A 232,037-nucleotide genomic window follows, 5' to 3' on the forward strand; every position below is an offset into this window, starting at 1 on the left:
AGAGGGCCAGCCCCTCCAGGGAGATCATATAAACTGCGTGTGGGGCTGTGGCTAGGAGCGCAGGAAGCTCTAAATTCCTTCTTATTTGCATGGCTGCTATAAGTGCCTTCTTTACCTCAATCACACAGCCCTTTCCCTTGGCTCCCCTGGTAGAGGCACCGCAGGGGCCCGACCTGGACCCCAGCTTTGTTAGTGTAAAACCCACATTTTATCCATCCAGTTAAGTGTGACCAGGGCCAGGAAACTGAGTCATTTTAGCCAAACTTTCAAGAAATTAACTCATAAACAAGCAGGCTGATGCATTAAGTTTCTTGGGAAATGTAATGGACAAAGAGACTGTGACTGGCTGTGAGGCATTTCTTTATAAAAAATGAATTTGTGGTTAAAAAAACAAAACAAAAACCAACAACAGCAACTTTTGGAACATGCTGCATACTGTATCTTCTCTTAGAAGTTTCCAGTGTAGATTAACATACTAAAGTTCTGAGAAGTCAATTAATAAAGAATGTATTTCAACATTATTTAACCCAGCATTTGCAGAAATTATCTGGCATGGAACTCTTACTTTCTAGTAGGTTTCTATTTACAATTCGCTTTGAGAAATGTTGCCCTAGTCTAATGCTTCCCACTCACCCATGGTCACTTACATGTGCTATTTCCTCAGAAGTCAGTTAATGTCATTCTTTTCATTTCCATGGTTTTTGTTTTTCAGGGTTACATTTCTTGGCTGTCTTCCCAGATTCTCAAACTTCTTGTCTTTTACTCACACGCTATGGAAAAATAAAAGTCTCCCAGTAAAGCAAGGCAAAAGGAAAAAATGAAAACCACTTGAGTTAGTATCAGTACCTTGTCATATCAGATATAAAAGTTTCAGTGGGGACCTGGAGAAGACAAGAATACAAGAGAACACAAGAAGCTCCTACTTGATGAGATGTACTCTTTAGAAGGTCGTCTTTTTTGAGGCTGTCTAAGGACCTCTAATTGCAGCTGATATTTTTAAGAGCCAGAGAAATAAGATAAGTAGCTGGAAGCTATCTGTTACATGTGTGATGGCTGAAGGGGTCTTTCTGAAAATTAAAATTTATCCTATCTAGAGCCACCTTCCATTTGACTCTTATCTTGATTATAAAAGAAAAGTTAACTCACTGAATTAAAAGCCATAGTTATTTATAATTGATTTTCATCTTGCTTCTTGGCCAACTGACCAATAGGACAATTATTCCTTTTTAGTCTGTTCTTCACCTTCATCTTATGAAGGCCCTGATTGTCATGTCAGATTCTGCACCTTGGGAGAGAGCAGCTTCTCAAAAAAAACAGATGATCAGCTTGAGAGCAAATGTAAAAATTCCTTTTCTAAAATGAGCGAGCAAGGATATAACTTACAAACCTGTTAAATTGGAATTGCAAATAAGATTACAGAAGCTGCCCAGAATTTTAGAGTTGAAAGAGAAAATGATGACTAACCCATATAACATTCACCCCCTCCCATTTTTTGTATTAATAGAAGAAGAGACTTGGGACCAGACTAGAAGGGAGGCTGTGTGGTACCCAGCCAGAGCAGGCACAGCCATGGAGAGCTGGCTTCCAACTCGGGCTAGGCAACTTACCAGCTGGGTGACCCTTGGCATTCGGTCAATCCCTCTACAGCCCTGTTTCTCCCCCGTAAAATGCAATCACTGCTGCTGTGCCCTCCTTGTGGTTTCAAGGAGTTAAGTAAAATCAGGTGAATTTGTAAGTGGGTGACATCTACATGGGAGCTTGCAAATTGGTGGCCTGTCATTTTCTGATGTGTATTTCTAAAACTTATTTTAGCTTTGATTTTTACCTTGGATTTTACTTAAAAATTTGATTTTCCATCCAATTTTTAGAGACTTTGTATAAATAAATTTATCTGTAGACATATAAACAAGCAAATAGTCAGAATCCCTTGTTGAAATGAAGAAAACAAGGCGCTTCAACGTCTGGCCCACACAAGGCAATTCTATAAACCAAGACTTACCATCTCTCCGTTCTACCTCACCCCTCCCACCTCCTGAAACATCTTCAGTTTCCTTATTAGGCTGTGTCCTGCATGCCACCTCCGTTATCTAATGAAAACTCAGACCTGATCACTGCACTGACCTATTCAAAAGACCACCAAGTTTCTCCACTGCCTGTGGGGTCAAGGCCAAAATCCTTAGCATGGTACAGAAGGATTACAAAATTACAAATTTAAATTGGAATTGCAAATAAGATTACAGAAGCTGCCCAGATCCCAACTTGATCCCATCCTGTTTTTCACGCAGCTTCCCCCGCCAGCCCTCAAGCTTCAACCTGCCGCACCCCTGCCCCACCCAGCAACCCATGGAAGCATCTGTCCTTAGAGCAAGAAGCCCGGAGGCCTGGTCCCTGCGCCCATCCTGGAACTCTGGCAGGGGCGGCCAGCCTCCCGGAGCCCTGTTTACATAGGGACCCGATGGACCTGAAAGAAACAAGGAAAAAAAGAATGCTGGAGCTAATGTAATTCCAGGAACTTTGGCCTTAAGGCTCCCCCAGTGGGAACGGTGCCCAGGACTTGCCGGGCTATCAAGGGAAAGAGGTGCTGTGGGGGTTGCGGAGAAAGAATATGTTTCAGTGGACAACTAGGCATTGTCCTGAGGCCAGCCCTCAAGTCATCTAAGCCTAACCTTTCACTGCCTTTGAGCTGTTTTACAATCTTTTCCGTCGTAAGTTATTGATAGTGATGCAAAATGTCCTCATGGACACGCAAATTTTGTCCAGTCTGATAGAGATCCAATTGATTTCCCTAGTCCCTGTGGAAAAACCAGTTTGCTTCTATTTACATATTCATTTCAACATTTCTGGTCTATAAATATGTCTTTATAGAAGAACTTGGGATACCAGGTTTTGGAGGAAAGCAAATATTTTATAAAAAAGGCCTTCTTGAGCCGCCCATTTAAATCATTCCTCACTCAAACATCCCTCCCCAGGTGGACTAGTCTCCATATCAACTATCAGTCAGACATGTGGTTGGTCTCTCGTCTGCTGTCAAAAACTGTAAACGTATTTGCCATTTTCAGGTGACATCCATGACTATGAAGGCTACAGTGAAATCAATTATAAAATAAAATTGCAAGTCTCCTGAAAGATGTAGGTTTGTGAAGCAATGAGTCTGACATGGGAGAACTGTTGAATTATGCACAAATTCACGGCAGGCAGGAAAAAACAGTTAACAGAGAGAGAGAACTGAGCAGATTTGGCAGACACTGGAGGTGACTCATTCAGCATCTCCCAATCCCTTCTTTTCTTACCTGTCTCTCCTTCAGAGGCTGGAAAAGCTGAAATAACCTCTCTCCTTATCTCCCCTGTAGCCAGCAAGAACCAGTCTGCCCAAGTTGAAATCCAGCTTTGTCTCTTCCTAGCTATGTGAGCCTGAGCGAGTCGTTTAATTATCTTTCCCTCAGTTTGCTCATCTGTAAAATGTACCTGCCCCAGGGAGTTGTTATGAGGATTAAGTGAGTTAATACATGTGAAGCCCTAAGATAGTTCCTGGCAAATAGCAAGTGTTCAGTAAGTGACGAGAAGTCTAGTTGATCTAGAAGTAGAATCACACGCACACCCACCGCTAGGGGTGCAGGTAAAAAGACATGAGTAACAGTCCCACAGACTGTATATTTTGGAGGAGGGATGTTTCACTGGAGGACATTCTAGATGCTGGGCTGGCCAAACACTAGAGGCCTACTAGCTCTGCTAAGTCACCAGGGGCAGCCCACGGCGACCATCAGAGTCATCCACTCACCAGTGGTACAAGGAAAAGGCATAAACTCCTGGACTATTGAATTCCAGACTCATCCCCACTGCAGCCTTAGGAGGTTTGGAAAGTTCTTTTCTTCCTTCCCTGATATTCCTCTTACATTTTCTTATGCTTCATTTTCTCAGCCCTGTAACTACTCACACAAAAGGATAAATACTCCTTTTCCCCCTGTAATGTTAATCTGTAACTATTTAGGATGCGTAATCTTGCCAACACTTGCTTGGCTATACATCATCATTAGCAGAACAATTTCACCTCACTTCAGCCACATTTGTCAGCTTCCTGCTATTTGCATAGCTCATACTTTTCTCCTTAATAATTCTTCTTGGTAAGCCCCTTAATGTCTTCTATCTTGCTGGTTATGTTTTTCTAATAGCCCCTCAATGTTCCTGCCATCTACCCTGGACTCTTCAGGGATGTGGCCTGGCTTTTGTTTACTGCTGGGCAGCCTGGCTGAAGGTGGGTGTCCCATTTCTTGGCTACCTTTGATCCCTTGGAAGCTTACTTTTCTTTAGAGCATAGTGGTGAATAATTGCACCCAAGCTTCTAGCAAAAGCAGTGCCAGGAACTAACAGGAGGCCTCCTGAGCATAAAATTACAATTTCAAACTGAGGACATGTTTCTCTTATCATTTCCTGCCTTTCTCAATTCCTTCCATCTGGATCATCTATAACCATCTTCCCTAAAGATAAAAAAATAAAATAAAATCTGGTCATGGCATCTCATAACTTTAAGCATATTCATTGAAATACAGGTTGTAAAGCTTCCATTTTGTGCAAATTTTCAATTTGAAGAGAATATGTATGCAACTCACCTGTGAAATTAGAATATTATTTTATTAAAAGGCAAGCCAATTCATTGTAGACATATAGAAAGGACCATTAGGAGTGATCAGTGAAATATATGGAACTTGAAATGGTGAAGCGGTGTTAGCAACACTGTAAAGTTGAGTTTCTAAAAGCAGCACAAACAGGAAAGTCACATTGGTGATTTGGAGGAGAGATTTCTCAGTTGTTGTTTTGTGTGGTCATTGCTATTTGGACAGTACTGTTCAAAGCATAATTTTTAATTTAAAATATTGTGGGAAAGCAAACACTTCACAAAAGAAGATATACCAAAGACCAAACAGCACAGGGAAAAAATGTTCAACATCATTAGTCATCAGGACATGCAAATAGCAACTGTAATGAGATACAACTGTACACTTACTAGAATGGCTAAAATTAAAAAGACTGACAATTCCAAAATTGTCAAAAATGTAGAGCAACTAGAACTCTACTACATTGCCAGTAGAGATGAAAAATGCTACAGTTATTTTGGAAAACAGTTTGGTAATTTCTTAAGAAACATACTCTTGCCATATGGCCCAGTCATTCAACTCCTAGGTATTTATCAAGAAAAATTAAAACAAAAGTCCACACAAAGACTTACACAGGTGTTCTTAGCAGCTTTATTCATAATAGTCACAAAATATATCCCACCCAACTGTCCATCAGCAGGTGAATGGACAAACAAAATATGGTATACCCATTCAAGGGGTCAGCAAAAAAGGGGTGAGCTACTGATATATGTAAGAAAGATGAATCTCACAATCACTGTGCCAAATGAAAAGAAGCCAGCCACAAAAGAGTATATGGTGTATAATTACATTTATATAAAATTCTAAGCAACGCAAACTAATCTATAGTGACAGGAAAGCAGTGGTTGCTAGACACAGGGATGGAGAGAGGATAGACTGCTAAGGGCACAAGAAGGCTTTTGGAGGTGAGGAAATATTCTTTTATCTTGATTGTGATGGTAGTTCTGAAGGTGTGTGATTCGTCAAGACTCACTGAATTTTAAACAGATATACTTTATTATATGTAAATTATACTTTGATAAAATTGATTTTAAAATACTATGGGCCAATTTTAAGAATAGCAATTACTATTGCAAAAAGCAAAAATCTTTTTCTTCTTAGAAGATGTCTCCTGAGCAAATCCTAAATGATGTGGGCTTTTGTTACTATTAATGAGAACAAATGAAGTGTGTCCAAACCGGGTTGGTTTCCCTCCTGGAAGCCACCTGGAATTAGCCACTCTCGGACCTCCTTTCATTCACAGGCAAGTAGGTGATCCCTTCCAGATTAAAATGGTTCTTCTATCCCAGTACACTTTACCTTGAAAGGGATTTGAGCAGGGAGCTCAACTGTTTTCAATATCCTCAACCATGGACAGGTCCTTCTCTTTGGGAAACGAGCTTCGAGACTCACGAGTCATGTCCATGAAGCTGAGAAAGAGCAGAGATGCCCACTCCCCACACCCTTAACCCTGTTCCCCTCTCTGCTGCCCCTCTTCCCCCGACAGACAAATAAACCCATATCTGTAACTGCAGTTGGGTACATACTATGGCTTAGCACTTCACATGCATGATCTCATTTAATTCACTACCACAGCCGCATAAGGGAGATAGTGTTGAGATGCCTATTATACAGATGAGACAACTGAGGCTCAGAATTTGTGGAATGAACCTGAGAGACGTTGCTGGTAAGTGGCAGTCACTACTAGACTGTAAACCAGACATTTTAACTCCAGAGCTGACAGTCTTACTTGCCCCACTCCCTAACATGGAAATCCATGGAGTTGACAATTGTTCAGTTAAAACAGCCTTTACTTTTGCCTACCATAACGTAGGCATCTCTTTGGGTTCAGCAACCCCCTGTAACCCAGACATGGTGCATGAAGCCTGGAGCACTGGCACTTTGGCCCCTCAGAGGGAGGGGCACTGGTGAAAGGAGGAGAGACACATGCTTCCACAGGGGCTTTCCTGGATGCCTGAGTCTCCTCACAGGGACAGCCCACACCTCCCTGGATAAAGCCAGATCCAAGAGGGGACTGATGATCGCAGCGACGTCCAGGAAAAAAGCATTTCAGGTTTAAAATCTCATTCCTCAGGAGTGTGTGTGTCTCTCTCTGCAGAAGCCAAGCCTTTTGCCATGAACATCTACTTAAGAGACATTGTCGTGGCACTCTTGTGGATTCTAGCTCCAGGCCATGTCCTGTGTGTGATTTTTCAGGCCCAGTCATAGGCCGTTCTAAAGACTCCACCTGCCAGGCCTCCTGGGGACAGCTGCCCTCCCTGGCCAGCCATGCTCGTATGCATATCTGCATTCCTGGTCCAGGCGCCTGCGTTTACAGGTCTCATTATCAGAGAAGCTTGAAGACTATTTTCTCTACTCTGACTCAGTAGTTTTCCACTCCTGGCTCTTCCCCACCTGTACTCCCTGCCTCCAGCTTCATAAAACTGCCTCAGCCTTTTGTTTGGGGGCACCCTGGCGATGAGATGACCCCTCTAACCCTCCACATCTGCACTGATCCACCTTACCTTGGACTGACGGTCACTGGGTTCCATGGGGCTCCAGTGCTCTGTGGGCAGGGGACGGAACCCTGGGGACTCAGTACTTTCTCTGGTTTATACCATTGCTTATACCATTGCAGTAGCTAAAGGCTTCATTGAATCGGTTACTCTGAGACCTGGCCGCTCGGCTCTCTCCAGCTCAGCTCGTCTGTGAAGATGATGGCTCCTCATACCTTTCCTTTGGTCAGTCTTCTTACCCACACCTAGTTCTTCTTTCCTTTCCTCTTCATTACATAATAAGGCTCTGCATTAGCCTTTTTCTTATTCATTCCTACCTCCCTCTGGGTAGTAAGTGTGGCCCTCTCAATGTCCAGATACTGTCTAGGCCAAGATAAAATGCAAAACTCTAACTGCGACTCTAAGTTGAACTGTTCAGGTTGAGTTTGTGGCTGCCCAGGGCCAGCTGCAGACAGGAAGCTTCAGTGTGAGGAAAGACTGTGCTTTATCTTCTCTCTTGTTCCTGTCTTGCTGATTTCTGCCTCCTCTGTTTTGCCTGTTGTGGTTTCTGATCTCTCCAGGGTCCGAAGATCACAGGAAAGTTCTGGATTAATTGGTTCTGACATCTGCTGGTTCCAGGCTTTCTGTGTCTGGCAGGTGCTTGAAGTCATTGCTTTCTCTCGTGAGTATTTTGGAGAGCTCTGCCCAAAAAACATAGATTATCCAACTGCAACTATCTTGCCATGTGTGTGAATTCAACTTAGTTCCTCTGGTACCTGACCTAGGATACCAGCCCCTAGAAACCTAGTCAGCTCTGTTTTCCCCTTGGTGGATCTCTGGGGTAGAACTAAAGATGACCCCATGCTGTGACCTACATTTGCTATACAGGAAACATCTGTTCTTAGCCTGACAAAGTCTGCGAGTGATATCTGGTCCCAACATAAGCCCTCTCCCTCACTCACCACCAAAGCTGTTTGTTGGCCAGCCCAGCCCTCAATGTTGAGGTTCACTTGTCAGGCCAGAGTTGACCCCAGACCATTGTGACCTAACCGTGAGACTCCACCTACCTCTCCTGAGGCCCCTTGCGTTGGGTTTGTGGTGGGAAACATCCTTACCCCTTGGCCGGGATCAGACTCTCAGTGAACCACCAATACTTTTCCAAAAACCCACTTCCCCACCTCCCTCTGGTCTCTATTCCCTTCCATCCTTCATATGCCCTTGATGTGGGTGAAGAGTTCAGGAGTCTGCAGGCACTCTTCCAATAAATCCTTTGGAAACTTGCGAGTTGAAATGTGGTATCTATTCTATCTCTGGTGCCTCAGCAGTTACACATACATCTGAAGGAACTGAAGCAGAAACGCCATCAAGCTTACCGTAAGACTCATTTGCCTGCTCAGCGAGGTGAAAACTGGCTGAGGAGCGTCATGACTGGGTGCCCCCAGATGACTTGCTGGTGGGCCCTGGCAGTTTCAGGGCTGCAGAAGGGACCCCACAAACACAAGGTCAAGTGTTTTGTAGATGGAAGATCGGAAGGGTTTCCTCCTAGGGGAGTCTGTGGCCACGTCTCAGTGAGAACAGCTGGAGTGGAGTGATGGGCCCCACCCTACAGCCTTCCATGACCTTGTCCACAGACAACTTGGGGTCTGCTGCTAGAGTGTTTCTCAACAGCCCCTGCGAGAAAGAAAGTGAATACTCATATTGAACGGAAGTGAAAAGCCCAAAATAACCCCCCTCGGGGGGTTGGGGATTGAGCGAGCTTGTGGATAGCTGGGGCTGGCTTCAGGAACATCGCACTAGAGGGCAGCTTTCCCTCTGCATCTGGCTAATGAGACCAAACTGCTTCTAATGGAGCTCTGGCCTCACTGTCTGGGTGGCATGCCAGGATAAATGACTAACAGACTTGGGTGACATTTGTAGGCAAGGCACAGGCATTTGAATGCTGACGGTGGTCTAGGACACTGAAGGGTAGTGAATGCCTGACAGAACTTCATTTGGAGGATCACTCCATCGACAGTCAGGAAAAGCCAAGGGATTTAAGGAAAGAATTGATAATTCTACAGACCATCAGGCCGTGCAAGTCATTACTGCTGACTCAGAACACACTACCCCTTGGCATATTGAATATTTAAAACTGAAGGAGTTTGAGAAAATGGTGGAAGCAAGAAGGATGATCACTCTGACATCCCCCAAACAGCACCCCCACCCCCTCACCCCTTTCCCCTAAAATAGGCCATAAAACCCTCGCATGAGAGGCACCCTTCCTATACCAGAGTAAAGGAGCATCCTAACCTCCAAAGACAAAGGGACACAGAGAAGAATCCTAACAAGCCGATCTTGATAATTTCCCCAGTTTATTACACTTCCCTCATACTCCTTGACTATCGTATTTCCCCATGACTGTGCACTCTTCAAACCTAGCTGAGGACACTCAGGTCTGTTTCATTGGGTCTTCATTTCCTTCTGAAGCACCTTTGCCCCATAAAACTTACATTAAATAAATGTGTATGCTTTCCTCCTGTTAATTTGTCTTTGTTGGTTTAATTTTCAGACCCAGACAGCGACCCCAAGAGGGTCAAGAAAAACTCTTCCACCCCTTCACTGCTTAGGATTTCTCTCTCTCTTAGCACTGCATGTAATGGCTCAGGATCCTGAAAGATCCAACCCAGGGCCAGGCTGTTCCTAAGATCCTTGTCCCTCAGACATCTTTGTGGCATATTTTTAAGGAAAATACATACATTTAACTTTCATGGGAGAATGGAGGAACCATATCTACTTTTTCTTTTGCTGTAACATAAATCTTATATAAAAATAAAAGATTAAATTAAATAACATAAGGTGGCAAGGGATAGTATAATCCAAAAAGGTTTGATATCAGATTAAAATTCAAATTTACCAATGTTTATACTAGGATTTTTACCTGTTCAAATTTACTCCCAATGAAAACCCTAACTTCTCAGCTTTTATGTTACAATGTTTTTTAGTTTCCTCCTTTTTTGCCAAAAAATCTGCAGATGTTTGCAATTTAATAATCATTGCTTAGAATGCTTATTTCCTTAGCACATCTTAAGCCACTTACTAGGAGAGAAAAGGGAAACTGAAATTAGACTTTCCTCTTTGGAGGGTTTGTAATTCACAATAAGATAATTGCAAGGGCCTAACAACTAATTTATTTCATAATGTAAACATTTTAAAATTTAACTCATTGTTAAATGAGTTCACACACACACACATCTGTCATGAGATTTGACATCCCTAGGTTTTCCATTGCAAATTTTGAGCACATTGAGTGGTGTGTTCGGAATTCTCAGCAGGCCAGTTCTGGTAGGAAACTGAGCTCCTTTCATTCAAATGAAAAATGAATCCAGTGCTCTTTAATGGGGTTTATATTCAATTAGTCAACAAATGGAAGGAAGAGTCTACCAGTGAACACCATCTAGATAATAGGATTAAGCTAATTTATCTCAACCGGATGCTATTTTATTCCTCCTAGAACGCAGTATATAGTATAAAAATTCTAACGTTTCCTTTAATCTTCACTGTTTTTTCCAATTTTGCCTGTGCCTAAAAACACAGATAACCCTGTGTTACCAAATGTGATTCTTCTTTCTTAAATTAGAAGAGACCCTAACATAAGGAACTTGTCATTTATCATTAGCCCCTGGCCACAAGAGTGTACCTCTTGCATCTGCACAGAGCTCTGTCATTAAAAGGCCAATTTCTTGCTCAAGGTGACCTATGGCAGAATCCATGGGCTAAAATAGGTATTCCTTCTTCCAATAAATGAGGTTTCACGGTTTAAATGAACTTTTATAAAACATACAAAGTCAGACTCTTCCAGGCATCAGACCTCCAGCCTTTTCCTCTGTAACCACAGGAGCTCACAGCCCTAGACTCCTGGAACCCCTCTGCGAGCCCCGATCAGTGAGATGCGGGGCTGAGGAGGGGGGCCACAGGCAGTGAAACTGGCTCTGCCTCCCCAGATGCGAAGGGAAGCTGGGGGCAAACAGGTAAACACATGGAGACCTTTCTCTTGGAGCTAAGGCTCACCTTTGGTTGAAAACTACAGTCATGCTTGATCACTTCCAGCCATCAGCCTGGGACCCCCTCTCACGCTATGATTTTCTCTTCCAGGGCCTCTAAACAGATTTTCTTATCTGAATTGTGTGCTTTGTAGTTTGTGGTTTCCTGAGTTTATAAGTAGCACATTCCAAGAAAATGAGAAGGAAAGGAAAGCAAAGTAAAAAGTATAAGGAAGAAAGATGCCTGCTGTTTTCTCATTCTGGAAGTCTCTGTTTCCTATGTTTAAATAACTGGATTTGTGCACCATGGCTTCTGTCTTCTCTGTGTCATTTTTGTCTCATTTGTCTTCTTGCTCTAATTTAGTATCAGCCTTGTCCACCAGCCTTCACGGCATTTCCAGTGTGGCGGTTGTCTTATCTGTAAGCCACCCTCCTGCCCCCTGCGTGCCCGTTCCTGTGCCTGTCCTGTGTGTTGGGGGCGATGTGCCTTTGAGGATACAAATTAGAGAGGGGTTAAGGCCTCCTTATAGGCTTGAGGTAATACTTCTGAGGGGAACATTTTTGCTCTGATTTCTTAGGTTAGGTCCTTCTTTTGTCTTTAAAAAAAATCTTTTAATATGTCCAGTGGGTTTTGCATATAGAGGGGCTGTCCCTATGTGTCCAGTATCGGGAGGTGAGATAGATTCTTGCAGCAACCATGTGGATCCCTGGTCAAATCCCACAGGCCAAGTAAGGAAAGCAATTGTAGGTTTGCTGTAGTTCTGCTTTTCCAAGTCTGGTTTCACATGGGATGTAGGTGGGGCCTGACGGCCGGAGGTAGATTTTTGGCAGTACTGCCCCATGCAGAAGTTCCTTTTCTGAGTTTGTCTTGCAGCCCAAGATTCAAGGGGGCATCTTCTTACTCGGCCAGGAAGCTGCTTCATATTTGGAGATGCCATCTGCTCCTGCTGGGGGCTGGGAGTGAGTGCCACAGATGGGCTCTGGCATGGCGGGATTGAGATTTCACACCTTTCCTCAGGTCCCCCCTCACCCCTTCCAAGTTCCAGCTTCTCTTCCTCTACAATAAAGAATTTTAGAGGGGACCTGCCTGAGCTTCCTTCCACTCACTCCCTGTGGCAGACACAGCATTTTTTATCTGCCCAGTGTCTGTGCTCCATTTCCTTGCCTGCAAAACCCTGATTTTGTTCCCCAGGACATTATGTGCAACCCAAGGTGGACCATAATTCACCTAAGCTACTGGTTCTCCAGAAAGGTTGTTAACCGCACCAGAGGGTGCTTTGGAAACTTGTGGGGGAGGGGATGGGGGGTAAATGTCACAGTGATTGAGGGGACGGGTGCTGGACGCCCTGAGATGTAAGGGAGACTTCTGTGGCACAAAGACCAGCCCTGCATAGCCTTCGTACGCCCACTGGAAATTCGTGTCGGTGAAAAAATGGTTTGTATCATCTGTGCCTAAACCATCTGACTCCATTTTACATGTAAACACAAAGGATTTGTTTCATGGCCTTAACAAGCACTGAAATTTCCTGGAAGTGCAGCTGCTGCATAAATTTAGGCAAGATCGTGTGGCGTTCTGTTATGATTGCGCTGTTTCGAAACTTACCAAGAGCCGTTTGCTATTACAGAAAGTTACATCACTCCTGGGCGCCACTCTTGTTTCAGTTGACAGTGCCACACCCCAGCGCTGTAGCTGTCACGTCATTATGTGACTGAGGGGATTTGAGTCTCTGTTAACAGACTTAGAATCAGATATTATTTAAAAAGGGAAGATGCATGAAACACAGAAATGAGTGAAATTCATTATTAAAGGTTGTTTTCAAAATAATTTTATGTTTGTCATCCCAGGTTTTTTAAAAAAAAATTTGTTTATCATAATGATAAGAAATCTATGTTGTAAGGATAATGACATGTATTTATTTGGGGGGGCTTATTGCTTTGCAACCTTATTTTTATTCTCTTGCTAGAATTGTACCAGACACCTTCTCTACAGACTCTTTCAGTATGATTTTTTTCCCCTAGAACATCTATCCCATTGTTAATTGAAGCACAAGGCCTCCAAAGGGTTTTTGTGGGGGGGATTTTTTTTTGTAAGCCTTTAAGGCTAAGCATCTATCTTGTCATGTGCTCTCTTCAAGATAGAAGATGGGTTTTTTGTGGTACTTCCCCAGTTCTCTGTCATAACAGAAAGAATTTTATTTTATTTTATTTTATTTATTTTATTTTATTTTATTTTACCTTATTTTATTTTTGTTAATCTTCATCTGAGGACATTTTTTCCATTGCTTTTCAGAGACAGTGGAAGGGAGGGAAGGGAGAGAGAGAGGGGAAGAGAGAGAGATGTCACCAGAGTTCTGCTCTTAGCCAACACCCAAAGCACAAATGAAGTAAAAATAAATCTGTTAACTCTGCTACTTGTAACCACTCCAAGCTAATTATTTAAGTAAAGTGGGTTTGCCTTAATTATGGAACATTAGCCAATTAAATTACTTTGGACTACCCATAATTTTTGTTCAAGGAGCACTTCATATTGCAGACACCTCTAATCAGAGCACAAAGCACTTAAACAAATACTTAATCGGGTTAAATGGAAGTGAAAACCATAATGCATAACATTCTTCCTGCTAAGGGAAATCTTCAGCCATTATGTCTGTGCAAGACCAGGCTTTAGAAGTAATGAGCAACTACTAGCATTCACTTAGAATATTTTGTGAGTATGGGGAAAGCACCTGAACTATATTTATTCTCCAAAATCCAAAAAACTTCTTGAAATCATCTTGCCAAAACATAAAATGACAAATTATATTACAATTGATTTATTCCCTAATCAACCAGAAGAAAATACAATTGGGACTTTAAGAGACAATAATGTGGAAGCTATTTTGTCCAGAAAATAGGTCACTTGCCATAATTTTATGGAAAAGATTTAGCTGGCGCTCAGTAACTGCTCATTCATTCAGTGCCATGTGCTGGGCATTGGCCAACAGCAATAGCAGGAGAGACACTGTCCTAGCTGCCCTTAAATCGGCAGGCCAGGGCTGGGGCAGGTGATCTAAAAGGAAGGTGCAAAGGTTGGCACCGGCCAGGTCAAGATAAGCCTTGGGGACAGACACAACAGGGGTTTGGACTTTGTACCAAGGGCATAGAAAAATCATTGAAAGTTTGGCCCAGCAGTCTCTCTGCCTCTTTTGCATTGTAAAGCCACCTCCTGGCTGCAGAGTGGAGACAGAATGGAGACCAAAAAAGGGCCGGGTATAGAGCAGTGAGGAGGAGACAATGAGAGGGCTTGGAGAGGTATTTCGGAAGCAGGCTTGAAAGGACCTGGTGAATTCCTGGTACTCTGGATTGGGATGATTGCAGTTCAGTGGGTCTGAGTTGGTGCCCAGAAGCTTGATGTCGCTGAGAAACACGAGGCAGCCCGGAGCTGGAAGAACATGGCATTTCCCCTGTCTTCACTGCACAGTTGAGAAACTGGAGACCAAAGCTGGTGAAAGATGCTCCCTAGGTCACTTGGCCTGCAAATGTGGCTTCTCTCTTGGTTAGCTGGCACTTGGTACTTATTTCTGTTTGCCTGTTCTGCCTTTCTTTCCCCTCCAGCAGACCCTGGGCAGAGCAGAGCTGGCAGAGCTGTCATACAGGGCACTGGGTTGAGCAGCCTTTGAAGGAAACTTCCCACGCCTCTGTGCCAGTCGAAGAAGAGCTTAACAATATTTGTGGAGGGTCTGCCCTCACGTCAGAGTCTGGCTAGATGCCCTATTTTATCTCATTGAATACAGTATTATCACCCCCATTCTGATGAGGTAAGCTGAGATTCAGAGAGGTTAATGGATCTGTCTAAAGTCACATAGTTTGGAGTTTATGGATCTACCTGGTTCCAAAGGACATCAACAGCCTTATGCCTTTTGCCTGGTGCCTCCACTGAGCAGCAGCCACAGTGGGATGTAAATAACAGGGTTACTTCCTTTTACCATCATAAAACTACAAAATGCTGTGTGGCTGAGCCCAGTTCAACCAAAGTCCCATCTTAAACCTACAACTTGTGATTACTCCCTGTTGATGGGATTAATACATCTGCTGAAATGTAATACTTTAGTCAGTCCTTGGCTAGCATGGTAGATCTGACCCTCCACCCACTTTGGGAAAGTGTGGAAGCCCTTTCCACTCTCAGATACAAATGAGATCCAGCTGCCTCTGACTTCAGGCCCAGGCCAGATGTTTTAAATGTTAAGTTTCCTGCCCAGTGTATCTTTTCATTAACCATTTTTTTAACTGCAGGCTGCAACCCCTTAGTGGTCCTGAAATCATTTTAGTGGATCCCAAAAGTGTTTTAAAATAATGGAGTAAAATAGTTTAGAACAGAACAGAAAATATTAGTAAAGGGTATTAGTTTGTGAAACTTACATGTCAGTTGTGTTTGTATGTGGTGATAAAAAGTATATTTTACTCTGTTTGTGGTTAAAAAAAAAAAAAAGGAAAACCACTGCTTTGGAGGGCCCTGACATCCTTCCTTTATGGTTCTTGAGAGAGCAGCTCTCTGCCCATGGGAGAAAATTAACTTGCAAACAAACAGAAGGGAAAGGAGAAGTGAAGGCAGAGTCTTCAAGCAGGCAGGAAAACAACAGCTCACGACAAAGAGAGATGCTCTTGTCAACAAGTCATCCAAGGCCAGTGTCCTCAGAGAGACTACCGCGTACCGTAAACTATTGTGTTTTATCAACTTTCCTGTTTTCCCATGTCTCAAGATTGCTCTGGGAAACTGCTTTGCTAGTACTCAACAGTTTGGCTTTTCTGGATGCTGTAACATGAAACAAAGAAGTGTGTGTACTTCTTTTTAACTTCTTATTACAGAAAAAATATAAACATAAATAAAAGTTGTCAGAGAGTTTCATGAAACTCGTGTACTATCACCCAGATTCAGCGATAATCAGGTTGCAGCCAATCTGGTTTCATCAATACTTTACCCACTTCCCAGATAGTCTATCATTCCATCCATAAGTAATTTCAGTGTGTATTCAAAGAGGTGATTTTTGAACATTTATTAAGAGAACTATGTTCCCTGAGAAACAAGGCTGTGGCCAAAACACAGAAACAGGCAGCCTGGCCCCAGAAAAAGTAGGTCAGAAGGCTTATGTTCCCTCCTAACCAAAGACCCCAAAAAGGAAACCTGATCACACATCCCAAGACATCCTACAAGAAAAAATAAAGGGAGCAGAGTGGCTTTACAAAAAGTAGGACAGGGAAGACATAGCTTAAGAGCTCATGGTCACCATGGCTGACTACCAGAGACTGCCTGGTCCAACACTGTTATTTTGCAGGTAAATAACACATAAGACCAGAGAGATGAAGTGACATGGGATGAAGGGCCAGAGAACAGCTGTCCACAGGATCTAAACAGTGCATGAATGCATTTCTCACTCAAAGTCAGGAGACGGAAAGTTACTGAAGGGATGGCCTGCTAGTCAGGAAGCAGGACTGACCGCAAGCACAGGAGGTCCTCTGAATCGACATTCTAGATCTCCATCGTCCCTGAAACAAATCACTGTGCCTTTAACTGCCTGCAGATCAATTCCTTTTTGAAAGAAAACTCAACCTGTCCAGAACCTTCCTCAAACAATTGACTCCTTCCTTATCATTTCCATGTCTCTGCCCTGCCTCAGTGTCAAGGCTGGACTCCTCAGCCAGGCCTCCCGTGGCCTCCACCCTACTCATCTCCACACAGCCTGCATTTCGCCAGAGTGGCTTCTCTCCATCCCCTGAATGCCCCAGGCTGGTTTCCCCTCCAGGCCCTGCAAGGATCTGTCCCTGGGGTAGGCACCTCCTTTCCTCCTATAGCCCTACACCTTGTCTATTTTCCTTGGTCTCCCTCCACTCTCGAAGCTTTGGGAAGCCTTGTGCTCTCAGCAGCTCTGCCTCAGTGTCTCCTCTTATCTGGGTGCCTGCAGTATTTTAAATCTCTTGCATTAAAAGCACACTGGTCCTTTGAAAAGTTATATTTTTTAACTCTCTTACCTTGTTTCACCCAGTGATCTCATCTGGCCACTACTCTCCTTGAGATTAATAACCAAGGAATGTTCTGTGGAGTGTCTCACAGTGAATTAAGTAGGGGCAACTTGTCATTCAAGGCTTAGGACACTTTGCATGAGCTTTGAAACCAGAGTTCCCTGGGTGAGAATCGCAGCTCCACTGCTCAGTGACCATGAGGCAAATTCACTGACCTTCTTGAGTCTTCTCCTCTTGTAACATGGAGGGGGCGGGATATCTACCTAGCAGGGTAAATACAAAAATGTCTACTTACCCAGATGGTATTTAGAGTCTGTGGGTTATGTGTTAGGAAGCTACTGAGTACTTTTGTGCCACATCACTGAAGGGACAGAAGCATAGATTTAATTATCATCATTACTTTCTCCAAAGCAACTCCAGGATGAAATTAAAATTGTGCCACAGCGAAGCCCATATAAGTTTGAGTCAAACGCTGTTCCTATTGAAAGGGTGTGGCAGATATTATTATGAGCAGCAATTATTACAGAGGGCATGAGGGAGACCTTGTAACTACGAACTTGGAAAACGTGACGCTAAGACCACGGCAGCAGACAAGTGACCAGAAATAGTCACTCTTCTGCTGCGAACTGCGTGGGAGGCTGGCAAACGGGGAGTACATGCCCATTTGGGTTCAACTGGCTGCCACCTCCCCAGGCACAGCGCTGCAGGCAGTGAGGTCAGCTCCCAATTTTCCTTTGACTGTGGCAATACTGTTTGTATCAGCCTTCACCTGAAATGAAAATTCAGATTGTGCTTCTGGGCTGGTGAAATCCAATGCTAGAGAACCCAGCCTGCTGCCAGCCCAATGGCCAGGCTTCCTCAAGATGGGGGGTCACTCAGAGGGAGTGAGAAGGGTGGTGGCCCTATGGAGAGCAGCAAACTGTCCAAGGACTAAGGCTCCCTCTGCTTGTTCCCTCAGTTTTTGTAAATGTCCTCAGAGCTGTCTGTTTGCCCAGCCCTCCCCTGCCCTCACCCCCTGTCCCCTTCTCCCTTGTTTCTGTTTGTATGGACTTTGGACCTAACCACCTGTTAGAGCCAAAACAGTGGAGGGAGGAGAGGCTGGCTGGCTCTGCCAGGGACTTTCTGGACCCCGAGCCCATAGCTCCCTGCACGAGACCTACACTTCTCCGGTGGTGATCAGTTTACTTCTGTGCACCGAGGAGGTGCTCATCCATACTTATGGGTTGAGCACTAGGTACTCCTGTGGTGGGATTAGAAGAACGTGCACAGAGCTAGCCACACCTTGATTCAAATGTGGGCTCTGCCTGTTTCCTGGTTCTCAACCTATACTTAATATCCCTGAGTGCCAGTTCATGGTGCCCGTTCATTGTCTACAACACCTGCTGCTAAAAGCTTTTACATTAGCATCGCCCCTAGCTGTCAAAGATGAAATAACGCAACATGCACAAGGTACTTAGCACATAGTAAGTCCTCTAAAACCGGTAGTGAGTGTGATTAGTTTCCCAAGGGCGAGATTCATCTTATATTCCTAGTATTACCCCACACATATTAGGGACTTCATAGACCTTAACTGGTTGAATTCATTCTCCTAACATTTATTTATTGGGTGCCTCCTCTGTGCCAGGGGAGCTGGGGATGCAAAGTGAGAGGCAGAGTCCCTGCCTAATGGAGTTACTATCTAATGGGGAGAGAATGACAGTAAATAAATGACCCAATAAAATGACATGTAGTGGTAAGTGTGCTGAGGGAAAATGCAGTGAATCAGAGCCAGAGAGAAGGGGGAGCACTATTAGACGGTGTGATTCTGGAAGGCCTCACTGAGGAGGTGACAGAGCAGATTAAGAGGACAGAGCAGCCATCAATACACTGTGTCACTGACAAAACTGCTACAGTCATGTCATTGCTTGAGATCAACACTGTAGTAGGTTTTGATGTTTTAATCAGAATGACACTAATATTTTTAGATTTTAAGCAGTCCCTTAATTTAAAGGGCACCTCTCCCTGTTTTTTTCACTTTTCCCCTCTTAGCTCTAACTACTGAACAAAGCTGTCTCCCTTCTCCAGATTCTTTTTTCCAGGCACCTCATTCAAATTTTATAGTCCCTCCTCTCTTCTGTTCCAAAACCACTTTGATCTTTCTGTCTTTTTCCTCTCTAAGTGTTCTGTGGCCCTTTTCTGCAGAACATGCACATTTTCAGCAAAGCTCTCATCTTCATGCCCTTGGAGACTATCACAGAACAGCTAAAAGTGCTGAGCGCATTAGGGAGGCAAGAGCTGCAGACGGGCGGAAGGTCAGGGAGCGCTGAGCCAACAGAAGCGCCGGGCAGGAGGCCCAAGGCAGGTGCAGGGGCCCCGGGCTCAGGAAGCAAGAGGCCAGCCCTGAGCCCCGAGCGCCGTGTTAGAGTGTACCCATGAAGTGCCATCCTCTCCGGCCATCCGGGCTTGCCCCGTGGTGGGCACGGGCCCAGAGGTGGCAGAGTAAGAGTACCCACTCAGTGGGTTTATTGGCTTTTCCGGACTGTGACAGCCCAAAATCGGGCCCATAGACAAAGCCTGGGGGACATTCAATGAAATGGTATTTGCACCAGCTGTTTGCATGCTTTCATCGTAATCTTTGCCACATCTTACACCACTTGTACAAAGTCAAGGTTCACAATAGGAAACTAGTAAAGGGCAGGCAAAAACAAACAATGAAAACGGAACAATGATATCCTGCAACGTTAAGCTCCGTATTGTGGCCTGTCAAATACTCCAAACCTAAGACTGTGTTTCATTAAACTCTCTCTGCTTAAAAAAAGAAGAAAGGTGGGTGGGTATATTAATAAGTATTAGGTGTTAAAACTGTAGTAGCACCATGCTTCAATTTTATCAGGACTAAAAGAGGACTGAAAAGGGGGAAATGTTCTCAGTGTGAATTTGGTGTTATGAAATACTGTGCTCACACGACAAGCCAACATGTGAGGAACACTGACAGTAACCTTGGGCGCCTCTCCTGCTCCGCCACCACCTGCGCTGTGGTTTCACCTGGGCTCTGGCAGTGACAGGGCATTGGCCCCACCAAGTGGGCTTCCCAGCCCAGGCGGCCCGCTGTGAGCCCCCACTGGAAGGGCCTGGACACAATACTTACAATTTATTCAGCTCTTATTGTGTGCCAAGGACTTAGCATAGTGTCTGATTTTATGTCTCACATTACCCTCCGAGGCATGTATTTTAGAAAGGAAGAAGCTGAGAATGACAGTCGTGTTGTGATTCATCTCCAGGACTGTCCTACTCTGAAGTCCCTGTCCTGTCCACTGTACCCCACTGCCTCCTTAGTTGTCAGTACAAGTTCTCTGAGTTCTGTGTAAAACTATTGCTTTTGCTCAGAGGAGTGGTTTTCAATGCCTTGTTTAAACATTTGCTTCAGGTTTCTATTGCTGTGCAACGAACTGCTAGAAAATGTAGTGAAATAAAACATTTTATTTTGGACAGAACTCTGGGGTCCACGACAAGGCAAGCAGAATGGACTTGTCTCAGCTCCAGGTGATGTCTGCTGGGGACAGAATGTCCAAGACGGTGTTTTCATGTCCACGAGGATAGCTCTGAGGGCTGGCAGCTGGCCCGTTGGTGCCTCGGGGACACCTGTTGGTGCCTTGGGTCTCCTTGTTGGCTGGTTCCTTGGTTCTCTGCTACATGGTCCCTTCAGCAGAGCAGGAGGACTTCTTAGATGGCAGCTGAGACTCCACAGGCCCTACTGTCAAGAGGGAAGTGGAAGCTGCCAGTCCACTTAAAGGCTGGTATAGCTTTGCTTCTGCCAACTCTTTGGTTAAAGCAGCCACAGGACTAGCCCGGATTCAAGAGCAGGGTAAATAAAGTCCACCTCTTGATGGGGCGGTGAAAAAATTTCTGGCCATCTTTCATCTATCACAAGTTTGAAACCTCTGGGAGGCTAAATGTTACACAGAATTTGAATGTGCAAAACTGATAAAGAGAGGGAGGTATATTGGTTTGAAGGGGGGATGTGGTATGAGGGCAGAGCCTTGCCCATCTGCTGCTCTCTTGGACTTTGCACGAAACCAAGGCCTCTAGGGAAGACAATTTTTAAAGTCTGGCCTGATGACATAGAAAAATAAAACCCAAACTCCTTGTATGGCCTGCAAGGCCCTCCACGATCTGGCCTCTGCCTGCCTCTCTCATCTTGCCTAGAATCATGGTCCCAGACCAGGCCACATCTGCTCTCTGAGCTCTGCCCTACAGGTCTTCTCTCTGTTCTTCAAACACAATTCTACCGCAGGGGCTTTGCATCAGATGGCCCTGTGCCTGGAACTCTCTTCCCTCAGGTCTTCACATGACAGACTCCATCCTGCCATTTGGATCAGGGAGACCTTCCCTAGCTAAGGCAGCCCTTCCCAAACCCCTAACCTATCTCATTTCCCTTATAACTTAACTCTTAGAATGTACCTTGTTAAAAGGTTCCCCAAGGACAGGGACTCCCTCTGTCTTATTCACTGCTGTCATTCCTGGCACCCAGCACAGTGCCCACCACTTACTAGGCATTTGGTAAATATTCATTGAACAATGGCATGACTCATTGAATGCAGGAATGAATGAGGCCCGGTGAAAAGCATTTTGCCCTGTCTTCTCTTCTTGATGTGTTCCCAGGGCACCCCAGAAGAGGGTGGATCCTTTGGGATTGTGTAACTAAAGGTTCCTACCCAGGAAGCAGTAATACTAATATGACTAATAAAGACAGCCTTGGCAGGGCTCAGTCCCCACCCCTCCCTCCAGCTCAGCTCTCTCAGGCCTCTTCAAGTGCTTTTCCAAATCAAGCAGTCCCAACTTGAGCCCATGTCTATAGACAGAGCTGACTGGTAGAATTCACACAGGTCCTAAGTAAAACATTTCCATGCATGTGGCACTGCGAGAACCCCCACCGACAAATGCTTCAGGACAAGGCCTTTGTGTAGCACTATGCCCCTGGGTCTACAGTGCTCAGTGATGGACAAGAACAGGACTTCTCTGTCCTGCTCCGCCATGGCATGCCCAGTGTCCCTTCTGTGCCCTGGTTATTTCAAGTTCACTGTGCCCAGTGGTGTGATATGTATGTTCAACTGTCCTTGTGGTCACTCTTTTAGAGAACCCAGCTGGGTGAAGCCAAGCTTTCAAGGGACTCTGTCAATTTGAAGCTCAAAATTGTGAAATGAGACCTTTGTCCCAGGGATCTTATTGAGAAAAAAGAATCTTCATTCCTAGACAGTACCATCTCTGTGGACAGAGCTACCCTGAGAAAGGGCATCTTCGGCTGCTGACCAGAAGAATGCAGGAGTTACCAAAGACTACACTCAGTCCCGTGGCTCTGAAGTTGCCTCTGTGTAGAATGTGACTCTCATGACAAACAGCTTTTGTGCTGGCGCGGAGAGCACTTAGCCACTTCATTCTTCAAGGGTTCTGCAGAATTCTCTTGGGACTGCCACGTTAACATAAAGATTTCCCTGTTCCCACCCCAGGGAAGAGTTTTTTCTTACAGATTTCAAAAGATGCGATCAGTATTAAGGAATTCCCAAACAGAAGAAATGGCTCTTGCTTTCACACACTCGTGCCTGTAGCCTGTTTCCCTGGGCTACGCCAGCTGCGGAGGAAAACCACAGACCGGGTTCTAATCACACAGAGATTGGTCTCCAGTCCCTACCCCATGTGACTGGAGCTCTAACTCTCCCTGCTCCCGTAACTGTCCCCCAAGGGCTGCCGCCAGCCCCTGCCGCCTCACCGTGGTTCCAGGTGACACATGCCATCCTCAGCAGCTGCCAGCTGCACCCCCACACAGGAGAAAGCCCCAGGAATGAAGCTGGTCACCTGGTGCGACACGTCTCAGCAGGCTTTTGGTCTCGTTTATTCTCCTTTGTAACTGCCCGGTTTTGGGGGGCAGGCAGGTGTTCAGTTGGGAGACCCCTTCCACATCGCTGAAACTAAGTCTCGAAACAGGGCCATATCTTTGATTGTCTCTTGTTTCCACAGAGTGCTCCACTTCCCTCAGCCTAATGACCCCAGGGTCCGAGGCAACCATTATTTCTGTTTCTTCATCTCAATCCCGACTGTAAATCCCAAAGCCCATACGCCTGTTTGTCCCAAGAAGTGCTCATGCAGGTAAGAGTCCTGGTGGCCTGCTCTGCAGTCCCCTAACAGCACACCGATTTGTACTGCCTGGGCCTCTCTAACCACAGAACAAATCATCTAAATCTGGTCACACTGAAAACTCATTATTGCTCATGTGGCAAAGGAAAGATTTTCTTTTCTCAGGCACACTATCTATGGATTGGAAAACTTTTTCTAAGTAATAAATGCTCTATATCTCATGGACTAGTGGAACCTAAGAGGCACTCTGTAGAGGATCCGCAGTCAGCACTTCTAAATTCCATTCAACCTCCAACCCCTCCCCCAAAATCAGTAACGCAGAATGCTTCAGAAAAGATGTCCAAGGTCATCAATGTCATGGCCTAGCTCAGGATGAGTTAGAAAGTGTTTTCCCCCAAAGACAATAGGTCTTGGTATATTATATGCTACCTTAATCTTAGCCTAAGCAGCTGTCCTTTAAGACAGTGACTCTAAAAATGTGAGCCAAGGACCTTTCGGCTTGGAGCATTAATCTCCACAGTATGTACTTTAGGGGCATGAATTAATAATTAAGTTGTGATCAATTTACTTGTGATAGCCCTTCTTGGTGTCTCATCAGGAACACCACCACCCATCAAGAGATACTATTTGCATCCAGAAATAGGAGATTTGGGTGCGGAGAGAGAAAGGGAAAAGAGCAGTCTATAGACTGGAACTGTTTTGAGAGAGCTGTGACCCAGAGTACTACATTAAATGTTCAGGCCTCATGTAGACAATGTATTAGTCATTTCTGGGTTCGGGCCCTAGTCGATTCACCATGGGCAAACCATTTCCCCGGCCGCATTTAAACCCTTGGAAATAGAGAGCCCACCTTTTGGAAAATACCATAATCAAGGGATACTAAAATCAGTGGACAGAAGTATAATAAGAACCAATATATTTACATATTTCTACAAAGTACTTATTAATTACAAAGGAAAAACAATAACCTTAGAGTGGAGAACCTGCCAGAACTACCTTAGCCACATGACCAGCGCTGACATCATCAGTAGTGAATGTCGCATGTAGTCACCATGTACACTCTTACTCACTGAGAAGGATATTCTTGGCAAAAATGGAAAACCTGGACATAAGCATGAGGAAATGTTACACAAGTCGAATTTGGAGAATATTCTACAAAATAACTGGCTTATGCCCTTCAAAAATGTCAAGATCGTGAAAAAAAAAAAAAAAAAGATTGAGAAACTGTCCCAGAGTAAAGGTTACTAAGGAGATGGCAACCTAATATCATGTGTGATCCTGGATTTGAGTCCTGGTTGAGAAAAGGAACATTAATGGGACAATTGACAAAATCTGAATAAGGCCTATAGATTAATTATATCAATGTTCATTTCCTGGTTCTGATCATTGTACTGTGGTTATGTACGGTGTTAACATTTGGGGAATCTGAAGAGGGTATAGGAATTTTTTATACTATTTTTACAATTTTTTTGAAAGTCTGAAAGTACTTCCAAATGAAGAGCTAAAAGAAAATTTCTTTAGACACAGATGAAATCAGGGAAAAGTAAACATCAGAGCAAATTTGATCAACAAATGAAGATTTGAAATAACAGAAATATTCATTCATTCAACAGAGTGCCCACTATATGCCAGGGGCTGTGCTTGGCGCTGGGATACAGTGAGAGCAGTCCCTGCTATCTATGACGCTCAGTCTGCACTGGAAGCATCCAGACACATAAATAGTAAGATGTGATGACGGCTTTACTAGAAGCATAAATGAAGTGTTACGGGACGATGGAAGGAAAAGAAGAAATAAAAAATTAAGGTGTGTCATAAGTGGGGAAAAACAGCCTGAAGACATTATAAAAGCCTGGGAAAGAGAGGCCCTGTGGGGGGGGGGAGAGTGAGCACAGAGGGCTGAGTGAGGAGGAGGTCCCAAGCTGGGAGGCAGTGGGGAGGGGGGGACTGGGAGAAGGAGGGGGAGGAGGGGAAGAGGGCTTGTGGGGAGCACGAGGACCCTGGTTACAGGTGGGGAGTGGAAGTGAAGCAGGGCCTACCCCTTGGAATGAGGGCCTGAGAGGGCTCCTCAGGAAGGAGTCCCTTGGGGCAGGCGCACAGCAAGGCCACAGCGAACGTGGGGGAGGGAGATGGCATTTTCTTGGAACACAGAGGCTAGGCCCTCGCAGCCGACTCAGAATTGGTCCGCTGTTGACCTGGTAACAACAAGGTTGAACTGATTATTTAGAAGCGCCCAAGGGAGGACCTCTGGTCTTTCTCAGCGTCTGCTGCTGGTCCTGCTCTTTGTTCCTCCTTCCATTGTCACTGCACTAACCCAATCCCCCCCGCAACCCATAGCATGGGCGCCCCCCAAAGAGCGTGGTTGGATGGCTGCTTTCCCGGACCCCAGAGAAAGCTCTGATGAAATGCACCAATCTCACAAGGTTCAGGACCCAATTTGGCCTTGGTGATTCAGTCTTAGTTTCATGCAGAAGTTAACTAGAGCTCTCCCCGACACTCACTTAGCAGCTGTTCTTACATCTTCGGTCAATCAAAAAACAGCATGGCCCTTAAGAGGTATTTTCTTTCCTATTTAGCACAGATGGTAGTTAGGAATACAATGTGTGTTAGTCACATACCATGCCCACTGGCAGCGTGGGGGAGTTCAGTGAGTTGTAAAAAGAAAAAAAGGTAAAACACTAGGTGCAGTCCCCTTCTTGGGACAAAGATGAAGGATTTGGAAGGCCAAGTCTATGAAACAACCAAACCTGCAAGAAGGGAAACATGTCTAGCCTTCATCGAAGACAAATCTAAATTCCAAACTGAAAGGAAATGTTTCCTAAACAAGTATGTGAACAATTAGCCAGCGCCAAATGTCAAGGTGCCAGTTTGCTTGAGAGTGTGTGAGTGTGTAAGAGAAAAGTGGGGTGTTCCCTGCTGGGAAGATTGCTATAAATCACAGGAGCTACAACATGAACCATTTCCTCAACAACTATATTTGGACAGCCTTTTATTTTTAATTCTTGAGTGTGGCCAGCAGATGGGGATAGTTCTTTATTGGTAGATAATAACAGCTCTCACAAATCACCTATTTTGTAACTTTCTAGAATGATCCAAAGAAAGAAATTAGTAGAGTATCATTAGGCCTATATATTCCTTAGCTAACATCAAAAGGATACACGATAAATATTATCACTCCCCTACTGAAGTCATAACCAGAGTTATCATTCTCCAAGATTCACTGGGTGCTGTGTGTAAAGCACTTTAATCCTCAGGACAGCCCTCTGAGTAGGTAATACACAAGGTTAGTAGTTCAAGGTCACAGAGCTGATGGTGGTGGAGCTGGGCTCTCATCCCAGCCTGTGTGGCTCCAGTCTGTACTCTCCCCCAGCCTATTAAGTCCCGCTTTAGTGTGACTTGGGATTTGATGTCAGACAAATAGACATGACTTGAGCCTGGAGGTTGGAGGAAGAGATATAATAACAAAATACACATTAAGGGTTCAGAGCAGAAGAATCACTCAGAAAGCAACAACAGAAATGTCAGACAAATACTCCCCCATGCTCTCAAATAAATTCGAGAAGATATAGACTCTGGGAAATGTAAAACTGGAAGAAGAAATTGAAGAGATCAAGTAAGATCTGATAAGACAACTGACCTCACCGGAAAGCGATGATAGAGCTCAGGACAGTAAATGAAAAATAAAGATATAAACCTAATAAAAATGAAAAACATAGTAAAGGAACACGAAATAGAATAAACACTGCTGAAAACAGTCAGGAAAAAATATTTAAAGAGAACATAAAAATTTGAAGTAAGGTAGAGATATAACCAAGGAATTATCTGAATTAAAGAAAAACAATAATTCTACAGCTATCTAGGCAGAGAAACCACCCAAAAAGAGGGTCATCCAAGCTGGCCTCAGACTTCTCCACACTGCCCTGAAACAAGCACTCTCAGGAGACAATGGAAGGATGTTTACAGAACTGTGAGTGAAAATGGGATCTAAGAATTTTAAACAGAAAGCATATGTCGTTCATACAGAAGAGGCAAAAAACAGACATTCTCAAATGTGCGAAAACCCAAGAGAGGTACAGCCATGAGATCAATAGATGCTGATTTAAGGTAAGTACTCAGAAACGAAGAAGCCAAGCTACAGAGCGTCTGGTTGTACGGAGAGCATGTGAACACGTTATAATGCGAAGTTACCTTTTTTACCACCCCAGGAACAGACAGAACAAAGCACATAAAAAAGATCTGAAAGATGTAGGAAATTAATAAATGATACAGTTAGCATTGCAAAACCAGTGAGGAAAGATGAATGATCTAAATCACACGGCTGCAGTTAGTTACATAGTTGGAAAACAAGCTGATTCACCTCCGAAATCCTTACACTAAGATAAATCATAAATAGGTCAAATAGTTGAGTATTAAAACATGCAAAAGTACCTATAAAAATACTAGTATCTGTATGTTTATTTGATAGAGAAGAAATTTCTAAGCATGAGCCCAAAATCCCAAAGCCACGAAAGAGAGGTAAATTTGACTGCACGGAAGATTTAAACTTCCTCATGGGCAAAAGAATAATAATAATGATAATGATAATAATAATAATCAAAGAAAATAATCGGGATAAAAATAATAGTGAAGACAGAAGTAATATGCCTAACATAGCAAGAGCTCTTACAAATCAAAAGAAAATAGGGTGAAACAATGGAAAAATGTCCAAAGGACATGAACAGACAGTTCATTTTAAAAAGGAATACAGCTTGGCCAGCATGGCTCAGCGGTTGAGTGTTGACCTATGAATCAGGAGGTCAGGTTCGATTCCCAGTCAGGGCACATGCCCGGGTTGTGGGCTCGATCCCCAGTAGGGGGCGTGCAGGAGGCAGCTGATCAATGACTCTCTCATCATTGATGTTTCTATTTCTCTCTCTCCCTCTCCCTCCCTTGCTCTGAAATCAATAAAAACAAATTTTTAAATAATAATAATAAATAAAAAGTAATATAACTATAAATAAATAAGATGTTCCACCATATTCTAATCCAAAAAATGCAAAATTAAAGCAAAGTGAGGGCTTCCGCTTCCAGTATGACCAAGGAGGCATGGAAGCTTTTTCTGGACAACTATAACCTTGGGAGAAAATAACACAACACACACACACACACAAACGGATCCAAAGGCAGTGGACAGTGAACAAAAGCTGACACATTCTGAAGGAAAGTTAAAACTTGGAAGAAGGAAATAACAAAAGTCTGTTTTTATGGCTTTTAGCCTGAGGTCAGGCTGAAGTCAGTGACTCACAGGGTGACTAAAACTCCTGATAGAATAAAAACACAGTCTTTGTGAGTTGATAAATCAAAGGACAGAGTGTAGAGCAACTACAGACACTGGGAAATGAGTGAGGAATCTAGAAAAGAAAGAATCTTAGTGCGGGATGCCCCAAATTCTGAATATAAATTATACCCAATTCTCTGTACGCATGGGACAGATTCAAACAGCCTATATAAACCAGAATATTGAACTTAGACTTCAGCTTCCAACCAAAAGACAGAGTTTGCAGCTTGAGTCCAATCAAGTTAATTACCTCCAAAAATAAAAACATCAAAACTCTTGGAAGGATATAACAAAATTGAGAATCTATACAACAAATCACAATGCACAAGACAGAATCCAAGGTTACTTGACATTTGAAGAGTGAGAAAAATGTGACTGGTACCAAGAGAAAAGACAATCAGTGGGGACTAACCCAATGCTACCCACAGGCTGAATAGCAGACAAGAATTTTAAAGCAGTTATGTTCATTATGCTCCACAAAATAAAGGAATTCATGTTCCCAATAAAGGGAAAAATAAGAAGTCTCAACAGAGCAATAGAAACTTAAAAAAGAACCAGGGAGAATTCTACAACCCCAAACAACAATATCTGATATTAAAAATTGATTTGCAGAAATAAAATTCTTAATTAAAATTAAAAATGCATAGCAAAATGATGATGACAATGAAAAGTGAAAAACTTGAATATAAATAAATAGAAATTATCCAAAGCAAAGAACAGAAAAAAATTGCAAAAAATTAACAGAACCTTAAGATATGTGGGGCAATATTAAAAAGTCAAACAAACATACCTTGGGAATCCAAGAAAAAAAGGAAAGAATGGGGCAGGAAAAAATATTTGAAAATATAATGGATAAAATTTTTTCAGCCCTAGGCAGTTTGCTCAGTGGTTAGAGCATTGGCCTGCAGACTGAAGGGTCCCAGGTTCAATTCGACTAAGGGCATATACCTCGGTTACAGGCTCAATCCCCGGCCTTGTCAGGGTGAGTGCGGGAGGCAACCAATCAATGAGTCTCTCTTCCATCGATGTTCCTCTCCCTCTCTCTCTCTCTCTCTGTCTCTCCCCTATCTGCTTCCACTTTCCCTGGAAAGCAATGGAAAAAAATATCCTCTGGTGAAAATTAAAGAAAAAAAATAAAAACAAAATTTTTTCAAATTCGGTTGAAAACATAAATTAACAGATTAAATAATTTCAGTGGACCTCACACAAGATAAATATAAAGAAACTCCACCTAGGCACATTATAGTGATACTGCTGGAAACCAAAGATAAAATCAGCAAAAGAAAAGTAGCTTATTACAGGAGAACATCATTCTAGTTTCCAAAGATTTGAATTATACATTATGAGGGCTAGAAGGCGGTGGAACATGAGAGTGCTGAAAGCAAACAACACAAAACCTAGAATTCTATATCGGAAAAACAGTCTTCAAGAATGAAGGCAAACTATAGCTTTGGGTATAAAACAAAACCAAAGAAAGGTAATTTGTCACCAGTGACACCACTCCAAGAAACGCTAAAGGAATTTCTTTGGACTAAAGGAAAACGGTACCAGATGACAACTAGGGTTTGGGGGGGGCATTGGAAATAGTAAATATGTGGGTAAATATAAAAATTGTTTTCTCTGAGCTCCTTAGTTCCTTTAAAATACACAATAATACTTAAAGCAAAAATTACAAGGTTTATTACAATAAAGGTTTATAAGTACAGATATAATACATATATCATTAAGAACAAAAGCATGGAGGGGAGTAAACAGACCTCTATGATCGCAAAATTTTTCCACTACACAAAGTGGTACATATGAACTCGAAAGTGAGTGAAGTTAAGGCTCTAGAGCAATCACTAAAAAAAGAATGCAAAGAGCTACAGATAACCCGACAAAGGTTTTTCAAAGACTTTGGCAAATTAATCCTACATCCTGTTGGAAGAGCAAATAGCTAAAAAGAGCAGGACAGTTTTGAAGAGCAGGTTATTGGTAAAGAAGGAAACCCAGCCTGGCCGGGCGTGGCTCAGCGGTTGAGCATCGGCCTAGGATCCAGGAGATCGGGGTTCGCTTCCCAGTCAGGGCACATACCCGGGTTGCGGGCTCGATCCCCCATGACTCTCTCATCATTGACGTTTCTGTCTGTCTCTCTCTCTCCTTTCCTCTCTCTGAAATCAATAAAGATATATTTAAAAAAAAAAAAAAAAAGAAGGAAACCCAAAAAGCCAAGAAACATCTGAAGTTTTAAAACACAGGAAAATTAAAATAAAGCAACGCAATACTATTTCCTAACCAACAGACAGGAAAAACAAAAGTCTGACAATACCATGTGTTGTCAAAGATGGGAGTAGGCAATGGGAATGTTTATAATTGCAGGTGGGAGTAAAAATTAGTACAACTGCTTTGGAGGGCAAGGTGATAGTTCCTAGTAAAGCTCAAGATTTAAAGCAATTATGATAAAATATTAACATGTGTTTAATCCCAGTAGTGTGCACATAGTTAAATATTATATCTGTTCTGTACTTTCTTCTTTTTTAAAAATATGTCTTTATTGATTTCAGAGAGAGGGAAAGAGAGGGAGAGAGAGAGACAGAAACATCAATTATGAGCGAGTCATTGATCCACTGCCTCTTGCATGCCCCTCACTGGGGATCGAGCACAAAACCTGGTCATGTGCCCTGACTGGGAATCGAACTGGGTTCTCCTGGATCATAGGTCGATGTTCAACCACTGAGCCATGCTGGCTGGGCAATCTGTTCTGTACTTTCAAATAAAACCAGAGATAAAACAATTGATGCTGAAGGATGTTCGTGGAAGCACTGTTTATAGGCAGAAAAACCTGGACATCTCCTAGGTGCCTAACAATAGGAACTAGTTGAGTAGACTGTGTACAATAAAATAATATGCAGCAGAATGGGGTAATTTATGTATATATGCGAGAGAGTATATCAAGTATATTGCTAAGGGATAAAACCAAGCTGTAATGCTCCCATCAATTTTTTAAAAACTATATACCATATATGCTTGTGCATGAATTAAAAATAGCTGAAAGAATGCCCAAGAAACTGTTAATAACAGTTACCACAGGGAATAGGGCTAGGAGGGAGAGGTGGAGTCTTATTTTTTAATTTATGCTCTTCTAAATTATTTAAATTTTTTTTTTTTTTTTTTTTTTTTTTTTTTTACCATGAGCATGTATTATTTTGGAAAAAAACCCAAAACCCACACTTTTATATTTTGGGAAAAAAAAAAACCCCACACAAGTTTTGAAAAGTTATACTTGTTTATAATAGCAGGCTGCTAGTTGATTTGCTGAATCATTCCAGCTGCAGCATTTAAAAAAATATTTTCTTCAAGTTTCAACTAGTGGAATTTAGGTTTTACCACCATTGCTCATGTTATTATGCCTTTTATCCCTGTCTATGTCACACACACACACACACACACACACACACACACCCACACCCACACACACACACACCCCAAGAACCTGGACTCCAGGTCGCCTCCCTTTCCTGCACTCTAAATCTCACACAGCTGCGTGACCCTGACCCAGTATTCCAACTCCTGAAACTTTCTCCTGGGCCCTTGGGAAACACAGTCATCAGCAAAAACTCCCTCTGTCCCTAGCCTCTTCTCTAGAAGGACACTGAGGGCACTGGTCCCTGAGCCCTCTCTAGTGGCAGCCACTCCCCTCCTCTCAGCCTCATGACACTGGGCCTGGGGAGGAGGTTCCTCTAGCCTCCGTCCTTCCTCACTATCTGCATCCTCCAGCCTCCTCAGGTGGGACCGCCTGTACTTCTCGCTGCAATCATCTACCAACTCCAGGGCACTGAAGATCACAGCTCCTGCTCACTGTCGCTCTCCAATCCTTCTCCCGCCTTAATTAGCAGGATGATCCCGCAGATGATCGGCCCAAAGCCCTGGCCTCTCAGTTCCTTTCATTTGATCCAATGATCCTGCCCTCCACCCTGCCTCGGCTGCTCACATCCAGAGTCTTATTCCAGTCATGTCATCACCAACAATCACAAACCCTCCTTTACCTATCCTCTGCGCACCCCCCCCCCCAACCACCATTTTGCCGTCTCTCTTTTGCTGGACCCTCAACTGAGCTGATAGTCCATCTCTCCCACTGCATTTTAATTGCCCCTCAGCCCCCTCTTCCCCTCGCTTCTCTCTTTACCCAGTTTAAACACCCTGGTCAATCTCAACTCAACTTTGCCTGCTCTGCCTGGGCCACACGGCGAATGAGTCTGGAGAAAACGCCCGAGGCTTCAAGGAGTTCGGTGGGTGAGTCATGTGATATCTGGAGGAAGAAGATCCCAGAACCTAGGAACAGCGTACGCAAAGGCCCCAAGGCATGAGAGGGCACAGAGACATTAAAGCATCACAGAGGGCCAGGCAGCGAGCAGAATGAGCGGAGGGAATACAATCAAAGTGAGCCCATGGGAGTGAGAAGCTAACTAGGTCACTTAGGGTTTTCTAGGCCACAGTAACGACAGCCTTTCCTGAGTGAGATGGGAGCCACTGGAAGGTTGTGGGGAAGGAGTGACATCAAATGACCTATGTCTGCAGAGGTTACTCTGGCTGTGGTGTTGAGAATACACTACAGGGAGCAAGGACGGGAGATAGGAGGCCATCTAGGAGGCTACTGTAACCATCCAGGCAAGAGGCGGTGGTGGTGTGGGTCAGTCTAGCAGCTGTGCAGCTACTGAAGGGCGGTCTGATTCTGGATATATTTCAGAGGTAAACAGGATATGGATGTGGGGTGTGAGGGAATGAGTGAGATTATTTCATGTTGTTGTTCCTTTTTGTTTGGTTGGGGTTTTTTGGCCCATACAACCGAAAGGATGGAGATACCACCACCTGAGATAGGGCAGAGTGTGGGTGGGTGAAGCAGGGTTGTTTTGGGAGAAAATCTCAGCTAAATCTTAAATCCCAGTGAGGCCATTCTTAACCACCCTACTGTAAATCGTACTCCAACCCAGCGCTCTCCACCCCTTTTCCTGCTGTGTTTTTTACAGCATGGATGAAGGAGAGCCTGCCTGACTCACTGCCACCTACCCCCACCTTTGCCTGGGGAGAACAGGGCACCTCATTTCGAGCTGTCTCTCTGGGGAGGCATTCAGTGGAGGATGAGTGTCCCAGGAGGAAATGAAGGTGATGCTACCAGAAGAGGGAATGGGAGCTGAGCAGGAAAACAGAAACAGATGTGCCTTACACAACCTAGAAACAGAAAAATCATTCTCTTTCCATTTATTTCTTTTTAAAGTCAGTTACAGCTGCAGGAACAATAAACAGTTTTCCTTTCCTACCAGCGATTTAAACCTGAACCTCCTAAGATGAGGTTCTCGTCCGCCACAGCCACATCCTTTCCCCGCTCTCTACCGAAACGGGTGACCTTAGCTAATTGGCATCTTCCGGAACAGCAGGATCCCTGCCTGAGGTGTGATTTGGCAGGAGGCCAATCAATGTGGTCTGGCCATAATTTCATTTTGACTTTAAGAATTCCATTGGATCAAATGAATACCTTGCTCCATTAAGAACAATCTCAGGCAATGTATCTGTTCATTCTTTTAGACATTTATCTCTCCAGAGACTTCAGAGAATGCTTTTTTACAATTAATATCCATATAAGTACCTGCCTTTTGCAAACTGACGCAATAAGTCATTCAGTCCTCATGAGGCTGAACCACAGCTCACCCTTTGGACTGTGTGTGCATACCCTTCAACACACCTACAGCCGAAGGGGAAAGAACCCAAAAGGTGAATAATATTTTAGGAACTTAGGCCAATATATTCCCATTCTTGGTCATCTTGCATAGCACAACTGGTTGACTCAGAGCACAGAGATTTTCCATTATCCCTTGCAGAAGCTGGGTTTTGGACAAAAGCTACAATGTTTGGGGACTTCACAACCAGAGGTAAATGACTGAGCCAGAGGCCTCAAGCATGTGCCATCATGATGCCCCAGAAGGCCCAGTGAGGTCAGCTGCTCCTCTGCATGCACCATCTTAGGGCCTGTCCATAAATCTGCTTAGGGGCTTGTCCAGGGCAGTCAATAAGCAACAGACATGACCCCATTAGTCTTTGAGCATTTTCTTACTTTCCAACAAAACAGAAATTTCCAGGCTTACCTTGTATTTTCTCTGCTCCTGACATGGAGTCAGCCATTTTTCCAAGGAATGGTATTCAGAAACCAAGATCTTGGCTCTAGGTGTGCTGATTTCTACACACATGTATTCTATACCTCCAGTTCAAACCCAACAGTACAGGGTTCTCCCCAGCCTTCCCAGTTCCATGTTTGCATCTCTCTCTTTATCCATATGGAAAACTCTGGCTCACAAAAACAGTGTGTTCATTATTTTGATCTATCCCATAATACACACAAAATTGTTTCAGAATTACATTATCAATACCACTACTAACCACAAACTACTCCAAAATTTCTTTGCCCCTCTTTTTGTTCTTAGAATATACCCCACTGAGAATATGTAGTCATAGTGCTGGACTCAAAAGTTACTTGAATTTGTCTTTTTTTTCCCAAGGTATCAATTTGATATCGAGTTAGATTCATTTGTTTCTGCTTTTATTTAATCTTAGGGTTTGTTTATTACACCCTTATTTTTGAATATGTAAAACATTTAGGAAGTTCAAAAATTAGAACTATAGAAAGAGGTATACTCAAACAAAAAATTTTTTTAAATATATCTTTATTGATTTCAGAGAGAGGAAGGGAGAGAGAAAGAGAGAAACATCAATGATGAGAGAGTCATTGATCGGCTGCCTCCTGCACGCCCCCGACTGGGGATCGAGTCTGCAACCCAGGCATGTGCCCTGACGGGGAATCGAACCACAATCTCCTGGATCCTAGGTCGATGCTCAACCGCTGAGCCACAGCAGCCGAGCTGCTCAGACAAATCTCATTTCCATGCCTTTCCCCCCAACTCCATTTGCTCCGACACCCTAGATGGAACAATTTTTTTCAGCAACTGGCTAATCCATCTGTGTTTCTTAAAAAAAGACCTGCATATATTTTTAATATATATATAAATTTATAAGACCTGCCTCATACTAGACTTTGTGCTCCAGGACCAAAGACAATATAAATGGCAGGGCAAGGAATTGTGATGAAAAGATTTGGCATGTATCACTTTCATGAAAATGAGAACTTTCTGTAAGAAAAGAGATGGGCTTGAAAACAGGAGGGATAAGGGGTCCGCTGTGCCCAGTGCGGCTGAGGGGCCCAGGGCGATGAGGGGAAGCCCTGGCCAAGGTGGAGCCGTTGGTGGTCCTGGCCAGAGTGGTCTCAGAGGGGATGACCTGCGATTCAGTGGATCAGGGCGGAGGAAAGAGGGAGCAGGGGTCCAGGAAGGGCCACATCAGTACCCTCTGGAGACGGAGCAGAGCAGAGAGAGGGAGCTACTGCCAGATGCAAACTTGACGCAAAGGCACCTTTGCAGCAGGAGAGACACACCGCAGGCTTCACCGAGGGCGCACCGCAGGGAGCGGAGCGAGGGCAGGGGCAGGGGGCCAGGGCAGGCCACCTGTGACCTCAGCTCCACTTCTCCCACTACCCTGGAGTCCCCGCAGCCGGCCAGCGAGGGTAGGACTTATGCTCCCCCAGCCACGGGGCCAGCGAGAGGGGAGAGCCATGGCCCGCTCCTTTTATTGACAGGCTTTCGTTAGATCGCATTGCCTTCACTCACCAGTTGTTGCTCTAATAATAAAACGCAACGTACTTTGTCTTATTTTGCAGTTTAAAATTTACCATTACTCAAGGGTAGGCAGTAATGTCTAGAAACTTACCCAACCAAAGCATTTGCCTAGGCCCTGCAAAAAAATATATGAACAAAAATACTTGTGCAGTACTTTCTATCATATTGAAATACTAGAAACCACCCAAATATCCTTAATAGGAGCCTAATTAAAGTTTAGTACATCCATTCAACACTGTGCCATTTTTTAACAAGAATGAGATAGGTTTAGAGATAAAAACTCTCATATGTCATTTAAGTGACAAAGCAAATGCAGAACTATGTGCCAAGTTTGATTCTACCTTTTAAACTAATGCAAATGTTAGTGTACGCATAGAAAAAAAAATCTAGAGAAATAATCAATAGACCTATAACAGGAGTTCTGAGGAAGGAATAAAACAACAGATGACTTTTGACTTCCTAAATTATACATTTCTAGATTGTTTGAATTATTTACAGGCGCCCACTCACTTCAACACCAGGTGCAAACAATGTATTGTTTGAGTAGACAGAAGGGACAGAGCTGTCAGAAGCGGAGCAGGGAAGGACAGCCCGATGCGGGCCTCCAACCCCCCAGTCTGCTAACTGCTGCCTCATTTCCTGGCAGCCGAGTTTTATGACTGGCTGGCTCTCAACCCATCCTCCTGCCAACAGGACATTGGCAAGCAGGGACGTTAGAAATCTTCCTTGAGAGAACTCTAACAAAAGCGTAAAAGGCATTACAACTTGGAAATATGGCCAAAGGGGAAAATCCATAAAAAACATCCATCCCCTGAGTCTCTATCTGTGGAAGGAAATTTGGCCATTAAGCCAACGAAAGGAATTGGGATCATTATGAAATCACACTGGGTTGGCAGCAGAAAAAAGGGGAGATGTTAAGTGCAATTCATATTTAGAGAACCCCATTCCTTTCCGTCAGGCCTCAGAACCTAGAGAGCCATAAAAGCAATATGGATAAGATAATCAGTAGAATAGCTGACATTTTTAGAGTGACCCACAAATTTCAGAGTCTTTCACATATTGCATGACTGCCCCTTCCAAAAACTCTGGGAAGCAGATTTTGGAGTAAAGGAGGTTATTACTGATATAGCAGGACTAGAACCTAGGATGTCTCATGCCCAGGGGCATCCTGGACTTAACCAGAACAATTATGAATACCATTCATTTTTAGGCAAATATATCTCTTCCTGAAATGCTAGCTAGACAACGTATCCATCACAGAAAAAAGACTGATAGCAGGTGGACACTGCAGAAAATGCAAGGGAAACTGAGGCCACAAGTGAAGCTCTAGATGAGGGGGGACGTTGGCCGGCCTGCTTCCCCTGAATCTGAGAGTACAGTTCCGAGTGAATTTGAGTATGGTGACAATGTTCTGGAGGATCTCAGTCCTATGGGCACATGGTATGGTCCCCTCTCCATTCTGTCTCCATGTCACCACCAAAGGGGACCCGATGTGCAGTGAAGAGACTGGGGACAACGGGAAGCAGCCCCTACCCCACCAGTCTCGTTAGGGGGGCTGCAACCTCCTTCCCTGGAAGCCAGGAAGCCACCACCAAGCCCTCCGGCATGGTTCATGTTGACTTCCTAAACTATGCATTTCTGGATTGCTTGAATTATTCACGGGCATCTGCTCACCTTTGTCACAAAGACAAAAATTAAGATGCAAAATCCTTATGTAAATGACTCAAGCTGATTGAAAACAACAACAACAATAAAATCCACTCTTTCTCAACACCGGCTTCAGTGCCAGACCTCAAAATAGTGATGAATAAAGGTTTGAGACCAGCCCACACCTCATTTTCATTCTCATTTTCCATATAAGCCCTAACGTTACTGCCGTTCTTTCCTAGCCGACCACCCTTCTGCCCTTTTGCTCTCACACTGAGCCACGTTCATTACTCTATTAAGCCAAAGAAGAGAGAGGGAATAAACTAACTGATGAAGTAAGGCAGAGAAAAATATGATTTAAATCATTTCTAAAAAATATCATCTAAATCGTATCATATTTTAAGACAACATTGTTCCAATAATTTTGATGCCTTATTATAGATACAAAACTTTAGTTTTCAAAAAGTAGAAAAATATTTTTTCTTCTCAGTCCTTCGTGGGCCCTTTACAGAGGAAGGCCTCTCCCTTGCCAACATCCCCACTTAAGGCTTCAGTGAGTAGAGAAGGAGTTTGAAAACAAGAATGAAAAGTATCTTGTATCTACTTCTCTAAAGTTCTTTGTCTCCACCAGCAAATGGGGTAGCCTGCAAACAGATGCTGAGATGTGCTGTCTTTATGAATGAGGACCACATCCCTCCATGGGCAAAATCTATTATTATTCCCTTAATAGTGCAAGAACCATGGATCAGCAAATTGTGTATGTACATTTATTCAAGGGAATACTATTTAGCAGTAAAAAGTGCTAACAGTAAATAAAAGAAACCTCTTTTAAAATGGAGTCAGGCCCGGCTAGCATTGACCTAGGACCCAGGCGATCGGGGTTCGATTCCCGGTCAGGGCACATGCCAGGGTTGCAGCTCAATCCCCAGTCGGGGGCGTGCAGGAGGCAGCCGATCAATGACCCTCTCATCATTGATGTTTCTCTCTCTCTCCCTCTCCCTTCCTCTCTCTGAAATCAATAAAGATATATTTAAAAAATAATAATAAAATCACACTCTCTTTAAAAACATAAATAAATAAAAATAAAATGGAGTCAGGAAGCCCTGCCACCCAGACCCCCAAACAGGGAGGCTTACCACAAGCAGGAGGAAGGAAGAGTCTCCCCTTGCCCAGCAAAACCCCTCACCTGAACCTGAACCTCTTCAGCTGGCTGCCTTCAGGTTTGGGCACCTGGTTACAGCCCAGCCAAGGAGAAACCGCCACACGCAGCCAATGAGCAGCCATCGCCTCTTTGAAAAGCCCTCCCAACTGTCTCAACTCGAGCCCCTCTGTTCTTCGGATCTACCTGTGATTTGCCATAGTTTGCTTTTCCTGAATTACAATTTGCCTGTGGGTCCCGAATAAACCCATTTTGCTGGTAAAATAACTAGCTCTTGTTTTTTTTAAGATCAATAAAAGGAATAGAAATACTGATACTGCTACAACATGAATGAACTTCAAAAATATTAAGTGAAAGAAGCTAGTCACAAAAGACCACACCACATATGATTCCATTTATATTAAATGTCTAGAATAGATAACTCTCTGGAGACAGGAGGCAGATTAATAGCTGCCTGGGGCTGGGGCTGAGGCTGGGGCTGGGGTAGGATGGGAATGAACTCTAAGCAGGCACAGGAGACCTCACTGGGGTGATCAAAATGGTCTAAAACTGGATTGTGGTGATGGTCACACAACTCACTGAATTTACTTACAGTCATTAAAATGTATACTTAAAATAGGTGAATTTTAAAGTATGTAAATTATGTTTCAATAAAGTTGCTTAAAAAATGCAAGATGTAACTTCACATTTCTTCCCCTGCAAGTCTCAGGTTGCCAGATGTAACTTCACATTTCTAATAATGTTGGAGCCACTTCAGAGAAAACTACATGCATGATATCACTTGGATAAAATTATCCCATGTCCTGAGACTAGCCACATAAGATCCCCCAAAGCAAGTCCACGTAGCAAAATCCCCAATTTTTTTTTCGGTTAGCGAAGCTGACTATCATCTTCTTACATACTCCCCCTCTGCTTGCCAAAGGTGACTTTGGTTTGTTTTCTTTCTATGGGAAGTTTGCTTTGTCTACACATGGAATTTCACTTGCAGTTGGCTGCGGAATAATTTACTTTTGGTTGTCAGATGTCATAGTCAAATGTTAATCAGCATAAAGTCAAATTTACTTAAACTATGACACTCAATCCTGTTTTTCTCATTTAGCCAAAGGCAACTCAGGTGTTGTTGTTTTTTCCAGTCTCGAAAATTTATGGATAATCCTCTTTTTTTCTATTTTACTTATAATGTTTGTATTTCATGAAATCTGAGAGTATCAATTCATTCTTTCCTTTTAAAATATTATTCAGATGATGTACATAACAAGGATTTCAACCTTGTTGGTAGCAGCAAAATACTGTCCATAAATAGGAACTGGTTAAATAAATTATTATACATCCAAGCATGGAATAAATTACTATGCATCTATTATAAACATGGAACAAAATTTATAGAAATTGATATGGAACTACCTCCAAGATACATTGTTAAGTAAAAAAACATGTGGAACAGCGTGCTTGTTATGCTTCCTTTGTATTTTGTTTTTAAAAGAATATATACATAAATGCTGTATATGCTTAAGTATCTAAGCATAGATCTACCAGGTTGGTAAGAGTATGTGCTTAGAGGAAAGGGAATTATCGGGTATTTTCAGTATATATCCTTTGAAATTGTTAGAATGTTTACCATGTATGTTATCATCCCCTGAAAACATTTTTCATAAATTTACCCTTTTACCCCTACCTTTGGTAAACCATTCCTCAGTTAATAAGTTTTAAAAAATGCAATCCCAATACTCTAACAGGTTTTATCCAAATATAGTACTAATGATATGTAAAAAGAACTCTGACCAAATTTTAATACATAGTTTAATAAGAAAGTTATCTAAAGACTTCCATTCCTCCACCTCTGCAACAGAGATACTCCTATGAGGACGTGAAGGAATAACATGTGTAAGATGCTCTAAGATGGGGAGTCGTGGAGACGGGGTTTTTCAGGGGCAGCCCACCCTTAGATACGAGGAAACTGGGTTCCGCTGCGAAAGCAATAGATCGTCTGTACCGCGCCTTTTTTACTTACTCGTCACTGGGTCATTCAGGTTGGACTGGACTTGACTTACGGTGATCAATTATGTCTTTTTGTGCGGCAGGACCAAATTCAGCATCAGACCCTTGGGGACTACGTCAGCATTAAATATGTTTGTAGCAGCAGACGAACGCATAATCTGCCTGTCAGCTCCTTCCACCGCCCAGTCAATCTTCTGTCTATACAATTAATTTAGTTAAAGAAACACTAATAAACATATTTTAAAATTATGATGGCACATTATAGCTCGCAAAACGCTTCTATATATTTTATCGCGTTCAACCCCCTTGACAGCCCTGTGAGGGAGGCCAGGCGGACGTGACGCCCGTTCCGCAGATGGGCAGAGTTAAAGCACCTCGTGAGGGAGCAGGGAGCTGGGGCTAGGAGCTGGGTTCTCACTATGAGTTCTACATATTTTACAGCAGGTATGGGAGCGCTCAGAAAAGGGTGTGTTTGTATATAAAATCTGTTTTGTTATATTAGAACATAAAGACAATGTTTCAACGTCATAATTTATGTTTTTTCCTGAATGGAATTCATAAAGACATTGTTTCATTTGCAGCTGGAATTTATCTGGACAATTATAATATCTAAATCCACCTGGGTAGCCAAAGAGTGTTCTTGCGCGATGGGGGCCATTCATTTTCATAGTTTCATTTATGACTCATGGGTCTGTGTGGGTGTTGAAGACAAAACTCCAAAGAAAGAGGAATGGGAAAAGATTCCTTTCTATAGTTAAATATAAATAATAGAAAGAGGCTGAGCTAAGCTACAAATAACCGTGAAGTGAAATGTTCCATGGAAAATTCATGGCAATAGCATTAAGCTGGCTGAGAAATGTGACTGCTTAGAACTCTGGTTTGGAAAACCTGTTCATTGCAAAATAAGTGCTTTGTTATTGTTATTATTACATCAGGTCATTATCTTGAATTTTTCCAGGCTTACAAATGTAATAATTGATTTTATACATTTCAGTGATTCAAGGTGTATGCTTTGTAATGTGTACCATGTGTTATGAAGAGCAACTCAGGCTATCATTTGATGTGTTGCTCCTGATTGAGGTGAATTTTCATGATTTTTTGCAGCAAGATGCAAAGACCTGTTTATTATTTTAAATACGAAACAGTTATTGTATGACAAAAATATTATTAGGTTCAAATTATCATCATCATTATTATTACACACACACACACACACACACACACACATTAATAAAGACATTAAATAGTATATTCAAGACCAGAGTATGGAAACTCTGACAGTATCCATGGCGTTATGTGATTTCTGTTGCAGTATTTTTCAAGATTTAATAAAGTTAAGTAATTGAGTTTGCTTCTGGACATTATCTAACGTGTTAGCAGAAGAAAGCACCTACTGTGGGCAGGGAAAGCATCATGACTGTGTTAAGTGCTGAAACTGCCTTTCTTCATAATTTAAAAGGAAATACTTGCTCACAGAGGAATGTTTCACATCCTTCTTATTTGGTTCCAACTTGCAGAGTCATCCTGCTTCTAAAATGATTTCAGAGCCAGAGATGGGAGGTTTCCAAGCCAGGAAGAAACTCCCCTTGTCTTTGAATATGTACCTGTTTAGAATTGAACCTCAAGGACCAGCTGAGTGACTGTATTCTAAAATTTTTTAGGTTTCCACTGGGTTTAGCATGACTTAGCATCCATTTGAGGACCCCACGGGAGTTATTCTAATGATCATGCACAGTGTTAACAAGCAACTTCTGCCTCTCCCCTACAGATATTCTGAGACTGCTGCGGAAGCGGGGAAAAGGCCAGCTGAGGTGGATCTATTCAAGTGTGGGCTGACTTCTGGTTTTGTTTTCTATTAAAGACTGATTTAGCTAATTAATCTAACACAAAGGCAAGCTAATTACCTTGTGTTTGAGTTACTGGGAGAGTTTCCATTGTATTCTGCAATGCTCACCAACCTCTGAGATGAGCAGTTACTAGCCTGTTATCGAATATATACATATATGTATATATGTTTATAATTATATATAATTGTATATGGCTTTTATCCTGGGTAATGGGCTATAGTGAGCAGGGCTCCTTCAGGGAAATGTTAGTACTGAAAAAAATAGGCAATAGTATGAAAATAGAAATTAGCAGAGCCATACCATGCAAGAAAACAGAGGTCAGGGTACACAGGCATAAAAGAGCTTGCTGTTATTAAGGGCCAGGTAACACAGGAGATCAGAAATCCAGGTAGTTCAGCTACTGTTTAAAGGGAAGTCAGGCACTGAAGGTCTCAAAGCCAAGGAAGGTAAGTATACGAGCCAAGGCCCACGGGACTAGGTCAGGGGCTACAAATCCAGGTCTGAGGCAAGGTCTCCTCCACACTTCCCAGAGAGACGGGAAACCTCTCGCTCAGAGCCCGTGACCTTTTGACTGCCATCCAGGATTATGATCACCTAAATGAATTTTGTTAACAGGACAAACTGTTATGCATTGTGGCTGTTCTATGATTTCCTACACTCAGTTCTCTTCTTGGTTAGCAGCCAAGGGGCAGATTGAAACACGGGGACAGCTGATAGGTGTTTAAAAGTCAGGAGATAAGCAGTCTCCCACACACCTCAGACGTGGAACCCAGGTGCCTGAGAGCCTGACTCTCATGAGCCTGAGGAGGTTACTGTAGAAATGTTATCATATTGCTGGAATCATTTATGTGTCTAATGGAACTTGAATTTCAAGGTCCCCAGGAAGCACGATTGGAAAGGACTTTCTTTGGCTGCTGCATGTTTACAAGGCACCTGCTTAATAGATCAGGTTGATGTGGCTAGCCACCTCTGAGAGCCTGGGTGGGGAAGAAAGGGCATCACTAGCACCCTGGTACTTGCTTGTGAACAAGGATGGGACTAGCGCTCCTAACACTGAAAATCAAGGGAAGCTGTGGGGGCACTTGCAGACACTCATCTCAGCCTCCATATATGGGCAATAACTGTACCATTGTTTCTAACTGTCCCTCGGGCCTGCCCTTAGAGCAGGGCCACCCTGCAGACTTCAGGTTGAGAAACGCTGAGCATTAAGGAAAGGGGGGGAGTTATCAGAGATGGGGGAAAATGGAGAGGAGTTGGGGAAGGGGAGTAGAACAAATCTAGCATGCAGAAATCCAAAACCCAGGAGGGTCCCAAATCCAGGCTGTAGGATAGCTTAAATGTCAAGTGTCAGGCAGGCCCTCATCAAGAACCACCAGATGCATCTTTTTTGCCTCAAGCCACCTTTTCCCCTTCCCTGAGTCCCCTTAGCCCCTGAGTTAGTGTTGCCACCCAAGGACTGTCCATGTCCCTTAGGGACCCTCCAAAAGGGGTGTCTCCAGACCCCCTTTCAGGCCACTGACTCTTTTAAGCAGTGTTAATCTGGAAGAGCTGGGTCTAACTCAGCGGCAAGGTGCCCGGCCAACAGACAAGGTATAATTCATCGACAGTAAAGTGGACAGATATTAAGTGTACACTTTAATGAATTTTTACATGTGTGTACACACATGTAACCACTACCTAGGTCAAGATTTTTTTTTAAATATATTTTTATTGGTTTCAGAGAGAGAAGGGAGTGGGAGAGAGAGATAGAAACATCAATGATGAGAGTCATTGATGGGATGCCTCCTGCACACCCCCTGCTGGGGATCAAACTGGCAACTCAGGCATGTGCCCTGACCCGGAATCAAACCGCAGTCTCCTGGATCATAAGTTGATGCTCAACCACTGAGCCACACCAGCCAGGTTAGGTCAAGATTTTTAAAAGCTCCTGCCCAGTCAGTAGCCTTTTCCCTCAGAGGTAATCAGCCTTCTGACTTTGAGCACCACAGATTTGTTTCACCTATTTCTGCGTATAGTTTATACATGGACTCTGGCTGCAGGTAGTCTTCAGTGTCTGACTGACTTTGCTCGGCACACTGTCTCTGAGCTCCAGCGAGTTGTTGCCTTACGGGGCAGTTTCTTCCTCTTACTCCCTGAGTGGTGGCCCAGGGTGTGACTGCGCTACAATGTGGGCGTCCGTTCACCTTCATGGCCATTTGAGTTTGCTTCCATTTTTCCCAATTTTGAATAAAGCGGCTATACACATTCACATAATATGCTTTTGTAAACATATAAGTTCAACTCTCTTGAGTAAATCCCCGGGAGTGACAATGATGGGTCATGGGCTAGGTGTATGCTTAGGGTTAGTAGGTGTAGTGGGCATTTAATGAAGGCTATTTGTTAGAATAAATGAATAAATGAATGAATGACACTTTAGCTTTCAGACACTACCATAGGGATGTATACATTGGGATTAGAAAGGGTTTATTGCACATAAAGTCCTTTAGACAGGTCTGGCAATGGTTTTAAGAAAGAGCATGAGGCTTTGAGGGGCAGGAAGGGAGAAAAACTTCAATGAGAGGCCCACAGGGAGAGGCAGGTCAGGGCTGGAGTGAGATGCGGGCTGGGAGGAGGTTCACGCCAGTGCTGAGAGCTGGGGCCAAGGACAGACATGTGACTCACACACAGCTGTGCCCAAAAGGAGAGCAATAAAGTATGCTTCCCCGGGATTTTCTGTCGTGGTTCCTAATTGGTTGCCTTCACCTTGGGAGTCTTTAGTCATAGAACACTTAGCTGCCAAAACATTATCAATTTGGTCATATGGATAATGTATCAGCAGTGTAATTCACAATTAGTGTGGCTGTCAGTCCAGGGCCACTGGGGGAATACAGTAGGGCCAGAGTCCTACCCCCTCCCTTGCTGTTCCAGCTCCCCCTTCAGGCTACATTCAGATGCCCAGTGCCTTCCGCTTCTCCAAGCACCTCGGGTTCTGTGCTCACATCCCCAGTCAGAGCTACAGCCACCTCATACTGGGAGCCTCCCCCACTCCCAGAAGTACTGGAGTATTTTCTGCGTATCAACAGGGAATTGTGAGAGGGGTAAAGCGATTGAGATTAATAGTGCCAGTTCATAAATACGAGAAAGACAAATACCATATGATTTCACTCCTATGCGGAATCTAAAGAACAAAATAAACGAACAAACAAAATAGAAACAGACTTGCAGATACAGGGAACAGACTGATGGTTGCCAGAGAGGGGAGGGGGGCTGAGTGAAAAAGGTGAAGAGATTGAAAAGTACAGATTGGCAGTTACAAAACAGTCACGGGGATGTAAGTACCGCATAGGGAATGCAGCCAATAGCATTGTGATAACTATGTACCCAGGTGGGTACTGGAAATACTGGGGGACCACTTTGTAAATTATATAATTGTCTAACCACTATGCTGTACACCTGAAACTAATACAAAATAATATTGAATGTGAACTGTAATTGAAAAATGAAGTTTAAATTTCAAAATGGTGGAATTTCAGACACTGCGGGGGGGTGTTGAGGAAAGAGCAGTGGAGACTCCCCAGTCTCCTCACCCGGCTCTTCCTGCTGATGAGACATCTCTGCACGCTGGCTTCGCCTTGCTCGGCTTAAATTAATAACCCTTAGCCTGCCCTACATGGCCCTTCCTTACCTCCAGGCCTTTGCCCCCTGCTCCCTTCATCCTGCCCCCACCTCAGCCTTTTCTCTGCCCTCCGTACCCCAAGTTCTCCCTCCACACCCCAAGTTCTCATCTCAGAGGTCCGTAAACAGGGCCCAGCGTGCTTGAACCCTCCCCTAACCTCCCCCCTCTTGCTAATTCCCTTTATACCTTCGTCTCTCCCACTCTCTCCCAGGGCACATAGGACACAGGGCATGAGATGGACTTCAAAACCCATCTGGGAGTGGAAGCAGGGGGCGGCCTTGAGTCTGCCTGGAAAACAATCCCCCTTTGAAGCTGGAACAGACACTTCCTGTGGCTCTGAAACATTTCCCAGCAGCCTCTCCCTGGACACGCTGTCCATCACTGCTTAGTGACTTCGCGCCCAATATCTGGAGCAGCAGCCTCCCATCTGGTCCTGCAGTGCTCTGAGGGAGACAGGAGAGTTAGGAAGCATCTTGAGCTCACAGGTGACTCCATGGTGGCCAGGGGATGTGCTTGCTCAGGGACAGCCAATTGGTAAGCAGAGAGCCTGAGCCTCAAGCCATTTTTCCAAGTCTCAGGCTGTTTCTCTTTCTGCATGGCCTGGCCCCTGCTGACCTCGACAAACACAGCTCGCTTCCTGCTGCTGCCATCCCTGGCCACCTTCCTGTTGCTCAGACAAACCAGCCCTTTCCTGCCACTGGGCCTTTGCACTCTCTCTTTTCCCTGGGCTTGGAAAGCGCTACTGTATCTTTGGATTTCAGTAAATGTCACTGCCTCCAAGAGGCCTTTCCTAGTTACTCTACAGAAGCATTCACGAGTCACTCTGTATCTCATCACCTGGCTCAAGGCCTTCACATCCCTTACCCCAGTCATCTTTATTTTTTATCTTTATTTCCCTTGGTAAGGCAAGGGCCTCAGGAATCATGTTCACTGCTGTCTCCCTGCACTGGGCACACAACAGCATCCTCAGCCCTGGGCATCTAAGGCCCTCGCACTAGGCACTGCACTAACGCCTAGGGGACCTGCATTGGGCTCTGTAGCTGAGCTCTCTCCATGGGGTGAGGAGTCCACAGGGCCAAGGGGATATGCCCACCCAGAGCCCACAGCCTCTCTAGACAACACTGTGGGTACTCAGGAGCTGGGAATTCCCTGGCCACTCGGCCCTAAACCCACTTCCTAGGCCTGCATGGGCTTCATCTTCCTGAGGGCAGATCACACCACTGCTGTGAGACCCTGAGGCCTCAGGAGTGGCCAGGGGCAGAATATGCATCTGAGGCTCCTCAGAACCTTGGCAGGTGGTGGGAAAAATAGGTGGTGGTGGTGGTGGTGGGGTACCAGCTGAGGGCTTGAGATCTGGGGATGGGTGGGAGCTCTCCATGTCACCAAGTTTTAATGCAGAACTCCAAGGAACTCTAGAACTGAACATTTGAACCTGGTCTTCCAGGTCGTTATGAAGGTATATTATTGAACAATTTGTTAATTTGATTTACATTTTAAAATTTAGATCTATGGTATGTGGGCCTCCAGCTACTCCCTAACCCAGAGCCTGACAAATGTTACGGACAGCATATGGTGGACAACCACTAAACACTGGCTAAATAAACGTGTAAATGAATGAACAAATGAATGAATAAAGTCTAGGCTGTGGCCCAGAGCATCTCCAGTGGCAGATGGGGGAAGTTCCCACAAAGAATAAAGCCGACCCTCTTGGTCAGTCTGGATATACACAGCCCAAGTGAGGAGCCTGTGCTGTGGTGGGTAGAATCAGCCTCACTACTGAGATCAAATCAGAACTGTAGCCGAAATAACCAGCTATTTTCTAAGGTGGCCCAGAGGGGGCTTTGAGCTTTCCCATGGATTTAATTTCTCCTGTTCGCTATGCCTTCAACCATTGCCTACATGTGTGTTTAAAGTAAGGCATTAAGAAAAATTATAGCCTATAGCCATCTTCATGCTATTTTTGTAGAAACTATAAAGCTTGTGGCTAAGCCCCAATAAGATAATATATTAACAAAAGAAGAAAAAAGAGTTAATTCTATAAAATGCAGTTACTGCTAAGTCAACTCCTTTTAAGACATTTTAGAGATTTTAAGGTCAAGAATTAATGGTCCTCTTACTTCAAAGGAATCAATTTATTTCTTTAGCGTACATTCTCAGAATCAATCATTTTGCGTCACCTAGAGAACTTAAGAAATTGAACTTGAGAGCACATTACCGTAAAACCCTTGTCAGTCTCTGTATGACTTCTAGCTACTACACGTCTTTTCACATAAATCCCCTAAATAGTTGATTTCTTGTTGCTTTGCTCTAAATGTATTAGCTAGTAATAATGTGGTGCTGCAGAGGTGTCCTAAATAATGGGTAGCAAAGTGGAGGGTTTGCAGGGATCAATCCAGATCAACAGACATCTAGAGTGAACGTACACAGGCCAGGCCTTCGCTAGGCCTTCCAATACCACTGAGCAGCACGAGCGGCCAGTTCAGGAAATGCATGTGGAAATATGCTTTTGCTTTTCCCTCCACCAGCTGAGCTATTCCTGCAAGATGGGTTTGTTTTAGGTCCTGAATTATTTAAAGATTTGTGCTGAGTAGTTGGAAGGTAATAATTAGGCAGCAGTGTATCTTTGGTCACATTTGTTATGTTTCTGCTATTATAACAACAGCCAATCAATGTAACCTCAAGACTGATGCTAATGTCCCACTGCTACAACTAATAGATTGGGAAACTTTGGGCAAGTCACTCCAGCTTGGATGGATGCTCTGTAAGGCTGTCTCCAGTGCTAAAGTCTGGAAAACCCCATCTTAATCAACACCACCAAGGGTTCAGACAGACCAGCTCTTAGGCTTCAGAAATCAGAACCTCCAGACGAATGAGGAGGGCCATTTGCCGTTGGGCTGTTTGGCGGCTGCGTACCCAGTGAAGAGTGCTGGGAGCAGATTAGTAAGGGAAACTTGGAGAGAGAGAACCTTAGTAATTCAAGCCCCCAGCATCCTCTCAACTGAGAAGTGGCTCTGGATTAAAGAAACATTGAAATTACACACTCATCCCAAATTGGTTTTCAGGCTGAGCATCATTACTGGAGTAGAGGAGAGACAGCTGCAGCCCAAGGTTATCTGCTCTCCTCAACCTTCAGTACTAATTGGATCAAGGTTAAATTCCCCCAAAGACACATAGTTCACACTGCATTGGACTGGATGTACTAATGGGAAACTTGACTGGGGGCTACTTCTAGTTGCAGGGGTGGGGGATGGGGGAATCTGGCGATCCCCCCCCCTCCCCAAACTCTTCACTGACTACATATTTGACCTTGATTGCTAAGGTCCTGCCCACCTCTAACATTTGACAACCTACTATTTCTTTGTTAAATGAATAAACACTCATCTTCACCCTACTCACACGTATCTACACTATTCCCCTTCGTGTACAGTGAGAAATCTAATCTTTTAGCTACTAAATTATGGTCTCTTCTCTTACTACCTTCTGCAGGTCACCCTACTGCCATTTCTGCCCTTGATGCTGGTATTAAGAAAGAGAAATGGAAAGTAGCAGGAAAGACTTATAGGCTGAGGGAGGTGACATATGTTTTTAAGGACATGTCTGTCTGCTGATGGCAGTAATCTAGTAAAGAGGGAGAGGTTGAAGATTTAAGAGAGAGAGAGATGAGAAACAAAGGGCTAATGTCCTTGAGAAGGTGAGAGGGGATCTCAGTCAGGGCGTAAGTGGAGGGTTGACCTTTGAGAAGAGAAGGGGCCCTTCCCCACTGAAACAGGAGAGAAGACAAGCCTATGTCAGTAGACTTATAAGTTTGGCTTCTATTTTTATAATAAAGGTGAAAGTCAGATCCTCAGCTGAGAATAACAGTAGAGGTAAGGGTAGAGAAAGGTGAGAAAGAGGAGCAGTTATGAACCCACCATGAGTCTCTTTCTTTCTCTCTTTTTTGGTTTTGTTTTCTTTCTTGTTATATAATCACCTACATTTTTTTTTTTTAATATATCTTTATTGATTTCAGAGAGAGGAAGGGAGAGGGAGAGAGAGAGAGAGAGAGAGAGAGAGAAACATCAATGATGAGAGAGTCATTGATCGGCTGCAGCCCGCAACCCGGGCATGTGCCCTGACCAGGAATCGAACCCCGATCTCCTGGATCCTAGGTTGATGCCCAACCACTGAGCCACGCCCGGCAGGGCTGTTTTGTGTGTTTTTTTCCCATGGACCAGCCTTGTCCATGGCCTGCTGGCAGGCTTTTGATGACTGGCATAATGATTGGCCTTGGGCTCCTTCACCTAGGTTATGAGATACAATCAATCCATCAAACTGTCTTAATTGCTAATACCAGCTCACACAGAGAATGGGCATGGAGTAATTTTCTCATACCAGATCAAAGTAAGTTCCTGCAATTTTCACCCTGTACCTCAGCATCACCCATTCCTACCCTTTTGCTGGTGATGGCAGGACAGAAGAACCAGAAAGTTTAATTTGGGCTATCGCAGGTGAAATTTGGGAAATTCAGTGAAGTCAAAATGAGGCCATCCAGATCCTGAAATATGGTGACTGAGAGAAGCAAAGATTTAGTAAACAGTTCTGAGGTCTCTGGACATTCTTTGGCAAAGCTTCCAGGGCTTCTCTAAGACTTTAGTAGGGATAATAATCTTAATATACCAAAATTATTATAGTTTTATCTTAGTCAACCTCAGTCCGTTCAACACAATAACATTAAGAAAACGTCCTAAAATATGGAGGTAAGAGTGTAGGAGGTTGAGAAGAAAGTATAGAGCAATGGGGCATGAATCTTTTCCCTTGTTTAGATCCCATAAAATTCTCTAGGAATACCTCGTGGCACACTACCCGGAATCTCACACCAGACAGGGAAGCAGAGCCATCTCCAAAGAGGGGGTAAATAGGAATTGTGCACCATCTTCTTGGAACCAAGAGTGGGGAGGGCCCTGGGGAACCCTGATTCTTGGCTTCACTTGTAACCTAGGGAGAAGACAAGACAACTTGTGCAGAACTGAGGAAAAATACTGACCAATATTGTTCAAGGGAGCCCAAGCCTATCCCATGCTAATTCAGTGTCCACCATAATTTTCATCAGCTTTTCACCTTCGTTTATGCTCCTCACAGTCAGAGCTTCTACATCTTACTCTTTTTCTTCAAAATGATCGCAGGAGAAAAATCTAGACAACTCCTAATTCTCAATGCAAGTTTCAAATATTTCACCCTGCCTCCTCTATGGAAGTGACCAGCGCTCATAGCACTGGGAATCTGGAGCTTCCCAGAAGTAGAGCCTTGAGGAGAATGCCTCTGCAAAGCACTGATTTTAACATTATGGAATTTTACCCACATGAGAAGGCTGCTATTTACTGAAAACTTAAGATTAATGAGTTTTCATGTTTTTATGATGGGAAAGGGAATAGATAATTTTGCAATCCATATTTAGCCTTCTTCTATTAAAATATAAAATCACATGTCAGAGCATCTGGATGGTCTCAAAGCAGTGGTTGGCCAGAGTATGAGTCTCAGTGGCTTTTTCAAAGTACACATTTATTTTTAAAGAAAAAGAAAAATGTGATGTTGAGAAATTTTGCCTCGAGTGGCCTGACACGACGGAAAATACGCAAGCTCCTTTGGTAGAGGAATTCCAGGCCTTTTGCCCAGGGTGGTGGGAGAGAATTCTAAGGAATTTAAACGTATAAAAAGACAAAGAAAGTAAGAGAAGGCAAAAGTAGAAAGAGAACAATAAAGGATGTTGAAACCTCAAACGTATATGCCCTTTAGTCACAATGTTCTCTACCACTGGGCATCTAACCAACCCTCCCTCGGATACATCCCTCTTCTTTCACTCTTCTCATGATTTGCAACAGGTGGTGGTTAGAATCCTACCCGACCTTGTCCAATGGTCTTCAGTCAGGATCACGGCGAGAGATATGCCTGTGTGTTCAGTGCCTCCACAGTAGCCCAACTTGCCATTAATGCCACAGACTTTAGACTTCTGGATGGTGAAATGCAAGAAGAAAAAAAAAGTGATTCTGCTATCAAGCATCCTAAACAGCTCCTGTTATCATCACCAAGATCTGAAATGACGTGCTGTCCCATTTGTGCGCTCATTAATCTCTGTTTTCCAGTGGGAGCTGTACAATTACAAAAACTACTCAGCAGAGGTCTCTAATAGCTGCCCAGATGCAGCATCACCAGCCCCCAGGCACACCTGCCCCCGGCGGAGTGGGAACACACATTAGGGGCAGGGAGGGCAGGCGACAGGGGGGTTGAGCTCATCAAAGCACCAGGCTTGTTTAGGATTTATTGATGTGTTGTTAAATGTGTTGCAGTTTTTCCTAGTATGAAGGCTGTTTATTTATTGATTTTTTAAGAAAGCTTTCAATATTGCGGTTTGTTTATCATGGAGGTTTGAGCTGTTGAAAGTTCACCTCAAAATAGATGTAATTAACTGCTTTTAGTTTTCTCTGTGTAATTGGTATTGAATTGCAGACAAAAAGGTACGTTTTGGGGGTAGGATTTCCTAGTTAGTTGGATGTTGGTTTTGGTGTTTAGAGCCTTCCGGTTACTAAATAATAACTTTCCAAATGTTAGCTCTGCTCTGATTATTAACTTTATGATGATTACTTTATGCTTAATCAACAGCTGTATGGAAACTCATTTTAATCACATTTTTCCTGCTTAGAAATTAGCAGATGAAGGATAATTGCTACCAAATAGCTCCGGAGTTCTGATTGGCTGCTTCCTGTTCTAACATTGTCAAAATTACAAAATGAAAACGTAAAGAAAATGTAAAACTTTTCTTTTTCTTCATAAAGTATGAACTCTCAGCCTTTTTTCCAATCTACAGGCTAGGAATGAGCTGCTCATTTCTCCACCTTGAGACCAAACCAGGGTTATTTAATTGGCTGGATTAATTACATTACATTAAAGGTGCTCTTTACAGCATGCAACTTAAGCAGCCACAGAGTTGTGAAAGATGGCAAACTTCTTAATTCCCTCTCCAGAATTGAAGCACTGAACTTTCCTTGCCACAGATTTCATAGACACACCAGGGCTGGAGTGACTGGGAGAGACCATCTATCCCACGGCTCGCCTGTGGACCTGGGGGTGGCTTGTGTGCATGTGCATCTTTCTGGGGAGAGGAGGCCTAGCATCCAGGGATCCCCAAAGGGATCATGGCTCCAAAGAAATGAAGAACCACACAGCAAACCCAGCTCTCTCATGTCACAGAAATGGAAACCAAGAGGGCCTCAGAGTCAATGGTGTCAGAGGTGGGATTGAGAAGCAGGTTCTCAGAGTTCCCAGTACCTCATATCCTCTCAGAAAAGCTGTCATTTCTCCTACCTCGGCATCACTGTTAGCACCCCTTCTGAAGGCTCAGGACTCCCGAGTGGCACTGCCAAGGACATGAGTCACCCCTTTGTCGAGCGTGTCCAAGCCGTTAGCCACTCAGTGGCCACCTCAGTTATCACATCGACTGCTGCAGCATCGCAGCGCTGTGTTCAGGTGACACTTGTTTTAATTAATAATGACCCCAAAGTGCAAGAGTAGTGATGCTGGCAGGTCTGATGTGTCAAAGAGAAGCCATAAAGTGCTTCTTTTAAGTGAAAAGGTGAAAGTTCTGGACTTAATGAGGAAAGGAAAAAAATTGTACATGGAGGTTGCTAAGATCACATCTTCTAGTCATGGAATTATGAAGGAAAAAGAAATCTATGCTAGTTTGCTGAGAGAGAGATCACATCATATAACTTCTATTACAGCATATTGTTATAATTGTTCTATTTTTATCATGTTATTAATCTCTTATTGTACTTAATTTACAAATTAAACTTTATCAGAGGTATGGACATACAGGTAAAATCATAACATATAGAGAGCTCAGTACTATCTGTGGTTTCAGGCAGCCACAGGGGGGTCTTGGAACGTATCCCCCACAGATAAGGGGGGACTACTGCATTCCATTCTCTGATGTTCTTTTGAGCATCTAATATTCAAGTGTAAACTCCAAATAATATCTAAAATTATATATTGACTTACTGTAACTACAAACCCAAGATGCAGTAAACATGCTCAAAGAGCTTGCCAAAATGTTACTTCTGAGAGCCTATTAAGGAGCTTTAATATTTTATTTTGGATTATGCAGATAAAGTTTATAAACAAGGTTGTTAAAAAATAATGGGATGAGAAAGGCTTTCTATCTCTCTCTTTATATCTGGGTAGAGAAAATAAAATACAATGAGTCTAAGTCTCCATCCCATTGGGTGAGAACTGGGGCCATTCTAAACCCTGTTCTGTCCAGACTGATGCGGAGGCCCTCTGATCCCACGTGGCTTCTCAACAATGCCCAGCATCTACTGAGAGTTTCACATGTGGGCCACTTTACATGCAGTGCCTCACTGTTCTCACAATGATTCTGAAGAGAGAAATTTTTACTCCACTTCTACAGAGCTAATAAGTGGCAACACTTGGATTTGAACTCATATCTGCCTAATTATAAAACTCACGTACTTTTCACCACCCCACACACCCTCTCTACTGATGCTATGGTAGGTCACGTGTGGGAGCCTTGTTCAGCTGGGTCATCAGGGCACTGCCAGGCAGGCAGTGACCCCCCAACACAGGGCTCTTACGGTTTCCCTCCTGGAAAGAAAAGATCGAAGTCCTGTGACTTCCTAAATAAACTTTGCTTGTAAAAAAAACACACAAAAAACCTCAAAGCTCAAATGCTAGCCTTAACTTTTTCTGCAACCTTGAACAAGCCACTCTTGAGTCTCATTTTCTTCTACAGTTTCTAAAATAATGTAATCATTAGGTATTTACTATGCATCAAGCACTTTGGATTATTTTATTTAATGCTCACATAACCTTATAAATTATATTCTATTATTATTCCCATTTTATAGAGGAGGAAACAGGCCTGGAGCCCTTGGGCGACCTGCTCAAGGTTACAGAACCAGTGGTAGAGCCAGATTTAAACCCCAGTCTATCTGACTCCATGGCTTGAATTCCTTAGCACCCAGCACAACTGTCCTTTCTAATACTTTCCTGGTCCATCTTGTTGTTATAACAAACAAGATAATATATGTGAGAGCATTTTGAAAATGTTAAGCATAAAACAAATGCCAGCTGTTATGATTCTGGTTGTTACAGGAAAACAGTGCTAGAAGAAGATGTCAACTCTCTGGGCATAAATGTCCCCATGAACAGTGACATCTAGAATCCTGTGGCCGGCATACTGTGCTCTCTGGAACCAAACAAAATCAGGCAGCCAGGATGTTGTATTATTAGATGGTTCCACTTAGCAGTATCCATTTTGTTCAGCTTTAAGAAAAAGTAAATCACTGTTAAATACCTTTCCAAGCTGCTTTAATTATAGATTAGGCTTGTCAATCTTAATAAAATTATGCCTCATGTTGAAGTTTATATATGGAAAAGCACTCAAAAGTAATTTTGTTTCCTAAGCATGTCATTAAAAAAATTCTTATTTTCACAGCTTGATCCCTTTAACTCTATTCTTAGATTCATTTAATCTGACTGTGTCTAAAACTAAATTGTGCCTCCATGATATTGAACAGCTTAAATGTACATTAGTGACGTGGTCATCGATTGTATGCTTCTGTTCAGACTAGTAGATTTTAAGCAAAAAAAACCAGCGAGGACCTAGCACTAAAAATGTGCATTTACTTTCAAAGAATCTGCTTTTATTATTACAAAAATGAAATTTTTAAAAATTAAGAAATCTTCAAGATTCCTTTAGTCTAAGGAATGTTTTTAATTGCTGGTGAACAGCCCTTGCAGATTTTCTTGTGGAAAAGGTGGCAGTTGCCTACATTATGTAGGCAAACCCCAGTCTATGGAAAAGTCACCTATATCGGAGAACCCTAGTTCCCCAAAATATTGACTGAAGTTTCAGTTAAAAAAGTGGCAGTGGAAATTTTCTGTAACTGGGCATTTCCCAAACAACTGACCACAAAACCTTTTTCCAAATAACAATAACATCCCATAGAATTCAGGCTCTATAAGGCTTTGATAAAGTTATGATTGATTCTGAAATAAAGATGACTGAGGCATGTGAGCAAACCACTTCAACTTCCCAAGACAGTTTCTGCTGAGAAATATAGCTACCTAAGGTTATAATTTTTACCTTGAGATTAATTTCTAAAAATATTTGATGATGCAGAATAACATATTGATGGAAAACTCAGAACATACTCTAAAAATCCCTACAGATTTAGTATTATTCATGTATGTCACATCTTATTCCACAAAGAATCTGCTATAACTTATGAATATAAACGGCAAAATATGAATACAAAATGAAACAAAAATAAATTAAATTAGAAAACCAAGGCCATTATCTAAGAAGAAATGTAAATGGGGGGGCAGCACAAATATTATAATTAACTTTAACTTTAGTTTTGAGCTCCCCAGCAACCAAAGTAAAAAGGGATATAGTCATTTACATAGTTACCCTGATGAAAAAGAAGAAAGCTTTAAGAGGTTCATAAGGAAAACAAGGCTTTTTAAAAAAACAAAAACAAAAAACTGAATTCTAAAAGAAATCATTCAAAAGGGAGAATTTCATAGGAGACATAATGCTTATAACCATTTTCCAAATGCAGTAACAAATTTTGATAGCATCGTCAATGATAAAGCTCAGGGCCAAATATTAAATTCTACAAAGTTAATGGGTTCCATTTGTCATTGGCTGATTCAGGAAGACAAGTTGCAAATCTAATAAAGTCATGATGACCCTAAAACAAATTAGCTTTGTACCTCACCATTTTCAGAATCGAACTAACAGGCAAGAAAAGATAATGCACTCTTTTTGGTTAAATAATAATGGGTAACACTTATCCAGAACTCACTATACGCAAAGCAGTGTTCTCAGCACTTTATACATGTATTCATTCATTTAATGCTCACAACAGTTCTGTGAGGCAGGTATTAGTATACCCTTTATTTTACAGGTGACGAATACAGACCCAGAGATTGTATCCATGGTCACATGGCGGCACTAACACTGTTTACTGTCACTGGCCCTTGAAGCCAACTCTTCCATGTGGGTGGGTGGGAGAAATGGGACTAGTCTTAGGCAACGGAGTGGGGAACACTATTCCCTTCAATCTATAGAATTTGAAAAATCAGATAATTTGTTATCTTTGTATTCTTAGGGCTGGAGAAGGTGGTTTAGAGGCAATGTACCAGTCAAGGTCCAAACAAACCATTCTAGTATTTAAAACAAAAAGAATTAAGTTAAATACCAGGAATTGAGTACGCAGGAAGAGCTAAGAACCCCTAGGAGACGGGGAAGCAGCCTGGAGGTTAGCAACAGTGGGAAGGGGGAAGTGTTGGGGAGGCTGGTGCTGTGGTTACCCACGGCAGACCTCCACTCTCCCGCTGCTGAGCCCCGGAGGAATCCTGAGAAATGCACGGTCTAGGGATCAGCAGTCCTGTGATACAGGGCAGACAGAGCTGCATAGGTTGAAGAATGGATCTAAAAACAAAAACGCCCAAGACTGGCCCAGGTACTCACAGTATAAATGCGAAGATTCTGTCTTCCAGTAGCTGGAGCATATGGCCCTTGGGAAGCAAATCGGTGGCTAAGTAAAGGCTTGTTCTCTAAATTCCTGGTCACTATACCAAAGGGGAAGTCTGCTTTTTGCTTGAAAAAAGAATACGTAGATAAAATGCCTCATTCTGCAGGTAGCAAAACCATGGAATTTTTGCTCAAGAGAACAGTACATGTTAAAAGTATAAACAGATTCATAAACGTAGGTAAGTCAGTTGCATACAAACGCACACAGCACCTACCATGTGCCAGCGCCCGGGCAGGGCTCCCGCACCGTGTGGCCGTGGCGTGGTGGGGCCCTGCGAGCTCTTCGTGGGGCGCTCCCACCTCCATCAGCTCGCTTGGACCCAGCCGAGCCCCCCACGCGCACGATGAGGCCTCCCGTGGGGCGATGAACACGAACGGAGTGGGCCCGGCCTCACGGGCAGCAGGCGGGCAGCAGAGTGACCAGCAGGGAATGGGGACAGAAAGAGGGCTCGCTGGTGGCCCGGGGACTCGCCTCATGAATTCCTAGTGGAGCACAGGCAGGCGGCAGGCATAGCAGCAGGGGGGATGCAACCTGCCTCCGGGGGGCCCTTCGGGGGAGCCCCCGAAGTAGTCCAGAGGGAGCCAGTGCACAGAACGACGGAGAACCTCTGTTTTACAGAAGCACAGACCGAAGCCCGCGGCCGTGAGCTGATTTCTGGAAACTCTGGGGTTAAGACATATCATATCCACCTGAAATATGCGGTAGAAAATGAGAACCACCGCAGGTGGGAGGCGGGGTCAAGGGCATTTCGAAAACGGAGACAGATGACTTCTACCTGGGGAAGGTGGACTTGGGCATGCACGATGTAAGATTTTGGAAAGGAGGGGACTTTGAAGTTGCGTCTTGTACGGTTTTGACCTATAAAGATAGGCAGGGAAGGGGCAACGTCTCAAAAGCAGGGGGTTGGTAGCTGTGTCAGGTGATCCTTTACTGAAGCAAAGGGTGCAGGAAGGAGGGGAGTGGAAAGTAAAGATGAAAAGGAAGTAATTATACCCAAAAGGCCCGTTTAAAATTCATAGTTGGATAACCCTACCATGAAAATCGTTAAGGGAAATTTTGGACATTTGGACTATAGTCCAATCTCTCTCTTTCCCTCCCTCCCTCCCTCCCTCCCTCCCTCCCTCCCTCCCTCCCTCCCTCCCTCCCTCCCTCCATTCCTCCCTCCCTCCCTTCCTTTTAGCTTTGACTAGAAATAATTTTTTAAACTTTATTTTTATTGTTGACACTATTACAGATGTCCCCATTTCCCCTCCCCCCTTTGCCACTTCCACCCAGCCCCCACCCCACCCCTCCCCCCGGCCATCACCACACTGTCGTCTGTGTCTATGGATTATGCAGATATTCACAATCTTTTAAGGCAAGTGTCTTGGAAGACAGTTACTCCATGCCATTTAATATTAAAAGTAGGCTGCTGGGTGGCCCAGAGCCCTGCCTAGGGCCTAATGGCTGGCTCAGAGTCACTGCTGCCCTGTAACTATAAAGTCATGGGCAAGATGCTCAGCAAGAACAGGCACCTCACACTCCATCTACGTTCACAGAGAACATTCAGAAGACGGTATTAACGATCAATTTTTCCTTGTAATGAAAAGGAGGAAAATAATACATTACTAGTTTCAAGTTTAAATAATGGAGCGTAAAAATGTTTCACCTTATAAAATTATTTCATCTTATTGAATAATTTCATGCTATATGATTTTTCTACCAATGCAAGCATTTGGCTGGTACATCAGCCTACTGATAAATACATTCTAACTTCAACAATCTGATCATTTAAAAAGCATGAGTGAGAAAAAAATTCATTCAACTGGAATTCTAATTTCAGATCTTCCTGGCCTCACTAAATATGTATATGGTTTGGTTTTCATATCGGCAGAAATAAAAAGGAAGTTTGCCATGAGAAGTAAACTAATAAATTGTTACAAAGCAACATAAAAGGCTAGCTAACTAATAAATAATATTGTATATTCCTTTTTGTGTTTCAGAACCTAATATATCCTTATTTCCCCAAGCATATACCTTTAGAATATTGATGAGCATTAGATTAGATGGCTTAGGTCATGTATAAAGAATGTAATATAATAAAGGAGGAAAATTTATTTTTTGTATGCAGAAGTGCATACAAAAATAGTTAGCCTGACACATTATTACCTAAACCATTATTAATGGGTTACCAAAAGTGGCCACAAAGTGACAGAAATATGCGCTTTATTTCCTCAGAAAAAATTCATATTCATGGTCTAGAATAGAGTTCAGCTCAAGTCTCAGACATTTTGCTTGTAATTGGCCTCCTAATGCATCAGAAGTCGGAGAGAAGACAAGCGCCTCCTCCACAGGGGTCCCTCGGGCCCAGCCCGTCAGTGAGCCAGTGACCGTCTTAGCTAGACTCTGATCCGCAGGCCTTGGTTGGATTCCAGTTTCAGGGCTGCCATCCCTTTGCTTCGTGATTCGGGTGTTTTAACATCTTCCCAGCTGGAGAAAAGGGCAGCAATAACTTCAACTCACCTCACAGGAAGGTAGTTAAGGAGACAACCAGGCAATGCGTGCGGCCGCGTTGTGAAAAGCTGACAGTCCAAATACAAATGTCGACATTATTTTCATAGGAGCCTGAAGGTTCTCAACCTTCTGTTTCTACCTTCAAGCGTGGGACAAAGAGTTCTAGTTCCTTTTGTGCCTAATTTGAACAAAAGACACAAACCATCTCCCTTAGACTTTTCTCTAGTTCAAGCAGTTGGCTTCAAGAAGCCTTTGGTCAGCAAGCTGCCAACTCGTAAGGTTGAAAAGAAGTCCCAACTCCACTCCTAGCCAGGGGTGTGGAGATGGAAAGAACAGGGAACATTCTGAAGCGTTCCTGGTCTCCAAGGGGAAAGGCAGTGGGACTGCAGAGGTAACCGTGACGCACAACCTGCGGCAGGCCCCTGCGGAGAGCCAGGTTTGCTTTCGGATGGAGCAACGGCAGGGGTGGTTTGACTCTGCTCAAAGCTAACCTAGGAGACAGTCTCAGCTGCTGAGGTAGAAATGACACAGGTTTTGCCCCAAACATAAGAGATGTCATGTGAAGGGTCCTCCCACCTCAGGGACTCGTCTCCACGCAGTTTCCTCTGCCTGGAACCTTCTTCACCTTGGCCTTTCTCGAGGAGCGCTTTCTCAGGGAGGCCTCTCCAGCTGACACCCCGTCTCAGCCCTGCCCAAATCATATCCAGTGTAAAAACTGAGGACGTTGCAATTCCCCTTTATAGTCATTGATCATTGTTTGGAATTAGTACGTCATTAACATGACTGATTAGGGTCTGCTGTTCTCTCTCCCCTCCCCTAATAAGCGCCCTGAGGACAGGGAACAGTTTGATTTCGTAGTAATCCCAGAAGAGGGCAGAATGCTCAGAGTGGGCCCTCGTTAAATATTTACTCAATGAGTGAGGAAAGAGACACGATCTACTAGGTAGGCACATTTATGCAAATACATGCTATTCACAATAAAACTCTTCATTTACTGTTGCTCGGGAAGGACATATTGCAAATGAAAGGGAGCCATAAAATGAGGAGTCTAATAAATCAATTTTAACACCAAGTTAGTAGGAAGGGAAGACCCTGCACGCCCCGAATGAGGGGATCTTAAGGGCTGGGGCGTTTGTTTATAAGGTCCCGCCGGCCTGTGCTCAGACATTCTGAAGGAGGGACTTTGCAAAGGGCAGAGTTATTGCTTCCCAGGCTTGAAGGCACCAGTTCACCGTCAGGGGACTTCAGAGAGAAATTCCCTCTGGACCAGGTGTCATGTGACAGAACAGAAGGCTGCATGTTGGGACCACCCAGTCTTTCTCAAGCTATCAGACAGGCTCCCAGAAACACAGGTAGAACAGCAGCCAGTTTTGTTCCATTCTATTTACTTTCTTCTGTTCTAAAAAGTTGAAAAATATAGCTAATTGGGCATTCACTCATGTGAGTGTAAAGAAGTGAGGAAGATAAAATTTTCAAAAAATATTCAAGCACCACAGCAAGATAAAGCAGTTAATGTTTCTGATTTTTATCGAGCTATACTCCAAGACGCCACGCTTTTGGATAAAATTCAGTCCCCTCTCCCATCTGTTTTTCTCTTGCACACAAGTATTTAAGCACTATTTCGTGCAATTTTAAAAAATAAATAAATAAGGTTTCTTCTTATTTTTACATTGCGATCTTCTTTATCTTTCAATTATTCTATGGGACATATAATTAAATTCCATCTTCCTCACTAAATAGCTTGAATTTATGACTTTCTGGGAGTTAAGTGTACCCCATTCGTGCATGAAACAAATATAAAGAATAACAATGCTGAGTAATGAAGAGCATTTCTTTTCTGGGGCTTTTAAAACTATAAGGTTTCTCATCCTTCCTTCAAAAGATTGCACACAATAAGTTACACTGCAAATAAAAATGAATTAAGTGATACTGAGAAATCAGAGAAGAAATAAAGAGGCCCCGGTTTCCGTAGCGGGTCTTTAATGGACGATGCTTTGGGGCTATCAATTTGGAAAGAGAAAAATCAAATAAAAATCCATTGCATGCTGACTTTGAAGACCTCACCTTTTCCCCTGTTTTCATATAACTCTGCCAAGGTTTTATTTTCTATAAGATCTATGTTGTTCTGTGTCCTAATATTCTACAAACAAACTCTAATCCTTAAAGACAGACAGAAATGAAACAATTTAAATGCTGTTTAGTAATTTCAAAATAACAATAAGTAGGGCACAGTCTTCTACATTATCATCAACCAGGCAGCCCCCCCTTTATTTTCCCATTGTTCCTACTACTATGAGCAGAAATCCTAAAGGCTCAGATAATAAAAACCCAAAGAAGTCTTTATAGATTTTCAACTTTATACTCAGAGCCCATCTCAGGCTATGAACGGCTTCTATCCTTGAGATTGTTTGAAAAAACTCATTAACTTTATTTTTCCTTTGGGAAAGTAAGAACAAGCCGGGACCAGAGAGAAACGTGCCCTTGGTGTCCCTCTGTGGAATCTCGCCTCCACTCCATTGAGCAGCTGGGAGTGGAAACCTGGGTTTGCCCCACGTTGGGGAGAGAAAAGTCGTTTTTTTCTCTGTAATGGTAAGCATCTAGCAGAGATCTTTGAACAGAAAAATGTTTAGTGTAAATTTGGCAGAAAAATGGGTGAATGAAACAATAACACAATTTTCACTGTTCTAAAATGAATCATCTTACTACAGTGTGAAGCCCTTGGTGACCGGGCTTTCCACAATGAACCTCAAGCCTCCCGCAGACACACAGGCCTTGGCCAGAGAAATGTTAGGGCTTCGGGGGGCCTAGAAAGGACCTGTGCACACAGGCTGAGCTTCAGGTGAAGCATCTCCTCCGAGACGCTCAGGGGAGTCTCTGAGGACATGGGACTGTTTTGGAGCGTGAGGCAAAGTGAGGTTCCCAGCAGCAGAAATATTTGAAATGTTTGCACTTAGACGAGGCAACCGCCTAAAGCAAACCACCACCCCAGCCTTAGCCGTGAGGCTGCTAGAGAGACCCAGTGCGACTTACTCTAAAAGAAGCCTTTGCTTTCACCCGACCGACCTATGGTTGCATCTTGGGTCTATTTTTTTTTTTTTACTGTTTTCTCTCCGCGACTGTGGAATGTCCGGTTTGGTTTCTCCGCAGGGGTCCTAGCACTTAAGGAGGTGGGGGATGAATAAACGCCAGTCCCACGGAGAGGGCTGCGGGTTTCGGCCCCGGCTCTGCGGGGCAGCTCAGGGGCCGCCTGAGGCCACCGCCCCGCGCCCGCGCCCCGGGGCCGCGGGGACCGCCCTGCCCCCTTGGGCACTAGGGGCCCCCCGGGAATGGAGACGTCCGGAGAGGTGCTCTGCCCCGCGTGCTCACTGGGGGCACAGACTCTCCTTTTCAAGGCAAACTTCGCAAATAAGAATAACCTTGAAAAAGACCCTTTAGACGCAGATCAGTGTTCAGGAACGTGGCCCCCACTCCCGGCTCCCCTCTGGCATTCCACGGAGGTGTCACTTAGACGGGAATAGAGGCCTCCTGCTGCCCCAAACCCCAATCCCTGCCCGGTGCCTCCGGCGCGGGTGGGGTGGGGTTGTCGGAGGAGCCACCGGGGAAATATGCGCCCCCTCTCCTCTCCTTGGGCAACTCGGGTCACCTTGGCAGAGGGCCCCCTGCCCCCCCCCCCGGGTACTTCCTTGGTGCCTGTGACCTGAGCCTCTCCGGGGAATTCTTTGATCAGTTCAGGAGGTCTCCTGGGGGTGCCGACTTCCCAGCCCCTAGGATCTGCCTGAAAGCAGAACCGTCCAGAGGTCCCCCACTCCCCGCCCCCCCCCCAGCTCTGGGACGGTGGCGGGGCTGCGCTCGTCATTAATGGCCATCATCCATTTTTAATCAGAAAGATCACGAAAAGGATGGGTAAGCGAATCCCAGTCGCGAGTCAATTTAAATAACATTCCTGGGGAAATCCAATCACTTAAAACTGAGACACCCACGCGAGCGAGCCCCCGCCCGCCCGAGGGGAAGAGCGCGGCGGCTGAATTAAGCGAGGTCTGGGCGCTCCCGGCGGCGCGCGGGCTGTTAACCCTGCGGGCCCCGGAGGGCGGCGGGCGAGGCGGGGGCGGCGGCCCCGCGCGGGCGGCCTCTGCCATCTTGGGCGGCTCCGGACGCCCCGCGCCGGGCCCGGGCGGCGGGGCGCGCGGGTGTAAGGTCAGCGGCTCGGGAGGCCGCCCGGCGCGCCCGGGGCTCCTCCTCCCTCCGAGCGCGGCCAAGCGGGACCGCTCCGGCCGCAGGGAGCGGAGGCGCGGGGAGCGGAGCGCCCGCGGAGAGGCCGACGGATACGCCGACCGACGGATCCCCGGCCCCTTCCCGGACGTCAGCGACGGTCTGCGCCGGCCATGTGGGGGACTGGGGTCCCGGCCGAGGGCCTGCCGGCCGCGCCGCCGCCGCCGCCGCTGCTGCTGCTGCTGGCGCTGGCGCTGGTGGCGCCCTCGCGGGGCGGCGGGGGCTGCGCGGAGCTGGCCTGCGGCGAGCGGGAGCGCTGCTGCGACGCGGCCAACGCCACGGCGGTGCGCTGCTGCAAGCTGCCGCTGCACGCCTTCCTCGACAACGTGGGCTGGTTCGTGCGCAAGCTCTCGGGGCTGCTCATCCTGCTCGTGCTCTTCGCCATCGGCTACTTTCTGCAGCGCATCATCTGCCCCAGCCCCCGCCGGTACCCGCGCGGGCAGGCGCGGCCCGGGCAGGCGCGGCCGGGGCCGCCGGGGGGCGCCGGGCCGCCCGGAGCCGCGGGGCCGCCCGACGACGACGACTCGCCGGCGCTGCTGCGGGACGAGGCGGCCGCCGGCTCCCAGGACTCGCTGCTGGACAGCGGCGGCGGCCGGGGCCGCGGCGGCGGCCGGTTCTCGGTGCCCTCCTGCGCCTCCGAGCACGAGCTGCGGTTAGTCTCGCCGGCCTTCCTGCAGCTGCCCAGCTACGAGGAGGTCAAGTACTTGCCCACCTATGAGGAGTCCATGCGGCTGCAGCAGCTCAGCCCCGGCGAGGTCGTGCTGCCCGTGTCGGTGCTCGGGCGCCCCGGGGAGCCCGGCGGCGGGGGCCGCTTCCCGCTCATCTGAGCGGCGGCCCGCTCGAGGACGGCGCGGACGGACGGTGCCGGGGCTGCACCTCGCCCGTCGCCCGGGGACTGGATTGGGGCCGCGCTCTCCCCGTCGATCTTACGTTTCCCAGCGTTTCATTCGGCTCAAGGAAACGTTAGGCACGCGCGGCGGGCGGCTGCGGCGGACTAGCCCGGAGCGCGGCTTCTAAGGATGGGCCCCCCTGATTGTGCTCACCCGTAAGTGCCTGCTCCCCGAGTCAAAGAAAACACGCGAGCCCCTTAGTGCGCGGGGAGAAGGGCAGGATCGTTCGGGATGAGGGGGAGGGACGCAGTCCACTCCCCTCTCCCAGGCGGGCCGCAGCCTCCCGGACGGTGAGGGGGGCGAGCGGGCTGGGGACGCGGCGGGGCTGGGACCCCAGCGCTCAGGGTGCGACCGCACGCCCCCTGGGGAGGGGCCCCCACACCGCTCCGTGTCTTCCTGGTTTGGTGGGGATACCCCAGGATGAGTTGCTGTACCTGTTCAAGATACAGGAATTACGTATACCCAAGACCTTATTTGTAAGAGGGTACAGTTGGACTTTTGATTTTTCAATAACTGAGAAGATATTTATATTTGTCTTTTATTTTTATATTTTTTACCATGTATTGAACGTATCAGGAAGGTATTTCTGCAATTAATGACAAAATAATTGTCTTATCACCCTTTTTAGGCCTTAATGGCCCAGAAATTGCCCACACTCTTATTACTGTTGAATAAAATGTTGGACATTATTCATTTACAATGGGGGAAAGAGGCATGATAGAGTGAGAAAACGTGACAAAAACATGAAGGATATCTTATTTTCACTATTTGAAAGAATAAATTTTATTTTTAGTACTGTGGCATAATATATAACTTTTTATAACTATACATTACGCAGTCTAAATCTTCCTTGTATCATTTACCACAGAGTTATATGTAAAAATGATCGAGACATATATGCCATACCATGAAGCACGATGCCATGCACTTTCCCCTCCATTTTTCATTTGGGATACATTCCACAACATGATACAAAGCATTAGAACTTGGTGTGACTTGTAACTTTTGTTTAAAGCCATAACCGTGCAGTAATGTACTACAGAAGGATTCAGTCAACCTGTCTTAAGGAAAATGTCACTGTATCAGTTCCACCATTCTATGAAATGTCCTTTAAGTAACTGGTAATATAAGATATTAAGATGCATTATGTTAATGTGCATATACATTGTCTGTGTACAGTATATACCTGGTATGCCATATGATTTTTAGAGCTTATGATTCTCATGAGAGGAAAAGGAAATCAAGAGGTTCCTCTGCTAGAGGAAGGATGAGCGTTAACACTAAGATTACACACATCGACCTCACACATGTACCTAGAAGCGATGTTCTTAGGATTGAGAAAGTCTGACGATCCTGAGAAATCTTAAAATATCTGAATTGTTTTAGAAGAAAATGATTTGACTAAACTTTTAAAAGCTGGTTGCAAAGGTCTGATAGTTCTAAGAAATCTTAAAATGCCTCAACTGTAATAGAAGAGAATGGTTTACTCTAAACTTTCAGAAGCTAATGACTCTGTCCTTACTGTCATCTGAAGTGCATTAAATCAGAAAAACATTAAAATCTTTCTTTGTGCAAATTGTATCAGATGTGTGGCTATATGGTAGTGTGTTAAAATGTGAAATGTGTATCTTTGTCATTTAAAAGCAATTTTAAGCTGTGAATTGACAAAAGCATCAGGAGTTGGGACAATATCGAGAGTGGCACATGATTTAATGGAATCATATTATATTGAATAATCGAATACATTTATGTTTCTCAAACACTGTAAATTTTAGTTACATGTCACTATCAGTACTACCCCATTCAAACTGGAAAGTTGCCATATTCTTTTAAGTGATTTATCCTTTGAGTACACTGTTTTAGACACTTCTTAAAATTCACACATATCTGAAATGTCAACATAAAGTATCCAAGTACCAGTAGAGTATATCCTGTATGTTGCTGCTACTAACATCTTGACCTTTACAACAAAATCTTGTAAAAATACACTCATTATATGGATCAAGTATATTTTCCTGATTTTTAAAATCACAAGTTTTATATTTGTTTTTTCCCCCTATACATCACACAAGCTTTTATTCACATCCCTCATTTGAATAAAAATGAGTTTGACTCCACTTTGGTCTTTTTTCCTTGCAGTTCACTGATTTACCAGACACAATTTGTTCAGACATAATTTTGTAGGAAAAAAAAAAAAATCTCAAGAATTATTTGTATTAGTGTATTACCAACATGTCTCATGGTAATACACACATATATAACATACCATGTTAATACACACAGAATGTATGTGTTCACAGTGCTAGAATACCTGGATAGAAACATTTTTAAAGCCCTAAGGCCAATATCTGGGTTTTTGGTTTTACAGATTTCACCTGGAAGTTATTTATTACATAGAACTAGTAGAAAATAGAAATGCAGAAAATAGTTATTAATGTAGAAAATAGTTATTCCCTCACGTGTGTGTGTATACACATTATACTATGAAGGATAGATAGAGTCTGTGGCTGATAATGTTTGCAAGGCTGCTTGCTACATATGTACACACCTTAACCAAACCTACCTGAGAGTGCCAGATTCTCCAGTACTAACTAAGCCTTTACTCCTGGTTTTCAATTATCAAAGTAATTCAAAGCATATTTTATTTTCACTGACTTCTCATGAGAAGGGAAAAAATTGTCCTGGATATTGTAAGAATCCATATGGAATGTGAGCATGATTGATTTTCTAAATCATATATATATACACACACACACACATATATATATATATACACACACACACATATGTATAGATAGATAGATGATAGATAGATAGATAGATAGATAGATAGATAGATAGATAGATAGATAGATAGATGTATATCACCAGTTGCTTAAAAGCGATTTGTTATTGGCATTCAATATCATAACCAAGGGGAAAATGTCTTCTTGAAGCCATTAATTGCCACATTCTGCAAATGTGAGTGTACTCCAACCACAGAAAATGGCATTCACTGGCAATTGTGCCAAAGGCTATGAGGTGTGCTATATAAGGATTCAATTGTAAAGGCCAAAGGGAATATTAAGGAAATGGCCTCAACAGTTTAAAAGGCAATATGCTGAGTACTTTAATGTTGTCCTATAAATGTATACAGTTTCTCTCAAGTGGAATAAAGGAAACAATTCAGAGCGGAAACTGAGATGTTATAAACATGAGTATGGTGTTCAGATTTATACAATATTCTGCATTGACTTCTGTAAAAATATCACAAATCATAATACGGATTTCCAGATTGAGAGAAATAGCCATGAGTTGTTTTATTTTGAGCAACCAGCACTAACCATCTCTCCAAAAGTGTAAGTTGCAGACAACCAGTCAGTAATAAAGTCTTGGCGAGTTTATACCTGACCTCATGGTTTTACATTTTCGTTCTCCTTTCATCCATTGGCAAAAAGGCTAATAAGTGGTAGGCAAAGGGAAGGTACTTTATCAACCAGAGAATGACAGCCACCAACTAACTGCAAAAAAAAAATTAAGACATCCTTTCTTCCATAGGGCTGGAAAGGATGTCTTAATTCTTATTTTTTATTTCACCTATAAAATAATCAAATGTCAAAACCAATACTTCAGATATACTTTAAATAGCTAAAGAACCTAATGTTTTATTTATTTTGTTTTACTTACAGAATTCACTTTTAATTTTATGGCAAAAATTATACTGTGGAGAATATTTATGATTGCCATTGGCTAAAGGTGATCACTTCTTTCCTCTTCAACTCCTCCGAAACCCGTCTCAGAATTCCAGGTTACTCTTTGCTGTGATTTAATTTCACTGTGTTAAGATTTTATTTTATTTTTTTGTTTAAAATATTGCAGATGTCCCTTTTTCTCCCCGTTGACCCGTCCCCCCCCCCCCGTTCCTTCCCCCTCCCCAGTCCCTCTCCCCACCATTGTCCGTGTCCTTGGGTTGTGCATATATGCATATAAATTCTTTGGTTACTCTCTCCCCCCCACCCGCCCCCCTCCATCCCTTTGACATTCATCATCCTGACCCATGCTTCCATGTCATTGACTCTATTCTGTTCATCAGTTTACTAAGTTCTTTTATCTGAGGAACTTTCAATAGTTTTATCTTCTGCTTTGTTTCACCAGACAAAAAAACTAGAACCTTCTGGGTTTACTCCTATTTTATGTTGGTTGTGTGAATTTCCTCTTCTGCACTGACTGAAGATTTTACCAGATAAAAAGTAATTTTGAGTATTTTCCTGGGTCTTAAAAGTATCATCTCTTCAGTTGTAGATTTAACTTTTCTTCTTGCAAACTCTTGGTTGCGTTGTCACCTTTCTCCATGCGCACGACCCCTGCTGAACCAGCCAAGCTCAGATTCCTGAAGATTTACACCAGTGTTGCTTCTTCCCAAGGTAACAGTTTCTGTCTTCTGGTTCACGGCTCTAACTTCAAGTGTTTTCCCTGGAAGCTCTTTACAGTATTCTTTTCGTCTTTCTTTACCTGGATCTTTTCTGTTGACATAAGCAACTGAGGCGCTAGTTCTTTATCAGTTGAGTATGCGACTGGGATACAGGGACATTCCCTGACTCAGCTTTTCTTGAAAATTAAGCTCAGATTTCTTTACATTCATCTCTGCACATAATCTGTTTGACTAGGTAAATGTTTAGATTCTTGAATTTGTTTTTTGGGGTTTTTAGGGTAGGTCTTGTTCTTTGACTAACTCTACCTTGCATGTTCTTTGGCCACACATCTTCAGTTTCAGGGGAGTTTGTTTTCAATTTCTATTCACAAGGGTTACAAGAGGAATTTTCTTGGCTGAGATATCCTAGTCCATCACTATTTTTGTTCATCAAATCAAACATTTCTTCAAGTCCATTACAGTCAACTTCCAAACAGCATGCCTTTGTTTGGATTCTGCCTTGTTTGGGTTCTAAGAGGTCTTTAATTGCGTTTTTCGTTTTTCATGATGATTTCAATAAAGTATTAATAACTGTTGGCTTCAGGTTTTCTTTCGGTGTTATTTTAAAAAGTTTTATACAGCCTTCTACATTTTTTTGATTGAAAAATGTGTACACTCTGTGTGTTCTAATATTTTTGTTACTTTTTCTTGATTAGTATTTTTCACATCTTTGAATTACAGATATTTTAGGTTTTTCTTGTAATTTCTCTGATGTATCTAAATCCTTAGTAAGGATTCCGTGTGAATAAGTTCTCAGAATTTGGAATCGCCATAAGTAATTGTAATGTCTTTCAGATCTACTGGATGTACCTTAGAAATTTTCTTAACTTTCATCATACCTGTAGGATTTTCTGTAGATTCGCATCTCTGTTCCCGGGTTGTTATGAGGTTCCTGACACCTGTCAAGTCTTCTACTTGATCTCCCTTTTCTTTAGGTGTTTTGTCTGTTGGTGCCTGTTGGGTTGAGTATTTTCCACACGAGTTCTCAGAAGCTTCGTGATTAACTGTCAGTTGGTTGACTCACAATTCTCCATGGGACCTGCCCCAAGTTTCTTGTTGACTATCTTCTCTCTGGGTCCACAGTTGCTGTTGGGTCTTACTGGTTCTGCCTTTTCCTAGTGTCCTAAGCAATCTCTTGATACCTGTGAAGTTTTCATTTTGAATGCATGTCCACTTGGGAGATAAGGGTTCTGGTTGCTTTCCCTCTCTAGTTGCGCTGCTTGCTTCGGTGTTTTTATAAGCCCTTTGATGCCAGTCAGATCTTTCACAGAGTCTGCACTGTCCTCAGTGACCCCTGCAGTCCCCTGAGGGTTCTTAGCTTTTCCACTGGTTCTGGATTCTGCTTTCAAATGTTCCTAAACTTTCCGTGGACATTATCGTTTATTTGCCCCTCTGGTTCTTTTGGTGTTTACAGGAGCTCCCTGATAGCTGCAGGTTTCCATGGGTCCTGGTTTTATTTTAGGTGTCCTCAGCACTCCTGTGAGGATTCTCAGGAGTTTTTGTTGGCTCTGGTTTCTGCTTTGCATGCTTCTAAGCTTTCTGTGGAAATTACCACCGTTTGTTACTGTTTCTTTGTGTTCGTGTGGGAGCACTCTGATACCTGCCAAGCCTTCCATAGTTCTGCCTTTCCTTCCGGTGTTTTCAGCAGTCTCTTGAGGAGTCTTAGAGTTTCTGCTTTGGAGTGCTCCTAAGCTTTTTGTGGATACCTAATCTTATTTTAATAAATATCTGTAATCTAGTTGTTATTAATGCTATAATTTAATTCCTGAATTTATAATACTGCATTTGAGTTCTGGCAATTCTTTATTATTATTTCATTATTCCTAGCACATAATGTTAAATATCATTATATCTAGCATGCTCTGAAAATGTGGTAGCAATTTACATTTTAGCCTTTCTTCCAAAGAACAAAATAAAAATATGTGCACAGCTTTAGATACATTCTTGGTAGCTGCTGTGGGGGTGACACTTTTGTTATCATGATGATTATAAACAATAACAACTATACTTCATAGAATGCTTACATATACCAGATGCTGTGCTAGGTATTTACATATATTATCTCATTTAAAATTCACAAAAGGGGGACTAAGGATCATTTATCCCATTTGACAGATGAGAAAAGTGTAGCTCAGAGGGGTTGAGTCACGTGCCCAAAGTTACATGGCTGATAAGTGGAAGGTCCAGGAGGCAAATCCAGTCTGTCTGACTCCAGAGCTGGTTCTCTTAACCACTGAACTTCTCAACATGCGGTTTCACCTCACAGAATATCTCATCATCGGGGCTATGGCTGTAGCTACATAGCATCACATCAACATCACTTTTTTTTTAAAATATATCTTTATTGATTTCAGAGAGGGGAAAAGAGAGAGAGATGGAAACATCAATGATGAGAGAGTCATTGATCAGCTGCCTCCTTCACACCCCCCAACTGGGAATTGAGCCCACAACCCAGGCACGTGCCCCGACCAGGATCGAACCTAGATCTCCTGGATCTTGGGTCGATGCTCAGCCGCTGAGCCACGCCCGGCCGGGTGCTTTCTATTTTTTTCACAGGCAAAATAAGGCAGCTATTATTTGTTCTTTGCTGTTTTAAGAAAATATTATTGCCTAGCCGGGCGTGGCTCAGCGGTTGAGCGTCGGCCTAGGATCCAGGTGATCAGGGTTTGATTCCCAGTCAGGGCACATGCCCGGGTTGTGGGCTCAATCCCCAGTCAGGGGCGTGCAGGAGGCAGTCGATCAATGACTCTCTCATCATTGATGTTTCTATCTCTCTCTCTCCCTCTCCTTTCCTCTCTCTGAAATCAATAAAGATATATTTAAAAAAGAAAAAATTATTAAATGTACTATAGAATCTGAGCCAGGAATCTTTAATAACTCAAAAAATTATTTGTGGGAATGCAGAAATGTCTCATTGATAAAACCTGAAGTGGTCAAAAACAACTCAGATATTGTTTTTTTCCATTTTATTCAGTCAATTCCTTAAGCAACAAATGTGCCTCTTTCCTGGTCTGACTTTATTAATTTTAAAAATTGAAAAAACAGTTCTTTAAAATAGCTGGTGAATCTTGTCCAATATTTTAAAAAAAGAAAAGAAACAGAATGGTGTTTTTATATTCAGCATAAAAATGAGAACCATAGACTCTAACATTAGAACCAAACACCCAGTGCCAGCCAATACTGAAGCAAGGACAAAAATAGCTTCCTAAATGAAGATTCTGCTTGTGATTCTTGGGGTAGAGTATGACCGTTTGTTAAGACTTCATACAGTCTGACACATTGGTTTAGAGTTGGGCTGCCTGGGTGAATCTCTGGACATTACACTTACTAGTTATGTGACCATAAGCAAGTTGCTTAACTTCTCCAACCCTATTTTCTCATCTGTAAACTGGACAGAGTACCTACCTCAAATGAAGTATTAATTTCAATGAATATTAAGGTACTGTACAGAAAGCATTTAACACTATGCCTGGGACATAAAAATGTATTTCAAGTGCCAGTATACACATAATGGTTGACACTGGGCTCTTGGTGTGATATTCAAATAAACTTGTGGGAATTCAAAAACTTTTCCAAATCATGGGCATTAATGATTTGAATTAAGAGCGGAAACACTTTTAGGAAAAACAAAAATTAACTTTAAAAAACTGTCAACTGGTCTTATTGACTGGTTTTGGTTGAGGTGATACACTTGGGTAAAAGCCTGGGTAGAAAAAGAGAAATTGGGTTTGGGCAGGCAAAGAAGGGCTAATAGTGGAGCTCTAAATACAATGGAAACGGTTAAGAGTGTGGACATCTTGAGGGACCAGCATAGTGGGAGAAAAGTAAGGAGAGCTAGAAGGATAGGCCACTGGTGTAGGAGCCTGGGATACTGGATCTTGAAACTTCATAGAGAAGCTGTGAGTGATGACAAGAGGGAAGCAGTGGCCTCAGAAGTGGGTCCTGGAGAACGGACACCAGGGCTGCGGGAGCAGAGGAGGGAGGGTACAGGCTGCTGGGGGAGTGCAGCTTAAGGAGGTAGAGGGGGGCAAATGCACTGGCCCAATGCACACTGAAACCCACCTTGGATATGGTGGAACCGAGTCTGATATAAAGGCTTTTATATAAACATTTCTGATTTTTAACCTGAAGAAGAGATAGCCAAGGGAAAATAACTGTGATTAAATATTTAAAAGGCAAGCTTATAGAAATGGAATTAATTTTATTTTACAGGGCTCCAGAAGATAAAACTTAAAGGTTAAAAAAACCTCCAAGTACATCAATTAATTATCCCATCCATCCAGCCTGCCATTCTTTTAACTCACACCCAACTGACTTAAGGTCATTTATAAAAAGGGCACACAAAAAATACCCCCAAAAAGTAAATGAAGAAACCAAGGCAAAGGGGGAAAGAGGAGTTGGAAAAATAAGGCTATACCTTAGTTCTGAGCTTTTTAGCAGGAAATACAAAAAAAGAAACAGATCAGTTAAAAGATTCAGTGTTTGTAAATAAAAACCAGACAAGCTGCTTGAGAGAAGCACAACTCTTCCTGGCACTGAGATCTGGAAGAAGCTTGTCCTGGGAGCTCTCATAAAGAAGACACTGTCATGTCAAGCATAACATATTCAACCATCTTTTCACTAAATATGTTCCATGGGGCTTCTAAAAATGAGATCCTCAGTACAGGCCAATGGCATAAAAGTGTAGCTCACTACACTTTTTCAAGGGGTCTGAGTAATATAGTATTGGAACTCAACTCCTGATGCTTTGGTCCAATCCCAAAACAGGTTATACGCTAAAGGAGTGAGTAACTACATAACTTTCAAATTATTCTCCTAAAATGTTATTTCTCTTAGACCTTTTAAAAGCCTTTTTTTCCTTTTATAAATTATAAAAATATACTTAAAACACACATTGACCCTAAAGATTCCTACAAAAAAAACCCAGGATAAACAAATGCACTCAAGTCTCAGGACACAAAATCAATATACAACAATCAATTGCATTTCTATATATTAATAACTATCAGAAAGAGAAATTAAGAAAACAATCCCATTTATAATTACATCAAAAATAATAAAATATGTAGGAATAAATTTAACCAAAAAATGGAAGACCTGTACATTTGAAAGTTACTAAGAGAGTCAATCTTAAAAGTTTCTCATCACAAGAAAAAAAAATTTTTTTTGGTAACTGTGTGGTGATGGATGTTAACTAGACTTAATGTGGTGATCACTTCACAATATATACAAAATCAAATCATTATGTTGTACACCTAAAACTAATGCATAGTTATATGTCAATTATATCTCAACTGAAAAAAAAAAAAAGCACATCCCAAGAAGCAGTGGGCAGTATAGATTCTGGGACTGGGTTGTCAAGGCTCATGACCCCAGATTTACTGCTTATCAGGGCTGTGATTCCAGTTGAACTGCCTGCCCTCTCTCTGACTCAATTTCTTCTTCTGAAAAGGAAACTAAAAGCAGTATATCAGAGGGTAAAGCTCTTCGAGCCTGGCACTCAGTAAAGGTTACATATAAGGTGGCTGGCATTGTCACTGCAAATGGATTTGGGAGAGACGAAGGGTCAAAGCTTTGAGGCCACGGAAAAGTTTTCTGCATTGATCTTCGAGGAGCCCCTAAGTTTCAGAATGTGTCAGAAGCAGGCCTTTAACAGTCATCAAAAGCCTTACATGTACATAGCCTCGATTTAGCAGTTATGTTCCCAACTGGAAATCTATCCCATGGAAATCATCAGGTCCTATGCAAGGATCTGATTGCAAGGAAACCTGTGGAGGCACTGCTATAATGGTGAGGTACTGAAAACTAAATTATCCCAGGCTTTTGTTTCTATGCAGTTTTATCACACGTGTAGCTTTATGTAACCACCACAACAATCAAGATACAAAACTGTTCCATCACCACAGAGCTTCCTCCCGCTGCCCTGCATCGCCTTAGAGCTGCATCTACCTTCTCCCTCTCCTTCGTCCCTAACCCCTGACAACTGCTCTCCATCTCTACATTTTATTTCAAGAATTAATAGTCTAGCACATTGTAAATATTAATCTCTATGAGATTACATTCTAGCACTTAATGCTCGACATGTGGACTGTCTTGGCTTACAAACTCTAGTTTATTTTTTTCCTGTGGAAGTAAACATTATTTGTCACTAGTTTAATGAATGAGCTCTCTGGTACAGTCCCAGTTGACTTGAGAACAAGAAAATATACTTTAGGTAGAGGTTTTATTGCTTCTGAAGTGAATCATTTTAAATGCTATTTTGGTGATAATATTCCCCAAATAGAGATAAGCTTATAGCCACTTGCCTTACTTCCACAGGTTTCTAATGTGTTTACCAATTTAAAAATTTAATATGAACACTGTTTTACAGTGGAAAAGTATCAGAAGGTAGCTTTCAATAACCTATAACATCTGGAAACATCTGAGAAGTTGAATTGCTCTAAACTGTTTTGAAACTGTCTACTTTAGAAATCACTACAGTTAAAAAATTATGTACAGTGCATGGTAAGCATATGATCCATTGGGTCACAAATGGCCAGGAGTGATGTCCAACAGCTCAAGTCAAGTTGTAGGGAAAGGTTAGCTTTAGAGTAAAGCAGGCAGAATGAAAAATGACTTTGTGTCTCCCCACTTGCCCCACAGACCTCTCCTTTCTCCTAGACCTTCCCAAACAGGAATTCTATACTCATTTAACAAACAATAACTCCCCCATTTTCCCCTCCCCCAGTCCCTGGCAACCACCATTCTCATTTCTGTCTCAATGAACTTGCCTATTTTAGGTACCTCCAATAAGTGGGAGCACACACTTTTGACCTTTTGTGTCTGGCTTATTTCACTTAGTATAATATTTTCAAGGTTCATCCATGTTGTAGCATGTGCAAGAAAGTCACTCCTTTTTAAGGATAAATAATATTCCATTATCTGTGTATATATATTTGTTTATCTAGTCATCTGTTATCCATTCATCTTTTTGTCCACCTTTTTGCTATTGTGAATAGTGCTATGAACATTGTTGTACAAGTAAATATATTATACATTTTCATAAATCCATCCTCATGTATTCTTGTTGTACAAATAAACTTTTAGAGCACTTTCTGATTTAGAGGTCGAAAAGAAATCAATGATAACGTACATTTTAAAGAGTCCAATATTTTATTATCAGCATTAATATTTGTTCATGCTGAAGATTCAGGAATAAAACAATGGACAAAAATCTGGAATGTAAGCAACACTATGTAGGTATATCATAAATATATAGGAATGTTTTGCAAATTATTGGACTAAAAATATAAAAGATGAAACTACATCAATTATTGTACTTAGTCTTTCTGTATATACTTGTAGTATTAAACAAACAGCAAGGGCTTATACTTTAAGATTCTGCCTTTCTCTTTAGCAAAGAATACATGCTTACCCTTGGTTAACCAGAATTAGTTTCAAAGGTAAAACTTCTTGAAGGTAGGCATGGCAGTTAGTGCTTTAGACCTATGCTCTTGCTGAGCTGGCTGCTTGATGATCGCTCGCGTTCTTTAGTAATTTCCAGCTCAATTTTGGCTTTGATTTTCTCCCAGTCTATTTGGAGCTGCAGTAGAAGAAAAGAGGAAACGTGCTTATATAGTAAAGATACTTTTGTTCAATCCGAAGAAACCAAGAAAAAACAAACATAGAATGCATAACTTCTAAAACATTAGAGTAGAAGGGCATAAAAGAAAAGTTAAGAAAAAATAATGCTCAAAAAAAATAATGATAATAACTTTAAGAATAATACCAAGCATAACAATAACCACAATAAAAAGCAAACACTCTCACTGTGATTCAAAAGACCAAAATCTTGTTGCAGCTATTTATAAAAGGCACAGCTAAACAGTGCCTTGGAGCCTTAGGGTTCCGCACAGGTGCCTAGGGAAACGGGTGAATGTGGGCTGCTCTCCGCCAAGCCTGTTGCAAACGGGCAGCTCTTCACCGCTCACATTGGAGGTTTCCATTAGAGGCCTACCTGTGGGGAAAGACAGGGCAGCATCTGCTTCCCTGAGCATACTCTGCAAAAACGGCTCCTCTGCAACAACTCTTAAAATAATATAAAGTCATAGTGGTTAAAACAATAATGTCAAGATATTAGAGGAAGTAGTGGGAAAGCAAGGCTGGGACACATATAAAAAGAATCATTGAAAAGTGAAAATATTTTTTCTGTTTCCTTCCCTTTGATTCCTGATGTAGCATCTCTGCCCTGCCCTCATTATATTTGGTATCAGGAATGGATTCTGCCCCGAGTTCTATGAACAATTTCTTTAAGAAAAAGCATTCTTCTGTTTTAAAAAGTTTGGAGATCACTAATTAAGGGATGTGTCCTCAGGCAAGACATGGGAAAAATTGGGTCCTAGGCTAAACTAACTCTGATTTACTATGAAATAAACACAAACTCCTAAGACTGAGCCAAAAGTAAATAGGTTTACACCGCCATGTAGGGGAACTGGGTGGAATAAGTAGTAATATACTATGCTGAAGTACTGTTTGCTGCTTGAACAGATTTACCTTAAGTAACCAAGAGATTAATTTAACCTTAACAGGAATTCATGCCTCCTTTATTTCATGCTGGAAGTTGATGGAATTAAGTACTTGGTTCTTTTTTTATTCCAGTACCCTTTGTCCAAATTTCTGTGAATTAATTTGTGGATATTTTTGGTCAACTTTTAAAAAGATAATAATTTCATACACTTTTTCTAATAGAAGATGAATGTCTGTACTAAGTTGCAGGGAACAGCTCATTGTATGGCAGGACAAATGTTAGATTATTTGAAGGACCAATTTTTCAATCAGGCCAGAACTTTATATTTTTTTAAATGGCAAAACATTTGTTTCTATGTCTAACAAACCATTTGCAAAGAGAAAGATAAACTTGATGAATGCTTTGGCCTTCTTCCAGACTTAAATTGACTTATATATGTTTCTCAAATCAATCACAATAAAATCATATATTGATGGTACTCTGAATGACTGTTGCTCTGTTACACCAGAAGTCCATCAAGTAAATTGATGACATCTATATTAGTTACTTGTTATAACACAAATGAGGGTGTCAGTTGATAGGCGCCCTACTGAAAATAAATGTTTCACTTTCACTTCAGTATTTATTCAGTTATAGAACAGTGTTCTGATCATTTAGTCCTTGGAATAGAGTATTTTTAATAGTGAGTTTTATATAAGGACATAATCATGACAGCTGTCAAGTGGCTTCTACACTAAAACACATCCTTCTCTTGCAGGGAGTGTCGACACTATTTGACACCTCTTATTCTAGTTCCTCGTCAATTCTTATTCACACAGAAGTAATTTCAAAATCGCACCAGGTGGCTCTCCGCCCTCCCTCTCTCTCAGCTGGAAGTCAGCTTCCAGCAACACAGGGGATGCAGGCCCATCAGGCACAAGTTCACTTCATTTCCTTCCTTGTGCTCCCAAACGGAATATATATGTTTTTTCATGTATTCAAATTCAAAGGATACCAATTTGTATCTTCTCATGTTCCTTATGCAGATTAATGAAATGCTGCTCACAAAGTGTTGGTTGCTTGGGTTTTTGCTCTTTTTTCCTTTCTCCTAGCATATAATGTTTTAAACATTTTCAGGTTCTTCTACCTTTCTTCTTTCACAGAGTATGATTCAGTAGATTGAATATATTCCTCAAGTGGATTTTATTTGCCAGGTTTCAAATTATTTTACAAAAACTACTGAACACCATTGTAAACCAGGTACAATGACTCTAATGGGGTTCTTAGAAGACAGTACATCTTATATGAATCCCAAATTTCCACATTTTAAGCTAGAAATGCCCAAAAAACATTTCCAGGCTCATAGATATGAATGTATGTCAAACTTTTGACTCCTAAATATATCTAAACTTTCATATTACGCATTGTGAACACACTAGAATTCAATATATCTAGTATAAATTTCTCAAATTAAAAATATTTTTTTGTATTCAACTCTTAGATCTGAAATAAGGAATTTATATAATCACAGTTTTGGCTACAATAGATAAATAGTGGGGATTTTTTAAGTCAAAGATAATTTTCATCTTAAAATACTGCTTTATAATTTCTAGTTAAGTTCCAAATTACACTTATGAAGAAGAAAAGTAGAAAACTAGAACACAGTGCCATAGGAAGTCAAAGTAATCTATATAGTTTCAGGATGAAAAGAAAGCAAACTACCTAAAACAGCCATGTTGTTCTGATTATCCCACTTTAAACATTTCCACTACTGTTGTGACTGGAGTATTGCACTTTGGTAATAGTTGAATACATATATAATGAGAAAGAAGATCAAAATGTTGAGTTTTTGCTATCTAAAATAGAATTTCCTTGAAGGTAAGAACTATACTATCTATGTTCTCAAAAGCACCAAAAGTGAAAATACTGAAAGGAAATATTGATGATGTTGATGAAGAAACATAGTAGTATTAACCTGCTTTAAAATTATATAATAAAGTAAATTTAAGGTGGGTGCTCATTTTTAATCAGCTCTGCTCTAGGCACTGGGGCAAACTCTCTTGTTCTGCCTCTCCTTGTGGGCTAATATGTACTGGAATGACTCTTCTAATTGGAGTTATAAAATATGAGATTCTGGAATTTCAGAGGCAAAGGTTTACCAGTACTTCTTTGGTCTTAGGCACTGAAATTCACTTGGGCTAGGCACCTCTAGAGGTGCAACCTAGCTCCCTAGAATTCTACAGGGTGACAGAGTATCCATTTTCTGGGCAGTGCCTCTGTGCTTACACAATTCCCCTGGAGCAGAAGGGGCAGCTGATGAAAGACAAAATTCAGAAGTCAGAAGCCTTTATCCCAGACATTCCTATTGTTTATCTAAAATATTAATTAGCACCCAGCCTTAACACAAATTGGATATTACAAAAACAGATTGGAGTTAATCAAAACATAGCTGTAAGATTTTTAAAAATTAGTAATATAATTATATAGTCAAAATAAGACCACAACATCATAAGGCAAAAAGCAATTATTTTAGATTAAGGTATGGGTTATTCAAATTCTGTCTCATTAAGATGAATATTATATATAATTATAAAACACATACATTATTATAAAATATTGTATAATACTTACACCTTCTGCATACTGCAAGTATCGTTTATTAGTTTCCTGTTTACCAAATGTCTCCAAAAACTTTTGACGGTAGGCAAGAACTGTATCAACATGTGTTTTGTATTTAACAGCCAGTTCAAGCGCCCTGTAATGAGAATAAAACAGATTATCAACACTGCTGTATTGGCCTCTACGGGCAGTATAGTTCTGCGGTGAGAGGATGGGACAAAGGGTCTACGTTGTCCCTTCCACTCATCCCTCAGTATGGAGCGTCATTCCCTACCTCAGCCATCTTGCAAATTTCTACTTATACTTCAAGGTCCAGATCAAGCATGAGCTCTTCTCCCTGACCAGCTCCCCTTGTAGAAATAAATGACCATTATCTTACCTGTGCTCTATAACATCTTACGCATACTGTTATTACAGCACTACTTATAGTGTATTATAAGTCTGTTTGATTCACTAACCTAGATATTTATTGAAGGAAGATTTTGCTTTCATTTCTTTTTGGTGAGCACAACAGAGTATATGTGTGGTAAATGTTGATTGAAAAATTCATTGACATCACAGTAAAATGTAAGTAAATGGAAGTGGTTCAACTATCTTGACCATTTTTGTAAGTCTATAATGAATTTTTTTCTGTTTAATATTCAACTAAATACTGATATCCTTATTCTACTAATACAGCACATTTAAAATATTATGAAAATAAAATTTGAGAATAAGTTTGGCAAAACGCCTTTGCCATTTGATTCTTAGAAAAATTTAATAGCCATTTAAATTTTATAATCTAATTAATATCTACATAACTAAGTTATTTAAAAGGTAATATTTAAATAGCTGACAAGAAGTAAATGAATTGCTGAAATCAGTAGTATAATACCAAAGACATAAAATCTATATATTGATAATATAGTGGGAAATGAAAAAATTAATCCTCAGTTCCAGGCTGGTTTTTGTATGCAGGTTCTGGACAGCATCTCAGCCCATGATCCTATGCATAGCTTACATTAGCTGAGTCAGGAACCATCCAGTAGAGTGTAGCTCTCCTATACTGTTCTTGGTATCCTGTTTTAAAGTACAGGAAACAGCCATCATAATAGTCAAAGTACACTGTTCCTCAAGGTTTCTCGCTTTCTAATATGACTTGTAACTTCTAAATTGGCCAATCATGATTTCTTAGAGCCAACTATTATAAATCTGTTGTTTTCCATAAGACTGACTACTAACTAGATTTTTTTGCAACATGTGACTCTTTAGTAGGAGAATCTGTTTCATTCTTAGCATGCTTTGGTTTGACCTAAGCTAAATAATCACTTTAAGATTTTAGATATATTGTGTATATTAATTGATAATTGATAGACAATTGAGAAATTAGACTTAATATGAAAAAATTATGAATTTAAGTCACATTAATACAAATGATAATGCCAAAATTCAGCACAACGATTTCTTAATAAAAATATATTGGCATAAACCATATTGCTAAATTCAAGGGTATTTGCTACCCATCACAAACTCCTCACAAAGTTCCTTTATTCCTCTGTGACTAAGTCTTTCAGAGAAAAAGAGGGTACACAGGAAAGAATGTAGAGGTACTGGAATAGAGAGAAACAAAAGTGGGAGAGGAGAGAAGGCAAGAAACAGTTCCCAGCGGACCAAGAGAGGGGGAGCGTCTCTGCCTTCGGCTCTCCAACCCTCTCCCACACCATCCCCCTGTATGTCCCTAAGCCTCTCTGATTCAGTGGTGTGTACGTGAGTGGAAACTCTGGTGAACCACCCCTTTGTCACTTTAGAAGTTCCATTTCCCATTCTTTCTTTACGATTGTACACGATGAGGGAAAGAGTTCTTGACTGCACACAACCAGAAGTGTTCTAAGTGGGGAATATACATCAGCATCCAGTGGGGCTTTTCAAACATTCCGAAGAGATACTTTGTTATGGAACATCAGTGCATGTAATTATGTACAAAGGATAGAATATGATGTCTAATCCTGCATTTAGATACTAGATACTAAGCATTATCTATCATTATAGCCATTACTGTTGTTATAAAATATGTATTAATTTATCGGATTAAAAAGCAGTGGCTAAAGATAAACATTCAAATGATATGTGCTATTTTAAATGTTCTCTAAGAGTACACACTGGGTAAAAAATGTCTCCTTACCACATTTAGAAGGTAATTTATTCCAAATTATATAAGGGTTATGGGAACAGTATGTCTCTAGCAAATGGTTATTTGGCAACCAAACAAATGTGACATTAGATTATGGGGCTGGAATAAATCCATGTATCTTCTCTGATTTTAAATAGAAGGAAGTTATATAAAAAGATAACTCCAAAATATGATTTTTTTGCATAACTTGAATGAAGCAAAATCACTTTACATAACTGGTAGAAGTAGATAAATTATTTTTATTAATATTTAACATAGAGAATCAATATATATACCTGGAGTTTTTAGTTTCTATATCTCTGAACTTCAGTTTTTTAGAACAGACCACCACCAAATGTCCAAAGTGAATGTCAAGTAGATAACTTGCTTACCTACAACTCTTCCAAGGACTGCATTTTATTAGGTTGCAGGCAATTTTCAAATTCAAGTAGGAATGACAGAAGCACAAACCAGCAAGACTATGCTTCTCAAATGGAATCACACATTATAATATGTTCCCTTCTAAAGGTTTTAAACAAATATAGAAGTTCAGGGATCTTAAGAGCAATCTATTTATCATCCAATCTATTCTTTGGATTATGCTGTTATAAACTGATTCTTATACTGGATCCAAATACATATCCCTACTCCTACCTTTTTATCTTTAGCCATACCATTTTTTTTTTTTTTTTTTTATCCTCACTTGAGGATATTTTTTCCATTGCTTTTCAGAGAGAGTGGGAGAGAGAGAGGAAAGGAGGGAAGGAGGGAGGGAGAGAGAAAGAAACACCAATGTGAGAGAGACTTACTTGACTGGTTGCCTCCCACACGTGCCCTGACCAGGAACGGGGAGCAAACCTAAAACCCAGGTATGTGCCCTTGACTGGGTTTCAAACCCATGGCCCTTTGGTGCGAGGGCCGGCGCTCTAACCACTTAGGACACCATCCAGGGCTTAGCCATACCATTTAGAATAAAAAATTATCATCACAGAACTTGTTTGATTTTGTTCACTGCTGTATTCCCAGAGCTTAAAACTTAGCACATGAGAGAAACTCAATAAATATTTTAAAATGAATAATAGCTACCACTTATTTTAGCTTACTATATGTCAGGAGTATGCTAAGAAATTTTTACAATTTTAATCCTGACAATAAACACAAGGTTTATTATCACCATTTTCAACATAAGGAAACTGCAATTTACAGAGCCTCAGTAACCTGTCCAAGATCACAGAGCTACACATGCAGAACCAGAAGTCAAATCAGGGTCCGATTCCAAAGCCCCCACTCTTCACCACTGCATTTGCCCGTTTCCTATTCAACAGTCTTTTTGAGCAAGTACACTTAAAATGACCAGATACTTCACCAAAAGATAGATTGTTTGTTTTTTAAAGCAGTGTCCTCTGGGAAGAGGTAAGTTTTACTTAAGTCAAGGAGGTACAAGAAATGTTCAGAGGGCATCATATACATTATATACATTATAAGCCATCAATAGAAGCCATCAGAGGCAAATATCCTCATCGTCCTGCTAGGATACTGATGCACTATTATGTATCCACACTTAATGTTTGTAGAGGAGCACTAGGAAATGATTAAGGTTATTGCACAGAGAATAAGCGCATGAGTATTAAGACCTACTATGTATGTGTAACATAAAACATTTGTCCTTAAATAAGTGTATAGTTATAATCTGAAAGGGGAAAGACGATGTAAAAATCTGCAAAGATAAACAATGAAAGAGATAAACAGCAATCCAATAAAAAAATATTAGTGGTACCAAGAGCACATATCTAATTGCTTGATGATACTAAGAAAATTCAAGTCCTCTTTGATATTAGAAGTCTAAGTTCAAATCCTAGATCTGCCACCAAGTTATGAGTAAGCCTCAGCTACTTCATTAGTAAAATGCTGTGATAACCAATCAGATGATATATGGAAAGTGTTTAACACAATTCCTGGCATATCATAAGCACTCAATAAACACAGGCTTCACTGTTGCTTTTTTACTGTCTTGTAATTTTATTTTATTTTTAATTAAATCCCTTACTTTAATTAAATGAGATATCTCGGTGTGGTTTTTATTTGCATTTCCCTAGTAACTAGTGATGCTGAGCATCTTTTCATACACCTGTTGGCCATCTGTATGTCTTCCTTGGAAAAGTGTCTATTCAGGTCCTCTGCCCATTTTTTCAATCACATTGTTATCTGTTGTTGAGTTGTATGAATTCTTTATATATTTTGGATATTAGCCCCTTATTGGAAGTATCATTTACAAATAGCTTCTCCCATTTGGTTGGCTGCCTTTTTGTTTTGTTTTCTTTTTGATGGTTTCTTTTGCTGTGCAGAAGCTTTTTAGTTTGATGTAGTCTCATTTGTTTATTTTTGCTTTTGTTTCCCTTGCCTTGGAGGTCAAGTTCACAAAAACACCTCTGAGACCAATATCCGTAAGCTTAGTGCCTATGTTTTCTTCTATGTATTTCATTGTCTCAGGTCTTACATTCCAAGTCTTTAATCCATTTTGAGTTAATGTTTGTGTATGGTATAAGACAGTAGTCTAGTTTCATTTGAATTACTATTATTAATGATAATAAAACAGAATTCCTAACTAGGTTATAAGGTTTTTAAGCTAAAGATTTTTCAAAAGTTTTTAAAAAATACTGTACAGTGTTCAGAATGCTATACAAATAGTAGTTTCTAACACTTATCAATATTAATATTTTCTCAAAAATACTGGTTGAAAGAATGCTTTAAACATTATTCTTTCCTATTTCTCATGTAATTCATAGCTTGGTAATGGGATACACAATTTTTATTAATTACTTAATAAAGAGTTTTAAAAATAGTAGTTATACTGTCTCTTTCCAAATTAGTTTTTTAAAATTTATGAATTAAGAATAAATTGAGGAGAAAGACAATAACTTATTCATGTTTGCAGAACCAAAAATATTTTTCATGATTCTTTGTGCAGTTAAACAATGACAACAAATTTGTCTAAATAAAGGACCTAAAAAGAATGGCTGAATTGTATGAATAGTAAATAGATTGTTAGTACATAAATTAAATAAAGAGACTATGTCAATGACAAAATTAATTGTCTGCCATTCTTGTTACTTCTATTCAAGGGAAAGGTAGAGATAGGATGTCTATAAAAATTCTAATCTAAGGGGACTGTAATTAAAAGATTTATGGGTTATATTTGAGCCTAGAGAGAAACAAAGATGATGGAAGATATTTCTAACCTGGAAAAGTAGGCACACCAATTTTATAACATAGTAACTTCAGGTGTATGTATATAAGCACTACAACCCTGTTCACTGAGACATACCTGAGAAAATGAGCGGTGGAACCTAACACATCACAGGGAAGGAACAGCATGCTACTCTGTCTTAGAAATCAATCTGTCCCAAAACCTAATTGTGGGGGAAGGTTACTACCAACCACTCCTTACTACAAATCCTTTCAGTTTTCTTCCTTAGCATCACAAATCTCTCTTGGCTCTTCTCTCTGTCTGACTGCTTTATTCCAATCTTCCAGTGAACTTCTCTTCTTTCACTCATCCCCTAAATGTTGTCTTCTCACTCCACACATTCCCCAGTCCATTCCATCCATTCATTTGGCTTCAACCACTATCCATTTCCTGATGACTCCAAAATCTACATCTCCAATTCAAATCTTTCCCATGAGCTCCTGGTCCATTTAATCAACTATTATCACATATTTCTTCAGAAATATTTCAATTTCAACATGCCTAAAACTGAACTATTTCCCCTTCCAAATCTGCTAATATTAGTATTTTCATCTGTTCATCTACTGAAATCAGAAATTTGGGATACATCCTAGACTCTCTTTTCTTCTTCACACCCCAACTTCTAATCCAATCACAAGTTCAGAGAAGACATAAATCTTTAATGACAACTACTCACAAATATGAACATGAATACTTCTTTTGTGATGTTAGAAAACTATTAAGTACAGTGAAAAATGTAATTTCCTAAAGTGGTAGGTAAAAGAGTAAGATCAATCTGGTTCGGAATTGCTAAACACTATTTTTATTACCTTTCCCAGTTGTAGAGATTAATATTGATCTGGATCGCTTGGTAAACAAGGCCAGCCTGAAGAAGTAATATTTCAGCCTCCTGTATATTCCCACTAAACATTAATATGTGGGCCATTTTTGATTCTTTAGATGGAAGATCTTTTATAGAATTGATGTACTGAACCTTATCGATCTAATAAAAGAAAAAATATTTGAATTGGACAGTAACAGAAATATAACAAATTATGGCAACACACACACATATACACATAAGTGAACATTATTTACTTCACCAATTGCTGCATAGGCTATTTCTGCAGTATTCATATCTCTATTAGCAACTGCCATAGCTGCTAGGCAGGCCCACATGGTTTGCTCCTAAAATGAAATATAAAGATAATTATATCAACTACATGGCTGAAGTTTTAAAATAAATAGTGATTTAAAATATAATAAAGTTATATTTTAATAAAAAATTAAAAATTACTGAGCATGGCACTGAAAGAAATAATAATTCAATGAGTTAATGATGTAGAAATTTCATTGTGGCTACTTTGTTAAAATGTATTAATAACAGAGAGAATGACTTTTGAATAAATTTTTAAAATTTTCTTTCTAAGTATCAGAGATTTATTTTTGAACTCACAATATACTTTTAAGATAACTTAAGGTTTAAACCCTTCAGTCTTTTTAATGAGATGTCGAAGAATACAACATATAGGGAAACTGAGGAATAGTAAAGTTTTTGGATAATGCTAGTATAGCAGATTGCCATCAGCAACCCATTGTAAGAAAAAACATCAAAAAGTCATTCCACACAAGTGTATTTTAAGGAATGTTAACCAATGTTCAACAAAAGAGTTCTATGGCCAAACACATTTGGAAAACCCTGGATTCAACCAAGTTGGGAAATGCTGATCTAAAGCAGATTCTTAACCTTAGCTGCATAAATCATCTGAGGAACATAGAAACTATGCCCAGGCCTCTGCCCAGATTTAAGAAATTAGAATCTCTGTGGGGCTACAAGTTGGGAATCTGACTTCTAAAAAAGTTCCCCTGAAGACTTTTTTATATCAATATTAAGAAACTACCCACTTAGGTTACAGCTTCTTCAGAGAATAAATCACAAAGCATCTATCCTCCTGAATCACTCATATCTTCACTTATAAAAAGAGACACGATCCCAACTGCATATTTTTCCAGCCCTTAACTGTTGTCATTTCTCATCTTGCACATACACTGTGTAAACTAATACACAACACATACACAACGATGGATCTGAAATGTAAGTACCTTAACAAAGCGACAAAGTCTTACAGCATCTTCCCATTTTGAACCGCTCACATATTCATGGAGAATGGCAGGATATGGAGATATGCTGATGTGAACCAGGGAGCCATCGGCTCTTCTTATAGTTACCTGATTTCCAACAAAACTCACAATGTGGGGATTTTTACTAAATTCACTGTAGAAAAAGAAGCAAAGTGCAATTTATATTCTGAGCAAATTTTTCATATATATTAAATTTGGGGAGTTGATCCCTGACATACATACAAACTATCCAACTTCCAAAATGCACCTCCAAAAAAGTTAACTCCACTGAGTGTATATTTTCAAATAAATATTTTAATCTAACTTTTTATTTACACTTGGAGCAAAATATACTATTTAACGTGGCAAAACTATTGCAATTGTGCGAGCTAGTCCTAAAAGCATTTCAAATTACTTTTTCCCCTCAGTCCTAGGGTAAATCACACAAATGATTGAATCACTGAGCTTGAGCTTTTAAAGTGTTAAAGTGTAAGCCATTAAAAATTAAGTTGACTTCAAGATTATTTCTTCACTATAAAAAGATGAAGTTTAAGTAAAGAGACTAACTTTTCTTCATTAGTTTAAAAACTTTTAAAATGATGCCTGTCCAGTTTTGCTAAGGTCTTAAATTTAAATATTAAAAGTGAACTCAAAAGAGATTTGCAAGTTAAGCTAAGGTTTAGAGTTGAAAAGCCTTTGTATTCCTATTTTGTCAAGAGTGAGAGACCTCTCTGCTATTTCTTAGAGAATTTAGAATTATAAATGTATTTGATTTTCTAAAGCATATAAAATTTTAAAAACACACATTTTCAGTAATTTTATACATTTTTTATCTTTAATATTAATTTCAAATTCAATTCTAGATTGAATTGAGCACATACACTCTTGAAAGTCTTAAAGTAAATGATAACCTGGGACAGAATAAAGGCTGTCACAAGGTTGTGTATCACTGAAAAATCTTAAGAGTACCTATATTAAAATCACTAAACCACGCTGAAAAAGAACAACCAGAGTTACCATTAAACAAAATTAAGCTTGAAAATTATATTCACATAAGGGACATTGTATTCACATAAGAAACAAGTAAATAAATATAATAGTATTACATAACACTTTCAGCTTGATTCCATCACTTAAATCTCACTTAGCTAGGTTTAGCTGAACAAAGTACTTAGTTGACTGAGTAAAGTGAAAGATACCTGCAGGTTTTAAAATAGAGGCAAAGACATGACACTCTATTAGTTTTATTTACCATAATAAATAATTCTATGCAGTAAAATGTTACCTGGCATCCCTTTCATATAATGTTTTAGGCAAAATGTCTCTGTCCACATAAACTGTATTGGGGTAATACCACACTGTAAATCGAGTATCTTGAAGTCCACAAAGGATATTGCATGTATCACTCCACGCCAACGTATGCACCATTGTTCCTTATTTTTAAAAAGAATGTTAATATACTATTAGTCCAGCTATATAGTAAGTATTAAAAATATATCTTTAAAATCACTTCACATATAAGACCCCAAGTAATTTCTGGTAGGTATGACTCTATTTTCTGATTGTATAATGGTGAAAACACATACAAAAATTCCCATAAGAAGTGATGGAAATATTTGAATATCCTATGCAGAACCATTATATTTTTAATTTGTAAGTCTTTCTTCAATGCCAATTTAGCTGTGGCAGCTAAAGACTTGCTATTAAAATAGAATTACGTAGCTAATAAATGTTATGAGTTCAAAGCATTCATAGATCCATTCAAGCAAGTAAGCTGTTTAGTATAATATATGACAGATAGAGTAGATCTAAGAAAATTGAAAGTAATTAAAATTCTAAATGTATTACAATTATTTTACCAAGCTTGATAATTTGTTCTTCCTTCCCAAATCGTTTCACTGAGGTGATATAGAGATCTCTATTTTTATCAATAAAAGCAATTTTTCTCTCATTGGTAAGTCCTTTTTGATCCAGAGCAATTTCCAAAATTTCATTCTAAAATTGAAAAAAAAAAATACTGGATTAGTTTCAGTGCTTAACCATCAGATCATTTTAATTATTTAAAGAATATTTATTGCCCTGGCCGATTTGGCTCAATGGTTAGAGCGTTGGCCCACAGACTGAAGGGTCCCAGATTCAATTCTGGCCAAGGGCATGCGCCTCGGCTGCAGGCTCCATCCCCAGCCCCAGTCGGGGTGCGTGCAGGAGGCAACAATCAATGTGTCTCTCTCACACTGATGCTTCTCCCTCTCTCTCCCCCCCTCCACTCTCTCTGAAAAGCAATGGGAAAAAATCCTCGAGTGAGGATTAAAAAAAACTTATTTAAAGAACATTTGTTTATTTAAAGATCAATTAAATATCACTCCCTGACTTATAGTAATAAACTGTCTGTTAAATAATTTTAAGCTGCTAAAACACTAATAATTCAAAAGCTATACTAATATGTACTTTTTTTTATTTGCCAGGGAGAGATGCCCCTTAAAACACTAGACTAATGCATATTTTGAAACTCTGTAAGCTGAAAAACACTTCCCTCTTAGTCGTCAGGGCGAAAGGACGAGGCAAGCCTGGGTATCACATGAGACATCTACTTTGACTAAGCTCCTCATACCAAAATTTACTCAAAGTATGTTGCCTATATTTTAGAGATTTGTAAGACTTGATTTATGGAAATATTTTATGTTTTTAGAGTCTTAAATTTTATATATTCTTTCACATTCTTGTGAAACAGGAAACAATCTTCTGATGTAGGTTTTATTATACTTATTTGCAGATGAGAAGACTGAGATCCATGGGGATTAATTGATTTTGCTCAGAAAAATCTAGTAACAAGCATATCTAGAATTTACAACACAGACTTCTGACTGCACGATTAGTGATTTGTCTGTAACAGCAATGTATTTCTGGTATATTGCGTTAATTATATTATTATACTACCTAGTGAAATGAATTTCCTCATAATTTAAAATGGCTCCATATGGATTTATTTCACTTCAATTCAAGAAGTATTTGTTTACTGCCTATTATGTCTGAAGACTTGCTAGGATCTGTGAATTCAGCAAGAATCATGATCACACCAAGTAACTGTATCTACGTATACTATCATAACATCTTTAAAAACAAACAAAGCACGCATACACCCTTATCCAAGTTGATGGATCAGGATAAGCCATATACCAGTTCATACCACTTTTTTTTACTGTATATATCTTCTCTTCTTTGAAAATATCACCAACAGTATTTTAAGGAAAGAATTTTGGACATGTACGTGAAGGTATGCATGAAATAGAATTCTAGGTATTTTCAAAATGGAAACCTTTCATAGAAACTGATCTTTACAGTAATTACGTACCATCCCCACAAAAGTACCTAGTATACAGGGTGGGGCAAAAGAAGGGTTATAGTTGCGAATACGTGAAACACAGAGTTCATTCTTGTATTACTATTTATTAATTATTGCATTATTTTCCATACGAACAACTGCAAACCTACTTTTGCCCCACCCCATATTTTTTAAACATTGTTAAACAGAGATGACCCTCCTAAGAAATTCGAAAGTGCCCAGCTGGGCGTGGCTCAGCGGTTGAGCGTCGACCTGGGATCCAGGCGATCGGGGTTCGATTCCCGGTCAGGGCACATGCCCGGGTTGTGGGCTCGATCAATGACTCTCTCATCATTGTTGTTTCTCTCTCTCTCTCCCTCTCCCTTCCTCTCTCTGAAATCAATAGAGATATAAAAAAAAAAAAGGAATTCGAAAGCAAAGACTAGCAGTAATCATGCCTCTGCACACCGTGAGGGGAGGAGCGCTCCCTCCTCTCGTTCTCTCTAACCATTTTCCACGGTCCGGTCCTCCCTCCCCACTTCTCTTCTGTTCCTCCTGAGTCCCTCTTGGCAGCAGGACGTGAGAGCAGCTGCATGCTTGTGTGAACCTTCTCCCTTGCCCTACGCTAATATTCATTGAGTGAAAGGCAGACTTGAGTTCCCCTTTTGGCTCTGTTATTTATTTGCGTAGATCTTGGGTTTTGTTTTCTTCCTATACTACGAAATAAAACATATTGGGTGACTTTTTCTACAGAATGCCAAATTTTAAAGTTCTTTGTATTACATACAAGACAAAAAGATAAAAATGTCCTGTGCAACTGAGTGACGCATGAGATGAGGAAGTCACCTCCATTCTTACAATAAGAAATCATGGCTTTCTTACCCTTAGGAAAAGTGTCCTAGAAAAAGAGTTATCAAAACTATAAGGAATATTTATTAAACCTTACTAAATGACTCCCTTTTCAACCTAACAGAAATAATGAGTATATCCTGAAAAGCTGAAAAATTTACTCCCTTTTTATATGCTTAACCCTACTGAAACGGAAAAATTCTGCTTTCCTAGTCTTGATTTTAAATGGTTACAATGAAGGGGTTGGGGGAAAATAGGCATCTGCGTATTACTAAGGAGAACATAAATTGATACAATTTCTTTGCAAGATGACAATACTTATTAAAATTACAAATGCTCATATCCTTTGACCTCCCCCCAACATTTAAATAATTTATCCCACAGATACACTAACACTTGTGCAGGAAGATATCTGCAAGGTAAGTCATCTTGGCAATACTGTAAAAGCAAAAGACTGGAAACAAATGTTCACCACTTGGGTAGGTTAAAGAAATTCAGATATATCCATAAAATGTAATATGTATGGTGGATGGGGGATGGAGGAGAAAGACTGGAAAAGTACTTTTACATGATGATATGGAAGGAGTTCCAGAACTAGTGTTGTATGAGAAAAGCAAGGTGCAGAGTTGTATTTCACGATTTTGTAAAAGAGGGGGAAAAGAACATATCAGGCCCAGCTGGTGTGGCTCAGCGGTTGAGCATCGACCTATGATCCAGGAGATTGTGGTTCAATTCCCGATCAGGGCACATGCCCGGGTTGTGGGCTCGATCCCCAGTAGGGGGTGTGCAGGAGACAGCTAATCAATGACCCTCTCATCATTGATGTTTCTCTCTCTCTCCCACTCCCTTCATCTCTCTCTGAAATCACTAAAAATATAATTTTTTAAAAAAGAACATATCAGTTTTGTTTGTATATGCACTAAAAATCTCTGGAAGGATATGTAGGAGATTAATAAAGTGGTTACATTTCTTTGTTAGAAAGAAACTACTGATTAGGAACAGGTGTAGTAGGGAGACATTTTCACTGTATACTTTTTATGATTTTTGATTTCTGAACCATATGAATGTATTTGTTATTCAAATTTAAAACTTGCAAAAAGAAGAAAATAATATATAGAGTAACACTTCACTAGCAGCAATGAACAATATAGTTAAAAGCATCTTTAGACCCTAATATAGCACTTATTAGATAACTCAATAAAACGTGCTCCTTTGTTTGTTTTAAGGCTAAAAATCAGAAACCAATAAGCAATTCACAATTCAGTGTCTTTTTGTACTTCTATAGAAATTTTTTTCAGTTTAACTACAGTCTTAAAACCTAAAGAAAATGCTGGCTAAGGGCAGGTCAATGGGAAAACTGCAAGGTATTCTGAAATATAAACATATTTTTATTTACTGATAGGTACAAATAGTTGAATCAAGAAAGAACATTTTACTGAAAAGCAGAAAGGAGCCTGGACAGTAGACATATAAGTCAGATCCTTTTTATGCAATTAATTTCCATATATAGCTATGTTTTCCTCCTTAAAATGAAAACATTAATTTAAAAAGGAAGTAAATAGTGTCTACATTAGAAACAGCTAATGTCCATTACCTTATGAGAAAGAAGCTTTCCATCACCTAATGGTTTTCCGGTTGATGCCTCAAAGAGGTAGATTACTTGAAAAAAAAGTAGGACATTAGTTAATGTATTATATTAGAATTTTTATTGGTAAACTTCAATGGAATTATATAATCCTCATGAGAAATAATTAACTCGGTGGCCCGCAGAGTATCTATCAGCACAGAAGAGCAGCAGCATCAAATTACTATTTATTAATGGAGTCATATTTCTTAGGAAAACAGTGCAACTGGATCCTTCTTCCTAAAACATACATTCCCTAATTCAAATTGTTATTAATGGTCTGGCTTCAATGCCGCATAGCATCAGCAATGGCAAGTCCCAATCCGGATGTAATCTCTAACTTTGATAACAGATTTAGACTGGTACACCACCACCGACAATCATGATTTCACAAAGGAAAATCGTGTCAAGTACCTACTGTTATGCCAGGCAATGTATTATTACTATTCAGTTCCCTGTGGTCAGTACACTACTATGGATACCTTGTCTGGCGTTTGTCCTGGGTTCCTGGCAGAGAACCTGAACCCTCGGATTCTCCTGAGGGACAGAAGTGTCCTTGTTTGCTAACAGGATACCCTGGGTGGAACAGAGCTGCCTCTGCTCCATTCTCTGCTTCACCAAAGGTTTTTAACATGACAGTGATATTGGTAGGTGCAATTTCTCTTTTAAAAAGATTGTTGGAGGGGAAAAAGATTGTTGGAGTGTTTTTGTGATTCTCTTTAAGTAATTCTAGAATTATTTCAACCCGAGTCATCCCAAACGGAGTAATTTTATATAACTGAACATACACATAGTATTACAGAAATGAAAAGACAGAAGTGGTATGAGCAGTCAGAAAAAAAATTGGACAATTTATAAAGATGATAAAATTAGAAAATTTTGGCTTCCATTTTAAAAAATGCTTTGGGCTTGGCTGAACAAAGTTGTTTTCATAGCTATACAAACTAACAACTTTAAAAAAGAAAGCCCTCCATCCGTATGCTAATTGTGCATATTATAAAGAGCTGGAGGTGTAAGGATGAACTCGTCTATTTTCCACAACTCTAAGAGGCCCTGATCTATGGGAGTTTGAACCTGTGTTTCAGTGATACCATGTAACAGAAACTGGCAGAAAGAACAACTAAGGAGCTGGGAACTGAAAGAGTTGCTTCTAAACATAAGTAACTGCTCTCTAACTTCCACCCCTGATACCCAGACGCTTGTTTCAAATGATCACCACAAAACCTCACACTATCTGTGCAAGGTGGTGGGAGAAGGAAGTCAAAGCAGGACCTCTCTACCGCTTCACCAGGCACCCACAGGGGCACATTCAAATCCATTCACCATGTCTTTATTGAGCACCTCCCATAACAGAGAACACTGTGCTTGCTTCAAGAATCCTGCCTGTACTGGAGCTCCTAAATTAAGAAGGAACCACTGATTTTACTTGTGGATGGCCCCCTTGAAAGGAAATTTTTAAAATTCCAAAGTAAAGATTTAGGTACTTCAACTGTATTTTCTATTGTTAGCATATACCTCTACTTAGCCTTTAATCAGTACTAGTTTCTTTAAAAGGGAACATAAAGAAAATAATTTCTCATTTTATATCAGTTCTACAATAATATTTTAGCCTTTTTGATTTTCTATTTATATCAAAACAAAATTACATGACTATCTTGTTCAATCAAAATTAATGTAAATAAAATTTACTGGCATATAAATCCGTATTTCTGAAAATGTTTACAATTCTTTCTAAAATTATATGAATTATCAAAGGATTAAAGAATAATGAAATATGCACCAATATAAATTAACTATAGAAATTTTCAGAACAAGGTATATTCAATTGGAAACACATATTTATTAAAGCTTCTGCCTAAAATATGTGGTGTTCGATAAGAAAAGTGTAAACAACTCAGTGATAACTGAGGTTTTCAAATTTAAGTTTACTGAAGACAAAAATCTGACTTTCTAATTATAATTAACAGTTACACAGCTATCTTAAATCTGTCTGCTATCTAGAAATGATTTTATTTCATTCTCTTTTCTTCTCCTTTAGCTAGAAAGGACATCCTTAAAAACAAAACAATTACCAAATGTCCTCTCTCAAAGAAAAAATAAAATAGCTTTATTTGGGAGAATTATATTTCCTACCAGTATGAGAGGTGATGCTATTTCAAAGTACTGGAAACTGAAAGGTGAGAGAATTCTCTTAGGTCCTGAATTAGGTCCTCCATGGCATGAACTAATAAAATTAACAGTCAAGTCAGATTTTTTGGGAACATATCACAATAATGAACAGTGTTTTTACCTATTAAAAACAGAGGAAAACAATTTAATATTTTTGTACTAGGCTTTGGAAATAACTCACTCTTACTCTTACTGAGTGGCTCCATCCCTAAATATTGATATGCTTGGCCTTTGGTCCTCTCACCTCTCTGTACTTCCTTCCTAAGTGATTTCATTCCATGCCATGGTACCTACCATCTGTACATCACTGGCTCCCAAATTTATGCCTCTAGCACCCAGCTCCCTCCTGAGCCCTGGATTTGTTTATCCTATTGTTTACTCTCCATCCATGCATAGGTGTCTAAGAGGTATTTAAACTTATCAAGAGCAAAACAGAACTCTTGGATGGGGAACCCCTCTACACTCCCTCCTTCCTTTTCCATCTCATTCATCCAAGATAAAAGCCGATGATAACATGCTTGCCTCCTCTCATTCCCTCATTCCCATGACCTCACCGTTGCCATGTCTCGACGTGATCTGGCTCCTGCTTATCTATCTCTGCCCTCCTCTCCTGAGACTCTCTGCCCAACTCACGCAGACCTGGTCACACGGCCTTCTGGCAGTGCCCGTAACATGCCAATCACTCCCATCTCAGAACCCGTGCACCTGCTTGTCCTATAGTCATTCCCTTCCCCCACCGCCAGAGTTCTCTGTTCCCTCACCCTGCGTTAGTTTTGCTCATAGCATGTATCATTAGCTATTTGTTATATATTTATTTGTCTGTCTTGTTCACTAGTGTATCCTCAACTTCTAGAAAAGCACTTGGCACACAGTAAGCATTCAATAATATTTGTTGGGTAAATGAAATTGTGATACAGCAATGCCTTAATAAAATGGTTTTACTGTACTATGCAACTGTAAAACATTTGAGATATTTATAAATACTAATGTGATCCAGATTTTTATATGAAAATTTAAAATTGTTCATAACTTTTTTCTACATCATTAATTTAAAATATTAATTTAAAAAAATATAAGCAGCCCGGCCAGGTGTGGCTCAGCAGTTGAGCGTCGACCTGGGATCCAGGTGATCGGGGTTCGATTCCCTGTCAGGGCACATGCCCGGGTTGCGGGCTCGATCAATGACTCTCTCCACCATTGATGTTTCTATCTTTCTCTCTCTCTCTCTCTCTCCTTTCCTCTCTCTGAAATCAATAAAGATATATTTAAAAAAATAAATAAAATAAATAAATAAATATAAGCAAAATAAATAGTACAATGAAGCACAATATTTACTATGTTACCAACTGAAGAAAAATGAAATATTTGAAAAAACCAATAAACTTAAAAATTAACAAATCTTTTTCAGACTCACAATCTTGGATTCAAGCTCTCTACCAACAGCTACTGAATATGTAAAGATTTATTCCTTACCAAGAAGCTTTGTTATTTTGTGACAATATCTATTTGTTAAATTGAGTATGACAACTTTATACATAGTTCAGTTCTTTCATTAAATTTACGATTTGGACAAATTAGGATGTTCATACTTCTTTCACATGAAGTTATATATTAATAGATGAGAAAATGAAAGTTAATGTATGAAAATTTTACAGTGTTAACAAATTTCATGGAAATTTGACAGATTATAAAAATGTACTTACTTTTTTCATCAGCTTTGTCTTTTATAGCGATGGTATCATTACTCAGAGACACAGTCTGTGCATTCAGAATATCTGTTCTCATTCCAGGAAATTTTGGAGAAGAAATGAAGCGCCCTTCATAAGAATATAAATAGATACCACCACCATCTACAAGAAGAAAATGTCTAAAAAATAAAGAATATAAAATAGTCTCAAATAGGAGTTTACTGTATTTTTTTATTAGACAATAGTTGATCCCTTGGAAAAATCTAAATCTTACAATTAAATAAGTACATGGATATATACAAAATAAAATATACAAACACCTGAAAAATTGACACTGGTTGTTTTGGTTTGTTTCTAGGTTCTTGTTTTGTGATGGAGGTAGGAGAGGTAAAATGTCCATAATCACCACCCTATATAATAAAATTCTGACCCCGTTCCCATTTACACTTGCAATTCATTTCCTTTCCTAAAGAAGCGTCTCTATTCGAAGGCAATATGCTCACAATTTTCATTCAGTGATTTTAATGCCCAATGCTAGTTGTATCACAAAACAGCATTAGTACATACTGTTAAACTGCCCTTTGAAAGGTTGTATTGATTTACACTCCTACTACTGCTATACTGGAGTGCCTGTTTCTTCAATACTGAACACATTATTACTTTTTAATCTTATGTTCAAGGTTTTAATATCCTTGATTCACAACTATTTCTTGACTCAGGAATTGCTAATTGTTCTTTCTTGCTATGGAAACGAATAGGAAATAAGCATAAAAACAAATGAAAAGTTAGTATATAATGAAATACAAATACATACATTTTAATTAAATTAATACTTGAGTATTAGTATGTAGTTTATTTAGTTAGAGGGTTTGGCCCTTACACATTAGTGTATATTTGCTAATGGTGACCAAGTGCACATTGTATTAGTATATATTCTTTCTCAGTCTAAGTACCAAAAGCATTTTCTTGCCCTCGCCGGGTGGCTCAGTTGGTTAGAGCATCATCTCGTACACCAAAAGTTTATGGGTTGGATTCCCAGTCAGGGCACCACTTAGGTTGCAGGTTGGATCTCCAGTTGGTTGGGGCATGTAAGGGAGGTAACTGATCCATGTTTCTCTCTCACATCGATGTTTCTCTCTCTTTCCACTTCCTCTCTTTCTAAATGTCAATTTTAAAAAACCATATCCTTGTGTGAGGATTTAAATAAGTAAATAAATAATAAAAGCATTTTCTCTTCTAAACAAGACACTATAGCTTTTAATCTCTTTGTGAGTAAACACTGTTTCAAGGGGCAAATATATCTAAATGTACGAAAAAAGACCAGGAATAGGCAATAAGCAAAATATTCTTTAGTTACCTAATAATTTATTCCATTGATATATGCTTTTACTAAGAGGGTATTCAATAAATACATTTATCAATAATATAAATAAATAAATTTATTTGGAATTGAGTAAAAAGAATTTCAGAAAGATAGTTTTTTGGACAGCTAACATCTTACCTTTCAAGTGGCAAAATGTCTTTTCCTTTTAAAAATTTATGATATAACTAAATAAATCATATATTTAATTTCATTAAACAGATGGTACAAAATTTGAGGCAATTATTTTCTTGCTCGATCAAGGTCATCAATATGATGATCACACTCTTCAGTAACTAGTTAACTGATAACTTTGACTCATGAGAATCTGTTGGTGCATCAAAATAATTATGCCACTCAGCTACACGGCTCTGTGTTTTAAGTTTTCTCTATGATCCCTTGCCAGGCAGTCACTGTGTCAGCCTCAGCAGCCCACCAGCACCATTCCTCTTCTGGTTTGCTATTTATAAAATGCTGTGGGCTAGAAAGCCGGATAATAAGCACTATGAAGAGCTGCTTAGGTGGTCAGCAAAGGGATATGGAATCAAACTCATGGTTCATTGCAAATACTTTCATAGGTAGCTCTTCTAGGTAATTGCCTATCACATTTTCATACTTTATTCCAGGTTTCATTGGGTTGTAGCTTTCAAGTCTAGCCTGTGATGCTATAGGGAATCACTGTACTTGAAAGGCACAGTGTCCTGGAAAAGTGTAGATTCCTGAGCAACAGCCATTCCATCCTCACTCCAGTTCATCGGTCTGGAGTTTCTTAGTCCTGTATACACGGAAAGTCTTGGCAGAGGATACTATTTTATAAACTTCAGGTCACAGCCAAGTAGTGGCTTATAAAATCAACGAGTTTCAACCAATATTTAAAAATAAAAAGCAGAACAGAATACAAAATAGAGGGACCATGAGGTCAAACTATTTCAGTCATTTGCCTGTTTTTCATTTTCTCATGTCATTTCTCTGATGTTTACTTCTAATGAGTTTATTCTCATCATTTTAAATAAACTAATAACTTTTAAATCTCTATTTTAATTTCTAATACTAAACGGTGATATCTATAACCCACATATAACTCTCAATATATTTTTATGAATATAAGCAAATTCTGAGACCAAAAAGTTTCAGAACCATTGATCTAAGAGATTATTCTCTTACTTCTTTAAAAAAATAAATAGTAGAAAGAGACTGATACCTAATGGCTAATGTACTATTCTGTAAATCCATGCTTTGCAGTGATTTGAAATATTTTCACCCCAAATTCAATAGTCAAACATGAAAAATTACCTTTCTGCCTGCAGAATTAAACTAACAGTTCCTTCTTTGAGATCAAATATAAGTGGTGTATTCCAGTTCTTCGTACTGAAAGACAAATAAAATGGATATTTGGTAACATTTAAAATACTGAATACTTTTTAATAAGGAAATAGGTACTCATTTTAAGTGTTCTAGTTTCATAGTAACTTTGTATATATTTCTATTACAGCAGTTGGCACACTGTTCTGAAATTATTCACTTTATTTCCGTATCCCTCACCAGAACACAGAGACTCTGGGTCCCTGACCTAGCACAGAAAGCATTTAATAAAAGTTTATCGTAGGAATCACAATAAATGAATTGAGGGATCATAAGTCCAAGTTCTGTCATTCATTAGCTCTGTGATTCAGGCAACTCATCTACTGTTTTTCATCTGAAAAAGAGTAGCAGCATGGCATAGTGAAAAGAGGATGGGTTTTGGCTAAACAGATCAGGATTAGAAATGTTTTCATCACCTGTTGGCAATATGATTTTAATAAGCTTAGTACCCCCTAAGCATCAGTTTCCTTATTTGTAAAATGAAGATAATGACAACTTACCCAAGTATTAAGCTAGCTGCCTACTATACAACAGATACCGAGCAAACAAAAACTATAATACATAACGATAACATGATAAACATGATTATTTCTCCCACAGGTCTCCCAAACAGATTTTGTGAAGCATTCTGTTAACTGTAAAATATTATATAAATACTTATTAAATAAATGGGTGAATAAATGAACAACTCCTTTGGTTTTTATAGTGTAATATGATTCAAAGATAGGGATGAGTGGAGAGAACATTTACAACCTGAAACCTATCTCCAAATAATCAGTTGCTTCACAGTTTAAAATATGTTTTATTACTCCTATATATTCTAAATCTCTCTCAATTACTTTCAGAGAAGCACTGCTTTAAATTTCATATTCAGATCCAGAAGATGGGGCAGGGACAGGGAAGGTTGAAGTGAGTAGACACACGGTTGGGAAATTAATCTTGGCTAATGCAGAGTCTGATACCCATTTCAATAAGTAAGTGCATGTATAAAGCAAAACAACAAATAAATAATTATTAAATCTGGGGGTTGCAGGTATAATAAAGATGTGCCTTTGTATTTTAGAAAAAACATGGCATGCTTCACTTATGAAGTTATTAGAATTAACCTGCATTCTTTGTCAAGAGAGCTGATAAGAATAGTGATTATGTTATGTTTTTTTAATGTCCCCTCACCAAATATCTGAGATTTCTGACAACTAAGATATATACAGTAAAGGAAATATAAACTCCTTGAACCATAATGTTGAATAATCAATAATCTATACAATTATTGGTGAAATCAGACAAAAATTTAACATAGAGTTGCTTATATATTATTTTCTTTTTGTAGAGCTTATCTATGCACTTGAGATTATTTACGTCTATTGTGTCCACACAGTGCCAATACTATATAATGGTTTGCTGCTGTGCACCTCTCCTCAATTCTGCTCTCAGACACTACACTCATAGCTTGAAATCGGCCACATAGTAGAAGTATTTACATCACAGAAATCAGCAGACAATGCAAATCGTCTGTTTGTTTCCAAAAAGTCAGCTGTTCAACATGTATTAGTACATACTGAGTTACTGTTCTAAAAATACCAAGTATATTATTAAAGCTTTAGGTGAAAGTCTTGCATGTGCTCAATCATTCCCTGCTTTCTAATACAAAGTATACTGAATAATATTTGCTTTCATCATTTCTGAACATAATGATGACCCAACTTTGGATCCATGAACATCCATGATTACACTGGGCTATGATGTTAAGCCTAAATACCTCCTGTGTCCTTACTGAATATATTTCAGCCTATTGTGAGGCTGCTAGCTATCCCCTATTCCAATGGAGGTTCCTTTTCGCATCATTTATCAGGTGCTCCTAATCTTTTCTAGGCTTTGAAATCAAATTATATTAACTTCCTTAGAACTGTGAGTAAAGTAAGAGCAAACACTATATCACAGAAGCATTTTAAAAGTGATTATTAACCTTTGATTTACAAAGTTTATTAGATCTATTTTCACTCCTCATGACTCCCTTTTTCTCACTCTTGTCTGGGATTAAGTTCAGGATAGGTGAGATCTTGAGAAAGTTAAGTTTAAACCAAACCATGTAGATGTGAAAGATTAAAAATAAATTCCTCATCACAGACCAAACTCTAGATTTTTAAGAAATGCAAGATGCTTACGAGAACACATAACATTGAAGAGACGTTGAAACAACTAAGTGGGCATAGTTCAAAGATGCTTTAATGACTCTATCACGGAATTCCAGTAAATCCACTGCATCATTAAGAACGTTACGAACCTAAACAAGGAAAAATGAAATACCAACAAACAACATTAAAATACATGAAACTTTTATCAGATAACTTAGCAAGATTTTGAAAAACAAAAAATGCAATGTTCTCATGATTGCCCAATCATATAAAAAAGAAGAATTCAATAGGAACCAGGCATAAGATGGCATATTGGGGTATACAAATCAACCAACAAAATCACAGACACAGAAAACACCTTAGAAATAAATAGAAAAAGATGTATAGAGATTTCCAACCTGCAGGCCAATGGCACAATCAGGTGAAAAATGCTGTAACACTGAGACACAGTCAAAGGAGTGTGGCAGATAGGATTTGGAAAGAGACTACTACACAGGGTGGGGCAAAAGTAGGTTTACAGTTGTGAGTACACAAAACACAGTTTATTCTTGTATTATTATTTATAAATTATTGTATTATTTCCCATACGAACAACTGTAAACCTACTTTTGCCCCACTCTGTGTAATTTCTGCCCAAAATAGTAAGAATATATCTTTTTAGGGTTAGATTTTACTTTAAAATTTAAGTTCCAAAAAGAGGGATATAATAACTTCAAAAACCAAAGCAGAGTAGGAGGTGTTAGTAAAGAAACCAATAGTATAGTGAAAAAAACCAAGCTGCACAGATAGGGAGAAAATATTTTCATATGTAAAAACACAGAGATAATACATAAGAAAGTTAAGTACCAGCTAACAAAAGGAAATTTGCCTTTGATAGTCAAAATTGTTATAAATCCTTGTAACAAAATAAAGTTTGCAAGGATTTTAACAGTTGGTAGTATCGGCCAAAAATCCCAAAGTTTATGGATAGTTTGTAAAAAATTAGGAAAAATGTTGGGCAAGTAAAATTTATCTAATCTCTGACCAAATACCAGAAAGGGTAAGATATTATAGTAAGAGCTGAAAAATAGAGGAAAAGAGAGTAACTGTACTTAGTATTTCTTTAAATTCCCCTCAAAATGATATCATCTTTCTAAATATAGTATATATGACAATTACAGTATTAATGAAGAATGAAAGAGTATGGAAAAAAGGCAGGAATGTAAAGTCAAACTTCTTGTGTTTATCTGCAGTACTTTTACCTACAAGGCATATTATATTTTTATTATCTGCTCAACTCCCACCTCCAACAAATTATTATCATCATGACAAGATAGCAAAATTATATACCTGTATACTCCTTGACTCAGCAATTTTACTTCTAAAATTCTACCCCAAAGATAAACAAGAAAAACTATGAAATCGCATACACACAAGGCAATTACTACACACAACACTAATGGTAACAGCAAAAGATTAGAAACAGCCCAACTATCAATACAGGACAGGTTGAATAAACTATGGTACATTCACAAAGTAGAATACTATACAGCTATGAAAGGAATAGGGAAGATCTATGGAGTCATCTGCAGGATATATTATAAGTAAAAAATGTAAGATGCGCCCAGCTGGGTGTGGCTCAGAGGTTGAGCGTCGACCTGGGATCCAGGCGATCGGTGTTCGATTCCTGGTCAGGGCACATGCCCGGGTTGCAGGCTCAATTAATGACTCTCTCATCGATGTTTCTATCTCTCTCTCTCCCTCTCCTTTCCTCTCTCTGAGATCAATAAAGGTATATTTAAAAAAAAAAAATGTAAGATGCAAAACTGTACAGTATGATACCTTTTATCTAATAAAGGGAAGGATATAAAAATATATGAATTTGTTTACATTAAAAAAAGAAATCTGAAACAATATTTAGTAACATATTACTAGAATAATATTGATTTGTTATTTGAAACTATATTTTAGAACATATATACATATATATATATATGGCACCATTAGAATCTTCAGGAACCAAAATTTTCTTGTAAAAGAAAAAAGCTTTAAATAAAAACCAAGAGTGAAACTCTATAATCTTAAATTTGAACTCAAAACCTCTGTATGCACTCATAACATACTTTTATGTCAAAAACAAATATATTTCATCTAGAAGTAATGATCAAGCCAGTAACAAAGAGCAAACCTAGCACCTGGATCATGATCTCTAAATAACATTCCCCTCCAAAAGGAACAAGGCCTTCTTGGAAGAATGGCTGACTCCAAGTCTGGAATAGGAAATGTATAAGAGGAGCCTAGAACATCTTGTGAAAAATGCAAGGAAGCTACTGAGATCATCTCAAAAGAACACAGGAGCCAATTGGCCAAAGCCATTTGAGCATTCAAGAGAATAATGACTGCAATAGGCTGAAACACATCAAAAAAGTTAAAATTTGCAAATGTATAATGATAACATCAACAACAACAAAAAACAAACTCATTGGGCATACTAGGAAATCAACTCATTATGTGAAAACTGGTAAATAAAGGAAAATAATCAAAAATTCGTCTCATCTCAGGGTAACCAAATGGTTGATGAGGCAAAGTCTTTGATAAAAGAATTGTAGCTAATAAATGCAGAAGAAATTATAGAATTACAAGATTAATATTTTGTAACCCCAAAGAAATATGATTCTAGACAAGTATCATCAATAGCTAATAGGAATATTATGCTAAAAGTCTAATGGGGAATTAAATAGATAAATCAGACTGACAACACCTAAACACACTGATCAATCTTAGCATCACTAAAAGGGAGATAAGCAGACATAAGTGTCTCCTGATGTGATGTATTGGAAAGTGCACAGCATCACCTACAAAGTATATTAAGACTAAATCTAATAACCAGTCTACAGGAAATACAGGGGTTAGATGAACATGTTAAATGTAATCATACCATAGAGATACAAACAGGAAAATATGGTTTTTTAAACAAATAAACAAACAACAAGGAAAAGAAACTGTTTCAGATTTTAAAAGACTGAAGAGAGAAATTAATAAAATGTAATGTGGAACTGTTTCCTGATGCAAACAATAAAAATAAATAAATAAAATAATTGGAGAAATGGAACCTGTTAAGACACTTAGGAGACACTGGAGAAATGTGAAATGTTATTATGGTTATGTTAAAATAAAAATAGTTCTTATCTTTTAGACATTTTCAAAATTCTTAATAAAAAGGAGTGATGTCGGGACTAGTGACAAAGAAAGATTATGTTCGCTTCCCGCTTCAATGAGTGGGGGAAATGACTGCAGTCTGATGGTAGGTGTTCAAAGGAGCTAAAGTTCTTTAGGGAGGAAGAAGTTGTTGTGGTCTGGAATCATTAATGAGGGGCAAGGAAGACACCTACCCTGACCTCCGGACCCAGTAATGCTTGGCGTAAAGAAGAAAAACTCCTCTGCTTGAGAAGGCTACAGGAGAAACATTGGCCTCAGGGATCAGCTGCTTTTGACTTGAACAAAAATGTGGAGTGCTTTCAGTGAAAACGCTTAGCTTTGTCTGAAGGCCACAGATGTGTGCTGCAGGTGTGTACTACACAACTCTGGGTCTAAGTGAATGGCCCCCTAGCATCGAGCAAGTCATGACTATAGGTGGTGACCCTGTGAGTCTATCTTCAAATCCAGGCTTTTAAAAGTCTTCTTTCATAAAGGGGAGAAGAGAGCTACCCCACAGACCCCTATGCTGATTTCAAACAGAGACCTGGATCAGGCCCCTCGTCTCACTTTAAGCACTTCTAGTTCCATTAGCCAGTAAGAGCCACTCTCCTCACCACCACTGCCTGCCGGCTTCTGGACCTGGAGTCAAGCAGGTCAGAGACTTCACTCCACACTCTGTATTTTTGTTCCATTTCTGGTCCACAGAGATGTTTATCTTGTTTTTGAGTCCAGATAAGTCTTTTTTAAAAATATTTTTTCATATATTATTGATGTCTTTGGAGCCAAAGGTATATCTATTCCTTCCAAGTGAGAACTTATGACACCATCTTCTCCAGAAGTCTGAGCTCCCAGAGACTTTTTAAAAGGTACAAAATGCCATCCTTGCCTATAAACATTTTAAAGCTAATGGAATGAAATAAAAGTTTTTAAAGGAAGTTATATGATAGTTTCTTTATAGCAATATGATAAATAGCCAGTGAAACAAACTGGCTTTTACTACAGGTTTAGGAACATTCAATATTTAAAAGCCTAACTATATAGGCCTCTGCCATTATTCAAATTATACACAGATTTCTTAAAATTCATATTTGCCTAAAGCTTCACATGGAGGAATTCTCTTTTTTGTGAATCTGGAATACCAGAACCAAACAGGAATACAACATTCCAGCCATAATACCAAAACTAAAGATGCACTGATAATTGCTGTTAAAATTTCAAAACTGTGTATAGCAAATCCCACATCAAAAATGTCCTGATAGAATTTTAAATTGCATCCATTGCTCTGTTCAATTCAGGGAAGATTCAGGATTAACCTCTTGATACTTGTATCACCTAATATTTGTACCTGACCACAATATTTATACTCCTCAGATTGACACAGTCCAAAAGTTGTGTTTCCTCATTTCCAAAATACTCATTTAATCCTCTAGGTACCTATAATCATAGCAATAGCTACCACTTATTTGTGTTTTGCATACATCACTTAACTTTCAAAATCACTCTATTATTAACTCTTATCTTTACAGGAGATAAAATGACTAAGAATCAAATAATCTTGAACTGCTACAACTATAAAAAATCAAAGTTGTGTCCTATGCTAAATTAAGAGCAGCAGGAAAGAGGTAAGCTTGAGTGAGACCTGAGAAATGCCTCTTGTCCTCCCCCGTACCCTCTCCCCCTTCCAGGCACTTCCTCCTAACAAAGATATCAACTATCCCTTTTGAAAAAAATTACCCACTGGGCACCAGCCTGGAGGCAAGGAGTAGATTAAGAAACCTTCTCTCTCAAGGTTATTGGGTCACATAAAAGCTGAGGAACAGGGATTCGGGTAGGGCAATGTAGCCTACTACCAGGTTAAGATCCAAATTCAAGAATTATGACTCAACATGAACTCTGGTTTCTGAGTTAATGAAACACAAATCAACCAATAGCCTACTAAGCTTCTAATGAAATTGTAAAACTCTAAACTAGGCAAACGAAAAGTTGTGATTATTCAGTCCTCTGGCAATCTGTGACCCCACCTCACAACAAAATTAAGTGGGCTACTTCCACCTCTGGGTATTTATCTGAAGAAAAGAAAAACACTAATTTGAAAAGATATATGCACCCTTATGTTACTGTAGCATTACTTACAATAGCCAAGATATGGAAGCAACTTAGGTGTCCATTAGTAGATGAATGGATAAAGATGATGCGATTTTATATATATATGTAATATAGCCCACTTAATTAATTATATATATGTACATACGTATGTATACACACACACACAATGGGATATTACTCAGCAAGAAAAAAGAATGAAATCTTGCCATTTGTGACATGAAGAGACCTAGAGTGTATTATGCTAAGTGAAATAAGTCAGACAAAGAAAGACAAATACTGTATGATTTAGTTATATGTGAAATCTAAAAAAAAAACTCCAACAAAACAAATGAATAAACAAAATGAAACAAATAGACCCACAGATACAGAGGACAAGCTGATGGTTACCAAAGGGGAGGGGGAGGAGTGGAGGAAGAAAAGAATTTGCACTATAATGGGACTCTATTAGGGTTCTCTGAATATTATTGTGCAGGTTGTCTGAATTATAAATAGGTATATAAATAAATCAATAAATAAATCACCAATTGCTTTTATTAGAGGCTGAAAAAAATTAATTAAGTGGGCTACTAAAATGAACAGTCTCCAGAAAGGGAATCCTCCCAAGTGGGATACTGTCCCAGAAAGGCAAGCTAGAGTTGCCAAATTAAGTAAGTAACTAACTTGATTGCTAAGAAAAAGGGGGTCTCAGGTTCTTAGGATATTCCTGGCCAGCTATGTTTTAGCTCTGGACCTGGTAATCACTGTGTTGTTTTCCCTTCTCCCCTTTTCCAACTGTTTTCACTGAAGTTGTCCTATTTTCCTCTCATCATTTTAAATTGGGAATATGGGGAGGGGAAGAAGAATAATTAAAATTCACATTTATAGTTTTCTACACCGGAGATTTGGAGCTAGATGAAATAACTGGAAGAATCTGAGTTACCTCCTTTTAGGGAGGGGTGGGCTTGTTTTCCATTGCATATGGAATAGATGCATTAGTTAGTGCATTTCTGTGTTATGCATAAATGTGTGGTTAGGTAACTTGTAAGGCGGCTCTTAATGATCCTCACCTCCTTGTATTCATATCCTTGTGTAAGTCTCTCCACTTGTATGTGGACTGGACCTAGTAGCAGCTTGCTTCTAATGAAGAGAATATGGCAAATGTGATGAGCTGTCACTTCTCAGGGGAGAAAAGAGGTATGGACATAAATGGGGCAGGATTGATCGTGTGTTGGGGTTGGGTGATGGGTATATAGAGAGTCAGTATACTATTCTGTCTACTTTTGCATGTTTTAAATTCTCCATAATAAGTTTAAAATTTAAAAATAAGTAAGCAAAACAAAGAAAAATTATAGTGTATACCTAATCATTATGAATCTGGTGACCATATTATCCAAATTTTAAAATCTGGATACTTAGGCTAAATAATATTTTAATAGATCTCCAAGAAATCACAAGATATATGTTTCCAAATTTGTATAGTATCTGTAACAATCTGAATTCTGAATACTGAAGACTGAGGCCACTAATACAGACAGGAGAAAGAGGAAGGAGAAAGGAGAGTTCCCCTTTCTTTGGCAGAGGGTTTACCATTGGCACATTGTCTTTTGCCTCTTTTTCCTACCTTTCATCAGTTTACTTTAAAAATATTTATTGAGTGCTTATTATATGCAAGGCACTAGGGGAGATAAAGACAAGTGAAATATAATACTAGGTAAAAGGCTTATAACTGAATAGAGTATCCCTCCCTCTGATGTTCTCTACTTGTAAAACATTTCCCTTCGCCTCCCATTTCCACATCCCGACCTTTCTGTCTTAATCTACAAAGTATTTCACTCCAGAATGACCTGTTTTTCTTCCTAACTCACAATAAGAACTTACTGTTATTTCCCACTTTGGCTTGCCTTAGGTAATTCTTAAAAGGGAAAAAAATTAATGAGGTTAAATAAACTCATACAACTATAAATAAATAAAATAATGCAATCCCGACTGTGATAAGAAAGTTAGGCCTGCCTTGGGGTCAGGCCCAGGAATTAAATTTAACCTGTCATAGCTTCTTCCCTCCTTCCTCAGCTGAATCCACATGTTCTCTAAATGCTTCAAGTTTCACTATTCTTGTCTCAACCCCATAACTGCAGTAGCTGTGGGCACTAAGGCTCTATATTAGTGAAAGTTTCTTACCTTATGTCATGAAAAAGATCACTAATAGTATAGTTAAAATATATCTAATGTGACTGAGTTTTTATAAACTAAATTTGAATATAATTAATGAAGATAGTCCCATAATCTGTATAGTGAACTAATGTGAAAAGCTGGTTTAATCAACCATGGGCATAATCATACCTGCATAGACCTTCTTTTGGTTAATGTTACTTGGAAATTTTTCCACTCCCAACGTTGTTCCACCACGTGTGCAAAAACAACATGTCCATTTCCACAGGCTCCAGCAATCTGAGTGCCATCAACTGACCATGAGATATTAAATATGCTGCCAGTGTTGGGCTTTTCCAAAGCATATGACCACTGGGGAAGAGAAAAATCAATTTATTAAATGTTTTAAATTGAGCATATGTTAACATAAGATTTTTTTTTAATCTTTCATTCTAGATTAAAAATTATTTTTCTTAATTATAGTGTACTAAATCAAAAATGTAATTTTTAAAGTACACAGTAGAATATATATGAAACATGTAACATGTATGAAATCTTTCAAGAACTGCAAAACAGCCACACCATTTCCAATCACATTACTACATGTAAATAATAGTAATCAATGGGTATATACAAAGATTCTGTAGAAAAAACAAGGACAACTTATTATTAATTCTCAAGGATCTCTACAGTTCCTACACCAAAAAATTTCTGATATTTCAAGAATGTCATTGAAAATTGAAACTAAACACACAATGTAACTAAAACATCTTTGATATATATCTAAAATCATGAAAGTATAGGCAAATTGATTTCTTTTGTTCAGAATGCAGTAAGTATAACCTCTTCTAGAACCTATCTATCTACGTGCAAATGTTACCTAGAGATATCAATAAGCATTAGTTGGAACAAAAGAGGGGTGTGTGTGTGTGTATGCGTGTGTGTATAAGACAGAAACAAAATTTTTTTTTGAAAGATAGTATTATAGTCCTGACCTGTGTGGCTCAGTTGATTACTGTCCTGTGAACTGAAAGGTTGCTGGTTTGATTCCCAGTCAAGACATGTGCCCAGGTTTTGGGCTTGATTCCTGGCAGGGGGCATGCAGGAGGCAGCCAACAGATGTTCCACTCTCATATTGACGTCTCTCTCTCTCTCTCCCTCTCCCTTCTCTCTCTCTAAAAAAATCAATAAAAATATTAAAAGAAAAAAAAAGATGTGGAAGGGGAACTTATAGATCAAAAGAGAGCTAAGAGATTTATCATCCAATCACCAATCACGATGATTATACCTTATTTGCATCTCAATTCCAACAAACTGAAAAACAAAAGACAACTGGAAAATTTTGAACAGTGACTGTGAGAAGATTAAGGAATTACTGTTAATTGTTTTTAGGTTTAATGGTATGGAGGTGAGATTTTTTTTTTAAGTTTCTCTTTTTTAGTGATGTGTAGAAATATTTAGTGATGAAATATGTCAGGGATTTGCTCAGAATAATCTGGGAGAAGTAGGTGGTGGTACAGATGAGATAGGAATTAGCCAGTAGTTGACAATTGATGGAAGCTGGGTAATGGGTAAATGGAAATTCATTACACCAGCTGATTCCCTAGTAACCTCCAAATGTAACATTTATTGGTAAATGTTATTGTTTAGTATCATGAACTCACTAATTTTAACATATTTGATGTGTTTTAATAAACGTAATGCTCCAATAGCCCAGTTTTAGCCAGTGGGATCCCTTCAAGTTGGTTCTTTAGTCTTTTTTGACAGAATCTTAGTCTTTGATCACTTCCCTTGTTTTCTAGCATGACAAAATGTTCCAGATTCATATTTTATATCTCCTGACCCAAACCTGGAATTATCCTTTTCTTCAATGCACTCTAGATCATTTTATGGAAATGTGGGAAATGGTATTGAGAAAAAAACCACAAGTGCTAGGGGTACTTACTATTACTGAGTTAATCATTGCTTTTCTAGGCCTTTTTAATGAACAGAACTAGGAAATTTTTTAATGAACTCAAACTGACACTTCCAATTTGAACCCAGGAATCATAGAATTTTTATTTACCCTCATCAATCTTACCTCAGTATCTCCTTTTACCTGGCCCCAAATCCCAGTTCTTTAGAGAACCAATATAAATACTCAAAATAACAATGTCAACATCACAAATGATTACAAGTTTTAAATTTTATTTTTTCATTCTTTTGCCCTTAAGCCTATTTCCTTTTTAAAAAAATAATAACATTGAGATACATTTCACAAATTACAAAATACACCCTTTTAAAGTATAGAATTTAGTGGTTTTTAGTATAGTCAGAGTTATACAACCACCACTATGTAATTTCAGAACATTTTTATCACCACAAAAAGAAACCCATACCCATTAGCAGGCACTCCCATTCCCCCTCTTTCCCCGCTCCTGGCAACCACTAATCTATTTTCATTTTCTATTCTGGCCATTTCATATAAATGGAATAATACATTATGTGACTTTTGTGACTGGTTTCTTTCACTTAGCATAATGTATTCAAGGTTCATCCATGTTGTAGCACGTGTCAGTACTTCATCCATCTGATTGCCAAATAATATTGGGTTGTATAAATATAACATATTTCATTTCTCCATCATTTGGAATTTGTGGTTTTGGCTTTCAAAAAGCTTATTTTCACAATTAAAAAGAAACTAAACAATAATTTGACCATGTTGTCACCAAGTGGTAGCAGGATCTTGGATTTTTGGCATGGTAATGAATTATCAAGAATATCCAAAAGAGCCCGGCCAGGCATGGCTCAGCGGTTGAGCATCGACCTAGGATCCAGGCGATTGGGGTTCGATTCCCGGTCAGGGCACATGCCCGGGTTGTGGGCTCGATCAATGACTCTCTCATCATTGATGCTTCTATCTCTCTCTCTCCCTCTCTCTTCCTCTCTCTGAAATCAATAAAGATATAATATATATATATGTGTATATATATATATCCAAAAGAGCCTGGCCAGTGTGGCTCAATGGCTGAGCATCAACCCATGAACCAAGAGGTCACTGGTTTGATTCCCAGCCAGCGCACACGCCTGGATTACGGGCTTGATCCCCAGTATGGGGCATGCAGGAGTCAGTCAATCTATGTTTCTCACCAATGTTTCTATCTCTCTGTCCCTTTCCCTTCCATTCTCTCTAAAATCAATTTAAAAAAAATTTTTTTTTTTTAAATATTCAAAAGAAAACGTTTAAAAACTATTGAACAAGTTGCTTTTAGGGGGAAAAAAGAACCCAAATAGGTTATGATATCAAGCAAAATATGTTTTTAATATTCTATCATGTGAATAGTACAAAAAGCATTGAAATTATAATAATAAGAAGAAAGCTATCATTTTTCATGACTATTTCCTGATAATTTAAAAAATTAGCCTGAGCTAAAACTTTCCTCATAGAAAATATGGACATCTTAGAATACTGAGGTAAAGTCCTTATGGAGAAATTTTAAGTCATCAAATCTATAATCCTTAATAGATGATACTTCAAAAAATTAGACATGGCCTAATGGTCTAGAAAAATCTATAAAATTCTTTAAAAGGTAGATGGTAAGGAAGGGAAATGTAATTTAAAGACAGTGAAATAAAAGAGCATCTTTTCTTAAATCAAAATAAAGGATTTAACGTTTTTTATATGATTGGTATCTCTGGCAATAATTAATAAAAATGTGTGAATGCTGAAAGTTTGACTTATGAGATATTGATAAGTAGAAGAAAATGTGAAAGAGATTTTATAAGAGGAAACAGTACCACTCCACTCCCAAATGGAGGGCAGGGGAACAATGACACACTGCATAAGGAATCATAGCTGGGTTGCCCATGTGAAACAGAAGCTTTTGCATGATTTTAGCATATGTGCATCTAGAGATTCTTTGCTTCTACATATAGAGAATTAAATTTAGATTTTTTGGTACCAAAATCAGGAAAAAATCAAATTCAAATTTATGCTTCTTATTAAAAGAACAAACAAACAAAGAAAACCACCATGATCTCTGGTCATTTACAAAAAGGTTTTTTAAAAATAATTTTTAATTCATTTAACCAGAGAGGAAGTTTACTTAGTTTGGTCTCATTTAAATTAAGTACAGACATATCTGAAAATTTACCATTATTCTATTCCTTGTATATTTTCCACAATTATAGCTTTGCCATTAAAGAACTATGTTACTTATCTGTTCATGTATCAGTACCCTAAATAGTGCGGAAGGCACTCCTAAAGGACAGGCGCGGAGCATCACACAGAACCCAGCACATGTGAATATTTGTTGAATGGATGAATGAATAATGAATGAATAAATGTGCCTGTGTCTTCAGGCAAGTCTTCCTTCCCAGAGCTCAACTATGACTTTAACCAAACGACTTTTAAAATTAAAAATCCAAGGAACAAATTAAAAGCAAACATTTAGAAATTTTAAACTAGTCTTCTCAAAAACATCAACCAAACTGATAAAATGGATCAATTCCAGTAATAAACTAATGAACTACAGTATTCAAAATGCTGTAGTGTAAGTCACTGAGTTACATTAATTCAGTTAAATTAATGTGTCACTGCCCAGCTGGCATGGCTCAATGACTGAGCATCGAGCTATGAACCAGGGAGTCATGGTTGGACTCCCGGTCAGGGCATGTGCCCAGTTGAGGGCTTGATCCCCAGTAGGGGGCATGTAGGAGGCAGCTGATCAATGACTCTCATGATTGATTTTCTCTCTCTCTCTCCCCCTTCCTCTCTGAAATCAATTTTTTTAAAAAACATGAAAAAAACTGTCATTAAAAACCAAAACAAAATCTTTCGTATGTACAATGACAAAATCCATTAAAATGCAACATTTATGGAACATCTACTATGTGTTAGGTGTTGATTTTTCAAAGATTAAAAGTAAATTCTATAACCGAACTCTGATTTTGTATGCTTGCCTAGTTTCTCACAGCAAGTCTAGATAGCAGGGTCTCATATTAAGTACAGTTCCCTTAACTTATGGTTTATACTTTATGGCTTCTAGAAAAGGTGGTTTCATACTAAATCTGAAAATATAATTCTAATTTTCATTATAAAGGCAGAAATGTATTCATGTGAAAAGAAAATCTCTCAGAGGATTAAACTGAAAACTTCTGACAAATTAGGCTAAGGTGGCTTTGAAACAAATAGTAACCTACAGGAGCCGGCTGCCTCCCTCCTCCGTTTTCAGGACGTGGCCCTCACCAGCAATCCCCACAATTACGATGTTAGAGTCCTGGCAGCCATGTTTATACAGCATATTTCTACCTGCCTAGGCACACCCGATTAGACCAGGCATGAGTACCTCACTTAGGCTGGGCCAGTGACAGACAAGCAGAGGCAAAAGACACAAAGGGAAACCTTTCTGTCTTTTCTCAGCACTCCAGGTTTTGATTCCTGAGGCCTAGCTACATCCTTTCCTGGTTTCTGGAAGACATCCCTATAACCTTAAAAACAATTCCTCTTTTTGCTTAATAGTTTCTGCTACTTGTATCCAAATCTAATAAAATGTAGAGTAAATCTGAAGTCATAGGATCAGCCACACTTCTCCAGCACTGCTTAGTTTTTCCAACTTCTAGCATGCCGTGCGCAGTGCTGCCTCGTCCTATGCAGCAGCCTTATATTAAAAAACAAAGGAACACATATCACACTAATACTGCTCATGAGAGGAAGCAAGCAGTATGTCCCATGCCACAGGGAAGCAATCACAGTACTGTGAAGTTAAAAGGGGGCAATCACGTAGCCCAGCAGTGAACTAACTCTGTAAGTTCACCCCTGGAGTCTTGACTCCAGAGCTCTGCAAAAATGCTAAATCTACTTCTACATTAAAATAAAACAAGCACTCACACTAGACAGCACAACACAGAGGACAACAATTGAGAATTGTTGTCTATAAAGTGTTGACCAGTTACTTCAAGATATTACATCCCTTAGATACCACATTTTTTCCCTGTATTCTGTCAAATTGCTTAGGCATGTAGATTACTTCCCAATAGGGAAATAAGAGATATTTCAACTAAAAAACATGGCTACTATAATAACTTTTAAAAGTACTTCTCAAATGCCTACCTTACCCTTCTCTTTACTCCTACATAAATATACTCATTAAAAGGATCCTCAAAAGCACATATCTTTAGCCAAGTTAAATGACTTCAATTCATAAAATTGTGTGTTCACAAATTAAGTTTGGGTGGAAGAGAAAATAGATGCAAAGTTTCTTACATTTCTTTAAGGTATACTGTTTTTTAAGATCAATATTACCTCTCATATACCAGGAATTAGCAAATTGTGGAATGTCTTAAATTACGTGCTGATGTATATCAGCAATTTTCAACCAGTGTACAGTGGCACACTGGTGTGCTGCAAAAACTTATAAAACACACAATACCCTTTTCCCTTAAATTGTCAAGTAAAAAAATGACAACAGCCAACACAAGAGTAGCAGTCTGGTGTAAATGAATCAAAATTATAACTTTTTTTTTTTTGCCGTTAGATTGGCAAAAAATACATTTGTTGGCGTGCTGCAGAATTTTAGTAATTAGTCTATGTGTGCCATGAGATGAAAAAGGTTGAAAATCACTGATATATATATAACTGACAATGAAAAGTTACATATAACAGTAAGACCAGTTAATGCAGATGATAAAGTAATCATTCAGTTGTTTTAACTGAATGATGAACAAAGGGCAGTATTTTTATTATAATGACAAACTGGATATTCAAGAAGAGAAAATAAGAATGGCACTAAGTTCTCTTACACAAGCAATAGCACCACCTGCTGATAAATAAAAGCAACAATGTCATTTAAATTGTGCTAAAAGGCATCTTATATATTTAAATCTTTTCCTTTGAATTCTGTTACATTTAATTTAACATAATGCAATTCATTCATATAGTCTGCATATTTATTTATAACTACGTTAATTGGAAAGATTTTACCTTATATATTTGAATCATGCCTTTCTTAAAAATCAAAGGTAAAAATAAAAGTTATTATGGAATCTAGAGAAAAGCTATGGTACTGTGGCTTTTAATTTTTCTTCCATAAGTAATTCAATTACACCGTAATTTACATTACTAACTACTCAATAATGTACATCAGTTTGTGTCTGATATTCCCTGACCACCTCACCTAAAATAATGCCGTCTCCCATACCCAGCTTTATTTTTTGTAGCATTTATTACATATTCATTTTGTTTGTTTGCTTATAGTCTTTCATCTGCTGGAATAAAACTCAGAGCAGGGAATTTATTTACTGCTGTTTAACACCTAGGGCAACTGCCTGGCATATAATACACTCAAATATTTGCAAAGGAATCAGTGAATATGAAAATAAATGAGCAACCTTAGCCGGTTGCTCAGTGGTTAGAGAGCCGGCCTGTGGACTTAAGTGTCCCAGGTTCGATTCTGGCCAAGGGCATGTACCTGGGTTGCAGGCTAGATCCCCGGCCCCAGTCGGGGCATGTGTGGAAGGCAACCAATTAATGTGTCTGTCACATTGATGTTTCTCTCTCTGCCCCTTCTGCTCTCTCTGAAAAGGCAATGGGAAAAATATCCTTGGGAGAGGATTAAAAAAAGAGAGAGAAAAGAAAACAAATGAGCAAATGAACATGCAATACATTTTTAAAGGTCCTTGATAGTAAAATAGCTGTGTCAAAAGGTTCAAGGATCTTGATAGACGTGCCCAATTATACTTGAGAAAAGTTGTACCAATAAATGCTCCCTTCACTGCATTGAGGAGGCTCATTTTCCCATTTTCTGATAAGTGGAAAGTAACATTGCACCTATGACTTTTATTTGCACGAAACTCATTCTTGAAGAGACTGGACGTATTTGGGGGTTCTGGGGATATTTATAATACACTTCTCTTATCCTTCACTGTTTTTAGTTCCAGATTTTCTATTTGGCTCCTGTTTATAATTTCTATCTCTCTATTGACCTTTCCCATTTGTTTGGACCTTGCTCTCTTGGTGCCCCTTTAGCTCTCGGAGCATACTTAAAACCATTAACTTAAAGGCTTTGTCTTTAAAACTTTAAGTCTAATGCTGGGCCTCCTCAGGGATGGTATCTCTTTCTTTTTTTCGTGAATGGGCCATACTTGCCTGCCTCTTTGTGTGGCTTGTAATTTTTTGTTGAAAAATGGACGTTTTGGATATTATAATCTGGTAACTCTGGAAATCAGATTCTCCCCCCTCCCCAGGTTTGCTGTGTTGTTGCTTTTTGAGGGCTGCAATCATTTGTTTATTTAGTGACTTTTTCAAATTATGACAGAGCCAAAAAGAAAGAGAAAAAATACTCTCCCACTTTGCCAAACGGCTCTGAGCTTGGGCACTCCCATCAACATCTGGCCAGGCCACCTATAGTACTTGCTTAGCCTTCACCTCCTGCCTGTGACACAAAGCTCTGCCCAAAGCTCTGCCAGTGATTCAAGCCTAGCATCCTCTCAAGTCTTTTCTGAGCCTGTATCTGGCCCAGGCATGTGTGTTGCACTCTGGAGTCATGTATCTTCCTTTTCAGTCTCCACCGTCCTAGGCTTTTTGATCTGTCTGCTGCTTGCCCCACCCACCATCCCTTGCCCCAGGTGGCTTGGGTCTTTATGTGCTCTCAACAGATGCCACCTGGGAAGCCACTCCAGCTCTGAGAGATTTCCAAAGGAGGCAAAACAAAGACAAGCCTCTGTGCCAATCCCTCTGAGAACCACCAGACAGGTCAAAAAGCACAAGCACAATTTTTTGAGAACATAGTTCATATAGTCCCTTCGGCACCAGCAAGCTGCACCAGAACACAGGTTACTGCTCCCATGGCCAATGCCAAGCTGAAAATGAGGAACAGTAGGCAGGTGAGCAAAACATGTCACAATGCTTTCTTACCAAAATTTAGGAGTTTCTTTTTTCATTAAGTGTTCCCTCTAGTTGCTATAAATTTTAAATTAGATTCCAGAAGTCTGAAAAAGTTGAATCTGACATTTTTTGCAAGTTTAATGGTTGCTTAAACAGAGAGACCAATTCTTGGAGCTCCCTACTCCACCATTTTCTGTGACACCACTCCTTTTTTGCTCATTTTTATTGAAGAACTTTTTATTGCATTTGTACAATTGATACCTTTCGTTAAGAAAGGTTCCCACTGTACAAAATCATAAAAGGAAAAGATATAGGATACAGCAACTATGGGTATATCTTTAGCCATGTAGTGAGAGATATGGCTATACTATTTTACCTCAGTGGGGATCTTAGAATAAAATGCTCTCCTAAAACTTGGTCTTTTCACTAAATAAGTTATGATGAATATCTTTCCAGGTTTTTGGCTTTTTAAAATTCTCACCAGAGGATATTTTTTCCACTGCTTTTCATAGAGAATGGAAGGGAGAGAGGGAGAGAGAGGAAGAGAGAGAGAGACAAAAACATCTATGTGAGTGGTTGCCTCCCACATGTGCCCCAATCATGCCAGTGATCGAGCCTGCTACCAAGGTACATGCCCTTGGCCAGAATCGAACCCAGGACCCTTCAGTCCACAGGCTGATGCTCTAACCCCTGAGCCAAACCGGCTAAGGTTCTTTCCTAGTTTTTAAACATAATCTTTCTTCCTCATTTTTAAGAGTTGAGGGTACTCAATTTCAGATATATAGAATAATAACCTAATAAGTCTCCTACATAGGGATATTTAATTTATTTCTAATTTTTATTATTATAACCATACTGTGATGAAATCGTTATGCATACATCTTTGTGTACATGTACAATGGTCTCTTTAGAAAAAATTCCTAGAAGTGAGATCCCTAGGTCAAGGAATATGTACTGACACTTGGATATGTATCAACAAACTATCCTTCAAAGAGATTGAATTAATAATTTACATTCCCATCAACAGTGTACAAATGAGAGACCTCATTTTCTCCTACCTGAGTAAACCCAAGGTTTTTAAGTCATTGTTAATCTTTTCAATCTACTAGGTAAAATATATCATTATCTCTTTATTTTATATTTATATATTAGTTAAATTGAACATCCTTTCATGTTTATACTGGCCATTTGCATTTGTTTCAAGCACTGACCATCCATGTCATCTGGCTATTTTCCTGGACAATTCCTTGAATAGTGAATCTCAAACATGTAGCTCTCCCTCTCCACTTCACCTTGAGAATCATTGTAGTAGTTAGCATAGCTCTCAAATGTGCAGAGCTGATTCTTAAAAACTCATGATCAATTATTTCAAATAAAATTATGATATGTAAAGAATGATAATAGCAGAATACCAGACCAACCTTCACACAGATAACACTGATACACTCAAACCAAAATACAAAAACAACTACTTGAAGACTGGAGAGCAATCCAAAGCAGGCAGCCACTCTGGGAAACAGTTTGGCGATTCCTCAAAAAGTTAAACATAGAGTTACTATTTAACCCAGAATTCTACTCCTAAGTACATACCCAGGAAAAATGAAAACATGTCCACACAAAAACTTATACACATTCATAGCAGCATTATTCATAATAAAAAATTTAAACAATCCCAAACAAATATCTATCAACTGATAAATGGATAAACAAAATGTGTTGTATTCATATTATAGAATATTATTTGTCCATAAAAAGGAATGATGTACTGATATATGCTACAACATGGATGAACCTTAAAAATATTATGTTAAGTAACAGAAGCAAGCCACAAAAGGCCACATAATGTTTTATTCCATTTATAGGAAATGGCCAGAATGGACAAATTCATATAAAAAGAAAGTAGGTTAGTAGTAGCCAGGGGCTTGCGGTGATGTAGGGAGAAATAGGGATTGACAATGAGTGTGTGATTCCTTTTAGAAGGGAAGAAAGTGTTCTAAAATACTGTGGTGATGGTTGCACAATCCTATGAATATACTAAAAAAACAAACTGTACACTTTAAGTGGATAAAATATAGTATGTGAATTATATCTCAATAAAGTTCATTTTAAAAAAAAGGGCAAGCAGAAGTTTGAGGGGAGTCAGTGGTTGAAAGAAGGGAACAGTATTGAATGAAATTCCATTTTTTTACCTTTAACTGAGAGCAGGCCCTACTTGGTGCCTGCACCACTGTTCCTTTGATACCAAAGCAATATTTCCAATATGTGAATATTATCATGTTACTACCCACCACCCATTGTTCTCTAATGACTAACATACTGGTTTTCCAACTTCACTGTTTTAGCTGTTCAAAGAAAATCTTATATTGGATGCTAATAGTAAAGTTGATCAATAGTAAAGTTTCTCTGGTTGCGGGTAGAGAGCAGGACTAGGAGCTCAACTCCCTCATCTGTTTCCCACTCCACAGCAACACTTAAGGGGGCTCCACAGAAAATAATTAGATTTGAAATTATTAACATCTAAACTCTTTTACATGGCAAACAAGATCTGGTCTGAGAATGTCTTTTCTGTACTATCTCCTGGTACTATCCCATGCAAAATCTTACTGACGTTATACTAAAAGCACCATACTCATTTATACTTTGATGCACAAGAGTTTCCTTCTGCCTGCAACTACTTGGAGAACTACTACTAATTCTTTATGCCTCAGCTCTCCAATCAGTGTCCCACAGGCAGAGTCAGGCTCTCCCACACCTTCACAGTGCTTATACACTGATCACACTGTACTTTAAGTCCTATAGTCTGATTCTCCACTAGACTGTCAACAACTTGAATGAAAATCTTAACAGCTTTCCATCCCCAGTTTCTGAAATACTCTGATGAGTAGTATATATTGAATGTCTACTGAATAAAAGAAAATCCTTTTAGAAAGTTTAGTTTTCTAGATTATTAACATTCTAAAAATAGGTTTGATGATTAATAAAGTAAACCTTTAATTCATTTATTCAGATCACTTCAATGACCCAAGCTTTTAAAATTTTTAACTATTTTCGTCAAAATGGCAAATTCAAAGTATTATGCTTAAATTGACTTATTAGTGAATAATTACTGAGTATCTAGTGTGCTGTAGAGATAATACAGAATCCTTACGCTATGGGATCTTATAAAATATCTAGGGAGTCAAAAATAATATACTTAGCCTGGCTGAGCATGGCTCAGCGGTTGAGCGTCGACCTAGGATCCAGGCGATCAGGGTTCGATTCCCAGTCAGGGCACATCCCCAGCCGGGGGCGTGCAGGAGGCAGCCAATCAATGACTCTCATCATTGATGTTTCTATTTCTCTCTCTCTCTCCCTTCCTCTCTCTGAAATCAATAAAGATATATTTAAAAAAAGAAAATCATATGAAAATGAGGTCACCTGCTCTATCATCCTGACGTGTTGTAACTAAGAAAAAAGAAACCAAGGTGAGAGGAAGTTAGAAAAATAGATAAACTTTAGATCATCTAAGGAAGGTACCATGAAAGGAAGTCAACCATGAGATGGGCATTAAAGATTGGGTAGAACTCAGCAAGTATAAGACAGAGGTGAGAGCATTCCGTGAAAGATGCCTGAGGGCATTAGTGAAGGCAGAGAAGATTCGTGAGTCAGTGTTCGACCAGAGTTGAGCACAGATAGAAGTTAAGGAGCTGTGGGAGGAAAAAACTAACTGGATTTATGGCACCATTTTTCAGAGAACTTGTAAAGCCAGGCAGAGGACTTTAACTGTCTTATTTTGCAAGTGAGGAAATAAGCCCCAGGACAATTATGTGATTCCCTCATAGTCAGAAATAGTATGGAACAGCGCCCTCCTACGACGCCGCTGCTTCTGGAGCACTTTGCTGAAACTTCTTCACACAGTCAGTCAATGCCACTGAGCTTGGCTGCTTCCTTAAGGTCTGAATAGAACTTGCATGACAGGAGGCATATTCTCTTGTGAGGAAAAAGTCTCACATACATTCAAACATGGAATTCTTGACAAAAAACCAAAGTCCTTTGGTTTTAAAATGACCATTTTTAAAATTTACTATCAATTTCTTACCAAACATATGCCACCAAAATTTTTGTATGAAATATATTTAACAATTTTAAAAAGGTTTAAAACTGAACTCTCCAATTGATTGAGCATAAATTTTAATACTTTAATTACTTCACCATGTTTTACAATCATGCTTAAAATAAGTATTTCCAGAAAGACAAATAGGAGAGAACATACCTATTCTTCAAACTTAGAGAGTTTGGTCCCATGAATCTGGAATTGATTGAACCAGTATATTAAGAGGACAAATCAGAAAGATTCAATCAAATGCAATCATTGAAAAATGTTTTTAAAGATTGAGAACCAGGTGTGTTGTGCATTACCACATTTATGACAGCACATCTGTGATTGCTCACCACTATAACTTACCCCAGTTTTATCACATAAGCGTAAAGTATGAAATGATCCAACAGCAAATAATTCTCCATCTGGAGCCCAGGCAACTGAGGTAATAGGATGCTCATGAGGTTGTGAATTGTACAGAAGGCGGCCATAACTATCCCATACCTACAAAAGCAAATTTTAAAAAATATTTTATAATAGTCACCACACATCATTAAAACAAGTTTGCCCTACAGTGAAATATCAAGTAAAAATTTAGAAATTATCGTTTTACAATATTAACAATTAAATGTCTTTATTATCACACGAGGGGAGAAAAAGCTATATTCCTTGAAGCTTAAATATCTCAAAAAATATGATAACATTGTGATAATTTTCAGAAGTTACTTAATCTCTAATTACTCAAAAAACCTGCCCATTTTAAGTCCTTTTAAATAATAAAGTCTTGAGATGATGTGTTTTTTGCTTAAATTCTTTTTGTCCAAGAAGTGCTCTATCAACCTTCTCTCAAAGCATTTATTTCAATTAAATTTCCTCTTACTATAGTTACGTTAAATCTTATTATTCCCCCCAAATTATTTCGGTCTAAAGCTAATAAATATTTAATAAACCAATAAACTTGATCTTTAAAAACTTAAATTGAGTTGATTTGTCGAGTCACTAAAACTAGAAGTTGTATTTATGTTGCTACTTATTAAATCAAATCCTATAGGTCAATGAGATAGGCCAATGAGAAAGTCAGCACTTTAAAATACCACTTAAAATTATAAACTAACAATTTGCTAAATTATTAGAGTTAAATGGCATGGCTAAAGTAGTAAAATAATATTCTTAGATGCTAAATACTTTTCACCTAAATCTGATTCTTTCAACCAGGTGATAAATTCAAATATACATACCTTATATTTACAGTCTTCACCAGCAGATAAAATTAAATCATTGACTGAGTTCCAATCTACTTTTAAAATAATGCCATCATGAGCTTTCCACTATGAAAAACAATAAGATATTAATTATAACTTCAAGAGCACTGAAAGTTTTTCTTACAGGAAGACATTTTGCCTCTTTCTAATGATTCTCTTGTCCTCTCCTTGGAGATTCCCATCTTCCTTTCATAACCATTATGCATAACTTCATCTGCTTGTTTCATTTCTAATTTACACTAATGAAAGCACCTAACACTATGACATCCACTACATAGCTTACATCCTTATAAATTTCCTCAGTTGCCTGAACTCCAGATGGAAACTCACTTGTTGTTGAGCTATTCCAAGCTTAACATTTGTGTGATAGCGCTGGAATGAATGTTATGCACTCCAAAACTGTTAAATCCAAACCTTGCTCTCCTTTGCACAGCTGACGCCATTACTGATACTGCCTTCGTTCTTGTTAACTAATTCTTTCCTTCTTTTAAAACTTCTACTATCTGAGTACCTTCTTTAGTACTCTCTTCATTCCCTCTGCATAATCTCCTATACTTCATGTCTCTGGAATAGTCACTGAACAACTATGAAAATCTTCTGCTGCATTTACTATATAACAAAATGATATATTCCACAGATATTTATATATTCTATACACATGTATGGATATATATAAGTGACCCAAAATTGGTAATCCAGAAAGTAAGCATGGATGTCTTCTTGTCCTTAAATACAGTTCACGTGCCCATTTAACTATTACCACACATGTAATTAAAAGCTATTTTTCACCATATTTAAGCAGAATAACATAACTAAAAAAGAATTAATTTTTCTTGATGCCTATAAGGTACATATTAATGTCTGAGCCAATTAACTTCATGTCAAAGAGTGACTGATTTAAAGGGCTCTATCTACAGACCCTTCCCAATCTATTATTTTTGATGTATTCAGAATAAAATACTATTAGTGTCAAATAAAAATAATTCATAGCTTGTTTTACTCAAGATATATAAAAATATACACTCTCAAAAACAAATGTTTTGATAATATATGTTAAAAAGCAATAATTCTCGATAATTTACTGCCAAATTAACTCAATGTCCTAAAATAAACTGCAAGGACAAAAATAACAATATATAGACATAGACATATATAGCTAGATATACACATAGAGATTCTTGAGAGTTTCATTTTAAAGGTACAAAACTTACTTTTGCATATTCAAAAGTTAGGAACAAAATATGATTTAAAGTTGGCTTATACAGTTGACCCACGAGTTTGAATTACACAGGTCGTCTTACATGCGGATTTTTTTCAATAAATACTATAATTGTATTTCTCTTCCTATGATTTTCTTACCATGTTCTCTAACTTATTTTATTGTAAGAATACAGTATATAATACATGTAACTTACAAAATGTGTTACTCAACTGTTTGTGTTATTGGTAAGGCTTCTGGTCAGCAGCAGGCTACCAGTAGTTAAGTTTTGGGGCATCATAGGTATAGTTCACTTTTCAACTATGGGAGGGTCAGTACTCCTAACCCCTGTGTTGTTTAAGAATCAACTGTACTATGCTTTAGGATATCAATTTATATATTACATATATTTACTATTATATATAATGCACAGTTTTCACTTATTTCTCAATGTTAGTCACTTCTTGAAATTCTTTTGAACAAGCTCCTTAATGCCAAAAATTGTTCTGTTTCATTCTGAATATCTCACAGCTAGCATAGTACCTGGTACATAGTAGGTATGCACTGCATTTTCACTAATTGAATTAACAAAAAATGTCTCCTCACTATAACACCAAGTTCTGGGTCTCTACAAGAGTCCCTAAAGCTTTTATGGGAAATGAGATATATACTTTTGAGCTGTATTCTACAAGCAAGAATTAATTAATCACTCTTTTCTGTGGACAATCCAAATTTGAGTACATATTTATGCCCAAGGAGAATTGCCACAGCCTTAGTTTTTCAAAAGGAATAGAAAATTTGCACTACTTTAACTCTTCCTCTACTCTAGCTGAACTTTAGCACTCGAAACTTTTCCTTCCCTCACTACCTCCTGGCTCAAAGGTTCTATGGGACCACTACATTATAATTTAATTTATCAATGGTGATATAAGTATCTTCCCGAGTTTCATTCATAGAAACCTAATTATAGGTATCTCAACAAGCCACATAATTATAAACTAAAAGATTCATCTTGCCTGTTTTTGCTCTCTGATTTCATAGCAGCTTTTCTGAGTGTAAGTGGTAAGGACGAACTTTGACTAAAGGCAGTCAGAACTAGTACTCTTTTCCAGCTTCTTCCTTTTGTCTAAATTCTTTTCCTTAGTTGCCTAAGAGCAAGGACTTGTATTTTCTCTTTCTTCTTTGCCCCACAGTTCTTAGCAGACAGCTCTGCATGCAGTAAAAATGTAAATGCATGCTGACTATATGATATATGTAGCATAATTTACAAACAAGTTACTAATATGAAACCTCAAAGTCATTTCCATCTCCTTACTTCCTCAAATCTGTATTTACTCAACTATTAAATTGGATGCTTCTTAAAACACCTTTCTATCTGCTGTAGCAGATCAATCTCCAGCACTAAATCCTTTAACCCAGGCTAGTCATTCTACATCTTTTCTCTGACCTCCTGGGCTCTAATTTATTAGGAACTGACTAAAAGGTAGAAATAACTTAATAATGCATAATAACATCAATAACAACTCTTCTATATTGAATACTTATTGCATGCATTCAATATGCTTCTTATATGTACTTTCTGTCCTATGCACTTTATAATTTAACTCATTTAATCCTCACAAAAATCCTATCAAGTAGGTATGAGCATCGCAACTGAGATAAGAGTTGAGGCTCAAAGGTATTTTATAAGTTGCACTTGAACCCAAGTGACCAACTCCAAAGCCTATATTCTTGTTCATCACACTAGACTGTGTCATTATCAACATAAGAAGAAAAGGATTCTTCCTTTTAACACTGGAATCAAACATCAAAATCCTGGACATAGGCTTAAAGGTTTTCCATTAATTTGTACTATGCTGACCTGTTTTAACTGCCACCATTGTTTTGCTTCAAAATAATGGGTAAAATTATATACATCAAATTTTTCTAAATTGTTCTACATTGCTTCCCCCTCCATCCCTAAAATACTAAAAGGCTGCTAGAGTCTTAGAGAAACTTCAAGTGTATTGAACAGACGAGAAGGAGGAAGATGACAGTAATGGTAATAAAAAACACAGTCTAAACAAGCTTTTAAAGTTTTATGATTTCATCCTGTTTTGTCTCAAATCTATACATTTGAGGCTGACACTGCTAAAGTCAAAGGTACCAATTGTGCCAAATCATGTGACAATTTAGTAATTCAAACCACATTTATGATTTACTGGTATAATGTGAGTTGGAATAAGAAGGAAGTGAACCTTGTTGGAAACATAACCAGGTATTCCCTGTTCTAGAATAAAGGCTGATAAAACCACACACTCAAAAGCCTCAGACTGTAAAAAGACCACCCAGAACAAAGGGACTCCTAAGAAAGTGACCTCTCACGTAGCAGTCTGGCAAATCCTGATAACAACTTACAAAAGCCTGAGAAGTACCTGTAAAACTTTAGCATTTGGTTGAAGAGGTTTAATGATCAGCTGCTTGCCTGCTGTGTAAAGAACCTTTTCTGAATCAGGGTCCCATGCTACTGAATACACTGGTGTTCCTGTAAAAAGGAGGAAAAAAACCTGATAAACTTTAATTATCATGCCTTATAAAGAGGGAGATTGTTAAGAGGATCAAAAAAGTAACCTAGGGTGTCATTTTGTTTCCTCTTAATTCAAAAGCCCTTTCAAACTGGAGTATAGCCTCATATTGAAATTCAGACTGGATTAATGTTGACCATTGAAAATCTCCTTTGACAACTGACAAACTATATATTTAGCTACTTTTGATCTTGCTGAGAAAAGATGAAGTTTTTAGGAATTCAAGATATTGTGCTATTGAAATACAAAAAATAAGTACACTACACTATTTTAAGATATAAAGAGGTATATAACAAGGTATCATTTCCCATCATCCATAGCCATCAGTTTAAACTGACTCAATGCATACATTGGTTTAAATTTTCCACACAAAAATATACGTGGTATACTCACCTTATAGATAATTCCCATTTCTGATGCTGCTACAGGCAACAGAACTTCCCCTCACTTGCTGCTTAAGAAGTAGTCTATAGTTGAGACTGACCAAATGTCAGAGGGATGGAGGGGGGCGGGGGGATGGAGGGGGAGAGAGTGACCAAAGAATTTATGTGCATATATACACAACCCAAGGACACGGACAATGGTGGGGAGAGTGACTGGGGAGTGGGAAGGAACGGGGGGGAATGGGTCATTGGAGAGAAAAAGGGACATTTGTAATACTTTAAACAAAAATAAAAATTATAAAAAGTTAAAAAAAAAAAAAAGTAGTAGTCTAATGAACAGGAATCACCCAACTCCAAAATGACCTAGCTCTCCCATCTATGAATTCACAAATGGCAAATTAAATATCAGATTAGGGAAAGTCTTGCTATCAATTAAGTGTGGTTTTAGCCTGAAAGCTAGGCTAAGAAGGATGCAAATATCCTACAACCACGACAAAGTTGACTCCACTTCCAGGGGAAAGGTACAAGTCTGAGTTACCTATCATATTGTTATCATCATAATTAACTAGTTTATTAATATTAATAAAGGAAGAAAGCAAAGGGAGGCCAGACATTAAAAGCATGGTCATCTGGGCAGCTTTACTAGGAAGCTACACTTCATGCTCCTCAGGAAAACACCGGTCCGTCCATTCCCTGCAGATCACTGGGGAAAGGGACCAAACAAAGGTGAAGGGCACATGCACAGTGAATTCTGGGTGACACAGGGAAGGTACTTGCCTGTCAATCTAGCCTGGGTAAAAGATCACTGGCTAGGAGGGTGGAGCCATTGCAAGCAAGCAAAATCTTAGAAGTTAAAATCCCCAAAGAGTTCTCTCTCTACTTGTTCCACGACCCGCACTCACTCGTGCATTCTCCTGTTCTCTCTCCACAGCCACATGGCTTTAAGCAACTGCATGGTGCGTGGCCCATGGCCATGCAGACCCCACATGGAATGGACTGCAGCTGGGAACACAAGCTAAGCCAGCTAGATGCTGTACTGGACTGGACTTTAATATGGAAAAGAAACTCTAGGCAGTGGCCTTAATCCTGGCCCTGCTGAAGACAAGATTGGACTTTCTCCATGGACAGATGGAGATAGGAACTCGGAGGGGAAAATCCTTAATTTTACATCATCAATAAAGCTTTCTACAAAACCCCATCCTTCTGTGGAGGCCTGAGGAAATTCTTTTTCTCACAGCACCCCAAGAACTCCAGTTCCCCTGATAACAATACTATAAACTACACTAAATTTCATACTGTTTTCAAAGTCCTAGAATAGGAACTTAGGGATGGTATTTTCTAATTCAATTACTTTCTAGATTGCCCAATATCTTCTGGAAGGCTATACTTTATGTGAGCCTAGTTTTTAAAAAAATAAGTATATCTATTGAACCCATTAAATATCTAAACTCCACTGTCTGACCAAGTTACCTATTCATTAGGAAAGTGAATCGGGTTATAAAATTAATCTATGAAATATTAACCCAGTTCTATATATGTATATATAAAAACCAAGCTTTTAAAAGCTGTCTAGGATACCTATGTCAGACTATTGCAGCAATTGACTTTCTGAGAGTCAATGAATAAATCTTTCAAGAATTTACATTCTCAGTAAAACATGAAATGTGAATCTGAGGAACTATGGTCAACCAATATGATTTAATTATTTATTTAAATGGTAAATCCAACTAATGCTAATCAACAGGAAGTAATCAAGAATCAACAGGGAATAAAATTTCAGTAAGATAAAAACTTGTGTTCAGGTGGCACCCTACTCTTTTGTACCATTTTTTTCCCAACCGGAACACAACTGTGAGCAAGTCTCAGTGGTATACAAGACTTAGAAAGTCTACTCTAATCCAAAAAACTCCTGAAGCATGCCTTCCATGGTTTAGGTTAGACATTATATTGGGTCTAAATATCCTGTTCAGTCAATGACATCTAGGATTGTTCTGTTATCAGAGAAACCTATAATGGCCAATGAGATGGCCAACCTCAGAGGGCACTCTTCCTTTTTCTGTACTTGGTAAGTACATTTTCTTGGAATATTCTCTGGGAGTAGCCAGGAGCTGACCTGGGCTTCAAAAGTAGATCTCCAGATGAACAGAGTTCAACTCTAATAAACCCCCCAAGAAATATAAACAAAAATTTCACATATCTCAGATGTGATTCTTGGGTGAGGATTGGAAGGGAACAGGGGAGGAAAGCCTATTTGATAAGGTGATGGAATTATAAGTGCCTTCTTTATTTCCATTATTACAGTTGTAGTTATTGTGCAAAAAATAAATTAATATATTTTAATTATAGATTATGATATCTTCATGAATGCACTCAGTAAAATTACAGTTTCCTGGAGTGTCTACTAAACAATGACAAACATTTATCCCCAAGAAAATAATTCAGTAAATACAACTCCCACTGAGTTCTATAGGATGTGACTAGTTTTTTAGTTGTGGTAAAGGCCCAGTTGAGGTATAGAATGAGGAGCTAGGGACGCTCTTATGCTCTTTAACACTGAATTTGTGGCCCATTAAGTCAGCTGTGTCACCATTTCCTTGTTTGTAAACCTTATAGATCTTCAGAATACTTGTTTTCCCTTTGGGGACATGAAGATAATTCATTTCCTGTTTATAAAACAATATTTTAAACAATAATAATTTTAAAGAAACAGATATAATAACTATGGTTTTTAAAAAAAATAAGCTTATGGAGAAAAGTAATTCCTTTGTTATAACGTAATTTTTAACCACATTCTTTCAATCAAAAAGCAAATAGGGAGCTATTTATGACAAATAACCTTAAATAAGATTAATAGCCACATCTCATTAGTTCAATCTTCCTAACCATCAATATTCAAAATGGATAAAGCATCAAGAACTAAGAGATGTCTTCAGTATACTCATCCTTTATGCTTATAATAAAATATTAAGTGTGGAACTTATATGAATGCTTTCTTTTCCAAAAGAAGCTGTACTACACATTGCTGTACAACTTCCAATTTGGGTGGTTCTAATAAAGATCATTATTGAAAGTGGCTGAATTACCTTCAGAAAGAAATTATGATGAAATCCAAACCATTAGCATTTGAAACCGATCTATAATATCTCAAATGCTTTAAAAAGCATACTTATTAAAGCACTGAATTATTCCTAGTGCTATGCTTCACTTTGCATAGCATGGAAATAACAAATTTAGCCTTTCAGAATGAATAACTTTAAAACAAAAAGTTTAGCAAATTATGTAATAAGATGTTTTTAATTTCATCATTAACAAAAAATAGACAAAAAAACAAAAATAGTTTTGTAAGTAATTTATTGCTTTTTATATTGGGAATTTTTATTTATGTTCCATTTCAGTTAAAACATTCAAAAAGAGCTTGTTTTTCTGACTTTGTACAATAAGATCATGTGACCTTTTTGACATTTTTTAAGAAACCACATGCACCTGGGGTTGTGTTAAATGTCAGACCCTTATCTCTCTGTAAAACAAATTATCTAAATTCTTTCAACCTGTTGAAGGCATTTTAAACCACAGAAGAGGAGACAAAAATGTATTTCAATTGTTTTAAGGAAGTACATGGTCAAATATACCATGTTTTTCACATTCATACTAAAAGGTATCCCCTCAAAATGTTGGTTTTGAATGTTTTCAAGAATGCTTTTGAAATAAACACTTCACTATTATAATAAAGCATTAGCTACCTTTGCCTTGAATGCAATCTAGGTCTCCAATGAATGAATATAAGGAAAGTGCAGAGAGCAGGGTCTGGCACTATATAAGCACTGTTAGTGACTACTACTAGAAATTACTTTGTAATGCAATAAGCAACCATTTGTTTATTGTGTTGTTCATGGTAGTAGGTACTCAACCTTTTTTGTTACCAAATATTAAAAATTCAAAAACCAAGAATTGTTTCCCTTCATTCTACTTGTAGGGACATGTACTAACAATAGGTAATTGTGATTTATTACATTAAAAAAGGAACTTTTTGGTTATGTATGTCACTGGGTCAGTACAGAGAAAAAGTTTAAATGAAGGCATTTGTTTCTTTAATTTCCATCAGCCACCTCTCCCTTGAGGAACTCAACTTCCCCCATAGCTTCACCTTTCACCTTTCTGTAACTGACTCTCACATTAATATTTCAGCCTTTACCTTTGAGCTCTAACAATATTTCCACTTGCCCCAAAGACGTGTCAGAACTTCAAACTCTACATATTCAAAGCTATCATCCCTCCACACATATCCCCTCATTTATTCTTTCCTCTGAATTCTTTACCTTATAGAGTATCCATTCCTCTCAACCATGAAGAACTATTCATGTTTTTCAACTACTATCAGCACTGCCTTTGTTCAAATCTTAATCCACACTAGCATGGAACATGTCAGTAACCTCCTTACTGGCTACCCCCATTTAACCTCTATCTCCTCTAATTTATCCTACATATTACCACTGAGGTAATTTTCCTAGATGACATTCCTTCTCTCTTACTCCCCTGCTCAATTTTTTAAAAGGTTTTGGAATAAAAGGCTTATGGAATAAACTTCAAACCCCTGCATTTAGCATCTGAGACCATCAGTGTCTTGGTCCCCCTGGCAGTGCCTCACACCGCCTATTCCTTGGCCCAAAGGGTATGCTCTCCCTCACCTGACCTTCATGTCTTAAGCAGCCCACCTCTCTACCACTGATCAACTAACTTCCTCTGCAGAAACAAGCCATTGCCAACAAGCCCTTTTCCTAACCTAATTTCTTCATTCTTCAAAGCCCAGTCAAAAGCTGCTGCAATATTTGCCAGGAAGCTTTTCTGATACTTTGTCCCCAACAAGTGCTAATCTCTGCCTCCCCTGTCCTCCCAGCACCTTATAGCAATGAGTACATTTGGTCTTGTATTATAGTTATTTACAGTTCCAGTTTACTTCCTTTACTAAATTCATTATGAACAGGTTTCATAATTGTCATTCTCTTCTTCCATTTGAATATAGTGTAAAAAAGGTTTGTAGTACTCTATTCCAATTTTAACCTATAATTAAAATATATAACATAGCATAAGAATAATTATCCCTGGCCTACACGTTATTTTTCTCTAATAAAAAACAACAATGCATCAAAGGTACCGGTAAGAATCATTTTTAAACTAAGTCACATTTTCCCCCAAAAAACTTGGGATTAATCCTTCTTTGTATCAGAGGAGAAGGTAACATCTGTGACTTTTTCCATTTGTATATCTGGTTCCAATCATCAAGAAATGAATTCAGAATTAATTTCTACTCATCAAGGAGTAAGTATAATTAATGTAAACATGTAGTAAAAATCACAAGTATGCTTTCAGCATTGTTTACTGAATTCCAAGTTTTACAATAATTAAGGCTTATTTTATTTCATTTTGTGCCAAAATTTACAGTTTTGCTCCTCAAAGGAGGCAGGATTCCACCACCCTCACCCAACTTGACCTTCTTACTTGAGCCTTCAGCATCCAGCTTACAGTAGTTCAGATTTATAATCACACTCAAAACTTGTAGTTTCTAATAAATCAAACAAACTTTATAAATAACCAGGGTTTTTTCCTTTGAGGTTAATGTCATTATAACTCAACTTCTCTAATGATTTTCCCCAGAGATAAAACAGGAAAAGTCTGTGCCTTATTAGGAAAGTGTGTGTGGCACCAATGATCAAAAACTCAAAAATTAGATGCATAGTTCTAAGATAAATTTGTAATCCTTAATCTAGAAAAAGCTATCGGATTGCTCAGTTGAAATACCAGTAGGTTAACTAAAATAAGAAAATCTATGTAATTTAATCTTGCACTTTAATCTTATAATTAACATAAACCTTGAAGTTGGAAAGAATAAATAGAATTCAAATAGGATAAAAATGATCTGCCCTTTCACAGAAATTTGATATTAAGAAAATTATAGTTATCTGAAATGTTGATGGGAAATACCATTATGTGACATAAATATACAATAAAACTATCTTTTAGCCTCTTAAAAGAATCCTATTTACCCACATAGTTGGGAGGAAGAAAAGAAAGAACAACTCATCCCTCTCCAAAATAAACACCATACATAAATAGTAACTCAAAATGGATCATAGACCTAAACGAAAGCACTAAAACTATAAAACTCTTAGAAGAAAATATAGGTTAAATCTTTATGACTTTGTATTAGGCAATGGTTTCATAGATGTGACACCAAAAGTAGAAGCAATTAAAGAAAAAAATCGATAAATCAAAATTCTTCAAAACTTTTGTGTTTTGCCCAGCCAGGCGTGGCTCAGTGGTTGAGCATTGACCTAGGATCCAGGAGATCAAGGTTCGATTCCCGGTCAGGGCACATGCCCGGGTTGCAGGCTCAACCCCCAGTTGGGGGCGTGTAGGAGGCAGCCGGTCAATGACTCTCTCATCACTGATGTTTCAACTTTCCCTCTCCCTCTCCCTTCCTCTCTCTGAAATCAATAAAGATTTTTTTTTTAATTGTGTTTTAAAAGATAAAGTGAAAAGAAAACTCACAGAATGGATTAGCAAAATAGGCGCAGTTCATATATCCAATAACTCTATTAACTAGAATATATAATGAACTCTTACAACTCAAAAATAAAAAGACAACCCAATTAAAAAGTTCACAAAAGATTTCAATAGACATTTCTCCAAAGAAGATCTACAAATAGTCAATAAGCACATAAAAAGATGCTCAATATCATTAGGGAAATGCAAATCAAAATTACAATGAGCTACCACTTTACATTCACTAGGATGATTATGATAAAAAGAACCAATAACAAGTGTTGAGAATGTGGAGAAATTGGAATCTTCATATATTTCTAGCAGTAATATAAAATAGTACATTCACTTTGGAAAAAAACTTGAATATTTTTATTTACTGATATAGAACTGTCTCCAAGATAGTTCATGACTCAAGTAAAAACAACCAAAGAGCATACTGTAGTATATACAATATGCAACCACTTGTTTATAAGAGAGAGAAAAGGAATATATAAAAACACATTTGCTACACAAGAAAAAGTCACACGAGTTCCTTCTGGGAATGTGGCTACACAATAGGGGTAATATGAGAGACAGAAATAGTATTTAAAAGGTAACTTTATACCCTTTTATATGCTTTAAATTCTGAAGCATGTGAATATATATCTATTAGAAAGTAAGACTTTAAAATAAAATAAAAAGATTTAAGTGCTCCCTGCAAGATACATACTAACAACCAAAATTTTATGATCACTTATTACTGAAAGCAGGAGTTGCAAACTCACATACCTTCAGATTTATGTTTTTTCCCATGTAACAAAAATGAGTGAAGTGAGTAGAGTGTAAGAAAAATAAGAAGAGTTTAAAATCCAACTAAAAATGGAGCAGCGACTACTGAACTCCAGCTGATTGTATTCATCCTGAAAAGCAGGCCTAATGTTGCCAGATCTTCCAATTTTTCAAGACACCAGAAATCCAAATTTGTTATGTGAAATGTCCTGATTTTTAATACTAGGTCTATACCATGCTAGTGGGCAAGATTCAGCCCAAAGGCCACCTGTTTGTGATCTCTGATTTATAGTCTTTAATTTAGGAACATACTGTGCTTCTAACTGCCCTTGTGAATTTGGGAACCCTAAATGCATTTTCTCAGTAAAATTAAAATAAGTAGCAATTTGGTTTCCAGACCCATTATACAGGTAAACTATAGTATTGTCACCTACCCTCTATGATTAACAATGTTTATATTAAACACCTTATTGTAAGTTTCAACTTTAGAGGTTGGAAAGTTCAAAATGGTGGATGCAAGGGTAGTAAAAGGAAAGGAGATGTCTGTAAAGAATTTAAGAAAACTGAAGGAGCTTTAGGCAGGCACTAATGAACAATTTAGGCAAGAATTCATATATAGTGGGCGGTGATATAAGCTTTCAGAATTTCTCTGAAGATCTGTGTCTTCTGTAGACAAAAATTTAGTAAAAGAGAAAAGAAAGGAAAAAAGGATATGTCTCAGCAGCAGCAAAACACTAAAAAGAACTGTAGCCCCAGCTCCAACGGGGCAGTGATCTTTAGAAGAATTCTGTCAGTTGCACATAAATCAGACATCATAAAGTAAGAATGCCAAATAATTAGCCCTAACAAAAATTATAAAGCCAAAAGTAAATCCCCAGGCCCACTAGAAGACTAAAATAAAATTTATTATTTATTTATTTATTTTAAATTTGTCTCTATTGATTTCAGAGAGAGGAAGGGAGAGGGAGAGAGAGAGAGAGAGAGAGAAACATCAATGATGAGAGAGCCACTGATTGGCTGCCTCCTGCACGGCCCCTACTAGGGATCGATCCCACAACCCAGGCATGTGCCCTGACCGGGAATCGGACGGCGATCTTCTGGATCCTAGGTGATGCTCAACGGCTGAGCCACCTGGGCGAGGCAAAAATTTATTTTCTAAAGGTACATTTTATTACTAAAGTAACAATAAATTGACAATTTTTTCTAACAAAAATGCTTCTACTCATGGATAAAATATTCAACTTGGAGATTATCTGTAGCAAAGATTTAACCTCAGGAAATAAGTGCTAATTAGTACTTCTGGTTCCTTTGCTAACATTTGGTTAATGTGTAGCTAAGGAAATGTAACTATTTTAACATTATCCTAAGAATAAACAACTTAAAAAATGAAATCTGGCAATTTTTGGAAGTCAATTAATGGAAATGTTTCACAATATGACTTTATCATATAATCTGAAAGACAGTGTGCAAGCAGCCTTTTGGCAACCTGTTTCTGAAGATCAGCGGATAAATTCTCAGGTCAACATTAAAACTGCTTTATTGTTCCAAGGTAAATGTAACTAGGAAAATAAATCTGCCACACAGAAGAAAATCTTATGTAATCTAAATTCCAACAGGAATGACTACTTTATAGACTGACTTTATGGGTATTTCTTCCCAAGTAACATGGAACACTGAGGCGCTGTTCTAAGGAGTTGTAACTTAACAAGTTTTGGATCATCAGGGTGTCTGCTCCCCTCCATTAGTATAGACATCAAAGGTAAAATATAATTTAGAAAGGGTGCTAATATTATGAAGTTATTGGGACTTTTTAAGTCAGGAGATACTCAATGTTTTCTATTACTATTATTTACTTAACTAGATACCAAATCCTATTCTAGATAGGATATGTTCATAATGCTTCAGAATTATTTAAAAAGAATCATTAGCCCATAACTGTATTTGTACAGATTCACTAACAAAGAAAAAGCCCTTGAGTATTTCATATATTTCTTGGCTTGAATAACACAGGTACCATGGTCTATCAGGCAACATGGAAAGCAACAGGAAAAAATCTAAATAGAAATAAGACATTTCAGGTTTTGAAAATGACCAAAATCAGTCTTAGAAATGATATTAGGCTGTCTTTAAAGGAAAATGTTAAGACATTTTTATTGATTATAATACATACCTTGCTGAGCTAAAGTTGATCTTAGCATTCCAGTCTTTGACCAGATTTTTACTTGTCCATCTTCTCCAACTATAAAGAGAAAATGATAATTGATATTTTTCACTAGAATAAATTTAAACATTAAATTTACATATAACAATCAGCCATATCTATATTAATGCATATTTAAAATTTGGACAAAATTTACTCTAATTAAATGACAGTGCTTCAAAAAAAAAAAAAAAGGTAAAAAAAAAATGACAGTGCTTCATAACTGTATGATTTAATTGAAATTATTTTGAAACACTTTATCAGAGTAGCCTAACTTCCATGACAAAAATTTTTATTTTTTTCCTTTAATAACAGAAGACTAATGAGTGTATTGTTCAAATAATGCTTTCATTTTCGCTGAAATCTCCATCCTAGAATTGCAAGAAAAGTGCTTTCAGTGTAATAAGAAAAGTTGCAGTCAAATTCCAATGAGCTGGGGACTGAATGGATGAAGCAGTAGACTACATTTTTTAACAGTCTGCCTACAAGGGTTAAAAAGAAAGAGGAAGTTGTAGCTAGAGAAACTTATTGGTTAACAGAAGGATTTTTACTTCTTTCTTCTCAATTTTCAAGATGGATGATATCTGAACACTCTTATGTGCTGAAAAAGAAACCACTGAAAAAGGAGAAGTTGAAAAAACAAGCAAGGGACAACTGACTGAGAAAAGTCCTATAGAAGTCCCAGGGGATAGGTGTGGTAATTTTAAAACATATCCACAAATTCTTATTATTCCTCCTTTTAAGAGGTAGAGCTTAATTTCTCTCTCCTTCAGTGGGGGCTATATTTAGTGACTTGCTCCTAACAGAATGTGGTGGAAATGCTGGAGTATAACTTCTGAGGGTGGGTCATAAAATATATTGTGGCTTCTATCTTGTTCCCTCATGGCCACTCACTAGGGGAGAAGCCAGCTGTAGTGTTGTTAGAACACCCAAGCAGCCCTATGGAGAGGCCATGTGGTAAGGAAGTAAGGTATCTGCCAAGGTCCAGTGAGTGAACTGTCTTGGAAGCAGATCCTTCAGCCCCAATCAAGCTTTCATATGATTGCAGCCCCATCCAATTTCTCGACTCTGGGACAGAACCACCCAGTTAAACTGTTCCCTGTCCAACAGAAACTGTGAGATGATACATGTTTATTATCTTAAGTCACTAACCTTGGAGTAATTTGTTACAAAACAATAAATAATACAGTAGGTGAAGAGGAGAATCCCTGCAGTGGGACAGGAGATGGGAGAGAGATGGAAGGGGGTAAAGGTAAGTTAAATAAGAATAGTTTTAATTTTAAAATTTTAAAAAATTACCGCTTTTATTTACTCTCTACTTGAGCATTCCAAAAGCATTTTTGACATAATATTCTCCGTAAGTCATATTACAAAACTAGTAATTAATATGATTCAGAATTATAACATTATATGGCAGTCTAGATCAATACTGTGCTAATTATTTACTATTAGACAGTGAAAGACTATTGCTAAGCAAATATTTTGTTCCTTTAGAAATTTTTCTTCATAAAATTCACTTAAAATGTCATTTTTGCAGACAACTTACCTGTAACCAATGCTGTTCCTTCATAATTCCATCTTCCTGCAAGTACTGCACCACAGTGAGCTTCTACACTTTTTTCCACTCTTCCTAACTTAGAAATCAGATGAAATTTACCTAAAAGAAATTATACTTGAGAAATCTATTTTATTAAAATAATTTATTCAACCGACAAACATCTGTTGACTGCCTACTACTAGACTAATTAGCATAGTGCTAGGCACTAAAGACAAAAGGGCAAATAATATAATTATTCTTACTTTTGAGGAACACACATATATTGGAAAAGAGGCATAAACAAAATTACAAAACCTTGAAACAATTGGTGCAAGAGAATATATGTATATGATACTATGGTAATTCAGGGGGACAATAAAACTCTGCTGGGATATGGCCAAAGGGATCAAAAGAAATGTCAAGAAAGTCTTCTATTTAAGCAGTTTTGCTGTCTTGCATTTTTTTTATAGGCTATAAAAAAGCTGGAAAAGGTATAGAGGAGAGGAACCAAGATAGTGAAATGGCTTTTAAAGATAAACTGAGGCATATTTTAAAACTTTAAGAGTTTATTTGAGCAAAAATTGATTCTAATCAAACAGCACCAAACCAGAAGTGGTTAGGAGCGCTCCACTGACAGGAGCTCAGAGAGAGGTTTGTGTAGAGAAAAGGCATCTATGTCTCTGGATCCATTTTGTTCATCAGTTTATTTTGTTTATTATATTCCACATATAAGTGAGATCATGTGGTACTTGTCTTCTCTCACTGGCTTATTTTACTTAGCATAATACTTTCTAGTTCCCTCCATGCTGTGCCAAAGGATAAAAGACATAGAAGCATGGAACAGACTGAGGGAACTCAGAGGGAAGGTGGGGAGGAGTACTGGGCAGGGAGGGATTAATCAAAGAACTTATATATTTATAAGCATAACCCATGGACACAGACATTGGTCTGGGGAAGGCCTGGGGGTAGAGTGGATGCAGGGTGGAGGGGATCAATGGAGGTAAAAAGGGGACATCTGTAATATTTTCAACAATATTTAAATAAATAAACAAACAAAACAAAAAATGCTTTCACAGAAAAAAATAAAATAAAATATGATGGGCTGGTCATAAGGTGGAAAACCACACTTTGTATGGATGCATAATCAGATTCAGTAAATACATGTGTTTCTGAATCAAACAATGAAGAAGAAAAAAAGAGAAAAGGCAGAAGCGAAGTAAGAAAATTATTGACTATAGCTTAAAGCCTAGCTGGCTGTTTGTGACTGGTTGTTCTTAGGTTTCAATTACGTAAAATTGAGGCATTTACAGGCTTAGATTTTGGTCTGTGTACATGGGTCGATGGCATTAGTCATCTCAGTTTAATGGCCTCCTTGTTTAGTTAATTTAACAACTAATAATCCTAAGTTTTAAAATACTTGCTTTATATGGTTTTACACTGTACCAGGCACCAGGTAGACCCAAAAAAGCAGGCTACTTTGGTTGTTCACCTCAAAAAATTCACATATACATGCTGGGGCACAAGTAGGTTTACAGCTGTTCATATGGAAATAATACAATAATTAATAAATAATAATACAAGAATAAACTCTGTTTCATGTACTCACAACTGTAAACCTACTTGTGCCCCACCCTGTACTAGGAAAAAAAGTTGAAAAACTACAACTTTAAAGTATGTAATGAAAGTATGTAAGTGATGTCAAGGGGACAAATCAACTGCGCAAAGAGTTAAGTACTACAGGAATCCTAGAAAAGATCAGTGTGATTTTGAATGATCATGAAATCTAGCCATACATAGATTGTAATAAATTAAGTACAGTGAAATTAGAAACTTTCTCCAAATCAATATGTATATAAATGTGTGTGTATATATATGTATAATTTTTGTTTTTGCAGTAAAAGAATAATGTGCCTGCCTAACCAAAATTTGCCTCAGAGGATTTATTTTGTTTCAATTCATTTTTAACTAAAGGCTTTCAAAATTGGCCTAATACTAACAACTCATTAAAAATATATTTCAGTCAGGTGCCTAAGATGGCTTTAATACATTTCTCCGGAGAACTCTAATACAGGTGGCTTTAAAACTTTTAACACCTAGCATCCTGTGGTTCTTTCACTGACCACCTACCCATTTCCACCAACAAAGTCTTTCTCTCTTTTTCACACACAATGTACATTATTTGTAGCACAGTCGTAGCATTTTTTATTAGACTGTGATTCATTTCAGGGAAGGGGGCCAAGTCTTAGTCATATTTTTATTTGCAATATGCTCTTACATAATCAGCATTTGTTAAATTTAACCAATTCAGTAACCATACCTAGTAACTAAAAATAAATAAATATAATGGACTACTTTGACATTCCTATCTTTCTCCCTCCTTTTCTAGTGCTTCAACAAGGATCTACTGTTTTCTTTCATCCAACCACCCACTAGTACCACTAGTACCATTTACTTTTCCCCATACTGTACCTTCCTTTTAATTTTATAATTACCTCTGGGTCATTTTTCAATGTAACAATTTCTTTTAATTTAACTGTGCTATTCTTTATGAGACTAACTTAAAATTACAGAGAAAATATAAGGGGGGGAAATCTCAAGAGAGGAAACTGTAAAGATGACATATAGTAAGTGGAAAGTTAATCCTGTGGTCGTTTTTTACTTTACCCAGGTCTGTTTCACTAAATGTTAGCATATTGCCTAGCACAGAATATCCACATACTAAACAACTGTTGGTTATAATGAATAAATCCAGCACCAAAGAGATTAACCAAGTAACTCTTGAACTAGAAATGAAGGGCCCAGGAATTGTCTCTCAACCTACTCCATATTTCAGGAATTTTACATATTTTGGTCAGTGACATTTGCTGTCATAAAATACTAAATACTGACATTCTGATAAGTGCTAAAATTATTTGTGCATCCTATGACCTCACAGAAGACATACACTGGGACAACGGAGGTCAGCTCTTGGTATAGATTTGGGACTTAATAAATCTTTGGCCTTTGTATACTGGCTCATTATTACAAATTGCTTGAATAGCACACCCAGAGTAAAGCATAAATATAAAATAACATACATCAAATATTTAAAAGCCAATAATTATTCATTTAACTCTTTCGATTCTTCCTCTCTCCAGGTTTTCTATAACTTTTTAAAAGTGCAAGACCAAAACTAGAGATCAATTAATTTATTTCCAATTACTTGCTAGGGGTTTGGGGTTGGGAAGAGAGTATAACCAACATGATTCATCTATTGATTTATTAAACACACAATGGATAATTTGGATAAGAAACATGGATATTTAAATCCTGGGGCATAAAATTAATCTTTTGTTATTAAAGATAAACTAAAAAGAGAAAAATGTTATTAAAAAAAAGAAAAAAAAGAACAGAAGTAGATTTAAGTTATATGGAACACATTTTTTAAAGTTAGAAATGTCCATGGAAATGTGAGAAGGCTTGGAATAGGGTGTTAGGAAAAAAGGGCCCATGAGCACTTTTGCAGACTACTTAATAGCAGAAATGTTTTGGCAAATGGTGGCAAAAAGCCACAAAGAGATCTGTAACGGCTAACTTCTGATAAAAAGAAATAAACACACAAATTCTTTTTAAAGTGGGATTTTAAAATGGACTTATTAACTAATAAGAGAATATAATGATTATTTTAATATACCAAACGCAAGGTATAAAAATATCAACTTTCACTAAATATAATTTAAGGAGTGTTTATTGGCTTTACAAAAGATTTTTATACCAGAATTCCTTTACATAGCAGCTCCACTAATGCATTTTAAATAATTCAATTCTTTTAAAAATGTAAATCTTTTAACACATTGTTAAAGAAATATCTCCTCTAAAAAGTGGGATACAACTACATAAAATATTCAAATAGAGGTAAAAATATTGAAGTATTATTGGTGATACAAAACACTTGGCAAGAGTCTGCTTTATGTTCAGGACTTGTCTTGAAACCCAGGGATGTTTCTGGAACATTACCACTAACACCACAGATGAGGGAGGGGGTCAGACAAAGGAAACACTGGAAGAGTGATGAACAAGCTCAAAAACTGTAATCTTTCCTGCCAGGGTTGAGGAAAAAAAATTTAAGAGGAGAAAGATGGTGGCAACTAGAAACAAAAATCTCTTGAACAATGAATTAAATCTTGAAAATATTTTTTTTAAAGAATGGGATTAACATCACACAAACTGAAAAAGCCCTAGAGATCTGATGTACAACATTGTCTTACCATTAACTATACAGCATGGTAAAATTAAAAATTTGTTAAGAGGGTAGATCTCGTGATATATAGGTGTTTTTTTTAACCAGAATAACAGGTGTACTTCTTTTAAGTCCTGGGTTAACAAAGAGTATAGCACTGATATATAAAATGACCTCAGATCTTTATCTGGCGGGGAACTCCTTGACCAACTCCTGACGGCACCCCCTTTCTTCTTTTCTGGACCGTTTCTTCTTCATTTCTGGTGCTGTTTTCCGTCTTACCCATCCACTGCTCCTCTCTGCTCTATCGTCCCTTCCCTCTCCTTCACAAGATCCCAGCAGTCCTCATCCTAGCCTAGAAGAAAGTACTCAACTACTCTACTTTGGTTTTCCTTTTTTCTCACACTTATTTGTGTCACATTATCTTGTTTTTTTATATAGCTAACTCAAAAATAAAATTAAACATCCTATTTTCTTAAAGATAGTCATAATGTATTTTCTCTTACTTAATCTTGCAAATTTATCTTTTAAATTGCATGTTTTACTTTAGACTTTTTTCCCCTATCAGAAAGTGTTTTATCTAAAGCCAATGTGAAATAAAGATCCAAGCAATTATTCTTTAGTTAAGTAATCATTAATCTTAATAATTTAGGGAAACACTCAGACAACAGAAATTATCAAAACCAATTATTTATTATTCACCAGATAAAAATCAATCCTCATATACTATTGAGTTTAAATAGGAAAATGCGAAGAAAATATATGATATGCCACCTTTGAAATGAGCACATCTAGCACTCTCATCTTAGTTTTTAAATACCATTAAGCACCCAAAAAAAAGAACAAGAGAAACAGCTGATTTGGGGGCTGAGACTGGAAAAGTTCAAGATGAGCCTAAAACATCTTGTGCCAGCAAAGAAGTGCTGGAAAAATGATGAAGAAACATACCCTTCCCTCAAAAAAAAACAAGTAACATTTGAGCTGGCTTAATGGGACTCCCACTGGCCAAATCTGAGACAATTTTAACAAAAAAATTTTAAAATAATGGTAACAGGCCCTGGCTGGTGTGGCTCAGTGGGCTGAGCATTGTCCCATGCACCAGGAGGTTGGGGGTTCAATACCCAGTTGGAGCGCATGTGGGAGGCAACCAATAAATGTATCTCTCTCACATCAATGTTTCTCTCTCTCCCCTGCCTTCATCCCTCTCTAAAATAAATAATGAATGAATGAATGAATGAATGAATGAATGAATGAATGAAATGGTAACAGGATACTCAAGAAATAAAATACTCAAGATACTTAAGAATCTATGAATCTAACTGACATAAGCAAACAAATAAATAAATGGGCAGGAGATAGGAGGCTCTTCCTTGCAGTAGAATACCAACTAATCAATATGGAAGAAATTATGGAGTTCTAAAAAATTAGCATTTAGCAACCATCTTAATAATAAATGATTCAGCCAAGAATCATCAATATATGCTAAGATAGTGGGAGGAAGTCTAAGGAAGAGAATATTTTTACATAGTCTGAAATTATTCTTTCACAAATTATTTATCAAAAGAGAAAAGCAGTAACTTTACAGTAGATTAATTTAGTGAACACACCTTTTGAAGTAATCAAAAGTAACATCACTAATAATGGGTTAAACCAGCGTCATGAATCTCCCAATCTGATGCCCTAAAGTACTGATGCTAAAAAGTGTAAACTAAATCTAACCATAAGGAAACAGCCAACAAACATAAATTGAGAGACTTTCTATAAAAATAACAGGCCTATATTCTTCAATCTGTCAAGATTAGAAAAGAAAGACTGAGGAGTTGCTCCGGGTTAAAGGAGTCTAGAGAGATAATAAAAGCAATGTGTTATTTAGTACCTAAAAAACCAAATTTTTATAAAAAGACATTATTAGGACAATTGTTAAAATTTTAATATGAACAGTAGATAACAGGATTGCATCAGTGTTAAATTTCCTGATTTTGATCAATGTATTGTGGTCATATAACAGAATATCCTTATTCTTAGGAACTACATTGAAGTATTTATGGTCAAAGGGCATGTCTGTAAAGTACTGGAAAATGTTTCAGGAAAAAAGTGCGTGTGGTGGGGGATGTGCAGAGAGAGAGCGGGGATAAAGCTAATGATAAAGAACACAGAACAAAATGTTAACTACTGAATTTAGATAAAGGATGTGCAAGGGTTACTTGCACAGTTCTTGCAACTTTTCTGTAAATGTGAAAGCAAACCAAAATTAAAAGGTGGTGGTGTTTTTTAAGTCAATGCTTCATGTTATCATCTGAGATGAACTAAATTCTTGCTGCGGTTCTGAATCAGTCTTCTATAGCAAGGCACTACAGCAATACTCTCAAACAACATCTCATTTAATCAAGAAACACGAGGTTAGCCTGGAGGGTGGGGCTAAGTGGTTGATCGTTGACCCATGAACCAAGAGGTTGCCAGTTTGATTCCCAGTGGGGAGGGTGCAGGAGGCAGCCAATCGATGTTTCTCTCTCGTCAATGTTTCTATCTGTCTATCCCTCTCTCTTCCTCTCTTTCTAAAATAAATAAAACTTTAAAAAAAAACAACACAAGCTTAAAAAAATATTAACAGAAGTTCTGTCTGTAAAAGTCGTGGCATCTTGTGCTGTCTGCCATACCATCCCTTCCCCGTTCTGGCTACAAAAGCCCTCCCTCTTCCCATTATTTCCCTTCCCACAGTGGCCTGAGGTCTGCTGCATTCAATGAGTGTCCCATTCCCCTGACTAAAGTGACTCACTCAATGATGGGCAAGTGACCCATGATCTCCCAGAACCTTCTCTGCTATTTGTCTGTAAGAGATATTGAGGAAGAAGCACTCTCTCTACTGATATTTCTTTTCTAGCAGGATGAGACTTGGGCTGCTGGCTGCCATCATCACCTTGTAGGGAGAGCCTATCCAAGAGATAGTGAGACCGGCCGGGCGTGGCTCAGTGGTTGAGCGTCGACCTAGGATCCAGACGATCAGGGTTTGATTCCCGGTCAGGGCACATGCCTGGGTTGTGGGCTCCATCCCCAGTGGGGGGCGTGCAGGAGGCAGTGACTCTCTCATCATTGATGTTTCTATCTCTCTCCCTTCCTCTCTCTGAAATCAATAAAGATATATTAAAAAAAAAAAAAAAGTAAATACTCTATGTGAAGAAAAAAAAGAGATGGTGAGAACAGGGCCTGATGTAGCTGTGCTTAATGATCTATCCCTAGGAGCTAAGTGAACCAAAAAACTCCATCTGTGCATAAGTGTTAGCTAAGTAAGTTTCTGTTACTTTCGATGAATGTATTCTTAATTGACATAGGAGGTAAGTGTCATACAGATAAAACAATTCAAATTATTTCTAAGAAAATGAAAACATTCCCTTAAAAAGTAGAAAATCATACTTTTTACTCACCAATACTAAAGCTATGGTCAAATTAAATAAATCTCCAACTCTGTAAGTAGAAATAAACATGTACTAGAAAATAAAGATAGCTTACTAAATGAGTATGTGTTGTGTCCTTATTTTTAGTGTAGTTATGTCATAAAGTTAAACTTGAAGAAATTAGAAACCAAAATTGGTAACAGCTTAACAACTAGTAAGAGAGCACAGAAAAATTAAGCCTAAGGTTCAGATTCAATCCCACTATACATCAGTTGAATTCACTTTCTTCCATCACAATAGTTTTATTGCTTATACATAAACCAACTGACTACATAGAAAACGGACAAAATGTGTAGATGAAGGTATGCAGATCCACAAATATCAGTTTTGTAAAACAACTCAAACTATAAGTCATATTCATATATTATGCCTTTTAAATACAAAGATGAGCATATAACATTAAAAACTTACCATCAGAACTTGTAAGGACAAAGCTTTCTGCTTGAGTTTGTTTCTTTGTGCCTAAACTTTTTGGAAACCAGTGAAGATCTATTGGGTAAATATCATCAGGAAGCTTTACTATTTGATTTGTTTCACTGGTTAACAAGTTCCACTTCACTATTTGGTGATCATCACTGCATGAATACAGTTCTTCAGCAGTAGTCCAGCCCACACAGCTTACTAATTCTTGATGTGTCACCAATGTTAAGGAGACATAAAAAACACAAGTCTTAAATTTTAAATAATAATTTCCAGATTCAGATTATAAGACAAGTATAAAAATAGGATCAAACATTTCAAGCTTCTAAATGTAGTTTTCATTTTATGGCTTTCATATATTTTCTATTTAAAGGAAAATAAGCATCTAATCAAAACAGTTGTAAGAATGGAAAGCAAGATAAAAAATCCAGATTTGCTGAGAGAGAGAGAAAAGGTCTGACTACCTGAAAATTTTAAAATTGTATTAAAAATATTCCATAAACAAGACCAAAAGACACACAAAGCATCTAACAGATCAAAAGGTAGGAAAGAATATACACTCAACTACTGGGGGAAAGTGGGGAGAAAAGGAAAGTATACCTTTTTTATTTGCATATATCTTTCATTTAAGTTAGAATAAGTATGTATTATTTTGATGAGTTTTTAAAAATCAAGTGTTAAAAGAAGATTGAAATATAACAGTAAAAATGTCTTCTTAAATTATACATTATAATAACAATTTACCTAGGAAAAAATCTACAGCTTAACAGCTAAAACTAAAATCTTACTTAGCTTATTGACATTAAATTCAGGGAACAGTTCTACTACAATTTACTATGCCTATAAAATGCATAGTGCTGGATGAGACCTGAACCCTAAAATTCTTAGTTTAACTCATCTTTTTGATCTCTGATTTATCAGGATTTCTATAAACTGAGATGCTCAAGTTGCCCTCCCTTCCTCCATCAGAATGGGCTGCTTACTCTAGGAGAATTGTATATATAGAGAAGGCATTTCGGTTTGTCATTTACCAGGGATGCTTTCTCTTGTTTACATCTGGATTTCTCTATTGCCAGATCATTCCTAGATGGGTTCTTTGCTCTCTTGTTGTTATTGTATAATCCTTTTACTTCTTCATCAGTGCTTTTTATTAACTTATCTGAGCATTCAATAAACTTCAAGGAAAAAGAGACAATGTGCCATAATTATTCTGGGATGCTCTAAGGTTTTTTAATATTATTCAAAATATGACAGATTAAGCAAGTAACCAAAAAGGCAAAAAGAAATTATAGAAAGATTACAAGAGCCTTAAGATAAATAGGTAATAAAGTGGCACTGCAATACTCAGAACTCAAAGTATAATCTAAACCAAAGGATGGCATCACTAGACCATTACTGAAAAAAATTATTCCAATATAATTTCTATAGCCTAAATGATGTTAGGTAAGACCTTTAGAAAGGGAGAAGGTTAGGTAAAACCTATCAAGGGAGAAAATGCACACACAAGCACACACACACAAACATAAAACATTAAGGTTATCCTTATATAAATTGCTGTAAATATACATCAGATGTGCACAACGTATCTTCTAACTAATAGGTCCAAAATTATGAGAGAAATGAGAAGACTGCCAGATTAAGAAAGTCTAAAAAAAGACTGTTATTAGACTATTATTCTTCAAGCTTGAAAAGAAAGGCAAAAGCAGATAATGGACAGTCAAAATCTTGTAAATGGCATGAATCTTGTATATGGTATGATTGTAAATGGCATGAACACCTGACAGCACACTTTGAAAAAAGAGTAAAAATGACTTACGTACAAATAAGAGGAATTGTATCACTCAAAAGGTAGAACAATCAGACAAGATAATATAAATTTAAAAGATTTGATCAAATGTCTAATTCAGTGCTTTTCTATCTCTGATGAAGGCAGACATTTTTCTTGATTTCAAATCTGTCACAGATCATTCTGTCAGATGAAATAAAAATGAATTACTAGAAAAATGATCTTATATTTGATGATGGTTTCCCAAAGTCAAATAACTACAAAAATTTTTTTACCTCTTACTTTCAATTTCTGTACTGATCCCTTTATAGACCTGTAATAAGGTCTGCAGATAATACTTTTAGACACACTTATAAATAACAACGAAGGAAGTTATATATCTTCCTGACATATAGCTGGGAAGTCTTGCTGACATAATATAGGGTCATGCATTTGAGAAAATATTTATAATTGTCATCTTCCTACATGAACTAATAAAGCTCTGACTACTCAGATTTCTCCAGCTTGTTCTCCACTTTATCATGAGTATGAGGGGATGAGGGAATAGAGCAGAACTCATTTAAAAACATACTACATCACACTAGCAAAGAAATTATTTGGTTAAAAAAAAGCTTCTCTTTAAGATCCTACTAGACTAAAGAAAAACTTTTTTTTTTTTTTTTTTTTATGTACTTAAGTACAGTACTTAAGAAAAATGTCAATAAGAATTTGAAAGTAAGATTTAGAGCAAATAGTTTGCTTTGGAGAATTACCTGTAACACATGATCTCAAATATTTCAAAAACAATTTAGTTAAACTACCATTAAAGGAATGAAAAAACACCATTATCCAAGTAGAATACAAAACAGGACAAAATTTTTAACAATACTCTAGTAAGATGATCAAAGTAAGGTCTGTAAGTGTTAAAAGGATATGCTTTGGTTCTTTTAAAAGAGATATCTTCAGTCTCATGCTTCCACTTTCCAGCAAAATGTTAAAATGCTACTTGATTGTATTCACTGTAAAAATAAAAGTTAGGGGGAAAATATAAAATCTGCATTAAAAACAAACACATGAACAAAAAAATATAGAAGCAAAACATCTTAGCTCCAAGGACACTAAAACACATCTTCAATCCTGCTGGTATCAAAGACGTGGAAAGAGGAAGAAAACTAATCTGTGTGCTAATCCTGCCAAAGGGTGATTAGAGACTGGACTCCAGAGGTTCTCTACACCCTGCCTGAAACAGTCCTACAAGTGCAGACCACCACTAAATCTGGTCAGGTAAATAATTTCCAAAAGCTATCCTGAGGTCAAATCAAAAGGTTCTGTAAACTGGGAACCCCTCAATGCCAAATCAATGTTGTTTCCATTGAATACATTAGAATAAATGCCCAAAATGTGATGGAGAGCTAAGATATTAAGGGCCTTAATTCTGGAACCCACATGGGAATATTATGACATCAACCTAGTGGTCCGATCTGAGGTTTATAGTCTATTAGGAATAGATAAACTGCCCCAACAGTTATGGTTGCCATAGTGCCAGTGTGAAAAATAAGCGAGTTATTTAGGCAGAGGTAATAAACCCCTTATAAAAGTTATATAAAAATCACAAAATTATTGACAAATAAACATTTAGAAAAAGAAGAGTAACACTCCCCCAAAGAACCAGGTCACCAAAAAATACAAATCAAGAAAATGCTAAATTGTCTGAGTTCAATTTATAGTTACAGGATTCTTTCTGAGTAATATCTCTAACCTAAAAAGAAAATAAATAAATTAAAGTGTAATTAAAGGAACAAAATCCTCCTCACCAAGTAGAAAATTACTGCTAACTACATCAAAGGATGTACTGAGTATAGATAAGAATTCAACAGGCCTCCCTTTGATAACTTCTCATTCCCCCTAATCCAGGAAGACTTTTAGATCAGCAAGGTGCTAAACACAGCTGTATTTCAATGCACCTTTTTCACTTATTCTACTCATAAATTTATTAGACAGGGAGGAAAAAGTTGTTAAAACCACAGAAAAATATCTAAAGTTTTATGGTCAGCCAATATGCAGCTAGTATAAAAAGCCTTCTATCTCTTCTAGTTCACTCAGGAAGATTTCTGTTCAACATCAAAAGTATGATACTATGTATAACAGCCAGAGAAAGAACACAATCTCTCACCCGCACACTTAACAGGCTCACTTTTGGTCCTTAGAAGTTTCAACATTTTTCTTAAAATTCCTTCCTCCCTTCTGTCAGACCTCTTCCAATTAGAGAAGGAAAAAAGAGTAAATACATTTATAAAATTCTGCTTTTTCACAGTAAGTCAAATTCACCCAGCTTATAAGAATTTTACAAAAATAAAAGATAATTCTTGCTTCTGGAAATGACAACACAAAAGACAAGAAAATATATACAAAATCTGAATATAAAATTACAACAAGAAACTTAAAAGATCTTTGACAAAGACATGATGTAACCTAGATCAAAATACCTCAAACATGAAATCCACAATAATTATGAATAATTTCTCACCAAAAGCAATCATAATCTCACATAAATAGTAAAAGCAGTATGTTTTTTATGAGAAAGTAATCTGCAACCATTCAGAAACAAGGTGCCAAGGAATTACAGAAAGAGGAAGGTGCCATTCTAACACTGGGAAAATTCTCCCTTGCTCAGAAAGATCTTCCCCATACAACCTATTTATTTTTCTAATCTTCACCCGAAGATATGTTTTTATTGACTTTTTTTTTTTTTTTGCAGAGAGAGGAAGGAGAGAGAGAGAGAGAGAGAGAGAGAGAGAGAGAGAGAGAGAGAGAGATCAATATAAGAAACATCAACTGATTGCCTCCCATACTCGCCCCAACTCGGGATTGAACCTGCAACCCAGGTATGTGCCCTGACCAGAAATCGAACCTCCCACCTTTTGGTGAACAGGACAATGGTCCAGCCAACTGAGTCAGCAGGTCAGGGCCCCATACATCCTATTTAGCTGAGATCATTTGCATGAAAGGTATGTACATTATGATGTGAGGATAAACAGAGGAATAATTAGGACATAGCTAATTCTGGGAAGTGCAAAGCTGCCTGAGGGCTGCACTGAGGTGTTTTTATTTGCCCAAAGGCATTGGTTACCAAGGATCTAACTAGTCAGTGGTATTGGGGGTGGGGGTGGGAGGGTGGAGAGATAATAAAAAGAAAGTTTCCTGAGTATAGATAACTTGATCTATTTCACAACTTTGTAAAGGAAGCACATGGGAGAAACTATGCCTTTGCTACCAAAAATCATTTGTAAGTTGTCTACAGTCTAGTGTGGGCCAACATTCATGGGGCCTAAGAGGAAAAAATGTGCTCAGCAAACCCTGAAAGTCCAACTACCAAAATATACTCCAAATCTGGCCACTTCTCAGCACATCCAGCATACTCCAAAGCCACCATCATCCCCTGCCTTGATTACTGCAGTAACCCCAGAACTGATCTTCCTACTCCTACACTTACCCCCTTCAAACTCTTCTAAACACAGCAGCCAGCAATGCTTTTAAGGCTAAGTTAGATCATGAAGGCCAGTACGGCTAATACAGAGTGAGTGGAGTGACAGGAAACTGGGGGAGAATAGAGGGGATGCAGATCATGTAGGGGCTTGAAAATCCACAATAAAAGCTTTGGATTTTCTTTTGAATGAACAGAAGTTATGAGCAATGAAGTGATATGATCTGACTTATATTTTTAAATATACTATCTAAATATTTTTAGATAGTATATTTAAATATAAATATTTTTATATATTTATATTTTTAAATATAAGTCAGTATAGATAGTATATTTAAATTTTTTTAAAAAAAGAGCAAGGATGAACAAGACTGGAAGCAGGGAGACTAGTTAGGATTTCAATAATCTGGAAGAGAGATGAAGGCAGTAGTGGTATGACTGATACAATGTGGTCACATTCTGAATATATTTTGAAATAAGATTCCATAGGATTTGTTGAACTGGGTTTAAGAAAAAGAGGAATAAAAAATTACTCTGGCCCTGGCCAGTTTGGCTCAGTGATTAGAATGTCGGCCCACGGACTGAAGGGTCCTGGGTTCAATTCCCGCCAAGGACACATACCTCAGTTGCAAGCCCCAGTCTCGGCAAGTAAGGGAGGCAACAAATAGATGTGTCTGTCTCACAACAATGTTTCTCTCTCTCTCCCTCCCTCTTCCACTCTTTCTGAAAAAGCAATGGAAAAAAAATATCCTTGGGTGAGGATTTAAAATAAAAGACTCTGAAGCTTCAACAGGTAGAAGAGAGTTGAGGTGAGGAAGACTGAGGGAGGAACATGTTGGATGGGATGATATAAAAAATTCTGTTTTGGACATGTTAAGTTCAAGGTGCCTATTACGCATCCAAATGGAGAATTCAAGGAAAAGTTGGATATGGAAGTCTGGAGTCAAGGGAGAGGACACAGCTGGTCGTCACAGAGCCACACAAGAGCTCTCTTGCGTGACAGGCTCATTTCCAAGGACAGACTCAAAGGCACAGCAACGAAAGAAAACAGGTTTTCAAATGGCAGCAGGGTTCAGTTACAAAAGACCCCCAACCCCCACTCCACTCTAATTTCCACATGCATTTGCTAAAGAGTAGGTATACGCAGTGATATTTACATTTCCTTGCAATTCTAGTTATCATTATAGCTAGATATTTTTATTGGCTATATCCATAATCCTTTTACAGGGTATCCTAATAAATGCAGGGTGTTTATTACTATTCTAGCCAATAAACCATGTGATCCACAAATTTAAAAATAAGTAGTCATCTTTAATTCATCCTTTTAATTTATCACTAGCATAAAACAATCACACTCAACTGATATACTAGAGTGCTATGCAACTATTTTAAAAATGAGATGAATCTGTATGTATTGATATAGAATGATGTGTATAATATGTTAAATGACAAAATGTACACAGCAATATTATATAATTCAATCCCTTTTGTGTAAATAAAAAGGGATGTATATTTAAGTTATTGGATACTAAAATGTTTTTCTGGGAATATATACAAGACGCTTAATGGAGACCTCTGTGAGGATAGGGGCACTGGGATGAAAAAGGAAGCTTTTAATTCTCATTTTATATGTTTCTGTACTGTTTGAAGTTTTTACCATGTTCATAGTATTTTATTTATTTATACATTCATATATTCATTATAGAATTAACTAAGTGATAGGTTTATGGCCCAATTATATTTTCTTCTTTATGCATTTCTGCATTTCTTTAAAAACCTAATAAATGTTCTTTTTTCCTAAGATCACCATTCTCCTTCTCTTTGCAGTCTCTACTACACTTGATCCCCTTCTTATAGTGACCCCCCATTCTACTGATCTTCCACATACTGTACATTATTTTTTCCTTATTTAAAATGGGGCTAATAGTACCTACTTCACAGGTCATGATGAATAAATGAGATAAACATGTAAAATGTACAGTAGAGTGCTGAAACACAGTAAGAACTTAGTAATTGTTACCTATTTGTAGTGCAAATTGCTGTTTTTGTAATTCTGCATATATTCACTCTTAACTACAAAGAATTTCTCCTTGAAACACAGACTCCATCACTCTTAGCTCATGTGGCTTAAATGGGGCCAGCAATGAGACTCAGACTTAAACCAATTAGAGCATTCCATTCCCTTTGCACAGAGACTGTGTTTCACAGATGGCCCAGAATTTTTATTCAAACAAATGATGGGCAAGAAAAACTCTCCTTACCCCCAGTCTTTAATTTTAGAAGATTTGAGGCTGAAGTTACTGTAGCTATCTTACCACAGCAAGGAGACAGCCTGGAGGTGCCAAAGGCCACTATGTAGAGCCTGAGAATAATGCCAAGTAAATGGTATGCAAAGCAGAGCAAAGAAACAAAATCCTGCTGTCGTTGAACACCGTCCAGTTATACTCACCTGATTTTTTGGATATAGAAGCCAATTTTTTTTTTTTCTTAAGACAAACTGGATTGGGTTTTCTGTCACATATCTAAAGTCCTACCAGAGACAATACTATAATTATTTCTTTTTCCTAGATTCTAACATTTTCTGATGCTATTTCTTCTTTACTCACAACCTTAAAAACCTAACCTATTTTTAGTGTTCCAACTATCCTTATAACACTCTCTCATCCTATTTTCTCTCTTGAACTATATTCTCTACCGCTACTGCCTATTTGATATATCTTTCAATAAAGCCCACAGACATGAACAAAAACAAACTCATCTTTCAAAATGGTCCTTCCCAAAAAAATATTCCGCTTCCTCGCTTCCTATTTTTTTCTGTGAAGTAGGTGAGAGTTTTAGCAAGGTTAATGTACTTGGGGGCTTATATAGGGTGACCAAAAAACATGTATACACACTTTAACAGCTGATAGCTCAACTGATGTTTCTTTTCAGCCAGAATACACTTTGAACAAAGGAAATTCATCCTAAAACACTACTGGAAGTTTGAAAATGCAGCCAAAGTACAAACACGGCCTTTATAATTATTCAAAATGTGTATACATTTTGGGGGGACACCCTGTATTATCCAGAGGGGTATTCATTACTATCTGTCCTGTGTCTATATCCAATTTATTAATCTTGAATGATAATCTCTAAGTATTTATACATCACTTACATAAGTTCATGTTTATTTATTCTTTTTTTCCATTTAAAAAAAAGTATCTTTTTTATTTCAGAGAGAGGAAGGGAGAGGGAGAGAGAGATATAGATGAGAGAGTCATTGATTGGCTGCCTTCTGCACGTCCCCTGCTGGGGTTAGAGCCCACAACCAACCCGAGCAGGTGCCCTGGCCCCGAATTGAACCTTGATCTCCTGGATCATAGGTTGATGCTGAACCACTGAGCCACTTGGGCCAGGCTATTTATTCATTTTGATTCATTAATTAATATCTAATTGACTCAAATACAGGATGTACATATGTATACATTTTGGGAGGATACCTTGTATTTACAGTTGCAAACTTGACTAATATTTTTAAACATTTACCCAATCTAAGTTCACTTTATGAAATGTTGTGACCACACTAGAAGGCAGACAAAACATATAATAACGACAAAATCATGCACTTAAAGAAAGAATTGCAAATGTGTATTTTAATTCTAATTCCACCTTTTACCTGAACCTATTTCTTCCTGTGGGTTACAATTTTACTTTTAAAATGTAAAAAGTAAGGGTTCTCTTCCCTGTCTGCCTGAAATTAAAGATAAAGGTTATTAGTAGATGATTTTGGACCAGAAAGATGAGACACTTTCCAAAATGACTATAACCTAGTCCATTTCAATTGGGCCATCCTCTTTTTATAATTAGAAAGTGTTGATTTCATGAGAAGCATCCAAAGTATTGGCAGATGCCAACCAAGTTTTTATTTCTTGTGACCCTCATCTCTTCTTATTCCAAGTGTCTTATTTTCACTCTAGATTTAAGTGTACTCTGTAATTGTTTGTTATGACTGTCTTTTCTTCATTATACAACCTTGTTTAAGAGTATTTTAAAAACCTTTGTTCTGAGTGGGTCATGGTTAGGTTCAACTAAATCAAAAGCTGTCAGTCAATTTATTGATTTATTGAAATTACATTTCTTTCTTATTAATCAAGACCTACCATTATTCACAGCAATTATTAAAGGCAGTAAAACTACAATTTATTTGTGATTTATTTTTCTTCCTATCCCTTCATCACTAATTCAAAGATTCAAACAAAGAATGGTGTCTCACTTTCAAGGTTTACACTCTTAACTTTGTACATTAAAATCTATAAAAGCTATATATTTTATTTCTTCCAAAATGTGTCAGAATGTTTTCCATTCTACTATGTAGAGACTTCTCACCTCCCACATGGAGCACTGTACAGTAATAATCTAACTAAGCAATGCCTGATCTCAGTCTCTTTTGCCTTTAACACATCCCACATAATTCTTTGTTTTATATTTTTTAACAAGTCATTCCTTAGTTCAAAATTTTTCTAATAGATGCCTCCTCCATACCATATCTAAAATCTTTGACATGGCTTTCAAGACCCTTCATAAGCTAACCTTCTTCTAACTTGACATTCCATTATACATCCTTAGCACAGTATCGAATGCTTATAGCATGTGTGCTAGATGAACAGTCATAAACAATCCTATGAGACGGGTATTACATGCTGGTTTTATAAATAAATACTCAGAGAGATTGATAAATTGAGTATATTGTCCAAGCATGTAGCTAAAAAATGATGGGATTTGGGATTCTGTTATCTGTTACATCTTTCTACCATATTGTGCTCTCCCCATATACACAACTCAATTTGGTCTAGTCTTTGCTTTTTCATGGTTGATATCTCTCCAACTCAGGTTTTGCAGTGTTTTACAAACTTCAAAAATCCAAAAGATTTCAGAGGCTCTCAGAGGGAATCCCTTTATCTCCTAGTATGCCTACGGGCCAATTTTTCCCCCTTCAGCTTTATTGTCTGTAGTTTGTCTTATGAAAACAATAAATATAATATATAATATAGTGATTAATAATATGATATAATAATATCAAGTCAATGCTTATTCAAACCGCACCAGTCTCTTACACTTGTGAGTGTCCACACCCCACTTTGAGAATTACTGAACCTGATTTTATGCTCCTCAGAGCAAGCGTCATAATACTTACTTAGAATGACAATATAAATTCATTCATAAAGCAGGTGTATTGGTGCTTTAGTATGCCAGGCACTAAGTGTGCAACATTTTTTTAAAAAAAAAGAGTCTCCTGGTTCTCAATGTCAAGTACATAAGAGTTGCTGAATAAATGCTTCCTGGTGGGGATTAAGAGCATGTTTGAGACTCTGATCAAAGTTCTGGAAAAATTAATTCCCCAGAAAAATGCACACACACAAAATTTTGTATACAATTTGGGAAGAGGGGGTACAGCTATGAACTCCTCTGAAGCCCAATAACCAATCACCAGATCCACAGACTGCAGGTTAAAAACTCAACAACATAACTGAGTTCTCTGGGAACAGGAATACTTGCTTAATAATCCTGATTATGCCTTGCACAATGCGAAGTATACAAAAGAAACTTTAAAATACTTGCTGTCCGATACTTGTAATGATAACCAGATGACGTCGGCAAATGGCTCCTTCCCTGACGGACTTTCAAAAGCCCACCACCCCTGCACTAGCGACACTAACGACCTAACATCAATAATTCGAAATCATTTTGCTATTCACACGTGGACTACACAATCATTCACCAATCCAGGTCTTCCGTTTTCCTTGCTGTCCCTAGGTTTCTCCATATTCTGGGCTTCCTCCGTTGCATCCCAAAAGCTACGTCCAGAGCCCCACTGCCCCCAGGGGAGACGGAAAACAACTGATGCTCCACGCCGTACACACCCTCAAAGCAGGAAAGATGGGATCCAGTGACGGGCACAACTTCCAAACCCTTTCTTCACCACGTCCAAAGGTGAAGAGATTTACCTTAAGTTCCAGGGAAGCGATGGCGACCGCTCTCACAGACCAGTTACCAAGAAGCTTCCCGACCTCCCGTCACCATAGTGACTTCGAAGGAGCTGCGCTCACTCCCTCTTCCCGCGATACTTCCCGCCGCGCGTCACCCGAGCGGGCCTGAGACCCCGCCCCTCAGGGAGCCCGCCCTCGCTTTGAGGGACTTTATTGGACGACTGAGCCCCGCCTCCAGTTGTGGGCGGAACCCTACTCACTTTTTTCTTCTTTCAAAACTCGCCTTGTCGGGGTTTTTTGTAATATTTTTATAAGATGCCGTTTCCGTAAGTTCCGGGGAAAACACTGTTTCGCTCTTCCTTTCGCTTAGTAGAAACGTCCCACGTCGCCTGGGTGCCCCCCCCCCCATCCAGCAGTTCGCGCATGTGTGTAAGCGACTAGAATATGGCGATGATAATCGCCGCACTTTTTTTCAAATTAGTGATTCCCAGAAAGCATTGCGCACATTTGTAACGAATTTCCGTTCGAGTTTGTATTTTAGGCGCCATTTTCGAGTGAAGGACCCGGAGCCGAGACACCGGTAGGAGCGGGGGGTTTATACAGCCGTTTCCAGCCTTGGTCTGAGTGGACTGTTCCGCAGGTAAAGTACATCTTTTCCTGATCAGGTTGTCATACTCTCACTTCCTACCCCGTCCGCGCGCGTCCGGAAAGTACAGGCCTTGAGCTGGAGCAGCCGAAGTCTGCGCCGAGGCTGTCGCCGGGAGGTTTCGCTCGCTGTCACCCCTCCCCCCTCGGCCGCTCCCCGGCAGTCGGGGCTTCCGCGCGCTTCTCCCGGGCGCCACTTCTCTGAGCTACTTGGGCGTCGCTTGTGGTGGGAGTAGGGGTTCTGAGCCTCGCGGATCGCAGAAATTCTGGGGTCTGTCGGGGAAAGGGCGTCTCCCCCGGCCCCCTGCCCTTCTCTCTTCTCAAGAAACTAATCACCGGGTCTTAGCCCTTACTGGTGACCTTTCGTAGTTCATTATCCAACGGGATTCCCCTGCGCGCCCCGGAGGGACAAACCCCGGGCACCCCAGATGATTGAGCCGGAGCAGGCGTCGCCGGCGTCCGATTTGGAAGCGGGGAGTTTTCCGCCGAGCCTCCAGCCGCCCTCCCAGTCGGGCTGTAGAGAGACCTCGAAGCCCCCGAGCCGTCCACGGCGCCGAGGGCTAATGGCGGGGAAAGGACTGTGGGCTGCGAGCCGCCCGTTAGCCTTCTGCTTTAGGAAGAGTCAATAGCCCCTCGAAGCTGAAGCGAATACGAACTCCTCGAAGTCCGTGCGCTTGCATCCCTAGCCCCGGGAGCGTGGGAATGTTAGTAAATGCGAGCGTATGGAAGTTACTTCGTTTAGAAATTACATTCAGATAAACCTATACACTTGTGCTGTGGGCGACGGAGGTGAGTGGGGCATTAAAGAATAAAAAGAACCTAAGCAGCTGCTCCATCGTTGCTCGATTTCCAGGCACGTCTAGTTTCCCCGTTTGCTTAGGACTTGCTTAAGAACACAAATCCCGCTTCCTTAGCGCTTAGGTTTTTTTGTGCCTTCTTTCTCGAGGACCCGCTGGCGTTGAGCAGGGTTTTTAAAACAGGCTCTTGGAAACGGGTGGACGGAGTTTTTCCCCGAGTGGGACGGGGTGGAGGCTTAGCCGTCCCGCCGCGGGATCCTGCGGGGAACGTGCGTGGCCGTGCGGCAGGTGGGCTCACTTGCTGCTCTCACCCGGCCCCAGCGACCATGCCCCGTAAAGGCGCCCAGCCCTCCACCGCCCGGCGCAGAGACGACTGGCCGCCGCAGTCCCCGGACGGCGCCAGCAGCGACGCGGAGTCCGAGCCGCCGCCCGGCCGCGCCGGGAGCCCGGCCCCTGCTGTCGCAGGTGAGTAGTCCGCCGAGACTCTGCGGGAAAGCTCGCGGGGGGACCCCAAGGGGTCCGCGCCCAACCCAGGACTGGCTGGTTTTATTTAGCGTGGACGAGAGGGGCTGCGGAGTTGACGTCTGAAGTTCGCGTGCGGGTCGGGTAGGCCAGCTCAAGAGAGCGATTTGGCGATTTTCAGAGATAAGACTGCAGTTTCAGTGTAGCGGTGCTGGAGGGGATGGGGGCGAGTAAATGGCGTCAGTTGTGAATTTCTGTTTATGGCCTTATTTCCGCGGAAATTGGTACGGTCAGCCTATAGCCAGTGAACTTTTTTTCAGGAAGAATCAACATGACTATGTTAATATGATAAGTTGCTTGACCCTAACTAACCTCACTTCCGTGGTCTTAAAATGCGATTAAAGAGAAGATGATAATTTACTCTAAACCACCGTAGCATTTGTGAGTCTAGTAATTGGATGACATTATGAAACGCCTGTGACAGTTTGCAGTGGAGCTCGGAAGTGTCCAAAGTTAAGTTTCCAGGTGCTCAAAGAGAGGAAGAGAGTTGGAGCTAGATCCTTAGGATGTAACCACCGAATTAGGCGAAGAGCAGGGAATCAAGTTGTTTTGATTTACCCAGATTTGCTTCATGATGGATGTAGTGTTCTGACTCCTAAGAGGTATATTTTTATAGAATTTTGTGCCGGTCGGCATTTCTTTCACTTTAAAAAAAAAAAATAAAACCAAGATGAAAGATTCTCACTGCCTGTGAGCTTAGGATAATACTATTTAAGTGGAAAATAGAGATTTGCAGGTTTCCTAAATAACATTTCTCCAGAGATTAGCAGGCCCTAGTTCTCAGAAGGAATTGTACTAATGTAGGCTTTTTTTCCCCCTTGCCTTGCCTTTGACTGACTTAGAGACTCCAAGTGAGGAAATTGATAATAGAAGTTTAGAAGAGATTTTGAATAGCATCCCTCCTCCCCCGCCTCCAGCAATGACCAATGAAGCTGGAGCTCCTCGACTTATGATAACTCATATTGTAAACCAGAACTTCAAATCTTATGCTGGAGAAAAAATTCTGGGACCTTTTCATAAGGTATTTGACCATTTTAAGTAACTATTGAAAGATAGTGAGTCTTTATTACAAGATGTTTCAATTTTGTAACTATTAAATTTATCCTGATTGATACACACCTGGTACATTTTCTTTGCTTTTTAACAACAAAATCTCTTTTGTTTTATCTAATTATTTTTAGTACCTCTTAACCTATTATAAAGTTCTCACTGAATAGAATTGGTGAGTTTTTGGTCGAAGGGAGTATTTTCTCTTTACTATTAGAATGAATTTTGTAAAAAATTAGAATTAGAATGTAGTATTTTTTAAAGTGTGGAAGCTTGTGACAGGAGTAAGAAATCAAGTTGTGTTATCTTGTAGCAATGAAAACTTTTGGATGCTCATAGATGTGCTGCAAGTTAAAAAAATCAAGCCGTTTAACATCAGTAGTATGACCTTTTAAACTTCACTTTAATTTTTTTTTCTGTCCTTTTTATGCAGCGCTTTTCCTGTATTATTGGGCCAAATGGCAGTGGCAAATCCAATGTTATTGATTCTATGCTTTTTGTGTTTGGCTATCGAGCACAAAAAATAAGATCTAAAAAACTCTCAGTACTAATACACAATTCTGATGAACACAAGGATATTCAGAGTTGTACTGTAGAAGTTCATTTTCAAAAGATAATTGATAAGGTAAGAGACTTTGGCTGTTTAGTACTTGCAACTTCAAGTAAGGAATACAAAGTATTTTAGTACATTGCATATTTTATTATTTTTGACTTAAATTTGGTTTCAAAAGTTAGTATATAAAGCAGAACAGATTGTTGATTTAATTACCTCCATGACCATATTTTCTTTTTGAGGAGTGGTGGAGGTAGCTTTTAAACTTAAAATATTAAAATTTTTAGCCAGGGAAATTAATTTTAAGTAGCTCATAGTAGTAGTTAGTGTGTACCTTTTTGGAATAAAAAATCAAGTGGTTTTTAGTATTCTGAGTGCCAAATAGGCATTCTTTTACTATAAATTTTTGGTTCATTTTTACAGTTATATTTTTATTGCCTTCAGATAAATTACCTAAACTTGAAAATGTAATAGTTGGCTAATTTTACCATTTCTGTTATTTCAGTTCACGTGAAATTTAATGTTGTTAGTAGTCCTGTGTATCTGATGTGAAAGAGCTTTGCTTCCGTTTGAACTACCCTTTTAAAACAGGAGAAGGGTCAAGCTAATATGTTTGTTTTCTAGAAAAGGAGGCAATTATAGGTAAAATGTCTATTTAGATTATTTAGACTGTTTTGTTGGTATAGGTTTTTTTCTCTTCTGATTAATAATTAACTTTGGAAATTCATGGTTCAAAAATGACTGGCCAGAACCTAAAAATATAGAGAACAACGAGAAGGGATGTGACTTGGCTTGTAGGTTTTGTTTTAAATTTTTTTTTAATATAAAAGGTTTTAAATCTACACAGTGGAATCTCTTTTAATTTGTCTCTTAAGTTTTTATTGTACAATTTGAATTGGAAAGAGATCGCTAATAAATGGGATTTGATTCCATTGCCCATTACATTTGATTTGTGTAAATTTTAAGTCATAATTTCGAAGTGACATAGCTTTTAAGGGGAAGTGTTTTAATAAAGTAGATTTTGTACTTCACTTATTTTTTTTAATTTGGGTTATTTAAATGTGGGGATATAGTTGTCAACTTTTTACAATTCTTTTTACCTTTTATTAATGGTATTTTTCCCTCCCCCCCAAAAAAAAACAAACACTAAGCCGTATCACCTTGTTACTGCCTTCCTTTTTTCCTTGAATCATCCTTTGCAGCTTTTTTTAATGGACTAGTAATTTAATCTGTCAACATGATATAACTGTGTGAGTTTGTTTTGGATATAGTCAGATTCTTGTCCCCCTTCATCAACTCTTTTCTCGGTAAAATGTTTTTAGGCTTGTTTGGAGGTGGGTGTTTTGTTTTGTTTTGTTTTTGTTTATTTGATTTGGCTTTTTGTTTTTTGTGACCTCTGAGAAAGGAATCACACAACTTTGAAAAGTATTCTTTGCTAAGAAGGTTCTTTCTGAGAACTATTGCCAGTTTATGTGCATGTTCTTTGAAATTTTTAATCCATAGAATTAGTTTCAATATGAAGTGAGTAAAATTTAGAACAGACAAAATACCAACAATTGTTTTCTGGTTTTGTTTTTCCTCAAAACAGGAAGGGAATGATTATGAAGTCATTCCTAACAGTAACTTCTATGTATCCAGGACGGCCTACAGAGATAATACTTCTGTCTATCACATAAGTGGGAAGAAGAAGACATTTAAGGATGTTGGAAATCTTCTTCGAAGCCATGGAATTGACTTGGACCATAACAGATTTTTAATCTTGCAGGTAAGTTTATTAAAGACTTTAGAGGTTCTCTTACTACTGTTACTTTTTTTTCCTTCTTTTTCAATAAAGTTTAGGGGGATTTCCCTGTTGGATGAATCCTGTATTTTTGAGGCCTTAAAGTACTGTAGCAGCACATCATGGTTTACATACTACAGTCAAGATGCGAATCATTATTTGCTGCTCTAGAAATTTAAGGAAATTCATTCAAAACTATATTTTCATCATCAGATGCTCATGTTTGGATGAACTGACATACTTGTTCCGCTCTAGCAGCACGTAAATATTGGCGTAGTGAAATAAATATTAAACACCAATATTATTGTGCTGCTTTAGCGTGACAGGGATATAGCAACTATTTATCATTTTTGTTTGTATTTCCCTTTCAGGTAACATTTTAAATGAGATTCATTATCTACTACTAGTTATTTTCCTTTACTTTTGTTCTTATTATCTCCACTAGTATTATATAGCATAAAAAGAAGAGAAAAGACTCTGTACACTTGGTGTTTGCTGAATTTACCTGAGTACCTAGCTAATTTAATTTAATCTCTTTTTTAACACTTAGAATGGTTAACTAAAAGCTTACTCAAGTTGGTTTTTTGTTTTGGTTAGAATGGATGTCCTACTTGAACCAGTATTGGAAGATCAGAGAATAACTGATATTTCATTCTGAAATATCACAACTCTTAAAGTTTTTTTAAAGGGGCATAAAATTAAGTACCTGGCTTTAAGTTGATTTTTATTAGAAACCCTGTATTCTCTCTTTGAGTAAGGATGTATTCTAGCAGCATTGCTTTGTAAGAAAAATCCCTTCTTTTTATTCTTTATGTGTTTCCTTTTTAAAAACTTTTTAGTGTAAAGCATAGCTTTATCAGATGTATTAAAAATTTTTTTTTCCTTGAGGCTATCTTTTTGTGTCCTGTCCAAAATCACCAAGAGTATCATAATTAAAACTATATTGTGGTGTAGAAATAGCCACTAATATTCTTTAGTATCTTGTCCTATTGATTTTACACGAAGTTGGGAATTTTTATTTGATACTAAAAGTTTTGTTCAAAAGGAAATACTGCTTTTAGACATGCGTGGTGTATGTACAAGGTAAACCAGAATCATTCTGAAATGACCTATATTAATACCTTTGTTACCAGGCACAGTACATTTGTAATACTTCTATAACCCAAACTTATTTTAAAAAGAATGTTGGGAAATCAGCTCTAGATATATTTTTAAACAAGATTGAATTAACACAAGTGTGGAATTAAAGCTTTGTGGGTTTATAAAAAATCAAATTTAACTGTTTTATGGACTTTTACGTTCTGAGATTGGGTTTGGTTAATTATGAATAAAAAGTTATGTTCCTTTATAATACTAAGTTTGATGATACCATTTTGCAGGAACCTATACTTGTGTTTTTATCTTTTGTTTATAATTTACTATTATCCTGGGATAAACTTTTACACATAAGCAAAGGCATCAAAATAAATTGGGCTGTATTTTAACCTTTGTAAGGGTAATTCTTTTTCCTTTGTGCAGCCTCTCTCCATAATTCAGTAATAAAGGAAGCTAAATACAGTAACAGCTTTCCCAAAAAAGTAAATAAGAATAATCTTTAAATTGTCAACTTTATATTAAATATGTTCTTCTGAAGTACCTAAGATGCTTAAGCTATTTTGCCCTCATGATAATCTCAATCTTTTTATATCATCTTAACAATTGTTTTAAACATTTTTAATACCAAGGTAAACTTTCCAAGTTAACAGATTAAATTTTGTTTGATTAAGCTTATAAGAACTTTAGGAACTTGCCTGTTAGGAAGAAGAAAGAGAGATTGGACTAGGTAGAACTAATGATGCCCTATTTTAAAGTTAGGGAAAGTTGCAGTGGTTTCTATGGATTTTTGTTTAGTTCCTTATCAAAATCTTAGACTTCTGTACTAGAGATATAAAGTATTTGAACGTAAGTAAGAATGTTGTTTTTATTACTTTCCCTCCCTCTGAATAACATTTATCTTAAAATTTGGCTGTGGTTTGGGAGGTTGGAAATGTGGAGACATAATATCACCATCCAAGACATACGTGATTACTTTGAATAAAATGTATAGACTGGCCAGTGGTCATGTTCAAATGAAGTCCATAAGGGTAAAATTTTTTTTTTTTTTTTTACAATGTTTATGTTGTTTTAGTAAATTCTTCAAGAAAGCATTTCTCATATTAGATCCATTTAAAATTTAATCATTTGACCACTCAAATGAGTACCTAATAAGGTAGTATTCTAAGATGCTATAAATGATACAAAGATGGTTAAACCCTTTCTTGTCCTTAGGGGCACTTATATATACATGCTTTCAAGAAGTTTTAGATTATAATTGACCATTATACTTTCTATATTTATATATTTATTCATTTACATACTCCTGATTTGGGAGCTTTTGTTCCATTATAATAACTATTGGTGCAAACAAGTAGGGTTTTATTAGCTCTATAAAGCATTTCATGATGACTATGACTTACTAGGTTTAGTTGGTTTGGATGCATGTGCTCCATTCAAGGTTAGAAGAATAATGATAACCCTTGGGTTGCATTAATGATTACTGTCTCAGGAGTGTTTTTTTGTAAACACCTGAAAAGCTACAGCAATTAACACAATTTTACTTTTGTCAAAGTTTTTTAACTTCATATGCTTTGTGTTTATATTATAAAACCTAAATTAAAATTTAAAACAAGAACCAAGTTTTTTTCTTATTGTTTAAGAATTTGGAGATTAGATTAACTTAGGTCTGAGTTGTTGCCTGTCCATCTCTTTCTTTCCAGGATAGTTCTCCTAAGTCTGGCATGACACACAGACTATTTGGGTTCTAGTCTTTAAGCCTATCAATAATACTTCTGTTATCCAAAAGTATCGTGTTCAACAGCCTCAACTATGAAAGAAAACAGGCTATCCGTAAGCAACCAGAAGAGATATAAGATAAAGGACAATAATTTACAGTGAAAATGGAGAAAATAAAAAGATTAATACAAAATAAAAATTTAAAGTTCAGTAATCCTGAGCCATTTAATTTTGATGCAAACACCCATATTTATCTTAAGAATCTTTAGGCCTTATTTAGGGAAGCAGTTTATTATAACTATATACTTGAGTTCTTGTGGTTTGTACTTTTGCTAAAAATTTGGATTTTATTGAATAAGAATAAAGAGTGTCATACCTATTCATTCCTCTTAGATTTTTACATTGTATCCCTGTAAATTATATTATCAAAGAATGGCACAGTTAAGTCACAGTATCCATCCACTTCAATAAGTTAAGATTTAAGTCTCTGTGTTACAAATATTCTCTTGAAGTATGTTTGCTATTTCTGTTACTCTTAAAAACCACAATTCATACATTCCACAGTTGTTTAATTTCTCTGATATAGTTTAACATAATTTAAAATATGTTAAAATATACAGACTATATTAAAATATAGTCTGTAGTAAATAACAACAACAAAAAGTGTTTAAGAACTTATGTATAAGCTGTAGAAACTAGAGGTAACAGTATAGAGGCCTATAAAACTTTGCCAGCTTCAGATGCTAGAATTGTAGCTACTTGAAGAAACATTTTTTTTTTTGGTCATCATGTTAACACTATTTGTGAGCCTTGGTATGGAAGGGTGACTTTAAAATCAGGTTGGTGCTTTAAAATTATCTCTGAAATATATTGAACTTATTGCCCTAAATTAAAACGATACTATTATAATTTCCTATGGGGTAGGTAAGATTTCTGAAGAATAAAGATGTGGTCCTGTGGGCACAGACTATCAACTCACAGATTATATATGAAGTGGCACAAAGTGGAAAAAGAAGCAAGAAAGCAAGTAGTAGCAGGTGGTAAAGTAGGCAAAAGACATCAAGGAGCAGAGCCACAAGAAAGGTCCAAGGTTGTCATTGGGGTGCCATAGCAGCCCTAACAGTCAGGTGACAAGTAGAGGCCTAAATGCTGTAATAGCTTGTCGATTCATTAGTGTTCATCTGATAATAACTGGTAAAAAAAAAAATTTGATTGCCATATAATAAAATAATCTAAAACAATGTTATGTGGGACTTGAGGTGAAACTATTTTGATTCATAAGTGTCCTTGTCTTTCACTTTAATATTTATTTTCAAGTGGGCAACCTTGTTAGAATAAAATCAAATTATAACTGTATATCCTTCATTTTAATTGGGGTAGAGGAAGGAGGAACAAATAACCAAAAACAACTAACCACTGTACCCAAAGCTGGCGGTCTGCTAATAGAGGTGTTCCATCTCCTCAGCGAGTAATTTGGTCAGGAAAAGCATGATATCTTTAGGAATGTTTGTATCACTGTAAACTGTGTACTAAATTCCAACTTTTGATTATCTGAAAAATATATACTAAAATAATGTGACCATCTGAGTCAGGTATCTAAGTTCATGGCACAGTTTTAACATCAGGTGTTAGCTATTTGTTACTTGTATTATAATTCTAAGATTTAAACAAGTAGACCCATGGCTTTCAGCTGAGGGTGGTTTTTCGTGGAGACAGTCTAGGCTATTGTAGCTGTGGGGACTATAGCTGCGGGAGAGGAGATGCGACTGTCATTAGTGGCTCCAGGTCAGAGATACTATTAAACATCATAAGATGCCCAGCATAGCTCTCCATAACACGAAATACCTAGCACAAAATGTTAGTAGTGTCTCTGTTGATAAACCCTGCCTAGATAAAAATTTTGAGTAAGACTCAGCTTCTTCAATGGCTGGAATTTACCCACGTTGTAATCCAAAGCTTCGGACATTTTTCCAGGCTTAAATCTTGACTAAAACTTAAACTATTGCTGCAAATATTTGGAAAGAACTGATCATTGAAAGCAGAATAAAATAGATACTTAATGTAAATAAATACATATTTTAGGTTAAACTAATTTATTTAAAACACTGATTCATATATACTGAAGATTACAGAAAATCTAAGCAGGCTCTTTGGAAAACATTTCACTTTGTATTTGATAATCATGTGCTGCTGTGTTGTCAAAGTAGAAAATGTGATGAGTATAAATATTAAAAATTATTCTTTTCAATGGGTAGATTAAAAATTACTTTATCCCTTTTTTTTACTTTTTATAGTTATGTTGAGGCTTTTTGGTAAATATGCTTTGTCATAAGCAAGTCTTACTCCAAATTTTTAGGATTCACTCATAAATAAATATTTTAAATATTTAAATTGAGAAAGTAATATGTTCTTTTTAAGGTGTAAATTTTTTCCTTTTTTTTTTTTTTTTTTTTTTGCCTTTGCTAGTTTTTCTAAAATAAAGGGTTTGGGGTTTTTTTCTATTTGCCTGTCCCTTCTGTTGTACAGAGAACAAGCAGACTACTGTGAAGTAAAGTTGCAACATTTTGTCTGAGCATGTTTAGACAAAATTTTCTCCATCATCAAACTAAATGGCTGCCTGGTAGTCAGCCTTGAAGGCTACTGATTGTGGATTTCTTTCTTCTTTTGTTTGTAATTAAACTGCATAAATACTAATACATGATGTTATTCTAAGATCTTAATTATAGTTCAAATTTTTATACTAATGATTACAAACAAAAGTTTTTCAATGTCATATATCAGGACCTTTAGTTTTTAGTCAGTTGGGTTTCTTCTATTACCATGATAAATAGGTCATTTCCTTTTCTAGTTAATAGACTTGCTTTTAAAAATTAGAACATTAAGTTTGAGACATCCTTATGAAGCCCAGCACTTGTAGAGAAGGTTTAATAATACTAGCTACCTTGAGACAGGATTTCTACTACAGTATAACCATGAAAGGTCTTTTTGAAAATTCTTGGTTTTAAAACAGGAGCTCTAATTATGATATTAACATTGATAATGTTGCCACAATAATCGAATTGTAGGTTATATGAATAACCTTGCTGAATCTTGCTTAGTAGAAAAGTTAATAGTTTTATTTATACTGAATGAACTTCGTAGACGGAATCTTCCTTTGCCTCTGTGTGTATATGTGGGTATATACTATAAGAGTTTATGTAAGGGAGTATAAACATATATTTCTTACCCCCTTGGGTAAAATTAAAACTCTTAAGAATATCAATGGAAAGAACATTTTATTTGTATCTTATTTAATCTCTAAACTATTGATTTACAATATTTATTTGTTCATAACTATTGGATTTGCTAATTGTTCCTAACTTTCAGTTTAAGATTGATGTAGCTAAACACACAATGAGTGTGAAATATGACTTCTTTTAAAGGGTGAAGTTGAGCAAATTGCTATGATGAAACCAAAAGGCCAGACTGAACATGATGAGGGTATGCTTGAATATTTAGAAGATATAATTGGTTCTGGACGGCTAAATGAACCTATTAAAGTCTTGTGTCGGAGAGTTGAAATATTAAATGAACACAGAGGAGAGAAGGTGAATCTTTTGTAGACTTTTGTTGTAATCAGAATGTTTCATTTATTAACAAATTTTACTGAATCAAATATTCAAATTATAATAGATTATAATTATTGAAAAATGTTTACCATTTTAGATTGAATTTTATGTTTTTCATTGACATTGTTTTATTAATGAAGTTTATGTTTTATCTAATTTTGGCATATTTTAAGTTCAGATTTTACATTTGAAGTGTTTTTTAACAATCTCTACACTATTAATTTTTGTAGTTAAACAGAGTTAAGATGGTGGAAAAGGAAAAAGATGCCTTAGAAGGAGAGAAAAACATAGCAATTGAATTTCTTACCTTGGAAAATGAAATATTTAGAAAAAAGAATCATGTTTGTCAATATTACATGTAAGTACCTTAATTTATTAATTTTTATATTAATTTCTGACATTAAGTCAAATCCGCTTCTCTTTTCCTATATTAAAAAGATGTGAAGACTGCAGTAAGAAATTCTAAAAATTGTTTTATATGATGAATTCATTAAATTGGGGTTGTTTACCATAGTACTGAAGTTGACTTTAAAGTATCCTACTTTAAATTGGGAAGTGGGTTCACAAGTATGTATTACTATACTTAATAGTTTTACGTAAATTTTTTCATTCATGTGACAGATCTAATTTTGTTTATGTGGAACCTATTTTGTTCCTAATTCTAGTCTTGACCCTGGGTTGGTTGCGTGTTCCCCCCCTTCCTCCACACATATCTCCCAATAGCCCCAGGTAATTGTAAATTGACTGTAGTTAAGAATATTTTAGAAACATCTGGTTTTACTAAAATAGTTACATAATTTTAGAAATGGCATTTTAGGATCTCCGATTTCTTTTTTTCTCCCTCTAGTCATGATCTACAGAAACGAATTGCTGAAATGGAAACTCAGAAGGAAAAAATTAATGAAGATACCAAAGAAATTAATGAGAAGAGCAGTATATTATCAAATGAAATGAAAGCTAAGACTAAAGCTGTGAAAGATGTAGAGAAGTAATGATTTTTTTTGAAAGCACTAGAAGTATTTTAATTCAGTTAATTTTATTAAACCTGTATGTGTGTGTGTCTATAAACTTGCTGGCAGCACAAAAGTGTAATACATTTGCCAGCATATAAAATGGTCTCCTTTTGCAGACGAAAACGAAACATTTAATTGCCCTGCATCCAGTATTTGAGTGCTCAATGCTGAAATCTTAAAATAATGGAGGATGCTACCCCCTTGTGGCAGAACTCCATAACACAAAACCTCACAGGAAAAACAAGTATTTAATCTGACAGATGGTTTTAAGAATATAGAGTCTGCATATCTAATTGAGGTAGAATTGGGGTTATTTTAGTAGGTGTTTTGTTTTGTTTTGTTTTGTTCTTTAATTTTGTTCATGACCTTTTTCTGTGCCAATATTTAATGAAACCAATATCTCTTACCTATGTGATTTTTCTTTTTTATTCTCTTAAGTTTTACGATGAAATATATATATTTTAATATATCTTTATTGATTTCAGAGAGAGAAAAGGAGAGGGAGAGAGAGAAACATCAATGATGATAGAGTCATTGATTGCTGCCTAGCCCGCAACCCGGGCATGTGCCCTGACTGGGAATCAAACCCCGATTGCCTGGATCCTAGGTTGACGCTCAACCGCTGAGCCATGCCCGTCCGGGCACAATAAAATATTTTTATACCTAGACTCATAGTCCCTGGGAAATACAGTATTTCCCATCCAGCTTAGAAGGGCAAAATAGCTCTCATAATCACTTAATGACATCCTCAAATATGGGGGGAAGGTAGGATCGGCTTGAAAATAGGTCATTTTAGAGTCCTACCTTATAAGAGCTTGGCTACATTTACAGAGCAAATGTCCCAGGCAGGGTATAAAATGGCTTTAAGTACCTGGATATCAAAAATAGTGACTGATCATTTTCTTGCTTTGCTAGGAAACTGAATAAAATTACAAAATATATTGAGGAGGTCAAAGAAAAATTTACACAGCTAGACTTGGAAGATGTTAAAGTTAGGGAAAAATTAAAACATGCTTCAAGTAAGGCAAAAAAACTGGAGAAACAACTTCAAAAAGATAAAGAAAAGGTAGGTTTTAGAAAAAAATTATTAAAATTTACTATCTGCATATCGGATCTGGGTTTTTTTATAGATGTGTTTGCCCCTTATTACCTAAGAGAATGCACTGGGATTCTGAACATTAAGTATTTAAGATTTATCTTTGAACCTGATTTTTTTCCCCTAAAACATTCATTGATTTTTGAGTTTTAGAGCATATTTTTCTATGATATACATTGTTGAGGAAACATTTGCCAAATCAGCAATTCTCTTTTGGTGATAGATAAAACAATTTTCTTTATTCTAGGATAGTGGTTTAAAAAGATATTTTTGGTTATGTGTTATAGACAAAAATATTACCTCCCTCCTACAAAAATTAAATTGAGTTCCTCCTTAAAAAGGGGGGAAGGGGAAGCTGGTAATTTACAAGGTTTCAAAAAAAAAAAAAAAGACGAACTTTGGACCGGAATGTGTAAGTTGCTAGTGGTCAGACTCTAATAATTAATTAGGGGCTTTTTCAAACTATGCTCATAGCTCTATCAGATACAAATAGATATGACACCTAAATCCCCTTCCCCTAAAAAGCTTTTTATCATGTAATTATATAGTAATAATAATATTGACTTTGTTTTACCTTATAAGTATTTTCTAAATGCTTTTGTTCACAAAATACTTTCTGCTTGGTATGATAACAAGTTTTATGTTAATCAGAGTTTGAGGAACTCCATTTAGGGAAATGTTGAACTTCTCTAGTACTAGATCATCAGAACAACAAAAATACCATATGGATTTGGGAGTAACCCCTAAATTGGACAGATAGCCAAATGTAACTGAGAGGGATTAGCCTTTAGGCATTAAATGTTGGTAAGTGGTTATTATCAGATAGTAGTAATGGAATAAAATATTAGTCCTGCATGGTGCCTCTAGAAGGGTAAAGTTGTGAAAGATCTTAGGATTTGAGGGAAGCTGTGGCTGTAAAGGTAATTCATGGTAAGTTATAATATACCATGATGGATGGTTTAAGAAGCCTCATGTAGTTTGAGCATTTTAATAGGTGAAAGGATAATTATTGCCTGATATTGGAACAGAAGGAAGAAAGACCTAATTCCCAGTCAGGGAGAATTTTCTTCATAAGGAATCAGGATTCATAGAATTAGCTTTACCATTAGACTGAGAGAATATAGAAATTTCAGTAAGTGAAATGTTGAGAGTGTCAGCCTAAGGCATATGCTCCTACAACTTTAATTTGTTTTATAATCTCAGGTAGAAGAATTTGAAAGTATACCTGCCAAGAGTAAGAATATCATAACTGAGACAACAACTAGAAAGAATACCCTTGAGAAGGAAAAAGAGAAAGAAGAAGAAAAATTAAAGGAAGTGATGGATAGCCTTAAACAGGAAACACAAGGGCTTCAGAAAGAAAAAGAAGTAAGATCTCATCACTTGGTGTTTATTTTGGTGACTTTTTTTAACTCTGTTGTTTTTGTAGTAATAGTAAAAACTGACTTGTTAGAAGAAAAAGTTTGGACTTTTAATATCTAACATTCCTAAGAATAGCCTATACTCTTTCTTTTCTGCTTTCCCATTGAAAAAAAAATTAACTGAATCAGAATTTATAGTGGTTGCAGAAAGTGTACTACATCAATTACTTTGTTATATATGCCATTCTTTGTTGAGCCTGTTGATTTTATCATCATATTTTCTTTTTCATCCTCAAATTATTTTCTTGGTAACTTAATTGGTAACCACCCATAAAAACTTGGAACCACACTAACCACAGGTTGACATCTCCTTTCTTTGCTTCTATAGCTCTTATGTAATAGTTCAAAGCTACAGCCCTTGTATAAGTTCTTGATTCAAGTCATCTCTGATCTTGTGCAGGTTATGTAACAAGAATATTATAAGCACAAAATTTAGCTGTCTTTGTTTATATTCACCATAGTTTTTTTTTTGACAACACTGAGCATGTTAAATTGGTATTTTAATAGATAATGGTAATTGAGTTAAATTGACTTATGTACATAAGTTATAGATTTGTGTACAACCTTTGTAAATTATACCTCAGTAAAGTATTGAGTTTTTTTGCTTTTAATTACAGACATAATAGATTCTGTTTTGGAATATGGACATATTCTAATGTCACACTACAGAACTTTATAAGTAGGATGCCCATATGGTAAAGTGGCAATGGATAATACAGTAGCTTTCATAATGAAATACTGTATGGATATAGATTTTTCACATTTGCTCATTTAATGTATATTGAATATTCCTATGTGCCTTTACACCGTTTGTTAGTGAAAAAGCCAGGACTCACATCCAGGTGTCTTCATTCCTCAGCATCAAGTGTTAGCTAAAAAAAGAGGCGCTACCACTTATAAGTGCATTTGAGCAAGTTATCGAAACTCTGATCTCAGTTTCCTCAAAACGGACATAATGATGGTATTTACCTCATAGGGTTGTTACGTTAAGGAATTAACACATACCATACATCACATTCATAATAGTGTCTAGAATATAGTGTGTCAAGTTGTGTGTATGTGTGTTAGTGTTCATGATTTAAACTGATTATCTGATGACCTTGGATAGAACCTCATGTTCCTGGGCCTATTTTTGTGTGAAATGAAGGTTTGGCTTTTGTAAGGGCCTTTCTTACGCCATTATTCTAATTAGGGGTTTTTTTACACAATTCATTATAAAACCCCCAAATTTCTACTCACTCATAAAATAAATGACTAGTGTTGGGGATTACCTTCCTTGCCTTATCTCTAAAACGTCACAAAAAGATGTTTAACACAAATATACTTGAGGGAACTTTCTACTGAATAGACCTTAAACTTTACCATTTCAGGTAAATTAGTGTATAAAGACCATGAAATCTAGAGTTTAGACCCACATTTTTATTCTCTTAACCACTACTTTGTAGTGGTTTTAATTTCTAAAATGAGCATACTAATATATACCTCATTAAGCTCTTGTGAAATTAGTTGGGGAAAGACTATACACAGTGAACACGGGCAACTAGGCAAAAACTTAGTCCATTCCACTTGTAAGAATTATTTCTATATATTATGCTTGTAGACTCTCAAGTTAAATTCAAAATACATGGTTTCTATTTCAATTTAGGTATGAAAACACAATATTTCAGATTTAATGGCATCTATCATATTTTAACAGAGTCGAGAGAAAGAACTTATGGGTTTCAGCAAATTGGTAAATGAAGCACGTTCAAAGATGGATGTAGCCCAATCAGAACTTGATATCTATCTCAGTCGGCATAATACTGCGGTGTCTCAATTAAGTAAGGCCAAGGAAGCTCTAATTGCAGCTTCTGAGACTCTCAAAGAAAGGAAAGCTGCAATCGGAGATATAGAAGCAAAACTCCCTCAAACTGAACGCGAATTAAAGGAGGTAACTCTGCTTCTGATTTCATCTGAACATTATCAACCCAATTGTTTATCAACCCAAGTTTTGTATATATGTTTTCTTTATTATTTTATTTTTTTAATCCTTACCCGAGGATATTTTTTCATTGCTTTTCAGAGAGACTGGAAGGGAGAGAAAAGAAAAAGCATTGATGTGAGAGAAATACATCAATTGGTTGCCTCCCACTCGAGCCCTGACCCAGGCTGGGGATCGAGCCTACAACAGAGGTACGTTCCCTTGGCCAGAATTGAACCTGAGACCTTCAGTCCACCGGCCAATGCTCTAACCACTGAGCAAAACCTGTCAGGGCTCTTTTTTTTTCTTTTTTCTTTTTATCTCAACATCTGAAGTGACTGGTTACAGATGGTTCCCAATTCAGTATTTTTTAACTTTTATGATGGTGTAAAAGTGATACACATAACTTACATGAGATATTCAACACTTTATAATAAAATTTTATATAATAGCCAGTTTTATTGGCTTTGTGTTCCATGATTTTGCCAAACTGTAGACTAAGGTAAATGTTCTGAGAACATTTAAGTAGGCTAGGCTATGACATTCAGTAGGTTAGATGTATTAAATGCATTTTTGAGTTAATGGTATTTTCAACTTCCAGTGGGATTGTTGGTATGTAACCCCATCCTAAGTCAAGGAGCATCTGTATAGATTTCTTTAATTTTATTTAGTATTAATCTTCCCTAAAACAACAGGGTTAGTATTTCTGTATTGCAACTGATTTGAACTGAGATTGTCAAGAAACTAGATGTATTCTCCCCAGGAGCGTCAAACAGCAAATAACACTGCTGCCACCACCATTATTTCCCATGGAATTAATTTCTTTTTTTCAAATCCTCAACTCAAGGATATATATTTTTCCACTGCTTTTCAGAGAAAGTGGAAGGGGGGAGAGAAACATTAATATGAGAGAGACACATTTATTAGTTGCCTCCCACACATGTCCCGACCAGGGTTGGGGATCGAGCCTGCAACTGAGGTACATGCCCTTGGCTAGAATCAAACCCAGGACCCCTTAGTCCAGGGGGAGAGGGATGGGTAAAGGGGGTGCTCTAACCACTGAGCAAACCTTCTAGGGCTGTAATTAATTCAAACAAAAGGAAGTTTGTGTTTCCCTAAATCTAAGTGTAGACAACTTATACAAGAATAAGTGAAAACCATAAAATATATATGGATGAATGTGCAAACCAACTCTCTTAATGTATTATTTTTTAATTTATGGATGTAGTTTCTTTGTTGGGACTACAAACTGTTTTAAACTAATTAAGACACCAGTTTAGCCCATTGCTATCCTTGAATAAATTACATATCTGAGGAATTTCATAACTTGAATCCTCCAAAGCCTCATTAGGCAAGATGACAATAGAAAATGCTCTCTGAAGAGAAATAATAATTTTGGAAATAGTTTGTTTTTATCCTTGTAAATGTACACTATTTGGTCATCTGGGAATTTCTTGACCGTGTAGAATTTAAGTTATATCCAGTGACCACTTCTATCTGCCTAGTAATTCGGTTTGTTTTCAGATAAGTTGTAACTACAACTTGAGCTTTTACTTTATACTAGTGTGACTGGTAATAAAGGTGATAATTTAAAGCCAGGAGATGAGGGATAATGTAATTTAGAAAAAATGGCTGCTCTAAATTAGAGATTTAGCAACTGAGAATTTGAATTTTTGTGTGCATGTGTGTGGTTCCTCTTTTGGCAGCCTTACATTTTTGTATAGCAAAACCAGAATTCACTCATTATGTCCCTTTCAAAAAAGCTATGCTTTTTGGTTGTTTGTTTTGTTTTCTTTGTCTAATTAAATGTAATATAGATAATAAATTTTCTTTATTATTTAGAAAGCATAGCACAGTATAACCATAGTCCTGCCCAGTTACCCATATTTAGAGGTCCTGTACCGAAGTCTGTTTTTCATTAGTGCAGAATTTAAGAATTAGGACACACTTTTGCATAATTGTGTGGTTCCAAACTGGGATTTCCACAGCCCTGGCACTACTTGCTCTATCAATCAATGTATTGCTCCTAGAACCATACTGTATTTATGTTCTTTATTATTCACCCAAGTCATTTATGCCTTTTTTAAAATAGAATATCCATCCACATTTTTCAAATCCAAACCAGTAGTTGCAGTATGGTCGCTTAGTTCCGGTTCACATGTTTATTTTTGGTCTTTTCTTGTTTGAGGCATTACAACTAATTCTGTGCTATGATTAGGCATAGAATTATGGGATTCATTTTTATTTTTTTTTAACTTTTCACTTTTAGAAAGAAAAGGAACTTCAAAAACTTACACAAGAAGAAATAAATTGCAAAAGTTTGGTTCGTGATCTTTTCCAAAAAGTTGAAGAGGCAAAGAGTTCCTTAGCAATGAATCAAAGTAGGGGGAAAGTCCTTGATGCAATAATTCAAGAAAAAAAATCTGGCAGGATTCCAGGAATATATGGAAGATTGGTAAAGTAGATTTATTTGGAAATAACTACATTTTTCTCAAGAAAAACATTGTAAATAATTTTTTTGCCTTGACTTAAAGAAGTGTATATTGAGTGTCACTGTAATAAAATAACATTCTTTTTTGTTTATTTTAAAGTACTTTCAGTTTTAAACATTTTGCTCTTATACTCAGGCATGATAAAATTCTTTGTGCTGTGGATTGATTCTCATATTGAAAGTAGGGGATTTTTGTTTGTTTGTTTTTTAGTTTGGACAATTGTAATCATTTTAATTCTGGGGGGGGGGCAAATTTTAGTAATGGTAAACTTAACAAAACTACTCTATTTTAAAAATTTTTTAAAGATTTTGATAATTGTATTCCGGGTTTTATATCATTATACTGAAGGATGTGGCTATAGTTTAGAGACTTCAACAAGGGATATTTAGAAACCTAAGACTAGCAATAGTGGGGGCCATTCCCGCTCCTAAGACTGAAGAGGGAAAGAAGCTGTGGCCTTGGCTAGAGGGTGGCAGGGAGGAAATGGGGAAAATATGTATTTCAACCCCATTCATCTCCTACCCTACCCATTACTCTAGCTAGTTCCTCACATTACTAAAGCTAGTGGGCCAAAGGAGCCAGTTGATGGAATCCCTGAATCAGCATTCCAGAGAAGGAAGCAGAATTACAAGGGTAAATGAAAATTACCCAGCATAGTTGCTGCCTGTCTAAATGTTAAATGACTTTCACCTTATTTTCTCAAAGATACACAGTTTGATCCTGTTCATTTGCTCTAAAGGAAAAATAAAGCTAATCAGTGAATGCTGCTTGATAGCTAATTTATTATACATTAATAACCAGGCAAATGTATCTCATTAGGACGTATGTAACCTTAGATGGCTTTGAATAAAGTTTTATTATTTTATAAGTTATTTTGCTCATAGTACTTTTAGGTTTCAAATTCTCAAGTGTTAATTTTTATGCAGTGAAAGCAGTTTAAGAGAGTTCGCAAAATCTGTATGAATAGTTATGAGATGGTTCTTTGCCTAATTCCTTCCTGATTAAACATTGATTTTCCCCCTCCTGTTATATTAGGGAGACTTAGGAGCAATTGATGAAAAATACGATGTTGCTATTTCATCCTGTTGTCGAGCATTAGACTACATTGTTGTTGACTCTATTGATACAGCCCAAGAATGTGTCAACTTCCTGAAAAGACAAAACATTGGAGTTGCAACCTTTATAGGTTTGGATAAGGTAGGTACTCATAAAAAGCTACATATAATTTAATTTAGTGCCAGGTGTTGCTTTTTAATTTTGAATCCTAGCTTTTTTTCTTCTTGGTTATTCAGTGAACACCTGGTAGGTTTTGAGGATTATTTTAGGTTCTGGGGTTACATGGTTGTGGGAAAAACATCTTATAATGCCTCCTCAAAAGGATTATACATTCCACTGTTAGGGTGACTGGTGGTTTGCATTTCTAACTTACATCATTAATAACAACTTTTAATAATTCACATGCCATAAAATTCACTATTTTAACATATACAGTTCAGAGAGTTTTAGTGTATTCACAAGGTTAACTGCGACCTCTGTAATTCCAGATTATTTTCATCACCCCAAAAAGAAACCTCATACACATTAGCAGTCATTACCCATATTCTCCCTCCCTCCCCCAAGCAACCTCTAAATCTGTTTTTTGTCCCTATCTATAGATTTACCTATACTGGACATGTTATATAAACAGAATCATACAATATGGAGCCTTTTGTGTATGGCTTCTTTGAGCAGATTTTCAAAGTCATCCATGTTGTAGTATGCACCAGTACTTCATTTCTTTTTATTGGTGAATGATATTCCATTGTATGGATATACCATATTTTGTTTTATCTATTCATCACTTATTGGACATTTGTGTTGTTTCCATGTTTGGCTGTTATGAATAATGCTGCTGTGATTCACGTGCAAGTTTTTGTGTAGCTACATGTTTTCAGTTTTCTTGGGTTAATACTTAGGAGTGGAATTGCTGCGTCATATGTGAACTGTTTAACTTTTTGAGGAAACTTTTCCACAGTGGCTGTACCGTTTCCTACCAACGATGTGTGAGGATCCCAATTTTTTTATATCCTCACCAGCACTTGTTATTGCTTATCTTTTTTATTATAGTCATGTTAGTCAGTGTGAAGTGGTATTTCATTATGCTTTTGATTTGCATTTCCTGATTACTACTGATGAACTTCTTTTCATATGCTTCTTGGTCATTTGTTATCTTTGGAAAAGTACCTATTTAAATCCTTTGTCCATTTGTTAATTGGTTGATTTGTCTTTATTATTGAGTTGTAAGAATTCTTTATATATTCTGGATACAAGTCTCTTGTCAGATATATCATTTGCAAATATTTTCTCCCATTCTGTGGGTTATCTTTTCACTCTCCTGGTGGTGTCCTCTGAAGCACAATTTTTTTTAATTTTCATAAGTCCAATTTTTTTAATTTGGTTGTTTGTGTTTAAGTGTCATATCTAAGAAACTATTGCAGCCCGGCCGGGCGTGGCTCAGCGGTTGAGTGTCGACATAGGATCCAGGCGATCGGGGTTCAATTCCCGGTCAGGGCACATGCCCAGGTTGTGGGTTTGATCAATGACTCTCTCATCATTGATGTTTCTATCTCTCTCCCTCTCCATTCCTCTCTCTGAAATCAATAAAGATATATTTTTTTAAAAAAGAAAGAAACTATTGCATAATCCAGGGGCATGGTAATTTATTTCCTCTGATTTTTTCTAAGAGTTTTATAGCTTTAGCATAATTTAGGTTTTAAGTACATGTGGAGTTAATGTGACAATATAGTGTAAAGAAGGAGTCCAACTCTACTGCTTTGCATGTTGATATCCAGTTGTCCCAGCACCATTTCTTGGAAAGACTATTCTTTCCCCATTCAATTTTCTTGGCACCTTTGTTGAAAATCAACTGACCATAAATGTAAAGATTCATTTCTGGACTCTACATTTGTCTGTCTATCCTTGCACTGCTACCACACTGTTTTGATTACTGTAACTTTGTAGTAAGTTTTGAAATCAGGTATCTTCTAATTTTGTTGTTTTTATTATTATTATTATTATTATTATTATTATTATTATTATTATTATTGATTTTAGAGAGAGAGCAACACAGTGATTCAGTGTTCCACCCATCTGTGCACCCACTGGTTGCTTCTTACATGTTCCCTGACGGGGGATCGAACCTGCAACCTTGGCATATTGGGACAACGTTCTAACCAACTGAGCTACCCAGTCAGGGCTCTAATTTGGTTCTTTGATATCAAGATTGTTTTGGCTATTCGGAGTCCCTATAATTTTCATATCAGTATTAAGATTAGCTGGTCACTTTCTGTGCCCAATTTTTTAATTACAATTGACATACAATATCATTAGTTTCAGGTGTACACCATAATGATTAGACATTTATATAACTTACAGAGTGATTTATATAACATAGACCTTGCTGGGCAACTGGAATTTTATACAGATTGCATTGAATCTGTAGATCAATTTGGATAGTATTCCCATCTTAATAATATTAAATCTTAAAATCCTCAAACCTGGGATATCTTCTGTTTATTTAGGTTTAATTTCATACTGTAATGTTTCATAGCCTTCAGTAAACAGGTCTTATGTTTGTTTTGTTAAACTTATTCATAAGTTTTGGGTGCTTTTTTTTTTTTTTATTTTATATAAATGGAGTTTTTAAATTTAACTTTAAATACTAGTGTATAGAAATACATTTAATTTTTGTATATAGATTGGTCTTGTATCCTACAATTTTGCTGATTTCATAATCAGTTTTAATAGTTTCATGGGAGGATTCTTTAGGATTTTATGTATATAAGATCATGTCATCTTTAAATAGAGTTTTATAATAATTCCTTTATTTTTTATTAATCCTCACCCAAGGATTTTTTTTTTTCCCATTGGTTTTTAGTAAGAGTGGAAGGTGAGGCAGAGAGAGAGAAACATTGGTTGGTTGCCTCCCACACTCTCCCGGACCAGGGTGGGGGTATCAAACCTGCAACCAAGGTATGTGCCCTTGATCAGGAATTGTACCACTTCCCTTCAGTCTGTGGGCCAGCACTCAAACCACTGAGCCAAACCAGCCAGGGCATAACTCCTTTTTTAAAATAACAGTGAAGTAATACAGTAGTACCCCCTTTTCTACAGTTTCATTTTCTGTGATTTCAGCTACCTGCTGTAGGCTACAGTCTAAAAATATTAAATTGAAAATTCCATAACTAAATAATTCCTAAGTTTTAAATTTTACACTATTCTGAGTAGTGTGATGAAATCTCACACTGTCTTCCCAGACATAGGTTTTTCCCTTTCTCTGGAGTGCCCATGCTGTGTGTGCTACTTGCCTGTCAGTCACTTAGTAGCCAGATCTGTTGTCAGAGAAAGATCACATTCACATAACTTTTATAGTGTAATTATAATCATTCTATTTTGTTGTTAATCTGTTACTGTGCCTAATTTATAAATTAAACTTTATCAGAGGTATGTGTGTATAGGGAAAAACATGGCACATACAGGGTTCATACTAGCTACAGTTTCAGGCATACGCTGGGGATCTTCGACCATATCCCCTGTAGATAAGGGGGAACTACTGTACTCAATAACAGATACTCAGAACCTTGTATACATGTCCTTACATTTTTTTAATTTATTTTCTTAGAAACTAGATGGAGAAACAAGCTGTCAGTCATTGTCTGGCAGGTTTTGATCTAGCATCTCTTATTTATTTTAAATTTATCTTTATTGTTGAAAGTATTACAGATATCCCCCCCCTTTTTCCCCCCATTTATCCCCTCCACTCCGCATCTGCCACTGGCCTTCACACTATTGTCTGTGGCCATAGGTTATGCATATATGTATATAAGTTCTTCAATTAATCTCTCACCACCCACTCCCCCACCCCCACCTTCCCACTGAGATTCATCAGTCTTTTCCATACTTATATGTCTCTGGATCTGTTTTGTTCCTCTGTCTATTTTGTGTATTAGATTCCACATAGGAGTGAGATCATGTAAAACTGAAACAGGAAGAATCAGAAAACCTGAATAGGCCAATAACAACTGATGAAATCGAAGCAGTAATAAAAAAACTCCTAGCAAACAAAAGCCCTGGTCTGGACAGCTTCACAGGGGAGTTTTCTAATTCTTTTAAGTTGTAGGGTTAGATAGTTTACTAAAAATTTGTTTTGCTTTTTGAGGTAGGCCTGTAGTGATATGAACTTCCAGACTGCTTTCTCTGTGTCCCATAGATTTTGGGTTGTTGTGTGTTCATTTTCATGTTTCCAGGAAGTTTTTGATTTCTTTCTTGATCTTATTGTTAACCCACTCATTGTTTAATAACATGCTATTTAGCCTCCATGTGTTTGAATGTTTTTGTGTGTTTTTACTGTAGTTCATTTCTAATTTCATGCCATTGTGATCTGAGATGCTTGATAAGATTTTAATCTTGAACTTGTAGAGACTTGTGTGTCCTAACAAGTGGTCTGTCTTTGAGTATGAACCATGTACACGCGAGAGGAGTGAATATTCTGCAGCTTTGGGGTGAAATGTTCTGTAAATATCAACTAAATCCATCTGATCTAGTGTGCCATTTAGAGTCACTGCTTCTGTGTTTACTTTGTGTCTGGAAGATCTATCCAGTGAAGTCAGTGGGGTGTTAAAGTCCATGACTATGACTATTGCTGTTGATTTCTCCCTTAAAGTCCTTAAGGTTATTATTGATAGGTCCTTATTTATTGCCATTTTAATTCTTTATGCCTATGTTTCTATCTCTACTTCTTCATATTATTACAGCAGTCTCTTTAACATTTCTTGCAATGCTTGTGTTTCTACTTCTAATTACAACAGTCCCTTTAACATTTCCTGCAATGCTGGTTTGGTGGTGATAAACTCCTTTAGCCTTTTTTTGTCTGGGAAGCTCTTTATTTCACCATCTATTTTGAATGATAGCCTTGCTGGATAGAGTAGTCTTGGTTTCAGATCCTTGTTTTGCATCACCTTGAATACTACATGCCATTCCCTTCTGGCCTGTAGTATTTCTGATGAGAAAGTCAGCTCACAACCTTATGGGAGCTCCTTTGTAGGTAACAGATTACTTTTCTCTTGCTGCCTTTAATATTCTCTCTTTGTCTTGAATTTTTGTCATTTTAATTATGATGTGTCTGGGTGTGGGCCTCTTTGGGTTCTTCTTGCTTGGGACTCTGTGTCTCCTAAACTTGTGTGACTTTTTCCTCCACCAGGTTAGGGAAGTTTTCTACCATTATTTCTTTAAACAAGTTCTCTAACCCTTGCTTACTTTGGACCTCCTCTGGCACTCCTATGATGTGGACATTGTTACCAGTCTCTGTGCGTCTCCACTTTTCCTCCTTGGTTCTGAGGGTGCTCTCCAGCTCTTCTTCAGTTGCAGTTGATTATTCAGGGTGTTTTTTCTATACTTTAGCTGTAATTCCAGTTTGGTCCCAGGAGAGCATCAGTGTAGCTTCCACTCAGTCCATCGCCATCGTTAATCTCTCATGTCCTTACATTTTATTCATGTATATAACTTATCGCCTTAAAATGATATGTTCTTTATCTTAATATACATATATATAATTATTATTTTACTTTTAGATGGCAGTATGGGCAAAGAAAATGACCAAAATTCAAACTCCTGAACATACTCCTCGGTTATTTGATTTAGTAAAAGTAAAAGATGAGGAAATTCGGCAAGCTTTTTACTTTGCATTACGGGATACCTTAGTAGCTGACAACTTAGATCAAGCCACAAGAGTAGCATATCAAAAAGACAGAAGATGGAGAGTGGTAACGTTACAGGGACAAATCATAGAGCAGTCAGGTAATAGTGATTTTATTCCTGTTATTGAGTTTATTTGTATTTAATCTTGTTGGGGGAGATATCTAAGTCTGACTCTGTCCTCTGTTCTCCAGGTACAATGACTGGTGGTGGAAGCAAAGTAATGAAAGGAAGAATGGGCTCATCAGTTGTTGAAATCTCTGAAGAAGAGGTCAGCACATTTTAAACTATAGTCATACTTTTAAGTATATATACATATCAGATGAGATTTAATGTAAAACCCTTTTAAAAGTCCTAAAAATAAAATGTTAATTAGAAAATATATACTCAACATACATAATTTTTCTTTTACATTTGGCTCATATGGCTATTCCATAATTTATTTAACCATTCACTTACTGTTTGGCATTTAACTTGTTTTCTTCACATAATTATTGCTGTATTGCATAATTAGTTTTTTCTATTTCAGAATAATTCTTTAAGGTGTAAGTATAGTAGAACTTCTGATCGTGTTTCCAAATTTTATTTCAAAATATTTTATATGCCCACAAAGTATAAGAAAATGTCAAAATGACTGGGAAAAACTGCTATGTTCTATTACCCTCAGAACACCAGATGTACTTTTTTCTTCCTTAAAAACATATACTTGGATGTCCTGGATACCTGACTTTTTCCAGAGTTATGCCTTCATCCCCCCCCATATTTTCAAATAGTTCATATCCTTTCACTTAAATATTTGCATAGCGTGCCTTCAGTTGACTTTGTTGTTAATCTGAAATGACTCTTGCAGAAAATTTATTTCATTAGTACTCTCCTTTGTAGATAAATAAAATGGAATCACAGTTGCAGAGAGACTCTCAGAAAGCAGTACAAATCCAGGAACAGAAAGTACAACTGGAAGAAGCAGTAGTTAAGTTAAAGCATAGTCAACGAGAAATGAGGAATACACTAGAAAAGTTTACTGCAAGCATCCAGGTACTTTTTTATCAATATTAGCTGAAACTATTGGAATTTAGTAGTAATTTGACAGAAGCATTTTGCTGTTTGCTTACAATTGTAAAATATAAGGGAGGAAGGGGATGCGTCTCTAGGTGGGCCTATTGATTTTGTTTCCCTGAGAACTAATGGACAGATGCCCTGTCATAGTGTTGCTCTAGCCACCGCTATTCTTGGTTTTCATTTGTACTCCATAGAAATGTCTTCCTTAACAACTATGTGACCCTTTATTTTGATTCTCTTTTCAAAGTGGAATGTTTTCTTAATTATAAAAAAAAATGCATGCTCACTGTCTTCTAAAAAAAACAACCAAAAAACAGTTTTCAGAAAATACTCAAGGGTTATCACCCTCAATTTTTATGTATATCCTTCAACTTTTTAATATAAATACCTAGTTTGCATGCAAGTTTATGTATATGACAAATATGGGTATGCATGTTAAGTATATGTATGGAATTTTAATGAATCATACTAATTTTTCTTCACTTAAGAAATTATGGTTTTCTTTCTAAGCCAATGAAAATTTACTTTGTTTGCAATTGCGATGGAGCCTTTTGTTTGTACAATTTGATAAATATTTTTATGTACACTGCTATGTTTAAAGTACCCTTGTTAGGTTTGCATTTATATGCTCATCCAGTTATTTCCTTAGGTTAGATTCCTAAAATTAAAATTCTTATTCAGTATGTGTACAGTGTTTCAGGCATTTGTTGCATAAGGACAACGTGACCTCAAAAAGATGGTTATAATTATTTTTACAAGTCTTAAAACACTAGGTAGTCTGCAGTACGTTGTAAATTTGCTACTCTGATATACTAAAAATGACATAACTTGTCTTTGTAATGAGTTTACCCATCATTTTATGTTTGTTGGCAATTTTCATTTTTTATATAAATTGTTCATATTTTCCTGTTTGTATTTGTCCTTAAAGACTTTAAATGCCTTCTTTTCTTAAAATTCAAAATGCTTAAAGGAAATATTACTGAGTTAAAACATTGACCTTGAATGTTAAAACTGTTCTGTAGCCTTTATCAGAGCAAGAGGAATATTTGAGTGTCCAAGTTAAGGAACTTGAAGCTAATGTACTTGCGGCAGCCCCTGACAAAAAAAAGCAGAAATTGCTAGAAGAAAATGTTAATGCTTTCAAAACAGGTATGTTTACAGATACAGACCCTTTTTTTGAGATTGTTAAAAAGGGGTTTTTAATGTTTAAAAAACATTAATACAGCAATAATTATGTGAAGAAATGTTTAAGATAGCAGTTTGTAGACTAAAAATAGTAAGTCACTACTCTGTTTTATGTTTTCTATTGTTTCATTCTCAAAAGGTTATAAAGTAAGTACTATTAAGGTTAAATAAGTACTATTAAATTGAGAATTTTATTTGACAGATAAGAAAACCGAGGCATAGAATGGTTTATATAATTTGCCCAAGGTCACAATGTAGCATATGGTGCTATAAGAATTCAAGGCAGTCTGATTCCAGAGCCCATGCTCTTAATTTTATATTTTGTGTACTTTGGCCCAGTGTTCCCTGAAACCCTTTAAAATAGTTATTTTATAGATTTAAGTCAGTGATTTTTAACCTTTTTCATCTCATGGCGCACACAAACTAATTACTAAAATTCTACGGCACACCAAAACTATATATTTTTTGTTGACCTGACAAAGTAGGTATACCTTTTTAAAATACATTTTTATTGATTTTAGAGAGAGAGGAAAGGAGAGGTAGAGGGAGAAACATGGATCGGCTGCCTCCTGCACCCACCCCACACCAGGGATTAAACCCACAACCTGGGCATGTGCCCTGACCCGGAATGGAACCTTGGACCTCTAGGTGCACAGGACGACACTTAACCAACTGAGCCACACAGGCCAGGGGTGGGGGGAGATTGGTATAATTTGGATTCACTCACACCAGGTGGCTATTGTGTTCGCTGTTGTCGTCTTCTATTGACCATCTAAGGGAAAAGAGGTCAGTGCCCCTATCTAAATCGTCAGGTATTGCATGTTTTTAAAAATTCTTACAGCACACCGGTTGATAATTGCTGGATGAAGGAAAGGATTTGGAGAAGCTAAATCACTTCAAAGCCCACAGGAAATAAAGGGTATGGCTTACAGCATCTTAGCTAGTGGCCCCAGCAAACAGTGTACCTTCATCTCATTCTCAAGATAACCTGTTACAATTTGGTCCGTGAGCTAAGAAAGGCAAATACTGATTGTCCATCCAAAGAAGTATTTGGAGTGAAGTTGGAACGATTATGCAAATACTCCAAAAGTGAGAGAGTAAGAGGTAAAAAAAGGTTAAGCAGACAAATGTCCACTGTACTCTTTTTGTGACCATGTTTATCTGCATTTTTAATAGTAGGGCATTCACTCAAATAGCATTTGCTAAAGTCCCTCTTTTTAAGCTTACACTGGAGATGGGTAATCAAAACAATATATTGCATACTGTATCAGGTGCTATGGGATAAGTAAAACTAGGATAATGGGACAGGTGGGGGGTAGGGGGGGCTCATACAGACACAGTGGCTAGACAGGCCTATGCTAGAGATATTTGAGCAGAGACCCAAAGGAAGTATGCGTGCTAACCATGTGGATATTTAGGAGAAGAGTATTCCAAGAAGATGTAAAAAAGTTCAGAGGCCCTGAGGCAGGTGTGTGCTAGAAGTTTCTAGGAATATGAGAGAGCTACAGTGGCTAGAATAAAAGATGGAATAGTCCAGATAATGTAGAGCCTTATAGGACATATCTCCAATTGAAATAAAAAGCCATTGGAGAGTGATATATAGGGAAGTGGTGTAATCATGACGGGGGTTTTTCTCTTGCATTTAATTTTGGATCTACATTTTGTTTTTGCAGACACATTGACTTCACCCACACTCCTTTTTCCTCACACAGACCCACACAATATTTGTTATGACTGTTTTGATGGTACCTAGTGGTCAATTAAAAGGCCACATCATATCTTTGTCATTTATAGCAACACTTCCACAGAAAGACTGCAGGAATCTGTATTTTATTTTTGTTTGAAAAGGAAGCCTTGACTTTAGTAGGAGCTCTATATATCTCTTCTCTCATGGAAATGTGGCCTATTATCAGTGGACTGTTAATGCCTAATATGGAGGACCCATTTCTGCAGGCATATCTCTAAGATGAAATATTTCATTTTACATTACTTTAGTTCTTAAAAATATCTCTCTGGCTAATGTGCAGAGAATAGAGTAAGGGGGTGAGGATGTAAGGTGGTATAGAATAGTGACTTCAAAATTTAAAAATAAATGCATTGTATATACTTAAGAATAAGGAAGAAAATGTTCTAAAGGTTTGGAACCCTCTCCAGCTGCACACCTGGCCCATCCCTCAGTGTAAGTTATGGAGCCAGCCCCGCTGCAGCTGGTGCTCTGCCCCCAGGTGAGCCAAACACACAGGCACCCTAGTGGAATTTCAACCATCTTAAAGCTGGGGGGGAAATTATTAGTATTGGTAATATAGAACTTTTAAATGTGTATTTTTAATCTCCTTAGGGGAAAGGGGGGGGGATTCAAAAGACCATAAAAACGGGTTTTTGTTTTTTAAGAGCAAAGTAGTGATCTCAGAAATGTAAAAAATAGAATTCAAATTAATTCATTAGATGGGCTGAAAGATCAGGCGAAAAAAATTATCTGATAATGTAGAACTAAGAGAGAAATTATAAGATTAAGTTATAAGATTAAGGGAAGGTTGAAATTCCAGTCTACCTAACAGAAGAGACAAAAAGAAAGCAGTACTTAATTCCTTATCCAATCCTTTTTTCTCAGCAAATCCTACCTGCCTCTGCCTGTGCCAAACGCCCATACACCTCCTGTAGGAGCTCTTTCCTTAAATCAGCTCAGTTTTTTGTTTACCTCTTTAGACATGGGTATTCTTGATAGCTTGAACTCCTCACCTTTTTATCACCTTTCATCCTTATGATATTGTACAGTGATTGAGATTCAAATAGGAAAATAGAATCTACTCTGGCTGGTGTTAATAGGATTTGTATAGAGCTGTGTGCACATACACTGACGGAGAGTAGTACACTGTTTACAGAATCATTAGGATGACCAAAGAAATTCTATGTTGAACATTATTCAAGAATAATTTCCAGAACTACTCTGCAGAATCATCAAAGGAGAGCTATACCACCTCTTAGTCTACCATTGGAAAGTCAGATCTCAGATTGGGAAGATAACACTACAATTACCAGCATCATAAGCACATTACACCCACTATAATCTATACCAGGGGTGGGGAATGTCCAGCCCACAGGCCTTGGTCTGGTTCTGCCAAAACAACTGCAGGTAGGACTCGAAATTCAGTAAATCTAGGAGGTTTTATCATAGCAACAGTAATTTTTTAGGGCCCTCAAATGATGCTATAAATAACCAAATGGCCCTTGGCAGAGAAAAGGTTCCCCATCTCTGACCTATACCATTAAAGTTAATGACACTGTTTCTATTCACAAAGCTTTTGACTGGACACCAAAACCTTACTCCACCAAGAGGCTCTCTCTGACTGCTTGCTTGCAGAAACATGTTTGATTCATCACTTTTGTCTCCCAAATTATGCACTTTCTTTTGACTGAATGGACTTAAATGATGTCTGAACCCTGGGTCCAAGGGAATCTAGGAAATGTTAAGTTAGCTTTCTGTACCACACAAGACTGCCAATTTTATGCTATCTTCCCCCACTTTCTTGTTATAACATGTGGAGGAGAACTCTAGGTTAGCAAAATAAAGTATCTGCAATTTCTTTACCACTGGCAAGGTGTATTGAGCACATAGTCTAAGGGTAAAAATCATTATGAGACCAATAATAGGCAAGGAAGTACCCTAAGAAAAAGTTGAAAAAAATCTTTGAAAAGAGCTTGAGGGCATGAAGCCATTAAGAAATAAATGGGTTATGTTCAGAGCTGAGCCAGAGAATTTACCACGTGTTGTTACAACACCGTTTGTCTTGACATAACGGTGTTTTGGTTTTTTGAGGTACTTTTTCCCAAATGTCTAAAATTTCTTTTAAATACATCAGGTTAAGTCATATTGACTGAAGAAATTTACATCTAACAAGTGGTGCTTGTTAACAAAGAAACATGAATTATGTTTCATTTTTTTTTATTTCAGAATATGACAATGTGGCTGAAAGAGCTGGTAAAATAGAAGCTGAGGTTAAAAGGTTACACAATATCATCGTAGAAATTAATAACCATAAACTCAAGGCCCAACAAGACAAACTTGATAAAATAAATAAGCAATTAGATGAATGTGCGTCTGCTATTACTAAAGCCCAAGTAGCAATCAAGACTGCTGACAGGTAGAGTATGCATACTCTTCCCTACCTCAACATTGGAAAGGGGTTAATATTTAATAACCATTAAACATTTCTATTACTGTTATTTATTAAGCCTATCTGACATGTTATTACCTAATAGGACTTAAGTGAGGGGGAAGCTATACTAAACATTTACATAGCAGTTTTTTTAAAAAGCAAATACTGATAAACAGGTATACCTCGGCAAAGCATAGTTCTGTAACTCCCCAGATGTTATGAGGACATATAAATTAGTTTTGTTTCTCTGTTGGTGATTAGATCTAGGTCTTAGAAGAATAAGAGATAAAAATGAGATCACTTGGCAAAATTGCCTTAGTAACTTAAATTCTTAGCTAGCTTATTCACATTGTCCCAGATCACAAAAAGTTTCTTATCCATTCATAGATCTTGTTTTAAAATTAAATTTTAGATTACTTATTGAACTGTTTGTAAAATAATTAAAGCTAAAGTGTTAAAATGTAAACAGCTATTGCTTATCTTAAAATTAGAAAAAAATTATTGCATATTGATTATCTGATTATTAAGTTATTCCAGTGCCTTTTACTCAAAAATAAGGCACTATTAAGCCATTTGTTAGGAGCAGAAGTTTGCCTAAATACATTTGTCAAAATAGTAATAACTTTATTACGGGAAAAACAGTTGTTCCTCCCAGTGTATACCCCCATCTACGCCCTGTGGAAGCACTTGTGGCCCTAACTTGCACTGGGAGGTAATTTTTTTAATCCTCACTTGAGGATATGTTGTTTTTTACTGATTTTAGAGAGAGGGAGAAAGAGAAACATCAATGTGAGAGAGAAACTGATCAGTTGCCTCCCGTATGTGTCCCAACCAGGGATCACACCTGCAACCTAGGTATGTGCCCTGACTGGGAATCAAACCCGAAACCTTTTGGTGTCCGGGACAACGCTCCAACCAACTGAGCCACCCAGCCAGGGCGAACTGTGAGGTAATTTTTATTTGAATGTATATCTAAGTATATAATCTAACTCTGTTTTATAGTATAAGATTGCATGATACTAGAAGCTTATATAATAAGGAAATTTCATTAATTTGTACTGAGAGTTTAATAAAATATACAATATCCCACAGGTGTATGTATAAACTTAAAAACCAGCTCAGGGTTGGTTTTATAAATCATAAATTTTAAAATTTGTAATAGAAAAAGCATCGAATTAATGTCATGAAAAATTCTTTGGTAAGTTTTCAGAAGCAGATTAACAAGTCACACATCACAATTTTAATATATTTTGCTTGTTTAGAAATCTTAAGAAAGCGCAAGACTCTGTCATTCGCACAGAAAAAGAAATAAAAGATACTGAGAAGGAAGTAGGTGACTTAACAGCAGAGCTGAAAAGTCTTGAGGAAAAGGCGACAGAGGTGATAAAGAATACAAATGCTGCAGAGGTAAGACTCAGAAGGGAGAGAGTGGTATGTGAAGCAGTTTCAGGAGCTGGGTATGTGTCATCAGTACCTTGCGTAGTAAGTGCTCAGTAGGTTAAAACTTGTAACTGTATTAACTTATCTGTACAATAAAAATATGAGCACTGTATTGGAACTTGAGTAAATAAGTTTTAATTTAAAATGGAAGGAGCATGGGGAAAGATTGCCAACTTCAGTTTTGTGATGTGAAAATACCTGTTCTTTACTTGAGAAGGTCATATTTGTAAAGCAGTTCTTCTTGGTCTTTAGGAGTCCTTACCAGAGATCCAGAAAGAACATCGTAATTTACTTCAAGAACTAAAAGTAATTCAGGAAAATGAACATGCTCTTCAAAAAGATGCACTTAGTATTAAATTGAAACTTGAACAAATAGATGGTCACATTGCAGAACATAATTCTAAAATAAGATATTGGCAAAAAGAGGTGAGTTTGTTACTATTTAGTTAAATGTAACTTTTAAATATCTTTTATGAAAAAGGGTTGGGTTTTGTTCGTGTGTTTGAGGTATTTTATGATTAATTCCATGATACAATCACTTCCCAGGTTTATAGGGAATGTAAGAAACGTGGTAATATATACAGAAAAATCTGGGTCATCTTTAGTAGTCATCATTTTCATCCATGGGCTGATTTGGAGATTTAACAGAACGCTACATGGACACTTTGGAATACTACAACTATTTTTCTTGAAGTCCTTTGAAAAGTAGTTGATACACAAATTAGTGACAGATCCTTGGTATATGTCGTTTTAGTAGATAGATGTCATATTGTTGATTTGATTCTTCTTAAACAATGAATGGTAGTACCATGCTCTCCCTAACTCTTCATTTAATTGAACTTTTAGATTTCAAAAATATCACTGCATCCCATAGAAGATAGTCCTGTTGAAGAGATTTCAGTTCTGAACCCAGAGGATCTTGAAGCTATCAAGAATCCAGATTCTATAACAAATCAGATTGCACTTTTGGAAGCCCAGTGTCATGAAATGAAACCAAACCTTGGTGCCATTGCAGAGTATAAAAAGAAGGTATCAGAGTCAGGAAGTCTTTAGTCCTCCGCCTAAACTGTGACCTTCAGTTTTATATAATTAACTGTTCTCATCTCAAATTTATAACTTAATCGATATTTATTCTCATGTTCTCACAGGAAGAATTATATTTACAACGGGTAGCAGAATTGGACAAAATTACTCACGAAAGAGATAATTTTAGACAGGCATATGAAGATCTTCGGAAACAAAGGCTTAATGAATTCATGGCAGGTTTTTATATAATAACAAATAAATTAAAGGAAAATTACCAGATGCTTACTTTGGGAGGTGATGCTGAACTGGAGCTTGTAGACAGCTTGGATCCTTTCTCTGAAGGAATCATGTTCAGGTTTGTAATTAGTGAGTTTTTAGTCTTCCTGTTAGGTTGCATAGCTCCATACTTTCTCCAAACTCTTAGTTTAGGGGCAGATGTGAAGATTAGAAGAGAAACAACTCCTTTTACTTGATGATAATACTAAATTATTTACATACTGGCAGTTTAGAGCATAAATTCTGGGCAAACAGTAAATATTTGATTTTACACATCTTTTTCTTAAATTTTGAAGTAATTTCAGTTTAACACCCAGATTTAAAAATTGCAGCGTGAAAACTGCATTGGAAATGGGGGAAGAATACCAAGGAGTACTTATTAGCCTCCTGGTTTAAATCTTAAAATTTTGATAGATGTTTCTATGCATTCATCCTCCAATGTTTTTAGAAAATGACCCCCAAAAGTTTAGAATTGTGAAAAGCAAGTTAGAAATCCCCGAGAAAGGTGGTTATGGAAAACAAATCACAAAGTCTTAATTTAAATTAGCTTTACAAGTAATTTGACTAACAAGATATTTTATTTCAGTGTTCGACCACCTAAGAAAAGTTGGAAGAAGATCTTCAACCTTTCAGGAGGAGAGAAAACACTTAGTTCATTGGCTTTAGTATTTGCTCTTCATCACTACAAACCCACTCCCCTGTACTTCATGGATGAGATTGATGCAGCCCTTGATTTTAAAAATGTGTCCATTGTTGCATTTTATATATATGTAAGTAATCATTTAGAGGATTTTACCCTAAAATTTTATGGGTTCTTCAAACATTCATTGCACATGGAATTCTTTGACTTATTTCTTACTGTTGATGAGCTTTTTCCAAATTATTCTCTATGTCCTGGGGTATCAAAGGAAACAAAATCCTTTACTTGAACCAAATATTTTCTTTTTGGGAGGGTAAAATATAAATTGATAATGTAAATTAGCAGAAACACTGCTAGAATCTTCTGTCTCTGCCTAGATTTTTTTTTTCCACTAAAAGCTTCTAAATAAGCATGCTTCCAGAAATACCAAATTCCTCTCAAATCCAAATAATTTCATACATTATCCATCCCATCTTTCCTGTTCATGTTATTTATCAATGTAATGTTAAATTTATTGCCTAAAATAGAAGTAAAGCTTAGATGTTGATTATATGATGTACCTGTCAATACTTAATGTTTCTAACTTATTCTTCTTTCTCTCTCTTTAGGAACAAACAAAAAATGCCCAGTTCATAATAATTTCTCTTCGAAATAATATGTTTGAGATTTCAGATAGACTTATTGGAATTTACAAGACGTACAATATAACAAAAAGTGTTGCAGTAAACCCAAAAGAAATTGCATCTAAAGGACTTTGTTAAACTTGTCTATACTGTTAAACTTGTTAATTTGAAGATTCGTCAAATTAAATCAACATAGACTCACTGTATTGTATTACTACTGGTTTTTCTATTTGTAAAGGATATATAAACTGCATAAAAATCGTATTCCTAAAGTTGATAATGTACACTGGCTTCTAGTTCATGCTGTTATGAGTCTAATAAAATACTCATTCGCTCTAGCTGCTTCTAGATTTTAAAAACCTGACAGTTTTGTAAGCAGAAGATTGGAGAAAATGATGCCTGGAGGGTCAGGTTACTGCCCTTTTCCCCACATTCCTACCAGCAGAGTTAAAAGTATGTTAGTTAACATTCAAGTTCTAGACTAGTTCACGTTATCAAGACACAGGATACTCTCAAGGACCTTTGACCTATAATGGAAAACCTGCCAACTACTAGTTTATAAATTCCTAAGGCAGTCCACTTAATTTACTAATGTAGACAATCACTATATTTATTACCCAAATACTGGGAACAGTTTTTTAAATCGGCCATTCTGAAATATATGAGACTGTAAATACTTTATATGCTTTTCTAAAACTTAGTGTTTAAAACACTTGCAAGAGGACCAGCAAACAATTTCTGATCATGACTAGGATATTGCATTTGGTGAAAGGAAGAAATAACCCACAATAGATGCTTCATAGAATGAAGTATACAGGGGTTAACTTAGTGTAAATGGAAATTAAGATGGAGGGATGTCTTGCCTACCAGATTGTCAGGGTTTTGTTTTTCTGTTTTGTTTTTTTGACACCTACTAGCTCAAGAAATAGGTTAACTGGAAATAAGTTGGCAACCACTTCATTTTCAGAAGGAATTTCGGTATTGAATCAAGTCTTTGCCCTTACTATCCAATTTCTAGATAGTGATCCTGAGGACTTAAAAATGTTTAGCTCATTACTCAGTAAAGCATTATTTAGGTACTAAAAATCCAACAAAGGTTTATACCATAACAGCCATTAAAAATGTAAATACATTAGTGTGGTTTTAAATAAAGATCTGAAACTCAAGTATGGTCACTTGTTTGTAATTTTGATTGCATTGCGAAAAGGCAGACTGCCGCATGCAGCGCTTCATTTGGATGTCTGACGTCCTGGAGGCTTGATAACGCTGTTTTCCTTCAAATGAACCTTCAGAGCTTGCTTTGGAGGCTTTAGCAGGGGAGCAGTTATTTGTATACCCTTGACCCAAAAACAGTCCTCTTCCACCAAGTGCACGCAGCTTCAGGAGACACGTACCTAGCCAGTCAGATCCGGTGGCTCAACCCTGGCAATCAATGGGGTGGCAGATATTGCAGCCAGATCCCTTCACATCCTGGTCATTTGTTTTCAACCAAGATTATGTAAGGGGAAGGACTAGGAAAGGCTATAATCAAGTGCTTTTTCATTGGTGAGGGTAGAGGTGAAGGGAATTAAATATTTTATTACATTTTAATAACATGGAGTAGAGTTTAGTATTTTTTTTTACAAAGTTAAAGTACATGATACCCACAACCTATGTGAAACTTCCAAAGTTACCACTCCTGAGTTTGCCTTATTAAGCCACTCAATATAAATAAAATGTCAAGAGTTTATTAAAATATATACTTTTGTTATATATAAGACATAGAAATATTTCAGTATATACTTTAAATTTTACAATCTCATCCGGTAAAAATACAAAAGAAAACAGCATGTTTAAGTATCAGTTATTTGTACACAGGCATACCTTGGAGATACTGCAGGTTCAGTTCCAGACCACCCACAGCAATTGAGTCACAAAATTTTTTTGGTTTCCTAGTGCATATAAAGGTGGCTTATGCTACACACATTGCAGTCTATTCAGTATGCAACATTATATCTAAAAAACTACATACCCAAATTTAAAAATGCTTTATTGCTAAAAAAATGCTAACCATCTGAGCTTTCAGTTGTAATTTTTTGGCACAGATAGACTGGCTCAACACAGGGTTGCCACTAACCTTCAATTTGTAAAAAAACAATACTCTGCAAAAGCGCAAAATGAGGTATGCCTGTATTTGACTATATTCATGCACACTACATAAAATTTAAAAGTTTAGTCTAAAAACTAGCAAGAGTCCCCCACTGGACCTACGGCCTTAGACATATGACTTGTGTTTTCATCTGTAAAAGGGGGGGGGGGGGTCATACCTACTTCAGAAATGAGATTAAGTGCTTGACACATAACATTTCACATATATTTACTAATATTTACACATTTAAAACTACGTTTTTGTGTTGTGACATACTTTAATCACAATACAATATGTGTGTGTGTGTGTGTATTCTCCCCTACTTCCATTACATCCTTCAAATGTCTTTGCCCATCCCACACAACCAACAGTTAATTGTGCTAGGTATATTATGCTGGTCATAAATGGACCTAATGCAGCCAGCCATCTTCACGTTAAGGCTCTCTTTTAAGCAAAATTCAAGAAGATTAAATTATTGGTACTTTGGCATTAGCATAAGAGAATGTTTGGCAAAAAACTCAAGATAATTTTTAAGATAAATACAGTTAACATGCTGCCATCTAAGTCTGGTAAGAATGGAATACATATTCTGTTCTAGTAATGTTTCAGAGTTTTTATCCAAGAACTGATTTCACAACTAAAACACTACACAAAAGTTAAACCATAGAATATGGTATTAGAAAATGTTGCAGTTTGTTCCCAAGTAACAGATTTCCAAAAGCAATAGCTTTATAAGAAGTGAATGTTGATAAACATTTTAATACTCTTAAATCTACGACAATGTATGGATCAGGTTTGATCAAAAATATCTTTAAGTAATCCCTTATCTCTTTAGACTTTGCAGCTAGATTTTAAAGTCTCACCCATCCTCATTTGCAAATTCAAAAGAATCAAGCCATGTCAAAAATAAATGCGTAGGCATTTTCAGGATTTTACCATCTTTTCATCCAAAAGCTACTAAATTTGAAGAACTGCGAAGCCAGTAACTACAATATATTAATGCTAAAAGAATGTTGTTACAAGAATGTTTAAATGCCACAGCAATATTGTCATAAGTCAACCTCTCAAACCCATAAAAAAAGGATACTACTACTCAAGTAATCACTAGATTTCATTCTAGTTTTCATATTGAAAACTAGCGACATCTCATTTTTGACATATTTCTATCCAACAGAAGCATGAGTTTTAAAATATTTCTATATATTTGTTGCAACTTTTAGTTTGCTATTTATCCATGCAAACCCCTATTTCTCCATTTAGCAATGGTGGTTAGTCCCTGTACAGGACAAGCCTATTTAAACAAATTACATTTGCATTTTCAACGAAAAACTATTTTCCACAAGAATTCCTTCAGTAAATATAAAGTGTGACACAGTATATTCTTTAAATCATGCAGACTGTTAGATAAACTTTGGTAAACAGATAGAGAAACTTCAGAAAAACATACTGAAGTGATTTCATTTAGAAAGGAGATTATGTGTTGGTTAAAAAAGAGGATCAACATCAGAATCACTGAAATTAGTGTGACTATAACAATGTTTAGAATCTTAAAAAGTTCAACTTCCTTTTCATCATCACCCCAGGAACACGGCATCCTTGTTGAAGAAATTTTCATTTCAGGAATGAGAAGTTTCTTAATTTGTCCAATTTCTGTTATGCTCCAATCTTCTTTCAATACTTGGCTTACTCGAGGATAAATTTCAATACGTTGAACCTCGGGAAGTGGACTTTGTTTCAGGATCTGCACGTGCTGGCGGACGTCATCAACTTTTTCAAGAAATTTAAGTGGAGACTCTTCTTGTAAAGATGTTGTCAATGTCATTAACTCAAGCTGCTGCTTTCTCATTTCTCTTATTCTTTCAATTTGGGGAGTATATTCTTGATTAATCAGATTGCCAACATCACAGAGAGCAGTTAGGAACAATTTTTTTTTCTGTTCTAATGTATCACTAAGCTCCTTAAAATATTGAAGAACAACTTCTTTATCACCTTGTACCATTTTCTCTGCCAGAGATTTTTCTTCTTCCAGCTTTTCAATAAGACAAGTAAGGTCTGTCCAGTGTGTGTCAGTTAACTGTTCAAGCAACTTCTGAGGCGTCTCCTTTTCTTTCAAATAGGCAGTTTGAAGATCATCTATAGGATGGCCATGATGTTGGCCTATGGTAAGGCAATGACCACACACTAATTTTTTATCTAGTAGACAGTAAACATTTAATGGTTGCCTGTAATGTTCAGGGCAAGTGACAATATCTGGATGATCTTCTTGCTGGTACTTTTCAATAATAGCCCTTAATGCAAAATTAACAGGTAAAGACTCAATACCAGTTGGAGCAATTTCAATAATACTTCTGCAATTAGGGCACTTGAGTGGAATTCGTAAAGGTCTCCATATATACAAGTTACCAGATGCCTGAAGAACATTTTCCAAGCAGTTTCTACAAAATGTATGAGAGCATGGTAGTACACGAGGATCTTCAAAAATACTATAACAAATGGGACATGTTAACTCGTCCTCAAAATTGTACATTTTCTGTCAAAAGAAAAAAGTACTTTAAGTCTACATATAACAAAGATAACTGCACATATGTAAAGTTTTAGCTGTTAACCTCCAAATTGTTAATATTCTGTGCTTATCATTTAAAAGAGTTAACTGAGGTATTTACTAAGATTTTTTTAATGTAATGCAATTCCTAATATATGTTGAATAATCGATCATCTTTAAGAGCTTATTTGGGACAAAAATCATGCTAAACAAAACAATTCAAATTTATAATGCTTCAAATTGAAGTTATTTAAGTTTGTTCCTATATAATAAAGATTTAAATTCAGTGTTCTACGGAAGTCTACTTAATGTTTATAAGTACTCTGTGAAACATTTTACATTCTAAAATGCTAAATTAAGTGAGGCTTAGCAAAATAATTGTATTCTTTAATTCAAAAGAATAATTAATGCTCCCAGTTGGTTCAACCATAGTTTCTAAAGCAAGTTACAAAATTTCTCTAAGTAACTGTTATAAATTTCTTAGCTTCTTAAACTGCTACTAGTGTGCTTAAAGCCCAGGATCAGCATAGTGTAAAACTCTAAAGTAACAAATTATTTATTTATTTAAATTTTGAAAGTACATTTATTCAAGTTGAGGCAGTGAAACAAGGGCGGGCTTAGGATAGAAGAAGCAACAGGAGAGCCTAGGCAGGGCTGCTTTGGCTTGCTAGAAATTAAAGTAATTTTAGTTTGAAGATTTAGAAGGGAAAAACATTTCTGAATTGGTCTTGCAATAAAAATCAGTTTCAAAAATGAAATGTTGATTGTGGTAAATGAATTACGACTAGAACATGAGTGGTAAAGAACACCATTAGTCATCTCTCCTTAATGGAAGTAGCCCAGCAATAATCCAGAGACCCTCTCTGACAAAGGAACTTGATCTCTTGGCAAACTATTACTGACATTTCCAACAAGCCTGACAGGTTTACACCTTATCACCTCCTTATAGTATTTTTTTGTACCTATCAATGCAAGTCACAATCCTGGGGTGTTACTTAACCCTGATGTGGAGGAAAATCAAGTTACACCACTGTTTCAAGAATCTTGAAAAGCAAAACAAAAAACCCAAGAGTCATTCATGTAATCACCAAATCCTGCTCTGTAAAAATATTAATAAAAGTTTGAGAAAACAAATTATGTTTTCACCCTGGCCAGTGTGGCTCAGTTGGCTGGGCGTCGTCCTATGCACCGAGAGGTTGCTGGTTGGATGCCCGGGCTGCAGGCTCAATCCCTGGTCAGAGCCTACAGGAGGCAGCCCATTGATGTTCCTTCTCACACTGATGTTTCTCTCCCTCTCCCTTTCTAAGAATCAATAAAAATATTTTTTTAAATAAATCAAATAATACTTTTAATAAACAAAAAAACCTATTTAGAGTTTTTAGTTCTATGCTCCTTACCTTCACCATTTTCAAAACCAAACTCTTATTCATGCTTCAAATCTCAACTTAAAGTCTTCCTCATCCCCAGATTAGGTGCCCTGTTCATCTCAACTGAACGCTCCACTCCACTTCCACTTTACAGCATTAAACTAGATTTTATTTAGAAGAATTTTGTAACATTTTTCTATCCATTAGAATGCAAACCTGCAATAAGGGCAGGAATTGTGTCTAAGCATAAACTGTGACACAAAGTAGGCATTCACTCCCAATTAGTAAACACTGCCTCTTAAGAGACTAATGTTAATGTCAGATCTTAGTTTTTTGGTTTCTTTAAAACAGCAAAATCTCTACTCTCAGGAAAAGTTGTAACAGTTGAGTCCATCAGAAAATACACTCCATTCAGGCTGACCAATATTCAGAACCCTAATAAGCCAGGATGTGTCATACTGAGACTAAGCTTCAACTGTGAAACATTCCAGGAAACTAATGTAACTGGGCAACAGTACAGAAGATGACATTCACTACACATAAATTCAAGTGAATGCATGTTGGGAAGACTTTATGACTTTACTCTGTATCTACAGAGAACTCTTAAATCATACAGAACCACCAAAGAAAAACAAACATTTCTCAGAGTATTTCAGTGATGTCACGAAGGAACAGAATAGCACTTAAGGAATAAAATTCGAGCAGTGGACATATATTCAATTTAGATTTAATATTAGAGCTACTTAATGTTAAAGTACAAAAATTATCCCTGAAACAGAATTTAACCTTTCCCTCCAAAGTCCTCTATTTCTCAGAAGCTATAACACATTTTCCAATAAGCCATTTAGGGACCCCAAAAGCTCAACTTTCTTTAGGATGACGATATTCACAATACTGTAAAGAAAGTATCTCCTGAGCTCACATAAAAAGGGAAGCAAATACTACAGTCTCAAGTTTCCAGAGTACATAAAACTTTAAATAAAATTTCATCAGAAATTTGTGAATAACTTGAAGATATGGAAATCAAATTCTACTCTTGGACTACCCTCTTCCTGCTGATTTATTAAAAACTAATTTTAGGCAACAAATTCATGAGAAGTCAGATACTGAGAAGCAAGCCTAGTTGACAATAACTATAAGGCCAGGAACTTTCTGACTCTGGTTGCTGGCTGAGAAACAGAAGACATAGCTCGTAACCATGTCTAGGAGCTAGTTCTTCCAGGAACAGGCATGAAATTTTAGGCACCAGAAATTTTCCATAACCAGCCTAAACTCCTGATGGGGAGAAAAGGAGAAAAACGTCAGCTACGTGTATTTTCTAGGATGCATGTTAGACTTAGCTATGCTGCGTGTATGTAACAACACTGGACCCTCTAAGACAATGAAGCCATACCTTCCATACAGGATGGGAAAAAGTAGGTTAATAATAGTAATAAATAATCCAATAATTAATGAATAAATAAAATAAATGTGTTTCATGTACTCACAACTGTAAACCTACTTTGCCCCACCCTGCATTCTCAGGAAAAAATGGCTTCCAACCTTCTATACAAAGAAAAATAACTTTTCAGGATAGACTAAAGCAGTCTGACATGAAAGTTCTCGGAAATAAACACGTTCTCCCACTTTCTAAGGAAGCTACTGCAGTGTGAAAAGAAAGGCAAGAATTCTCACCAGGCCAATGGAGTCCAGAAAAACTGTGTAGCCTAGAGAGCAAGCAGTCTGCAGGAAGAAGACAGAGATCCAGAAGGAATGTGCTTAAGTAAATAAATGGAACTTAACAGATCATTTCATGTTTCTGAACATACTGAGAGGTAATGAGAAAACTACATTTAAGGAAAAGTGAAAGAATCATGAAAAGAGAGGAAATACGTGTAGTACATTATGTGGCTCAGTTGTCATATTAGTCACAATATTAAAAATATTAAATATTGACTTTAATAAAAAGCATGACTGTTATAGACTGTCATGTTTGTGCCCCCCCAAACTTCTTATGTTAAAATCCTAACTCTTTATGTGATAGTATCAGGAGTGGAGCCTCTGGGAGGTCATTAAGTCATAAGGGTGGAGCCCTCATGAATAAGATTAGTGTTCTTATAAGAAGAGACACTAGGACTTGCTTCCTCTCTCTCTCTCTGCTCTCCCCCATATGAGGACCCAGCAAGAAAATGGCCATCTGCCCAGCTAGCCTGGCTCAGTGGTTGAGTGTCGACCTATGAACCAGGAGGTCACAGTTCAATTCCTGGTCTACCTGGGTTGCGGGCTCGATTCATCCTACAGGAGGCAGCCGATCAATGACTCTCTCTTGTTATTGATGTTTCTATCTCTCCCTCTCTCTTCCCCTCTCTGAAATCAATAAAGACATATGTTTTTAAAAAAAAAGAAAGAAAAGAAAATGGCCATCTGCAAACCAGCAAAAGTGCTCCCTCCAGAATCCAACTATGCTAACATTTTGATCTTAGACTTCTTAGCCTCCAGAACTGAGAAATAAATGTTTGTTGTTTAAGGCACCCAGCCTAAAACAGCCTAAAATTAAGAAAATGATATAATTATATTCGGGGGAGGGAATATGGGAAGATAACTATTTTAAGAACTAAACCTTCCCACATAAGAAGTCAATACATACCTAAAAGTGAAAAATCAAGAAATCACATTAAAAGCATATTATTTAGAAATAAAGCAGCAGCCCTGTACAGCGTGGCTCAGCGGTTGAGCATCAACCTATGATCCAGGAGACTGAGGTTCAATTCCCAGTCAGGGCACATGCCCGGGTTGCAGGCTGGATCCCCAGTAGGGGCCGTGCAGGAGGCAGACTATCAATGACCACTCTCTCCATCATTGATGTTTCTCTCTCTCTCCCCCTCCCTTCTTCTCTCTGAAATCAATAAAGATATATTTAAAAAAAAAAAAAAAAAAAAAAGCAGCAGCCCTGGCCAGTGTTGCTAAGTAGTTAGAGCGCCAGCCCTAGGACCAAAGGGTTTCGGGTTCAATTCCCAGTCAAGGGCTTGTACCTGGGTTGCAGGTCCAATCCCTGCCCTTCTCCAGGTAGGTGTGGGAGGCAACCAATCAATGTGTCTGTGTCACATCAGTATTTTTCTCTTTCTCTCTCTCCCCCTCCCACTACTCCCCCCCTTCCATTCACTCTATAAAAAAAAATATCCTCACTCTCGGGGGGAGTGGAGGGAGGGGAGAGAGGGAGAAGAGGGGAGGGGAAGAAGGAAAGAGAAAATTGTTAAAAGAAATGAAAGTGCTTGCTTCTGGAGCGCAGGAATCAGCAGTAGGGAGAATGAGGGCAGGGAACTGTTTTTTTTAATTATAAACTTAAACACTGCTGTTTTACTTTCAACTATTATCATGCATTAAAAATACAAGAAAGAAAGAGAATCCTACAAACATCCTGGCAGAAAAGTAAGATACCTAAAAAAGGAAAACAAAAACATAATGGTCTCCAAATTCTCCTCAGGGAGACTGTAATTTCCAAAGACGTCTGCAACAATTATCACCCACATATGCTCTTCTGTAATGTGACTTTGCTGGTACTCCCCCATTAAGAGATGAAACCTATTCTCCCCCCCTACTCCCATGACTCCCCCCCCCTTAAATTCTGGACAGGACATGTGACTGCTGTATAAGTGAAGCAGTTCTGGGTAAGGTCCTTAACTAGCCTGGAAGGTTACTGCCTCTTACAGTTACAAAACATAAAGTAAAAAGTCTAGGCTACTCTGCTGAGAGAGGCCAACTGGAAAAGCAATGAGGTGCCAGCCATGTAAGTGAAAAAGCCATCAAGCCATCTTGGACATGCAGCCAGCCAAGTCTTCAGATGTTTGCTACACAGCAAATAGATAACCAGAACATCTCCAAAGCAACAAGGAATGCCAGAAGACATTGTAGCAATGTCCACAGGGTCTGGAAAATAACATCACCTAAGAATTCTGTAGCCAGCCAAGATGTAATTTATTGATGTGAAACAATAAAAGTACTCTCAGCAAAATCTAAAGGTTAAAAAAATTCTACAGAGCAGAGCTGAAGCCATATACTTTCATTACCAAAGTTATATACTTTCTTAATCTAGTATAAAATGCTAATTTCCTCCAATGAGTACTAAAAGCCCAAGCAAAAATTGATAATTAGTTCAAGATTTCCTGCTTCTCTTTTAAAAGTCACCAAGATATATGCATATAAAAAATTGTTTCAAAAACAAACCTGAGACTAAATCATGTGCTTACAAATTATTTCACAAATTTCTTGTATTTAAGTATCAAAAGCACATTTCTGAATTTCTAAACTTTTCTCCAGAGGGCTGATTTCCTATGGAGTCTCCACAGTGTCTAACCAGCCTATTACAGATGGGTCAGCACTAATAACAAATGATGAAGAATTAAGCAGTACCAAAAATACCATCGCCCATTCTCCTGTGTAAACAATTTTTTAAGTTTTAATTCACTAATGTGTTATTGCCTTTCATCTCTAAACATGGATGGTTATAAAACATTCATTACATGTTACAACCACTAAAGAGAAATTATATTTACCACATTATAGAGTTAGATGACTTGCTCTAGGACTTACAGTGTGAGTCAGCTGTAAGTCTGGGAAAATTCAAGAAGTGCCACCACCCAGATTGGGGCTCACATGTTTTTGGCCCTAACTGATAAAAAGCACATGTCATGCAATTAAAGACTTACTTTAGAAATACAATTGTGCATTTTATACAAGTAGGGTAAGTTTTAAAATTACTTTTATACACATAAATTGCACAAACCAACGAAGATCACCATAACTCTTTCAAATTAAAAAAAAAAAAATCCTATAGTCAGATCTGATTTTAACTCTGACCATATGTACTGTTTTCCTGCATTTTAGCATCAACCTGTTTCCCCAAACTAAAAAAGAAACAATGCAATTTAACCAGGGAGTAAAATTTTGCTGAAAATGTCTTTTGTACTCACTTGTGTTCACCCAGCGCTTACCTGCTTTGTTGATCTTCTAATTTGAAGACTGAATATACTTTATCTTCTCCAACGTTTTCAGATTCTTTTATTCTTGTTCTAAAATTAAAATAATTTTAATGTGTTAGACGTTACATTCTCAAAAGATATATTAAATAGGAACCACAAGAATAGTTATTTCACCGTTTTTGATGTTTACCTTCCCTATGCCTCGTTTTTAGAAAAGTAATGACAAGTAACAGTTGTTGCAGCAATTCTGCGACCAAATAAATTGTCACAAAGGACTCTCTTTTATAATGTCAAGTATCTTATGAGCTCTACAGAAATATTTGCCAACAATGGTGATGACGGGGCAAGCATTCATGGTCGTTTATAGTTTGCTTAAAGTAGAAGACAAGAAGTACCCATGGCACTGAAATACTTTGCCAGCTTGAAACTGTAAGTACTGATTTAGGCTATTCCCATCAACAGGTCTGCTCATCTCTCAGCTCTGCCATTAAAATACTGAGAGACTCTGGGTCAGGTTTACTTAGCATCTCAGAGCTGAGGTTTCACATCTGTGAAATGGGCACAAGTACACCTACCCCTGATGAGTCCCAAAAGAACCTCTCCCAGAGAAAGGGCTAAACAGCAGCACCCTTCCCCTTCCCTGTCTGGAAGGTTTACGAGAAACCCTCCCGGGCTTCCCTCCTCAAGCGCCCCGAGCGCCTCGGCTGCCCCCGCCCGGAGGCCCGGCCCCCGCGAGGCCGAGTCCCTGGGCCCGAGTCCCGTCCGCTCCGCTCCCCCACCCCACCCCCACGCCCACAGAGGCCCTTCTCCCCGCAGGAATGCAGTTCCAAACCCTAGAGAGGAAAACGAGCTTTCCCCCACTCCCCGAAAGGGACCCGAGGGACGGGATGAAGGACTCAACCCCCTCTCCATGCAGCCCCTCGAAGCTCCTCCACACCCCCCCAGAACACCAGCCTTCTTTTCCTAAAGAAGAGAAACCCAGCGCCGCCGCCTTCTAGAACCCGAGGAGAAGTTCCTCACTCACAGCGCGGGGCAGAGAACAGGCACCTCCCAGGCCCCAGCAGAGCTCGCCGGCCTCCGCGCCGACGCCGCCGACTGCTCCGGCCCCGCCCTCCTCCCCCCTGAGGGCCTTCAGGTGCCCAGACGGGGCGGGGCTTCGCGGAGCCTCCTGACGCAGGTGCCGTCTCCCGGCAACATTCAGTTGCGTGGCATCGGCCAATGGGAAAGAGCGCGGGGCCGCAGTTTGAAAGTAAACGGCCGACGGCGCCCGCGGAGGCGAGGGCGTGGTCGCCAGGGATTGGCTGAGGCAGGGCCAGCTGTCCGCGCCTGCGCACTCGGTGCGGGCCGCCTCCCGGGAGCTCCGGCGGCGCGCTGCAGTGGGGGCTTCAGGGTGTGGGGGCGCTTCCGGTACTACGGAGCTGGGCTGGGGTCTCTTTTCCGGAACCTTGATGGCGCCAATGGCCCGGGGAGAAGTGGGGCCAAGCGGCGACCGACGATTCATACAAGAACGATTCATAGGACTATTTTTTCCATGGAGCCTTGGGCTGCCGTGGTTTCCTCACGGGTTCCCTCTTGGAAAACCTCCACCCTCCCTGAGGGCACACGCCCCCCAGGGGGCACCTCAAACTGCTGTGCACCTGAAACTGCCCCTGAGCGCGGCGCCTTCTGTTTGCGGAACCTGGACGCCTGGCGCTGCCGGCTATGGGCTGAGCGTGGGACGAGGCGGCTGTGACTCCAGAATTCCCTTGTCCGCCAAGAGAACTGACCCAGCGCGAGCTCGCGGGGCCTTAGGACTGTCGGGCGATAACCCTGGTCCTCTCCCCCCTCCCCCCGTGCGTTTCCACTTTATGAAGTTCCCGCCTAGAGGTGACGACTGTGGCACAGAATTCGTGTCTTACGTGTCCGTTTCTTCACCAAGTTGCTCTTTCACCTTCTTAACCCCCTCGGATCAGAAAACACGCGCGTCTCCAAGCGCGTGGGTCCCCTTTGCTCTTGAGAAACCTGCCCCGGCCGTGTCGGGACGCGCACCATGGCCGCCCTCCGAACGATGCGAAAGCCCCTCCGCACGGAGCTGGGTCAAACCGCGCGCTGCGGTGCCGTTTCGCCAGCACGCTCAGGTCTCAAGTTCTACACGGTGAGTTACAGGAAAGCATTAGACAGCGTGGACCAGGGCCCGTCCGCGAGGCTTCCCCAGCTCGGGTGCTGAAGAAGCTCCTCCGAGGCGTGGGCTCCGGGGACACCCGCTGCCGCACGGCGGCCTGTGTACGTTTCGACGTTTTTACGCACATGCGTTTTCTGTTGAAACATTAGAGTCTTCCAGATCCACAGCTTAGCTTGTCCAAGCAGCACGTGGTGAAGGTCTCCATACCACTCAGCGCGGTCGACATCTGTAGGATTATTCTCCCCCTCCCCCCCCACACCCCCCCCATCACTGTGAAGGTCAACATGGGCTTTGGAGGACCGTGAGGTCAACGGCGGCTCATCACTCCCTACAAGGGACCCCTCTGCTGGGGAATGTTAGTGATGGGGGAGGCTATGCATTTGGGAGGGGCAGGACCTACATGGGAAATCTCTCCACCCTCCCCTCAATTTTGCCATGAACGTAAAACTGCTGAGAAAAACCTTAATTTAAAAGTAAATTGCCTCTGGAATGAAGGAACATGGCTGAATAGCGCTTTGAATTCTCACTTTTTTCCACCTGTGTTTTTCCCGCGTGTGCTTCCTTGCCTAAAAAGAGTTGTGTGCGTAGCAAGAAGGCAGAAATAGCTTTCACTGGATTTAACTGGCTTTTGTTTTCCAAAAGCCTCAGTCTATTGAGGAAAATAACATTTAAAGGAAGAGACTGAATGTTCAGGAGAAGCAGAAATCTAATCGCTCCGAAACAGAGATTACCCAGGTCCTCATGAAGGGAGCAATGACACCTGAAAGGAAGGGCTGTGCCTGTTCCTACAGGGAGACTGGTTTCGAGGTCCCTGGGTTCCCGACTTTGCAAAATATTCCTGGACCTCAGCATGACCCAGAAGTTCCAGAGAGCTAGCTGCAGGAGCCTACAAAAGCAGCCTCATTGGGGACAGTCATACTTAGGTTTGTGAGCTATGACTCATGCGCTCTACTGAAGATAGTGCTGGCCTGGGAAGGTTGGACGGAAGAAGCAACGTTCAGATTCAGAAGTGCATGCCTAAAATCCACAAGCTTAGAAATCGGAGGCGCTACGGGGCTCAGCTACCAAGAAAATGGTGGGTCTCCCTACAGACTTGCACCAGCCGCCTTTCAACAGATTATAGGAAAAGGAAAAAGAATATAAACTTTTTCAGTTATTAGGTTAATATGAAGAGGTAATAAAATGTGAATTTTATGACGAACGTGGGTGCTCAGGTCAGACTCCCTGCTTAGACGTTCTCTGTCTCAAGCACCAAAACAGGAGGCCTCAGAGAAGTGCCCTGTAGAGAAGCTAGAACGCTGATTCGGACTTGTAATAGCTACAAAAGTTTAAGCCCCACTGTGTTTTCTCCCATCGCAGTGGCCCCAACAGAATTATAATAAAAAGAACACGTGGCCGTGGACTGTGTGGCTCAGTTGGTTAGGCATCGCCCGGTGCACCGAGGGGTTGCTGGTTCTGTTCCCAGTCAGGGCACATGCCTGGGTTGCAGGCTCAATCCCTGGTGCGGGCCATTTGGGAGGCAGCAGGTCTATGTTCCTTTCTCTCTCCCTCTCCCTTTCTCTCTAAAAATCAATTTTAAAAACACACAACAATTATCAGTATATCTCTGTGACAAATTTCTCTCAGATCTCAGGCACAAGTTTTTCCCAGCTAGACTAAGCTTCCCACAGCTATAAAAGCTACATAATTATATCTATTTGTGGCCGACTGCTAAGGTATTAGTTCTGAATCTTAGATTCGGACTGATTTCCTCCTTTCTAGGCCAAATACATTACTTTTCCTCAGATGGCTTTTCTATTAGAAATTTTAGTTGCAGCGTCAGTACAAGATATCAAATACAGAAATGAACCGTAAGGCAGAGCAATCTGAGAAACGGGTGGAATAGAGGGGCTTTGAGAACTAGCAAGGGAGTTCTAACCTCTCACCGTCAGAGGTGTGCAGGGTTGGGGAGAGGATTCATGAGGAGGACTCCCTCTGGGGAGGGTTGTGAGGGTGCTTTCAGTCCTGCCTCTTCCCCAGTGTCTGCCCCTCCCGTCAGGCCTAGTGAGAAGGGCTCAGCTGTGTCTGCCCTGCACTGGAGGGATTGAGTGAACTGGCATGCGCTAAATTCTCAGGAAATCTAAGATGTGACACCCAGAATGAAGAATTGCTTCTGCACTGGGGCTTGCCTGCATTGCCAGAGTTGGTGGGCCCTGAGGAATAATGAGTGTCCCAAAGAGCAGATGAGTCCCCGTGGGGCTGCCCAAGCGTGCTGACTAGAGGGTCAAACAGGCCTCGGCAGAGAAACCCTGAAAGTACCCTAGCACACCTAGAGAGGAGGCAGAAAGAGTAAACAAGGAGTGAACACGCTGCAGGTGAGGAGTCCCAGGCACAGACTTTTCCTATTCTCCACCCTCCACCCAGTGCAGGAGGGATGAGAAAGGCCCTGTGGCTGGAGGTGGGGGTGGGTGGAGAGGAAGGAATTTAGGAAGACGGCTAACCCTGTACCTTCCCCGGGAGTCAGCAACCCTCAGGAAGCAGGCCTTATCTGTAGGAAAGAGAGTAGCTCTAGTTTCACATGAAGTTAGAAGCTTAGACAAAGGGACTAATTTCTGAAATGAAACTGTGTTTTGCAATTTTAAGGGGCCTCGGGACATTGTGTTACCAGTGACCAGAAAGGTCAGGTCTGCTGGCATTTCCATCCAAGGTCATTAAATGTTCTTTTTAAAGAAGCCTCAAGAACAAAATTATTAAATGTTCATTTTAAAGGGGCCTCAAGAACAAAATTAAAGTTACTATCTAGTAGCCGTGTTCTTCTTGTTCACATCACCAGTTACATTGTGTTGAAAAACAAAAGTCACAATCTCCACCACCTGTTGATGAACAATTGGCGACTGATCACCCTTAAACAAAAAGATGCTTGTTGTAGTGGGACAATGTTGGCAGAGATGGGTCCCAGCTAGTGATGGCTTCAGCAGACGGCCACCGTTCACCACACGCTGCTGTTGCCTCCCTGGACCTGTCCTCTGATCGCCTTCTCTCAGGAGCAAAACACACTTTATCTATTCACTTTCCCATATAGAGTAGCTTAACCATTTCTTATTCTATAAACTTCTGACTTCCATACTCACAGGGCCAAGATACTTTTCCTAAAACAAATGAGAAAACGTTCCTTCTCTAATAGCAACTCTGGTATCAACTGAAAAGATACTATGCTTTTCATCCGACACCCCCTTGATAGCAACCGAAACAAACTGTGCATTTATAAAGATATTTTTTCCTTTTCAGTAAAAATTACATATCTGTCAAAAACCATGAAACTCACATGTGTGGTGAGACTTTGCTTAACTACTGTTCAATGCTTCTGAATCCTAGTGGTTATTAGGGAGTTATATAAGCTTCATATTCACTTACAACTTTTTTAAAATTTATCTTTATTGTTGAAAGTATTACAGATGTCCCCCCGCCACATCGTTGCTTACGACTTCTGAATTCCTGTTCATGAAGTCTACTCAACTCAGCTATAGGATTGACAAAAGTGGGTAGTGTAGATTAGTGGCCAGGTTACCAACAATAAACTGATGACATTTGCAACAGAACAAGGGTCTGGATTTCATAAAACTGGGAAGCTTTCTGCTACTTAAAACTATTCAGCTGGAGAATGTTCTGCTAAATAAGTCAAAGGTGATTGACAGAATTATCTTTACAACTCTAATGATCACAGATTATAAAGAATTACATATCATTTGTAATTGACAAGATAGTTACCACATGAAAAAATTACCTACTAAAACTATTCCTAGCTCTGATGGTAACGTCCCATAGTATATCAAATTTCCTCAAAGGTTGTAACATTTCAAAGTATTTTCTCATCAAAAAAATTTTTCATTTCAGTTTCTGACATATGCATGTAAAAGTTGTAAGGTAAATTGTATGAGTTAGCGTTATAATAATCCACAACAGGTAGGTTCAGATTAGTGCCAAGCCTCTAAATTGTAACACATTGGGAGACTACACTAAATCACTATAGTAACAGTGCTCAAAGCATTTCTGGAACTCTTTCCTAGATTAAAACAAAAACAAAAAATAAACTGTCACATTAATTCATTGGTCTATCTCAGACTTGCTTTTTAAAAGAATCGGACAAATTGCAAGAAGGGAAACTAGCCCTACCCTACAGAACTAGTCCTACCATTTATACTGAAAAATCCCTGTAATTAAAACAATGAATTAGTAGTGCAAAAATAAACAGGCCAGTGGGATAAACGAGAGCAGGAGTCATCAAACTATCACTATTTTTGCCCAGTGTTAAGGCATTGCCTATGGCTGTTTTTGCCCTACAACAGCAGAGACTTTATGACCTTCAAGCTTAACTGTGTAGTTATTATATGGCCCTTTAAGAAGGAGTTTGTTGACTCCTGGACTAGAGGGTCCTGAAATAGATTTAAGTACATATAAAAATTAGTATGTGATAAAGTTAGCATCTCAAATTACTGAGGCAAAGATAGATTTTTAAATAAATGGTGCCGGGGACAATTAATTAGACATTTAGAAAAAGATAAAATTAGATCCATACTTCTTTTATTAAAGAATAAATTCCAAATGGATTAAACTTTGAAATAAAGTAAAAATTAGACAAATACATGAGTGAATATCTCTTAATACTCAGTCTAGGGAGAGACTTTTAATTAAAATCTGCCTTGATAACACAGCAGTGTTCTACTTCTGCAGCGAAGTAGGGGCTGATTCCATGACTGACACTCTACTACGAAACCTCCTGGCACCACCTCCCTGCCTGCCTGGCTCTGCATTTATTGCCCCTAGCTGATCTCACGTTACTTGCCTATCTGCCATGACAAGCCCATAGGTGACTCTCAACAAATCGAGAATTATTTTGGTTGCAAGTAAAGAGAAAAGTAGCTCACAAGTAAGGATTAAGGAGAGTTAAACAAACAAGGGTTTGGTTTTCTCATATAACAAGAGATCTAGAGGCAAGTGGTGGTCTGTGCTCCGTCAGCAGCTCAGTGACATCAGTCCCAGCACCTCTGTGGTTTTCTGAGCTACTCCCTCATGGTGGCAGGAAGGTGCCCCATGTCAGCAAAATGTCTGTGTGCTGTTCAGAAAAGGAAGAAGGGAAGAAGGGATGGTGCCAGCCATGGCTGTCTCTTTCATCAGGAAAGAAAAGCTTTTCCAGAAATTCCTCACCAGTCTTGTATGCGTGTCTTCTTAGCTGAAATTATGTCAAGGGGCTTGGGATGGGCCCTAATAGCCCTGCCAAAGTTGATTTTTTTGTTTGGTTTTTTGTTAACCCTCACCCAAGGATATTTTTCCATTGATTTTTAGAGAGAGTGGAAGGGAAGAAGGGGGGGGAGAGAGAGAGAAACATAGATGTGAGAGAGACACATCAGTTGGTTGCCTCCCACACATGCCCCAACCAGGGCAGGGGCCGAACCTTGACCAGGAATTGAACCTGTGACCCTTTGGTGCGAGGGCCAATGCTCTAACCACTGAGCACACCAGCCAGGGCCAAAGTTTTTTAAAAATACATATACAAAATATACCTCACAAATGCAACAGAAATAACTGATTTTTGAAAGAAGACTGATCAGTCTATGAGTCACATGCTCTCCGGACTTATGATGAAGAAACAAAAGAAACCAATTTTGCTACTTACTAGACAACTTTGAGAACTTCCCTTTGAAGGAGTTCTAAATACAAAGCAAATTCAGCATTAGTCGCTGCTTGAACTGGGTTTATACATGCTACCTGCGGTTAGGACCATACTCATCCTGTTGAATGTTGCTAACATTTCATGGTCTTTGTTAGCATTCCGCTCTGACTTGCGCACCCATCAGCCGAAGTCCGTGGGTCGGCCACGGAGCGAAACCACGATCAAGAAGGGCAGTCTGTGTACCCACACAGCTGCCTTCATCACAAGTCTCTGTCAGAAGCTTGTTAAAATAAACTTGTTACGAAACCGGCCAGGGCTATCCCTTGTGTTCTAGAGCTCAGTTCCTTTCCATCACCGCCCACCTTCAATTTCCAACACCTGAGGAAATTCTCAAGGCTTCCCCTAAGATCTCTGAAAATCATGAATTTGAAGTCCCCCTTAGCCCCATGGGTGGTCTCTATTTCACCCCTTTGTCATCCCAGAATGCACAGCTCAACCCCATTTCCAGTTTCCACAAGAAATCTCTTGGCCCAAAGCATGTTTCATTTGAAAAGTCCTTGCTCGGGTTAGAGGACCCAGCATTCCATCTCCTCCTTTGCCTCCCTCTTCTTTCCTCCTGGATCCCCCTTCCTCCAGCCCCAGATTCCTCCTGCTCACTCATTCAGGCAGCCTCCTGAATCTTGTAAGCCCATGGTTCCTAACATTTAGTCTCTGAACCAGTAGCACCAGCAGCCCCCAGGAACGTGTTAGAAATGCAAACTCTCATGCCCAACCCCAGATCTACTGAATCAGAAACTCCTGGGGCAGGGGGCTAGCAATCTGTGTTTTAACAAGCCCTCCGGGGCTTTCAAAGCTTAAGAACTCCTGCACTCTCATCTGGGGCTTAAACTCTACCCCACATCTGCCTCTGAAGTTATTTTGTGAATGAAGGAGCACCCCCCACCCCCACCGAAAGAGGAATCCTTCAGCAGCTGCCGAGAGAATACATATCCCCGTCAAGCTATATTCCATATTCATTATAATACATTTGCTTCTTGCTTTTTTCTCTCTCCCCCTCCTGGCCAGTTTCCCTTGTTAGGAAACACAGAGGTGGGGGCAAAGGCCCTGGCCATTCTTTTGACCACAGTCTGATTTACTGAGTCGCCAAGACACTCCAGAGTAACCTGCGTGGTCCAGCCTGTGGGTACTTGGCAGGCAATGTATTCAGGACACTTAAGTGTAAGAGCCTGTGAGGATGAGGTGTGCATGGAATTAACCAGCAACACCAAACTCTGAGAGGTTGAAAGGCTGATATAAGTTAGGGGCGCTCCCACTTTACCAGCAGGTAATTAACTCAAAGGCTTTGAGTTGCTTTGGAGGAGAGAGGAGATACAGGAAGGGAAGAGACAGGACAGCACCCCCACTGTGCCCAGAAGTTTACAGGTCACGTCATGAGTAAATTCTCCCAAGAAGCAGGGGATACCTGTTCCCCAGAGACTGATGCTCTTTCCAAAGAGAAAGAGACCTGGGACTTCACTGGGCTGAGGCCCTCCTAGAAGCACAGCCAATTCTTAAAACATATATATATTTATTGAGTTGAGAGAGAGAGAAACATCGATTTGTTCCACTTATTTATACATTCACTGGTCGCTCCTTATATGTGCCCTGACCGGGGATTAAACCAACTACCTCTGTGTATCCGGACGACGCTCTAACCAACGGAGCTGCCCGGCTGGGGCCAGCACCGCCAATTCTAAATGAGACCTGACTTCGCTTTCCCAGTCCCACCTCCCCATCTGTCTCTTCCATCTCTCAAGTTCTGATTATCTCTGGTCACTGCCATCTCTGGTCATCTCTTCTGCACGGTCAACCCTTTATTTCTCTGGTCTTTCTTTCCCTGACCTAGTTTCCTACCATTCCACTTCCTCCTGAGCTTTTCTTTCCACTGTGATGGCTGGAACTTCTGTTTCCAGGAACACAAACTCCCCCACAGACTCCGCTTCCAGTCGAGGTCTCCTCCGCTCTGAAGGCTGGCTTTCCCCTGAGAAACCATGTCCCCTGCATCTCCCTCCGGGAATGCTGCGCTTTCTCCCACACTCAGGTGCAATCTAAGCAGCTGTGGACACGGACAAGAGCACAGTTTGTGTTTGCCCTTGATTCCCCAGCCACCAGCAGAACCTCGGCCCCCCAAGTTTCCCTCACGATGTGTTGTGACCCCAGAGGGTGACTCATGTGTACTTTTTTGCTCTTCTCCCCAAGATCTTAAATCAAGTCTGTTGCCTCTTCAAGCCATTAGAGGGTGGCCCTGCTGCTGCTGCTGGCGCTCTGTGGGTCCTGCCAGACAGGGGTCATTGGTATTGCATAGTAGTGAGGCCCCTGAATCGCCAAGAACTCCAAGTCTCACAGGGCCCCTCGTCGGCCGGTCCCGACGGCTTCTACCTGAACCCCGTGGGGTCTCCATTCCTTCATCTTTCTCCACATCTCCCAAACACCAGGCAGCAATGTTTTTCCTTTCTTTTTGTTTTGTTCCCCCCCCCCAACTTTATAAAGATATAACCGACAAACGGCATTGTGTAAATTTAAGGTGTACAATGCGATGATTGGATATATGTATATACTGTGAAATGATTACCACAAAAAAAGCTAGCTGACACACGGAACCTCGCACAGTACTCTGTTCTTCCCTTTCTCAGACAAGCAAAGGTTAACACTATCCATGCATGTTGAGATTACAAATGGATCCCAGGGGTTGGGGGTCATGTACAGCCTCGCACAACAAGCTTCAGCAGCGTTTTATACCCTTCACCACCTCTGTCTTCTAGAAAGGCTCTCATTTTTGGTCTTCAGGACACCCCACCCTTTGACCTTCCTCCTTCCCTCTGGCCATGTCTTCTCCTTTGGAGGTTCCTTTTCTATACCTAAGCCCACATGTTGATCAGTGCTCCTTTTTGGGCCCCGCTTTCCTTTCACTCCACACCTTTCTCTTGGCCAAATGTAGTCACTGTCGTAGCCTCAGTTACCACAGATAAGACAAGGATGCTCAGAGTTACAGCTTTGTCCTGACCTCCTCCATCCAGAGGACCTACTTTCCTGCTCACTGGACGTCTCTTCCTGGATGTCTTCCAGGTACCTTATCATTAGCATGCCCTAAACCATAGTCTGTGTTCCCCATCTCAGTGAATGGCACCATCACTCTGCTAATTGCCCAAGACTGGGGTTCTCTTAATTCCCACTTCACCTTCAGTCTCTATAATCAGTAAGTCACAAAGTCTAGAGTCAGGTCCTGGCCTCTTGGTTCAAGTCAACATGAATCCTCTTGGATATTCTATCTAACGAGACTCCCCACCTAGAGTTTTGCTCTCCTCCAAGGCAGTGCTTTCCAATCGGTTTGTCATCATAGTACACACAACTTTTGCCCAGCACCCTGGGATGACCCTTTGAGGCTGCGGGATGAAGCCATCAGGTTATGCCTATTGCCTCAGAGACTAAGGTGCTCGTAATCTTGGCTTACTTCAAAGCTGTTCATGCCATGCTGAGAAGCTCTGGACTAACTTCTTCACCCTTCTGCAGCCAGAGTGGGGTTTCTAAAGCACAGACCTTACCAGGTCGCAGTCCTGCTCAGAGCCCTTCCATGGCTGCCCAGCAGCTTGCACCACTCTTGAAGGTCTGACCCTGCCTCCTCCTCTGGCTTCCTCACTTCCCCTTGCCTTCTCATATTCCTTTTCTTGTGCCCCATCCCACCGAAATGCCTTGCCCTTACTACCTAGGGAGGCCTATGAGCTCTCCTCTAGACTTCCTCACCCTCCCATAGGACCCTGCACCTCCCCTAAGGCTGGCACTTACTACCATCCAACATGTAAATTAGCCAAGGGCAGGAACTATGCCTGGAATTGGGTCTGACCCCATAGTAAGAACCCAAACATATCTTGAAGAGTGAGTGAAAGAGTCAGCTTTTGTGATAGAGCACTAGACTAGGAAGGAGAAACTTGGATCCCTGCTTGGTGCCACTGACCTGCTAAACCACTCTAGAGACCCCTGTCTGGGCCTCAGTCTTCTCATCCACCAAATGAGGGAACTGATCTCTGAATTCCCTTCCAGCTCCAAAGGCCCATCCTCCCCAGGGCTCTTTGGATCCCAGTAGTTCTTCAAAGCCATGCAATTCTTCACCTTTGCAAATAAATGAGGGTTTAAATATGTAACAATTACTATAAATTTCTGTACTAGTGGAAATCAGAAAGTAACTAAATGTAAACAGTGTCTTTTTAGTAATACTTCTTAAAAATCCCCAATTTGTGGAGACAGCAAACCTGGATTCCCACCACTCCGCTGCCCCTAGTGTTTGGTGTTTAATGCTTGGCATGAGGAGGTAAGGCAGGTGACGGGGGAGGTGAAGGTTCCAGAGTCCCTGCGCTTCCTGTCTTCCTGCCTTCATTCCCTTCTCCTCCTGGTTCCAGGAAACAGCAGATACACTGTTTCAAGGCTGACTCTGAAATAAGGCCTAAGTGAAGGAGGTGGAGAGGTAGGTAACACAAGGTCTGGGGCAGGTTCTTCAGTAAGTCCTTTCAAAGTTATCATCATCTTCCCAGACCGGTCACCAAACAAAAAGCTTTAGTCATCATAAGGAAAATGGGTTACATTAATGCTACCCATTATATTGGGCAGCGACTCTAACTGAAAAAGAAGCCAATAAATGACCCAACTCAAGAAGAAAGAGAAATGTCACTCCTCCCAAGAAAAAAGGCCTAAGGAACTCAGCCACTGTTAAGGGCCTTTCATCCTGAAATTCTGTTGGTTTGTTTAGGACTGAAATCAAGTGTCTAACCAAAGTCATTGCTTCTTTTCCGGTTTCTGCCAAGTAGTAAATTTACAGTTCAAAGTCCTTGCTAATGACTGAGATCGTAATAATGCTGGCCATCAAATGCTAAGCCATCGAGTTGTTGTACCCTTTATGGGCAAATTGAAGCTTATACTATGGTATTCATGTTCATTTACACACTTGTTCTTTAGTTTGCGAGAAACAGTAGCTGTAATAACCACATCCACATATATACACACACACATATACTTCACTAGCCCTTCTGGTACGTAATCTAAACCCATATACTAATAAAACCCATATTCTTTTTATTCCTATAGGTTGTGTGGTTTTTGGTTTTTGGTATATATTTGACCTTCACTCACATTTGCTTCTTTAAAAAAATGTCGGATATGCCCAATATAGTAGTAGATAGGCATCGAGATTCAGTGGGCTGAGAAACTAGAAGCATGACAATTACTGGAGGTGAGGAGTGAAGAGGGAGGGAGAGGCGTGCTTCAGCAGCTCACCATTTGCAATATGTGCCCCTGGAGATGAAATTACTTTTCTTCTGGCTTTAAAGTGAGAGATGCCAGGGTTGTTGTAATAAACCTGCCCCTGCAGAGTGGCTTCCTGCCCGGAGGATGGGCCCAGAGCTCTATTTTCCAGGAAGTGAGGTAATCAGTCCCCTGGGTTGCAAGGGTTGGAAAGGAGAAACTGACCAACCCAAGGGAATGGGGACAGTGATGGGATGTCACTCGGAAATTCCAATATGTTTATAAGACTTCGTCTTGCTAGCAGTCTGTTCTGGCTCTCCTGCTAGTTTTGGAGGAGCACACACTCCTGTTGGGAATTGATTGTGAAGGGACCCAGGTGGCAAGAATCTGCAGGTCACCTGAAGGAGGTTTCAGGACACAGGTGTGTTTTTCTGCCACAGGCCCACTTGGGCCTCAAAGTGGACCCTTCCCAGTCAAACTTCAAAGAGAGAGCACAGCCCTGCCGACACCTTGGTTGCAGCCTGCTGAGACCCTGAAGCAGAGAACTCTCCTAAATCATGCCTGGCCTCTTCACCCTCAGAAACCATGAGATAATAAATTTATGTTGTTTTAAACTGCTAAAAAAAAAAATTTGCACCAACTAGGAATATTTTATTTTTCAGCAACTCGGCAGGCAGAAAACATTTTAAGCTCAATAATTCTCCCCAGCCTAGTTTCCTAAAAACCTCACGGCCTCTACTGTCCAAAAGAAGGTGCAAGGTTTTAAGAAGGAAAACCAAAATGACAAATACAGAAGAGAAATTCAGCAGTAATAGTTCGGACATAAAGGAGACAGACTTGCTAGGAGGCCTGTGCAACATGACTAACCACGGCGCCCTCGATGGCTGCCTTTTGCTCTGCTCTGTTCCTTTCCTTTCCTTTCCCTCCTCTCCCCCACCCCACTTCTCCTTCTGCCTCTTTTATATTCCAGAAAGGATGTTTGGCACTTTGCATATATTTATTACCTCATTTAATCCTATCAGGAGACGGCACAGGTGTGTTTTTCTCAGATGAACAAACCGAGGCCTAGCCTGATGCAGTTGTCCATCTAGTGAAGGAGGCGAGGCCGGAGGAGGCCCAGGCCTGCGGAGCACAGACGCCTGTGTCCTCTCCCCCACACCAGTGTCAGCAAGGACGCAGGGTTTGGTGGACAATCTCTACTTCATCAGAGGCGACCTCTTTCTTTCCCCTTTCTTTTCTCTCTCTCTCTCTCTAGTTGGGGAGCCAGGAAACCTATAAACCCTTAGGAAACATCGAGGTGGCAATGCAGTGGAGACAAGGTTAAATGCTCAAAAGAGTGACCTCCATGGCGAGTGCTCGGACAGCATGAGAGGTGAGGTGACTGTGGACCAGTAGAGAGAAAGGAGGCTCCAGGAGGAGTCGGAGCCGGACGAGAGATGGCTCCACCCTGGACCCTTTCTTAGAGGGCCCACTCTGGTCCTACTTCGGTCACGCCCCGCCACAGGAGTCTGTGAGGAAATGCCCACCAAGAGCCCGCAGCCCCCTCTTCTGCACCATCCTCCGTGTACTGGGACCCCAGGATTTTAGCCAAACACCCTGAGCCCACTTGAAGGGACGGCACTGGGCTTCTGCGGACATCCCCAGGCAGGTGACGGGTTGAGTAGAAAGTGGGACGGAAGCAGCGCAGGCCAAGGCGCTGAGGCTGAGCACTAGGGCAGGCTCGTCCTGTCCCGCCACGTCCGGCGCAGAACAATTACAACAATTCCAAATCAGAACTTGGCCTTCCTGGGCTACCATGAAGGCCAGGGGAGGAAGATGGAACATTTCTCCTTTACACATTTTTTGGTTAAATTGTAACATTTAAATATTTGGACATGAGCAATATTGATTCAAATTTGTATTTTTGCCCCAAGGCTGGCCAGAAACAATGAGGAGGGAAGGACTGGTGAGGAATGAGGGTGGAACTTCTGGGAGATAGTTAGGAAGGGAGCCCGGTACAAGGGGGTCTCACAGCGCCCGGGAAGCCGGTCGTGGATGGGCTCTTTTCAATGAATGAGAGACGGAAAGCCCTTACCCGAGCTTGTCTATACTCAAGTTCATAAATCATGAGTTTCATATGATTTATGGTGATTTTGTGGCCTCTCTATTTCCCTTTCAATGAACTCTTCACTGCTTAAGTCAAACAGCACATTTCCGGATTGCAATGAAGACAGGTATTACAAGCACCCCAGAAAGGCCAGGGGCCAGGGGTGATAGATATGTTCTGTAATAACAAATTAAGAAGTAAACAAACAAAACTGGGACCAAGCAAAATGTCCAACAACAGGAGAATTATTAAGTAAATTGTGGCCTATTCATATAATGAAATACTGTGGAGCCATTAAAAAATCATGTCATAGCACATCATTCTGTGACCTGAGAAATTACTCATGATATAAATGAAAAGAGCAGGACATAAAATTGCACATGGTATAATGTCAAGTTTGTTTTAAAAAATATACCAGAGAGGAGGAAACAAGATGGTGGCGCAGGTAACAGCTGCACCCGCCGCCTCCTGCAACCACATCAAAATTACAACGAAAATACAGAACCACCATCACTTAGAGCCTCCTGAGATCCAGCTGAACAGAAGCCCCACAACCAGGGACCTGAAGCAGCATGGAGACCCGTAGGAGGGGCGGAGACCCGTAGGAAGGGCGGATCGGGGCTGGATCCTGCAGACGCGGACATGGGCCCACACCCGGTGCCACTGGTTAAACCTGGGAGGACAGCTCAGCGGCAGAGGTTTCCCGGAGGAGCGAGGGGTCCCAGCCCCACAGCAGGCCCCCAGCCCAGAGGTCCAGGGCCAGGGAGAGAAGTCTCCACAACTTAGGGCTGTGAAACCAGCGGGGACTGTCCCTGAGGGTCGCGGAGGCCGCGGGAGCCCCAGCAGCTCCTGTAAAGGGCCCGGCGCGGACTCACTCGGACGCTCCCTCTGGGCCCAGCGCCGGGCAGCAGCCTGAAAGGACCCGGGACACTCGGGGAGGAACTAACCTGCCTGAAGTTGGGGCGAGAGCTGGAGGGGCAGCTGTCTCCTGGACAGAAGAGCTGGCAGAGACCATTGCTCCTTTGGCGACTCCTTCCCGCACACAGCCGACAGCAGGCGCCATATCTGAATCGCCAGCACCTGACTCTCACCTTTGGCCCCGCCCCGTGATTCCCGGAGGCCCCGCCCCTCCCACCTGCAGCTCATCCAGGCCGTTTCCAGGGGCTTTTCTGTGCAAGTGGCCTCTCCAGCCTCATGCTTATGACTTTCCTAAAATCTCTCAAACAAGCAGCAGCGGGCCCCATACGGCTTGATAAGCGGCCCCAGGCCTGGCACTAGCGGCAGCTGCATTGGCTCATAGCTTGGCCTCTGCTGGACACCTCCAAGCCCAGCACAAGTAGCAGCCAACTACGGTTTGCTGTGTAGCTCATGCTGGGTTGCCCTCGGCAAGAGACTGGCAGAGGCTGACTTTGCACCTTCCGGGAGGCCCCAGAGACAGTGCACCCGGTGGTCAGACTCAACCACACTGGATTACAACCCTACCACATCCATGAGTGAAACTCAAGGCGTGCACTTGGTGAACACCAAAGCTCCACTGAAGTAAATCCTGATCCATACGGGTGTCTCCAGCACAGCAGCTCTTTGGCTGTAGTTGCAGCTGGTCCTCACAGCTGATTGGCCTGGGGGTCAATTCCTCCCAGTGACGCCAACAGCAACCAAGGCTCAACTACAACAGGACAGTGCACACAGCACACACAGGGGAGCACCTAGAAGGCCCAGCTCAGGTGACTGGGGAGGCTGAGCCACTGGGCCCTACAGGACACCTACTACACAAAGCCACTCTACAAATTTCAGGAGACATAGCAGCTCTACCTAATACATAGAAACAAACACCAGGAAGCAGCCAAAATGCAGAGGCAAAGAAACATGTCACAAAGGAAAGAACAGAAGAAATCTCTAGAAAAGGAACTAAATGAAATAGATCCAAGCAAGCTAATAGATACAGAGTTCAGAATTTTGTTTATAAGGATCTTCAACCATATTAGTAAGAGTATAATAAAAATAACTGAGAAAGTTGATGACATAATAAAGTACCAATTTGAAATGAAGGCTACACGAACTGAAATGAAGAATAATTTACAGGGAATCAACAGTAGAGTAGAGGACACCGAGAATCAAATCAGCAATTTGGACCATGAGGAAACAAAAAACACCCAACCACAAGAGCAAAAAGAAAAAAGAATCCAGAAATATGAAGATAGTATAAGGAGCCTGTGGGACAACTTCAAGAGGCCCAATATTCGTATTATTGGGGTGCCAGACAGAGAGGAAAGAGAGCACAAAATTGAAAACCTATTTGAGAAAATAATTACAGAAAACTTCCCCCACCTGGGGAAAGAAATCGACTTACAAGTCCAGGAAGCACAGAGGGTCCCAAACAAGAAGAACCCAAAGAGGCCACAGCAAGACACACCATAATTAAAATGCCAGAGGTTAAAGACAAAGAGAGAATCTTAAAAGCAGCAAGAGAAAAGCAGTTAGTTACCTACAAGGGGGCACCCATACGACTGTCAGCTGATTTCTCAACAGAAACCTTGCAGGCCAGAAGGGAGTGGCAAGAAATATTCAAAGTGATGAAAAACATGGAACTACAACCAAGATTGCTCTACCCAGCAAAGCTATCGTTTAGAATTGAAGGTCAGATAAAGAGCTTCACAGATAAGAAAAAGCTAAAGGAGTTCATCACCACCAGACTAGCACTATAGGAAACGTTGAAGGGTCTTCTCTAAGAAGAAGCTAATGAACAAAAGAATCTGATGAACTAAATAGATCCAGAGACACTGACGCAGGCAACAGACGATCATATTTCAGAGGAAAAAGGGAATGGGGGTGGAGGGTGGGAAGAGATTAACCAAAGAAGTTATATGCATATATGCATAACCCATGGACACAGACAATAACAGGGTGAAGGCCTGGGGAGGAGGTGGGAGGGCAGTGGAGGGGGTCAATTGGGGGGAAAAATAGGACACCTGTTATACTTTCAACAATTAAGGTAAATTTAAATTATTTATATATATATACACACCATATGCATATTGAAAAGACTGAAAATAAATACATCATCATGGTAATATTTCTGATTGGTGAATTATAGACATTTTAAAATGTTCTCATATTTCCAAATGTTATACAATAAATATATACTATAGTTAAGAAGTGTTATAAACACACACACACACTCATACACAAGATCCGGAGAAAAGAAATAAAGGGGGGGGAAAAGCAGAACTAGCACTTAACGCCAGAGGATTCCACAACACTACAGTGATGGACACGTGCTTTCTCTACTCCCCTGTGAGAACCTGCCGAAATGTTGAAATGAAATAATGATGGCCATGTAGAAGATCAAAAAGACAGAAACACTTAACAGGAAGGAGAATAGGTGAAATGGGGTGAGTTGGAAGGAGGTCTCAGGCGATTTCAAGATGAGAAGCAGATAGGGGCAAGTAAATCAGAGTAGAGGAAGCCCACAGTACAAGCCCGGAGAGAGCCAGGCAGAGGTGAGAGCCGGCCTTAGTTGCGAAAGCTGAAGAGGCTTTGGTGAGGAGTGGGCTGGTGGATGGATGAGAAAGGGGTGGAGAAACAGGCGTAAAGATTTGGCCCCTTAGACTCCCTACCCACATGTGCATGCAAAACAACTGACATTTAACTTCAGGGCAAAAACTGAGAAGACAGACAGGTGGGCTCTTGTCCAAAGAATGATCTGCTCAGGGCGAAGGAAGTTTCCTCCCTCCTTTTCTGAAACGCTGAGGCGCTCAGCCTGTCCAACCAGCATCCTGTCTAAACACTTTAAAGCAAAGTCTTCAGTCAACAGGAACTGCACAAAGTGTGCAGGATTCTGTCTCGTCAGTTTAAGGGGAGGCCTCTAAGGGGAAAAGACCAAGATGCAACTGCAGCAAAAACTTACACTAGCTACCTGAAAGGATCGGCAGGGCTCTTCATCCTTAAATAGGAACCGAAAACCAAGGAGATATACATATATGTATATATTCTGGGAACCCAAGGAGTCTAATTAACATTTAGACTCTCTCTCTCCCCCTCCCTCCCTCTCTCCCTTCCAGTCTCTCTGAAAAGCAATAGAAATATCCTCAGGTGAGGACTGAAAAGAAAAGAGAGAGAAACTCAGAGGAAAAGGGGGTACACAGGCCACCAACAGGGGAATGAGGATCCAGTTGTCGTAGGAATTGTCCTCAGTAATATTAGGCGCCAGAAGACAAGGAAATAATTTCTTCAAGTCTGGGAATTCTAGATTCAAACGTAGAATTCTAGAACTGGTTAAATCAATGTGATGGAAAGACAAAGACAAAGACTCAGAAATTTACTACCTTCATCAACTGTTTCTGAGAAAGTCACTCAAGAATAAATATCTATAGAATAAAGGGAATAAATGAGAAAGACATGGCATCTGTGAAGGACTAGCACCCCATGGATGGCCATGTGCGATGAGTCCCCATCGGAGCAGAGAGTGGGAGCCTGTGGAAGAGACACCTGGGGGGGGGGGGGGAGATTGCGATATTAGTTTTGTAGAGAAGTAAATATAAACCTAGCACGCTATTTGGCTCTGTAGTGAGCAATAATATACACAATAATGTAATCCTATTGGTTATTTTTCAACTTATAGAACCAAACCATGGTCAAGACTATTATGGTTAAAAAATAAAAGGAAAAATAAATCTAATGGTTCATAGCAACATTACTCATAACAGCAAAAACAAAGTGGAAACAACCAAAATGTGTATCAACTGAAATGCAGAAACCAAATATGGTATATCCATACACTAGAATATTATTTGGCAATAAAAAGGAATGAAATACTAATACACACCAACACATGATGAACCTCAAAAACATTATGCTAAGTGAAAGAAGCTAGTTCCGAAGGATCACATATTATATAGTTCCATTCATTTGAAGTTAGTCTAGACCAGATAAATCTACAGAGACAGAAAGCTGGTTAGTGGTTGTGTAAGGCTGGGGGAATTATGGGGAAATGGGGAGTGACTGATAATAGGTATGGGGTTTCTTTTTGGAGTAATAAAAATGTTCTAAAAGTTATATTATGGTGATGGTTGCATAACTCTAAATATAATAAAAGCTATTGGATTGTATACTTTAAATGGGTGGATTTTATGGTACATAAATTATACTTGTCAAGCTTTTTTTTTTTTTTTTAAAGTAAAACTAACAAAAGTTGGGAGGTGAATAGGTACGGAGAGGTGAAGAAAAGACATGAAGTAATAATACCCTTCTCTTACTTATCAGGAGGGTAAAAGAAAATATTGAAAACTGGCAAAATAAAAAATGGAGGTTTAGCCTGGCCAGTGTGGTTCAGTGGTTGAGCATCCAGGAGATGGCGGTTCGATTCCCGTTCAGGGCACATGCCTGGGTTGCGAGCTCGATCCCCAGTAGGGGGCGTGAAGGAGGCAGCTGATCAATGACTCTCTCTTATCATTGATGTTTCTCTCTCTCTCTCCTTCTCCCTTCCTCTCTCTGAAATCTATAAAATATATATATATATTTTAAATGGAGGTTTAAATGAATGATTTAAAGTATAAAAGGTAACCAATAGAAGAATTTTAAAATGATACATCAAAAATTGGGAAGAGGAGAAGATGGAAGTGGGAGGTGATATTAGTGAGCTAAGTTTATGTTTTTCATATATCAGGTAGCATACACTACCTAAAGTTGGTAAAATAAAAACTAGAGATACATGCACATTATTTAAAGTTTTGGATGTAACCCCAATTATAATAAAAGGTAGCTGCCTTTGGGGAATGAAAGTGGGATGGAGAGGAAGACTGGATGTTTCATTAAAAGTGCTTTAGTATTATCTGTTGTTTGTTTTGTTTTGTTTTGTTTTACCGTGGGCCTGTAGTGCTTTGATTAGAGCAAAAAGAAAAAAAAATAGACTATGTTAATAAAATTGGAAAATAAAGAAAAAGTATTTACATGGCTTTCAAAATATGATATCTTGTATGAAAATACATATTTTCAATCCCCAAAGGGACAATTACCGGCCAAGTTAAAATTTCTGTAATGAGACCAATTTTCAAACACTGCATTCTTCCATAAAGTCTTTAACACCGCCACCTTGTGGCAGAAAAAGGCAACTTTATTTATTTAGTAGAAATTATATATTTATTTATATAACTCATGTGGTTCAAAATTTAAAAAAATTAAAAACATGTGATAAAAATGTCTCTCCAACCCTGTACTTCACAAACTCAGTTCCTCTCCATAGAGAATCCAATGTTAATAGTTTCTTTTGTATATTCTTCCAAAAATATTTTAAGCATACTTTAGCAAATATATATATGTATATATATTTTAACACAAATATTAGAATACTATTTGCAGTTATATTTTTTATTTTCCAGTCTTATAATATTTTGGAGAGTTTTCTGTATCAGTACTTAAAGATTCTCCCTTAATTTTATTAGTAGGTGTAAAATATTCCATTATATGAATATCGATGATTTATTTAATCAGCCCCTTAGTGATAGTTAATTCAGTCTTTTGATTTTTCAAATGATGCTGCAATGAATAAATCTGTATGTATGACATTTCTCACATTTTGGGAAGGGTACCTGTATTTATAATTTTGAGAGATTTTATCAAATTCCCCTCCACTGAGTTTGTACTAGTTTGTACTCCAAATGGCAAGACATGAGCACACTGTTTTCCTACGGCAATGGCACTGTGTTATCCGGACTCTTCTGACCTTTAACAGTCCAGACAACAGCTCTTTCCTGGCAGGAACCATGGAGGGTGCAGAAGAGGAAAAGAAGAAGGTTCCTGCTGTACCAAAAACCCTTAAGAAAAAGTGGAGGAATTTCTCAGAGCAGATCAAGTGCCTGAGAAAGAAGTTTGCCCAAAAGATGCTTCAAAAGGCAAGGAGGAAGCTTATCTATGAAAAGGTTAAGCATCTCACAGGGAACAGAGGCAGATGCAGAGCTGAGGTTCAAATGGCCAGGGCGGCAAGAAGGGCTGGTGGTTTCTATGCACCTGTGGAACCTGAATTGGCATCTGTCATCAGGATCGGAGGTGCCAACGGTGTGAGCCCAAAAGTCCGAAAAGTGCAGCTGCTTCGCTGTCGCCAGATCTTCAGTGGCACCTTTGTGAAGCTCAGCAAGGCTTCAGTGAACATGCTGAGGACTGTGGACCCATATATTGCAGGGGGCGCCCAACCTGGTCAGTAAACGAACTGATGTACAAGCGTGGTTATGGCAAAATCAACCAAAAGCGAACTGCCCTGGCGGACCACACACCGGGAAATGCGGCCCCGCCTGCGCGCAGCGCCTGGTTCATGAATCCATCCTTCCAGCTTCACAGCCGCACGCAGCTTCCCGCGGCCCCTCAAACGACCCTCCCCGCCAGGGGAATGGCCACCCCCCATTTAGTAGGAGGCGGGGGTGCCGGTGACCGGGAAGGCCAGGCCAACAGGCTTATCAGAAGGACGACCTGAGGCCTCTGCCGCGGCTATTTCTGTACTCTAGTCAGTTAAGAAACAGTGGCTGCTTTAAAGCTGAAAAAAACAAAACAAACGCATACCAATCTAGGCAACATTTTTTTTTTTTTTTTTGCAGCGTTAATTTTAATCTCACCTATGACGGGGGAGGCGAGTATATTGTCACGTCTAAGGGCCTGTATTAGTTCGTTGTAACGAGGGTCCCGAGCGGTGGCTGTTTGTCTGGGGCTGGGGGCTGGGGGTCTGCGCGGAGCCGTCGGCGGGGCCGGCTGCTCCCCGGGGCCGCGAGGACGTTGCACGCCCCCCCCCCCCCAGCTCCGGGCGGGCTGCTGGCCCCCCTGGGCGCCTCCCGTTGGAGCCGCCAGCCGCCGGCAGGTGCACACGGCGCTGCGGGGCGTCCGAGCCACCGGCTCTAAGGACTAGTGTGGGGTCGGGCGCCCCCTAGCGGCGCTGCTCGGATTTGCTCGCCTCTTCAGAGACCCTGCCTCCAAGCAAGGTCACGCTCTGAGGCACTGAGGTAGGACCTCAGCGCGCGACTTTTTAGGACACAATTCAATTCACAGCAGAGCCATTTATATTTTCTTAACCTGTCTGTTCATCTGTTTCATCCATTTCCCCGCTGAGCCCACAAAAATGGATTCGTAGGAACTTTTCATTTGTTAGAAAATTTGCTCCTCTCTCTGGGATGACTAGAAATATTTTTCTGTTGCTTTTCTTTTAAAGTTTTCTTTCTTATATTTTCCTGCACAGATCATTTTTACTTCTTAGGTAAGTAAATTAATCCATGTCTTGTTTATGTGCGTCTGAGTTTTTGTATGGTGCCCAGAAAGATGTTCCTCACGTTAGTTATGGTTCCCCCTGGTTTTCCACTAGTATTTTTATAGTTTTTGTGGTTTTTTGGAATTTACTTTTATTCATTTGGATTTTTCCTGTCATGAGGTGTGAAGTATGAAGCCAGCTGTCTTTCTGGATGGCTACACTTTTTTCCATTACTTTTTATTGAATTAATCTTTCCCTAGTTATTTGAGGTACTGCTTTTAAAACATACTTATGTCCTATATTTGTTTACTTCTGGATTTTCTTTTTTTTTTTAAATATATCTTTATTGATTTCAGAGAGAGGAAAGGAGAGGGAGAGAGAGAGAGCTAGAAACATCAATGATGAGTCATTGATCGGCTGCAGCCCACAACCCGGGCATGTGCCCTGACCGGGAATCGAACCCTGATCGCCTGGATCCTAGGTCGATGCTTAACCGCTGAGCCACGCCTGGCCGGGCTACTTCTGGATTTTCAAAAAAACTTTGACTCCAGTGAACTATTATTGATGAGCCTACTATGCACTGTTTTAAGAATTTATATTTTAAAATATGGCAGAGCTAGTACTCTTAAGAATTTTCATAAATAGTCCTGTTTATGTATTTTATTAAAATGTCAACTTGGGAGAACTGCCACTTATGATATCCAATTTAGAAAATTTATGACTTTTAATTTAACTGTCCATTTGCATGCTCCATCAAATGCTGACCAAACACTGGGTTCTACCAAAGGCATCACCTACATTTATGGTTGTGCTTACTGCTTTTTACTTACCCACTTGTGACTGTCCCTTCCAGTAAACGACATGGACAGCAAGGGCTACATTTTACCTGGCTTCCCATCCCTAGCTCCAGATTTCCTGCCTCACTCAGTTTGGGTTCTCAGGCATTTGTCAAATGTGATGTGAAATGGATAAAGCTTCTGCCTTCATTTGCAGCAAAAGTAAAAGGGAATTTCCCTTAGCTGCTGTGAGTGCTTGTTATTTACCTAGGATTAGTCTAAGTGCTTTACATAAATTAACTCATTTAAGCCATAAGATAACCCACTGAGGCAGATCATTTTCCAGATGAAGAGACAGAAGCAGAGAGAGAACTTTCTAAGGCCCCACCGCAGGTAAGCGGCAGAGCCGGGATTTGAAGCCTGCCAGCCTGTTGGTGCCCACTGCATGAATTTGTACCCATCATCTCAGCAACAGTAGCAGCAGAGTGAGCAAAGGCCATG

The 232,037-nt window shown here is 39.0% G+C and overlaps 4 protein-coding genes and 1 pseudogene across 11 annotated transcripts; 3 read left to right on the plus strand and 2 right to left on the minus strand.

Annotated features, from left to right (window-relative positions):
- Window positions 1–65,001: 65,001 nt before the first annotated feature.
- Window positions 65,002–65,756, plus strand: LOC308557594 (putative membrane protein C3orf80 homolog; the record flags this gene model as incomplete). The annotated part of the gene is made up of 1 exon (XM_081138176.1): window positions 65,002–65,756. Exon 1 carries the CDS (start codon window positions 65,043–65,045, stop codon window positions 65,754–65,756), a length of 714 nt encoding a protein of 237 aa, XP_080994302.1. The 5' UTR covers window positions 65,002–65,042.
- An 11,644-nt stretch (window positions 65,757–77,400) lies between these two features.
- IFT80 (intraflagellar transport 80) lies at window positions 77,401–159,878 on the minus strand. 5 transcript variants are annotated; one of them, XM_081138088.1, is made up of 21 exons: window positions 159,506–159,614; window positions 152,211–152,292; window positions 150,973–151,056; window positions 148,264–148,485; window positions 140,191–140,301; window positions 138,615–138,683; window positions 128,604–128,713; window positions 124,968–125,057; window positions 124,096–124,233; window positions 110,981–111,160; window positions 103,409–103,527; window positions 101,175–101,249; window positions 98,537–98,700; window positions 94,635–94,699; window positions 90,729–90,864; window positions 90,155–90,302; window positions 88,852–89,023; window positions 87,847–87,936; window positions 87,579–87,751; window positions 81,386–81,509; window positions 77,401–77,851 (listed from the first exon to the last, which is right to left on the minus strand). In XM_081138088.1, the coding sequence occupies exons 3-21, from the start codon at window positions 151,007–151,009 to the stop codon at window positions 77,741–77,743; spliced, it is 2,334 nt and encodes a 777-aa protein (XP_080994214.1). In that variant the 5' UTR covers window positions 151,010–151,056; window positions 152,211–152,292; window positions 159,506–159,614; the 3' UTR covers window positions 77,401–77,740. The 5 variants fall into 5 exon arrangements, with proteins under 5 accessions (XP_080994214.1, XP_080994216.1, XP_080994213.1 ...); XM_081138090.1 differs by lacking the exons at window positions 152,211–152,292; window positions 159,506–159,614 and adding an exon at window positions 159,748–159,878; XM_081138087.1 differs by lacking the exon at window positions 152,211–152,292 and having other exon boundaries at window positions 159,506–159,621.
- SMC4 (structural maintenance of chromosomes 4) lies at window positions 159,753–197,536 on the plus strand. 3 transcript variants are annotated; one of them, XM_081138084.1, is made up of 25 exons: window positions 159,753–159,916; window positions 160,029–160,127; window positions 161,079–161,394; window positions 162,294–162,472; window positions 162,932–163,123; window positions 164,640–164,816; window positions 171,065–171,229; window positions 171,481–171,608; window positions 172,098–172,238; window positions 173,179–173,329; window positions 174,563–174,727; window positions 176,477–176,710; window positions 179,010–179,195; window positions 180,268–180,429; window positions 185,841–186,066; window positions 186,159–186,235; window positions 186,847–186,999; window positions 188,046–188,172; window positions 192,161–192,350; window positions 193,628–193,772; window positions 194,058–194,231; window positions 194,652–194,834; window positions 194,954–195,186; window positions 195,694–195,877; window positions 196,356–197,536. In XM_081138084.1, the coding sequence occupies exons 1-25, from the start codon at window positions 159,911–159,913 to the stop codon at window positions 196,506–196,508; spliced, it is 4,146 nt and encodes a 1,381-aa protein (XP_080994210.1). In that variant the 5' UTR covers window positions 159,753–159,910; the 3' UTR covers window positions 196,509–197,536. The 3 variants fall into 3 exon arrangements, with proteins under 3 accessions (XP_080994210.1, XP_080994211.1, XP_080994212.1); XM_081138085.1 differs by having other exon boundaries at window positions 159,777–159,916; window positions 161,251–161,394; XM_081138086.1 differs by lacking the exons at window positions 159,753–159,916; window positions 162,932–163,123 and having other exon boundaries at window positions 160,036–160,127; window positions 161,251–161,394.
- A 541-nt stretch (window positions 197,537–198,077) lies between these two features.
- Window positions 198,078–208,401, minus strand: TRIM59 (tripartite motif containing 59). Its single transcript, XM_081138092.1, has 3 exons — window positions 208,390–208,401; window positions 207,378–207,455; window positions 198,078–201,028 (listed from the first exon to the last, which is right to left on the minus strand). The coding sequence occupies exon 3, from the start codon at window positions 201,023–201,025 to the stop codon at window positions 199,817–199,819; it is 1,209 nt and encodes a 402-aa protein (XP_080994218.1). The 5' UTR covers window positions 201,026–201,028; window positions 207,378–207,455; window positions 208,390–208,401; the 3' UTR covers window positions 198,078–199,816.
- A 20,893-nt stretch (window positions 208,402–229,294) lies between these two features.
- LOC308557939 (large ribosomal subunit protein uL30 pseudogene) lies at window positions 229,295–229,998 on the plus strand (annotated as a pseudogene). Its single transcript has one exon. The product of its transcript is annotated as a large ribosomal subunit protein uL30 pseudogene (transcript).
- The last annotated feature ends 2,039 nt before the right edge of the window (window positions 229,999–232,037 follow it).

This window comes from Miniopterus schreibersii, assembly GCF_964146895.1.
Source record: "Miniopterus schreibersii genome assembly, chromosome: 5".
Taxonomy (NCBI): Eukaryota; Metazoa; Chordata; class Mammalia; order Chiroptera; family Miniopteridae; genus Miniopterus; species Miniopterus schreibersii.

What these genes read in the sequence shown, in the direction of transcription:
- SMC4 (XM_081138084.1), top strand. An exon ending in CAGGAATATATGGAAGATTG is followed by an intron (nt 179,196 to 180,267) that starts GTAAAGTAGATT and finishes CTGTTATATTAG; the next exon opens with GGAGACTTAGGAGCAATTGA. An exon ending in TAAGATATTGGCAAAAAGAG is followed by an intron (nt 194,232 to 194,651) that starts GTGAGTTTGTTA and finishes TTGAACTTTTAG; the next exon opens with ATTTCAAAAATATCACTGCA.
- IFT80 (XM_081138090.1), bottom strand. Translation starts at nt 151,009, where the DNA reads ATGAGACTGAAGATATCTCTTTTAAAAGAACCAAAGC. An exon ending in TGTCCTTACAAGTTCTGATG is followed by an intron (nt 140,302 to 148,263) that starts GTAAGTTTTTAA and finishes AATTTCTTTTAG; the next exon opens with GTAAATTTCATCTGATTTCT. An exon ending in CAAATGCTAAAGTTTTACAG is followed by an intron (nt 125,058 to 128,603) that starts GTACTTCTCAGG and finishes TGTTTTTCATAG; the next exon opens with TGGAAAGCTCATGATGGCAT.
- TRIM59 (XM_081138092.1), bottom strand. Translation starts at nt 201,025, where the DNA reads ATGTACAATTTTGAGGACGAGTTAACATGTCCCATTTGTTATAGTATT.